Source organism: Pleuronectes platessa, chromosome 5 (assembly GCF_947347685.1).
Source record: "Pleuronectes platessa chromosome 5, fPlePla1.1, whole genome shotgun sequence".
NCBI lineage: Eukaryota > Metazoa > Chordata > Actinopteri > Pleuronectiformes > Pleuronectidae > Pleuronectes > Pleuronectes platessa.
In genome coordinates this window covers 10,207,818-10,495,352 of record NC_070630.1, presented here as the reverse complement: position 1 = coordinate 10,495,352, position 287,535 = coordinate 10,207,818, and the positions used below count along the sequence as shown (strand labels likewise).

Here is a 287,535-nt window from a genome sequence, read left to right as displayed (position 1 = left end):
TTTAAGACGACACATTTCAAGTATGTATATCAGCTTATATTGTGTAAATAAGCAAAGTAAATAAATACATAAACTGCAGCAGGTGATAAACCTATTTTTCTTTATAAAAGGAACTTGAGGATTTTATATTATGAGAGGGAAAGTTCATTTCTAAACGATTCCACGGGAGAACTGATGCTGCACTGTGACATGTTCAGACATGCTCCCTCAAATTGGTGCCCCCCAACATACACACACAAACTGTCATGCATCCCCAAGAACTTTTTGACTGTATACAGATGCACACACAGGCAGACAAAATTGTAAGCTATAAAAAACAATAATCCAGGAGGATGTTTTAGATGCTGGCTTGCCGGTCAACGGAGCCACGGGTGGTGACATCAGCAAATGTCCCTACTATGCTGCCAAAATGAGTAGGTTTTTATACTTATCTTTGTATGCACCATGCTGCTATGAGGAACTGTTGTGAGGTTGTTGTTGTTCAGGTTTGTTTTTCTCTTTTTGTGCATCCAGCGGCGTCGAGTGGAACGGCATATGCCAGTCAACTCGCCATGGCCGTACACCGACAGGTTCTGTTTGCGACCTGGATTGCTGCTCTGGCTGAATTCGCTGCATGGTATCTGATGTGATCCCACCTCCAGCCTGTCATTCTGCTGCTGAGAGAGGTAGAGGGAGAGAGGGAGAGGGAGGAGAAGCATTGAGGGAAGGCGAATAAGGAGATTATTTCATAGTTTAATACAGACATTATTTAGGGGTCCAAGCTAATTCAATATTGCATATTGCAAAAGACGGAAGCTGACAGGAAAAATATTTGGTTTTATTGGACTATTATCACATCCTCTCCATCCATCTCTCATGCTCTGCTTTGATGTATTGTTTGTCCGCTTCCTTTGGACTATCCCTCCATTTTATGTCCCTTCAGAGTATCTGGTCGTACCTCAAAACCTTCTGGAGCTGTTTGCTGATATTGGCACAGGAGCACATTGCGTGAATAGTTTGATTTTCTAATTTTTATCAACTTTACTTGAAATTACTTTTTGATGCGACCCACGTAAAAACTGTAACTGGCTATACAGCTGACAATGATGCACCTATATACAATACACTGTTACACAAGTAATGTTCTTTTTAATTCTTTGCTTTGGGATTTGAAGCTATATTTGGATTAAGGTGTAAACAGAGACAGTTTCTCTGTTGGAGAAGGAAATTCTCTTCTTCTAATATTAATGGTTTATCTTAATTCTTCTAATAGTAGTTTATCTCAGGTTTGTGCTGCAGAAAGATTGCAATATAGTATGTTGGGCATGGACTGCCTGATATACCCCTGTAGTGTCCATGTTTAATTCATGGACACTACACATACTGGAAATTAAAAGTAGAATGAAATGTTTCTAGAATATCTAAATAGTTGACAGGGAATTTACTGTTAGTCGACTTATCAATTCATTTATTAAAAGCTCATTTCCCCCTGCTACTTAGTCTATACGGTTTTTATATTGTGTTTTATTTACATTGTATATATTGATTTATTTTTGTCGTGCACTGGTTGTACATCAAATTGCCCTTGAAGGATAATAAAGATTTTCTTTTATGGACAACTTGAGTTAATCACAAGCTGCACAAACCAAGCATGAGCAGCAGAGGAACCCAGCATCCAGCAGGGGGCAGCCTCAGGACATCACATGGAAAGAAGCTGCAGCAGACTGTGATTCTTGTAAGGCGTCAGAAGACGACGAAGGTTTGAAACTACTGGGTTATTCTCTAACAATAGGTTTTTAAAGCATGTTAAATCATCCAGTATCTAAAATCCCAAAATATAAAAAGTAACTTCTAAGTAAGGCTGTCAAATATAGACGCACACACACACGATAATATTTCAATGTTCTTAGTGTGCTTAGGTCCTTGTGGAAATCAGCAGGCGGTGTGGCCTAGTCGGTAGAGTGATGGTCTTGAAATGCGAGTGTCTCGGGCTCGAGTCCCACTCCTTCACATGCTCTTGCCTAGCCTGGATGCCAGACGAATTTAGCCCCGCCCACAACAATTTGGTCTGGAGTCGCTCCATTGGGAAAAAATGATGGCCCGACCGGGCCAATCAGATTGTCAGGGCGGGCTTTATACGATGATTGACAGATGATCAACGGAAACGTAATCAACCACGTCATCACAGTGCCCTCGGGTTGAATTCGTTTTCAACAAACATGCCTGCCGCTGGCGAGCTGAGATGTGTAGATGCTGCCATTGAGTCTGTTTTAGAAGACATCGACAGCGCATTCATTTTGAAAGAGGAACACAGAACGTGGAGGCGACGCCACAGCACCGTGCTAATCCCTATCGCCCCGGCGCTTGGCTGTTCACAACGGACACTGAAGCGACGCTGAATCGCCGGGCAGCGCTGATAATATCACCCGTTGATCCAGTAGATCGCTGCACGGCTTTGTGCCAGTCACACCGGAGGCTGAAGCACCGCGCTGCGCCAAGGCTGCCTCGCGGTGCTTCAGCCTCCGGTGTGACCGGCACAAAGTTTTAACATGGGAGTGGATGGGAGCCAGCTGTTATTTAAGGCTTGGCGCTGCGCTGAAGCGTCCGGTGTGAACCCGGGTTAGTAAATAACTCGCAATGCGTTGCTTAGCATACGTCACATACTACGTTGCTCTGATTGGTTGTAGGTCTTCTCTGCGAGAAGTTATCGTTTCGACGTAGAAATACCCGCCTAACCACCGCAACGCGAAGCATGTGTTGGTCGGCGAGGTGCGTTCAAGTGGAATGCGCCAAACCAGACTCACTCGCCGGACACATTGTGCAAAAGAAGCGGTCAGCTTTACTGTCAGAGAATTTGAACAAGTTAGTTTGCCTCACCAACTGGCTAAAGACCGAGTAGCTAAGAGGGCCTTTAGAGGCATTAGATTGTATCATGGTGTGGTTAATGGTTGTGTGACAAAAAATATAAAAAATGTCAACCATCCTATGGCTAAGAAGCTCAAATAATTTCTGTTTGATTTAAAAAAAAAAAGTTTTATTCAACCACACAATGGCTAAGGAGCCCGAATATTGTTTAGGATAAAGATTATATTAATGTTCCATATGGAAAAGCAATGATAACTGCTGAAGAACTGCTGAGTTGCAGCACAAAAGAAAAGTTAAATGTCATAAATCTTGTTTTCACAAAAATATTCCGAGAAAATCGGTAATGTGATTAATCATGATTAATCCATAGAAACCTGTGATTAATTTGATTAAAAATTGTAATCATTTCACAGCCCTAGTAATAAGTTAAAGTAAAATAGGTAGCGTGTAGTCAATCTAACCTGCTAGTTAGGTGAAATGGTCAGCAGTTGGTGGTAATGACCCTCACTCAAGAATAGTGACTCCCTATTGGTTGAGAGGCGGGATCTAAACAAACACACGGGAGAGCACAGAGAGAAAAAGAGATGAGAAAGGAGAGCGACTGAGTTGAAGTAACAGTGAAGTAAAAGAGGGAAATTAATAAGAATATGTTAGGATTTCAATATTTTAGCAGTAGTCTGTGTCTAACTCAACTCTAAATGAATAAAGATAGAAGTAGTTTGAGCCAGATAAGGCCTTCACGCAAATGATTAATAATAACCCTTTCCTTCCAAGTGTTTAATCTTGAAAATTAGAATGTGTCTGCGTCACAATGCTGTTTCGTTGTTTTGGTTAAATTGTTTTGAATGTCTGTACAAACAGAACATTGTTTTGATATAGCAAGAACACAATAATCTTCTCTCCAATTGTCAACACCGTTGGCCCACATGCCATCAGCTGTGTCAAGGCTGGTCAAGAGATGAACATTTTGAGACTTGTCACTTCCTTATTCAAAAGCCAAGAGGATGGCCTTCGCCTGCGCACTTTCGAGGAGGAAGAACCAAGATCTACTATTATAAAATAGACAGGCGCTGGCTGTTTGATGCGTTGGGTCGCGTGTTCTGATGCGACTTGTTGGATGCCCATTGCTTTGCTGATTGTTACCTTTCATTGCTTTCTAAATAAATACTTGATTGACCAAACCGAGTTCGGCTCATCTTCTCAAATTTAGGATAAAAGAAAAACGCTTAACAAATACTACAGCAGTATTAAGAAGGTGACGCCACAGTATTTTATGTTCCGTTTTGGAGACATCTAGCTTGCTCAGCATTGTGCACGTATACAGTGCTAGCGGATTTAGCGGAGGTGTACCGCCGTCATCTAGCAAGATAACGTGCTGCTCAAATAGCACCCGAGCAACCCGGATGCTCGTGGATCCTTTGAGGCAGCCTACGTGGGAGCTACGCCACTAAATAGCACCGCCAGCTACCGGGAACGCTAGCGGTTCCATTCAGCTACGTGGGACGACCAGTTGGCCAGGAACAATTGCCGGTTAGCTACGTGTGGATGCTAGCGGACCTACTGAAGGCATTATTATCGGTGCACCCGCCACAAACGTGGTGGTCGTGAGTAGCCCTTATTGGGCGCCAAAGAACCCAGTTAACAGGCCTTCAACGGGGGGTTGAACTGATCGTTTTATTTGTGCCTTTCCAGTGACGGGTTTTGTATTTTCTTTTATACCTGTATGATGTTCCTGTTTGTAACAGGTGACTGTCATTTCATGTGAAAACAAAGTTTACGTTATACTAGGGATAGTTTTGTGACAGGTACTATTCTGTGTGGCGTATTATTAGCTCCCATATTGATAATTCAGTTTTAAATGTGAAGTGCTGTTTTATGCAGTTAATTGATAAGGGAGATTGCTATTGTCATTATTGGCCTAGTGGCCATATCCATTGAGTTTGTTATACAGGGACTAAATATAGTTTAAATAGCCTAAACATAACTACATCTTATTTCCGGTAGCGAATTATTATTATTTCAGCTTTGGTTAAATAAATTATTTGTAAATATGTGTTAATGTGTTATGGACTCCACTCATTTCCATTAGTAGACATTATTCAGGTGGTTTAAAGTGAACTCAGGTAAAAGCCAAGTCTTAACAGGGAATTGACTATAGGGCTACATATATATGGACTATTACAATCAATAATATATTGAAATTAATTTGAATAAATAAATTTCTGTACAAAAATGTCTGTTGTGTGCGTGTGTCAAGTTATATACAGCCTATGTCTTTTGTGCACAAAAGCCCTGCTCGCGCCTAGGCTATTTCATTGTTTAGCCTTGGTAGGCTTTGTGCATGGTGCGCCAACTTTTTTATGAGATAAGAGACAAAAAGATCATTCGAACCCTGGGTTTGCAGGAGGTGGAGCAGTCAGACTCGGTATTGAAGCAGAAAGGGGAGGTGTTGTCTCTTTTATGGCAGCTGAAGTGGAGCATGGATATAACCTGTAAGATAAAAGCGAGCAGACAAAACTGAGGGGAAGCGGATACTGTAACCAGAGAAGAGCGTTTTGTACTGGGCAGGAGAACCAGCAACTGAAGCAGAGCAGAGTTTCTGTGGAACTTGCAAATGACTAATTTCTGTTACTGGATTTCCCTCAGATGCCATGCCTGCTGTCAATCTGTGAGTCGAAGCTGTCAAACTAACTGTGTTCACTTTTGTGACCTGTGCAACAGCAGCGGCAGCTGGAGGACGAACCCTGTCAGAGAGAAGGACGGATCCAATCTGCAGAAAATGGCAGGTAGGGACTGAAAGCACAACCAGCTGCAGAACATGGTGAGCGGAGCTGCAAAGACCATGAGACAATATAACGTCAGCAGCAGGATAGAACCATGCATCTCCTGGTATTATAATATTGTCTTGGTCCTGGTCTGAAACCAGCAGGACCGTGGTTTGTAGAATGTACAATTCTACAAACCAAATCTAGAAGGTTGGTGGTTCAATCCCAGCACATCCAGTCTACAAGTGTCCTTGGGCAAGTTACTGAATGTGTGCGGGAACGAGTGAAAGCAACTTGTACTGTAAAGAGCTTTCAAGGGTCTTTATAAATATCTATATAAATACATTGATCATGACCTACTACCTACTTGCTTATTATTTAAATTAGATTTCTTTATTTAGTTGTACAATTATTTTCATTTCACTTAATTTGCATCCCTTTATCTCCCATAAATCACTTGGTTTCCAAAGGTTTGTTTGTTAAACTACTCACTCATTCAGTCACATTTGACCAGTATGCCCCCTAGTGGCCATTTTAGGCTGTTTTCTCAGCACTGATTCTGTAATCGTATATTTCCTGCGTGACAACGTCTCTTTGTGTCTTCAGGGTTGTCTCAGATCCTGGAGTCGGTCCTATGCGGATCGCGGCCTCGGGCTAACACAGGCGGGATGATTAGAGTGGACCAGCATGGCAGACTCATGACCCCATGATGGCAGCTCACAGCGGGCTGATGCAGCAGGATACCCGTCGCTTCAGCGAGGCCAGCATCAACACGAAAACACATTAACTACTTGTTTCTGGTTTGAACCAACTGATAATACACACATATACAGCACCTTTAAAAAAACAAAAAAAAAAAAAACTCATACATGAGACATAAAAGCCGTTTTCCGGCATGAACTCTGGTAAATATCTACTGAATTGAATTTCAGCAGCTATATTTGATCATAACAGGATACGTTCTTGTGGTATTGGTCTGTGGTGTAAAGAGTCACTCACTCTGCAGGGTGTTTGGATCGATGAGGTGAATCGTGCTGGTGACACCAGTGCACACGCACAGTTGACCCATGTTCCCCAGGCTCTGAGCGAGACGTGGTGAGAGACACACGACATTGTCCTGGCAACCAAACACAACACAGAGTCAAAAATAACTCACAACCAAAAGAATACAGCAACTGCTTGAACGCTACTCTTCCAAGCCCTGTTTGCATGTATTGAATTGACCCTGTACGGCCCCCACAAAAGCCCCAGAACTGAAGCTACATGTCAAATGGGATTAAGCAGCTATTGAAAATGATAAAAACACACCTGCTACAAATCTCTTTGTTGTCTCTTCAGCCCCGTAACTGCTCTTGTTATACTGTAGTCTATAATCTAATTTCTCCAAAGTGTTTTTGTCATGTTCCATTTCCCTGTGTGTTTTGCTGGGAGGATTAGCTTTATTTGTTTTGTGCTGATGTTTAGAATGGTTAATTCACCTTTCCTCTAGTCTATATTACCATTTTTATTTCATTTTCACAGAGCTCTCATGTAGGAACCATGATCAGGGGTGGACTGGCCATCTGGCATACCGGGCATCGTCCCGGTGGGCCGTTGACCCAATGTGGGCCGGTCTGGTCCGCTATGTTTTTTTTTTTTTTCTCTTCTTCCTCTCTAAATTCCCTCCAATTGGGCCGGCCAATTGGCTACAGAGGGCTAGCAGTGTGTTGCCAGTATCGACACATATTATTGGTCTATTGTTTGTCATTGTCAATCAGTCATGGGCTGACAGGCTCAGAGAGCCCTGACAGTGCTGTCAATCACAACACAAACCAGGGTGGGGCGGGACCTCACGGCATTGGCGGGGGGAGTCGCGGGACGGGCTGCTGCTGAGACAGAAACTTAAAATGGATAATAAGAGTAAAAAACGCCCGGGTGGCGCTGAGAAGCATCGGGAAAAAAAGCTGAAGTCTCTGGAGGTGGAGGCTGCTAAATGTGCCAAACTGACGGACCTGTTTGGTGTCGGGTTCACCAGCCCAGCAGCAGCAGGTGCGCCGGGAGACGAGCGAGGAGGACTCGACAATGATGAGCAAGTGGAGGCAGACATGTTAAGTAACGTTGGCCTGGCGCTGGCTAGGCTACATTTTTGAGACATGTCCAAAACAGAGTAGAAAACGTTTTTGATTTGGTTTTAATATGCCGAATTGTGATATTATGGGTTATTATTGTTCAGATGATTTAGATAAGCTAGCTAAGAGCTACTAACGTCGTTTACTGTTGCCATAGCATCAGTAAACTTTCTGAGCTGTAAATAGAGATGAGAGTGCTTATGTGTTATTCCTTAATGGTGTGATCATGTACACTAAATTATCAATTATTACAGGTTGTTGTGATATATTTGAGGAGTCGTTCTCCCTCTGTTTTATATGTGGACATTTGGGACCACTGTTAGAATTGTAAGTTTATCATGTATTTTTTAATGTATAAATTCATACTTCATTATTATAATAATTTTCAAAAGGTTTTAAAAGAAACACACATCCAAAAAGTTCTCAACTCTAGGTTCAGGACAGAGGAAAACATTTTCTTTATTTTTCAGACATTATAATGTATCCATGTCCTTCTCAGGTTGACCACTTGACATGTGAGAGCCTGAGGAGTTGTTCCCCCTCTGTCCATGTTCGAGGACTTGCTCTCTGTCTGCCTCCACTCTCTGCCTTCACTGTACCAAAGTTTGTCTGTTGAGTCTCCTCTAGTCTGGTGAGTTTATCATGTTTTATGTTTTATGAAATCATACTTAATTTGTGATGATTAGAGACATTATAATGTATCCATGTCCTTCTCAGGTTGACCACTTGACATGTGAGAGTCTGAAGAGCTGTTTTCCAGACACAGGTAGAGCTGGCAGGGGCGTCCCCCTGGGCCTGCCCTTTTGGGCTGGGCTTCAGCTGCAGATCTAAAGGCTGCTTCCAGGGGCATGGGGCCCTCAGCCTTTGTTTTTCTTTGCTTCTGCACCTTACAACATACATCACACCTTATTTTCACACATCCAAACACTGTTTACACCACTGACGCGTAACATATTTGACACATCCCACTACGTAGTTAGAGCTATCTTGATTTGGAGTTAAATAAATTTACTTTTGGCATGAGAGGTTTGTGTGTGGCCTCCCTTCTTGTTGCCATCTTTGAGCTAGGTGGTAACAGTAGTATGCATGAGAGAAGACGCCGCGAGATTTGTGGACTTCTATGTGGTGTCCGTTGATAATGTAGTGGGCTGGTCTGGACAGACAATGCCAGGGCTGAATTTTTGTCCCAGTCCACCCCTGCCTTCAGCGCATTTCTTTGTCCATCGGTCTTAATGCAGCTCCTGACGTATGAATGTGGCCATGCATATGGACGCTGTAACTCCGCTGTCCCTCCTGCCCTGATTGTGTCGGAGGGATTCCACTCGCTCGCTCTTGGCAGCGCTCCCAGTGGCCTGTGGAGGAGGAGGAGATGTTTTTAATGAAATAGCTTGACCTTTGTCTATTGCACTCGCATGCCCTGTCTATAAAGTACACCACAACTGAATGCTGCTCAGTGTGGGAGGCAAACAGCAGCTAATACAACCTGGGGCGGTGATTCTCAGTATCTGCTGAAACAGCCCTGGGTATTTTTAGTGCAGAGGTTCAACTTTTCTGTTCTGGATTTCCAGAGCTGATAGTAAAATATATAATTTCGACTCCAATTGTATTCAGCTGATGATTCCAGAAGTCTGTGTGTATTTGGAACACGTGTCTTAGGCTTCACACTTGACATGTGCAGTTTTGAATTTGATGTGATTAGCACACACAGTAGGTTCAGTATAAACAGTATAAACAGCGCCTTGCGGTCAGAGGGGCTTGGGCAGCGTGCCTCAGTCTGTGGACCGAGATGAACTTATCTTCTGCTCTGCCAGATCCTTTTGATAATTATGATTTTTTTTTATTTAACAACATCAAACTGACCTGAGCGTTTGTGTGTGTCGCAGATGCTGATCTCCCTCATGGCGACACCATTCACAGAATCATTATCTTAAGCAATTTGTCCACAAAATAAAAGCACATTCTTAATTTTGTTGCTAAAATACTTTATATCGAGCTGAATTACAGAGCTTTTATTTTGAAAACTTGTGTCTGAAGATTGTGTTTGTTACTTTATGAAAACTGATACTCCAGTTTGAAATTCACTGAACGTTGAGTAAACAGGTGAACTGCTCTTTGTGTTCGTCGGACTTTTCTTGCCACAGCTCAATTCCTGCAGGTCATTCTTTCTTTCTCAATTTCAGCAAGATAACGTGCAACCAGCATCAGCACCGGCCCAAACAGCCCCTTCCAAACAGGCAGGTTGAGAACATCCACTGCTTGTGTAAGAACTATTCTGATACTGACCTAAAAATGCAACCTTAAATATTCTTGGTGCGAAACTTTACCTACAGAACCAACCTGCAAAGCTCTTCTCCCTCTACCGGCCTGTGACGGTGCATGTGGGGTGACGTGGCCCCGCTGAGCGATGGGACTCGTCCCCCGTGTCCTCTGCTAATCGAGGCTCTGCCTGTCTGGGTTAATTGCGAGAGTTTAGTGAGGGTGGGACCAGGGGCGTTTCTAGGGTTGAAAGAAAGGGGGGGCTTAGCCCCTAAGGATGCTGAATGTTTGCGCCCGTAAAAATTCAGCATCCTTAGGGGCTAAAAGAAGTAGGAGTTCAATCTTGCCTTCTATTTTTCTTCCACAGATGGCGACATAATTCTGAAGACCCAAGCCTCCCCAGTGTTTACGGATGACGATGTCACCTTGTGTTATCAGCATCAGAGCGGCAAACACAAACAAACCAGCTTCTTTAAAAACGGAGCATTGATTGACTAACAGTTCGTCCGTTTCAGACCGAGTCGTAAAGATGACTCTTAAGAATGTGACACGGGAAGATGAAGGCTTCTACAGGTGTGCGTCCAACGACAGACAGCTGCAGAGTCCAGAGAGCTGGTTATCAGTGAGACCGGACAGAGGTCAGCTGAACATCATCACTCTGCTGTGTGTTCTATAGAAGTGGATCAGTGTCACATATCAACTGTTGTTTCTTTTAGGAAACTTCACATCAGAGGAGACTCCAGCCTCCACTGGTATTTTTCTTATTCATATACATCTACTTGTTTTGGAGGAAATACTCAATATTAATCAACACATTTTCCATTATTGAGTGAAGCCTTTTGGTTGTCTGGTTCTCCTCCTGCTCTGTCTTTTCATCAAGGTCTAATTTCATCAGGAAGATCCCTCAGGATCTAATGAGATGAAAGAAACTACAATGGGACTCAGTAGAGCGCATATTCAACAAGGCCCAGCAGTCCCCTTAAATACAATTAAGCTGCACCAAATTTCACACTCATAGATATCAGTCCTCTACATACGGCAGATTTTTTTCATTAAGGTCCAAGAATTATTCCCTAGGAAAACGTTTTAAAAGCACAATTTTAAAGAAAGAGTTAAAAAATGACTGGATCAGCTTAATACCAAAATACAGTGGGCCCTTTCCTGACACTTACTACATCTGTCTGCCAAGTTGATTGGAAATCCAATTGTTGTTGTTATTATAACAGTTTTATTTATTTAAACAAGTATTATGTCGTCTTGATCAGGTTCCTGGAAATGGATCTTTGCTTCATGTGGGGTTCTACTTCTGATCGTCATTCCTTTGACTGTTTGGCTCGTTTGTCACTACAGGTTAGTATTTATAAAATTTTCATCCGTCTTGACTTCCTACTTTCTACTGCATGAACGACAAGCCCAACAGGTGGTGAAGTAAATGATTCACTGCCTGTTGTATTTTCTTGAAGGTACCAGAAGTTCTGCACTTGGAGCTGCTGGCCTGTTTCCAAACAGGAAGTTCCAGCAGGGGTGCTTCCTGCCACCAAGTTGGATGTGACGGAGGTGCAGTGGGACCTGTCGTGGATGGAGATGTCCAACCTGTTGGAAAAGGATTCTTATTGTGGCACTTAAAGGGAAACTCTCTTCTGAAGCCCAGAGACTTAACTATTGGGTCAAACCTATGAGAAAGCTCAGTCAGTGCTGCAATTTGTAGTATTTGATGGTCACATGTCAAAATAGTGCTACCTGATATATTTTTGAATTGAATTAAATGAGATGTTTAGGATTTATAAGGATGACTACATTTGCTGATGGTGCAGATTTGATAGCTTCCAATACAAATGTTATTGTTTCAGTTGTCACATTTGTCAATGTCAATACTCTTGCACATTTAAACGTCTCTCCTTTGAGTACATTTTGAAACTAAGAATCGTATTTGTTATATCTTATTATCTAATCATTAATATAATTGACTGTTCTAAATCATTTTACATGTATCATTTCTCCTGTGTTTGTTCGAGGTTCCATGTTGTTTGCTCCCTTTGAATCGTTATTTGCTATTTCTTGTCGTCTGAAGTTATAAAAGTCATGGAAATCGTCATGCTTGTTTTATATCTTTTAAGGCAGAACAAACAACTACCAAGAAACTAGAAATAACTATAAAGATTAACCAAACAAATGAAGTTCATATATTCCAACAGCCTCTATAGCGGTCAAACCAGTTAGGCCTCATTGATAGACCATGTTAGCTACCAATTTGTTGCATTTTGCATTAATAGATCACTACAAACAGTACACGTCTTCTTAAATAGACCTAAAATCAACTTTAGACAGAAAGATGTTAAGAATCTCCAGTACTAAGAATCTAAAACAGTAAAAATTAACTCTGAGATGTTTTTGAAATCCGACCTTCAAAATCATACTTGCATGCCATGTGTAAGGTAGGGCAGTCGGTGGATGAACAGAATGTGTGTCCATTCATCGTTGAGGAAGATATCAGGAAGTCCTACTGACAAACATTGTTGTGCATTTTAAAGAAAGTATTTTCATGTGAGAGAACAAGCATTTCAATGAAAACTAGGGCTGCGCAAAATGATCAAAATGTCATATCCTCTTGTAGAAGTAATTTCATATCCAGTTAATCATATGTATTGTAATTGGTCATCCGTCTCCGTGATTCTTTAGGTTTTGTTTGAGCTCTGAGTTGTATTACTCTCATCCATAGACCCCTATGAAGGTATTTTCTGCTGCAAAACACTTGTGCAATGGAATTTGTGGTTGTAGAAAATCGTCTTATCTTAAATATTCTCCATACAGTGTGACATGAACCTCTTGGTAAAACAAATTTAAGCTATTTAAGTCTGAATTTTGTTTGGAAATATCCTGGGTTGTATAATGTTCACATGTTCGTTTGTGATGAAATACTGCGGCTAAGAGTTACACGACGAAATGAACAATGTATTTTGTTTCATTTATTACATGCATATGTTAATGTATATAAACATATATGTAAATATATATTGTATATATATATATATATAATATGTATATATATATATATATAAATACTAAGACAAGAAGGTGATAAGACAGGAGCCATTAAAAAAATTAAAGATCAGATGCTGCAAGAATGACGCAATTAAAAGTCCACCAAAATGAAACGTCCTGTTTTTATTTACAGAAATAAATGATCGCAAAACTTCCTCATCAGTAGGTGGTTATATCACCATAGCAACCAGATGCTAAGATTTGAAATAGAAGATTATTTTGATTGACAGGGACACTCTCTCAATACCTCCTTTGATGCTTTGATGAACAGCATCAAAGTTGGTATTTTGATAGGAGACCTCTGATTGGCTGTTGATTGCTTTAAAAACTGTTCAATTTTAAGACAGCTGCTATTGCACTCTGACCTTGACTGAGGTAAGTCATGTCTCACCCTCTCTCTGTATTTACCCAGCATGCTAACCAATACAATTCAGGCTCATTATTCAAGTTTGAAATTAAACCACTGTATAATATGAAGCTTCTGCTGTTACATGTTGATAATGTGCGGTTTTCTGTTGCTTTTATGACAAATGTGAAAATATTGTTGCTGGCTTCTTTTGTGTTTTCTGCTGCTTATCTTAATGAGTGATATGTGTTAACGTGATGCTAAGTAGCGTTAGGTCGCCGAGGCCAGGCAGAGCGAGGCATTGTGGACAAAACACCTGTAGCACCAGGAAATGTTCCCATTTCACAGCTTATTCTACCAAACGATGTGTTTTGTAACATTGGGAAGATTAACCTTGGTGTTTAACTTTAGTATTTAAGATAAAGTAAAAAAACAACAGCTTCCATCACTGCCAATCAAATTCAGATTCAAATTCAAATCAAAGGGGCTTGGTGCCATGGTGATTGATGAGGGAAGTTTTATTTCCCCAAAAAATTTACTGGTGATTTTTTGGTTAATGTGTAGTTTTAATGTGTTGAAGGACAAGTTGACGGAAGCTTAAGTTAATGCTAGGAGCACATTACATGAGGTGTGTAGCTCCTTTAAGGAAAAAAACAATCCCTCTCTATTGGGTCTAATGTTATTTCAGAGAAAACTTTTCTGGAAGGAGCATCAACTTGCATAACTTGCTCACACGGTCCCATTTTTTTACTCTCACAAATTTCAAATATATCTGTGTGTCCGGCAAAGTCTTGGAATTCTCCCGATGTCTTTATTTCACAGATAGGACTTAAAGTTTCTGAATTATAGTTGTTTGAGTGGTGCACTCAGAGTTTAGATTTCTCTCTTCCCAGTGAGGAGAGAGCAGTTGCATTCAGTTGAGTTTCCATGGCAACCAGATACACACGTAGCAGGAGGGGAGTCTCTCTCTCTCTCACTCTCTCTCTCTCACTCTCTCTCTCTCTCTCTCTCTCTCTCTCTCTCAATCTCAATCTCACGCTTAAACCAGCCAGTCTGTCTCTCTCTCTCACTCTCATTCTCTCTGCGTGTGTCTCTCTCTCTGTGTCAATTGTTTTATATTGAATGTTTGATTGATCAAATTCACCTAAATCTTACACACTATTTCTTTTTTTTTTTTTTTTAACTTTTTATTTTAGTCTTTTCACATTTTTAAAGGACATACACACAATACAAGTACAATAACATAAACAATAACGAGGGGGCGCACCAGTATAACAGTTTTATACATATTTTCTTTGATTGTCCAAAGCTTATCTTGATAGTGAAGCGTCATCTAATTCTTCAATAAAGGTAGTCCATTTCTCCCATTTACTTGGGAAAATCGCTCCTCTGGATCTGAGAGAGAAAGTAATTTTTTCCATTGTCTTAATCTGTTTTACTATGTCCATCCATTGTTTGAGGTTTGGGGTGTCCGCTTGATACCAGTTCTTAGTGATTGTTTTCTTACAGGCCATGAGCAATATTTTACACAGATACAAATCTTTTCCTGAGATGACATCCTTTAAAATACAGAAGTAAAGCACCTTTACATTGTTTGTGACTTCATATCCCAGAATCTTACTTAAAGACAGACATATTTTCCCCCAAAATATCTGAATTTTTGGGCATAGCCAAAAAATATGAGAGTGATGGGCGTTCGTGTTTCCGCACAACCTCCAGCACGGTTCCTTTAACTGAATTTGCTTACTTTTAATATGTGGTGTTATAAAATAACGAATTGAGTTCCTCCAACCAAATTCTCTCCACTTCCTTGAGCTTGTGGATGAATGCTGTGCTTTCCACATAGAACACCAATCCTCCTGTGATATTTCTATGTTTAATTCCTTCTCCCATTTTGCTTTAACATATCCTGTATCTTACACACTATTTCATCCTGTCACCTGCAGACATAAAGCCTTTTGACTTCAAGTTCCAGACAAGAGCAGAAACTTCTTCGGAAAACAGTGCATCAACTCATCCAACAGCTTCTTCAAAAGATACATCTACTCTCTGTGGTGAACCATGGAGAAACCAGATATTCTGAAGATCCTCAATGACGAACTCCTCACAGCCTACAGGAGGATTAATGCTCTTAAGGAGGAGGTGTGGCAGCTGCAAGACCAGCTTCATGACAGAGATGAGTTCATAAAGATGGCGGTGGAGAAGGAGAAGGAGAAGGAGAAGGAGAAAGAGAAAGAGAAGGAGAAGGAGAAAGAGAAGGAGAAGGAGAAAGAGAAAGAGAAGGAGAAGGAGAAGGAGAAGAGGAAGGAGATTGAGACCGAGACCGAGAAGGAGAATGAGATCCAGGCCCTGACGGAGAAGGTGGAGCAGCTGGAAAACCAGCTGAAAGAGAAAGATGTTGTCATAGCGAAGGAGGTGAAGAAACGGCGCGCTCGCCTCAGGGCCTATCTCGACTGCCTTGCTGAGCTAACTGACTGTCAGGCCAAGGTTAAGCTGATGGAAGCAAGGCTGCACCAGGAGCCACCCCAGCCTGATACAGGATGTAGCAGTGAGGTGGAGGTGGAGAAGGAGAAGGAGAAGGAGAAAGAGAAGGAGAAGGAGAAAGAGAAAGAGAAAGAGAAGGAGAAAGAGAAGGAGAAGTACAAGGACAAGGAGAAGGACAAGGAGAAGGAGAAACTTGTGACGATCTACAATGTCGAAATCCTCCGAGCCAACAGGAACATTTTGATTCTTAAGGAGGAGGTGTGGCGGCTGGAAAACCATCTTAAAGACAGAGATGATATCATAAAGATGGCGGTGGAGAAGGAGAAGGAGGAGGAGAAGGAGAAGGAGACGGAGAAGGAGAAGGAGAAGGAGATTAAGATTGAGACTGAGACCGAGAGGGAGATGGAGACGGAGACGGAGAAGGAGAATGAGATCCAGGCCCTGACGGAGAAGGTGGAGCAGCTGGAAAACCAGCTGAAAGACAAAGATGTTGTCATAACGAAGGAGGTAGAGAAAGGGCATGCTCGCCTCAGGGCCTATGTTGACTGCTTGGCCGAGCTCACTGACTGTCAGGCCAAGGCTAAAATTCTGGAAGCAAGTCTGCACAAGTGAGCAGTGAGGTGGAGGTCAACATGGAGAAGGAGAACGAGAAGGTGCTTGCTTCAGGGCCGAAAGGAAACGAAACTGCAGCAGGAGAAAACTCCAACTATGGGACTGAGGTACAGAAAGGAGGAGGCCGAGATGAGCTGGAGGAGAGAGAAGAGGTGGAGAAGCCCCCACCCTCACCCTTTTTCTACTCCTCAAAACAAACCCCTCCCCTGTCCCCCTTTGTACATATTTGAAATGATCTAATGATGTGTTGTAAATATGTTAAACTTTTTGAATAAAAATAACTAGTATAGTAACATCTACCTCTGTCTTTCTGAATATACACACAGGATTCATTGATCAATTAACACAGTGTTGGAGTGAAACAAATCAGTGTGATTCATTTAGTTTGCTACTATTCATATGAACACAGCAGAGCATAGACAAACAATGTTTCTTAACTTTTTTACATTAGGTCAAATCTATATATTAATTATGACAACAATACAATAATAATACTATCATCTCATCTGAGGGCCCACCCATCACACTGACCACGCCCATCTGACACACACACACACTCACGCCCACACACACATGCACACACACACACACACACACACACACACACACACATACACGTACACACACACACGCATACACACACACGCACGCACACACACACTAAGGTCCATTTATATACTCATTATCATTTATATATTTACTGTATATATACACATTTTTTTCAATTTATTCATGTTTGAGGTCAATATCAGATCAGAAGACATGTTCATGGCCCTGAAGTCAATTTAAAATGACATGTAGCATGTGAGAGTTATAAATAACTTGTCCATGTGTAAAACAATAGTTTAATTAAAAAAAAAAAAAAAATCACAATAATTATTTTGGGGGGCTGAAGCACATTTTAGGGGGGCTTCAGCCCCCCTAAAACAGGCCTAACGACGCCCCTGGGTGGGACTAATGACCCTCAGCCTCACAGGGAGCCCCGCTGTCATTAATCCTGTGCCCCCTCACAACTGCTCATTATGGGATGCGTCTCATGTGTTGCCTGGTGGCCCCATGTGGAAGAATCTTCACGTGGATGATGTGTCTGTCGTTGTTATGTAAACCAATGAAGGGGTTGTTGTTGCCCTGAAACCAAACAGCACCAAAATGAGACGCTGCACTGGCATGCTCCATGAGACCAGGGGCCCGTTTCACAAAGCAGGTTCAACAAACTCTGAGTTAAAACCTTAACTCTGGGTTGAGCAACTCTGAGCTGTCAAACTCTAAGTTTTCGGTTTCAGAACAGGTGATAACACTTAGTTCAATCAACTCAGAGTCAAGGTAACCCTGAGTGAAGCTTGTGCATGAGGATATAAAAAGCCTTCATCAATGGAACACAGATAACATGATTCACCATGGCAACAAGTGGTAAACAGCCTCGATCCTCCTACTTCTCCCCAGTGGAGTTGGAAATATTAATGACTGCGTATGCAGAAAGTGAGCATATATTTTTAAAAAGAAGCAATACTGTGGCAGCAGCAAAAGCGCGGGATCTTGCGTGGCAGGAAATTGCTGACCGAGTCAATGCGTCAGTATTAATTTGAGAAAAAAAAGAAATGTTTTGTCTTGAATGTTCCACTTATTCAACAATTATATTCCATATGTGTGTCTGTGAGCACAGGTGCAACCCAACAGGCACCAAACGGACTTGGCAGCAGCTAAAGATGAAATATAAAAATGTAGTTCAAACAGGTAAGGTATAATAAAGTACAAGCAATTGTGATGTTGTTTAGCCTGCCCTCATTAAACAGCATTTAGTGGCTACATTCAACATGTGATGGATATATTTAAGTAATTAGGGAAATCTGCAAAAAAAAGAGAAATCCCAACACTGCCAGTATTTAATATTGTCTCTATGAAAGCAACACCTAAATGCCTTTTATACATACAAGTCTCCAAAGTTGTGTTTTCTGTATGTATTTAAATTTGACCTCCATTATAGCCAACAGAAAAAAGGCTGAGGCCCGCAAAACAGGTGGCGGTCCACCACCACCACCTCTCACAGAGGCTGAAAAGATGGCCCTCAGTCAGAACAGTGGACGACCCATTGCTGAGGGCATCTCTGGGGGGAGTTCATCGGACCCACCCATGCCCCAGGTCACAGGGGCCTACATAAGAGGTAAGTTATTCAAATGAATGGCATGTACGTTAATCCTTTTTCTAGTGTTCGCTCAGTAATGGCCACCCATTCATCTTAGACACAACTTAGTTGGCACACTGATTTTTCTTGTAGCAGTAAGCTACAGTTCTTTGCAATTGGCTGCTTTTGCTTTCAGATATCAATCTATTTTAAGGTGACTCAGAGTTTGAAAAATTGTGTTTAAATTAGGTGGGGCACTTTTCTGGGTAATCATCAACTGTCTAATCTTCATTTTCTACCAGTTACTGATGGTGTAATCTGTCTCGTTGAGCCTTCTGCCATAACAGACCTCCATGCTGTTGTAAGTACTCTTAATATTCCACAGATTTTTCATAATTGGTAGAATATAACACACACATTCTGTTTCATTACAGGAGGATGATGAAGAAACCTTATCAGCTGCCACAGAGAGGGAAGATGCAGAGAGGCCTGCTGAAGTATACACCTCTTTTTTTTTTAAATAACTTTGGCTCAGTTAATAGTGTTGTTCCACAATACAACTTGAAACTTCTTTCTCTCTAACAGAGCCATGCTGGAAATTACAATGGGGAAGAAGGTCCATCAACCTCCACAGCACAGCTTACCTCAGTAAGATGTTGTTCAGCATTGACCCACAACTTACAATGACACTAAATAGACATGGCACTGAAATTCAATGTCATTTATGTTCCTATAGCTCCCTGTGAAACAACTTTACAAGGTATATTTAGAATCTCAAATAAACAAATCACACCTAGAAATGGAGCACATAAGGCTGCAGATCACCAAAACAGAAAAGGAAATACAACTGCTGGACCATCAGTTAAAGGTGGGTGACGTGCCCACAGGTGGATGTTTTTTAATTGTTTCAACAACAAAGGATTAACAACTGTACAAAATTTGTCCTTCTAGGAAATAAAGAAGACCTCATAAAATGAGATGCATATTGTCGTTCTTGAACATTGGGGAGGTGATGGGTCAGTTAGAAATGATTGACACATATCATGTCTCTAACAGCTCTTCCATCTCGTGTATCAGCAGGGGGGGTATGATTAATACCTGGATCACAGGGGGAAAGAGTAGGACATTGTTCTCCTCTAATAGTGGCAATGTTGTGGAGAACCACACATGCCACTATAATGTCACAAGCTCTCTCTGGGGTGACCCTGAGCCTACGAAGGCACTGGAACCGGGCCTTGAGTATCCCGATGGTCATCTCCACTCTGGCTCGTGTCCTGCAGTGAGCCAAGTTGTAGTGTCGCTGTGGGCCAGGCTCAGGGTCAGGGTAAGGGGTCAGCAGATAGCGCTGGCAGGGGTACCCTCTGTCTCCGAGTAGGTAACCATCGAACTCTACTATGATAATACAAGATACAGTTTGTTTCAGTTGCAATAGGAGGAAACAAAATATTTGATCATAGGATATAACTATATACTGTATATAAATTATATATATAAACTCACCACCGGCAAATCTGGCACTCAGTGTCGACTCACGAAACATTCATGAGTCATGCACAGACCCAGGCCACTTCGCTTCCACATTGTTAATCATGTGGGCTCCATCACATATGATCTTCACAGTGGAGAACAGTAATTAGCTGTATGGTGTAGTGTATTTAATTTGGAATGTTAAAGGCTACTATTTAGGCCTACCTGCACATTAATGCTGTGGACAGATTTCCTATTCACATAATCTCCTTCATTTATTGAAGGAGCGATGATAGGAATGTGAGTGCCATCTATGCAGCCAATCACACCTGGAAACCCTAAAATATATCAAATTGACTGATTAATGCTTCAAGTCTCAAAGCTTTATGACATAAATGAATTACTGCTTAGACTGATACCTGCACTTCTGTGGAACTCTTCTTTGAGAAGTCTGGTGGGTCTGTGACTTGGGAACACTACAAACGTGCATAGTAGCCGTTTCAGTGCAAGTGTCACATTTCGGACAGCCCGACAGACAGTTGCCTTGGACACATGCTCTGCGTCACCGACGTTATACAAAAAACTGCCGTTGGCAAAAAAACGAAGTGCAATACAAAGAATTTGCTCGGAACTGAGAGCATGTCCACGATGCGTCATGTGAGCGATGTGAGGGCTGAGAATACCGTTTATATAAATTATAGATGATGCAGAGAAACGGAAACGCTCAAACAGATACTCATCAGGGAATGATAAAACATCCAATCGGGGTCTAATAATCCTCTCCCGGTGGAGATGTCTGCGGAGTATCTGCGCCTCGACATCAACTGGCTCTTCAATAAAAGGACACGCCATGTCTGCCACTGCCTTCAGTCTGCAGGCTTCAACTTAAGAGCAGGAGAGACTCGGGGTTAGTTGAAGAAAACCTGCCAGCGAGCAGGTTAGGTTCACGGAGTATGTTGCCAGGGTAACTGACTCAGAGTAAAGCTGAACTGGCTTTGTGAAACTGAAAAACCAGAGTTTCCCTCATCTCAGGGTTAACTAACTCAGAGTTTTCACTAAACCTGCTTTGTGAAACGGGCCCCAGGGGTGGACTGCCCTCTCTAAATTCCCTCCAATTGGGCCGGCCAATTGGCTACAGAGGGCTAGCAGTGTGTTGCCAGTATCGACACATATTATTGGTCTATTGTTTGTCATTGTCAATCAGTCATGGGCTGACAGGCTCAGAGAGCCCTGACAGTGCTGTCAATCACAACACAAACCAGGGTGGGGCGGGACCTCACGGCATTGGCGGGGGGAGTCGCGGGACGGGCTGCTGCTGAGACAGAAACTTAAAATGGATAATAAGAGTGAAAAACGACCGGGTGGCGCTGAGAAGCATCGGGAAAAAAAGCCTAAGTCTCTGGAGGTGGAGGCTGCTAAATGTGCCAAACTGACGGACCTGTTTGGTGCCGGGTTCACCAGCCCAGCAGCAGCAGGTGCGCCGGGAGACGAGCGAGGAGGACTCGACAATGATGAGCGAGTGGAGGCAGACATGGTAAGTAACGTTGGCCTGGCGCTGGCTAGGCTACGATTTTGAGACATGTCCAAAACAGAGTAGAAAACGTTTTTGATTTGGTTTTAATATGCCGAATTGTGATATTATGGGTTATTATTGTTCAGATGATTTAGCTAAGCTAGCTAAGAGCTACTAACGTCGTTTACTGTTGCCATAGCATCAGTAAACTTTCTGAGCTGTAAATAGAGATGAGAGTGCTTATGTGTTGATCCTTAATGGTGTGATCATGTACACTAAATTATCAATTATTACAGGTTGTTGTGATATATTTGAGGAGTCGTTCTCCCACTGTTTTATATGTGGACATTTGGGACCACTGTTAGAATTGTAAATTTATCATGTATTTTTTAATGTATAAATTCATACTTCATTATTATAATAATTTTCAAAGGTTTTAAAAGAAACACACATCCAAAAAGTTCTCAACTCTAGGTTCAGGACAGAGGAAAACATTTTCTTTATTTTTCAGACATTATAATGTATCCATGTCCTTCTCAGGTTGACCACTTGACATGTGAGAGCCTGAGGAGTTGTTCCCCCTCTGTCCATGTTCGAGGACTTGCTCTCTGTCTGCCTCCACTCTCTGCCTTCACTGTACCAAAGTTTGTCTGTTGAGTCTCCTCTAGTCTGGTGAGTTTATCATGTTTTATGTTTTATGAAATCATACTTAATTTGTGATGATTAGAGACATTATAATGTATCCATGTCCTTCTCAGGTTGACCACTTGACATGTGAGAGTCTGAAGAGTTGTTTTCCAGACACAGGTAGAGCTGGCAGGGGCGTCACCCTTGGCCTGCCCTTTTGGGCTGGGCTTCAGCTGCAGATCTAAAGGCTGCTTCCAGGGGCATGGGGCCCTCAGCCTTTGTTTTTCTTTGCTTCTTGCTTCTTGTTGCCATCTTTGAGCTAGGTGGTAACAGTAGTATGCATGAGAGAAGACGCCGCGAGATTTGTGGACTTCTATGTGGTGTCCGTTGATAATGTAGTGGGCTGGTCTGGACAGACAATGCCAGGGCTGAATTTTTGTCCCAGTCCACCCCTGACCATGATGAATGAGAAAATGGATAAAATCAAGAAATAAATCTGAACGTTGTTGTTTCGTGTTTCAGGTGCAGAGCCGGGATGTCACACATCTGAGGATCATCTCATACAGGACGTTTCTGGATACATCAGCTTCCCCATTGCCCTTTTCTGTGGAGTGCATCTTTAGATTGTTGCATAGGAAAATGCAGTTTCACGTTTGCTTTGTGAAACTTGAAAATCTCACCCATGAATGGAAATGCTGGACTGAGCTGATCACTTCATTAAAAATCTATTTGTTGCTGCAAGACAGAGGTGGTGGGTATATCAAATTCACCCACTCTTCAGCCTGAGCTCTTCTCTGTCAACATGTGACATGTTTTTCTTTTGACTGCTTAATCAGGAGCGAGCTAATTTGCAGTCTTGTAAGCCAAGTCAATTTTTTAAACGTCTCTGTTGTGCATGCTGCTTTGTAGAATTGATGTGAATTGATGAGACTTTTTTTCACAAAACTCTTCTTCCTCAGAATGAATATATGGGGACTATTGTGCCTGCTCTCACACTAAATTAGCAGCGTCAAAGCAGACAAATCTCAAATCAAATAAGTATTGTTGTGAAATATTCTTAAAAAGAAATACTTCAGACCCTTAATTGTCTTGTTGAATTGTTGGCGAAACAGATTTTTACTCTCATTGACTGTACCTTAGGCAAATCCCACCAAAGTGTTCTCTCCTGAGTCCTCTCTCCTCTGACTCCATTCGTACTTCCTCAACTTTAAACAGTGACCTGAAAGTGAAAGTTGGGCCTACCCACTTAATTTTTATGAAGCAAAGAATAATGAAATTGTGCCATGAAATTCATGAAATGGACACGGCCACACTTGATCTACAGTCGGGGGGGGCGGGGAGTGTCTCCCGCTCTTTATGTGACCGACCCTGGGAAGGGACAGGTCATGTGCAGCACTGTGTGGACAAGCCGGGTTGAAACAGCGACGGCAAAAACGAGCACGGTCACACGATCCCCATCATCTGTAAAGCTGATTTCCCTCCCTTTCCTGTGAGGGTGTTGTAGAAGCGTTCAAGGATTTATTATGGCTGTTACCGGTAACCTTCAGTTTATCTACAGGGGCCACAGTAGGTTTTAGTATGGCATAGTAGCCAGCAAATGCTTTTGGTTGTCAATTGGCTGAGCTATAATGATTGCACTCTCCTGATACAACACATGCAAAACACACATACCTATAATAAGTTAACGTGACACAATGCTAACTGTGACCATTAATTAAAGGCAGGGACTTGTTACACTTATTATTATTGTTATTTCTGTAGCGCTTCATTGCAATGGAGAAAAAAAAGAACAGGAATGAATAATTCTGAAGACTTGTTAGGGAAGAGAAAGTTCATCATATGCCATTTCGAATAAACACATTAGTGTATTATGATATTTCAAATCAATTATCTGAGTTAATTTAATTGGGTTAATAATTTTCTAATTTCAGATTTGTAATTTTCAGTATATATGTATATATATACCTTTTTAGATTGTGCTGGCATTGGGCGTGTAATCCATAATTTGCAGTTACATGATTGTCACGTAGGTCTTAAATGAGGGGGAGGAAAGCTTTATGGACTGGTGATTGTCATGTTTAATATGGATCACTATTTTATCCTGTATTTTCTTTGTGTGTATAAAAGAGAGAGGTTGAGCTGCGCAAATGACATTTATTTCCCTTCCCTTTTAAATATTGATGACCTTCAGTTAATAGTGTAGCTTCACAGAGCAGGCTATGTTTTGTGATTTTGCCAAAATAGCAAACTGATAGCTGTGGTAATATAATATGGTGTTGTAGTAAAAAGCAAAGCTGACTCTTCTTTCCACTTCTTGTTCCTGCCTAGAGGGTGAAGTGAATACACGCAGGAGAGAAAAGTGAAGAGATGAAAGGACTCTGTCGATGGTAAATCGAAGGCTCGTGTGAATGATGCAACTGTGATATGTATCAGTTGTATGGATGGCCTATTGACACTGAGTGTTCTCAGTCTAATGAATATACAGACATATTTAGCTTCCAAGAATAGCTGCTGGGTGCATTATGTGTTTGTGTGGTAATCCAGAATCACTGGTTACATCATACTGCTTTATGACATGAAAGATCTTTAAATACACAGCCTGCTAATAAGACAGGTCAGGTGACCAGTCTTTAGTTTATTGGCCAATTATTCTTGGTTCTGCACCATTAAAACAACACAAAGCTGAAACTTTGCAATGCCTATGATGAAACTGCCCCAAATTACAATTAGTTGCAAAAAAAACGGTAGGTTGCTGTAATAAGGGCCTCCCACTGTCAGTGCTCTAATGACACACATCTTTTCCCTTTATTATACGAGGATCTTAGGATACTTTGCCTATGATGGCGTCAAGATAATAGGCTGTTACTTTGTGATCTCTTTACATCATAGGAATGTTTAAATGTACTTGTTCACCTGTGCATGAAGTCCTGGTGAATTCACTCAAGGCGGTTAACCAAAAACTTAGCATCTCTCTGTGGATCGGTTTACAGTTATACAGCCATGTCAGCCATTAGCAGCAGTCCCTTCTCACAGGAGAGCAGTGAAATCTCAGATGAAATATCATTGCACCGCGAAAGTTTGGTGAGTTATAATTTGTATTCATGTTGCTGCATTGTAGCTGGTTTTATTTTATTTCTGAATTCTATCTCATGTACAGAAAATGAATTCCTGTAGTTTGGTTCTCTCTTGCAACAGAATGCGCTGCTCAACTGGCAGGTCATCACGCCACTTAGTTCACCCAGTGGTCTGCTCACCCCCAACACACTGAGCGGCTTAGGAGCTCTGAGCAACCAGAGCGACCCGTCCTCATTCGCCACACCTACCCCACTGCCAGGTAACAAACACACCCATAAACTACGATACAGCTTGAAATTACAGTTGACTAAGATTGTTAAATCTCTGCTTCAGGACACCATTGATTTCTCACAATGTTCCAATAGTTTATTTTCTGTTCCATTTAGTTGTTCTTTGTAGTAATAGCATCAAAAAAACTATCCAAAACCGACCGGTCTGTCTATCAGTGTCTCCTTTTGAGGGATGTTATAGATTTTCAGTAGTGTGGCTCTTTTCTCTATTTTGTGTACTGTAATTTGCTCAGGTTGAAGGTGCTGAGTCATGTCTCCTTTTTTTAGGAGCAGGGAAGAGGAGCAGAGTGACAAATGAGGAGGTTCTGAAGTTGCCTCTTGAGTTAGGGTGAGCTATTGAAATTCTTGTTAAATGAAACTAACATTGTGTGGATGGTCTGACCGTGTTCTCTTTGTCCTTCTTGCTGTCATACTTGCTGCAATGTATGTGTCTCTGCTATTGGTCTTATAGTTTAATGTCAGCTCACTGAGGGCTGACTAGTGGCCTTTTATCAAAGGACACCTATGGCCAACTTTTGGCCATTAGCTGCTCCCTGCCCGCAAATTCTGCAGCATGGGATCAGAGCAACCTTTCATCTGATGGGGATGTTTTTCATCAGCAGGCCACTGGACTGTATTCCAGCTCCTATTTCTGTCTGGGATAACAGATTACATGTGTTTTTTTCCTAAGTCATGGCTGCTCTCCAGTTGATCTCCTGAGGACTGAGGGGTTGCCCCTCTTGGTTCATGTCCATCTAGAAGTGGACAGCTGTACAGTCATCCATTACATCATTTCCCTCCTTGTTACCCTGCTGGTTTGGGGTTCTGACCCTGAACACCAATATTCAATTGGGGGACATAACTATTGCAAGAAATCTTTCTCTTTTTAATAATGACTGAATACAGCTGGAACAATATTTTAATGATATTAATTTCATGATTTATATGTTGTACTTGGTTTGCAATTGTGTTTGCTCAGGTGGCGGAGAGAGACCCATATCAGGAGTGTGGCAGGTCGACTTCAAGGGGAGGTCGCTTACTTTGCACCATGCGGGAAGATACTGCGTCGCTATCATTATGTGACGAAGGTGAACCAACAATTTATGGAAAATATAAAACCTTAAAACATGGCATATAGGCACTGCAGCTTTATGTTATCACACACTAGTGGAAATCACAACATGTTACCAGTTATATAGCTCACTGTTCTTCCCATGCTTTAATTACAATGCATAATGCTTTTGTCTGCAGTACTTACTTCAGAATGGAATAACTGAAATCTCAAGGGATAACTTCAGCTTTATTCCAAAAATGAAAGTTGGTGCCTTCTATGAAGTCAGAGAAGGACCAGAGGTAAATGTTCCCTTTTATTTTCTTTACACAACATATATATGTGTGAGATACATAAATGTAATGTAAAATGGTGTGAGGTCTGATAGAAACATGACTCCAATGAAAAACTTCTGTTGGAGAGAAATTGAGCCAATATACCCACATAGTCGCTGGTAGGAAGCAGAAGAATTCACATATTTGTTGAGACATATCTATCAATGTTCAATATGATGAATCTTAAGCTTGAAAGCTTGCGTTTGTTAATGAAAGCAATCGGTAGATACAAGTCAGTCTGACCATCTTGTCCTTTTCATTTTCTTTAATCCTTCCTTCGTCTCTGTAATATTTCTCAGGGTCCTGAGTTGTTATTACTGGCTGAGGAGGAGATCACTGCCTTTATCATAGCCATGAATGCCCGCCCCAGCCGCCGCTTGGAGGCTGAGCACCAGCCATCAGGTGATGGTGCTGGGGGCCAACGATTGAATAATCATTCTCTAAACGTTGGAGAAAATAACTTTCAAGACCTCAGCGATGCCAGGGTGCGCCGAAAGCTGAAGGCTCAAGGTCAGTGTACATCTTTGAAATGTTTCAGTGTCACCTGTAAAATAGGTAAAACCAGCTGAATCTGACATTTTCACTTTTGTTTTTTCATGAGGAAATCTGGCCACCTGAACATATATGTGAGATCACTTTAAGATGTTTCCAGCTCAGCTACAATAGAGTTTACTTCCAGAACCATTTTTTCAAACAATGTCAGTGGTGGATGTTTTGGTGTCAGCACCACAAAATCCAGTTGTAAGAGTTGCCCACCTTGTAAGAGCCGACTTAAAAGAGGCTCCCTTTAACATTAAACACATAGAGCAAGGTTTATCGCCCATGGGGCTTTTCTTTCTCAACTTTTTTCCTTACTGTTAAGACCAGCCTAAACCGTCTTTGCAGTTTTTTCATGTAAATAAAAACAGCATGTCGTTAAATGCTTCAGGCTTTTCCTCTGGAAATCAGGACTTTGGAGTTGTCTGCAGGTCAATATTTTGCGAATCATTTCAATTCTCTTTGGAGTATGATTTCATAGTTTATATCCCATCATGTTTCAGAAATGGCTCGACTGTTGGCTCAGAGCAAATTGATCAGAAAACAGGAGGCGCAGGCCATGGCACAAGCAGCCAAGGAGGCAAGGCAACAAGAAGGTAAACAGCCACCGTCTCGTCAGTCTCTTCTCTAACATTGGATCAGATTGTGTGTGTGAACCTAACATGTTTGTGTTTTCTAGCCATACGGTTGGCTGAAGAAACCCGGATAAAGAAAGAGCTGAACAAGGTACTCGACCAACAGGTAAGGATCTTTCTTTGCATGCTCCGTTTAATTTTCCGTGAAGATCTTCCCAACTATCAGCTGTTGCCTTTTCAGAATTGTACACTCTCAATGTTTTAAACTGAAAACAGTTGAACTGCTCTGAAATTCCACAAGGAAGTTGCTATCCTTCAAAATGCTGCACCTTCCTGATTTGCATAGACCCACTGTGCTTCCTCACCCCACACCCTGCTCCCCTCCTCCTCTCTATAACATGCATGACTTAACAGTTAATTCATTCGATCTTGCCCTCATCCTTTTACCAGAGGAAAATCGAGCGCATTCAGCAAATGCAAATGGAAAAGGAACACCGTTCAAAGAAAACTCTAGAGGTTTGTACTACAAGTTATTGCAGAAACAGCTGCCATTTTGTCTTTGAGTTTTAATGGGAGGGAATAATCATCTCTTCACTCCGCGTGTCAATATGTTAGATCTGATATTACCAGTGAGACACTTGCTCTATTTAGATTTGTGTGGAATATTTTCTATTGACATCATTAAGAAAACTAATACCAAAATTATACAGAATATTAAGTATAACATTTGAATATTCCTTTTTTTTTTCACGTTTGTTTCATATTATAGCGCTAATCAAGGAAATAATCAGTTGATTCATTGATCAAACATTGTTGCTCCGGTTAAATGTTAATTTATCTTTTCAATTCTGGACATACTGTTATTATTGAATGAGTGTATCATCCAACTCTGTTTCTTGAACATTTTGCATTCACAGGCTAAACGACAGAAGCAACAAGAAGCAGCCAATGCCAGACAACTGGAGGCTGAAAAACGAAAAAAGGTCAATAACTGATGTTTATGAGCAAATTGGGTTTTTCACTTTTGCGTCTGTTATCACATCTTACGGATTCTGCCTTGTCAGCCTGGTAATATTTTGGCCCCATTTATTATGTATTTAGCGATTTAATATGCCTTCTTAGTCCTAGTAAATGGACCCTTACTATAATTTATTTTAATATTTATAATGTTTTATTGTTATGTTTTATTATGCTTAGTTGTGTCCTGTCTGTTTGGTTTGTAAGATGTCTGTCAAACGGATGCATCTGTCTTGGACTGCAAATCAAATCTAGCTGCGGGTACAACTAAAGTAACCTGAACCTGAACTTTTGTTCTATTTGTTAGTGCAAAGCAGATTTTCCTTACCTTGGTATCTGATGATTAAAAGACCACCTCCTGTTAATTAGGGCGTTTTATTTTCAGATTAGCTCAACCAGCAAAACCAAGATACCTCAAAACATTTGCAGGCTGGATGGGATGGAATAAAAATTATCTATATAATATAAGAATTAAAGTGAAACATATTTTGGTTTCTAAATGATCTGTTCTTTTCCCAAAAGGAAAAGGAGATGGAACGACTGCGAGCTGTTATGCTGAAGCAAGAGGTGGGTGTTTTTCCCTCAAATGATTTGAATAACTTGAAGATGGTCTCAAACGAATTAATGCACAATATATCATTTAAAAATATTATTAATTAATTTGGGGTTCTTTGGTGTATTTTTTAACTATAGGTTGGACTTATCTTGTATTGATTTTCTCCTGTGATTTTTGTGATCTCCTTATACTCTGCCAAATCTTTCCACCAGGAGTTGGAGAGGCATAGAATAGATATGGTGTGGGGTATGTTAGTTTCTGTACATTCAACAACATATTGTGAATGTGTTGTGGTAATTGGTTGCCATCCCAGCAGTATGTTGCATGTAGTGTTTGGTTGCAGTCATACTACATCCCTCTGCATGGCTTTTCAAATCAGGGCACTGCATACATCCGCGCTGTTTGTCACTCAGGGAAAACACATCCATTAAGTCCACGATATGATCGAAAAAGGCTGGACTGCACAGAACTTATACAAGGATGAGAAGATTTATGATACATTCTTTAGGTTAAGATGCTTCTTCTGTGCATGTCAAGGGTTCCATGTTGTGTTCCATCTGTGATCCTTGTCTTTATAGTATAATAGAAACTGTGTTTAGGAAAGAAAATAATGGGTTTGTGCTCGGCTAGGAGACGGAGAGACGCAAGCAGCAGATGATCCTGATGAAGGCTGAGGAGATGCGTAAGAAGGCAGAGGTCGGTAACTGCTGATTCACACAGATGTTTCCTCACTAGTATTAAATCTCCATCTGTGACCCTTGTCTTTATAGTATAATAGAAACTGTGTTTAGGAAAGAATATAATGTTTTTGTGTTCGGCTAGGAGACGGAAAGGCGCAAGCAGCAAATGATGCTGATAAAGGCTGAAGAGATTCGTATGAAGGCAGAGGTCGGTAACTGCTGATTCACACAGATGTTTCCTCACTAGTTTTAAATCTCGTTTTAAATAATTTGTCTGTGCTCGACTAGGAGACGGAAAGGCGCAAGCAGCAAATGAAGCTGATAAAGGCTGAAGAGATTCGTATGAAGGCAGAGGTCGGTAACTGCTGATTCACACAGATGTTTCCTCACTAGTTTTAAATCTCGTTTTAAATAATTTGTCTGTGCTCGGCTAGGAGACGGAAAGGCACAAGCAGCAAATGATGCTGATAAAGGCTGAAGAGATTCGTATGAAGGCAGAGGTCGGTAACTGCTGATTCACACAGATGTTTCCTCACTAGTTTTAAATCTCGTTTTAAATTATTTGTCTGTGCTCGGCTAGGAGATGGAAAGGCGCAAGCAGCAGATGATGCTGATAAAGGCTGAAGAGATTCGTAAGAAGGCAGAGGTCGGTAACTGCTGATTCACACAGATGTTTCCTCACTAGTTTTAAATCTCTGGGAAATTTTCTTTTTTTATGAGTCAACACTGTGGTAATTTAGATCCTAGTTTGTGTTTTTATACCAATATCAATATCATCGGGAATAATACGATCTCTTGGCTGCAGGAGAAAGAGCGTCTGAAGCAACAGCAGATGGAGGAGAAACGGATAAACAAAGAGAGGAAACTCCAGCTCAGGAGATTGGAGCTGGAAAAAGGAGGGAAGCGAGGCAGGGACGAGCTTGAAAGCCCTGGGCCCTGTGCCAAAAGAGCCAAACTGGCCTAATACGACAGAGATTGGCTGGAAATGTGCCGGTAGGTATGAACGCATTCTCACTGCATGGATAGAGAACCGCATTTATTTCATCTCACAGTTATTAGCGCAAACATTGGGGAGTGGGACGTGATCAAAGGAGGAACCCATCAAATTAGATTTAGTTGTGGATTTTTTACTTTAACATTGCAAGAGAGGATGTTTCGCAACATTTTTGCTAATTTCTCAGAGAATGATTTATGGATCTTCGGGGAAAAAACGGGACTGGTATTTATGTGCGTGTGCAGATCCAAATGAAAAGTCCAGATGTAAAGCATCTAACTGTGGTTTGGTCAGGTGACTGTTGTTGGTCATCTAGTTAGATGAGCTGTGATGACATGTCCAATCATCCTTGTCCACTTAAAAATCTCTTTCAAACTTTTTCACAAATATCTGAAACTATATTAAAAGCTCAGCTTTGTCGACTGCTCATTTTCCTCCAGAGTTCTGCAGGCTGAGCTGGAGGATCATCAGGACGCGGGGGCCTTTCTCCCATTCAATGAGGACGATTCAACAATCGGACAAGCAGGAATCAGGATGAAAGAGTTCTTTGCCAAACGAGTGGCTGAGCTCCTGAGGGAAAGCTAAAACTCACATATAGTAGAAAGTATCACAAGTGATTTTCTCTACTTTTCAAACGCTTGTCCTCTTTGGTGTCGGAGGCCTTCTCTTCACCTGTGACACAATTAATATGTATGAGCTTCAATAAAGCCCATTGTGCAATGTGAAAGGACAAACACTCCATGGATCAGTATCTTCAAGTGCAACACTGTTTAGTTCATGAAAAAACACCTGCAGCTCCTGCCCAGAAAAGGACTGTGCACTTCATGCACAGAGGTGGACTGCGCAGGATAATGTAATTTAATTTAATCTATTTTTTCAATTTAATTTAATTAATCAATTTAATTAAATATCATTTTCTTTTTTTTATGTATATAATTTAAGATATTGTGCAATGAATAGATGGTAGAAGTTCTGCCAAATTTAGGTCAGGATCTTGTCAAGGACACTTGAAGATTGGGGATTGAACCGCCAACCTTCTTGTTGGAGAACGACCACCATAGGCCAAACGACCACGCTACTCCCTGGGCCACACCGCCTTTACATTCACATTAAGGATTGGATTACCTGCTCATTCCCATGAGAAACTAAGCACAGGAAGAAGATGGACACATTATTATGTGCTTGTGTGTGTCTGTGTTCTTTTCTTTTTTTTAGTCACATTTCAGAGAAAACCATTGTATTTTCTACTTTACTACATATAAGAAGTTATGACAAATCCCGCTCACACCAACTGAGGGGCTTTTCCTTAGATGGCGCTGTTGAGCCATTTTGCCACGCCCATTTCAAATTACTCCAGAATACAATAACTTTTTTGAGTTTCTTGCAATCTTTTGTAAGAATTTGAGAATGTCTAGGCCCTGAAACGCCCAGAAGGGAAATACAAATCCTTCGAAATACAATAGGGCCTCCCACCACAGGTGCTCAGGCCCTAATAATCCTTACAATTTCAATAGGGCCTCGCACTGTCTCCTACTGTTCGATGCTCGGGCCCTAATAAATAATATTTTTCAACATAAAACGTAAACAGCTGCAGAAGTATTATATTTCATGCAGTGAGCGGGTTTGTATCTTTAAGAAAGTTTAGAAAATCCTGGATTCCCACCAAAAATTGAATGGGTTCATCTCAGACCACCACAAATTTCATGGAAATTGATTGAGCTTCTTTTGCATAATCCCACTAACAAACACAAAAACAACCAAACAGACCCAGATGAAAAAAATAACCTCCTTCACGGAGGTAATAGAAAAATTCCAATAAACCTTGTGTTTTGTAGGTTCAGGTATCCAGAATAAAATATAACTCATTATATAAATGTGCATAGCATGTAAAAGAACATGTTAGTTTTATTTTTTTCTTTGATAAACAGAACAAAAATATATTTTTACATACCAGTACATTACAGCAATGACAAGCTCTTTTAGAAATGTACATGTCAGTTATGTTTATGTGTTATAACAAAAAATTATACACACATTTATAACTATAAAATGAAATCCCATGTGGCGATCCATGGTCACATTTTGTTTGAAGTATTTAAATAAAGGAAAAATATCACTTATTCCTTATTTTGAACTAAAGAGAAAGACATGTTACAGGTTTTTCTCTTTCTTATCTGGAAATTTACTCCGATGATGGTGTCCACCTCCTCGACCCCCTCGGTTCCCTTTCGCGCTTCGCTCTCCAGACACTGGCATAGGCAGCTCAACTTCCCCCGGGCATCCTCCTCTGTCTGGTACACTGCCCATCCGTATCTATTAAGACCAAAGAAATATTAGAAACCATCTGCATTCAGAGCTGAACACACCTTCAATCATACCCTTGGACTTTGTGTTTAGGTGTGTTTACAAAAAATATTTTGAGTTGTAAAAGGACTAAAAGAGCAGAAGTTCATCATTAACATGCTAAAAAGGGTTCAATGCATCAGTGCCAATGAAGGTTAATTCACTACTTCACTGATATTTTGAGGGATTTAAGGATTTGCATTTTTTCTACTTCATACATACACCACTTCATTGGGAAATATAACTGGGCTGAAACAGGAAGTCCATGTTCCTCCTGAGAGGCTCCACAAGTGCCTTCATCCCTCTGACAGCTCCCTTCAGCTGTTTGTCTCGTATTAGAACCTCCTACTCCTCCTCCTCCTCTTCATCACAGTGACATTAGTCCACACTCTGCAGCAGCACACAGACGAGCTGAGTTGCTGCTGCTTCTCTGCGGGCCTGCTTGCCACCTGCTCAGACACAGGATCAGAAACACTGGACGGATGCAGATAAAAATAAGGAGTCAGTCCCGAAGGATCTGGAGTTCTGCTGAGGCTGCATATGATCCAATCAGAATCCATAGAACCAACCTTACGTAACTTGAGAATTTACCTTTTTTAAACTTCTCTTTACTGGGAAGTATTTCCTTTATTATTTCACTCCACACGCATTGGGTAGAATAAAACATGTTGGACAGTTACAGATTCCAAGAAAAGGGGAATCGTCATAGGAGTTGGAATAGAAGCATATCAGTCTCACTCTGGACTTATTGAGCAAAGTATTTTTATAGAACTTTGAAATATCCAGAAATGAACTGATTTGATTGTACACATGTCGGATTTTACTTTGAAAAATCTCTTAATCTATACAGTAAATATGTTTGATATTCAGTATGTAGGTAGTCAGAGAGGTCCTGAACACAGGCATATCAGTCTCTCTCTGAACTTATTGAGCAAAGTGTTTTTAAAGAACTTTGAAATATCCAGAAATTAGCTAATTGAAGCTAAAAATGTGTGACTTTTATTTTGTAAAATCTCTAAATTGATACAGTCAAAATGCTATTCATAAAAATGAAACGTGAGACGATATATACTTCTTGTGAATATAATCCAATCCATTTCCTCTTCAATTATGCTTTTTGTATATGCTCCATGTCAACAGTTTATTTTGAAAAAGTGCTTTGGATGCGTTTACCATAAATATCAGTAGATGCGCGCAGTAGAATTTCTGCGAATGTCGGCTGGCTTGAACGCAGTTATGTTGGGGGGCGCCAATCTGAAATCTCGCCTAGGGCGCCAACATTGCAAGGGCCGGCCCTGGATGCAATATCATTTATTTTCTAACCCTAATAATGTGATGCTGTACCTGCACTGTGTTGGGGATGTGATTATATTTTCTAATCATGATAAAACATGAACAATTGTGTCCAATCTAATCTACTTTTGTTTTATATTTACTCAGTGAGCAAACTCGAGTTATTTTAGAGCCTTTGTTTTTCTCTGTGTATGAAGCCTTTTAATAAAAAATGAGCTAAATTAATTTGAAAAATGTCTCCTGTAATTGTTTTTTAGCTGTAAAATCGATGTCCAGTCAATAAATGTTATTGACTTAATATGAAATGAGACCCTTTCCTGGAAATTACTTTTTCTTATCATTACAAGGAAACATATAGTTAAGAGTGTTTAACAAAGCTCCCACCTGAAGCACTACAACACACACACACACCCAGCAGTGCAAACACTGTTCCCTCAGAACAAGCTGATTAAAAGATTCTATTCAACCGTCTTCTCGGGACAGATTTTATGCAAATGACTCAAAATGTGACCAAGGATTGTGAAATTTGGTTTGAAGAGCTTCAAAATCACAAGCCTGAGTTTTACTGTTAACTGGAAAACACTTGGATTTGTTGTTGATAATTAAATTTGAAACTTCTGATCTATTGCCTCAGCCTTCACCCTTTTGTTTGTGTGGGGAGTCTCTCTCTCTCTCGCTCTCTCTCTCTCTCTCTCTCTCTCTGAACCTGAGGTCCCTCAGGTTTTCTCTGGAAACCGTCACAGACCACATGTAAACAAAACAGAAACAATACACCGGCCCTCTGAGAGTGTTTGAGGCTGCACCAAACTCTGTTTCCACCGTGTCATTATGGAGATAACCTCTGGCTTCTTACCTCCTGTTCTACAAATTTACATGTGAAGTGTAAACACGCGAGTGCTCGTCAATGAGTCTGAGGCAAACTTTAAAAGAAAAAGGATAAGGAAAGGAAAGGACAGGGTCAGAAAGGAGGGGAAGGAAACGACAGGACAAAAAAGGTGGGGAAAGCAAAGGATACGAGGATAACAAGGTGTGTAGAGTAAAAAGTCACTGATCCCTTTTATCAACATTGTTTTCAATGGAAGTGGTGCAGGCTTCAGGTGAGCAGTGTGGCAGGTATGCACACATTACCTGCAGGAGGGAAAGTGGAGCCCATGGGCATTCATTCCTGCCCTGTCTTGGTGGAACTGGTTTGGGGACTTTGCCTCATTGTGTGAATTCACTTTATGTGGTGTAGTCTATTGTGTCTAGAACGAGTTGTTTTGCTCGTCTTTTCATTTCAAAGTAACAGCTGCGCTCCACTGAAGGCAAAACATGCTGCACGTTCATATCAGAAAAACCAAACAGGGATGACAAAGTGAAGAGTCGTCAAAGTGTCTTCATGTGACTTTATTTTCTAAATATTGCAATGGCGTGTTGCTCTCGTGTATAAATAAAGCTTTCATTTAGCGAGTGGTGAAAAAAAAGCTCTTGAATCTTGGTAAAGAAAATATCTGAGACTACTGAACATGTTTAAAAAGGTAAATGGACTGAATAAAAATAGAACAAATTCATGCATAAAAAACAATTTCAGGTAGAGAAACAAATTGATGTGTAATTTATGGCCACAAAAGAACACAGATATAAATAATCAAAACAAAAGGTTTGGTAATTGACATTGTAACCAGCCAAGCATTTACCAGTGTATGTAAATATATAGCTCCATATAAATAAAGTTAACTTAGAGATCATCATCAGACGGTAATTAGCGAGCCCTTGACCCAAAGCACAAATAATGAAAATGGATTGTAAGCAAACGACTAAATGCTCACAACCAGCACACCCACTGCGACTCCTTCTCTATAGATCAACTATAGGAGACCTTTCATCAGGTTTGCTCTTTGCATTCAGGCAAAATCTGGCTGCATTTTGCATCTGACTGCAAACAGCTCAGCTTTGAGTTCAGTTGCTGTTGATGGAGGGAAGCGACATCATTAACAAAGCCAAGCCTCAAACACAAAGGTGTGTTGGATCAATATTTGCTCAGGCTCAGTGCAGAGCCCTGCTTCCTGACATACCAGCAGTGTAAAAAGAAAAGAGGAGATAAAGAGAAAAGTCCGCACGCACCGCTGCCGTTATTCTGTCATGTTACACTTTAACCATAACTTCAACCAGTTAATCATTGAATGTTGCCCTGATACATTGTACAGCTTTTCTATCAGCTCTCTACGTGATACATGAAACGTGCAGTGGGCCTCCCATCAGTCAGTGTTAGAGTCAATAAAGGCAACAGGTGATAGTGTTCTGATCCAAAACAACAGATCAACCAGGAACATTAGGTGCATGCCAGAAACGTTGGGGTGAGTTGAGTCACAATCAGTAATGACATGGCAGCTAGTAGACACACACACACACAGACACACAGACACAGAAACACACACAAGCAAACACACACTGACTCTATTACGTCTTCTATTTCTCTGAATGAAGCTTTCTTGCGGCTGTGTCTGAAATCACCCGATCCACTCAGTCACTATTCACTGTAATATAGACGGTCAGCGGTTTATACTCTGTAGTAATCAGTCAGCAGAGAATCCATCATCATTTTGCCTCATCTTTGGCAGTTGAAGATGCTTTGCATCATGGGATTGGTGTGAGAGGTACAGTACATGCCAGGGGACACCATTCACACCTACAGATGATCTAAAATCTGTAATTAACCCTAACCCCAATCTGCAATGCATTATGCATTTGGCTTAAGGGAAGAAGCAGGAGGTAGAGTAAACCATCACAGATACTGGGAAAAAATGCAAACTTTGAGACGACACCTGTCAAACTGGGAATCCAACTGTGATTTAAAGTTTGAAAACTACACATTTTGGCAGACAGGTTGTGTTACAACCTTGGGGGTATTGTAAATTAAGTTTGAACCAATAAGTGAGGATGCATTACAAGGCCCAATTGAGTTGTATGGGAAATGCAGGACCCAGTATTTTGCCATAAGAGTGCAGGTCAGATCACACATACCAGAATGTATCAGTTCTCTTCTGATCAGTGTGGGCGAGAAGGTGAATAAAACATTATCTTACTGTGGCGAAGCAAATCCCAGCGGGTATGTTTGCGTATATGTGACCGTGTCTGATAACTCAAGATATCTTAAGATCAGCTGCTTCGAGTACAACCACTCTCTTTGGAAATGATATCCTTAACAATTCCCCCAATTTTATGGAAGAAAACCACTGGGATGCATAGACTGTATAGCTCAAACGTCATGCCTGAGAGAAACGAGTCGAGTAGTGCTCTGTATTGAGGCGAGCATGTGAATCTACTCATGTATGATCCTATCATGTAAAACCGAGAGCTGGTATGTACTTAAAAACGACATATAGGTGAGGAAAGGAAAAAGAAAAAGGACAAACAACATTCAATAAGACATTTCACCGTGATGGTGTGAAAGTGAAGTACGGTCATGTGTCTAATACCATGGGGTAAGGTCAGAGGATGTGGGATGTAAAGAAGATGGTAAGGCTCTGCTTTCCAGATAATTCCCTAAAGATCGTATATTTTCAGTCTCGATGAGCTGAGGTGACGGAGCGCTGCTGTTTCTGGATGAAGGTGGAGGTGTGAGGAGGGGCTCAAGTTGCCCAGTTACAGGAAAATGATTCGGGGTCTCGTGCTAATCCACCCAGTCGCTGCCTCTTTTCTCCTCCCGTCATATTCCTCTCCTTCTTTTAGTTCATGAGCGTCATGGTGCTCTTGGTCTGGCCGCCGAAAACCCCGGAGAAGAACTCCAGTGCCAGGCGCACGTGGAGGGGCACAAAGACATACGAGGTGTAGATGACCATGGCGATAGCGGAGAAGAGGATGGAGTTGAAAATGGACTTTTCCCAGGGCTCCAGGACATAGATGCCGGAGATGAGCAGGTACTGGTAGTACAGCCAGGCCAGGTACTCCCTCAGGTTCTTGAAGATCATCCTGCAGGCTGGATGAAGGAGAAAGAAAAAACGGAGGTGGAGACACGTGAGATATGAGTCCTCAGAAAGAGAAAGTGTGAAGAGAATAAAAAATTACAAGAATTTAAAGCATGTTTTCTAAATCATGCATGGTTCTCAAAGCTAATTTCCACCACGAGGTGATTGTGTAGCTATATGGATAATAATCCTCAACTGATAAAAGAAAGCTCTTGAGGCTGTCTCCTTATTAATAGAGAGGAGTAAGGGGGACTTGAAAGGTCACATTAAATCCTCTCATGTCCCTGGTGGAGTAATCAAGCTTCATTGAAGCTCGTTGTGTGGATAGAGAACTGCCCATGAAATTAAATTCACAGGTCCCACATGGACGTAAAACCACACTCACTTATTTTCTTGGCACACTTATTCTCAAACTTGACACACACACTCATGTTCTCACACACATGGGACTTTGTGGGGAAGGAGCAACAGGTCCACATCCTCACAGAGCATACGGGGCAAAACAACACTGGTTTTAAAGCTTGGTTTGCATGGACACAATGTTAACACAATGAATGCGTTAATATGCTGTGTTCCATAAATCTGATAAAAAGCAGTGTTTATTTAAAGTTGAGGGCATGTGGGCGCCCTGCAGCCTCAGGTTCTTATAGAATCTGCAGCACAGGTAAGGGGGCGGGGCCAACAGGTGCTCTACAAGTTCTGCAAAAAAATTAAAGCAGATAGAATAGCAACGAGCATAGTGACACTAGCCTCTATACACAGGATGCAACCTAATGTACTTCCTTCAGCCTTTGAATTAGAACTGTTGCACTGAAGTTATGTAAACCATAGCACATCTTTGAATGGTTGTTATTATAATGTATTTATAATAGAGCTGTGAAAAATAACGCGTTAACGCGTTATGATTAAATTACAGGATTAATTCGTGTTTTTTTTTAACGCATTTAACGCATGCGCAGAAGGACCTTCCAATTCCGCCGCCTCTGCACTAGTCGCCGCTCTAATGCAGTCAGACGGCAGCTGCCATTCAAACAAACAAACAACATGGATAATTCTGATGAACCTGAGGACCTTCTGGACGGGAAGATCGTGTTCCAAAAAAACAAAGATCAAACATTCAGTAAAACCAAGGTGATATGCACACTCTGCGAGAAGACGTTATCGTTTCACCGTAGCAATACCCGCCTAACCACCGCAACGCGAAGCATGTGTTGGTCGGCGAGGGGCGTTCAAGTGGAATGCGCCAAACCAGACTCACTCGCCGAACACATTGTGCAAAAGAAGCGGTCAGCTTTACTGTCAGAGAATTTGAACAAGTTAGTTTGCCTCACCAACTGGCTAAAGACCGAGTAGCTAAGAGGGCCTTTAGAGCCATTAGATTGTATCATGGTGTGGTTAATGGTTGTGTGACAAAAAATATAAAAAATGTCAACCATCCTATGGCTAAGAAGCTCAAATAATTTCTGTTTAATTTTAAAAAAAAAGTTTTATTCAACCACACAATGGCTAAGGAACCCGAATTCTGTTTAGGATGAAGATTATATTAATGTTCCATATAAGCAATGATAACTGCTGAAGAACTGCTGAGTTGCAGCACAAAAGAAAAGTTAATTGTCATAAATCTTGTTTTCACAAAAATATTCCGAAAAAAATCGGTAATGTGATTAATCATGATTAATCCATAGAAACCTGTGATTAATTTGATTAAAAATTTTAATCATTTCACAGCCCTAATTTATAAATATCTCCATCAATCAGTTGGGCTCACAAAAGTGAAAAAACTGAGGCTTAACGTTTTCCTTCCTGTCCAGATGTGTAATAATCAATGATCTGCAAATCACTATGATAAAAACTATTCCTCAGTGAATTTACATGTCTTTACTATGATTCTAAATGCTGCACAAAGGCTCTGTGTATCCTGTGTTGTGTTGAAACTGAATCTGGACACGGACTCACCTGAGCAGCCGCCGTCAGATTCCTTAACGAGGCTGAGCCGCGGACAGCAGTCCTTCCCGCTGCTGCTCCGCTGTTTCAACCCAAAAGCTGCCTCAGCAGTCTGCCACCGTCCTATATGCACCACACTGACACCACACCCACTAACACTGCCCACACTCACCTGGCTGCGCAGATCGGGCAGGTGCAGGCGCAGAGGACTTTTACGCACACAGGCCGGTGTGCACGGTTTTACGCAGCGGTAGAGAAACACGTCCTCGCATCAGAGGCGCGGGAGGAGTCGGTGTCTTAAACACAGGTTTATTTCAGTCATGTAAAGTCCAATGTTTTGTGCAGCATTTTTAAACTTTCTTCTCTCGTTGTGTCCGCATCATCCCGCGCCTCTGTCCCACCACCTCCCCCATCATCCTGACGCAGCGCAACCTCTGACGTAGCAGGAGCCAAAAACAAGCAAAGGCAGCACCATTATGTGTTTGTGTGTGCGTGTGTGTGTGTGCGTGTGTGTGCGTGTGTGTGCGTGTGTGTACGTGTGTGTGTGTCTGTGTGTGCACTCACTCGTACTGCAGCCTCAGGATGTTTCTATGAGTAAGTATATGGAAACCTTACATTCACAAGTAGGCTTAATGCAACGTGAAATTGCAGATAATGATGTAACGAGATTATTACTGAGGAGACCTGCTTGGTCAAATGCGAGTGAAAGGGCCACTTTCCAATCTGTCCTCTGAAATCACTGGTAGATTCATTTATTTTATACATTTATATTCCACCTCAATGACAATCATCTTAGTTTAATGTCTAAAATATATACAACTATACCAAATACTCCAGAGCAGGGATTGGTGGGTCATGTTAAACATTCATATATCTATGTAAATGTTGTCTCTTTTGTTGTGTTTCATTTTGTCTGAACTTAAGAAAATGTTCCTCATTGTTTATGGCAGGCCAAGTACTAAATGTAGTAAAAAGGAAGATATGTGGGTCACATCCTTAAGACGTAGATATATATGATGTGATTTAACAAACGATCTCTGTCCTAGGCTGTAAATAGTTTTTAGATTTTTTTGTTGAAATGTTCTGCTACGCGTCACATCTATTACACTTCTCTTCTGTTTGTCCTTGGAGACGGATGCCTGTGACTCTTGGTGTTTTTCCCCTGTTAAAAAGCTTTTTTGGGGGGGAAGTATTTCCTCATTCTAGTTGAGGGTTAAGGAAGGAGGATGTTCCACCCTGTACAGATTGTTTTATGAGGACAACTGTGATTTGTGAATGTGGGCTGTACAATGTAAATCTAAGTGTTTAACTGATGTGCAGAATCAGTGCTTTAAACTATAAACAAAACTTTAAACACAAGCAAACAAGTTGCCAAGCAAATCTGAAAAAGGTGGGATATAAATCAGATTTTGCTCAAGATTCCAAGATGGACTACAGCAAGCCACAGTTTTCTAGACTTGATGATAACTCAAAGTGCTTGTTGGTAATTTTTTTGTTATTCAGATTCATACAGTGCATATATGTGCAACACTTGCTAGGGCTTTTGGAGTATTGTCCAAGTTTCTTTTGGCAAGATGCTGGACTGGGATTGGATCCTTGACCTTTTGGTTAGAGGACGACCGCTCTACCCCCTCAGCCACAGGCGCTCTTGAGGGTGAAATTCAAACTGAACTAAACCTTTTTTAAGTGATCTCCATATTCAGCTGCAGTCTTTGCACAGTTCAGTGGTAGCTCAAACTCTGCGTCTCTTCATCCTCTCCTCTGTGATGAGTGAAGAGGAAACACAACACGTGGATCCACTTTCACAATAAGGTCATTTTGAAGGCTACACTCTACACAGATGAACTCTATGCCAGGGAGTTCCGAGTAATTTTGCAGACACAAAAATTGTTTATAACTATGCAAATCTTATCTTGTCAGACAACTGTCTCTGCTCTATTCAGTCTTCACGGATATAACCTGTGGTTTTCTCTTTAAAGTCTCTCCTTGAACAAGATTGAGGAAATGTTTTTGCGTGAAATGAATAACCCAAGAAGTTCCTTATACCAGAAAAATAAAAAACCCAAACACTCCTGGAAAAGGTGTCTCTTTGTTTTGGGGCTATCAGACATACAGCTGGGAAACCTTATCTCCTCAACTCTCCTCATCCCGTGAGGGTCTGCTGACCTGCTCAGTTCTTACACATGATGCATTATTGACGTGTAAACAGGGCAGAGGCACACTGGTTACCCATGGACACACTCATGGATTTTGTTGGGGTCACCAGACCGAGGACGGGTTTGATGGGCTGGACCCAGTTTATGAGTGGATGTGCATATTAACCAGCTCTTTGTAAAAGGTTTTGTGACACAGCTCACCCACTGTGGTCTTCATGTGACCTGCTTCGCTGCAGGTACTGTGGGAATCATAATTCAAATCAGATCAAAGCCCTTAATCGGTCATGTTGTGAGAGGCAAAGCTCCAACTTCTCATTGGTTTTCTGATATCTGTTCAGCCAGTGTGTGACACCAGGAATCCCAGGTAAAGACGTCTGGAAACAACGAACTGTGGGTCAAATGGTTGAGCTCAGGGAAAGTTGTTGAGAAAATCAGTTCAACAGGAGGGTGATGAGAAGGAGCTCTTAGTCTACATTGTTTTTGCTGATCCCACAAACACACACATACAAACACCCAAAGGGGATTCACCTCATTTACTTTCCCAAGTAGATCTGATTACCGTTAAGAACCAGCTCAGGTCTGTGAAAAACAAGACGCCTCCTCCTCCTCCTCCTTGTTCATGTTAGAGTGTGAGACATGTCACAAAGACTTAATTCTCTCTGATACACACATTCCTGAGGTGCGTTCCATTACATAAAGCTTCACAACAGTGGGTCATGCAACAAATCTAGAGACTACAAGAATTTAAAGAATAGAAGTTTGGTTTAGATAAGTGCTCTAAGGAAGATCGAGTGTGAGGAACTGTTGTGGTTCTATGTTCTCAAAATCCCCCAACACAGTTTGATATTAACTCTGCTCTTTAAAGTCATTTTAAACAACTGTTGGAGTTTTTCAGATCAACACATTCTGGGCGTCCACCATAGATTGTATATGTGTCCACAGTAGCCAAACGACAACATTTAACAGGCGAGGATCAGTTCACTGCATGTGGGGTCTACCTCCCTTTTTTCAGTGGTCCAAAGCTCCCTCTGGTGGATGACTACAGAAACGCACTTAAAAACTTTTGAATTCATTGAACGCATCATTCGCACCAAATTAAACACTACACCGAGAGAGAGAGAGAGATTTGTGTAAAGTTTGCAGAGGAGCAAATACTTATTTGGATAGAGTTTACTATAGTCACTCCATTTATACTTCACTTCAAAGATTATACACCACAAAAGGAGAAGAGAAGTAGAGAAATTACTTAAAATCTTAAATTTGCAGGACCAGTAACTGCATGTCCCGTTTCTCAAAAGAAACTTATCTGTTACTTAGTGGCACGGACATTATCCACATTTAACTGACTCAACTGTGATGATTCATTTCAATCAACAAAAAGCCTCAGTCGATTGTTTGAATCCCTCATCAGTTGTGTCAGTTCAGAATTAGCTTTGTTGTTGATGTCCTCTTCAGTGGACATTTGTTTGACAGATGAGCCCTCAGTGACACACTGATGGCGACTGGTTATTCTTTCATCATGTCTGTGCCATCTCCTCCTGTGGCGTCTGATAGGGTGAGCTCCTCCAGCATCTCCGTCAGGGAAATACGTGGCGCTCCTTCATCCTCGGCGTCGCTCTCCACAGGGATCTTTGACGCATCTGAAATAAAAACAAAATCAGCACCTCATCATTAACTATCCAATAAATCATTAATAATTAACTGTGTGCAGTGACTTCTATCAGCACCAACATTTTTCGAAAGCCTGAAAAAATGTATTATTCCACAGCAGGGCTGAAGTCTCTTGGGAAAGGGATACAGAGGCAGGTGTGCGGTGTCCCAGCTGCTCACCTTTGTAGATGTTGACATTCTTCCTCAGAGCCTCGTCCTCCTCCAGATCCTCGAGGAAGTCCTGGTATTGTCTGAAGACAGAAAAGCTCATTTAGACCAAACCCATGTGGCACGGCAAGACAGAAAAAACACACAAGCACAGGATACATGGCTTCAACTATTCATCATTAAAAACAATGTCTTGGCTGCTCAGCTTTATTCTGAGTCACTGACTGACACTATCCTGGTGCTGTCAAATTGAACTAAAGCACGACGTGTATCAGTACGCAGCTGAAATGAGTTCCCGACAAAAGCCCTCTTAACTCCCCTTTGATTAACATTTAGCTGTCTAAGAAAAAGTCGTGTCTCAAACAGACGAGTGCATTGGTGGTTTGGTCAAGATTAGCTCACAATATGAAAACCATGTCTCCAGCCTTGTGGTTTGAAAGCAAAGTAAAGAGACAGCTCTTTAGAAACTGACAGGTTTTGACTGAGAGCTTAAACTGTTACTTTAGATGTATGTGGTTTATGTTACAATCCCACCTCTCATCATCTGTGTTGTTGTCTTCACGGTCTCTGGGCATCTCCTCCAGTTTCCAGTTCCTGCGCTTCACCCTCCTGCTGCGGTCGTAGCTCTTCTTGATCAGCACCTTTCACAGTTCCCATTGTACAAATTACAACACTGAAACAGACCAACTTTATTTTTGTTTTGTGGATCTGTGTGGGATTTCAACATCATTGCCCAGAATGTTATCAAATCTACTGTCAGTTCAATGTGCTGCCACTAGAGGTCAGTGTTAAACAAGTCAACAGATGCTAAAGGCGCCTGAAGCTCAAGTATATTCACTGAGGATGTTCAGAGAAGTGCAGGTCGAGTCTTACCACATCAGGAACGCGGTGAGGGTTCATCTTATTCAGGTGCTCGTCATTCACGTTGGAGTTCGCAAAATCAAACCTGAGGGATTAGAAGTAAATGTGCTGTTAAGTGTCAAACTCACGTCTTGTGATCTGTCTTTACTGTCAACCATAGACTGTTCATAAACATGGACATGACTTTTCCCTAATAGTGAAGCCAAAGCATCTCAATAAGCCCCTGGTGGCTGTCTGCAGTAAAGGTCATAAACCACACCTCCATCATGTGAGTGGATGGGACATGGACTTAACTAAAAAGTCAAGTACATTTCCCTCAAAGATGGCTTCTATCATTTTAGGTCGTTATTGTCACTCGTTTGTCAGTTTGGTTTTAATTAGTTATTCAGTGCTTTAAAACTAGGTGAAAGATCATGATTGAGAGCTGAGACGGAACTGCGATTGGTCAAATATCAGCTAAACCTTGACAGCTACTGCACAGACTGGTTCCAAATGATGGCACAAAGATTAAGATGCATTTATTTGTCCCAAACACAAGCACAGACATGCACAGGCACACTCATGCAGGTAGGGAAATTTAACCTCTGCTTTTAACTAGAGCTGTGAAAAATAACGAGTTAACGCGCTATGATTAAATTACAGGATTAATCCTTTGTTTTGTTTTTTTAAACACATTTAACGCATGCGCAGAAGGACCTTCCAATTCCGCCGCCTCTGCACTAGTCGCCGCTCTAATGCAGTCAGACGGCAGCTGCCATTCAAACAAACAAACAACATGGATAATTCTGATGAACCTGAGGACCTTCTGGACGGGAAGATCGTGCTCCAAATAAACAAAGATCGAACATTCACTAAAACCAAGGTGATATGCACACTCTGCGAGAAGACGTTATCGATTCACCGTAGCAATACCTTGGTCAAGCATGCGTTGGTCAGCGAGGGGCGTTCAAGTGGAATGCGCCAAACCAGACTCACTCGCCGGACACATTGTGCAAAAGAAGCGGTCAGCTTTACTGTCAGAGAATTTGAACAAGTTAGTTTGCCTCACCAACTGGCTAAAGAACGACTAGCTAAGAGGTCCTTTAGAGTTATTAGATTGTGTCATGGTGTGGTTAATGTACGGTGGCCCTGAAAGCTCAACGAACGGCAACTTAAGAAAACACATGTGTTGTGTTGTGAAATTGATGAAGATGTTTTTTTACTTTGCTGGTGTTTTGTCAACTTGCATGTGTTTTCTTAAGTTACCGTTCGTTGAGCTTTCAGGGCCACAGTATTAATGGTTGTTTGACAAAAAATATAAAAAATGTCAACCATCCTATGGCTAAGAAGCTCAAATAATTTCTGTTTGATTTAAAAAGAAAAGTTTTATTCAACCACACAATGGCTAAGGAGCCCGAATTCTGTTTAGGATGAAGATTATATTAATGTTCCATATGGAATAGCAAAGATAACTGCTAAAGAACTGCTGAGATGCAGCAGCGTTGTTTTGTTTATTTATGAATATAAAAAGAAAACATGTTAAATGTATATATCCGTCTTTTGTCATAAATCTTTTTGTTTTCACAAAAATATACCGAGAAAATCGGTAATGTGATTAAACATGTTTAATCCATAGAAACCTTTGATTAATTTGATTAAAAATTGTAATCATTTCACAGCCCTAGTTTTCACAGGATTCACCATGATGAGTTTATGTTTTACGGTTTAACATTCCATTTAATAGGGAATTTGAATGTTAATGTTATTGTATTCCCCAGCATTACATTGCACTGAAGGGAGGATGAAAGCTTTCTGGGAAATATAATTTAAGACGACACATTTCAAGTATGTATATCAGCTTATATTGTGTAAATAAGCAAAGTAAATAAATACATAAACTGCAGCAGGTGATAAACCTATTTTTCTTTATAAAAGGAACTTGAGGATTTTATATTATGAGAGGGAAAGTTCATTTCTAAACGATTCCACGGGAGAACTGATGCTGCACTGTGACATGTTCAGACATGCTCCCTCAAATTGGTGCCCCCCAACATACACACACAAACTGTCATGCATCCCCAAGAACTTTTTGACTGTATACAGATGCACACACAGGCAGACAAAATTGTAAGCTATAAAAAACAATAATCCAGGAGGATGTTTTAGATGCTGGCTTGCCGGTCAACGGAGCCACGGGTGGTGACATCAGCAAATGTCCCTACTATGCTGCCAAAATGAGTAGGTTTTTATACTTATCTTTGTATGCACCATGCTGCTATGAGGAACTGTTGTGAGGTTGTTGTTGTTCAGGTTTGTTTTTCTCTTTTTGTGCATCCAGCGGCGTCGAGTGGAACGGCATATGCCAGTCAACTCGCCATGGCCGTACACCGACAGGTTCTGTTTGCGACCTGGATTGCTGCTCTGGCTGAATTCGCTGCATGGTATCTGATGTGATCCCACCTCCAGCCTGTCATTCTGCTGCTGAGAGAGGTAGAGGGAGAGAGGGAGAGGGAGGAGAAGCATTGAGGGAAGGCGAATAAGGAGATTGTAGGAGCCATTTTTTATGTTGTGTAGGTATTTACTTTTCCACAAGGGTGCAGTATTGTTTCTGTTCCTTTCTTTTACCCCAGAATCTGCCCCAGCTGTTAGAGATCAGGAGAGCTGATTAGTTTGAGTTGAGTGGTGGTGGGAGAGACACAGTTTTTACACGACAGCCAGAGAATCAATAGAAGCTTTTTGTTTGTCAACTTGCCTTATTCTTTTTGTTGAAATAAACGGGAACTTCACCCAAAGACATCATAACCTTCGCAACCTTTCTTTTTTATTCACTCTGGAATCGAGTTAAGAACCATCCCAAACCACCATCAGGTGACAAGTTTTGTTTTTTGAATAGTCACCACACAAGTAAAAACTGTTTGCCCTGGATGGAGGACAAGTAAGGAGCTTTGCCTTGGATGGAAAGAGGCTGCTGTGTGGATCAAGAGGAGGCCATGGAGCTTGCAACCCCTTCCCCCTCTTCACCAGACAGAGCCAGATGAGAAAGGTAAAGGAAACAGCAGACAAAAAAAACTGCACGAACAAAGAAACTGAGCCTGTTTGAGTGATTTAATGGAACTGGACTGTGTTGATGCATTGGATTTTGGAACTGGATGTCATGAATGTTGATGAATGGAAAAGGTAATGAAAATGGAAAGCTAATTGGAAAATGGAGGAAAATGATCATCACCTGTGAATGACTGCTATTGTCTGCTGACGTCACATGTTGACATATTGACAGTGTGGAAATGGAGAAAAATGCTGATGTTGAAAATGTTATTCTTGAGGAGCGTGTTGCAAAAAGTGATGTTGCAACTGCAAACAGTGATGTTGCAAAGCTTGAAGAACGTGCTGTAAAAAGTGATGTTGCAAAAAGAGAGAGAAAATTAACTGCAAAAGGTGTTTCATTACTAATCGAAAACCTACAAAAGAACCGGAAGTTAACCTTGAATCAAGCATCCAAAATCAAGTTGCAGATCGATGATCTGTTATCTGTCAAAATAACAACTGATTCTTTGAGCAATGTTGAAAATCTTATAAAGGAGTTTAATAAACTGTGTGATGCTGCTGCTGAAACTCATGATGCATTGATGGAAATGCCACTGCCTGAAGAAGAATGGAAAAGGCAGCAAAAATGGTTTGAACAGAAATTTAAAGCAAATGAAAAGTTCATTTGTGATGTGTATAAATGGTTGAAGGATGCTCAAACACATTGTGACAAAGAGTCTGTACTTCAGGAGGATGAGATTCAACCAAATGTTGACCAGGAGGATGAGATTCAACCCAATGATAGTATTTCAAATGTTTCCCCCCTTGGAAAAACACGGGTCTCATCTAAGTCTAAATCTTCGTCTAAATCTTCCATCACAAGCTCTGCATGCTTACGAGCAAAAGCTGAAAAGGCAGCACTAATCCAACACATGGCTGCTCTGGAGAGGAAACATGCACTGGAGGCTCAAGAGGAAAGATTGAAAAGACAAAAGGAACAACTGGAAATGGAAACCCAACTAGCTGCTGCTACAGCTAAAATAGCCATACTGGAAAGCAGTGTGGTGGGAAGTGGTTCTACACCATCCGATGGAATGGACTCATATTTCAATAAAGCCACAAAATCAAAAATGGAAATGTCACAAAGGTCAAAGTCAGAACCAGTGCAACAACCACCCTCACAGCAACCACCCTCACACCGGCATGATGCACGCCCTAAGGAAAGAAAATCTGCCCAAACACAACCATGGGAAACCCTCACTTCAATACAACCCATGCAATCCCTACAAAGACCACCAGGAGGCCATACAACTGTCTTCAATTCACTGCAAGGTCACAGGTCAAGCAATGTTTGTACCACACCACAAATGAACACAAATGAAAATAAAATACAGGACATTGGCAACATTATGCAGCGACAAACAGAAATCACTGCTCAGCTGGTTCAACAACAACACTCAGCATCTCTTCCACCTCGAGCAATACCCATATTTGATGGTGACCCTCTACAGTATGGATCTTTTATCATGGCCTTTGAGCAGGGGGTTGAAAGAAAAGTCAATAATCTCCAGGACTGCTTGTACTACCTAGAACAGCACACCAGGGGGCAGCCTAGAGAACTGGTCAGAAGCTGCTATCACATGCCAAATGATCAAGGCTATCACAGAGCCAAGTATTTGTTAAAGGAACACTTCGGCAATGAAATGAAGATTGGGGCAGCTTACATGGAAAAAGCTTTAAGTTGGCTGCCAATAAAAGCTGAAGATGTTGCCGCTCTTCAAACATACATGTTGTTCTTGAGAGGATGTTGCAACATGATGGAAAGTCTACAATATATGGCAGAAATGAATGTACCATCAAACCTGAAACAGCTTGTGATGAAACTGCCCTACAAATTAAAAGAAAGATGGAGAGCAGCTGTTTGTGACCTACAGGAGAGACGAGGAAGTAGAGTTTTGTTCTCTGATTTGGTCAACTTTCTGGAACATCAGATCAAAATTCTCTCTGATCCTGTTTTTGGTAACCTACAAGACACACAAACTGCTACACTTAAAGGAAAAGCTCCCCCAAGATTTCCACCCAGGAATAAAAATCCAGCAACTGTGGCAGCTGTAAACACTTCAGCAGGTATAAGGTCTGCACCGCTCTACCATGCCTTTTCTTTATCAAAAAGCAAGACTACATCATGTTGCATATGTAAAGAGGATCACGCAATAGAAGATTGTGTACATCTTAAGAACAAAGTGCATCGTGAGAAACTTGATCTTTTAAGGCAAAGTGGTGTTTGTTTTGGTTGTCTAAAACCAGGTCATATCAGCAAGAGCTGCAAAAAACGTCTAACATGTGATGTATGTAACTTCAGACATCCTACAATGCTTCACAATCCAGCTAAATTCAGAACATTTGAACAGTCAAACAACACTGTTGTCCCTCAGCAGACCTGTGCTCACACTGGGGCCGGTACACAGAAATGTGTTCTCTCAATTGTACCTGTACAAGTAAAGGTTAAGAATGGAAACAAAATTTTGACCACTTACGCTTTCCTTGATCCAGGAAGCTCAGCTACCTTTTGTACAGAACGCCTGATGAGACAGCTGAACATGGACAGTATCCAAACACACATCTTCCTGCGAACTATGGGACAAGCACACACTGTAAAGACTCATGTTCTGACTGGACTGGAAGTAGCTGGTTATGATGACAACAGGTTTCTAGACCTACCTGAGGTTTACACTCAACAAACCATGCCAGTTACAAGAAACAATATTGCGACAGAAAAGGATCTCAGAAGATGGCCTTACCTGCGAAAGATTAAAGTTCCCGAGCTTGAAGTTGGAGTGGATTTGTTGATTGGCACAAATGCCTCAAAGCTTTTGGAGCCTTGGGAAATCATTAACAGCTGTAATGATGGACCCTATGCTGTTCGGACCCTATTGGGGTGGGTGGTGAACGGCCCACTTAAAGGAAGTGGAAGTGATACAGGGAAGAATGGCTGCCCTACTGTCACTGTCAATAGGATCTCCATTGATAAAGTGGAACAGTTGTTAATCACACAATACAACCAAGACTTCAATGAAAGGTCATGTGATGACACTTTAATGTCAAGAGAAGATATGAGGTTTCACCACATTATGGAAAAAACAATTCGTCTTGAAAACAACCATTATTGTGTTGATTTACCTTTTAAGGATGATGATGTCATAATGCCAAACAATCGATGCATTGCTGAACAACGAGTCATGAGTTTGAAAAGAAAGTTTCAGAGGAACAAAGAGTATCATCAGGAGTATGTGCACTTCCTTAATGATGTTATTAAAAGTGGCTATGCGGAGCAGGTGCCTCAACAGCAACTGAACGGAACTGAAGGTAAAATCTGGTACATACCACATCATGGGGTGTATCATCCCAAGAAGAAAACCCTGAGAGTTGTATTCGACTGTGGAGCAAGTTTCAAAGGCACATCTTTGAACAGCCAGCTGTTACAAGGTCCTGACCTCACAAATTCCCTCTTTGGTGTTCTTCTGAGATTTAGGCAAGAAGCAGTTGCCATCATGACTGATGTTCAAGCTATGTTTCACCAAGTCCAAGTTTCTCAGAAACATGTTGATTTTCTCCGATTTTTGTGGTGGCATAATGGAAATGTAATGCAACCGTTGGTGGACTTCAGAATGAAAGTTCATATATTTGGAGCAACTTCATCACCGAGCTGCGCCAATTATGCGTTAAAGAGAGTTGCTGATGACAACACGGCTCATTACAGTGACAAAGTGTTACAGACCATCAAACAAAATTTTTACGTGGACGATTGTTTAAAGTCTGTGTCTTCAGAAGAGGAAGCTTTGCAAATGGTACAAGATCTCACTGCTGCATGTGCCAAAGGAGGCTTTCGGCTCTCAAAGTGGATGAGCAACAGTCGAGCAGTTCTTGCCAGCATCCCTGAAGAAAATCGTTCCAAAGCAACCAAAGAGCTCAATTTGGATAAAGACAACTTACCTGTTGAAAGAGCTCTTGGATTGCACTGGTGTGCAGAAACAGACATGTTCATGTTCAAGATTGCACTGGAAAATCGTCCATGTACCCGCCGTGGAATCTTGTCAGTGGTTAATTCTATCTATGACCCTCTTGGTTTCTTGTCACCATTCACACTGCCTCCTAAGCTGATGCTACAAGAGCTGTGCAAAAGAAAAATTGGTTGGGATGACACAATACCACAAACCTTTCTGCAGAAGTGGACACAGTGGCTGACAAATCTGCATAAATTGTCACTGTTAAAGGTGGAACGGTGTATCAAGCCGAAGAACTTTGGAAAGGTAAGCAATGCACAGCTGCATCACTTCTCAGATGCTAGTGAGTGTGGATACGGCGCTGTTTCTTATCTGAGATTGAAAGGCATCTCTGATGAAGTTAACATTGCTTTCATGGTTGGAAAGTCCAGAGTCGCCCCCATGAAACAAACCACAATACCAAGGCTTGAACTCACAGCTGCTGTATTAGCTGTCAGACTAGACAAGATGATTACAAAGGAGCTTCAACTGGAATTGGACCAGTCAGTGTTCTGGACCGACAGCACGACGGTGCTTAATTACATTTCAAGTGAAACAAAGAGATTCCACACATTTGTAGCGAACAGAGTGGCTGTCATAAGAGAAGCTACAGAGGTGGCCCAGTGGAGGTATATAGGCTCTAAACAGAACCCCGCTGATGAGGCTTCAAGAGGACTGTCAGCTGATGATTTTCTGAAATGTGAACGTTGGCTCAAAGGACCAGAGTTTCTGCTGACTGAGGAAAGGACCTGGCCAAAACAGGAGGTAAACAAACCTGCCGTCAGCTTGGATGACCCCGAGGTCAAACAAGACCTCACAGTTAATGCTTGTGTTGTTGATGATGCATCCAATACTATGAACAAGCTTCTAACCTATTTTTCAGACTGGGAAAAACTCAAAACTTCAGTCGCCTGGTTTTTGAAGTTTAAAGACCTACTTCAACAGCTAAGGAAAAAAGGTAAAACATGCAACAAAGGACATCAACACAAAGCAAAGATAAATGTTCAACCATTGACACGGGATGACTTACATAATGCAGAACTGGAAATTGCACGCCTCAGCCAACAGCAAAGATTTCACAGGGAAATCTCCCTCTTGGAGAAAGGAGCATCGTCTGTGCCAACCAACAGTGACATCTACAGGTTGGATCCCACACTCCAAGATGGGCTGTTGAGAGTAGGAGGCTGCCTGAGAAAAGCATCCATGCCTGAAACAGTAAAACATCCAATAATTCTGTCTAAAGATCAATACATATCCAAACTTATCTTACAACATATTCACAAGCAAGTGGGTCACGCTGGACGTAATCATATGATATCTACACTTCGAAAAACCTACTGGATAACAAATGCAAACTCAGCCTGCAGGAAAATCATTGCTGATTGTGTTACCTGTCGTCGTCTTCAAGGGAGAGTTGGAGAACAGAAAATGTCTGACCTTCCAGCTGAAAGACTCCTGCCAGACTTGCCACCGTTTACTAATACAGGCGTGGATTATTTCGGCCCTATTGACATCAAAAGAAGTCGCAGCATGGTCAAAAGGTATGGCGTAATCTTCACATGCATGACCAGCCGGGCAGTACACCTTGAAGCAGCCCACTCACTGACAACAGATTCATGCATAAATGCCATCCGACGGTTCATGTGTCGACGTGGGCAAATCTCCAACCTCAGGTCAGACAACGGCACCAATTTTGTTGGAGCTGAAAGAGAGCTAAGGGAAGCTCTTAGAGCCCTGGATCACAACAAAATTCAAAGTGCTTTGGCAAAAAGAGGAATAGCATGGACATTCAACCCTCCTGCTGGATCTCACTACGGCGGAACATGGGAGCGGATCATTCGCCTCATAAGAAAGGTGCTGTATTCCATTGTCAAACAGCAAACCATGGATGATGAGAGCTTTTGCACTATTCTTTGTGAAATTGAAGCCATTCTCAACAGTCGCCCAATAACCAAACTATCCGATGACCCTAATGACCTGGAAACACTTACACCCAACCACATTCTTCTGTTGAAGGCCAAACCCCTTCTTCCTCCTGGACTTTTTGATGATAGTGATATATACATCAAACGAAGATGGAGACAGGTACAGTATCTGTCAGATTTATTTTGGAAGCGGTGGGTAAGGGAGTATCTTCCACTGCTCCAAGAAAGACAAAAGTGGACAAAGCCACGAAGGAATTTTTCTGTGGACGACGTTGTTGTTATCATGGACCCTTCTGCTCCAAGAAGTTCATGGCTGATGGGTAAAGTGACCAAAACCTTTCCAGACAGGAGAGGTGTTGTCCGGTCAGTTCAGCTGAAGACCAAGACAGGCTTTCTGGAGAGGCCTGTCACCAAGCTCTGCATGCTATTGGAGACATAAAGATTGTTATTAAAGACTGATTTATGGATTGACTTATGAAAGAAAGAAGATTTGATTTATGGACACCGACTTCTGAAAGAAGAAGAAGAAGATTTGCACACACACACACTCTTTTTGGCTCCTTTTTGAAATATGTTTATATAATTGTAGTGCACACCAACACAATTATGGGGCCGGTGTGTAGGAGCCATTTTTTATGTTGTGTAGGTATTTACTTTTCCACAAGGGTGCAGTATTGTTTCTGTTCCTTTCTTTTACCCCAGAATCTGCCCCAGCTGTTAGAGATCAGGAGAGCTGATTAGTTTGAGTTGAGTGGTGGTGGGAGAGACACAGTTTTTACACGACAGCCAGAGAATCAATAGAAGCTTTTTGTTTGTCAACTTGCCTTATTCTTTTTGTTGAAATAAACGGGAACTTCACCCAAAGACATCATAACCTTCGCAACCTTTCTTTTTTATTCACTCTGGAATCGAGTTAAGAACCATCCCAAACCACCATCAGGTGACAAGTTTTGTTTTTTGAATAGTCACCACAGAGATTATTTCATAGTTTAATACAGACATTATTTAGGGGTCCAAGCTAATTCAATATTGCATATTGCAAAAGACGGAAGCTGACAGGAAAAATATTTGGTTTTATTGGACTATTATCACATCCTCTCCATCCATCTCTCATGCTCTGCTTTGATGTATTGTTTGTCCGCTTCCTTTGGACTATCCCTCCATTTTATGTCCCTTCAGAGTATCTGGTCGTACCTCAAAACCTTCTGGAGCTGTTTGCTGATATTGGCACAGGAGCACATTGCGTGAATAGTTTGATTTTCTAATTTTTATCAACTTTACTTGAAATTACTTTTTGATGCGACCCACGTAAAAACTGTAACTGGCTATACAGCTGACAATGATGCACCTATATACAATACACTGTTACACAAGTAATGTTCTTTTTAATTCTTTGCTTTGGGATTTGAAGCTATATTTGGATTAAGGTGTAAACAGAGACAGTTTCTCTGTTGGAGAAGGAAATTCTCTTCTTCTAATATTAATGGTTTATCTTAATTCTTCTAATAGTAGTTTATCTCAGGTTTGTGCTGCAGAAAGATTGCAATATAGTATGTTGGGCATGGACTGCCTGATATACCCCTGTAGTGTCCATGTTTAATTCATGGACACTACACATACTGGAAATTAAAAGTAGAATGATATGTTTCTAGAATATCTAAATAGTTGACAGGGAATTTACTGTTAGTCGACTTATCAATTCATTTATTAAAAGCTCATTTCCCCCTGCTACTTAGTCTATACGGTTTTTATATTGTGTTTTATTTACATTGTATATATTGATTTATTTTTGTCGTGCACTGGTTGTACATCAAATTGCCCTTGAAGGATAATAAAGATTTTCTTTTATGGACAACTTGAGTTAATCACAAGCTGCACAAACCAAGCAGGAGCAGCAGAGGAACCCAGCATCCAGCAGGGGGCAGCCTCAGGACATCACATGGAAAGAAGCTGCAGCAGACTGTGATTCTTGTAAGGCGTCAGAAGACGACGAAGGTTTGAAACTACTGGGTTATTCTCTAACAATAGGTTTTTAAAGCATGTTAAATCATCCAGTATCTAAAATCCCAAAATATAAAAAGTAACTTCTAAGTAAGGCTGTCAAATATAGACGCCCACACACACACGATAATATTTCAATGTTCTTAGTGTGCTTAGGTCCTTGTGGAAATCAGCAGGCGGTGTGGCCTAGTCGGTAGAGTGATGGTCTTGAAATGCGAGTGTCTCGGGCTCGAGTCCCACTCCTTCACATGCTCTTGCCTAGCCTGGATGCCAGACGAATTTAGCCCCGCCCACAACAATTTGGTCGGGCAGTTCGGTCTGGAGTCGCTCCATTGGGAAAAAATTATGGCCCGACCGGGCCAATCAGATTGTCAGGGCGGGCTTTATACGATGATTGACAGATGATCAACGGTAACGTAATCAACCACGTCATCACAGTGCCCTCGGGTTGAATTCGTTTTCAACAAACATGCCTGCCGCTGGCGAGCTGAGATGTGTAGATGCTGCCATTGAGTCTGTTTTAGAAGACATCGACAGCGCATTCATTTTGAAAGAGGAACACAGAACGTGGAGGCGACGCCACAGCACCGTGCTAATCCCTATCGCCCCGGCGCTTGGCTGTTCACAACGGACACTGAAGCGACGCTGAACCGCCGGGCAGCGCTGATAATATCACCCGTTGATCCAGTAGATCGCTGCACGGCTTTGTAACAGTCACACCGGAGGCTGAAGCACCGCGCTGCGCCAAGGCTGCCTCGCGGTGCTTCAGCCTCCGGTGTGACCGGCACAAAGTTTTAACATGGGAGTGGATGGGAGCCAGCTGTTATTTAAGGCTTGGCGCTGCGCTGAAGCGTCCGGTGTGAACCCGGGTTAGTAAATAACTCACAATGCGTTGCTTAGCATACGTCACATACTACGTTGCTCTGATTGGTTGTAGGTCTATCCAATTGAGCGAAGAGGAATTTTACTTCCTGGTCAGTTGAAACACGCCCCATAATTTTTTCCCAATGGAGCGACCCCAGACCGAACTGCCCGACCAAATTGTTGTGGGCGGGGCTAAGTTCGTCTGGCATCCAGGCTAGCTCTTGCCGGCAAAAAAATGAACTCTCAAAATCGGTAGGGTTTAAAGTAATAAATTGAATTAATTATATATAAAAACAGAAATAAAGGAAAAGTAAATTTTTATTAAATTAATTTTTTTTTTAAACTGCGCGCAATTCCTGCGCACTAGGCTTCTGCGCAGGATGTGCGCAATGGTCTTCGGCGCAGGATTTGCGCAATGGTCTTCTGCGCACATGTGCGCAGTGGGCTTCTGCGCACATGTGTGCAGTAGGCTTCTGCGCAGGATGTGCGCAATGGTCTTCTGCGCACATGTGCGCAGTAGGCTTCTGCGCAGGATGTGCGCAATGGTCTTCTGCGCAGGATGTGCGCAATGGTCTTCTGCGCACATATGCGGAGTGGGCTTCTGCGCAGGATGTGCGCAATGGTCTTCTGCGCACATGTGCGCAGTGGGCTTCTGCGCACATGTGGGCAATGGGCTTCTGCGCACATGTGCGCAATGGGCTTCTGTTCTCCGCAGGATGTGCGCAATGGTCTTCTGCACACATGTGCGCAGTGGTCTTCTGCACATGTGCGCAGTAGGCTTCTGCGCAGGATGTGCGCGCGCAGTTTCTTTTTTTTTAATTTAATTTAATTTAATTTAATTAAAGAAAAAAAAATTTGAATTATATTAAATTAATTTGCTTGAAAAATAAAAAATAATCATTACAATTTCAATAGGGCCTCACTGTCTGTCAGTGCTCGGGCCCTAATAAATAAAATAGTGTGACATTTTTATCCCTCTCTCAGTCCATCACTTTGACTCAGAATAAAAGATTTCAGGTGAAGGATATCTCATGAATGCTGCAGAGCATTAGAGTGAAGTGTAATTTCCCTATTTTAAAGTGGAAAGAGTTTGAATTGTGGTAAACTAACAGAGTGAGAGAGTGTATATTTTAAGGATAGGTGGAATTATGCTCAGTTTAATAACTGTAAACTGAACTACTTTATAAGACTGCTAATATTTGAAAATATGCACCGTTATCCCCAGGAAGACGAGACATAGCGTTGCATTCAGTTGTGCTTTTGAAAAGTGTTTGGTGATAAATTAATAAAAATAAAACCAACTAAAAAACAATCTTAAAAGAATGCGTGAAATGTGTTTGAAGATGGAATTGTGAAAGTTAAGTTACAAAGCTGGTTTTACCGTAATTAGTCAAATAGCGCGGTTACATTTGCGAAGATTCCCTGAATACAGTCGAGATGGCGAATCTCTCTTCTGAAATGTTAGTGACAAAACTAGTGCAACAGTTGTTTCGCCCTAATCCAAATCAGTTATGAGTTCGGACCCAGCTCCTGTGTCCACTGGTGTCCTGGTTCCACCCATTGCCGAGTAGTGGCGTGGGGCTGGCTCATCCCTGTGGCCCAGGGAGCGCATTTCTCCGCGCTGGTTCAGGGGTAAATGATGCTGGTCTTCACAGGTGACTGAGCTACGCAGCACAGTAAATTATGTGCTTGTGTGTGTGTGTGTGTGTGTGGCCGCGGCGCTTCCCGGTTCTTCCCAGCACTACGCAGCCGGTGTGAACAGCCCAAGGATTAAGAGTATGATGGTGTGACGTTAATGTATTTTTTTACATTGCATGTTTCATGATAACTCAGTCTCTTGTGCCGCCCTCTCGGCATTTTGTACCAAGAGCTGCCCCTCCCCTGTGCTGCCTAAACACTTCCACATGTAGTACCCATTGGTCAGTGTTCGAATTACGTGGGAGCCAGAGGGAGCCGAGCTCCCAGAGAGTGAGGACTAGCTCCCATGAAAGCAACAAAGTCAAAAATCTCAGGGGTTCCCTCATATCTGAAGGTGTCTGCCATTCCTAAAGTGTATAGATGCTAATTAAATAACTGCTAACTAAATAACTGTTGATAATGCAAGGGGATATGGTTGGGCAATCATATGTCTACAAAGTTTCAGTAATAAGTAGAGCTGTGAAAAATAACGCGTTAACGCGTTATGATTAAATTACAGGATTAATTCGTTGTTTTTTTTTAACGCATTTAACGCATGCGCAGAAGGACCTTCCAATTCCGCCGCCTCTGCACTAGTTGCCGCTCGGGTTCACACCGGACGCGGAAGCGACGCCGAAGCGAGGCGTAAGCGCAGCGCCAATCCTCTGGCTCCCATCCACTCCCATGTTAAACCGCAGTGCTGAACACACCGGAGGCTGAAGCGTAGCGTTGTGCCGCGGCTGCCTAGCGCCGTGAAGCGATCGTTTCGGCGTCGAGTCTATTTTTTCTGCTTGACGCGAGCGTATCGCGACAGGAAACACACTGAAAAATGATTTTAAACGATATAGATGACATATTTTATATGATATAAATGATCAAATATGCATCCCATACTTTGTATTCACGTTCTGTTGTCTTGGAGTTTTAATTTTACCACTTTTACCAACCACATTATTTAATGTCCCCCTCTGCCCATCCACTACAGCCACACAAGCAGTCATAAAGATAAAAAGAGAGAGGGGGGGGCTACGTATTCTCCACATAGGCTTGAGTGGAGAATACGTAATTTACCCTCGACACCCGACATTTACCGGAGCTAACAGCGGAGAAGTTCTTCAACATGGATGACATTAAATTAATCATTGAAGTGGAGAAGTAACTTGAGTTGTTGATTCTCAGCATATGTTGTATAAAGACAACACCAAAAAAGACACATGTTGGGACGCTGTTGCAGTTAATGTTGGAGCAACAAGTAAGTATATGCTTGAAAAAAATGATTAAATGCCGTTTTTACTGCAGGCTGATAACAGCAGAAGTATGTGATATTATTAGTAATGCGCGGCGCTTCGGCGTCGCTTCAGCGTCCGGTGTGAACCCGGCGTAATGCAGTCAGACGGCAGCTGCCATTCAAACAAACAACATGGATAATTCTGATGAACCTGAGGACCTTCTGGACGGGAAGATCGTGTTCCAAAAAAACAAAGATCGAACATTCAGTAAAACCAAGGTGATATGCACACTCTGCGAGAAGTTATCGTTTCGACGTAGAAATACCCGCCTAACCACCGCAACGCGAAGCATGTGTTGGTCGGCGAGGGGCGTTCAAGTGGAATGCGCCAAACCAGACTCACTCGCCGGACACATTGTGCAAAAGAAGCGGTCAGCTTTACTGTCAGAGAATTTGAACAAGTTAGTTTGCCTTAACCAACTGGCTAAAGACCGAGTAGCTAAGAGGGCCTTTAGAGGCATTAGATTGTATCATGGTGTGGTTAATGGTTGTGTGACAAAAAATATAAAAAATGTCAACCATCCTATGGCTAAGAAGCTCAAATAATTTCTGTTTGATTTAAAAAAAAAAAGTTTTATTCAACCACACAATGGCTAAGGAGCCCGAATATTGTTTAGGATAAAGATTATATTAATGTTCCATATGGAAAAGCAATGATAACTGCTGAAGAACTGCTGAGTTGCAGCACAAAAGAAAAGTTAAATGTCATAAATCTTGTTTTCACAAAAATATTCCGAGAAAATCGGTAATGTGATTAATCATGATTAATCCATAGAAACCTGTGATTAATTTGATTAAAAATTTTAATCATTTCACAGCCCTAGTAATAAGTTAAAGTAAAATAGGTAGCGTGTAGTCAATCTAACCTGCTAGTTAGGTAAAATGGTCAGCAGTTGGTGGTAATGACCCTCACTCAAGAATAGTGACTCCCTATTGGTTGAGAGGCGGGATCTAAACAAACACACGGGAGATCACAGAGAGAAAAAGAGATGAGAAAGGAGAGCGACTGAGTTGAAGTAACAGTGAAGTAAAAGAGGGAAATTAATAAGAATATGTTAGGATTTCAATATTTTAGCAGTAGTCTGTGTCTAACTCAACTCTAAATGAATAAAGATAGAAGTAGTTTGAGCCAGATAAGGCCTTCACGCAAATGATTAATAATAACCCTTTCCTTCCAAGTGTTTAATCTTGAAAATTAGAATGTGTCTGCGTCACAATGCTGTTTCGTTGTTTTGGTTAAATTGTTTTGAATGTCTGTACAAACAGAACATTGTTTTGATATAGCAAGAACACAATAATCTTCTCTCCAATTGTCAACACCGTTGGCCCACATGCCATCAGCTGTGTCAAGGCTGGTCAAGAGATGAACATTTTGAGACTTGTCACTTCCTTATTCAAAAGCCAAGAGGATGGCCTTCGCCGGCGCACTTTCGAGGAGGAAGAACCAAGATCTACTATTATAAAATAGACAGGCGCTGGCTGTTTGATGCGTTGGGTCGCGTGTTCTGATGCGACTTGTTGGATGCCCATTGCTTTGCTGATTGTTACCTTTCATTGCTTTCTAAATAAATACTTGATTGACCAAACCGAGTTCGGCTCATCTTCTCAAATTTAGGATAAAAGAAAAACGCTTAACAAATACTACAGCAGTATTAAGAAGGTGACGCCACAGTATTTTATGTTCCGTTTTGGAGACATCTAGCTTGCTCAGCATTGTGCACGTATACAGTGCTAGCGGATTTAGCGGAGGTGTACCGCCGTCATCTAGCAAGATAACGTGCTGCTCAAATAGCACCCGAGCAACCCGGATGCTCGTGGATCCTTTGAGGCAGCCTACGTGGGAGCTACGCCACTAAATAGCACCGCCAGTGTTGTGCAATAGTAGGAGTAGAATTGACGTTGGCTAATTATTAATAATCATGAAATATGATTATTAAAATAACAATTATTTCTTAAAAATAATCAAAAATGATAAAGCTATTAATTAAGAAATGTAACACATTTAATTAGAAATGATACGGCTATCCATTAATAATAGTTAAAATAATTAATGAAAACAATAAAATTATCAATTAAGAATAATACAAATCTGTAATCATTGCTTATTGTTGCGGGGCACCACCCTGGTTACAGGGACCAACGATACAATCTATAAATATCAGTCTCATAATGATAAATGTCAAATCAATAATCTCAATATTTAATATTAATAATTATTTAATTAACAGTGAAGGCTACTAAGTTCGAGCACAGGCAATCATAATCCAGCTGCAATCACATACATATGCACAAATAATCACAGACTATAGATACTTTAATTACAAAAGCATTTATTAAAAAGGGGAAATAAAGTTAATGTTATTCAATGATTCATCATTTTAACAAACTCCGATATTTCAAAGATAAACACAGCAGCAGCACTTATCACAATTCAGAAAATACATGTAAAACCGGCGGTCTACCTATGTATGTCTGTCTCGGTGTGTGTGTGTGTGTCTGTGTCAAAGTGTCTCTCTGTGTGTGTGTGTCTATGTGTATGCATGTGAAATACAGTTAGTGTTATTTAATGATTCATCATTTTAACAAACTCCCATATTTCAAAGATAACAACAGCAGCCGCTTATCACAACTTAGAAAAACACATGTATTCATCTATGTGTATCTGTGTGTGTGTATCTGTCTGTGTCTATCAATGTGTCTCTGTGTCTGTGTGGGTGTGTCTGTGTGTGTGTGTGTGTGTGGGTGTGTGAGAGAGCGAGAGAGAGAGAGAGAAAAAGAAAGGGGGCGTGGCGATGACGCAGTCACTTGGTGACGTCACATCTAAGATGGCGGCCGATCATGATTCGTGGAATCAAGGCCTAAAAACTCTCAAAATGGCGGATTGACTACAAAACAAGATGGCGGAGCCGTTATGAATTTAGAGCCAGAATGGGAGGAGAGGGAGAGAGGAGGCGTGGCAATAACAGATTCAAAATGGTGGGTTAACTTGCGTTATTCAAAATGGAGTCTATGTTAATGACACCATGTGGCCGGAGCTCACACTGGTGGTCGTCACATGAATTACACCAAGGGATTTTCAGACAAAGAGAATTCTTTGTCTCTGCTTTGGCGTTCGGCCGCATGGCTTCCAGATGTGTCCAGCCTCTCTGAATATAGATTTAACTATGTTACATGAACTGTATTCTAAATACAGATCGGATGTGTGTATAGGTCGGTTTAGAAGGAGAGAGAGAGAGAGAGAGAGCATACAAGGACAGAGCAAAGCTCTTAAAAGCACCGTCAGAGACAAGTTACATTTACTTTACCACTCAGCACCCAAGTGGCGTTGTGTGCTGAGGTTTGACCGGTAAAGTCTCTTTAAAGTTGTTCAAACGGTCACAATGAGCTGGAGACGCTGCTCACGGCGCTTAAAAACTGTGGCACAAGGCCGTAACCGGAAACCGGAAGTGGCGAGTCGCCGCTAAACATTAGAGACTCGGCGGTCTCATACAAAACAAATACGTTCAATTATTAAAACCATACGCTACGTATTATATTAACATCTGCCCAGACAATAAAGCCTCTTACTGTACCACCCTCGCGGTGTGCGTGCGCGTGAATCACGTGGTCTCTCAAGCGGTCTTCGGCCGCTGGACCGGACAAACAGCGGATTTTCTCGTACTGCTTCGACGGGATGAACGCCGTCCTTCTTCTTCAGGGATGTGGAGCTCGTGCTCCTCAGCGGAATGAATCTCGCGCTTCTGCAGGGGACGGCTGTGGAAGCCGTTTGTAGATCGTTGGGAAAAGAAAACTAAAGTCCGTGGGGAAAAATGGAACAGTCTGAGATTGTTCCGCGTGCAATTTCCTGTTTGGTCTTTTCAAGTTAAAAGAGCAAAAGTCCTTTTGAAAATAAAAACGTCGACTGAGATAAAAGACAATGAAAGAAATGAAAGAAAATAACTCTGGTTGCCCCCTTTAGTAACTAAATCAGCTGGGAGGCCCCGAAGGGGGCCTGGTGTTGTCTTCAGAGCAGGGTAAAATGGCAGCTATGTTTGGGGTCTCAGTGGTTTTGTTCTACCTGAGAGGTCCTCCTCCTTGAGGAGTTGGTCATAGGATGATGCTGGCTTTAAGCCAATTGAGTGTCAGAAATGGATCTGAGTGGGCGGGGCTTGGAACTGAGCAGGGGCTTCTGGGAAAACCCCAGGACATTTTTCCACCACCAGGGGGAGATTCTTGAGCCTGCAGGAGGATGTTTTCCCGCCCAAAGTTTAACAACCCTTTGTTCCTCTCGGCTCCAGTGTCTGGCGGCCCCCCGCTGGGCTCTGGCCCAACACCAGCTACCGGGAACGCTAGCGGTTCCATTCAGCTACGTGGGACGACCAGTTGGCCAGGAACAATTGCCGGTTAGCTACGTGTGGATGCTAGCGGACCTACTGAAGGCATTATTATCGGTGCACCCGCCACAAACGTGGTGGTCGTGAGTAGCCCTTATTGAGCGCCAAAGAACCCAGTTAACAGGCCTTCAACGGGGGGTTGAACTGATCGTTTTATTTGTGCCTTTCCAGTGACGGGTTTTGTATTTTCTTTTATACCTGTATGATGTTCCTGTTTGTAACAGGTGACTGTCATTTCATGTGAAAACAAAGTTTATGTTATACTAGGGATAATTTTGTGACAGGTACTATTCTGTGTGGCGTATTATTAGCTCCCATATTGATAATTCAGTTTTAAATGTGAAGTGCTGTTTTATGCAGTTAATTGATAAGGGAGATTGCTATTGTCATTATTGGCCTAGTGGCCATATCCATTGAGTTTGTTATACAGGGACTAAATATAGTTTAAATAGCCTAAACATAACTACATCTTATTTCCGGTAGCGAATCATTATTATTTCAGCTTTGGTTAAATAAATTATTTGTAAATATGTGAACTCAGGTAAAAGCCAAGTCTTAACAGGGAATTGACTATAGGGCTACATATATCTGGACTATTACAATCAATAATATATTGAAATTAATTTGAATAAATCAATTTCTGTACAAATATGTCTGTCTGTTGTGTGCGTGTGTCAAGTTATATACAGCCTATGTCTTTTGTGCACAAAAGCCCTGCTCGCGCCTAGGCTATTTCATTGTTTAGCCTTGGTAGGCTTTGTGCATGGTGCGCCAACTTTTTTATGAGATAAGAGACAAAAAGATCATTCGAACCCTGGGTTTGCAGGAGGTGGAGCAGTCAGACTCGGTATTGACTGCCCCCCCAAGTAAAACCAGATGTGGGTGCCAATCTCGATCCACATCTCGGCGCCTCTGAAGGGAAGTCTGCAGCACATCAGCCACGGAGACCTCATCCCTGAACGCGGCTGGAGAGGACAGGAGAGCCTGGACGAGTCAGTCACACCCCTCATCCTCCTCTTTGATTTACCTGGGCTCATCTGTCTACTTGATATTTTTCACGTGTCTAAAATGGGGAAAAGCATTGGGCTCGGTTTCGGTTCCTTTGCATAAAATACAGATACAAATTTCCCCTGTTTTTCCTCTGCCTTTACCATTTATAAAATCATGTAAACTCCCACCTCCGCTGCCCGAGTCCCTGAGCTTTATTACAGAAAGATAACCAGTACAAAAGTACTGTACAACCACTGCAGAGGGGCCGAAGAGCCGCGGGTGGCCGAACCCTGTGTGGAACCGAATTTCTATGGTGTATTGGATGTTTTTGTGGCAGCAGTGTCCATCACTTTTAGCTGTCCCCTGGAAACACTTCCGTTGTGTTGTGGCCTCTTCTTGCTGCGCGTTTGGCTTCTTGATGCGCGTTTGGCTTTTTGCAACGCGTTACGGTATTTGCTGCGCGTTTCTCTATTTGCTGCGCGTTTCTCTATTTGCAGCGCTTTTCTCTTTTTGCAGGTGTTTTGTCAACTTGCATGTGTTTTCTTAAGTTGCTGTTCGTTGAGCTTTCAGGGCCACCGTAGATAATACACACATATACAGCACCTTAAAAAAAAAAAAAAAAAAAACTCATACATGAGACATAAAAGCCGTTTTCAGGCATGAACTCTGGTAAATATCGACTGAATTGAATTTCAGCAGCTATATTTGATCACAACAGGATACGTTATTGTGGTATTGGTCTGTGGTGTAAAGAGTCACTCACTCTGCAGCGTGTTTGGATCGATGAGGTGAATCGTGCTGGTGACACCAGTGCACACGCACAGTTGACCCATGTTCCCCAGGCTCTGAGCGAGACGTGGTGAGAGACACACGACATTGTCCTGGCAACGAAACACAACACAGAGTCAAAAATAACTCACAACCAAAAGAATACAGCAACTGCTTGAATGCTACTCTTCCAAGCCCTGTTTGCATGTATTGAATTGACCCTGTACGGCCCCCACAAAAGCCCCAGAACTGAAGCTACATGTCAAATGGGATTAAGCAGCTATTGAAAATGATAAAAACACACCTGCTACAAATGTCTTTGTTGTCTCTTCAGCCCTGTAACTGCTCTTGTTATACTGTAGTCTATAATCTAATTTCTCCAAAGTGTTTTTGTCATGTTCCATTTTCCTGTGTGTTTTGCTGGGAGCAATAGCTTTATTTGTTTTGTGCTGATGTTTAGAATGGTTCATTCACCTTTCCTCCAGTCTATATTACCATTTTTATTTCATTTTCACAGAGCTCTCATGTAGGAACCATGAGTAAATGGATAAAATCACGCAATAAATCTGAACGTTGTTGTTTCGTGTTTCAGGTGCAGAGCCGGGATGTCACACATCTGAGGATCATCTCATACAGGACGTTTCTGGATACATCAGCTTCCCCATTGCCCTTTTCTGTGGAGTGCATCTTTAGATTGTTGCATAGGCAAAAAACAGTTTGCTTGGTGAAACTTGAAAACGTCATCCATGAACGGAAATGCTGGACTGACCTAATTTGCAGTCTTGTAAGCCAAGTCAATTTTTTTAAACGTCTCTGTTGTGCATGCTGCTTTGTAGAATTGGTGTGAATTGATGAGACTTTTTTTCACGAAACTCTTCTTCCTCAGAATGAATATATAGGGACTATTGTGCCTGCTCTCACACTAAATTAGCAGCGTCAAAGCAGACAAATCTCAAATCAAATAAGTATTGTTGTGAAATATTCTTAAAAATAAATACTTCAGACCCTTAATTGTCTTGTTGAATAGTTGGCGAAACAGATTTTTACTCTCATTGACTGTACCTTAGGCAAATCCCACCAAAGTGGGAAACTGTTTTGAGACTGTCTATCTCAAAACAGTTTATATGAACAGTTCCAATCTGGTTTCCGTCCCCGCCATAGCACTGAAACGGCCCTTCTGAAAATCACCAACGACCTCCTTATTGCAGCTGATTCCGGTTTACTATCCATCCTCATCCTCCTTGACCTGAGTGCGGCCTTCGACACAATCTCCCACACCATCCTCCTCAACAGATTATCCTCCATCGGCATCACTGGCATCCCCCTTGACTGGTTCCACTCCTATCTCTCAGACCGCACTCAGTTCATCCAACTCAAATCCTTCCGTTCCCAACCGTCCCCTGTCTCCTCTGGTGTCCCCCAGGGCTCTGTCCTGGGTCCCCTCCTTTTCATTACTTACCTCCTTCCCCTTGGCCTTATTTTCCGTAAATTCAATATTCTTTTTCACTGCTACGCGGATGACACCCAGCTCTACCTCTCCACCAAACCCAACTCCATTCTTCCTCCCTCATCCTTGACAGATTGCCTTTCTGCACTTCATACCTGGTTCACCTCAAACTTCCTCAAACTTAACAGTGATAAAACCGAAATCCTTTTAGTCGGTACTAAATCCACTCTACTCAAAGTTGACAGTTTTTCCCTCTCAATTGACAGCTCCATAGTTTCCCCCTCCCCCCAGGTAAAGAGTCTGGGTGTCATCATCGACGGCTCACTCTCCTTCAAATCTCATATCAACATCACCACCCGCACCGCCTACTTCCATCTCCGTAACATAAATCGCCTCCGTCCCTCCCTCACCCCCCATACCACCTCTATTCTTGTACATAGCCTTGTCACCTCCCGTATCGACTACTGTAATTCTCTCCTCTTTGGTCTCCCCCAGAAATCCCTCCATAAGCTCCAACTGGTCCAGAACTCAGCTGCCCGTATCATCTCCCTCACCCCCTCTTTCCACCACATCACCCCCATCCTACAGCAACTCCACTGGCTTCCAATTCACTTCCGTATCAACTTTAAAATTCTTCTTCATATTTTTAAAGCCATCCACAACCTTGCCCTTTCCTACCTGTCTGACCTCCTTCACACTGCCACCTCCACCCGCTCCCTCAGATCCTCCTCTTCCATCCATCTAACTGTCCCCTCTGCCCGGCTTACCACCATGGGGAGCAGAGCTTTCAGCCGCTCTGCTCCCAAACTCTGGAACTCACTCCCACCTGACATCCGAAACATTGACTCCTTCCCTCAGTTCAAATCCTCTCTCAAAACCCACCTTTTCAGGATTGCATTCTCACTGTAGTTGCCATGCTGTTTTTACTTGCACTTTTAATTTTAATTGTTTTGTTATTTGTTTGCTCCTGTTTTAAATTGTAAAGCGTCCTTGAGTGACATGAAAGGCGCTGTGAAATAAAATGTATTATTATTATTATTATTATCAAAGTGTTCTCTCCTGTGTCCTCTCTCCTCTGACTCCATTCGTACTTCCTCAACTTTAAACAGTGACCTGAAAGTGAAAGTCGGGCCTACCCACTTAATTTTTATGAAGCAAAGAATAATGAAATTGTGCTATGAAATTCATGACATAGACACAGCCACTCTTGATCTACAGTCGGGGGGGAAGTCTCCCGCTCTGTATGTGACCGACCCTGGGAAGGGACAGGTCATGTGCAGCACTGTGTGGACAAGCCGGGTTGAAACAGCGACGGCAAAAACGAGCACGGTCACACGAACCCCATCATCTGTAAAGCTGAGCTCCCTCCCTTTCCTGTGAGGGTGTTGTAGAAGCTTTCAAGGATTTATTATGGCTGTTACCGGTAACCTTCAGTTTATCTACAGGGGCCACAGTAGGTTTTAGGATGGCATAGTAGCCAGCAAATGCTTTTGGTTGTCAATTGGCTGAGCTATAATGATTGCACTCTCCTGATACAACACATGCAAAACACACATACCTATAATAAGTTAACGTGACACAATGCTAACTGTGACCATTAATTCAAGGCAGGGACTTGTTACACTTATTATTATTGTTATTTCTGTAGCGCGTCATTGCAATGGAGAAAAAAAAGAACAGGAATGAATAATTCTGAAGACTTGTTAGGGAAGAGAAAGTTCATCATATGCCATTTCGAATAAACACATTAGTGTATTATGATATTTCAAATCAATTATCTGAGTTAATTTAATTGGGTTAATAATTTTCTCCCTCTCCTGGAACCGTCACCTTATCGTGGTGGAGAGGTTTGCGTGTCCCTATGAATCTGAGGGCTGTGTTGTCTGGAGCCTTGTGCTCCTGGTAGGGTCTCTCATGGCAGAGTGGTCTCAGGTGAGGGGCCAGACTAAGAATGTGTAGCAGGATGGGCCTTTAATTAGTGCTGCAGTACCGGCCCATCACGGTTGGTTGCGCTGTCTATAAAGGTGAGTGGTTGTGCACTGGGAGCCCTCTTGCCTTGAAGCTCCAGACTGCCCCGCCTCCTGTTATCACCGCACCTGGCCGCCTCACCTGGTCGCCTTTTGTTAGCTGGGTCGTGCAGCTCGCCGTTGTTTGGCAGTTCCGGGTCTTCCTTCTCCCGTATCGGCCCCAATTGTAGGGCATGCGAGTGTTTTCCTCCTCTGCCGGTTGCAGCGGGGAGCGATCAGCTGATCGATCGAGTTGCACGTAATTGTGCTGCTCGATGCAAGCGATCTCCTTCCTCCCCTTTGATGTTCATTCAACTCCTGACGGGTTGACGTGTGTGTGGGCGGTTTCTGCCAGCACGTTTTTCCCCCCCCTCTTCACGCTGCTGTTGGCCGGCTGCTGTTTTGCCCACTGGCTTATATAGCCAACACATCCATCCTACTCTGCATCTCCTACTGTGCTGTACCTACCACCGAGTATGGTGACTGCTGCCTCATCCTCAGTCTCATCTTAATCTATTCAGTTAACCGACTTCTAACTGATCTTATTGATGATATTATTTGTGTTTTGTGGTTTGCTTTGCATGTTTTTGGTTTAATTCGTTTTCTTAGTTATTTTGGTTTGGCTTAATTGCTTTACCTATTTATTTGGATTTATCAGTTTGGATAAATCTCCATTACTTTTGATTTAATTTCTTTGTTAGTTTTCCTTTGTTTGCATTTATTGAGTTTATTTGCCCTTCCTTATTTGTATTTTGTGTTGTGTGTGTGTGTGTGTGTGTTCGCTTTAGTGTGGTTGGGTGAACATATTTTATTGCGAAGTCATGTTTAAAGATTGTATATATTAATTAAAAGGAATTGAAATTGTATGTTGGACCCAGTCTCAAGCTTTCATTAGTAATGAACTTGTGTGCTTTAACTTTAAGGTTAATCTAACTCTCCAGGTGAAATTCCTGGGGTGGCGTTGCTGGCAATTTGTCACTAGTTCAACTAAAACTTCATCTTATTGAAGCCTTTAAACGTCGAATGCCACATTTGGCGTTGTTGGCAGGATCTTTACTTTTGGAAAGCAGAGACGTGTGGTCCAGTTCCTTTATATAATTTGTTTTGTTTATTTTAATAGTCCCCAGGGTACATATTTGATGTAGAGGTTTTGAATTGTGTTCAGAGGCAAAACAGCAGCTTGGCCTTTCGTGGTCCGCAGAGTCCCGGTGAGGATCCAGTTGTGGGGTTGTTGTGTTCTAGTCTGACTGTAGTGTTAGTTATGGATGTAGAGCTGCAGGAGTTGAGGGAGCTGGTGGCGCAGTTAAAGGTGGACAATGAGAGGTTGCGGCAGGAGCAGGCTGTGGCCGTGCCTGGTCCTAGTTCGGAATCCTCCACTTCTTCTGTGCCACCTGTGGCCCCTGTTACTACTAGGAACCCCATAGCAGAGAGGCTGGTTTTTGTGCCAAGGGATAGAAAGTGTCCTATGTTCAGGGGAAAATCAGGGATGGGGTTGAATGAGTGGCTTGAGGAGGTTCAAGCCTGCATGCGGGCGCGTCACTTATCCACATCTGAGCAAGCCTTTTTCTTGTTTGATCATCTTGAGGGTGAGGCTCGAGAGGAGATCCAATATCGGTCTGTTGTGGAGAGGGAAGACTCAGCTAAAATCATCTCTGTATTACAGGAACTGTATGGGTGCTCAAAATCTTATGTAGCCTTACAGGAGGCGTTCTTCTCCCGACGGCAACAAGAAGGGGAGACACTGCACGAGTTCTCCCTCGCGTTGTTGAGCTTGATGGCGTCGGTGAAAGGAAGTGCACCTGGTGGGATGACGAATGCAGACGTTTTGCTGCGCGACCAATTTGTCGAGCATGTTTTGGACGGTGCCTTGCGTCGCGAGCTGAAGCAGTTGGTCAGGAGGCAGGCTACTGCTACTTTACTTGATGTACGGGGTGAGGCGATCCGGTGGGAGCGGGAGGGGTTCCCTGGGGGCGGGAGGGGTCGGAGTCATTCCGTCCCGTCAGCTTTTGGTCTCCAGTACGGGGTACAGAGTGGCTCCCAGGGAGCAACCACTTCACCTCAGGGACAGGAAATGGTGGAGATGAGAGAGATGTTAAGGTTGCAGCAAGAACAGCTGAACCAACTTACCCAGAGCATCGCCACATTGCAGCCCTCTCATCTGCGCCGCCCTCCACCTCGTCGTGGCCCTGTTATATGCCGGCGCTGCCAACAGCCAGGTCACTACGCAAGCGATTGTGATGGCGTTCGGGTTTCTGCTCGCACACAGTCTTCTTTGCCTGGTCGTCAACCGTCTAACGGGCATTTTCATCAGGCTCAGGAGCCGGAAAACTAGCACCGCCGAACTGCAGAGCCACAGTTCGGGGGGGGTAGCCACTGGCTCGGAGGAAGTTCTTGAGCTGATGTCGTCTTGCCCCCATGTTGCCGTGGACATGGGTGGAGCTCAGGTTCTTTGCTTGGTAGACACCGGTTCCATGGTGTCTACAGTTACAGAAAGCTTTTTCCTGCAACACTTCCAGCCTTGGGGGCATGAGAGGCTACAAGCTTGTAATTGACTGAAGCTCAGAGCAGCCAATGGGTTAGACATCCCCTATGTTGGCTACCTGGAGTTAGATGTCGAGCTCTGTGGCACTTCGGTGCCGCGGTGTGGGGTTTTGGTGGTGAAAGATCCTCCGGGAGCGGTGTCTGCTCAGGTTCCGGGTATTCTGGGGATGAACATTATTCATCGATGTTATCAGGTGCTCTTTGGACAGCATGGTCTGGCTTTGTTCAATTCGCTCTCTGTATCAGATGCACCAGAGACAGTTACGCAGGCACTACAGAAGTGTCATCAGGCCAGCAGGCAAGCCCCTCAGCACGCAGCAGGCCAGGTCAAGGTTCGGGGTGGGAAGGCATGCCGCATCCATGGTGGTACGATGACAATAGTTACAGCAACATGCTCCGAGCAGTACTCGGGTACTAGGGTGTTGTTTGAGCCTTCGGAGTCTGGCCTACCTGCTGGGCTGCTTGCTTCACCTGCTTTGGTTCGGGTAGTACGAGGCACTGCGTACATCCCGATCGTAAATGTTGGCTCCACTAGTGTTTTGCTGTACCCTCGCACTGTGGTGGGCACCTTGGATGAAGTCCGGGTTGTCAGCATGCCTGCAGGAGTCACCGAGACGCCAACAGAAGTCGCCACCGTGGCTTCCCAGGCCACGTCTGAAGTCGTGCCAGATCGAATTGGGGCTCTGGACTTGTCAGCCTTACCAACTGAAGATCAGGGTAAGGTTCAGTCCCTTCTTAGGCAGTACAGCTCTGTCTTTTCCTCCCATGAGGGAGATCTGGGATGCACCAACCTGATCAGCCATGACATCCCGCTCTTAGACAAAGTGCCTGTCAGGCAACGCCATAGGCGCATCCCGCCGTCCGAGTACGAGGTGGTTAAGGAGCATATTAACCAACTGCTTGAAAATCAAATCATCAGAGAGAGTAGCAGTCCTTATGCTTCCCCAATTGTCCTTGTGAAAAAGAAAGACGGCAGTTTACGCATGTGCGTGGACTACCGCCAGCTTAACAACAAAACGCGGAAGGATGCTTTTCCCCTTCCACGCATCGAGGAATCTTTGGACGCCCTGACAGGTGCCCGCTGGTTCTCTACTCTTGACTTGGCCAGCGGGTACAACCAGGTCCCGGTCACAGAAGCAGACAGGCCCAAAACCGCCTTTTGCACCCCATTCGGCTTATTCGAATGGAACCGCATGCCCTTTGGGCTTTGCAACGCCCCCAGCACTTTCCAGAGGCTGATGCAGCGAATGTTCGGTGACCAACAATGTCAATCGTTGCTCCTGTATCTGGATGACATCATAGTCTTCTCTTCCACGGTGGAACAACACCTGGAGCGGCTGGAGATTGTACTGGGACGGTTGCAGGAACAAGGCCTGAAGGCTAAGCTAAGCAAATGCGCGTTCTTCCAGCCGGAGGTGCGGTACTTGGGCCATGTGGTCTCTGATCAGGGAGTCTCCACCGATCCCAGCAAGCAAGAGGTAGTTGCCAACTGGCAGCCTCCCACCACCATCGCTGACCTACGCTCATTCCTTGGTTTCGCCAGCTATTACCGCCGCTTTGTGGAGGGGTTTGCCAAGTTGGCGGCCCCTCTACACAAGCTGGTAGCAGAACTAGCTGGTAGGAAGTCTAGGGGTGTGGTGCGAATAGTGGCGGAGCATTGGTCGGATGAGTGCCATCGCAATTTTGAAGCGTTGAAGACCAAACTTACCACTGCACCTCTGCTCGCCTACGCCGACTTCTCCTTACCGTTCATCCTGGAGGTTGATGCGAGCTATGGTGGCCTTGGAGCTGTGCTCTCCCAGGAACAGAATGGGAAGGTCAGACCTATAGCTTATGCTAGCAGGGGGTTGAGGCCCACAGAGCGAAATATGTCGAACTACAGCTCCATGAAATTGGAGTTTTTAGCTCTCAAGTGGGCTATGTCAGAAAAATTCCGGGAGTACTTGCTTGGTTATAAATGCATTGTGTACACCGACAATAATCCCCTCAGTCACTTGTTTTCTGCCAAACTCGGTGCCACCGAACAGCGTTGGGCAGCACAATTGGCAGCTTTTGATTTTGAAATAAAGTACCGCTCTGGGAGGAGTAATAAAAATGCTGACGCTTTATCTCGGAAGCATCCACCTGGGCCAAATAACCTAGAGGAGATGTTTCCTGGTACCTCAGTTCCTGAGCCCTTGCGGCAGGTCCTGCAGCGTGAAACCACTCCCGCCAATCAAGCTGCTATTGCTGCTTTGCCCCATCATGCACCTTCTGACCTCCAGGCACTTCAACAAGCTGATCCTGTCCTTCAGGAGGTTTTAGCATTCTGGGGGCGGCAGCAGACTCCCAATTATCAGGAGCGGAAACACTTGTCTCCTCCTGCACGGACCATTATAGGTCAGTGGAACCGGCTGGTTGAGCAGGAGGGTGTTCTCTTCCGGCGCATCTTCCGTCCTGATGGCGCCGAAGCGGTGCTTCAGCTTCTGCTGCCTGCCACGTTAAAGCAAGAGGTGCTGTCTCAGGTTCATCAAGGGCATGGGCATCAGGGTGTGGAGAGGACATTGGAGCTAGTGCGGCAAAGGTGCTACTGGCCAGGTATGTCCTCAGAGGTGGCACAGTGGTGCAGAGAGTGTGAGAGGTGTCAAGTTGCTAAGGACACACCCAGACCGCCTCCCAGTTTCATGGGGCATTTGTTGGCTTCGCGTCCCAATGAAATCTTGGCCATTGATTTTACCTTGCTGGAACCCAGCCACAACGGGTTGGAGAATGTCTTAGTCATGACAGACGTTTTCAGTAAATACACCTTGGCTGTTCCTACCCGAGATCAACGAGCCCCAGTTGTTGCTCAGACTTTGGTCTCTGAGTGGTTTTATAAGTTTGGCGTTCCTGCCCGTATCCATTCTGATCAGGGCCGCAACTTTGAAAGTTCCCTCATTCAACAGCTCTGTGTACTTTACGGTGTTGAAAAATCTCGCACCACTCCATACCATCCCGCCGGCAACGGCCAATGCGAACGCTTTAATCGCACTCTCCACAACTTATTGCGTGCCTTTCCTGCATCTCGGAAAAGAGATTGGCACTCTTGCCTGCCACAGGTGCTCTACTCGTATAACACCACTCCCCATCAGTCCACCGGCGAGTCTCCATTCTACCTGATGTTCGGGCAAGAACCCAGGCTGCCGGTTGATTTTCTCTTGGGTAGAGTCTCAGACCCTGTGGGTGGCGAGGTCCATGAGTGGATCCAAGAACATCAAAACCGGCTCCAGCTTGCCTTTGACGGGGCCCGGGAAAGGTTGAAGGTGGCGGCAGAGCGCAGGAGGAGGAATCATGATAATCAGGTTCGGGATGACCCACTAAAGGTGGGGCAGTTGGTGTGGCTGCGCGATCATAGTGCAAGGGGGCGCCACAAGATACAAGATCTGTGGGGCCCTGTGGTGTACCGAGTCGTAAAGGCACCCCGAGAAGGTGGTCCAGTGTACACCATCGCACCGATGGACGACCAGACCAAAGTTCGGCAGGTCCATCGAACACTGTTGAAAGCCGTTGCTGGAGCTGCCCCTCAGGGTAGTGCATTGCCCCATTGTCCACCCCCTCTTGACCGGCCTCGGTCAGAGGATGAGTTGCCGTTTGACGGAGACTTGTTTATGTTGGGGCCGGAGACCCCTGTTGCTGCCCCTGCTCGCACAGCCGTGGTGACTCAAACCACCCCTCGGTTGCTGCTCCCACCACCTGACTCTGCTGGGTTAGAGTCGTCAAGCGCTCCCTCTACTGCAGTGGCAGATCCACCCTCCGTTTCCCTGGCCGTTCACTCCACCAGTTATGCTGGTGAAAGTGAAGTACGCCGGTCAGCCAGGTCGACGGCTGGCCAGCACCTAAACCTCTATCACCTTCCGCGACCTGTAGGGAACTTGGCATTTGGGGCTGCAAATCCCCCTGGTCCAGTGTCAAATGCCGTTACTGCGCTCTTTAGGCCGTGGAGTTAGTTGGGTGATCCTCTGGATCAGTTGTTCCATCGTCGGGACGACGATGAAGTCGATGGGGGTAGAATGGCAGGATGGGCCTTTAATTAGTGCTGCAGTACCGGCCCATCACGGTTGGTTGCGCTGTCTATAAAGGTGAGTGGTTGTGCACTGGGAGCCCTCTTGCCTTGAAGCTCCAGACTGCCCCGCCTCCTGTTATCACCGCACCTGGCCGCCTCACCTGGTCGCCTTTTGTTAGCTGGGTCGTGCAGCTCGCCGTTGTTTGGCAGTTCCGGGTCTTCCTTCTCCCGTATCGGCCCCAATTGTAGGGCATGCGAGTGTTTTCCTCCTCTGCCGGTTGCAGCGGGGAGCGATCAGCTGATCGATCGAGTTGCACGTAATTGTGCTGCTCGATGCAAGCGATCTCCTTCCTCCCCTTTGATGTTCATTCAACTCCTGACGGGTTGACGTGTGTGTGGGCGGTTTCTGCCAGCACGTTTTTCCCCCCCCTCTTCACGCTGCTGTTGGCCGGCTGCTGTTTTGCCCACTGGCTTATATAGCCAACACATCCATCCTACTCTGCATCTCCTACTGTGCTGTACCTACCACCGAGTATGGTGACTGCTGCCTCATCCTCAGTCTCATCTTAATCTATTCAGTTAACCGACTTCTAACTGATCTTATTGATGATATTATTTGTGTTTTGTGGTTTGCTTTGCATGTTTTTGGTTTAATTCGTTTTCTTAGTTATTTTGGTTTGGCTTAATTGCTTTACCTATTTATTTGGATTTATCAGTTTGGATAAATCTCCATTACTTTTGATTTAATTTCTTTGTTAGTTTTCCTTTGTTTGCATTTATTGAGTTTATTTGCCCTTCCTTATTTGTATTTTGTGTTGTGTGTGTGTGTGTGTGTGTTCGCTTTAGTGTGGTTGGGTGAACATATTTTATTGCGAAGTCATGTTTAAAGATTGTATATATTAATTAAAAGGAATTGAAATTGTATGTTGGACCCAGTCTCAAGCTTTCATTAGTAATGAACTTGTGTGCTTTAACTTTAAGGTTAATCTAACTCTCCAGGTGAAATTCCTGGGGTGGCGTTGCTGGCAATTTGTCACTAGTTCAACTAAAACTTCATCTTATTGAAGCCTTTAAACGTCGAATGCCACAAATGGTTAAAAAAAAACCTCAATGAATAACGGAGGAAGAGGAGATGTGACCCGGCCCGGAGGAAGCCCGGGGCCCCCGTCTGGAGCTAGGCCCAGACGGAGGGCTCGATGGCGAGCGCCTGGTGGCCGGGTTTGCCACGGAGCCCGGTCGGGCATAGCCCGAACAAACTATGTGGCACCCCCCCTCTCTTCATCCCATGGGCCCACCACCTGTGGGAAGACCCGTTGGGGTCGGGTGCGCAGCCACATGGGTGGCAGCGAAGGTCAGGGGTCTCGACGGACCAGACCCGGGCGGCAGAAGCTGGCTCTGGGGACGTGGAACGTCACCTCGCTGTGGGGAAAGGAACCGGAGCTTGTGAGGGAGGTGGAGCGCTATCAGTTAGATCTGGTGGGGCTTACCTCCACACACAGTCTCAGCTCTGGTACCGTACTCCTGGATAAGGGTTGGACTCTATTCTTCTCCGGAGTTACCGAGGGCGTGAGGCGCCGGGCGGGTGTGGGGATACTCATAAATGAGTATTTAGCCGCGGTGTTGGAGTTTACCCCGGTAGACGAGAGGGTCGCCTCCCTGCGCCTAAGGGTTGTAGGGGGGAAAACTCTGACTGTTGTTTGTGCGTATGCACCAAACAGCAGCTCAGAGTACTCGGCCTTCTTGGAGACCCTGAATGGAGTCTTGTATGGGGCTCCAGTAGGGGACTCTGTAGTTCTGCTGGGGGACTTCAACGCCCACGTGGGCAACGATGGAGACACCTGGAGAGGCGTGGTGGGGAGGAACGGCCTCCCTGATCTAAACCCGAGCGGTCGTTTGTTATTGGACTTCTGTGCTAGTCATGGATTATCCATAACAAACACCATGTTCGAACATAAGGGTGCTCATAAGTGTACCTGGTACCAGAGTACCCTAGGCCGAAGATCAATGATCGATTTTGTGATTGTGTCATCTGATCTGAGGCCGCATGTTTTGGACACTCGGGTAAAGAGAGGGGCGGAACTGTCAACCGACCACCATCTGGTTGTGAGTTGGATCAGGGAATGGGGGAAATTTCCGGATAGACCTGGTAAGCCCAAACGAGTAGTGCGGGTGAACTGGGAACGTCTGGAGGAGGCCCCCGTCCTAGGTATCTTCAACTCACACCTCCGGCGGAGTTTTTCTGGCATTCCTGTGGAGGTTGGGGGCATTGAGCCAGAGTGGGCGGTGTTCAAAGCCTCCATTGCTGAAGCTGCGGTGGCTAGCTGTGGCCTCAGGGTTTTAGGTTCCTCAAGGGGCGGTAACCCTCGGACACCGTGGTGGACACCGGTGGTCAGGGAAGCCGTCCGATTGAAGAAGGAGGCCTTCCGGGATATGATATCCTGGAGGACTCCGGACTCGGTTGCAGGGTACCGACAGGCCCGAAGGGCTGCAGCTGCTGCCGTGTTGGAGGCTAAGCAGCGGGTGTGGGAGAAGTTCGGAGAGGCCATGGAGAAGGACTTTCGGTCGGCACCAAAGTGTTTCTGGAAGACTATCTGGCACCTCAGGAGGGGGAAACGGGCAACCATCCAAGCTGTGTACAGTAAGGATGGGACTCTGTTGACCTCAACTGAGGAGGTCGTCGGACGTTGGAAGGAACACTTTGAGGAACTCCTGAATCCGAATAACATGCCCTCTATGTTGGAGGCAGAGCTCGAGGTTGATGGTGTTTCGTCGTCAATTTCCCTGGTGGAGGTCACTGAGGTAGTCAAACATCTCCGCAGTGGCAAAGCCCCAGGGATTGATGAGATCCAGCCAGAAATGCTAAAGGCTCTGGGTGTTGAGGGGCTGTCATGGTTGACACGCCTATTCAACATCGCGTGGGAGTCGGGTACAATGCCAAAGGAGTGGCAAACCGGGGTGGTGGTTCCCCTGTTCAAAAAGGGGGACCAGAGAGTGTGTACCAATTATCGGGGTATCACACTTCTCAGCCTCTCTGGTAAAGTCTACTCCAAGGTGCTGGAAAGGAGGGTTCGTCGAACCTCAGATTGAAGAGGAACAATGCGGTTTTCGCCCCAGACTTGGAACTACGGACCAGCTCTTCACTCTCGCAAGGATCCTGGAGGGGGCCTGGGAGTATGCCCATCCGGTCCACTTGTGTTTTGTGGATCTGGAGAAGGCGTATGACCGGGTCCCCCGGGAGAAACTGTGGGAGGTGCTGCGGGAGTATGGGGTAAGGGGGTCTCTCCTCAGGGCCATCCAATCTCTGTACTCCCAAAGCGAGAGCTGTGTTCGGGTCCTCGGCAGCCAGTCAGTTTCGTTCTCAGTGGGTGCTGGTCTCCGCCAGGGCTGCGCCTTGTCACCAATCCTGTTTGTGATATACATGGACAGGATATCGAGGCGTAGTCGTATCGGGGAGGGGTTGCAGTTCGGTGGTCTGAGGATCTCGTCACTGCTTTTTGCGGATGATGTGGTCCTCATTGGATCATCGGCTTGTGACCTTCAGCACTCACTGGATCGGCTGGCGGCCGAGTGTGAAGCGGCTGGGATGAGGATCAGCACCGCTAAATCTGAGGCCGATGGATTGCTTACTCCGGGTAGGAAATGAGTCCTTAGCCCAAGTGAAGGAGTTCAAGTACCTCGGGGTCTTGTTCGCGAGTGAGGGTACTATGGAGCGTGAGATTGGCCGGAGAATCGGAGCAGCGGGGGCGGTATTGCGTTCGCTTTACCGCACCGTTGTAACGAAAAGAGAGCTGAGCCGCAAGGCAAAGATCTCGATCTACTGGTCGATCTTCGTTCCTATCCTCACCTATGGTCATGAGGGCTGGGTGATGACCGAAAGGACGAGATCGCGGGTACAAGCGGCCGAGATGAGTTTTCTCAGAAGGGTGGCTGGCGTCTCCCTTAGGGATAGGGTGAGAAGCTCAGTCATCCGTGAGGAACTCGGATTAGAGCCGCTGCTCCTTTACTTAGAAAGGAGTCAGCTGAGGTGGTTCGGGCATCTGGTAAGGATGCCCACTGGGCGCCTCCCTTGGGAGGTTTTTCAGGCACGTCCAGTGGGGAGGAGACCTCGGGGAAGACCCAGGACTAGGTGGAGAGATTATATCTCAACACTGGCCTGGGAACGCCTCGGGATCCCCCCGTCAGAGCTGGTCAATGTGGCCCGGGAAAGGGAAGTCTGGGGCCCCCTGCTTGAGCTGCTACCCCCGCGACCCGACCCCGGATAAGTGGATGACGATGATGATGATGATGATGATAATAATTTTCTAATTTCAGATTTGTAATTTTCAGTATATATGTATATATATACCTTTTTAGATTGTGCTGGCATTGGGCGTGTAATCCATAATTTGCAGTTACATGATTGTCACGTAGGTCTTAAATGAGGGGGAGGAAAGCTTTATGGACTGGTGATTGTCATGTTTAATATGGATCACTATTTTATCCTGTATTTTCTTTGTGTGTATAAAAGAGAGAGGTTGAGCTGCGCAAATGACATTTATTTCCCTTCCCTTTTAAATATTGATGACCTTCAGTTAATAGTGTAGCTTCACAGAGCAGGCTATGTTTTGTGATTTTGCCAAAATAGCAAACTGATAGCTGTGGTAATATAATATGGTGTTGTAGTAAAAAGCAGAGCTGACTCTTCTGTCCACTTCTTGTTCCTGCCTAGAGGGTGAAGTGAATACACGCAGGAGAGAAAAGTGAAGAGATGAAAGGACTCTGTCGATGGTAAATCGAAGGCTCGTGTGAATGATTCAACTGTGATATGTATCAGTTGTATGGATGGCCTATTGACACTGAGTGTTCTCAGTCTAATGAATATACAGACATATTTAGCTTCCAAGAATAGCTGCTGGGTGCATTATGCGTTTGTGTGGTAATCCAGAATCACTGGTTACATCATACTGCTTTATGACATGAAAGATCTTTAAATACACAGCCTGCTAATAAGACAGGTCAGGTGACCAGTCTTTAGTTTATTGGCCAATTATTCTTGGTTCTGCACCATTAAAACAACACAAAGCTGAAACTTTGCAATGCCTATGATGAAACTGCCCCAAATTACAATTAGTTGCAAAAAAACCGGTAGGTTGCTGTAATAAGGGCCTCCCACTGTCAGTGCTCTAATGACACACATCTTTTCCCTTTATTATACGAGGATCTTAGGATGCTTTGCCTATGATGGCGTCAAGATAATAGGCTGTTACTTTGTGATCTCTTTACATCATAGGAATGTTTAAATGTACTTGTTCACCTGTGCATGAAGTCGTGGTGAATTCACTCAAGGCAGATAACCAAAAACTTAGCATCTCTCTGTGGATCGGTTTACAGTTATACAGCCATGTCAGCCATTAGCAGCAGTCCCTTCTCACAGGAGAGCAGTGAAATCTTAGATGAAATATCATTGCACCGCGAAAGTTTGGTGAGTTATAATTTGTATTCATGTTGCTGCATTGTAGCTGGTTTTATTTTATTTCTGAATTCTATCTCATGTACAGAAAATGAATTCCTGTAGTTTGGTTCTCTCTTGCAACAGAATGCGCTGCTCAACTGGCAGGTCATCACGCCACTTAGTTCACCCAGTGGTCTGCTCACCCCCAACACACTGAGCGGCTTAGGAGCTCTGAGCAACCAGAGCGACCCGTCCTCATTCGCCACACCTACCCCACTGCCAGGTAACAAACACACCCATAAACTACGATACAGCTTGAAATTACAGTTGACAAAGATCGTTAAATCTCTGCTTCAGGACACCATTGATTTCTCACAATGTTCCAATAGTTTATTTTCTGTCCCATTTAGTTGTTCTTTGTAGTAATAGCATCAAAAAAACTATCCAAAACCGACCGGTCTGTCTATCAGTGTCTCCTTTTGAGGGACGTTATAGATTTTCAGTAGTGTGGCTCTTTTCTCTATTTTGTGTAGTGTAATTTGCTCAGGTTGAAGGTGCTGAGTCATGTCTCCTTTTTTTAGGAGCAGGGAAGAGGAGCAGAGTGACAAATGAGGAGGTTCTGAAGTTGCCTCTTGAGTTAGGGTGAGCTATTGAAATTCTTGTTAAATGAAACTAACATTGTTTAGATGGTCTGACCGTGTTCTCTTTGTCCTTCTTGCTGTCATACTTGCTGCAATGTATGTGTCTCTGCTATTGGTCTTATAGTTTAATGTCAGCTCACTGAGGGCTGACTAGTGGCCTTTTATCAAAGGACACCTATGGCCAACTTTTGGCCATTAGCTGCTCCCTGCCCGCAAATTCTGCAGCATGGGATCAGAGCAACCTTTCATCTGATGGGGATGTTTTTCATCAGCAGGCCACTGGACTGTATTCTAGCTCCTATTTCTGTCTGGGATAACAGATTACATGTGTTTTTTTCCTAAGTCATGGCTGCTCTCCAGTTGATCTCCTGAGGACTGAGGGGTTGCCCCTCTTGGCTCATGTCCATCTAGAAGTGGACAGCTGTACAGTCATCCATTACATCATTTCCCTCCTTGTTACCCTGCTGGTTTGGGGTTCTGACCCTGAACACCAATATTCAATTGGGGGACATAACTATTGCAAGAAATCTTTCTCTTTGAATATATATATATATATATATATATATATATATATATATATATATATATATATATATATATATATATATATTAATAATGACTGAATACAGCTGGAACAATATTTTAATGATATTCATTTCATGATTTATATGTTGTACTTGGTTTGCAATTGTGTTTGCTCAGGTGGCGGAGAGAGACCCAGATCAGGAGTGTGGCAGGTCGACTTCAAGGGGAGGTCGCTTACTTTGCACCATGCGGGAAGATACTGCGTCGCTATCATTATGTGACGAAGGTGAACCAACAATTTATGGAAAATATAAAACCTTAAAACATGGCATATAGGCACTGCAGCTTTATGTTATCACACACTAGTGGAAATCACAACATGTTACCAGTTATATAGCTCACTGTTCTTCCCATGCTTTAATTACAATGCATAATGCTTTTGTCTGCAGTACTTACTTCAGAATGGAATAACTGAAATCTCAAGGGATAACTTCAGTTTTATTCCAAAAATGAAAGTTGGTGCCTTCTATGAAGTCAGAGAAGGACCAGAGGTAAATGTTCCCTTTTATTTTCTTTACACAACATATATATGTGTGAGATACATAAATGTAATGTAAAATGGTGTGAGGTCTGATAGAAACATGACTCCAATGAAAAACTTCTGTTGGAGAGAAATTGAGCCAATATACCCACATAGTCGCAGGTAGGAAGCAGAAGAATTCACATATTTGTTGAGACATATCTATCAATGTTCAATATGATGAATCTTAAGCTTGAAAGCTTGCGTTTGTTAATGAAAGCAATCGGTAGATACAAGTCAGTCTGACCATCTTGTCCTTTTCATTTTCTTTAATCCTTCCTTCGTCTCTGTAATATTTCTCAGGGTCCTGAGTTGTTATTACTGGCTGAGGAGGAGATCACTGCCTTTATCATAGCCATGAATGCCCGCCCCAGCCGCCGCTTGGAGGCTGAGCACCAGCCATCAGGTGATGGTGCTGGGGGCCAACGATTGAATAATCATTCTCTAAACGTTGGAGAAAATAACTTTCAAGACCTCAGCGATGCCAGGGTGCGCCGAAAGCTGAAGGCTCAAGGTCAGTGTACATCTTTGAAATGTTTCAGTGTCACCTGTAAAATAGGTAAAACCAGCTGAATCTGACATTTTCACTTTTGTTTTTTCATGAGGAAATCTGGCCACCTGAACATATATGTGAGATCACTTTAAGATGTTTCCAGCTCAGCTACAATAGAGTTTACTTCCAGAACCATTTTTTCAAACAATGTCAGTGGTGGATGTTTTGGTGTCAGCACCACAAAATCCAGTTGTAAGAGTTGCCCACCTTGTAAGAGCCGACTTAAAAGAGGCTCCCTTTAACATTAAACACATAGAGCAAGGTTTATCGCCCATGGGGCTTTTCTTTCTCAACTTTTTTCCTTACTGTTAAGACCAGCCTAAACCGTCTTTGCAGTATTTTCATGTAAATAAAAACAGCATGTCGTTAAATGCTTCAGGCTTTTCCTCTGGAAATCAGGACTTTGGAGTTGTCTGCAGGTCAATATTTTGCGAATCATTTCAATTCTCTTTGGAGTATGATTTCATAGTTTATATCCCATCATGTTTCAGAAATGGCTCGACTGTTGGCTCAGAGCAAATTGATCAGAAAACAGGAGGCGCAGGCCATGGCACAAGCAGCCAAGGAGGCAAGGCAACAAGAAGGTAAACAGCCACCGTCTCGTCAGTCTCTTCTCTAACATTGGATCAGATTGTGTGTGTGAACCTAACATGTTTGTGTTTTCTAGCCATACGGTTGGCTGAAGAAACCCGGATAAAGAAAGAGCTGAACAAGGTACTCGACCAACAGGTAAGGATCTTTCTTTGCATGCTCTGTTTAATTTCCCGTGCAGATCGTCCCAACTATCAGCTGTTGCCTTTTCAGAATTGTACACTCTCAATGTTTTAAACTGAAAACAGTTGAACTGCTCTGAAATTCCACAAGGAAGTTGCTATCCTATAAAATGCTGCACCTTCCTGATTTGCATAGACCCACTGTGCTTCCTCACCCCACACCCTGCTCGCCTCCTCCTCTCTATAACATGCATGACTTAACAGTTAATTCATTTGATCTTGCCCTCATCCTTTTACCAGAGGAAAATCGAGCGCATTCAGCAAATGCAAATGGAAAAGGAACACCGTTCAAAGAAAACTCTAGAGGTTTGTACTAAAAGTTATTGCAGAAAAAGCTGCCATTTTGTCTTTGAGTTTTAATGGGAGGGAATAATAATCTCTTCACTCCGCGTGTCAATATGTTAGATCTGATATTACCAGTGAAACACTTGCTCTATTTAGATTTGTGTGGAATATTTTCTATTGACATCATTAAGAAAACTAATACCAAAATTATACAGAATATTAAGTATAACATTTGAATATTCCTTTTTTTTTTCACGTTTGTTTCATATTATAGCGCTAATCAAGGAAATAATCAGTTGATTCATTGATCAAACATTGTTGCTCCGGTTAAATGTTAATTTATCTTTTCAATTCTGGACATACTGTTATTATTGAATGAGTGTATCATCCAACTCTGTTTCTTGAACTTTTTGCATTCACAGGCTAAACGACAGAAGCAACAAGAAGCAGCCAATGCCAGACAACTGGAGGCTGAAAAACGAAAAAAGGTCAATAACTGATGTTTATGAGCAAATTGGGTTTTTCACTTTTGCGTCTGTTATCACATCTTACTGACTCTGCCTTGTCAGCCTGGTAATATTTTGGCCCCATTTATTATGTATTTAGCAATTTAATATGCCTTCTTAGTCCTAGTAAATGGACCCTTACTATAATTTTATTTTAATATTTATAATGTTTTATTGTTATGTTTTATTATGCTTAGTTGTGTCCTGTCTGTTTGGTTTGTAAGATGTCTGTCAAACGGATGCATCTTTCTTGGACTGCAAATCAAATCTAGCTGCGGGTACAACTAAAGTAACCTGAACCTGAACTTTGTTCTATTTGTTAGTGCAAAGCAGATTTTCCTTACCTTGGTATCTGATGATTAAAAGACCACCTCCTGTTAATTAGGGCGTTTTATTTTCAGATTAGCTCAACCAGCAAAACCAAGATACCTCAAAACATTTGCAGGCTGGATGGGATGGAATAAAAATTATCTATATAATATAAGAATTAAAGTGAAACATATTTTGGTTTCTAAATGATCTGTTCTTTTCCCCAAAGGAAAAGGAGATGGAACGACTGCGAGCTGTTATGCTGAAGCAAGAGGTGGGTGTTTTTCCCTCAAATGATTTGAATAACTTGAAGATGGTCTCAAACGAATTAATGCACAATATATCATTTAAAAATATTATTAATTAATTTGGGGTTCTTTGGTGTATTTTTTAACCATAGGTTGGACTTTTCTTGTATTGATTTTCTCCTGTGATTTTTGTGATCTCCTTATACTTTGCCAAATCTTCCCACCAGGAGTTGGAGAGGCATAGAATAGATATGGTGTGGGGTATGTTAGTTTCTGTACATTCAACAACATATTGTGAATGTGTTGTGGTAATTGGTTGCCATCCAAGCAGTATGTTGCATGTAGTGTTTGGTTGCAGTCATACTACATCCCTCTGCATGGCTTTTCAAATCAGGGCACTGCATACATCCGCGCTGTTTGTCACTCAGGGAAAACACATCCATTAAGTCCACGATATGATCGAAAAAGGCTGGACTGCACAGAACTTATACAAGGATGAGAAGATTTATGATACATTCTTTAGGTTAAGATGCTTCTTCTGTGCATGTCAAGGGTTCCATGTTGTGTTCCATCTGTGATCCTTGTCTTTATAGTATAATAGAAACTGTGTTTAGGAAAGAAAATAATGGGTTTGTGCTCGGCTAGGAGACGGAGAGACGCAAGCAGCAGATGATCCTGATGAAGGCTGAGGAGATGCGTAAGAAGGCAGAGGTCGGTAACTGCTGATTCACACAGATGTTTCCTCACTAGTATTAAATCTCCATCTGTGACCCTTGTCTTTATAGTATAATAGAAACTGTGTTTAGGAAAGAATATAATGTTTTTGTGTTCGGCTAGGAGACGGAAAGGCGCAAGCAGCAAATGATGCTGATAAAGGCTGAAGAGATTCGTATGAAGGCAGAGGTCGGTAACTGCTGATTCACACAGATGTTTCCTCACTAGTTTTAAATCTCGTTTTAAATAATTTGTCTGTGCTCGACTAGGAGACGGAAAGGCGCAAGCAGCAAATGAAGCTGATAAAGGCTGAAGAGATTCGTATGAAGGCAGAGGTCGGTAACTGCTGATTCACACAGATGTTTCCTCACTAGTTTTAAATCTCGTTTTAAATAATTTGTCTGTGCTCGGCTAGGAGACGGAAAGGCACAAGCAGCAAATGATGCTGATAAAGGCTGAAGAGATTCGTATGAAGGCAGAGGTCGGTAACTGCTGATTCACACAGATGTTTCCTCACTAGTTTTAAATCTCGTTTTAAATAATTTGTCTGTGCTCGGCTAGGAGACGGAAAGGCGCAAGCAGCAGATGATGCTGATAAAGGCTGAAGAGATTCGTAAGAAGGCAGAGGTCGGTAACTGCTGATTCACACAGATGTTTCCTCACTAGTTTTAAATCTCTGGGAAATTTTCTTTTTTTATGAGTCAACACTGTGGTAATTTAGATCCTAGTTTGTGTTTTTATACCAATATCAATATCATCGGGAATAATACGATCTCTTGGCTGCAGGAGAAAGAGCGTCTGAAGCAACAGCAGATGGAGGAGAAACGGATAAACAAAGAGAGGAAACTCCAGCTCAGGAGATTGGAGCTGGAAAAAGGAGGGAAGCGAGGCAGGGACGAGCTTGAAAGCCCTGGGCCCTGTGCCAAAAGAGCCAAACTGGCCTAATACGACAGAGATTGGCTGGAAATGTGCCGGTAGGTATGAACGCATTCTCACTGCATGGATAGAGAACCGCATTTATTTCATCTCACAGTTATTAGCGCAAACATTGGGGAGTGGGACGTGATCAAAGGAGGAACCCATCAAATTAGATTTAGTTGTGGATTTTTTACTTTAACATTGCAAGAGAGGATGTTTCGCAACATTTTTGCTAATTTCTCAGAGAATGATTTATGGATCTTCGGGGAAAAAACGGGACTGGTATTTATGTGCGTGTGCAGATCCAAATGAAAAGTCCAGATGTAAAGCATCTAACTGTGGTTTGGTCAGGTGACTGTTGTTGGGCATCTAGTTAGATGAGCTGTGATGACATGTCCAATCATCCTTGTCCACTTAAAAATCTCTTTCAAACTTTTTCACAAATATCTGAAACTATATTAAAAGCTCAGCTTTGTCGACTGCTCATTTTCCTCCAGAGTTCTGCAGGCTGAGCTGGAGGATCATCAGGACGCGGGGGCCTTTCTCCCATTCAATGAGGACGATTCAACAATCGGACAAGCAGGAATCAGGATGAAAGAGTTCTTTGCCAAACGAGTGGCTGAGCTCCTGAGGGAAAGCTAAAACTCACATATAGTAGAAAGTATCACAAGTGATTTTCTCTACTTTTCAAACGCTTGTCCTCTTTGGTGTCGGAGGCCTTCTCTTCACCTGTGACACAATTAATATGTATGAGCTTCAATAAAGCCCATTGTGCAATGTGAAAGGACAAACACTCCATGGATCAGTATCTTCAAGTGCAACACTGTTTAGTTCATGAAAAAACACCTGCAGCTCCTGCCCAGAAAAGGACTGTGCACTTCATGCACAGAGGTGGACTGCGCAGGATAATGTAATTTAATTTAATCTATTTTTTCAATTTAATTTAATTAATCAATTTAATTAAATATCATTTTCTTTTTTTTATGTATATAATTTAAGATATTGTGCAATGAATAGATGGTAGAAGTTCTGCCAAATTTAGGTCAGGATCTTGTCAAGGACACTTGAAGATTGGGGATTGAACCGCCAACCTTCTTGTTGGAGAACGACCACCCTAGGCCAAACGACCACGCTACTCCCTGGGCCACACCGCCTTTACATTCACATTAAGGATTGGATTACCTGCTCATTCCCATGAGAAACTAAGCACAGGAAGAAGATGGACACATTATTATGTGCTTGTGTGTGTCTGTGTTCTTTTCTTTTTTTTAGTCACATTTCAGAGAAAACCATTGTATTTTCTACTTTACTACATATAAGAAGTTATGACAAATCCCGCTCACACCAACTGAGGGGCTTTTCCTTAGATGGCGCTGTTGAGCCATTTTGCCACGCCCATTTCAAATTACTCCAGAATACAATAACTTTTTTGAGTTTCTTGCAATCTTTGGTAAGAATTTGAGAATGTCTAGGCCCTGAAACGCCCAGAAGGGAAATACAAATCCTTCGAAATACAATAGGGCCTCCCACCACAGGTGCTCAGGCCCTAATAATCCTTACAATTTCAATAGGGCCTCCCACTGTCTCCTACTGTTCGATGCTCGGGCCCTAATAAATAATATTTTTCAACATAAAACGTAAACAGCTGCAGAAGTATTATATTTCATGCAGTGAGCGGGTTTGTATCTTTAAGAAAGTTTAGAAAATCCTGGATTCACACAAAAAATTGAATGGGTTCATCTCAGACCACCACAAATTTCATGGAAATTGATTGAGCTTCTTTTGCATAATCCCACTAACAAACAGAAAAACAACCAAACAGACCCAGATGAAAAAAATAACCTCCTTCACGGAGGTAATAGAAAAATTCCAATAAACCTTGTGTTTTGTATGTTCAGGTATCCAGAATAAAATAGACCTCATTATATAAATGTGCATAGCATGTAAAAGAACATGTTAGTTTTATTTTTTTCTTTGATAAACAGAACAACAATATATTTTTACATACCAGTACATTACAGCAATGACAAGCTCTTTTAGAAATATACATGTCAGTTATGTTTATGTGTTATAACAAAAAATTATACACACATTTATAACTATAAAATGAAATCCCATGTGGCGATCCATGGTCACATTTTGTTTGAAGTATTTAAATAAAGGAAAAATATCACTTATTCCTTATTTTGAACTAAAGAGAAAGACATGTTACAGGTTTTTCTCTTTCTTATCTGGAAATTTACTCCGATGATGGTGTCCACCTCCTCGACTCACTCGGTTCCCTTTCGCGCTTCGCTCTCCAGACACTGGCATAGGCAGCTCAACTTCCCCCGGGCGTCCTCCTCTGTCTGGTACACTGCCCATCCGTATCTATTAAGACCAAAGAAATATTAGAAACCATCTGCATTCAGAGCTGAACACACCTTCAATCATACTCTTGGACTTTGTGTTTAGGTGTGTTTACAAAAAATATTTCGAGTTGTAAAAGGACTAAAAGAGCAGAAGTTCATCATTAACATGCTAAAAAGGGTTCAACGCATCAGTGCCAATGAAGGTTAATTCACTACTTCACTGATATTTTGAGGGATTTAAGGATTTGCATTTTTTCTACTTCATACATACACCACTTCATTGGGAAATATAACTGGGCTGAAACAGGAAGTCCATGTTCCTCCTGAGAGGCTCCACAAGTGCCTTCATCCCTCTGACAGCTCCCTTCAGCTGTTTGTCTCGTATTAGATGAGTGAACCTCCTCCTCCTCCTCCTCCTCTTCATCACAGTGACATTAGTCCACACTCTGCAGCAGCACACAGACGAGCTGAGTTGCTGCTGCTTCTCTGCGGGCCTGCTTGCCACCTGCTCAGACACAGGATCAGAAACACTGGACGGACGCAGATTAAAAAAAAGTAGTCAGTCCCGAAGGATCTGGAGTTCTGCTGAGGCTGCAGATGATCCAATCAGAATCCATAGAACCAACCTTACGTAACTTGAGAATTTACCTTTTTTAAACTTCTCTTTACTGGGAAGTATTTCCTTTATTATTTCACTCCACACGCATTGGGTAGAATAAAACATGCTGGACAGTTACAGATTCCAAGAAAAGGGGAATCGTCATTGGAGTTGGAATAGAAGCATATCAGTCTCACTCTGGACTTATTGAGCAAAGTATTTTTATAGAACTTTGAAATATCCAGAAATGAACTGATTTGATTGTACACATGTCGGACTTTACTTTGAAAAATCTCTTAATCTATACAGTAAATATGTTTGATATTCAGTATGTAGGTAGTCAGAGAGGTCCTGAACACAGGCATATCAGTCTCTCTCTGAACTTATTGAGCAAAGTGTTTTTAAAGAACTTTGAAATATCCAGAAATTAGCTAATTGAAGCTAAAAATGTGTGACTTTTATTTTGTAAAATCTCTAAATTGATACAGTCAAAATGCTATTCATAAAAATGACACGTGAGACGATATATACTTCTTGTGCATATAATCCAATCCATTTCCTCTTCAATTATGCTTTTTGTATATGCTCCATGTCAACAGTTTATTTTGAAAAAACGCTTTGGATGCGTTTACCATAAATATCAGTAGATGCGCGCAGTAGAATTTCTGCGAATGTCGGCTGGCTTGAACGCAGTTATGTTGGGGGGCGCCAATCTGAAATCTCGCCTAGGCCTTGCCAACATTGCAAGGGCCGGCCCTGGATGCAATATCATTTATTTTCTAACCCTAATAATGTGATGCTGTACCTGCACTGTGTTGGGGATGTGATTATATTTTCTAATCATGATAAAACATGAACCATTGTGTCCAATCTAATCTACTTTTGTTTTACATTTACTCAGTGAGCAAACTCAAGTTATTTTAGAGCCTTTGTTTTTCTCTGTGTATGAAGCGTTTTAATAAAAAATGAGCTAAATTAATTTGGAAAATGTCTCCTGTAATTGTTTTTTAGCTGTAAAATCGATGTCCAGTCAATAAATGTTATTGACTTAATATGAAATGAGACCCTTTCCTGGAAATTACTTTTTCTTATCATTACAAGGAAACATATAGTTAAGAGTGTTTAACAAAGCTCCCACCTGAAGCACTACACCACACACACACACCCAGCAGTGCAAACACTGTTCCCTCAGAACAAGCTGATTAAAAGATTCTATTCAACCGTCTTCTCGGGACAGATTTTATGCAAATGACTCAAAATGTGACCAAGGATTGTGAAATTTGGTTTGAAGAGTTTCAAAATCACAAGCTTGAGTTTTACTGTTAACTGGAAAACACTTGGATTTGTTGTTGATAATTAAATTTGAAACTTCTGATCTATTGCCTCAGCCTTCACCCTTTTGTTTGTGTGGGGAGTCTCTCTCTCTCGCTCTCTCTCTCTCTCTCTCTCTCTGAACCTGAGGTCCCTCAGGTTTTCTGTGGCAGAAACCGTCACAGACCACATATAAACACAACAGAAACAATACACCGGCCCTCTGAGAGTGTTTGAGTCTGCACCAAACTCTATTTCCACCGTGTCATTATGGAGATAACCTCTGGCTTCTTACCTCCTGCTCTACAAATTTACATGTGAAGTGTAAACACGCGAGTGCTCGTCAATGAGTCTGAGGCCAACTTTAAAATAAAAAGGATAAGGAAAGGAAAGGACAGGGTCAGAAAGGAGGGGAAGGAAACGACAGGACAAAAAAGGAGGGGAAAAGGAAAGGATAGGAGGATAACAAGGTGGGGGTGTCTAGAGTAAAAAGTCACTGATCCCTTTTATCAAAATTGGTTTAAATGGAAGTGGTGCAGGTGAGCAGTGTGGCAGGTATGCACACATTACCTGCAGGAGGGAAAGTGGAGCCCATGGGCATTCATTCCTGCCCTGTCTTGGTAGAACTGGTTTGGGACTCTGCCTCATTGTGTGAATTCACTTTATGTGGTGTAGTCTATTGTGTCAAGAACGAGTTGTTTTGCTCGTCTTTTCATTTCAAAGTAACAGCTGCGCTCCACTGAAGGCAAAACATGCTGCACGTTCATATCAGAAAACCAAACAGGGATGACAAAGTGAAGAGTCGTCAAAGTGTCTTCATGTGACTTTATTTTCTAAATATTGCAATGGCGTGTTGCTCTCGTGTATAAATAAAGCTTTCATTTAGCGAGTGGTAAAAAAAAGCTCTTGAATCTTGGTAAAGAAAATATCTGAGACTACTGAACATGTTTAAAAAGGTAAATGGACTGAATAAAAATAGAACAAATTCATGCATAAAAAGCAATTTCAGGTAGAAAAACAAATTGATGTGTAATTTATGGCCACAAAAGAACACAGATATAAATAATCAAAACAAAAGGTTTGGTAATTGACATTGTAACCAGCCAAGCATTTACCAGTGTAAATAAATATATAGCTCCCTATAAATAAAGTTAACTTAGAGATCATCATCAGACAGTAATTAGCGAGCCCCTGACTCAAAGCACAAATAATGAAAATGGATTGTAAGCAAACGACTAAATGCTCACAACCAGCACACCCACTGCGACTCCTTCTCTATAGATCAACTATAGGAGACCTTTCATCAGGTTTGCTCTTTGCATTCAGGCAAAATCTGGCTGCATTTTGCATCTGACTGCAAACAGCTCAGCTTTGAGTTCAGTTGCTGTTGATGGAGGGAAGCGACATCATTAACAAAGCCAAGCCTCAAACACAAAGGTGTGTTGGATCAATATTTGCTCAGGCTCAGTGCAGAGCCCTGCTTCCTGACATACCAGCAGTGTAAAAAGAAAAGAGGAGATAAAGAGAAAAGTCCGCACGCACCGCTGCCGTTATTCTGTCATGTTACACTTTAACCATAACTTCAACCAGTTAATCATTGAATGTTGCCCTGATACATTGCACAGCTTTTCTATCAGCTCTCTACGTGATACATGAAACGTGCAGTGTGTCTCCCATCAGTGAGTGTTAGAGTCAATAAAGGCAACAGGTGATAGTGTTCTGATCCAAAACCACAGATCAACCAGGAACATTAGGTGGATGCCAGAAACGTTGGGGTGAGTTGAGTCACAATCAGTGATGACATGGCAGCTAGTAGACACACACAAACACACACACACACACACACACACACACACACACACACACAGACACACACACACACTCTGCCTCTATTACGTCTTCTATTTCTCTGAAGGAAGCTTTCTTGCGGCTGGGTCTGAAATCACCCGATCCACTCAGTCACTATTCACTGTAATATAGACGGTCAGCGGTTTATACTCTGTAGTAATCAGTCAGCAGAGAATCCATCATCATTTTGCCTCATCTTTGGCAGTTGAAGATGCTTTGCATCATGGGATTGGTGTGAGAGGTACAGTACATGCCAGGGGACACTATTCACACCTACAGATGATCTAAAATCTGTAATTAACCCTAACCCCAATCTGCAATGCATTATGCATTTGGCCTATGGGAAGAAGCAGGAGGTAGAGTAAACCATCACAGATACTGGGGAAAAATGCAAACTTTGAGACGACACCTGTCAAACTGGGAATCGAACTGTGATATAAAGTTTGAAAACTACACATTTTGGCAGACAGGTTGTGTTACAACCTTGGGGGTATTGTAAATTAAGTTTGAACCAATAAGTGAGGATCCATTACAAGGCCCAATTGAGTTGTATGGGAAATGCAGGACCCAGTATTTTGCCATAAGAGTGCAGGTCAGATCACACATACCAGAATATATCAGTTCTCTTCTGATCAGTGTGGGCGAGAAGGTGAATAAAACATTATCTTACTGTGGCGAAGCAAATCCCAGCGGGTATGTTTGCGTATATGTGACCGTGTCTGATAACTCAAGATATCTTAAGATCAGCTGCTTCGAGTACAACCACTCTCTTTGGAAATGATATCCTTAACAATTCCCCCAATTTTATGGAAGAAAACCACTGGGATGCATAGACTGTATAGCTCAAACGTCATGCCTGAGAGAAACGAGTCGAGTAGTGCTCTGTATTGAGGCGAGCATGTGAATCTACTCATGTATGATCCTATCATGTAAAACCGAGAGCTGATATGTACTTAAAAACGACATATAGTTGAGGAAAGGAAAAAGAAAAAGGACAAACAACATTCCATAAGACATTTCACCCTGAGGGTGTGAAAGTGAAGTACAATCATGTGTCTAATACCATGGGGTAAGGTCGGAGGATGTGGGATGTAAAGAAGATGGTAAGGCTCTGCTTTCCAGATAATTCCCTAAAGATCTTCGTATATTTTCAGTCTCGATGAGCTGAGGTGACGGAGCGCTGCTGTTTCTGGATGAAGGTGGAGGTGTGAGGAGGGGCTCAAGTTGCCCAGATACAGGAAAATGATTCGGGGTCTCGTGCTAATCCACCCAGTCGCTGCCTCTTTTCTCCTCCCGCCATATTCCTCTCCCTCTTTTAGTTCATGAGCGTCATGGTCCTCTGGTACTGGCCGCCGAAGACCCCGGAGAAGAACTCCAGTGCCAGGCGCACGTGGATGGGCACAAAGACATACGAGGTGTAGATGACCATGGCGATGGCGGAGAAGAGGATGGAGTTGAAAATGGACTTTTCCCAGGGCTCCAGGACATAGATGCCGGTGATGACCTGGGGAGGAGCAGAGCAGGTTACCTATAACAGTCAGAGGGCCGTCACAGCAGGTACTGGTAGTACAGCCAGGCCAGGTACTCCCTCAGGTTCTTGAAGATCATCCTGCAGGCTGGATGATGGAGAAAGAAAAATGGAGGTGGAGACACGTGAGATATATGAGTCCTAAGAAAGAGAAAGTGTGAAGAGAATAAAAAGATACAAGAATTTAAAGCATGTTTTCTAAATCATGCATGGTACTCGTAGCTGGACATAAAACAACGCTCGCTCATTTTCTTGGCACACTTATCTCCCACTTGGCACACACACACACACGCACACACACACACACACACACACACACACACACACACACACACACACACACACACACACACACACACACACACACACACACACACACACACACAACACGTTGTGGGGAAGGAGCAACAGGTCAACATCCTCACAGAGCATACAGGCAAAACAACACTGATTTTAAAGCTTGGTTTGCATCGACAACACAATGAATGTGTTAATGTACTGTGTTCCATAAATCTGATAAAAAGCAGTGTTTATTTAAAGTTGAGGGCATGTGGGCGCCCTGCAGCCTCAGGATGTTTCTATGAGTCAGTATATGGAAACCTTACATTAAACAAACATTCACAAGTAGGCTTAATGCAACGTGAAATTGCAGATAATGATGTAACGAGATTATTACTGAGGAGACCTGCTTGGTCAAATGCGAGTGAAAAGGCCACTTTCCAATCTGTCCTCTGAAATCACTGGTAGATTCATTTATTTTATACATTTATATTCCACCTCAATGACTCCACCTCAAAATGAAATCATCTTGGTTTAATGTCTAACATAAATACAACTATACCAAATACTCCAGAGCATGGATTGGTAGTGGGTCATGTTAAACATTCATATATCTATGTAAATGTTGTCTCTTTTGTTGTGTTGCATTTTGTCTGAACTTAATAACATTGTCCTCATTGTTTATGGCAGGCCAAGTACTAAATGTAGTAAAAAGGAAGATATGTGGGTCACATCCTTAAGACGTAGTTATATATGATGTGATTTAACAAACGATCTCTGTCCTAGGGTTTAAATAGGTTTTAGATTTTTTTGTTGAAATGTTCTACTACGCATCACATCTATTATACTTCTCTTCTGTTTGTCCTGGGAGACAGACGCCTGTGACTCTTGGTGTTTTTCCTCTGTTAAAAAGGTTTTTTGGGGGGGAAGTATTTCCTCATTCTAGTTGAGGGTTAAGGAAGGAGGATGTTCCACCCTGTACAGATTGTTTTATGAGGACAACTGTGATTTGTGAATGTGGGCTGTACAAAGTAAATCTAAGTGTTTAACTGATGTGCAGAATCAGTGCTTTAAACTTTAAACAAAACTTTAAACACAAGCAAACATGTTGCCAAGCAAATCTGAAAAAGGTGGGATATAAATCAGAATTTTGCTCAAGATTCCAAAATGGACTACTAGAGCAAGGCACATTTTTCTAGACTTGATGATCACTCAAAGTGCTTATCGGTAATTTTTTTGTTATTCACATTCATACAGTGCATATATGTGCAATGCTTGCTAGGGCTTTTTTGAGTATTGTCCAAGTTTCTTTGGGCAAGATGCTGGACTGGGATTGGATCTCTGACCTTCTGGTTAGAGGATGACCGCTCTACCCCCTCAGCCACAGGCGCTCTTGAGGGTGAAATTCAAACTGAACTAAACCTTTTTTAAGTGATCTCCATATTCAGCTGCAGTCTTTGCACAGTTCAGTGGTAGCTCAAACTCTGCGTCTCTTCATCCTCTCCTCTGTGATGAGTGAAGATGAAACACAACACATGGATCCACTTTCACAATAAGGTCATTTAGAAGGCTACACTCTACACAGATGAACTCTATGCCAGGGAGTTCCGAGAAGTTTTGCAGACACAGAAATTGTTTATAACTATGCAAATCTTATCTAGTCAGACAACTGTCTCTGCTCTATTCAGTCTTCACGGATATAACCTGTGGTTTTCTCTTTAAACTCCCTCCTTGAACAAGATTGAGGAAATGTTTTTGCGTGAAATGAATAACCCAAGAAGTTCCTTATACCAAGAGAAAAATCAAAAACCCAAACACTCCTGGAAAAGGTGTCTCTTTGTTTTGGGGCTATCAGACATACAGCTGGGAAACCTTATCTCCTCAACTCTCCTCATCCCGGGAGGGTCTGCTGACCTGCTCAGTTCTTACACATGATGCATTATTGACGTGTAAACAGGGCAGAGGCACACCGGCTATGCATGGACACACTCATGGATTTTGTTAGGGTCACCAGACCGAGGACGGGTTTGATGTGCTGGATCCAGTTTATGAGTGGATGTGCATATTAACCAGCTCTTTGTAAAAGGTTTTGTGACACAGCTCACCCACTGTGGTCTTCATGTGACCTGCTTCGCTGCAGGTACTGTGGGAATCATAATTCAAATCAGATCAAAGCCCTTAATCGGTCATGTTGTGAGAGGCAAAGCTCCAACTTGTCATTGGTTTTCTGATATCTGTTCAGCGACTGTGTGACACCAGGAATCCCAGGTAAAGACGTCTGGAAACAACGAACTGTGGGTCAAATGGTTGAGCTCAGGGAAAGTTGTTGAGAAAATCAGTTCAACAGGAGGGTGATGAGGAGCTCTTAGTCTACATTGTTTTTGCTGATCCCACAAACACACACATACAAACACCCGAAGGGGATTCACCTCATTTACTTTCCCAAGTAGATCTGATTACCGTTAAGAACCAGCTCAGGTCTTTGAAAAACAAGACGCCTCCTCCTCCTCCTCCTTGTTCATGTTAGAGTGTGAGACATGTCACAAAGACTTAATTCTCTCTGATACACACATTCCTGAGGTGCGTTCCATTACATAAAGCTTCACAACCGTGGGTCATGCAACAAATCTAGAGACTACAAGAATTTAAAGAATCGAAGTTTGGTTTAGATAAGTGCTCTAAGGAAGATCGAGTGTGAGGAACTGTTGTGGTTCTATGTTCTCAAAATCCCCCAACACAGTTTGATATTAACTCTGCTCTTTAAAGTCATTTTAAACAACTGTTGGAGTTTTTCAGGTCAACACATTGTGGGCGTCCACCATAGATTGTATATGTGTCCACAGTAGCCAAATGACAACATTTAACAGGTGAGGATCAGTTCACTGCAAGTGGGGTCTACCTCCCTTTTTCTCAGTGGTCCAAAGCTCCCTCTGGTGGATGACTACAGAAACGCACTTAAACTTTGATTCATTGAACGCATCACTCGCATCAAATTAAACACTGCACAGAGAGAGAGAGATTTGTGTAAAGTTTGCAGAGGAGCAAATATTTATTTGGATAGAGTTTACTATAGTCACTCCATTTATACTTCACTTCAAAGATTATACACCACAAAAGGAGAAGAGAAGTAGAGAAATGACATAAAATCTTAAATTTGCAGGTCCAGTAACTGAAGGTCCAGTTTCTCAGAAGAAACTTATCTGTTACTTAGTGGCACCGATATAATCCACATTTAACTGACTTAACTGTGATGATTCATTTCAATCAACAAAAAGCCTCAGTCGATTGTTTGAATCCCTCATCAGTCGTCAGGTCAGAATTAGCTTTGTTGTTGACGTCGTCCTCAGTGGACATTTGTTTGACAGATGAGCCCTCAGTGACACTCTAATGGCGACTGGTTATTCTGTCATCATGTCTGCGCCATCTCCTCCTGTGGCGTCTGATAGGGTGAGCTCCTCCAGCATCTCCGTCAGGGAAATACGTGGCGCTCCATCATCCTCGGCGTCGCTCTCCACAGGGATCTTTGACGCATCTGAAATTTTAAAATATTAAAATCAGCACCTCATCATTAACTATCCAATAAATCATCAGTGATTAACTGTGTGCAGTGACTTCTATCAGGACAAAAAATGAGTGAAAGCCTGAAAAAAGAAATAATTCCACAGCAGGGCTGAAGGCACTTGGGAAACGGAGGCAGAGCCGGTGTGCCGTGTCCCAGCTGCTCACCTTTGTAGATGTTGACATTCTTCCTCAGAGCCTCGTCCTCCTCCAGGTCCTCGAGGAAGTCCTGGTATTGTCTGAAGACAGAAAAGCTAATTTAGACCAAACCCATGTGGCACGGCAAGACGTAAAAAACACACAAGCACAGGATACATGGCATTCTTGGCGAGGCATCAAACTATTCATCAACAATTAAAAACAATGTCTTGGCTGCTCAGCTTTATTCTGAGTCACTGACTGACACTATCCTGGTGCTGTCAAATTGCACTGAAGCAGGACGTGTATCAGTACGCAGCAGAAATGAGTTCCCGAGAAAAAGCCCTCTTAACTCCTCTTTGATTAACATTTAGTCAAGATTTGCTCACAATATGAAAACTGTCTCTAGCCTTGTGCTTTGAAAGCAAAGTAATTAATCATCAGAGACAGCTCTTTAGAAAATGACAGGTTTTGACTGAGATGTGGAGCTACTTTAGATTTATGTGGTTTATGTTACAATCCCACCTCTCATCATCTGTGTTGTTGTCTTCACGGTCTCTGGGCATCTCCTCCAGTTTCCAGTTCCTGCGCTTCACCCTCCTGTTGCGGTCGTAGCTCTTCTTGATCAGCACCTTTCACAGTTCCCATTGTACAAATTACAACACTGAAAAAGACCGACTTCATTTTTGTTGTGTGGATCTGTGTGGGATTTCAACATCTTTGCCCAGAATGTTATCAAATCTACTTTCAGTTCAATGTGCTGCCACTAGAGGTCAGTGTTAAACAAGTCAACAGATGCTAAAGGCGCCTGAAGCTCAAGTATATTCACTGAGGATGTTCAGAGAATTGCAGGTCGAGTCTTACCACATCAGGAACGCGGTGAGGGTTCATCTTATTCAGGTGCTCGTCATTGATGTTGGAGTTCGCAAAATCAAACCTGAGGGATGAGAAGTAAATGTGCTGTTAATTGTCAAACTCACGTCTTGTGATCTGTCTCTACTGTCAACCATAGACTGTTCATAAACATGGACATGACTTTTCTCTAATAGTGAAGCCAAAGCATCTCAATAAGCCCCTGGTGGCTGTCTGCAGTATAGGTCATAAACCACACCTCCACCATGTGAGTGGATGGGACATGGACCCAACTAAAAAGTAAAGTACATTTTCTTCAAAGATGGTTTCTATCATTTTAGGTCCTTAGTCACTCGTTTGTCAGTTTGGTTTTAATCAGTTATTCAGTGCTATAAAACTAGGTGAAACATCATGATTGACAGCTGAGACTGAATTGTGATTGGTCAAATTTCAGCTTAACCTTGACAGCTACTGCACAGACTCTGCTTCCAAATGACGGCACAAGATGCCAGCGTTCATATCCAGGATAACTTGCTTCATTTCTAGTTATTGGAAGAAATTGTAGATGCGTCGTCCATCTTTAAAAACTATGACGTCAACCCTTGACACTCACCCTAACACCATGTCTCCGATGTTGAGCAAGTGGCCAAGGAATGTGCGGCAGTGATATTGCTGACTGGTGTTCATCTCTGATGTTTTCTGAACCCACACCTCAGCCAGGATGTGCTGTAAGACACACACAAACACACAAAATAGGGAATATAAATGAGTTTAAAGCCATTATGGTCACGTTCTACTCCACAAACTTGATTTTGACAGTTGCATCGATAATAACACAACAACCAAACAGAGGGACGAGAGCTAAGATTGTCCCTAAACCCCCCCTGTCACCTAAAAGAGCAGTCCTGTTGAATCCAGCATGGAGGTTCAGGGATAATGTAATGGACCGATATTGATTTTCCTTTCAAAGAGGAGAGTTATGTTCCCGCTAAAGCTGTTCTGCAACAACAACAACACACACACACTTACCCTAGTGGACCTCAAGCCCGCTCCTGCACCCAGCTTCTGGTCCCTGATGATGTCAGTGTCCATCACGATGAACTCCTCCAGTTGACGTGGGTTACAGAGATTGTTGAAGGGGGCACGCCAGTACGTGTTCCCATCCACCTCGGCAACTAGTGGGCAAGACGTCAGTCAGAAAGTCTGAGCACAAATTATACAACACATTCTAAATCCTAAAGATTCTAATCTAAAAGCCATATGGGAACTAAGCTATAAAAATGGGTATGCCAGCCAAAGCATTTTTTTCAACCAGACAGGAATGACATGTTTCTGTCTATAATGCAAATAAAGCAAAACACAAGCGGACAAACAGCAACAAATATTTTAAGTACGGAACTTAATTGCCTACTGCAGCACAAATATACCAAGCAGAGCTCAGCCTCCGGGGCCGTTTCTGCTCCTCAGCTTCCTTCAAAAACTTTCTGCAACAGAAATAGCCTGCTCTTTGAAGAGTAATTAGAAACGTGTGTGTGGGCCGCTTCCAAAATGTCAGCGTTCTGCTGAGGAGCGTCACAGCTTCACACATAATGAGTGAATACCCCAGATAGAGAGGAAAGGCCTCATCACTAATTGTCAGCACTTTTACATTGATTTGAAACCCCTCCGATTAAGCACACTTTGCTCTGACAGCAGGCAGAATCCAGAATGTGGCTTTTTTTCTTGCCTCGTGCTTTCCTGTGACGCGGAGCAGAAGGAAGCTGTTGAGTTTAACGACGATGATGAACATGTGCTCAACAGACCGAGGTCAGCTTAGTTCTGCTTTAAAGAATTTAACATGAGCAATGACTCAGTTACTCACTGAACACTTTATTAGGGACAGCATATTAATAATGGGAAGGGTCGACGTCTGCTCTCAAAACAGCCTCTATTCTTTGTGGCATGGTTGCAGGATGTTTTGAAACTTTGATTTGAGATTATGATGTTGACGACACTTCTGCAGGATTGTTAGCTACACGTTCATACTGTCAATCTATTGTTCAAACAGTTTCTATTAAACTCGGATCTGCTGTTCGGGGAGGTCACTGAAGTCCAAATGGACCTTGCTCAATTATCATGTAATTACTATATTCAAATAATAATAATTATGATGTTTGAAGAGTGGCTGATAGAATATTCCATTCATGTTCCCACTTAGAAGCCCACTGCAGCTATATTTGATCATAACAGGATTCGTTCTTGTGGTATTGGTCTGTGGTGCAAAGAGTCACTCACTCTGCAGCGTGTTTGGATCGATGAGGTGAATCGTGCTGGTGACACGGGTGCACACGCACAGTTGACCCATGTTCCCCAGGCTCTGAGCGAGACGTGGTGAGAGACACACGACATTGTCCTGGCAACGAAACACAACAGAGTCAAAAATAACTCACAACCAAAAGAATACAGCAACTGCTTGAACGCTACTCTTCCAAGACCTGTTTGCATGTATTGAATTGACCCTGTACGGCCCCCACAAAAGCCCAAGAACTGAAGCTACATGTCAAGTTGGATTAAGCAGCTATTGAAAATGATAAAAACACGCCTGCTACAAATCTTATCTTATTATTATCACTAGTCAGTGTAAAAAACAACAGTATTCCAGCCTAGGGTCGAGACAGTTTCTGCATATCAGCAGAACATTTGACAGCTTTCTAACATAACATCTTCACTGACTGTGTAAAGAAACATGACAGGTCTGTCAAGACTGAAGCTCTGAGCAGCGTCTCACATTGAACGGTGGATCAATTGAGAGTGAGGGAAAAGAAATCCACCTAGAATGAAGAACAGAGACAGGACACAGGTGCGTACCTTGCAGACGGGTACAATCTCCATAGAGAAGGTGCTCTTGTAGTTGAACGTGTTTGAGTGGATGTCATGAGAGATGAGGCGCTGGGATGTCTTTGACCTTTAAAAAGGAAAGAATTGATCATATAACTAATATCATCACATTCTCTCACAAATCTTTTCCTAATTGGATAAAATTATAAAATCTGAATCTATGTAGTCACATCAGATTGAAAACTGTGTTGTGTACATGTAAAACTAGTCATTACAGTACATGATCCAGTAACTAACTTAATCTCAATGAGACTGACTGATAAAATAAAGATTAAATAAAATAAAAACATGAGTTAATAAACAGGGAATGTGGACTGTGTAAGTATTATGACCGGAGTGCAACTGATTAATCAACTGATGTCAGCCTCTTGTTTGCCAATATGAAAACTTATTTTACAGAATAAACAATGCTAAAGAACATGTGCATCTACGTTGAGATTTTATGTTAAATATATACATTTTCTTAATTCTGACTACACATTTTAGTATATTTTAATCTATTTGTGTTTTCTTTTACTTATGGTTTTCTTAATTAGGTTTATGGTTCAAATGTAAAATAAAAAAAAATCCATCAAATTTCTGTCTGGAGGATGATAACCACATTTTAGGATTAATTGACAGTTTATAAATGTTGGCTGACATATCTGAAACGTTTCACAGCACTTGCTCACTTGCAGGGCGAGGTGCACTGGAGGAAGTCCACCATCTTCTGAGCATGCTGCTTGGAGCCGTAGTAGAAATCAATCCCGTCTGAGAGAGATGGGCAAATAGCACCAATAAATTAATCACAGGTGCACTTCACAGGTCATCACCGCTGCTGAACTCATGTGCATGCAAACAACCCCCCCCCCCCACACACACACACACACAGGGAGTTAGATGACGATGGGAGAAAGTATGGAAGCCACATGTTGTAACCTCCATTAAGCTTTCAAGTCCTGCCAGGATGTGGAGCCGATTTAAATTACACTAACGGGCCAAACTCTGTCTCACAGTCCTGTCCAACAGCACAGAGAGGTGCCGCTGAGCTGTCACCCACTACCTGACTTGTGTGTGTGTTGTGGCACCGAGCATCTCTAAACAGGGTCTGAAGCCGTCTTGCATTGAAGAAATCTGGTATGGAATGTCTGCTCTGATTACAGCACACTGATTAGACACACAACGCATGCTCCTCTGAGGCCCACACGAGGACAGCTGTATGATGCGATTGGCGCCGGTGATATGCATGCATGGCTTGCTGTCTGCTACGCGAAAGAGAGGTAATTAACACTGGACACATCATTATGTTCGGCTTAGATCTAATCCACACTAGTATTGAATGAAGTTTCCCACTTCTCAGTGTAAGTCTGTTTGAGGCCCTGACGAAAACAACACGCCCGTCCCTTTGAAGATTTCTATATCATCATATATGTATATATGTAAAAAAAAAAAAGTATGTATTTAATCATTTTCCATTGACTCACCATTGATTTCTTTGATGTTGAGGGCATTCTGGTGGAGTTTATGCTTGAGGATCAGCTGCTCTAGATAGTAGAATGTCTTTTTATGGGGCGTCTGTTGGAAAAAAAGACAAATCTGAGCATCATTATAGAGTTACAGAGATTCATATAGTTACCTTCAGCCCCATGAACCAATATTTACACATTTATTGGTGTAAAAATGTGATTAACAGCTTGGAATCTGCTAAACCCAGTTGCCATGTTTGACCTTTCAGAAAAAATACCCCAGTTTAAGGTTCAGAGTGTAGAATTTAGTGACATCTAGAATTAAATGACAATTATAAAGTTATTACCTTTGCAGGTCATTAGTTTAATTTACTTTACCTTCTGAAGTCCTTATGTTGGATACGCATATCCTATTTACTGATGTTTAACTACTAATGTTACAATTTATCAACAAATACTTCATAGAACAAAGTGCATTGAGAGGCATACATAACGTATTTAAGACTATTTTAAAAAGCTGAAAGCTTTGAGTCTAGTTTGTGTAATGCAAAACAGAAAGATAATGTATTTTTCAAATATCACACCTTCTGCCTAACTTGCACCACTGCCTTCCAGAAGTCCTTGGCTTCCACACGGTGGCAGTCGTCACACATCTGCGACAGGACGACAAACTCCACCACAAACACTTGCTGCAGGATCGCACCGTTCATCACCTGAAGAAGCAAACACAGCAACAAGTCAAGCATATGTTCTACCGGCATGGCAAACAGGCAACAGCAAGTCTGGGTCTTCAGTCATTTCATAACCAGGTGTTTTGGGAAAAAGATACTGTGTTTTCATTATTCTGTTTTGGAGCCTTTAAGAGGACGTCAGACCACTGGGATCTGAAGACAGTATATAGGAGACCATTAGATGGCAAAACAAAAGAATTGGCTCAGAGAGACAGAGCTCAGGTTCTCACTAAAGGTCAAGGAGATGAGATGACAGCTACTGGCAACACACAAACCTCACTCAAAAACAGACAGCTCTGTTTTAAAGAGTTTATATCTAGTTTATCTAAATGCCATCATATGATTCTCAATGACACCGAACAAGTAAATACTGTTATTTTGCTGATGTTCTCAGTTACATGTGGTTTCTGTCTCTGTCTGTCCTGGGAGAGGGATCCTCACATGTTGCTCTCTCTGAGGTGCCTGTATTTTTTTTTGACCCCTGTTAATAGTTGTTTTTCCACCTTACTCTTGTTGAGGGTTAAGAACAGAGTATGTCGCACCTTGTTAAGCCCCATTAGACAAACTGTGATTTGTAAATATAGGCTATACATATAAAATAAGATTGATTGAACCATTATGGTAACTGGATGTATACATCACACATGATTCATTTGGCCCCCGTAAATAAAGATATTAATTCCATCACATACTGTTCTTTCTACTAATTACCACCTAAAAAAAGAGCCCTGATAACCTTTAGAAGAAAAACAATCATTGTATTAGTTTCAAACCATTTGAAGGTGATTCTCACTAACTCATCTCCTCCACTCTGGTTTCTTACCTCTTTCTGTACGGTCAGTTTCACCTTGATCCTTTTAGAATGTGGCTCCGTCCACAGGAAGCCCGCGTCAATGAGACGAATCTGTGAGGAGAGGGCTGCAGTGAGTCCATGAAGTAGCACGAGCCATGATTATACTAAAGTGCTGCGGCAACCATGGTGCATTATATGATGAAGTCAGAAACATAAGGTGGACACATAACTCCACAGTTTATTATTCTTATCAATTTTAATACTATTATTATTATATATTATTGATTCCATTTTATAGTTATTTTATAGCTAAACACATTAAATTAACAAATTAGTCAATTTCAGAAAATATAACAGCACTTATTTTAAGAACTGATGAATTAAAATCAGATACATTCACTGATTTGGCTTCTCCCGAGTAAAGATTTGTTCATCATAAACTGAATCTCTTTGGACTTTTGACACAGGCTGAATTAATCAGAAGATCTGAAGCAGTCACTTTTTGTTCTAAAAAAGGCATTTATCACAATATTCTGACATGTAATTGACAAAATAACTAAAGAATTATTCCAAAATATATTCAGACGACAATTAATAATGGCTGGAGATCTGAAGTTTAGGAAGTATCACACTCACTTTGGTCATTGAGCTCTTTAGTTTCTTCAGGCAAAGTGCCAGCAGCTCCCTGGACTCAAGGGCACACTGCATCCAGGTGGTCGGAGGCTGCAAGTACCTGCATGAGGGAGGAAGATTTACGTTCGCACCTCAATTTCCCCAAGAAAAGCTCCACCACAAAAGAAAAACTTTTAAAACCTATATTATATATATATTTTCTGGAATGAAACAATTGTGTTATCTGTACTATTTTAAATAAATGCTTTAAAACCAACCTCTCACACTGCTTGCAGAAGTTTACTGTGACTTGCTTGGGGATTCCCTCTGAGATGTCGACCTGAGTACGTAGGCAGGCGACACACATGTTGGCCGGGTTGGGAGGAATAGGGACACCACAGGTGCAGCACAGGCTGTAGATGAACAAAAGATTGTAAAAATAAATTATGTGGCATCAAACTAATTGTAACAAACATAACAATATACAAGAGAAATTCCACTTAACTTTACTACAGACCACCTACAATATAATATACTCATTGTTTTCCTCAACTTTTGAATCAGTCAGTGATCTAACATTATTTTAGCATAGTATGCAAGTCAGTTCAATTCTATATCTTTGGTTTGGTCAGAATAACATTTATTTTGAGCTACAGATCAGCTACAACCCCAGATTGTTTTGAAAATGTCTCCCTTTGCTTTAACATTCAAAACTTAAGGACCAGCGCACAAACATCAACCCTTTCTAGTCCAAAAATCTGTCAAACGTATGTGGTCTTATATCATCTAGGGGCCATTTTTACCCTGGTGTGATGAGGCTATAAATGAATCAGAGACATCACCAATAGTAGTGATTAGAAATACTGACATCTGATTCTGATTCAGTAACCGAGGAGAACAACACTGAGTCACACTGTTTGGAATCTACTCTCAAATTTGTGAAAACGTAACTTTTGGGAAGCATGAAATTGCTACTTCATTGCTTTTTTAACACATCTACACCACATTGAACCAGATCAAGATCGGAAACAACTTCACTTTCATTCATCAAAGTTTTTCTGGGGTAATCCAGTCCAGGTTAGAGTTATCTGGAGTCTAGAGCAATGTTGTGATGAGTTGGACTTTCACATAAAAACTGCATATTCAACAATATAAAGTGGGTTAACGTGTTTCACTTACATGTTACCCTGGCTGCTGGTGGCCGGAGCTTGCATGTACTCCATCCTTGTGACGGTGACAGGCCCGTGTCAGTGAATCTCTGTGAAGCTGTGAGAACAGAAACATGTCAGATTTAAATGGCTCTAATCGAAGATAGGACAGTAGCAACCCTGCTAATAAATAGCTAACGTTAGCTTGTAGCGATGCAAAGCGTAAAACTACTAACATTATCAAACAGCGGAAAATAACAATATTCATTCTCGTTACTGATGTGTTCAGACTCGGAAAGAGAGTAACAGATGAACATTTCAAAATCTTTGAAGAGCACATGCTAACCAATGCTTTAGATTCCGTGGGAAACAGTTAGCATCCGAGGCTAAAAAGCTATTTCTGACGAGTAATTCTACCAGAAACAAGCACAAGACTTGATTAAAAACGTGATTCCATTGTTAAAGTTGGTAAAAGTGGCTATGAAAGTAAACGTAGAGAAGTAATTTTGGTCAGAGAGTTAACTCACGTTGTGATGGAGGTCCTCCACGTTTTCCACTCAGAGGACCCGGAGTGATGACGTCGCTCAAGCGTCAAAGACCTCGGGACTGTCTATGTGTGCCTGAACCAATTTCCCTCAAAACAAATAAAATAAGTTTAATTGAATTTAAAAATAGGAAACATCAACCAAATAAAAAGTCAGCTTTCATAAGACTTTCATCGTATTGTACTTAAAAAATGTAAATCCACGGAAAAAAATTGAAGCCCATGAAAGAACATGAGAGAAAAAAAACTTTGTTCTATTTAGGTTGACATTCTGCAACTTTTTATGAATAGGTCAAACATTATGTTTATTACTTTAAATGACAGACTATATAGTTCAGGCTAAGTCATCAAGTGAACATAGAACCACAAAAATTATATCGAAATGTATTTTTCACTGTATCTTGGTCAGTAAAAAGAGGGTTATCCTTCAACCCAATGCCTGAGTCTAATTCCTTATCATTTTAAATAGATAGTTCACACAAAAATGCAATTGATTCCAATATCTAGTCACCACTATGCCGATGGACAGGTGGGTGAAGTGGTTGAGTCCACAAAAAAACTTTTGGAGCCTCAGGGGTAAACAGTGTTGCAGCTAAATCCAATATAATCGAAGTAACTTGGGATCAATTCTTCAAAGGTAAAAAAAAACAATAGAAAAAACACCTAAAATGCCTCCATATGCCATAAGTTCATAAGTTGGATTTGGCTCTATTCAATTGGTGTCGTCCAACTGTCCGTAAGCTCCGACATTCAGATTTGCCATATAAACCATGTGTTGAGCCTTAATGTTCCTTATGTTTCGTAATTTTTTGTTATTTTTCTGTTGTTTTTTACGTTTTTTTAGAAATGGTCACCATCTACTTTAATTCTATTGGATTGTGCTGCAAAGCTGTTTTCCCCTGAGATTCCAAAAGTGTTCTGTGGACTAAAACAATTCACCCACCCCTCCATCGGCATAGTGGTGATTTGATAATATGTATAAAGAAGATTTTGTCAGAGTTCAGTGTTCTACTCAGATTTATAATACCGTCTACAATGTTTGAATATTTCTTTCACCCTTCATAATTAAATTTATTTCATATAAATTGTATTTATTTATCCCTCTGGCCGGTATCAACCTGTCCATTCCACTCTGTGTGCATTAGATTCAGTATGACAATGGTCTTGAGACTAGATTCGGACACAAGGGGTTTCCACAAGGCAGGATCTCAAGATCAGGTGACAATTTGCAGTTATCCTTTGCTCAACTGTGGTTGAATTCATAAGGTTTTGCCAATTATATTTTAACATTAATAATAAATCAGTGTGTGGCCTTTATGTGCACCTGTAGTATTTCTGTTCAATGGATGCCTTCAGGTGCTGTTGGAAATATCTAAAGTTAAAAACCATTCTAGTATAGGCAACAAATGGTGATAAAATAACAGATACATCATTGACATACAGTACATGATGTAAAAGAGGACATAATAGATAAATCAGTTTGGCATAAAGATTAAACAATACTTCAGTAAAGTAGTTTCCAAATCTGAACATTATAACCTACATGAAGGATGATTTGGGGCAATTATTATTAGATTTATTCAAGTGTACTTAATAAACTTTTGATAACAGCAAATATTGGAAAACAATTATAGGTTTGGCTCTATTTAATTGGTGCTGTCACTTTCCAGGAATTTCATAAAAGTTTCCCATATTTCACTAATCTTCTTTAACTTCCCTTTGATCACATATGTCATTTTATGTTTCCTAGGGGAAATCTGTTTTCACAGTCAGTTCAACTCAGATCAACATAAATAGACACATTTCAACACAGATAACACTTAAAACATATGAACATACACGTCAAATTCACAGAGGCAGTTTATTGAGTGTTGCAACAACTGTGAAATGCAGTAATCATGTTCTCTCCGTGCAATTTCAATATCATATATGTGCAGTACTGTTTTACAGTTTCCATTTTTGCTTGCATTATAGCATACATATGTCTTTCTTTTATAGTCCCTTGTGTTTGTATTCTACTGTTTACTTATTTATAAAGTTCACAGAGTGTGAATTTTACTGTTCCCCTTTTGCTACTGTAACACGGTTAATTACTCCCATAGTGGGACTTATAAAGAATTGTTTTAATCTTATCTTATCTTATCTTAACATAACTTAAAACTTTTTTTTGTTGATATTTCATCTGTATTTGGATTTGTTTGTACTTGTAGCCGTACATGTCCTTATTTAGGAGTAGTTTGATTACCCAGCAGGTGTCTTGTCATTCTTTTTGGGGAGACTAATAAAGGATTATCTTATTTTATCTTATCTTATCTTATCTTATATAATCTTGGCTTAACTTCACTTGACTTTACTTGACTTTACTTAACTTTACCTAACTTTACCTAACTTTACTCAACGTTACTTAACTTTACTTAACCTAAGTTAACTTAAGTTAACCTAAGTCAAATGTATTTTGCTGATATATTTTGGTTTACTTGTGGCAGTTCATGACCTTTGGGGTCTTGTGATGCCCCAGAAGGTCTCGTATGAGTCGGCTGGGGGGGACAGTGTTACGAGGTGCACCTGAAGGCAGCACCGGGCTGTATGGACAGCAGCAGCGGGTCTCAGTCAGTTTGGCAGCAGCTGAGAATGTGAAGGCTTCAACTCACTCCGCTATTTCCAGGACCGTGAACAGACTCTCTCTCTCCACCGCTTCACCGGGAGACCTGCGCTCTCCAGGCCGGGAAGGCTTCGCTTGTTCTGGGACCGCATCAGATGGTCACCCGCTCTGCTGTTGGCGGCGGCGGCTCACTGCGAGGCGACAGCGAGGAAACCAGCCGGGGCTCGAGCACCTCCAACCCGCTGCTGCTGCTGGAGAATGCGGTGAAGTGTCAGACGCTGAGTCCGTGAAATCTTCGTGTTCCCCCCCTCTCGGTTAAATGTGTCACCGCTCCGAAGCAGCTCACGCAGGAGACGACGATGGAGTGAGATCTGCGGCGGCGGCGAGCGACTCCCAACCTGCCGCGACTGTCTCCCCTGCGCGTAAATAAATAAATGATAGAGGAGACGATGACCCTGCTGTCTCTGCTAGGTCGGATCATGCGTTATTTTCTGCTCAGACCGGAGACCCTGTTCCTGCTGTGCATCAGCCTGGCTCTATGGAGCTACTTCTTCCACACGGACGAGGTGAAGACCATTGTCAAGTCCAGCCGAGACGCGGTCAAGATGGTCAAGGGGAAAGTGGCGGAGATGATGCAGAACGAGCGCTTCGGCGGGCTGGACGTCCTGGACGCCGAGTTCTCCAAGACCTGGGAGTTCAAGAGCAACACGGCGGCGGTGTACTCCATCCAGGGCCGGCGAGACCACATGGAGGACCGGTTCGAGGTGCTCACCGACGTCGTCAACAAGAGCCACCCTTCTATCTTTGGTGTTTTTGACGGCCACGGAGGAGAGGTGAGTGCATTGGGGAGGCGAGGATGATGAAAGCCAGCGTGTCCTCTGGCTTTCCCACGCACAGTCTAAGTTATGTCTCTGACTCTGTAGAAAACCCAAGGGCCCCCACACTGAGATGTGGGGCCCCTAAAGTGTGGGTTAAGATACCTTAAGTTCTATTGAAGTATTTTGTGGAGATTTCTTTTGTCTGCTCTCAACTCTTCTGTCAAGTTTGTAGACAATGACTGAGACAAGAGGAGCAAACCAAAACTGTCATTTTGGAGACAAATTCCAATCAGTTAAGATGCCTCAGGTTATAATGAAAAGAATATTTTTAGTATTAGTTTTTCCAACCAAATAAAGACAACAACTTACAATTCATTTATTTCATAGGGGCCCCACACTGAGATGGACTTATTTCACTAGTGTATAATTATCTAAATTGTAAGAATTGTGGTTTTCTTTACCCTTGAATGGGCCCTTTATATTAAAATTATTTATATTTACATCTGGAGCCGGCTTCAATGTTTTTTTAAATAGACTAGACCGGACGAACTAAAGACCTTTTGAGTTTCTATGTCAACTTAAGACTGCCAAAGGTTCTCCTTCATGTTTGGAAGGGGAGGGTGAGTTGAGGGGAATTCAGCTGCAACATGAAACTTCACCACTAGATATCACTAAATCATACACACTGAACCTTTAAGTGATATTGTGAAGTGTATTATTTTTTATTTATTTTAATTATTTTATTAAGTGTAATCATCAGTGTTTTGTGGTTACATCTATTGGTTTTAACTCTTCTCTCAATTACCATGAGTGAGACAAAATGGGAATCTAAGTTTGGTTGCAGTTTAAATTTTTTGGGATTTTCTTTTAAAAGGAATGAACTGTCATAATGAAGACAACAAGTTACAATTAGTTTAATTTCTAGTGGCCACAAACTGAGATGTGGGTAAATATGCTTTTAGTGATACTGAAGTTTGTATTTCTCAGTATTTTGTAGGCATCTCCTCTATGTCTGGTCTAGTCTAACGTCTGCTTGCAAACCTTTTTTACCACTAGCGATATTTGCAGGGTCAGATCAACCTGCCAGAGAAAGAAATTAGCTGCTGAGCCTTTATTAATGCTCCATTCGTCCCACTGCTTGAACCAGGTTTTACTGTTTCCTCTTTAAACTAGCATTTGTTGCATCTTTGCTTGTATGAAATAGGGCAAAATTAAATGGTTAATGTCTGTCAATTACATTTTTCCATCTTAAAGACAGGGCCTCAAAAAGCAAGATCCAATTTAAGCCCCTTGTCTTGCTCGTAAAGGATGATATTATGCCTTCTTCTCAAAAAAGTTTCTAGCTAAATTAGTACAAACCAGGCGAGGTACAGTAAGAACGTGGACCCAGCTGGTGATCCACCCTTGGACATTTGTCATTGGACTTGGTGGATATGTTAGGAAAGGGCCCACATTGGCCCACAGTGTGTAGCAACCCATTATTTCTTCCCACAGCCCAGCACACACACTCACAGCTTTCTTCCAAATGGCAGGAGAACTGCATCTTGTGTATATACAGCTCAAAATCATGCTCAAAATATCTACCGCTCGGTTACGTTGGCCAAACAACATTTTTTTGGGATACAGACATCTTAGGCCCCATGGTCTAACACGATTATAGCTGGCAGGAAGAGGATGAACTCACATCTTGTATGATTCAGAGGCATAGAAAGTGCTGCATGAGCCAGTAGGGTGGGAGCACAACTGAAATGGGTCATTGATCACTGATCTGCTGGTTGCTGTCCACCCACAGTAGATACGCGTTGACATCTTAGAAACCTCCTTTTATTTCTGCTTCGTTGGTCTGAACGAAGGTCGTCGTTGGACGTTGAGTGCATGAACATGGCATTGTGCTCAGGGGGCAGCAGCGGAGCAGCTTTACCACGCAGAGGGAAACGAGACCAGTACAATAATTTGTCAGTTGAAGGGACAAAGAGCAGCAGAGATGACGCCCCGGTCAGACATGAGCATGAAAACACTGATGTGTGTTGAAGTCCTGGCATGCTTGAACACTGCCATTGTTTCTTAGGAATATACAACCGTGACCTCAGCGCACAGTACAAGTGACAGAGCTACATAGAAATAAAGCTATCAAACCAAGGGTGACAGGATGTTCTATTTTCTTCCCTTTTCTTTCTATCTCTTTTTGTATATTAAGAAACACTTCTCGGACTTCTTCCATGACACAAGGTTTCTGTTTGAAAACGCATCAACTCTGCATCATCGGTCGTTCAAACTACTCCACAGTTCTAGAACCTTTAAAATGGAGAAGTTTCAAAACTATGTCTAGACACTCACAACTGCTTACTGAATTCTGTTTTCTCGACCGCGACTTAGCCTTCGCTGATTTGTCAGGCTCTTATCACACGACCCGACTGGTGTGTAATGCAACATGAAAAATCAAGTGTAGCAAGCCCACACTCTGCGTGCATGGCTGGTCATGTGATTCCCGTTTGCAGATGTGTTAGAATGGACAGGGATTAAAACTGATACGGAGCCGGTGTGGTTGCTGCAGACCTCAAAGCTGTTTGGGGGCCTGACAGCAACTGTCTTCATCCTGAGTTTGACTGCTGTGGTCTGATTGAGGCTGAACGATATCATGCTAAAAATAGGCAGCCAAAGGCATAGAGGATAGCTGTTCTTTTAGGGGAAATTAATTTTTAGTCCGTGGTACTGACTGCTGCAGCTTTTGACCAAAAGTGGTCAATGGATTGTTTTCCCCTGCGGCCGTTTTTCCTCCTTGCTCTTTTTTTCTTTTCTCAGCAATGTTCCTTTTTAGACACCGGTAACCTAACCTGAGAGCTCCGCCGCTGCTACCACACTCATGGTTTAGAGGCTTGGAGAAATAAATAGGAGCTATATGTTTATGTGTGAGACAGAAAAAGCAGAGAGTGTGTGGGAGAGCATCAAGGGTGCGAGTAAGAAGAGGAAGAAGAAGAAGGGGGAAGTTTCAGATTTGTCCATGTATGCAGGAGGTTGTTTCATTGCTGCATGTCCACGGGCAACAGTTTGTTCTGTCTTCATTCCCACGCCCTCTTTTGAAGTCAGAGAAATGGTTGCCAGACAGCAACCCCCAAGAAGCAACTTCCTCTGCTACGTATATTTTAATTTTTTCAGCCAGGGGGCATTGAATGGAGCAGAGATGCTTCGTGGCCCAGGGCAACACCAGGAATACTGGCTGCCTCAGCTCGCTAGTCAGTAAGGTGTCAGTCACTTCCATTTCTGTCCACACACACACACATACACACTGTTCATCCAAACCACACACACAGTCGTTAAAGCAGTGTCAGATTTATGTCAACATCTGTCTGGTGTTTGAGATTCCTGATCAACATTAACAGGTCTTGGACACTGTTTATTAAGACTCTAATGGACACAAATTTAAAATGCATTTCACTGGGACTTGAGGAGGTCAGTTAATTAGAGCAGTGATTCCATGTAAACCTCATGGGAATAAGTATTGGATCCAAATTCAATTAGGGCTGCAAATAACAATGGTATTAATAATTGAAAAAACTGCAAATGTCTCATCTTTAAAATGTACTTTGGATCTGCTTTATGCCGGCTTCGCACCAGAGGATTTTTTAAATGTGGTAGATTACAGACATGAAGATAGGTGTACCCGATTTATTGTCTTTTCATCATTAGAAAACACTTGACGGTCTAGTCGAGACGCAGAACCACACACCACATTCCAAAGACTTGGGATCTCACAGAAACTTATTTGATCAAACGCGACTTCAGAATACAAACAAACATGGTCAGCTGGTTGCACTTGTATGTGTACCATTTTGCACAAACAACAGGACTCATTAAACGAGCACGGTTGCCACAATTCCACAAGTTTGTTCTCCTTTTGTACTGTCCACAAAGAAACTCTCGTTCACGCTGTTGGCAGCTAATTTCGGCTTTAAACAAAAGTGCACCACATCTAGTTGGTGACGTGTCCCGGTCGTCTCGCTCTGATTGGCTATACCGCAGTTTCTGCTCTCTCACCAAGTCGCTATTTCTTTCATGCTCTCTGATTTCAATAGTACATTTTTTATATGCAAAATGTTACTGTTCGAAATCAGGGCATCTCCAATTCAGTAGCTGACGTTAAAACCCTCTTATTACACCTATATGCAGCTTATTTAAATGCAGATCAAAAAAGGCGATTGACTCCTTTTCCTAACACCAGTAGAGGAAGAGACTTTCAGTTTTTTCCCCTGGAATGTCATGTTCGACGTCGCTGTCTTGCCAAATTAGCATTTCTCGTTTCTCGTTTCCATCACTGTCGATCGAAGCCAGAGCCATAAAAACCTGTGCACTGTCGTTCGACCTGGGAGTGAATGTCCATTGTGTCCATTCCTGTTGCAGACAAAGGCCAGATGGGAGTGAGTGTTGGTCGGGGCAGATTTGAGTGTGTGATAGGGAGGTTTTTGACCAGTGGAAAAGGGGCAAAAGGTTATGTCCGTTAACCCCTCACACAACAGGCAAGAGAATGTGTTCAGATCCGCATCAAATTGGTAATGCCCCTGTGATCTGGCCTGAATTGAACTTGAGATGGAGTCGATCATCCTGTCATGTGCGGAAAGCCTGTGGCCTCAGGTAAGATCTTCAGTTTTAAATCAAAAATATGTTTATTTCACAGTCATATGACACAAAGAAAAGCATTGCATTCTCGCAACAGGCTTTTTTTCACAGGAGACATTTTGGCATGTGACAATAGAAAAAAGCAGAGGTGTGAATAAGTCAATATTTTACTTTTAAAAACAGAGTAGAGGCATCAAAACTGTTCATCAGGAACATCTGGACCTGTGACAGGTCAAAATGTCTTCTGTGAAAAAGACCCACTGAGAAGCTGCAGATGGATATTAACAAGTAATTAATAGATTTTTCGTGGAATGTGCAATTTATCTGTTGACCATTTTTCCTTTCAGCTTGAGAAACAATTGGCTCCCTTGTGCTATTAACAGTGCTATCATACATCACTGTTAATGCAGGTAGCAACGATAAAGGCTGTAAATGGAGCTTTTAAAGCTAGAAATATGATAGACGAAAAATGCTTATTTGATTCTCTAGTGAGAACTAAATGAGAAGATTTGGTATCGATCCCATGTCTGCACATGCTTTCTGGAGATGTGGCCAGGAGGTGATTAGCGTAGCTTGGCTTAAAGATTGAAAACACTGGGGGAAACAACTAGCATGGCTCTGTCCAAAGAAAACAACTTCTGCCTGTAGGCACTACTTTACTTGGTCTAGTTCTTTTAATCCTGACAAAAAACAAAATGTTGAAACAATAATTTGTGGTCCAAGAGACCGGTATGAAGGCGTAACTGTATTTTTGTAAACAATGTTTGGGGCTTAGGCTGGTAATAGTTGGCTTGATATATTTTAAATACATAAAACATTGTAAAACCACAAGTCGTGATTTTAAAGTTAGTGTTGTGTACCTATTAAACAAACAAGGTATAACTATAGACTATATATAAAGATGGATATGACAGCTCCCCAAAAGTGAAGCCAAAGTGTCTTGATCGCCACCTGGTGGCTGCATTTAGTGTTAAATACTGTCTCCTCCATGTAAGCAGATGAGACATTAACCAAACCAAAATGTCCAAGTACATTTTGAATGTATATTTCTGAAAGATGGTTTCTGTCAGTTTAGGTAGTTCTTATCTCAATGGTGGATGATTTCTTTTTCTTATAAGTTTGGTTTAAATTAATAATTTGATGCATAGAAACTGGGTGAAACGTCATGATTGACAGCTGAGACTGACTCACGATTGGTCGAGCCTGTGTATCGGCAGGACCTTGATACCACGGCTCCAAGATCGACTACAGACTCTGGCTCTGCATATGCACGATGGCGGTGTTCACATCCAGGATATTTTTTGTTTAATTTCTGGATAGTGGGAGACATGAACGCCATCATTATACAGAGTATATAATGTTGATTAGCAGTTGTACTTTTATCACTTGTACAGAGTTATGCTAGCAATATCTGTCTGTTTCCAGTCTCTATGCTAAACTAAGCTAATCTCTAGCAGTGCAGCAACACGACCGGTTATCCATCATGTCATCTTTGACTTCAAGAAAACAAAGTCTATTCCCCATAATGCCAAACCAAACAGTGTTCATCTGCCACATAATCGAGCGGGAGAGTTAAATGTTAAAAGGTGAGGGAACAATATTGAATCGTTCCGTGAGGTCAGTGAGTTTTTCCACTTCGCTGGAACCGATCAGTTAACTGGCGGATGAATCATTAGCCAGAGTCATGCAGATAACATCAGGAAAATGAAATTTCTCTCTGCAGCAGACACCCACTCACACACCACTGCAAATTACAATTTCAAAGTGTTTAAAATGTGTGTTTAGTGTGAACATCGTCAGTCATGTTAGTTGAGATTTGTATCTGTTAATTGGAGATTTATTTTTAGCTGACATGTGGGAATAACCTGCATGAGTGTGATAACACTGGCCTCTCCATACATAGAATGGCAACATGAGCTATTTGTTGCTTACTGACATGTAACGAGTGAGTCGTAGTCTGCTCTCACTGTCAGGTTGTGGCTTCAGGCGCTGCAAATCTACCTTAACTGTGAAATACAGAGAGGACATTCTCCACGAGCCCGTTTAACTCGAGTGCGGGGGCTCATTTTCTCTCTTTATTTTGCCATCCTCTTCGATTTGGTTCTGCTGTGTTCTTTTTCTATGCACCGCTCACTCTTTCATGTAGTTTCGATCACAGGTTTGTGTTTGAGTGGGTTGTGATAGATAGGGTCTCTAACTGTGAAGGAGGTGATGGAAGCGAGCGGAGTAAAGAAGGAGGGGAGAAAACTGGTAAAATCACAGGGACAATGGTTTGTTTGGATGGAGCCACCCTGTCTTTTTCCCCTGTCCTTACTTCACCTTTGCTTCATACTCGGGCTGAATGGCCCCCTTCATTTTCACCTTCACTATTCATCTCTTGAATTGCAAAGCGGACTGCACAGGAGCGTTTAGAGCACTCGAACGCTGCAGTTCAACGTCTGTCGAAGGTAAAGGACGTTTCAAAGTCAGACAGGTCGGTGTTTGTGGGATTTTAATGTGATCGTGTGCTTGATGTGTTTACACCAGGAGCAGAAGATGGGTTGTGTAGTGTAGATGCTAAGCAGTTTGAATTCCTCCTGAGCTCGCTCTCAGTGGAGAGATGAAAGAACGAGCTGGCATGTGACTAATTGCACTGTTGGCATTACAGGAATAGAGGGAGAGTAAATGAAGAGAGTGTGTTTGAGGAGACCAAGGACAGCAATGTGTGCTGAGTATGTGAGTATATGTATATGTCTTCTTCAGACATTCACTGATGTCGAGACGTTTTACTAAAGTGTTCTGGAGGGGCTGTGAGAGTCAGTTGCTCCAGACATCTTCCTGCCAGTCCCTGGTAAAAAGGTTCAGAAAATATCAGAGTGAGGCCATGTGAGAATACAGCAGGAAAATGTCCGGAAAATTCGCAGAAATTGAATCATAACGTTTTGTACACGCGATGGACCCAAACAAATTTAATATTTCAGGATGCAAAAGATGCACAGAGAAGATTTCAAATTTGAAAGTTCAGATTCAACAGCTTTTTGTGATGAGTTCAGATGTCGATGTAAACAAAAACATGTCATTTATTTTTCTGCAGCATGATTTAAATGTCATGTCCTGCTGTCTATGCTCATCTCAGGCACCACCCCTCACCTGATAGTTCCACACATTTTACTGTTGTTGCTGTGTTCTGCACAAGGAGCTTCTCCTTCTTAAATGCTCATTCTTGCTTTGTGGGCCTCTCAAGACCAGACACCTTCTTTACCCTATTGTACATCACATCTTCAATCAGAGCACGTTTTTTAAATAGATTTAACACACACTTATTATATATAGTTATATCGAGTATAATTAATAATTTTATATTGAGAGTGAATCATGTCACGGTAAAATGGTTCTCTCACAGTGATGAACTCACAGTGGATTATCCCCTGATTCAGCAGTTTCCCTCTGCTCTATGAAGTGTGAATGTTAAGAGTTGGCTCACTGTTTTGATTTTATTGCTAACTATTGTGGTTCACTTCCAGCCATTCAGCAAATAGCCTCTAAAAACGTTAAAAAAGTTATCTAATCAGCACCAAACTGCTGACAGACACAGTGAGTGATGAGATAGTAATGGTGTGTTCAGCAGACAATAAGCAAAACAATTTCCTGAGAAATCTGTATAAACTATAGACTGTGCTGTGTATGTAAAGATGAATATTATAGAATAGGACACAGACCAGATCATGTTGAATTTTTTTTTCTAATGATGGTTTCTTACATTTTAGTTAGTTCTCATCACACTGATGTTTGTGCTCATGCTTCTCATTAGCCTGCTTTTAATTAGTTATTTGATGCTATGAAAACAGGGTGAAACTTCATGATCGACAGCTGAGAATCACTTGAGATTGGGCCAACACATATATTGGCAGGACCTTGCAGCTCCACACCACGATTACTACGGCGCAGACTCTGGCTCCAAATGAGGTCAAAAGCTGATGATGGCAGCAGCACCCGTATTACGACAGCTTCATCTTTGGCTGGCAAGTTTGATCTGCATGATGGTGCAGTGATCAGGGAGACTGTTCATTCACCACCAGGCGGGTTCAGTAGGACTGGATTCCTGGCAGCTCCTTTGAAAAAAAACCTTGTGTAATGAGGATCAGGAAAGTTTCTCACCCCCTCTGTTATCTTCCTGTACCCACTTTCGTCAGTGGTGTTGAAAGCTGACGCTCAACTTTTCATCCCTCCCTTGATGTTAAGTGGAGCAGAAAGTTGTGAGCACACAGCAGGTCAGGTTCTCCTTGAAAAAAAAACTTGAGGATCAGCAGAGAGGAGACCAGAGAGCTGGACAGCTCTGCTGAAAAGTCTTCTGACCTTTTTGGTAATTTGTGCGCCGGTGGTGATGTTTGTTTTCCTACAGCGAGAGGGCTGTCAGGGAGGGACTCTGCAGCTGAGTCGTTGAGACACAGCAAATAAATGGACAAATGAAGCCGTTCCTGTCAAGCCACCTAAATGCCAAGCCCCGGAGTGAACATCTGTAATCTCTTCTTTTCCACTGCCATCCTTTTCTATTAAATAAAATAAATGTAAGTCTCATTCAGAAACCGCCTAGCTATACGAATACTTTGTTTTTGTGTGTCCCATGTTAAAACCTTCTATTTGCAAAAGATACGGACATTCAGATTGGTTTGATTATGGTTGGAGTAAGGGGCTGGGTAATGCATCATGCCAATGAAGCTGCTTTCAGGCATGCAAGGAACTCCGGATAATAATTTTCTCCGGAACTTTCCCTGAACAACTAAAACTGACTCTCTCATGCTGTGACACCTTCAGCATGAACGCTTCTCAGATTTCTGTGCAGTCATGAATGCATCTGACCGGAGAGGCTCCTGGTGAGTTGTTCATATGTGAAAGGCAAAGTCGAGAAAGGAGTTGATATCTGAGATCAATTTGTGTGTCCCTAGAAGCAAAAGGATGTTTGTGTGTGTGTGACGTGTTTGTGTGTGTTTGCCAACAGCATGTAGCAGCAGATAAGAATGCCGTTCCTCCCCTGCTGGCAGTGACTGCTCAATAATTTAACACCCTCTCTGTCAAACACCTTCACTAACCCCCCCCCTGACTAAATATACACCCGCCCTCAAGCAGAAGGAAGCCACAAGGTCTTCGCAAGCGTTGCATCACACAGACAATGCTTGTGTATGTGGGATTTTTTAGGAAGAGGTCCTGTCTGGAGATTTGTTTGTGAACTCTGAGCGTCATGGTGTTTAGCATCTCTTTGTCGTCCTCCACTTCACCCTTTGCTGTCCCAGTGCGGCCAGTCAGGGTTGACACAGTGGTAAAGGGTGGGTTTTGTAATTGAGGTCTTTTGTTTAATACCAAACCCCCCCCCTCTGGTCACCCCCCCATTGCCTTGTTTGTCTCTTTTCAACTGTTCCCCCTCCTCCCTCTGTGTATGTGTTCCCTTCATGGGTTTGGCAGTTTATGAATGGGCCACAAAAACTCCCATCTCTGAAGTCATGTCAAACTGCTGCCCCCCCCAGTTGCAGCAGCCCCTCCAGCCTCACTGATTGCACAAGGGCCTTGGCCGCATGCCGCGCTCGGTCCCTCGATGCTGTGCAACATACAACAACGTACACGGGGGTGTGATTTGTCCCCTAGTCTGAATGCTCAGCATGCAGATAAAGTTGGAAGTGCAGGTTTAAAATCCAACTCTAGTCATTGCAAAGCTGCAAGTACGGCTCTGAATACATAACGTTCGCCTACAGCAGCAGTATATTTGTCCAAACAGACCAATGCTATACGATGGTTAAGTCTTGTGTGTGTTGGGCTGTAGCTGATTAACAGTTTCTAAATCGAATCACATGGCTGGACATGACTGCGCTGCTCGCTCTAATCTACACGTTGTTTTCTTTGAAAGGGGAACATTCTTCAGACGTAGAACACGGTTATGTAAAACCTAGAAATAAAAGGAAGCCTGTGCAGTAATGTGTACAATTAGAATTTTTAACCTTAGGAGCCTGAGTCTATGCACGCCGGCTTCACAATTGTTTGTTTGTCTGTGTGTGATTGAGAAAATAGATGAGTCAGTCGGCATTTGGCTGTAGCTGACTTGGCAGTGGAAGACGGCAGGAGAAGAATGTTGGCCGAGAGAAGGTAGCAAGTCGCAGCTGTTCGGAGTTAACATTGGTATGATTGTGTGTGCAAAGAGACTCGGCCGTGTTATATATTTTTTTCTAGCCCTCACAGTTGTGGCCCTTCCTCTCTTCACACTGGCCAGATGGGCCTGTTGTTATGGGGCAGGTGCATCCCAGTAAATGGAAAACAGGCCTCCTGCTTGTATTTATCTGCCACTGTCTCTCATCGGTTTATAAACCCACGAGTTGAACGTACCCTGTTAGATAATAGTTTAATTTTTAAGCCTGTTCTTATGAAAAATTTAACATTTCATGGCTTTTTTTTCTTTTTTTTCTTGGAGAATGTGTTTCTCCTTCTTACATAGTCTGAGTTCAAGATCTAGCCCAAGTCTGCGAGTGTGTTTGAAGTTAACATGCTGGAGCCGGTCTGCTGCACACATGTGCTGCACAGTCTTCATCGATCCATCTAACAGGAGGAATGCAGCTGATTTGAATGTTTGATTTGCACATGGTTTCTATTGACTGGAAGAACCATGAGCTGCAAAGCTTCAAATACACTGTGAACAATCCTCAGCCAGGTTGTTTTTAATTTACTTACAGGATAAAGGAGAGGATTGGACTCCACAGCACGCCATTCATTTGAGCTTGTGATTCGAATTGGGAGGAAGATGGATCTTGCGCAAACACAAATGTGTGTGTGTCTGTGTGTTCTCAGGCAAGACCATGTGTGATTGTCTACCAGGGTCTCGCTGGATCGCTGCCATTTACTGTTGATTGTGGCCCTTTTGAGATTTAAGATCCTCAGAGTTCCTTTTACCCTCTTTCTCTCCTCTGTGGTACCCTCTTTTTTTTTAGAGCACTTAACTTAGAAGTGGTGCAACGGAAATCAGTAGCGAGGATTTCTGGTGAGCCATCTGCTGCACAAGGGTTAGATAAAGTAGTTTGTCCTAAGGAGAAAACAGATGAGGTTGAAGAGACTCAGAGGGAGAGGGGGGAGGGGGGGGGATGACAGTGACAGGGATGGCATGGAAAGGTAAAGAAGCAGATTGAGTGTTATTTGTAAACAGATTGAAGGTAAAGCCCTCGTTTATCAGATTAACTGCGATAAATAAACTTAATCTTCCAATGAGATCCAAAGTTGACTCCAATCTGCATTTGTCCGACCTTTTGCTAGTAATCCTGAGGAATGTCCACGTGCAACTCCCCAGTGTAGAACCTCCACTTAACTGTGTGCCGTCAGATTCTATCTTCTGGCTGCACGAGCCTGAAGATGTTATTGGCCTCATTCAGAAAATCAGACATGATTCGTTCACATGATCTGACGCCACTGACATAACTGCTCTCACACACATTTTTCTGTTTATGTCCAAGCTTAGGTTTTGTATTTGTGCCATTGGCAGTCACTGATATGATATGTACAGTGTATATGTTGTATCTGATTGCATATATCAACATGTCATTTAAAAAGAACAGATACAGTACTTATATAGCTGAGAAGATTAATCACAATACATATTTTCAACATTTTATTGTTAACCCAATACAATATCCTCTCACAAATAAACACTTGAGCCAATCTTCTTTTACAATTCTTCTAACAGGCTAGTGCCTCTGCCCTACCAAATAGGACAACATACCTCAGATGCAGCGTTTGTTTGGTAAATGGGTTTCGGTTTAAGGAGCTTTGCAGCATGTTTGCGTGCTGAGGGTCACAGGCGGGCGATGGCGCAGACTGGATGGGAAGTTTACAGGCAGATAAGCAGTGCTGGTAATTGATTAGTGTGGCACAGTGGGAGCTCAGAGTGATGTGAGCTAATGCTAACAGCTCAAGGCTCTTAGGGTCCCCACTCTCTTCCTTAGAGGTTTCCTAAGCGGGGGCTAAAAGGAGTAGAGACAGCGGGGCAGATTAGATTTACACTAATCCCGCCGGGGAGTTTGGGACAATACATTCTCTCCACGTATTCATTTTCTTTTTCTTCCCGACTTACCTCTCCCAATTATTAATTATTTTCCTTCCGGTCTGACTTTTTGATATTTTTAGATTTGCCCTCTCACCGGTGTGTCTGTTTACTCATCCAGTGCCTGCATGTGTTTGTTATCCAGAAAAAGTCTGTATGCCGCCTTCCTCCTGAGTTGATTTAATGAGCTTATCCAGCAGCAGAACTGGCAGCTTCACTTACAGTTGCTCAGTGAAAGAGAGAGTGGGAGAGAGGAGGGAAATGATGGCAGAAGTGCCCTCAGTCGGGGCAGGAGGGAGGAGGACAGAGGGGGAGAGATGAGAGGAGTGGGATTGAGAAAGCAGCCGGAAAAATGCTGGAGGTTGTTACAGAAATATAAGTGAACCGAGTGGAATCGGGAGCTTAAAGTTGTTGTTGGAGGTGGAGATAAAAACGTGCATGCTGAGAGGCAACACATTGTCTATATAGCCTGAAGATTTTCAACTCTTGTCAGTCACAGAATGAAGTTTGTGTCGATTCATAGGATTAAAGAAACAGGGTGAAGCAAAAAGTTGGCGGATAGGGCTCTATTTTAACAATCTGAGTGCATGGTGCATGTGCATTTAGGCTGTGTTTAAATTGTTTAACAGCAGAAATAATATTGCTGCATTAGGTGCATGGGACTTTGTCTCGTAGTTAATCATGGCTGCATTTTGCGTGTAACCTGCATTAAACCAGAGTGCCATCTCCCATTTTCTTTAAAAGCGCAGGTGCACTTGCACCAGTTGGGCTTCTGCCAAGTGAGAGGGAAGAATTCTCTCCAGAGTAGACAGATCTGCTTGTGCACAAAATTAAAGCTGGCTGAGCAGACCGTCTGTATGAGTGAACAACGGATGTGTGCATATTGTACACAAAGATGGACGACGCACCACCTCCATCTTTTTAATGCAGTCAACGGAAATGCTTTGCTACTCAACTCAGACCAGGTGTTTGTTGCTCAATAATACGATGGCTCTCAACTGACCCACGATAGCAGTGTTCATAATGTACTAGACTGCAGCTCATTTTTTAAACAAACCCGTATTGCTCGGATGCATTTGCTGTTTAAACAAAATCTGTGTTCAACTAGAAACTGTTTGTCTGAAACCAGCAAAGAGCTCTTACCGTGCTTGGCACCAGGGGAATGTAGCTACAGTACATAGAAACTGTGAATAAGATTGTGTATTTTCAACGTTCTGATCATAAGTTTGTCAGACTGAAGTCCATGGCACCGTGGGGCAGATCCTCCCCCTGAGAAAGCATAACGTACTCTTCCACCTCTATTCCTCTGTTTTTCATCTTCTCTCTCACACTTGCTCTCTGTCTCTGTTGACCTTTCCCTACAATAACTGTCTCTGTGTTTTCTCGCTCTCTTCTTGCTCCCTCCTGCCTCCTCATCGACTGCCCTTCCTTTCACCTCAAACACTGATCTCCTCTCTTGTTTGGGTTCTTCTGATCCCCCTCCTCCAATCTCTTTTCCCCAGAAATCCAAATTTGACAGGTTAGCAGTGTAAAGGGAGTGCAAGTGTGTGTCTGTGTGTGTCTGTGGCAGATATTTCCTTTTTTGGATTTGACTGTAGTGCCTTTTTATAGTAAAATACGTATTTTCTGTTTTTCTTCTTCCATTTCTTCTTGAATTCTCTGACCTTTTGCTCTATTACCTAATATCTCTCTCTCCACTCTGCTGTATCTATTTCCCCCCTTCTCCTGTTCTACCTCGGCCTCCCTCCTTTTCCTCCTCCTCTCAACCCCTCACCCCCCACCCACAGTCACCTTATCTCTCTGCAGTCTGTCTGACTTATTTATCACTGCTCTGAAATATTAAACAGTCTGCTGCCTCCAGTCCTAAGGGGAGTCTATGACAACACACACACACACACACACACAGACAGACACACACACACACACACGCGCAACCCAAATCAAAATGTCTTTTGAAGATGTGCACTGTGCACAAACAACCTGTTGTCCTGTCCTTTTAAGAGTCTTCTCTTACTTCCTCCTTCTGACATGTCTTAACACAGTCGTGACAAATGCAGCTCTTTGGGGACTCAGTAGATGCATGTGCACTGTCAAAAACCCTGTAGTGTGTATCTCTGAGTGTCTGCCACTGAGCTGTACACACTTGCCAGTTCTATGACACCAGTTAACATCACTTGATCTTGCATATTAACAAGTGAGCCAGGACTCTGCTGTTTATATGGGCAACTACCATAACTGCAGTTGGTGACTGTGGAAACTTGAGGACATGGTTAAGTGACTGGGAAAAGCCCAGACTTCTGTCAGTCATGACCTTATTCCACAAGAAGTAAAGCATCAGTATGCTCCAACTTGATGGATACTCAAACAATGGACGGTATGAATCCTCCACACAAACGCTTTTTCCGATGGTGGATTGGAGATTGCTGTGTCCAACCATTCCTGCAGCTTTATCCAATGGCCTTTTCCCCTTCACACAGGGATCGGCCTGGTTTTTAGTTATTGTCACTTATCTTGCCTCATCAATTTTGACGTCATGTCGTCAGACAACTTGTTGTTTTTCAGTATATCCTCGACATTTTTTGGTCTCAAATTGATTATTTTACTTGTTTTTATTCATAAGATATGAAAGGACTTGATTTAATATTGAATTTAGTAAAACTCACAGACCTGCAAAAGAATGATCAGCAAAAAATGGCTGTGATGAAGCTTCAAACTGAAAAGCTGGCTTTCCTTCCTTAAAGCTAGGCTTGGTAATCCTGGAAAAAGCTAGCAAGAGCAGGCTACACTTCGAAAAAATGCTACCGGTACCTCCCAGCCCCGTCCCACGACCCTCTCATCAAAGCTATACCCTAGAACACAAATGGCATTGACTGAGTGCATGTTTCAGATGACTGTATATATATTGATGGCTATCAGGATGGGAAGATAAAAAGACTTATCGATTCTCGGGTTTACACTCAGCATGTTATTGTCTGTCTTGCTCCAACAGACGGGGAAGGTATTGCACAACTATGAACTCAGCTCTTAAGTTTCAAATCATTGCTGAAGAAACACTTGGGTGATGACACAGTTGCTACATCCGTTAGTTCCCCTGCAGCTTAAGGTACACACTGCATAGGCCGCCTGATGGATGTGTATTATCTACACGCGCACACATATACACAGAGGCTCATGCTGGCGTCTATCGTTAGCAGGCAGTCTCATAGGGGGCAATGGTGCCTACAGCTGGAAATAGTGAGCAGGCCAAAGTGGACTGGGTCTGCTCCATGATTGCTCTGCACCTGCTGTGGAAACTGGGCTGGCCTTGGAGACCAGTGGCCTTACGCCTTCTGGCTCGGCCACTGACTGCGCCGCCTGCAGTCCACCCTCTCCAGGCGGCCAAATGACAAATGTACAAGCTGTCAGGTGCTTAAAACCCATAGTGGACATAAATGATTAGAAGCGTGGGCAACCTTATTCAGCATATAGTGTCGATTCAATTAATTAGCCTTAGCAAACCGAAAGCAGAGTTGTTGGACAGTTTCCACTTAAACTTAAACAGCGGGCAACCCAAACGCTCATGGTGTAGTTTTGAGCTGTTTGGGATTGTTTTGGAAAGTGGGCACAAGGTTTGGTCTTTGAATACACATCCTGTCCTCATTATGTTGGATGGGAACTTGGATGTGTCATCGCTTTGAGCCATAATGGAGCAGTGTGTGTCATCATCATGATCAGCTCATCATCTGGATGTATAGTGGAAGGTATAAATAAAAGAAAATGAAAATCCGTGGGGGTCATTGAGCCAATGCAAATTTTTGTGTGTTGTTTCCAGGCAGTAATTGACTTAGGTTGAAGTTAGTGCCTTGTTTTCTTTTGCACTGTGAAGGAGTCTTGCATAAGAAAACACAGTGATCGTGCATCAGATTTTTATTTTACTGCGACATCCGTTACTCTGTCAGTATCTCATTTGCCAGAGTGAGGAAATGGACGGCTCAGTCTCCCACAAACCTGTCGCACAGACTGATGTGATGCAGGATCTACCTCTGCCTTTGTCCTTATATAGCTACTTTCAGACAGGCACTGAACTCTGGATATTCTCCTGATATTATCTGGGGGGGGAGCTGTATGTGAGAACTCAGATGCCCGAGTCAGACATTTTCCGGGTGTTTCCTGCCACCCTCCGAGTAAAATGGACACTCCTTCTTTATATAAGAGAGGCAAACTCTGGAGTATGTGCGGACCCAATTATATGGACATTTTCTGGAGTTCATACTTCTTATCAGGCATGACTCACATGTTGAAAGTTTGCCCTTCACTTATATCCCCGTCCTAATTTCATGTGTTTTTTTCCCACATTCCCGGCTTCATCAGGCAAAGCCTTCACCTCATATGCACTTAGCATTCATCGCTTCCAGAGTCCGTTGAATCAAATCAATTTTCATAGAGGTCTGTATGCCCCACATACTGATGCATATACACACACACACACACACACACACACACACACAAAAGCCGTTTTAGTCAACAAGCTTTAAGAGAGCAGCAGCAGTGGATAAGTATTGCTTTTTATGGATGCCTGTGTGTTAGCAGCAAGTGCAGTATGGTTTTGTTCTATGACACAAACACAAGCAGGTGTTGCATTGATCATTGCGTGTGTGTGTGTGGGGGGGGGGGGGGGCGGGTAGGGTAGAGATACCAGGAGGCCAGCGTTTGAAATAAACTAAAAAGGTAAAAGATTTCAGCGTTGTGTATCACAGAATGGTCAAGAGGACAAATGTTAGGATTGTTGTTGAATAACCTTGCGATGAACTTGTGTGTTCACTTGCACACATTCACGAAAGACTTGACGAAGCACTTGTTTGTGGCTGTGTTCAGCGGTGCTCCCCCCCCCCCCCCCCTACTGTATATCTAATCAGGCGAGAGATAGAGAGGAGGCAGTTTGTAATTAACATGATAAATGCAACATCTGTCTCCGGAGTGACAGCGAGGAAAAGAGGATGAGGTATAGAAAGGGGAGGAAGATATAGATGGAAGCATCTGAATAAGCAGCGGGGCGGGATGGATGGGGGTTGGGTGATCATAAATGAAAGAGAGATGATGAGAAGGGAATGAAGGTATAATGCAGTCCTGGGGCAGGAAAGTGTAAAGGTGTGAGCGGGAGGGAGTGATGCAGATGACACCAGCAGAGCTCTGCTTTATTAAAATGAAAAGCCACAAGTTTATTCACACATGCATTTCCTGCAAAACAAATCAGCAGAAACGCAGGCATCACTCTCTTCCTTATTTATGGTTGCCCCAATTATAGTCCTGCCACTTGCTGCGGCTCAACACGCTATATGTGTATATGGAAATTAGGTGCTTGTGAAATATGGAATGGTAATTTTGCGCCATGTGCCCCTCGGTCTGCTTATTCTTTACGTGTGCATTGGTGTTTAATTGAAAGGCTTGTTGTGCCCAGCGAGCCAGCTGTATGGAGATGGGAGCGATCATGAATGGATGGACACAGGAAGGGATGAATGGACGCCAGGAAGCTGTGGACTCAGGATGGCGGAAGCAGCACTTGGCACTTGATGTGCACTGCAGTCTGACAGGTCGTCACGAGAGTCTTTCAGACTGAGACGACTCAATCTGTATATCGAAAATCCCCATTGGTCCACATTCGTAACAGTGATGTTAAAATGATGAAATATTGCAGGAATATGTAGGAAATAGTTTCATGGTAAACATTTTCAACTTTGGGATTTATTCTCTTAACATGGGACTACGTTTTACTCCTTAATTCAAGTTGAAACCCAGCTTCTGAATCGAGGGGAATGTCTGACAGATTAGCTGTAGCTTGCAGCTTTTCTGTTGGAGGGAGGTTATGGTACCTGATTAAAAGTCCAAGTAATCAACAATCTGGCTTTTGCACAATAAGACGTGATTACTGAATAATTACTGCTTAAGCTTGTAGCACGTCGGGTTTTGGTCTGGTGTCTCGCAGTTAGAGCGGCTCCTCTGTCCAGTTTTCCACTTGGCAGCTGTCACAAGATACGACTTAAAATGACGCAAACTTGTTTTAATATTATAAGTTGAATGCAATACAATTATTGAAGAATGTTTTCAGGTATGCCTCTGTGATATGTTGAATCACAGCTCGACACTAGATACCTGCTTGTATTGGCTGCAGGCGTTCACCGGTGTCCGGACACGGCAGTAGAGGGGAAAGGAGGAGCTGGAGGAACAATAAGCGAATGTGTGTTTACTTGATTTATGTAAACAGCTCCTTCCTTCCTATCTCACGGTTTCCCTCTGGCCCGCAGTGAAAGCAACATTGTGTGATAAAGCACTCACACAACAGAAGTGATCATCTGTAAACAGAAAAAGGCTTTCTTCTCAAACGACAGCTTTGATTTTAACACTGGATGGTGGCTTATCTCTCAGTTTGCCCCTTTCATCTCTAAATCGTTGTTTCCACCATCTTCTGTAGATCTAGTGGAGTGCAAGCTTTGTGTTCCATCTCTATTTTTTTGACTCACATTTTCTTGCCAAGCTCACTTTGCATTCCTGCCTTTGATAAGAACAGAGGATGTATCCACCTGAGGAAGAGGAGGAGGAGGAGGAGGGGCGCAGTGAGAGAAATATCGAGTTTTACGTTTTACTTTACGAAGGCCAAGTACATAATCACCCCTTCAATCAAAGCCGAAGAAAGCAAGACTGAAAAGAACAAGGACGGGGTTTCACTGAGTGAGTGATATGGTATCGCTGCATTGCTGTGAACGCAGTGAAGTGGAAAGCAATGCAAATGGATATCTCGGATCAGAGGGGCTGTGTGTGAGCGTGAGGCAGCAACATATGTGGCAGAGAAAGAGACAAAGTGCCGGAGCAATGAGCCATGAAGACGTCGCAGAGAAAGTTGGAAAGGGGATACGACGGATCCACAACGACAGGGGTCTTGAATCATCTCTCCACAATCTTCTCCATAATAGCCTCCATACCCACAGAACGCGGTGCAGGAGATTCATGCTCTCCCTCTAATGAAGTCGACAAGACCAGCATCTAACTAAAAGTTCAATAACGGTGAGGGTTTGTGGAGAAATGCAGTTTCATATGTGGTCCTCTAAATTATTTACTGGTTTCATGAAGCCTTTTCTTTTCCTTTAGATGACACTAGATTCTGATGCCTCTTAATGGCTGTGGAAGGGCATCTAAGGACTGACTGACACTCCTTGTGCAGCACGTATGTGTCTGTGTGTGTCTATGTGTGTGTGTGTGTGTGTGTGTGTGTGTCTGTCTGCACATTCACACTGCCTCTTGATTGAAGCTGCTCAAACATAAAAATGCTTTCAGACAGATGTGATTAATCTAGCAGGAGATCGGCTGTACCAATTAATCAACCAGGAAACCAGGACTGATAAGTAGCTTCAATCACAGCGGGGAACAGACAGACGCGCACCTCCTCTTAGACATCCATTTTGTGTCGGCGGGTGTACTTGGTGTTACAGACACACGCTGGCATGGTTCATTAGCTCACGATGAAAGCTCCGACTGTGGCAGCTATCAGCAGCTCACTGTTCACATACTGTATGTGCATGTGGAAGGTTAGCATTGTTTAGGAATGCATCATGTGAGAAGTGTGTCTGCATGCATGTATTAATGTGTGTGTGTGTAATATCACACTTGCAAGAAGAGAGGGGGCTGGCGAAGCTTACCTCCCTGACTAGTGTATGAATATTCATGCGATTGATATATCAGTGTCGGCCAGACAACGCAGGCTCCAGATCGCAGGAATACAAATAAGAACACTTGCCAAGTGTGTGTGTGTGTGTGTGTTCATAATTGTGTGTTTGTGATCTGTGTGTGGGCGCAGGGGGAGATTATAGGCCCTGGAGTGCATGAGCAATTGGGAGGGTGTAAGATTGAGATAGGTGTGTGTGTGTGTCAGAGAGAGAAAGAGAGGCCTAGCTGACATTTACTTAGCTCTTCTCCTCTAGGCTTTTTGTGCTCCACATTCAAAAGAGGGAAAGGAACACTCCAACACTCTCTTTTTCTTTTTCTTTTTAACTTTTGCCTGCCATCTTCACAACGCTGTATCGGGTATTACATCCTCCTGTTAGTTTGAAGCTTTCCGATAAAATAAGCTCAGAGTGTGACAGTTCAGCAAAGCACCTTTAGTAAGCTGCTAGATTTGATGTTTTCAAGCAGCTGTTTAAAATATCCTGCAAATCAAAGGATAAATTCACACTGTTATCAAGCCTGTCTTAAACTGATGCTCGGATTCCCAAATGTACTGTGGGAAATTATCATTGTAGTTTAAGGGCATTTTCACACCTGAAAGTCAGAACCAAGGATCACATCTTTATTACACATTTGATCCACTGAGTTTTAGTTTTACATTGTAAGTTAAGCACACTTAAGAAGTTTGTACATGCGTACGTCCTGTTGTCATCACCGGGCTGCGTCTACCTATGCTGGACATTAATTGGTTTGTAGATGAGCGGCGTTGGTGTGTTTTCAATTAGCAAGGTAGTCGTTTTTCTATTAGAATGGAGAAAATTAACAAACCTTTTCCTTTTGTTCATCTCGTTCCTACTTTGATATGATGATGATGGCATCACCTAATCAAGGCAAAGTTATCAACACTAGTTTTATTCCAGTTTCGATTTGTAAAGACAATAGTTGGTAATATTGAAGGTTAAGCATTTAGGGCGTTGACCTCTTGACCCAAGAGACGATGCAATAAGAATATTTCAACATAGGTTTAGGGGTTTATGGGGAATTTTTTTTTTTTTTACTTCATCAATAGCTAAAACTTAGTGGATGTCTGTAAATATTTTTTAAAAAGCAGAAAAAGAGACATCTGGAACACAGAAAGCACAGCGTTTACCCTGGACGTAAGGAATCTGGCAGCCGATTAGTCTTATATAAATAGACTCCTCCAGGTTTTTTTCTTCTTTACAAAGCGAAAGGGAGAATGAAGACAAATAAATGTCAAGCGGATACTCCACACAGACAAATTGTGCAGGGGTTTGTATATAAATAGAGCAGAGTTAGGCGGTGGGGTCTGAAGGACAAGTGAAAATCTAATAGATGCCAAAGGACAACCCTATGGAGACGCAAGCATCTATATTTGATCACTCTTCTCTTCTCGTCTCTTCTCTTTTACATCAGCACTTTCTGGTATCCTGAGTCATACGTATGTTTGCAACCCTCAGGAGTCTGAGTCATCTGTATAAAACCTTTTTGTTATTTTTAAATGTATTTTTCAGAAACATACATTTTGTTTTGCTGGCTCTGTCCTCGGCACAAGGGCATCTGTGGGCTGATATCTGAGAAGTGCTTTGCCAATCCCTCTGGGTCCTGAACAGAAAGAGTCATCATTCTATCCTTACATCTGTTCATTTAAGAAAAATTGCAAATGTGCAATAATCTAGTCTGCTTCCTGTCATAATTCTGTATGATAAGCATCAAGTATATCTGGGTTTTTCCCTATTGGGTTTGGCCACTTTCCGACTTTGTCGATTTTCTGTCTACTCATCAGTGTGAGTCCATATTGATTCCTTGGGTTAATTGATACTATTGTAGTTTTGTCCAGCGTGTTAAATAACCTTAAAGAACGGCAACAATGATTTTCAATATTTCAATAAAATCTCATTTACCATTGTAGTGCACTAATTAGCCTGTTGGCAAGGGATTTAGGATGCAGCCAGTGGCAAAGCGTTGGCCAATGCTTGCAAAAATGCTAAGCTATTGTCATCCAAGACAATTTAAAAAGTAGACTGTATATAAAGATGGATCAACACATCCCAGAGTCAGAGCTAGAGTCTGCCCAGTAGCGAATGGGGGTGGAACCACTGTAGTGTGGTTCCGCCAATACATGTTCCTGACCATTCACCAGTCAGTTTCTGCTGTCAATCACGGCGTTCCAACCAGTTTAAGTCACAGGAACATTATTTGGTGTAGTTTGGTCCATGTCCCTTCTATTAACGTGGAGCAGGTGGGATCATTGACCTATACTGCAGCCAGCCACCAGGGGACGATCGGGGCATAACTCACAACACACAACCGAGGTCTGGAACAATTGTTACACGTCTGCAAACAGTAGAATGTTCGATATAAGAATCACTTCGGAAGGCCAGTGACCTCGGGGCAGCCACGAGACAGATGGGCCTATCAACCTTGGAAATTTCTTGGCTTGCACTTAATAATCGATAATGGATTTTGCCTGCCTGAAAAACAGAGGCTCGTCTGTGAAGTGGAAATGTTGACCCTGCAACTCTGTGACATTTCTCAGTTTGTTTCTGCAGTCGTCTCCTCTTTTTGCGGTGAATAAGATCAGAGGCTGCAGTATTCTAAAGGACACTTTGAAGAGGAGCCTCATGGGAGGTCCTCTTCCGCTCAGTAACATGTGGCAATTGTGTAATATTTAATTATAATTTGTTTTCATGCTGCTGTAGTGAAGGCGTCGGATTATGGGCTGTTGCTGGTAGCTGTTGGTAATAATAGATTTAAGCGGTGGAGGATGAGAAAGTATAAAACGATCTAAGCTGGAAGTGATTCTACTCTCTAGATCCGACATTCCCATCGTTCTTCTCACCCCAGTGCACTTTCTAAAAGGGTTTTATCGCCTCCTCCCTCATTTCATTTTTTTTCCCCACTTCCATCACTTTCTATTCCCTCACAGTGGTGTTTATGGCCCGTGCTGATTTATGCCAGTCGGAGTCATTCTAATTGCCAACCCTCTGCTCTGTGAGACGGGCATGTGACGTGTGGAGCACCTAGGCCAAATGTAATAGCAGTCCCAGCCGCTCTGTCTGCAACACACACACATACATCCGCAGATACTCGACACACGCGTGCACAGTCGGGAAGAGGCTGTGAATCTGCAATACAGCTGCTTAGCACACGGATCTGCGTAGATTATTACCCAAGAAATTACAAGGCTGTGGTGCTTAACGACAAGCATTACATTTCAGAGGAGTCACATTTACACTGTGGCAGCTGTTCGTACGTGTGTAATGGGTCGAGTGTATTAAAAAAACAGGGCAGCGAGATGGAAGTGTGAGTGTTATTTACTGTCATGCTGGAGATATCTGGGCATCGGTGCCTCTGAACCTGTCCACTTAACCTTTCCTTTTTTGTTTTCTTTGCTGTTATCATGCAAATACAGAAGGAAAACAATATCTCTCTATACATAGAAGCTGATTCATTGCTCATGGAGATATTATTGACAGATTATTATTATTATTAATAGCACATCTATATATCCATACATGTCCTAACAAGAAGCATTAAAGAAGTCTTTTATGTGGTTAATTTCAAATTAAATTGTCCATTTAAAAGCAGTGCAGCTGGCGGACCGGTCAAGAAAAGACACTGTCCAGTGTCTGTGGGTCTATTTGCTTGTCAAATGTATTTGTGGTCCTGGTAAACTGTATTGCGTTACACAATGAGGTGTGTCTGTTGTTTTGTCTACACTCATTGATGCGGTGGATAAAATAATAGGGATACCTGTCAACGCAATAACAGCACCACAGACTACATCCTCGAAAATGGTCGTACAGATGAATCAACAACTCTTTGTGTGAAACAAATCCTGAACAATGAAATATAGGATTTGGTGCAGGAATATTGCCTTTGACAACTTTGGGTTTAATTAAGTAAAGTGCCTGTTCCACAGCAGATGACAAGAGGACATGCAACAAAGAACTTCCTCTGTTCTCGTATCAGATGCTACTTTTCTTATGCCTCAATAGTATCTGTTACAATCAATTCATGGTGTAGGAGAGACTCTAATAACTTTCGGGTCCGATTCAGTCCTCCTGACGCCAGCAGTCCTCGTCAATGTTTGTTTTTATTCTGAAGTCAGGTTGGATCATGTGAGTTTCTGTGAGTTCCTAAGTCTCTGAAACAGAGATTGTTTGTCTAAACGCCAAGTGTGTGGTCCCAGGTCTCGACTGGATTGTCTAGTTTCTGTGCGTTCTCACAATTAAAAGATTAAAAATCAGTTACACCTGTCATCATCAGGTTTGACTTGAAAATACTCTAATGTGCAGCCATGATGGAAAAATAATAACCTAAGTCAAGCGTTTCCAAAAAATACTTCCAAAACTGTCGAACAAGTGTTTCCCCGGAAAAGTTAAAGCTGAATTACTAAACATGTCAAAATGATAAATAGTTTAAAAAAACTCTATCTAATGGGTCCTTACCAAAAACATCTATTATTTGAATGCAATTCAGGAGAGCGTATACCTTCGCCAAGGCCCGAGACTCCCCTCATGAAATCACATCTAACTTCACTTGATTCTGAACCAAATTGCACACACTCATAAATATCGGTCCCTTAAACATGGCTGTTTTTTTTATTCTTTGGGAAATCATTGAAAATATTGCAAAACAGCCTTTAAAATGAATGGGTACTTTTCCGACCCATTATCCAAACCTTCCACCAACTTGCATGGTAATCTGTCGTCGTTTTTTGCGTTATCCTGCCAACTAACTGACATGCACAAACGAAAACATAACCTCCTTGGAGAGCAAATATCGGCTAATATTTTCTGTTTATTTATTTTAACTTTCAAATGTAAACATCAGTTTCATCAGCAAACGTCCACTACCAGTCAGGCTGCAGCTGAAATCCCTGCACTCCTCCGCAGATACATGAATCATGGTCTGGCACCCCAGAGCCTTGTAAATGATGTTGATCGTCCTTTCTATAAACTAAACATCAGTCTATTATTGACTCGGTGTCCAGGCCGTAGACTCTAACGGGGGGGTGCTCTTACCAAGAGGTGAGGCAATAGGAAGCTATGGATCAACCAGACAGCCTCAAATCTAAACAGCCTCAAATCTAAACAGTCTAATAGACTGTTTAGATTTAATATGAGTGTTCACCTCGTCTAATGGAGACGCCCGCTGACAGGAGGACGCACTCTGTGAGGTCTCTGTCCAAAGTTGTGTGTGGACTGCGAGCGGAGAGGCAGACTGATGGCTGCGGGGCCTGTTCACTACCTGAATGCGAATCACCTCCGTTAATAGTTCTCTCCGCTTTATGAGGAAAGAGTCACAAGACCTGTCTCTGTTTGTGCGACTGATTGCCGGTCTGTGTGTGTGGGTGTGTGTATAATTGTTTAGACCTCTAGAGTTTGAGCCGCCAGACGGTCACCTCTGCTGTAAAATCTGCTTTACTGGCATCGGAATGAGCAAACAACCGGCAGGTCTGTTGTCCTCGGGGGCAGGTCTTTGTGCGCCGCTGCAAGTTTTTGGAGAGACTTGGAACGAGACCGAGGTGAGGCAGATGTTTGGCCTATTGGAGGCTTTAGCAGCCGTCACCACGGTAGGCAGATGTTCCCGCGCCGGTCCTGGACTTCTCATTCGCTCGCAGACAGAGAGCAAGGAGATGCAGCTGACTCTGTTTAGCAAAGAGGCAGCGTTTCATATCGAGCCCTTTCTCCCCCGCTCGCTCCGTCTCTCTGAAGGCTGAAGGCACCGAAGCATTTCCTGCCACTTTTAATGGACTCCTATTCAACTTTCCAGCCCTGATCCACTTTTATAGCTCTGCCTTTCATCGCCGAGAAATCCTCATTCACTTTACGTGCAGCCATTCCTGTCCACTTTCCACGGTCAGCCTCGCAGCACAGGGTTGGCCATTACAGATGCCCTCTGAGACAGGACTGGTATTTGAATATGAATGCTGCTCCGAGTGGTTTCTTGAGCTGATGTAGTGATGCGTGTTTGCTGATCGCGTGCATGAGTTGTCTTGGCAGCTGAAGGATATTTGAGGTTCAGACTATAGTATCAACACCCCCCCCTCCCCCCCTCCCCCAGCGCTCCGTTCCTGAGCCCATGTGTGCTCATGATGTTTGTTGGGGTTTTGGGTGAGATTTAATGGCTGGGAGAGCCGAACAGTCTCGGGACGCCTGGGTACAATCTGTGTGTTTGAGTGCAAGAGGGTGTTTCAAGGCCACACAAACATTTCTAATCTGCCTTCTGGCTCAAGCTACATAGGAAAGAAGTTACTGACTCGCAAATACTTCAATTTTAGAATCAGTTTTCAAAAGACCAATGAATTATATCACCAAATCACAGTTGTAACAAAAATCTGGATTTCCATAATAATTCCACTACTATCATGAAAATGACACTGTAATCATATAAATCACCAAATGAAGGCACATTGATCCTGACTCGGGCTGTGTTAAGAAGACACAGCTAAATGTGCTGGGGTTAGCCTTCTGCCACGTCTCTCGGTGCTCAAGTAATAAGTCAACATTTTACAGCCTGGCAGAATAAGTGTCATGGCTTCTCCGCTGCTATTGTGAAGACGAACACTTGATTTGACGACGCACATAAATTCACTCTGACGTTTTAAAAACCTCAATGTAAATGTGCCTGGGTTTGCTCGACGGCTTATTTCAGCCTCTTCACTGTCGCCCCTTTTTTTCCTTTTCTTCCGTGTATTTACTCGTTTACTTACTAGGTAAAAGGTATTCAAAAAAATTCTAAGATTCATACTTTTGGACAAACTATGATCCCCAAGGTCAAAAGTTCGATACAGATTAGTTTGTCCAGTTGGACTTCTCGTCTCTGTCGACCTAAAAGTTGAGCTACTAAACAAACAAATTTTGAGGTGAATACCTTTTGCTGTTATCAAATGACGTATTAGTTTCAAATGAGAATTACTTCTTCGCTTGTATGTTTGTGGGTTCTTAACCCCTGTGTGCATTCACATTCCTTCTAAGTACAAATGACTGAGCTTCTATTTATTTACAGTGACAACATCATGCCAACATTACACACCCGCTCCGCCCCTCATACTTGGCATAGCCTCGACACATACAAAGCTCAGGTGTGAGATAATGAAATGATGCGATGACGCTGCCCTCGGCCCTGTGGACAGACAGACCTCTGCAATGTCATTTTAAGGAGAAAGCTGCGACACCTCTGCAGTGAGCGTGTGTGTGTGTATGTAGGGCACGAGCCACCTCTCCTGCTTTTAAATAGAATGCAAACTATGTCTTAGGTTTTCACAGTTAGTTTGAAGAAAAGTCAAATTGCTTTGTTCTCCCTATACCATGAAGCGCGTAGCATTTTGAGTTGAATGCAAACTCGGATTGTAAACTGGTCTCTTCAGTGGTGGATCTTTGTCATTGTAATTTATGACTTGTGAATTGGAAATGAATACAACAAAGGGAAATGTAGTTGAATCGTCCTTCCTCCAGACTCCCTCTTCTCTAATATCCACTGCCTTCTCTGTTCACCATCGCTTTGATGGTTTTCTGTCACTTATCTCAGGATTCTTAACTAGAGTCACTCTTTTTTCCCTCTAATGAATAGTTCCTTCGCTCCTCTGTCTCTCCCCTTCTCTGTTCCCCTCTTTTCTTCTTCTCTCCATCTGCCTTCTTATATGTCAGGGCGACGGCAGGAAGACATATTTCTGTCTCGGTTATGAAATCCCCTCAGGGTGATTCAGAAGGAAAACTCGGATGACTTTCCTCATCTCTGCTGGCCCCGCGATGTGATGGATGGAAGTGTTTGAACGGCCTGACCATTTATCCAGGACTGTGCATCTGAGTGGCTCACAGTTAGCAGTCAGGGGGGAGAGTTAGGGGGACGGGGAAGATGATGCAAACGGTCAAATCGTATAGGTGGTGCTTTTGAGATATGGAGTTGTGTGTGGGTTTTTGTACCAGAGAGCCCAATGTGTACAGTCAAGACTGATTGTACTCTGGGACCACTCTCCTGTACTGGGTCTAGAAGTCCCAATAACCATTTCCTCCACTGCAGTTTTCTTGAAGCATTTTGAAATTATTTATATATTAATCAATGAGTTGATCCAGAGATTTGGATGATTTAATCATTTCAGGTCATTCGTCGAGCAAAAATACCATAAGATTCTGTGTAGGGCAAATATGTTTTGGGGTCGTTTGAAGTATTACTTATCAAGTATTTTCTATTACGTTTTTCCCCCAAAAAACTCTGCACCTAAGTGCAACACCAAACAACTTATCAACAAAGCTAGCAACCACCGGGTGTTGGTTGAGACCAAAACGGAGCTAAAAGGGTGCATTCACTGTTTCTGTGAGGGGGTCCTTTTGTTTTTAACCACGCACGTGGATGCACATTCGAGCAGGCAGGCAACGCTATTCACCATGTGCTGTTGTTTTGATGCCCTCTCCTGATCTACATTTATAACGGTAACACAACAATGTACACACACAAATGTAGCAGTGTGCACACAAAGGCAGGAAAGAAGACGACTGATTGCAAATATACAATGAATGATTATGAGGAAGGAAATGTTCTCAAACACCTTTGTTAGAATTCACAATGTGTGTCGGTGACTAACACTGAATGTAAAAAATAACTGTTTCTTTACACTCAAACCCTGTGCACCTTTAACCCTTGTTGAAGAATTTTCCCTCAAACTCTTCTCCATACTGTTTGTTCACATGTATTTCTCCCCATGATCATAAACCCATCATCTTAATGGCCTCTTTTCTATTTTCTGCACAGTCTTACTTTCTCTGTTGTTGCCCACCAGGTAGCAAAGAATCTTAGCTCTTGACTCCTGCTGCTTCAACCTTTTTGTACATCTCTTTCAGTAGCAGTATCCCTCCCTCTAAATCCGACTATCCTTTCTGGGTTTGCCCCCTCGTTCTTTATTTCCTCCTGCATTCCACCGTTGTGCTCTTACGTCAACTGCCGATCTCATCCTCCATTTTGTTCCCTCCTGTATTACTTTCCTTGATCCTTGCCATCTTGTCTTCATCCCTAGATCCAACAGACTTCATCCCCATCCCTCCCTGCCGTCCCTCCCTCACCTGCCCTTTCCTCCTTTCATCCTCTAAGCTGGTGCAGATGCTACAGCCTGATGTTTGATGTGTCGATCTGGTTAGCCAGCAGGTTAGATGGTCAGATAATCGAGAATTAGCCTTCACTTCCCGTGCTGTCAAGGTTAGACACATGCAGTCACCTTGTCTCAAAGCCTGATCAGAATGTGTGTTCAAGTATTTAATGGAATGTAGCTGAAAAAAGGGTTTGTGACCCTTGTGGTTTCTTGAGGAGTGAGAGGCAGCAGATTAAACAGTTTGGATAATTAGCAGAGTATAGCCCAAGCCAACAAAAGTCTTCCTGTTCTATTTATGACCTTTGAACTTAGTTTATGACTCCTGCTCGCTGTGTGGTAACCACAGGATGAAGGTATGCCAAGATGAGAAGAGAAGGGAGACTGTCAGAACGGGATGCAGAAAAGATCCCTGTTGATTTTGGACTGAACATCACCATGGAAGCAGAGAGAGGGGAGTGTGGGAAATACAAAATAAAGGAAAGAAACAGACTCTCACACATCCCCCAAATAAAAACACTGAATGTGTTTGGGTGACGGTGGAGATGATAGTGGAAGAGTGACTGAGTTTGCAGAGCTTGAACAACACAGATGAGATATAACGAGCGAGGAGAAGATTACATGTATGTGGAGGAGAGTGTTATCTTAGTCCTTGAAAGCAGTTTCCTGATCAGAGTGAGATATAGATTACGAGAGAACAAGGAGGGTGTATAGGAGAGGGGCGAAATGGGACATGGGTGTTTATGAGTCTATGGAAGCTGTCACACCCGCCTTTGTTTGATCTGGTCCTTTGGAATGTCTTGTTTAGTTTTGAGCCAAACTAGAATAATACCATAAATACACCGGCAAAAAAAAAAAATAATAATCCAGTTAGTTTTTTCCATTGTAACGGAAAGACTGACAACACGCCGACTTCTTTCACAAATTCGTCTACAAGCTAATCCATATCAAGTCTAGGTAGACGCAGCCTGTGTAGGTGGTGCTTGTTTTCTCTTCATTGAAGGTATCGTTTGCTTCTGATAATCCACATCTTTTTAGGTTTTGGACTTTCTAAAAGTTAAAGCCATGTATTAAATATCAGCTGTATAAATTTTTTCAGTACAGTTGCATGGCAGCAGATCATTCTCTGACATTCGCAGAACTTTTTGAACTTTGTGACCTTGTTATTGGCTAGTGTTGTCTGTCAGGCACTAAACCAGCGGAGGGAGGCATTATTTGCCCTGAAACAGCAGCGAGAATGTGTGGAAAAAAACGGTTTAGTTGGTGTTATCCTCACAGTAAAATGGATGGAGGTGAGGATACAGTCTCTCCAGCTCAGCTGTGTCCCACAGCGCGGTGTGTGTGTGTGTGTGTGTGTGTGTGTGTGTGTGTGTGTGTGTGTGTGTGTGTGTGTGTGTGTGTGTGTGTGTGTGTGTGTGTGTGTGTGTGTGTGTGTGTGTGTGTGTGTGTGTGTGTGTGTGTGTGTGTGTGTGTGTTGATAGGCGCTGCACTTTTTCTTTCTTTATGTGTGTTCTATCTGTGATTTATGTGCTTCAGCAAGGTGTAAAGGACAAACCGACCAATGTAGCCCACTGTGACACTATAGCATTGTTATATGTAACTACAAACAATTTGTGCCACATTACAATATTCTGAATCGAGAATATAGAAATATACATTTTGGTCTCAAATTGTTGTCATTATGCAAATTATAATGAATTTCCTACAGCCCAAGATAAAGTATCTAAGCATCTGTTTTTATCATAATGTCTTCAGTTTACAATCCTCACGATTGAGAAGCTGGAACCGCTTTAACAGTAAAAACCTGGTTTTCATTACACCTCCATAGCCAGATGTTTGGAAAAATGGACACAAGCATTATATGAACATGACAGCTGCTTGAACCTGGTCAATGTAAAGAAAAACACTTATCATCAACATGGAGAATGTGTCTGAAAATGTGTGTCAACATCAGTGTTTTGCTCACACAAGTTTTTATCTACAGATTTTAATTCTCCCTCTGCCCCCCCCCCCTCTGCTTTCTGTTATCAGGCTGCTGCTGACTTTGCCAAGGCCCACCTGCCCGAGGCTCTCCGCCAGCAGCTACTGGCCTATGAACGGGAGAAAGAGCGAGACAGAGAAAAAGAGAAAGATGAGAAGAAAGAGAGGGGTGGCCCCTCCTATCCTTCCATCCTGGAGAAGCAGATACTGACGTTGGACAGAGAAATACTGGAAAAGCTGTCTGCCACTTACAATGAAGCAGGTGTGTGTGTGTTTAACTGTTAAATACCTCAACTGCCTGAAAAACATTCCCATAAAACTTCAAAACTTCACTTTTTTTTTAGATTTGCAACAAATTGCCAACACACAAAGTTATCAGTTCACTAAACATTGCACAAAAAATCACGGATAAACTCACTTAACTTTGGTGGCCAAAGGTCAAAGTCACTGTGGACTCAAGAAATAAAATAAATTCTTGAAGGTTATATCTCAAGATCAGCTTCAGGAAATGTCTTCAAATTTGGTACAAATATTCACTTGGACTAAAAACATAACTGATTAGAGTTTGGGGTTTGTAGGTCATAGATCAAGGTCAAAGTGACCCCACATCCCTGTGGGATGTATTAGGACTTAGATCCTTGACCAAGATTTCGGTGGTCAAAGGTCAAGGTAGCTTAAAATACATGTCTTTGAGGGGATTTCATCAACTTTCGATCAGTTTTCAGATAAAGTGAATATGTTTCAGTGGTAAAAGCTCAAAGTGACCTTATATGAATCTAGAAAAAAAGTTCATAGGAATATGTAAATGGTTAGAGGAGGCATACAACCGAAGTGCGGTAATTCCAGTTTAAAACTAGATCTTGGAATTATTATAAAGGAAATCCAAGAAAATGACCAAAACACCATCTCACAATAAAAAAAAAATCACACCCACTGATCTGGATCTGCACCAAATGACCCATTCAACATCTTGCACATTGTTGTGCACACACTTGCAAGTGGCATGCAACGTAGTTCTCTCTCTCACGCGTACCGTTGTTCCTGTCACTTGAAATCTGTTGTGCATTAGAGCAAGTTCTGCATACTTGCTCTAAGGCTTTACCGCAGTAGATTGAATGAACTCTGTGGGAAACCCTCCAGAGAAACTGAAAGAAAATACCTGGATCCGCCATTTATTCAGATCCACACCCATACCGCATCCTTCCACCAAGTTCTGTGATTATCCGTCCAGTCGTTTTTGCGTAATCCTACTAACACACAGAGAAACAAACAGAACTGACACATAACCCCCTGGCTGGTGGTAACAATATACATGATAAATTCCAGTGTAAGACAATTCCCTGCATCAGTTCTGTGTGTCTAGATCTTACACTGGTCCATGAATTAGCAATGACCTCAATGTGTGCACACAATATACCATTCAAGGTCACATGCAGATGGTTTTTACCCACTTGTGTTGCTCATTACTGGAGACGCAATAACAAATCACTAGTTTGTTTGGGGCAGTGTTTTTATATGTCCCCTATAATGCTGCATGCAAACTATTATTTTCTACTTGACTGTTGAATAGTGACTGTCAGCAGCCCCCGGCCTTGCTTATTCAGCTGTTTAAATACAAGCTGATCTTCACAAGGCTTGTAGTAATTATCTCTGGAGGGAGGGATGGAGGGGTGACGCAAGAGAGGGAGAAAGAGAGAGAGCGAGAGAGGGGTCAGAAAGAAGGATGCATGTGTATGTGAGGAGGACATTTTGCTGGTTAGAGCCATACAGCAGAGAGGAACAAGAGACCCTGTACGACAGGCGAAATGAAGGGAGGGTAATAAAGGAGATGTGGCAGAGACAAAGGGTGGGGGGGGGGGGGGGGGTACAGGGAGGGGACAAACCGAGAGTGGCACAGTCAGAGGGTGAGGAAAATGAGAGCATGGATACAAAGGATGATGAAAAAGACGGATCTGCACGAACCAAAACAAAGGGTGATGAGAGAGGGCAAAGAGATAAATCATGGGGGAGAGTCGGAATTTAAATGTCCCAACACAGAATTGTACATATCGTGCAACATGGAGATGCACAAGCTTCATTTATAAAAAAATGTCATGGTCCAAGATTTCAGCACAGCCATATTTGTCAGATTATAACAATTAAGTTTATAATCTGTTTTGCAGACATCAGAGAAGCATTAAGATAAAGAGAGAGGAGCAGCAGACTAATGAGCTTCACATGCTTTTTCATCCACCTCCATTACATTCATACCACAGGGATGTGATGTAGGAGGAGGAGATGGAGATCATGAAACTTTTCTCACGGCAGAAACAATATTGTCACACTGAACATGCAGAGGAGTGAGTTCAAATATAGATCACAAGATGAATACATGGAGGGACTGTCATGAATTCATGGCTCCTGTTGGGAGGTTCAGTTTCCCTCCGAGGCCCCTGATTACTCTAAACCTGGGAAGAATGTAGCTGCAATAAGTAACTGGAGTAAGTGATGACAGATACATTAATTAATTCCTGAAAGGGAAATTACCTGGGTTCAAGGATTTGTCTATCATAATTACAACAGATATTTATGCAGTTTTACTCACTTAAGCTGCTTTCAGACATGCACTGAACACCAGAGCTTGTATGTTAGAACGGAAACGTCAGAGTCATTTTTATTTCCTGCTGGAATCCAGCTGGATAATGTCGGAAAAATTCACAGCGATTGAATGAGCATTTTAATGATGTTTCTAAGACCTGACGGACGTAAAACTGAAAAAGACATAAAGATCTCAGGATGAAAAAGAGGCCAGTCCCATAGAAGACACTGAAGAGGATGCCCACATTTATATTTGAGAGCTCGGACCCAAATGTGTTAATGTCTGAAAACGGCTTTAGTTTAATTGCCAAGACCCGCCAACATAACACACCCCGAGTTAAGCCATTTGTAAGAGAACTTGCGTGAACTGTTAAGAATTTATTGGTCATTCATTCATTTTGAACATCAGATAAATCAAAGTTGGAGCTGAAATGAAATCAAGGGAGAAGACATTATTGATGCAAAAATGGTCACTTGCCAGATTTGAACAGTGTTTGTTGTGCTCAATCGTTGACGTTCTAACCACCAGACCGCAACAGAGGCCCCAATTAAAAATGTAAATTTTTAAATAAAGTGCCTCCGCTGAGCTATATAAACGCTTAGCTCGTCAGATCGTCAGTTCTCTCTGTTTCTTCATGGTCAAATCACAGCATTTACTTTGAGTTGCGATACACCGGACTTTCCCTTAAGAAAAATAAACGAGGGGGAAAGGAATGCAACAACTTACAATTGGATTACACGTCTGAACGGAGTTTAGCCTGAAGGGAAACCTGCGCAGGCGGCTGATGTGACTCACATGTATGTTGGTGAGGGGGGTCAGTGGTATGAAAGGGCCATTGAGAAGGCCTCACGTCGTCATGCGAGTGGTGGGTCATATGATCCGCGGATTGTTAAACTGTAGAATTTAACCGTCCAGACCAGGAGCACCCAGACTGCAGGCGGCGGCTGACTACAAGCTCTCAGAAAAGGTTGATGTGCTGCAGCAGCATCACCTTTTGTTGCCCTCACCCTCTTATTATCCTTGTCCTCCTGTGCTCCGCTGATTCACTCGCTCGGCTTTCTGATCCCCGTTGCTCTCAAAACAGCCACCAAGTAAATCTCCCCTCCTGATCCCTCTGCCTACTTAAGCTACGTGACCTGTTGCGTCCAGGGTCGGAAGATTCTCACTACTTCCCATCTGTTTCTTTCTGACTCCCATGCATCTATATTTCTATCACCCTTATTTGGTAAGATGGATAAACTTACAGTCGAGCTCCACTCGAGCAAGATGCCTGCATGTCTGTCCCCGGGCATTCGACAGGCAGGGATTGAATTCGCCTTCTTGTCAGCGTCTCTGGGAGGGAGCGATAGCGGGAGGGAGGGTGTCTGCTGATCAGGTAATTGCTGGGCATTCTTCTCCCTGTATCTGATTCAACAATCGCATCATTTAGGGTGCACAGCTCCCTGCTTTGTGTCGTAATCGGAGCCTAAATGAAGCTGGCAGGGAAGGAAGAGCGGGGGAAATGGAGAGACACGCTCTCAATTCAGCTCCCAGTCCCCAGGACAACAGCATATCAGATTTACTCTCCCCCCCGCCCCCCCCCCCCCCCTTTTTTTTTTTTTTTCGTTCATCCCTCTGTTGTTTATCAGCAAACAAAAGCGCTCCAAAGGAAGATAAGGGAGATGGGACTTTGATGGAATGTCCAGCACCTCGCAGTCTGTTAGGGAAACTGTGTCCCTGCGGCGGTGTGGTGCTAATCTTTACGGAGCTGTTGGACATGTCTCTCAGATAAAATGTTTGCATCCACACAAGCACGCAAATGTTTCCCGGCAGTGCTTTGGTCCAAAAATCAATAGTTATGCTGCATTGGCCATGTTTTATGTTTTAAAGGTTTTTAGAGCTAGTTTGACATTAGGACATTTTATAAAATAATTTATGTAAATATGTGCAGGAATTACTTCCCTCTCTGAAATACGCAGGATCATGTTTTGGCAAGGCAGGAATCAAACACACTGTTCACTGCATTTATTCACTGCCTGATTAAATGCTTCATGTTTTGTAGATATGTGAGTGTGTAAAGCCTGAGAGCTTTTTACGAACACATAAACATTAACATGCATGGTATCAATTCAATGTCAAACTGGCAAAAAGCTGAACTGCCATAAATCTGACTATTCTAGAAATCAAATAATCACTGCAAGAAACTGAATATTCTGCCTTATTGATACAACTGAAAGTATTTATCTTGCTGGTGCCAGACTATCGATATCGTGTTGTAGTATCATTACACAGTATATTGCTATGGTGACTATAAACCTCTTCTTTTGATAAAAACATAAAAATTGGCTTCATAGAGAAAAAACATACTAGTGAGAAATGGGTCATACTGTGGGATATAAAGAAAATACAAAACAGCACCATTATAGGTTGACATCTACATCTTTAAAAATTTACTGTGCTGTTAAATGTTTATTTATTGATTTAAACTGTCATATGTTTAGTAGCAGAAAGCTTGTACTCATTTCTAGCTCCATGTTGTTATGTCCCAGCCATAAAGTCATTTATTGTTTCTAAGCCTGTTTGCTGTTATTATTGTGGCTGTCGATGTCATTTTTAATGCATACATCATTGCTATGAGTTATTTCATGTTTGTGGAATGACTCCAGTGATGTTAATGTTTGTTTAACATCATTGTTGTTCTCTTTGTTTAAAAAGCACCACACATTCCCCTTCAGCTAAATGTTCGCTCACTAAATGTTTGCAGATTCTGCAGTGTTTCCTCCTTTAGGAAACCCAACAACACATGACCTTTATTGGGACCAAAAAGCCTCTTTCCACCATTTATTTTAAACTCAATTATATGGTGAACGATCACAGCTAATCTTAAATAATTAATTTAATCTGATTCACTAGTAGTGAACATATCTGAGTACTTGATTATTTCTCAGAAATACAATCTGAAGCTGCTGCAGTATGACGTACAAGTGACCTTAACTCTGTCCTGGTAGACGAGCGAAACAATCTCAAAGATTTGAGAATCTGCCAAGAAATCTTAATCAAAATAAGACTAAGCCCATTTCTCTATTTCTGTGCTGTTATCAAGTGTCAGTTTGTTTTATTTTAAAACCCAAACTGGATCCCCTTGCTGTCAGAGTGGATTATCATTAACTGAATCTGATGGATGTTATTTATTTGTGCATGTCGCTGTGTGGTTCACTCATCACTCGCTATGTGTTCGCTTACAAATGAGGCGGTTAAGACTGTTACCCAAATAAGGATATGTGTGTGTGCAGCTGTACAATATATAAAGTGCCTTGATCAGATACTTGTCCTCAAACATTACATCAGGACGCACAGTATGTTTGGTCCTGCTTGAGAGCAGAAGTCCTCAAATAACTACAGATAGACAACGTAAGTGTTTATCTGCACGATATAAAAAGACAAACTACATCCTGGAATCACATTGAAATTAAATCTAATCTAAATAAAAGATGTGGAGTATTCCAGTCACATTATGTAGACATGTTAAGGTCTTGATCGCATTATAACATGTGACGGGAGATGTTAACTGTTTGACATCATATTCAGACATATAATCATTGTGCTGTATGGATTAAAGTACACTGGGAAATATGTAGTTAAGGGAGATGAACATAATGTTGATGAAACATCTGACAACAGGCTCTGAAATCTGATGAGAGAGATATTGTTCTATAGGAACCCAGCTCATCCCTGCTGTGGTTTTTGGCAGCTGACTGTAAAAGTTCTGATAAAATTTCCAATGAGGGAGACTTTTCAAAAGAAGCTGCTTGAATGCAGGACCGTTCTGGGAAAACACCTAGGTGCTGGATTTGAATTCTCTATCGTCTCAAGCTAGATTCAAGATTTCACAAGTTTGACGTTGGATTTGAAATTGTCCGTCCTCAGCATGTCAAATTCGAGGTGTTTAAGCTATTAAAGACATGAAGCTTTTAATTCCTATGCTCTCACATGGGAGGTGAAGAGGAAGGAGATTGGCACGTTGATCATCTTAAACGGGAACTCCACCAGCTTATTGTTCTCGGGAAGTTCTGCAGAATATGTGATTTTTTTTTTTTTTCTTTTTCCACATATTTTCTCATACTGGGAGACTTTTTTGGCCGAACACTCTGAGTATGAAAAATAGAAAACTCTGGGGTTGTAAAGTTAGAAAGAAATGAGCAAGACGATCCAGACAACTGCCAGAAATCGAGTTGCAGTGGATAATGTACGCACCAGATTTGGACAAAGAAGAAGAAGAATGAGTGGAATAAAACCGATTTTTGAACCTGTCAATCGTGAGTTGTCGAGAACTCCTTTTAACATACTTTTTGACCTTAAAGATTGACCTTGTACAACATCTTTCATCAGAAGAGCTGGTTATATACATAGGTTAAATCCATACAAATTCTCACACCCTTCAGACATGAGTGGGTGATTTAAATGTGCAAAGCAAGATCAAGGCTGAGGATGGCCTCAAGGCTGCTGATTATTCAGGACCAGAAGGAAAAAAACTATATACTAAAGAAATTTGTGCTTGAGAATTTAAGTTTGTCTAAGGCTTTAGTGTTACAAGAGTTAAGAGTGCAATTCTCATGCTGCTTTCAGGCATTCACTGAACTCCAGACATTCTCCTGGAATTTTCCGGAGGGGCTGTGTGTGAGAACACAAATGTCTGTAAGTGCTTTTGCCTTCAGTCAAATGTCCATGGAATGTACAAGTGAGAATACAGCAGGAAAATGGAATTCACGGGGATCGAGTGGACGCGTTGTTGACATTTCTAACAAGCGTCTGAGGCAAAACTGGTAAAAAAACAAATATGTCAGGATGAAGAAGAGGTTCCATACATGTAGAGGACTCTTCCGAAGATGTTAATTTGGAAAGACGATAACATTTGAGAGCTTTTCGTGATGAAGGGCCTCCACCGGTGTTGATGTGCTGTAAAACAAAAAAACATCCTCTACTTTCCACAGCATGTTTTAAACATCATGTCCTGCCTCCTGCAGGATCCACCCAGTCGTCACACCTGAGTGTCCTGGACATTTGTGAAAGACAAAGTCCGCAGAATGTCTGGACGTGCTCTGGACATTTTCCTGTCTGAATTGGTGTGACACATTCAGATCAGGCTGGACGGCCGCTCTTGGAGGAAGAGATGTTGGACGTTATCGTGAGACCAAGGGGCAGGCCGAGTGACGATGAGCCGGGCAAACAAGGCGGTGGCCGTCCTGCACCACCCTGTTTTTGAAATTTTAATTTTTCCCCTCAATGCCCAGCAGCTCGTTTACAAACATGATGCATGTGGTGTATTCGTGTGTTGAATGCGAAATGATTCAGAGTGTTAGTGAAATGATATAAAACGACGTTAGTCTCGTTGGAGAGTCGACGGTGTGCCTGCCCGAGTTAAGCCAATAATTACACGTGAGCACGGGGTGCATTTGGGTCAGGGTGCCATCTTAATGGGAAACGCTGAACATGTGCTTGGCATGGCTCGGCTAATTGGGGGGAGGGGGGGGGGCTTACCAGGCACCTCAGTCCATCATCTTGATCGCCATGGGAACTGGCGGATAGGATAATTAGCTGGACAGCATGGCGCAGCGCAGCGGCGGCTATAGGCCCAGGCAGCAGGATTAGGGATGCACACCATGATGAAACTAATAGAAATGGATTTTTCACAAGCTGTGTAAAAGATTTAGTGAGTCATTTACAATCAAGTGGCAGCAATATTTACTTCATTCATTGCTTCCAGCTCCTGCTCTCTCTCATACTTATTTTCTGTGTCCAATTTCCCCCCAATTTTCCATTTGTATCACTTCTTCTCAACGCCAAAAAGGGAGAATAATGAAATCCTTGTCTTTCTAAGAAGTTATCAACTTGCTCTTTATTTCCTCACATATCTCCTCGTCCGCTGGCTCCGTCTCTTCTGTATTCTCTGTTTTCATTTCACTGTGTGTGTCACACGTTTCTCACATGCTGACTGTACCAGCTGAGCTGAATGGAAGAAACAGTCATTGGGGAGATAGATGTTTTTCATTCTGGTCAATACGCCTGAGTCGTGGACAGTCAGTCAACATCAAACCAAGATGTGCAAACTTAAAGTTTCATCCACATTTCAGAGCCCAATGTGGCTTTTCTCCACCACTAAAATCCTGATTGTGTCTCGACTGTATGTCCCATTGCCCGTCTTCCTCCATATACCAACCGCCCATCTCTCTGACTGGGTGGCCCAGGCCAGTAGGAGCCTTGAACTCTGTCCTTTCTTGTCCAATCTCCTCTGTTCCCCTCTGTCTCCAGTTTTGTCTTCGCTATGTCTGACCAGACAGGCAGATCTGTTCTTCCTCAATAGGACTGTTGGATCTCACACAATAGGCCTCAGATTCTGAGTCTAGGCTGTGTTCTCTCTGACTTGGAGGCAGAACAAAGAGAGGAAGGAGGAAAATAAATGAAAGCGTCCAGGCGAGTGGTGCAAGGAAGAGAAGTTGCTTCAAAGAGTTTTAGCAATATTTGCACACGGCCCCATGTGTTCCACTTGAGTGCAGGAGGGGAGTGTGTGTGTGTCAAGAAGAGTAGTGTGTCTTACTGTGGTTGGGTACTTGTGTTACTCAAGTTTTTATCAAAGGTTGCTATGAGTTAGGGTTGCGTGATCCAACAATATGCACCGTGAGTTTATAAACATTTGTCAGATGTCACAGAATATTTAATCAAAATTCATTTATGCCAATTTGGATTTTTCTAAAACACAGATATTCATGGTCCCATGAGGTTGAACCCTAGCGACTTTGGTGATCCACTGAGCTGAACTTTCCATCGGCTAACACCATGAGGCAGAAAACATTTGATGTTTCGAAGGAAATGTAAAGTCAATATTGAATCATCATTGTGGTTGATCCCCTCAGGATGAATTCAGATTATTGTTTCTCTCGCACCAGCGTCTGCTCAAAATTTGAAGTTTCCAATTCTCTGGTTTCGGATTTAATAATAATAATAAGATGATAAAAGTAATTTAATTCCCATCAGCCTCAGGTGCACTTAGTGTTAATTGGTTATTATCATATGTTAGCATGCATATTATACTTGCTGAATATAATCACCATTGTCATTATGAGCTCATGGACTCCAAACATTAATATTCACCTAAAAAAATAGCTCTATTGTTGTATGATTCATGCAAAAATGTAAGGTCCCCTTAATTTGGCAGGTATTAAATTAATTATCTAGAGTGGAAAACGCATGTCCTTGTCTGATCATTTTACACATAAATAATATGACAATTTACACATAGAGGCTCTTTCTTTATCTTCCATTGCCTCCTCCTTTTGTACTAAACCTGCTCAATTTTTACATTTCATTCTGGTGACGAGACATCTTAAGAACATATCTGTAGTTCCGTATTCATCCACATATTATAAGTAGTAGTAGCTGTAGTATTTATTTTGTACTGTACTATTTTATTGTGTTTTATGTGTTTTACCTTGTGCACCTGATTAAAGTTTCCCACCTGGGATTAAAAATGACTGAACTGAACTCTCCCCCTCTTCCCTCCCTCTGCCTCAGGTACCACATGTCTGGTGGCCCTGCTGTCCGATAAGGAGCTGACCGTGGCCAACGTCGGAGATTCACGCGGAGTCCTTTGCGATAAAAACGGCAATGCCATTCCTCTATCGCACGACCACAAACCTTACCAGCTCAAAGAGCGCAAGCGGATCAAGAAGGCTGGTGAGTGAGACTTTTCTCAGCTGATTCTGAGCAACAGGAAAAGGCTTTAGATAAAACTTAGGGGAATATCACGGATTGTTGTCACGGAAGCATAAAATAAGTTCTTATGATCAGAGCTCAGAATCATTGTCCTTTTCGTCCACACAGTGTCTCTGTGCTCGATGTGACATCAGAACCTAGTGACTGATAACACAGTCTGATTCCAGAGCAGTACACGTTATAAAATGCAGCCAGACAGTGCACAGTATTTAAGGTGCATCTTGAGGCATAACTCTGCCTGCTACCATATCTGCATTCTTTCTGTTCTGAGGAGAGTTGGATGCCAGATTACTGTTTGGCCAGCTCACCATCTCCACCTAACGGTGTGATTGGGTACTGAAACTACAATTTGAGATTTAGGTTGCATTAGGGTGCTGCCTACTCAACTGTTTATTCAAGTAACAGGCTTGCAATTTTAATTCCGCAGACATTGACATTTCCTTATGTTTTTCGTGAAGATCCCTTGTTCAGGAACCTTCGCTCGCAGGATAACATTATCTTGGTACTGTGGTGTTTTTTACTACTTACTTTCGTACTAACACAAAGACACATTATACCAACACCACGGGTTCCCCGGGTAGAGCTGTTAATCTGATCCGATTTGAGAACAACCTGTAGCTCATATTTGCATTTTGAACGAGGGAAATCTTGATATTCTTGAAAATATTGTTACAACTGCTACAGGAGCTGCAGACTGCAGCAACAAATTTAATTGAGTGAAATCACAAAGATTTTTACCATCAATGACAATGACTTCAAATATTCCTTAACTTAGACTAACTTAGTCTTAAGATTCAAAGGATACAGTGGAACCGTTTTATTTTATGTGTATTTATAACATAATTTCCGACAGAATAACAGTAATTTATTATTATTTAGGACATGATAATTTTATGATTGTGAGTTTTTCCAGTTTTCCAGTATTTTCTACATGGAATGTTGGATGAACTTTGAAAAAGTGAACATTTTTTTCCAACTTTTTCTGGCAGGCCTTTGATTGAAATGTTGCATTTTCAATAAGCCCAATTGAAACCTCAAATTAATGCTGCAAAGATTTATAAATAATGATAAGATAACTATGATGATAATGCTATTTAATACGTTTATTAGCTTAGCTCCCATCCTCAGCAGCTAACACCTACATCATTGTGTTTAAAAAACATAAAGAGAAAGAGAGGAGACATAAGGAATGTGTGAGGTCTCCTGTATTACTAACTGTAGTTTATAAATAACTTATCTATGGAAGGGCTGAAGAAGCTGACAACACAGGGGTGGTGTCCTCTGCTTTCTCTGGGAATTTGGGGATTTGAGTTAGCTAAGCGCAGATTAAAATAGAAGGTTACACTTAATGGGATTTGAGGGGTGGGGGCTGACAGCATTATTTTATAGCCTGCAGTGGCCTGAACTCTCAACCTCAGTATTTTTAAAACCCTGGCTATGACCTCGCTCAGCAGGATCTGGGGAGGTAGCCTGACCTAGTATGGAAGTCTTCATCTACTTCAGTCATTTCCAGCACTATAGTCCCTGCTCACAAATCTGCCGGAGCCAGTGAGGACACACAGCTGCACTCGCAGGATGTGACATGAATTGAAACGTATCCAACATAAATAATTTGTTCCATGAGCATTAACGCTGAGTGAAAACATGTCAGCGGCAAGGATCCATATTATGATTTCCACTTTGATGTGAAGATGGTGGAGATGAGGGAACATGGCAGCCGGTTCAGTTGAAGAAAAAAAATCTGGTATCTTGGTGTTATAATAGCACTTACACAGAAAGCATCTGTTTCTCCTTTTCTCACGATTGTGTTTCTCCTTTTTCTCACTTCCTCTCTTCTCCATCCATTTATTTTTCCTTCACTTCCCGCTGCTTGTTTCATCATCTTCCAACCATTTCTTCATCCGACTTCCTCCTCAGGTGGTTTCATCAGTTTCAACGGTTCGTGGCGCGTCCAGGGCATCTTGGCCATGTCCCGTTCTCTGGGCGACTACCCCCTGAAGAACCTCAACGTGGTCGTTGCCAATCCTGACATCATGTCCTTCGACCTGAACAAGGTCCAGCCGGAGTTCATGATCCTGGCGTCCGACGGCCTGTGGGACACCTTCAGCAACGAGGAGGCGGTCCGCTTCATCAGGGAACGATTGGACGAGCCTCACTTCGGCGCCAAGAGCATCGTCCTGCAGTCCTTCTACCGTGGCTGCCCTGACAACATCACCGTCATGGTGGTAAAGTTCAAGAGCAAGGCCAGCGAGAAGTAGACCGTCCAACTACCACATGCAGTATCAATATCTTGTTTGAATAGGCTTAAGAGGAAAGATTTACTAAGTGAGTCCACACTTTTTTTGAGCAAGAACTATATCTCTCACATATATTTACAGAGGTTTGCCCATCGATTCATCAACCACGCCCCCTACTTTACTTTTAATGAGGTAAAAGTGACACAAGTAAGGAAATGTCTTTTATTTGGGTTTAGCCAAAACTATGAGACACCACAATGTGGGATTATTCACTGTCATGCAAATAAACGCGTGTGTGTGTGTGTGTGTGTGTGTGTGTGTGTGTGTGCGTGTGCGTGTGTGTGTGTGTGGGCGTGGGCGTGGACTACCATTTGGGACAGATCAGATTTCAGATTAAAAAACTGTTGTGGATGGCTTTGTCCACAATTGGGGGGAAAGAGCTTATAATTGGGTCAATTGTTACTTAAAGGTTTTGGTGAGAGTTAGGGTTATTCAGGTTTTGATTAGTGTAAGTCACCGGTTATTTAATGTCTCTGTAAAGTCCCCTAAATTGACTGTGTGTATGTGTGTCTCACATTAACCATCAGTTCATTTATTAGCCAATAACAACAGATTTATTGGAACAGAAGTTCCACTTCCATATTATTTCAAACGTGATGCCTTTCACTCAACATCGATGTGACCACTGATTTACTTTAATTTTTCACATTGTCTTTTGTATCTACGTCCACCGGGAGACTGCACTGAAAATTCTGTTGTCTAACACGTTTCTTTTTGTCCCTCAGTCAAACACACGGCACTGGTGCAAAACATGAACATGAATATGAATTACTTCCCTTTATTCATAAAAAACGTCTGATATGCTTGTTCAAATATCACCATTCATACCGTGCAGCAATAGAACAGATTACATTGTTACATCACATCTGCTGAACGTGAGATTTCTCGATGTGAGAATGAAGTGTTTTGTCTTGAATGGCCACCTCTTTACTTTTGAATGTTGTTTTTTCACTTAAAATAACTACTAGTTTTTGATTATCAATTATTTTGAAAACTCTGCTCGGGATCCTTGTACCGACTGATAATGTAGCGACTGTTTGATAGTAACACAGCAACAGTGTCGTTTTAAATGGTTATAAAATCAAATACAGTCTTTTGAAATGATACATTTCCAGACCATGTGGTGATAGTGAAGTAACAACGCACTGACAGCATAACATTGACTTTAATTGTACAAACCTGTAAGAAAAAGATAAAATGTTGAGTTTTCACAATGATAATAATAATAATAATTATTGATGTAATAATTGGCCTTAATTTTATTACTAAATGATCGATAATTTTTCATTAAATTATTGGTTTAACAAATTTTTTTAAATCACATATTGACATGCTATTCCATTATCTGACTTTTCCAACATTATCCTTCACTGCAGATGTAAATATACTCAGACAACTCACTGTTGATGTGTCTCGTATTAACGTCACATTCGTGCAGAGAAAACTCATCCTTCATCCCGACCGTCACTGCTCGATCTCCATTGTCCTTGACTGTGACTCAAAATGTAACAAGCCTTTGAATGAAAACGCGTTATTGTTGCCTTATTTTTTTAACTGCTCATTTCCTGTTATGGAGTCTGCTGCCAAAACTACGCCCTCTGTTTTGACTCTAACGCAGTCGATCATACCTTGCATACTGCACGACCTCGGTGTGATATCTCGTTAACTCTGGTGTAGAATAGCATTGTTGAGAGAATGTCTCCGAGAGACAGGACATTGTAAGATGAATGTACATTCTGTCCTCGTGTTAGTATCACCCCTCCGCTGTTTATACAACAGTGCGCCTGCTCCGGGACTGTTTGACTTCAGCGATATATGCCAGATAAAAGACGGTTAGTTTGTGCTTTTTCAGTTCACACTCTTCCCTCCATGATAATGTATGTTACAGAACGTGTATGTGGTATTTGTACTTTTTTTTGTTGACTTTAATAAAACTGTAAAGAAAAGAATTCAGAAATTTTAAAAATGTAAATCAAAAAGGTAACATTAAAATGATAAATGATCACTTTCTGTGTTGTGTGTGTGACTGTTGACATATACGACACAGCACAGAGACAACAACACTGAAGGAAATGGATGATTCCACACAGATGTTTTCCAAATACATAATCCTGGCAACCCGATGGTCATCCGTTCATCTATATACGACTTTTCCTGTAATTGTCGAGGGGAGCTGGAGTGTATCCCTGCTGACGTTGGTTGAGAGGCGGGCCTCACCCTGGACAGGTCACCAGTGTATCACAGGTCCGACACACAGAGATTAACAACCATTCAAACCTAGGGTCACTTTAGAGTCTTGGGATGAGCTCTGTAAAAAATCCATTCAAAAACAGGGAGAACATGCTAACTCCACACACACCATCAGTGTCGCGAGTCAAACCAGAAAACCATCTTGCTATAAGGCTAACCACTGCACCACTGCCCCCCCTGACCCAGTATCTCAATAAAAAAGAGAATTATTTTACCTTTATCCTTTACAGATTTGCACTTTGGCTGAAAACTAAGAACATCATGAGAGCTTCTTCTTTTCAGAAACTTCTCTGCTATTTTTATAGTTTTTTTGTCTTTCTCTTGTTTAAAGAAAGAAAATGAAACTGAGGTTAATATACTGACAAGAATCAAGAAGGTAAAAAAATGAATGCTTTCTGTTTCCTACATATTTTGTCTAAGAGAGTATATTGCACAAAAATAATAATGCCTGTTAAATAGCATAGAGACAACGGCACTGACAAGAAAAGCTTTCTTCCATAAAAACAGAGAGAAAGAAGACGATTATAATAAACAATAAGGCGAGTCTGTTACATATATCTTGAACAGATTTCAGTTTGGTTAGATCTAAATAATAGAAAAGCACTCATGCATCTTTCAACATCAGTATTCCTATCAAATATCATGAAAGCTTATACTTTACAGAAGGTCGTTGATTATTCTATATTTCATTGATTGTTATATATTAGTTTAGTTTAAGGAAATGCAACGTCTGAGCTCTTTTACTGAAAGGCCTTATTTTAGTGCGTCTGTGCCACCTGCTGGGTGATTAGGAAATGATCACTCAATAGAAAACAGTCCACATTTATTACTACACTGATTCAATCCAATGGTCGACAGTACTAACATTTATCAGTCCCAAGCCTGGATGTACTGGTCAACAAAATAGATAGTACTATTAATAAGTAAGAATGTGATACAACTGAGAATGGCTCCATAAACTAGTCATGTATCCAGAAATATAACATATAACTAAGCCGGCTCAGTCAATCACAATAAGTGGGACATTGTTGTACATGCGTGTTGATTCCAGATGACTCACTGATTCCCAGAAGCTCTTTGGAATCTGAACCTTCAGCCGACATGTTGTGAGTCTAATAATAAAACCACATTTACAATCCGCCAAAATCTCCCTGTGATGTCATCGCTGGGTGACATCCATCCAGGAAGAGACACGACCCCGCAAATATGGACTTCCTGGTTGCTGCTGGTGTGTGTTTGTGTCTGTGATTGTGTCTGTGTGTGTCTGTGTGTGTGTATGGTTGTGTGTGAGATGATCATGGGCAGGTGTGATGTGACCCCACTGAGGGAGCTGCAGTAACCGGAGCGCTTCATGTCGCCCCACTTCTTTGCACCGTCACTCTGGATATAAATAGTGTTCCTGAAAGCTATGCCGGGGACAGAAGGAATCCCATCACAGACAGAGGGGAGGGGTCAATACGCCTGTGCTTACATAAAGCATACTGATTTCAGGCCGTGGTCATAAGAGGCCAGACACTGTAACCCTGCACAGTACCGAAGGACACAATAACAAGAAGACATTCCTTTTTGGATAAAGACAAACTCCACATTACTATGGGTGTGTGTGGATCCAAGCTTCAGAAGCAGTCCCAGGTGCTGATGCTGGGCCTGGACGGCTCAGGGAAGACCACCCTCCTCTACAAACTGATGTACAACGAGAGCGTGGTGACCGTGCCCACTGTGGGCTTCAACGTGGAGTCGCTGGAGACGGACAGGAGCAGCCCGAGCATGACCGTGTGGGACGTGGGGGGCCAGAGGAAGATGAGGCCCCACTGGAGGCATCACTACACTGACACAGCCGGACTGGTGTTCGTGGTGGACAGCTGCGATCAGACGCGGCTGGACGAGGCCCGCAAAGAACTCCATCGGGTAATTAAATCAAATGAGACTCAATTATTTAGAAGAGTTGCACTTTTGCCTCAGTCGGGTCTTTGACCTTCACTGCAGACAAATCTTCTGAAGGAGTCGAAAGTTTCTATCTGCTCACTTCAAATCTGAGTCATTGTTTAAACTAGTTTTTATATTTCAGTATGCAACTATCACAATATAGCGATGAATATTTCAGCGATGATGTGAAATGAAGTGTGTTAAACTGAAACTGATGTGAAAGATATTTGCATATTCATAGATTCTGGATTTTCAACAAGAGAGAGTTTGAATGAGGATATTAAACTGAACAACAATATCAGACTAATTATTATTCAAAGCAGATTTAGGCTTAGTATCTTAAAACTACAGGACATATTTATTAATCTTCAAATAAATGGTTTATAACACATTATAATAACTAACATGGACATGAGAACTGTTTACTTTGTTTACCTTGTACCAAGATTATGTTGTAGTTTGATGGTTTGTTTGATTGTGAGCAGGATTATGTTAAAACTACTTGATTGATAACCATAAAACTTGGTGGAAGGATGTGGTGAGTCAGCGAAAAACCCATTTTCACTGATTTCCTGTAGAGAGTAATAAATAGATCTTGATGAAACAAATCAGGTATGTTTAAAATGCTAGTGTGGGGAAATTGGTGCAGCTTGATCGACTTTCAGGGGACTAATGGGCCTTGGTAGAGGTATGTGCGCCATGAGTGCCATAGGTATTAATGCATTTACACAAACTGTGTAAGTCAACTGCAACTCCCCGATGAGGCATCATCACTGTGTTTACACATTTAGGAATGACTGATAGCACGGTATATAACCTCTAGTTATATATAATTTATTACACACATTTACAAATATTTTGTAAATTCGCAAGCATTTTTTTTTTACTGTTTTTACACATCTTCACATCAAATAGACAGATTTAAAACATGTGTTCAGTTCTCATGAAGTTTCCTTCTTGAGAAATATTTGTTAAATACCTAATTTCAATTCACTGTCTATAGCTAAATAGATTCTGGGGTTATGTACTGCTACTGAGGAAGATTAGAGTTAAGTGTTCACCTGATGGGATTTCCAGCAAGAAACACAATATTTTAAACTAAAGAAGTTTGTCTTGCACTGTAGTAACTAATAGTGTTCTGTACTGTTTTGTTCACCGACCAGGTCCTGAGATACGAGAGTCTCCGAGGCGTCCCTCTCGTTGTCCTCGCCAACAAACAGGACCTTCCTGCAGCTCTGAGCCCAGAGGCACTTTGTCTGAAACTGGAGCTGACCAGAGTGTGTGACGGCAGAACCTGGTTCATCCAGCCCTGCTCTGCAGCCACTGGCATGGGACTAGAGGAGGGCTTCCGGAGGATAGTGTATCTGATGAAGACCCCACTGAAACAGACTCAAGAGGACATTAAGGTTAAGATGAGGTCAAAAGGCTTCAGTGCCACAGCCGTGAAGCAACACTTGCTCTGCAGCAGGTGATGGATGAAAATCTCTCTTGACTCGTGTGGGAGGATTTGCTGATCGCCTCTGTGAGTCATCAGCCGACAGCTGCTCTCTAAGATCAAATGAGTTGAGGAGGTAATAAGATATTATGATATGAATACAGTAACTAGTATTAATATCTGTGAAAGATCAAACTTTAACCCTCACAGGCCTCAAATGAATTATGAATCTGTCATGATAGAGACAAGTTGTGTCAGAATCATGAGATTCTCAGTTTTCCAAGACAATGAAAGTGAAAAACAGTAAAACAATACCCAGACGTTCGTTTGTGTGTAGGTTGTGAGGTTAACTGGACGCTGGAGGGGAGATCGCTCTTTGTATAAAGGTGACAAGTATTTTGTTATCAATCTTGGATTATCAGGGTAGTTTTGAGAAAGCAGTCAATCTGTCAATCAACGTTCAAAACAACCTGACTGCGCAGCCACTGTTCACAGAAAACTGACTGATAACAAACAGGAATGTTCTTTTCCATACGTCGGAATGCTTCACTTTATTTCTATGCATTTATTTGTATTATTTTTAACATCACATAATCCATTTTTGATACTTAAAACAAGAATAGCCTTAATGTTGTTGCACCAAATTTATAAAATTGTTGTCTTTTTTAATGCACTGAAATAAAGTTGTTCAATGTTTAAGAAGTCTTGAATTGAATGTGTTGTTCCTTGAAGTCAGTATGATTCAAATATTTAAAGCATATACAATTATGTTAAAATTGCATATACAAATTTCATATACATATATATGTATATATATCGAATCATATTTATTCTCGTATGATGTCAAACATGTGACCCAATTTTTGTGACATTAAGATTCACGATTCAACACTTTAAAGCCATATCAATACGTATAGATAACACACTATATTGCAACTAGTTTTTTTTCAAAACATGCATGAGAGGAAAAGGTCCACAAAAAATTAGAGCAGTAAAAAGTACTTCTATATTTTATCTAATCACATAATCATAAAAAAAAATAAAAAACTGAAAAGAAAAAAAGTTAGTTTTGTCTGGTGAAGAATTTCCTAATCTGAGATAAATAAATGAATACAATTAAATTAAAGGCCATAATCTTATCTCACAAAACAAAGTAAAGTTAAAGTTTCCATTAGGAGGAACCAATTAATGGAAAGGATTTTCTTACGTCACAGTATAATGAGCTAAACTGTAGAAATATGATTTATTACTGGACTCTATTAGTTGTACAGGTGTGTGTCTGATAACCTTACTATTGTGTGCGTTGCACTTTGGATGGACAAAACATTAGGAACACTTCTCATCTTAAAGGTTCAGTGTGTAGAATGTAGTGACATCTAGTGGTGAAGTGTCATGCTGCAGCTGAATACCCCTTACCCCACCCTACCTTTCCAAACATTAGGTGGCCTTCATTCGTCATAAAAACTCAAAAGGTTCAGTTTTTCCTGTTTGGATAAAAGTAAAAAAAACATGGCGGCCTCCATAGAGAGGACCCAGTCATGATGTAGATATAAAATATTTAAACAGAAAGGGCCACTCCTAGAGTAGAGAAACCCACTATTTGTACAATTTAGAAAAAAACACAGAATAGTCAAAACATCACAAGGATTATTTTATAATAAATCGCTTCCAATATATCCCTTTCACCTTAATCTCACACACCGAACCTTGAATGTCCCACATGGGATCAGCAATATAAGGTTAAAACGATTTTCAAAAATATTGTGTAGTCGTTGTGTTGTGATGAAAACGTGTGGCGCGCTCTGCAGATGGATGTTCAGGGACAAACCAATGAGAGCACCGGGGGTTTCCCCACCCTTCCTCCACGCCAGAGAGGCCGCCCTCCTCCTCCTCCTCCACCACCGGCATTCCCAGTATGCACCGCGGACACAGCAGCAAAAAATAGTCCGCTAACGAAAGCCTGAGAAAAAGGAACTAGAAAAAAACGGGGGTAGCTCGCCTGCTAGATCCACGAGTCGCACTGTTATTTACCGCAACCACAACTGCTAACATGGCTGACAGCGAGAAACTGGACAACCAGCGGCTGAAGAATTTCAAGAATAAGGGCCGTGATTTGGAGGTAAAAGTTGCGCACGGTGCGCGGCGTGGATGTCTTCTTTTCCTCGCCGCCGCCGCTGCTCTGTTCGCGGCCAGCTTCGGCACTTGGCGTCCCTGTGACGTCGTTTCTAATTTTCCACCATCGGGGAAACTTTGAGCCCGTAGCCTCGCGCGGGGCCCTCGCAGATCAGATGAATGTGTGTCGGATGGCTGCTTGCGGCCCTGTCGGGTTTCACCGCGGTTTCTCTACGCCGTGAGCCCGCGCTGGTTATAAAACATGTCAGAGAAGCTAGTCCAGAGTTCATCGCCTCCGCTGGATGTGCTCGGCTAGCCCGCTGCTAGCCAGGCCCGCGGGGGACGAGCTAGCTTATGTGAAGCATATCATCCACCGCATCGGCTTAGCTCGGTGTGTTAGCGAGTGGAAATGTTTAATTTAACACCTCGACTGACATTTAATCATAGTCGGTGGTGTCTTTGTGGGGGTATTCGCTTGATTGGCTAGCGGTAAATTAGCGTTAGTCCGGCTGTGCTGCTAGCTAACTTGCGTGCTAGCTCCGCTAACGCTAAGCTCGGCGGTGCTGGTGGCCGCAGTTCCACCCATCCCCCGTCTTTATCACCAAAAACAATGGCGGAAACCAGTCGGTCTCTTCGCCGGCCATTCACCTGGGGTTTTCAAAGCCGCTGCATATCGTTAAAATTACATATTGTGCTTTGCCAACAGTGACACATGCTCGGGAAAAACAAGGTTATCGTGACCAGCGAGTTAACGCGATCACATGACTGCCGGATCAAAGCTACACCTCGGATCCATAAGCTACCGGTTGATTTACAGACAGAGCAGCTTCATGCACATGAGCCGGATTTACTCATACATCCTGTTTGACAAGTAGTTTCTGTCGCGAGGTTCACCTTTAGACTGTGTCGCCTTTTCACAACAACACGAGCACCAGAGGCACATACGTTCTCTGACAAATAAGCCATATGACCAGCTGCAAGTTTAACGTGTGTAGTAACTCACTCGATCTGCTGCAGTCTGCCATCAAAGTCCTGCAATAACCTTCAATAAGTTTGTTAATTTCTCATGGGTGTTAATCCGGTGTCATGGCCTTCACAGAAAATACAATCTGCAGTGACTTTGTATTGAGATGTGATAAAAATGTTGTGTAAAACACTAAAAGTAGATTCAATATTAAAATAGCCTTTGTTATAATATGATTGAAGAAACCTCAGCAATGTTTCAACAATTTTGTTGCAACCAAAACTAAAACTAGATGTGGAAATCTTCATGAATGTTGAGCTTCTTACAGTTGTGTTTGCTATAATCTGGCAACTGATCGTTTTCATCACTATCGTCATGTTTCTAATGGGTAGATCACAAATAGAAATGATATCCATCAGAGATGTGGGCATCAGTGGTCTAGTGTCTTACAGTAACTTAAGCTGAGTCATATTTGGTCAGATTGATGTTGGCTGCTGTCATATGCAGTGTGTGGGCCGTTGACTTCGTGCCCCCAGGTGTGAGCAAGACTCCTGATCAGCTCAGGACGCACAAACAGGGGTCCTGATTTCAGACTGTGACTGAATCTCCTATCATAGCAGGTGTCACTCAAGGGACGGTTGGGATTTAATGTTCCTTGTTTCGTGATGCTTCAATGTGATCTTTTTCTCCCACAGACTATGAGAAGACAGAGGACTGAGGTAGTGGTGGAACTCAGAAAGGTAATCCCATAAGTATTTTGTAGTTGAATCTACTGCAAACCCCAAATGACTAGGTTAATTGCACAACACGACTCAATTCTGATCCTTCAGCTGCAGTTTCTCCTTGAAGTTATTCACTGAAAAATCCTGCAGGAATATGCATGACATGATTTTTCTGTTCCCTCCGCAACAGAACAAAAGAGATGAGCACCTTCTGAAGAGGAGAAATGTGCCCCATGAAGACCTCTGCGAGGACTCTGATGTCGACGGAGATTTCAGATCGGTACGGTTGTGTTGTTTTGTGCTTTCAAAATACGTCTGCTAAGTAACTGAGTCGATTATATTTTTAGGTTTTGTCCTATGAGGACAGAGCAGTGTATGATGGCTCCTGGAATGTACGACTGAAGCAGTGGGACTGACAGCTCTCGACGTAGAGTCTGCTGACTGATTGACTAAGAGAGTTTTTTACGTTTCACTGCCTCAATACCGGAGAGGTGGAGGGGCATGCTGGCGTTTGGACCATGTGATGCTGTCTTTTGAGCTTCCCTTGCTCATTGCCAGTAGGGTGGGGTGTGTGTGAACAAACGTGCAGTTTGTCCCTATGTGTGCTGGTCGGTGTCTCATTTTGCTGAAGTAAGACACCTGTTTCCTTTGCAACTTCCCTTGTAGAAAAGTATACGCCTCATTGGGGGTTGTGGTCTTTTTTGTCGAAGTTTTCAAGGCCTTTGGGACACAATATTTTAGTTAATGTTTGACAGAGATCCATCGGTTGAAGTATATCCTGCCCTGCTTATCTAATCTCCACAGTCAACACCAGTGGGCTGTTTTATCTTTAATTTTTAGATCACAGAATTCAATGATTATGTTTGAGGTAGTGTAAAAGTTATTAGTATTGTGAGTATTTGTAGATTTAGGGTTAGATTAAAGTATTGATAGTACTAGTTCTGAATCTTGTAGATGTGAAAGGTGCAGCAAATGATTAGTAATGCACATATTAGTTTGAACATTTTCCCATGGCTTGGTAAATTTGAGGCAAACCCTCCTAGGTAGTTGGTAATATTACCACAGGTACAAGGCTAAAACAAAGATGTATGCAATATACATTTTCTTAATTTTTCTCTTGAACCTAGAGGACCAAAGCTTGACATTTAATTTCTCAGTCGTCCTCCCTTCAAGTGTGCAGTATGGGCACTCGTCAAACTGACATGTTTAAGAGCAGCAACGTCACATAGAATCGATCGATCAACAATTTCACCATCGCTGAAGATCTGAGTGTGGTGCCATTGCTGTGTTAAAATGGTCACTCAGCAGTTCTGAAATCCAATCACAGTAACTGCCTGGTGGTTCTGAGGGGGCTGCTTAGCAATATATCAACAAAGACGTGCCGCTCTGACTCACTGCATGACATTAGAGCGGCTTGTGTGGAAAAGCTTGCTGGTCATTGTAGTTCTACTACTTTACCAACCAATTAATGCAGTGAGACTGTTCAGTCAGACTAAAAAAATGCGTTGATTGTGTTGCCTTTTTCTTTTTTTCCAATGTTTGGCATATTGTGGGTAGCTCTCTCTAAGTGAATCATTTGCCTCTGAGCTGGTTTGACTATAAATTCCCTTTTCTGATCCATCAGATGTTTCCTGAATCCTCACTCTCGCCCAGCATTCTTTTTTTATTTGTCTCTTTTCCTGTCTTAGCTTTTGTCACAGCTACTTTCCCCCTGTTTTAAACGGCCACAAAATGAAATTACACAAATATGAATATGTTGCAAGTACATATTTGCATTCAGCGTGGTATTTGAAAGTAAGTTCTTAGTCCCCTGCATCTAAATTTGTGGGTGCACAAGTAATTAGCTACAACTGCTGGCTTATCAGTAGCATTCGCAAGCTTTATAAATTAAGGCCCCACAGCCTTAGAAAGTTGCTCATTGAAAGTGATACTCGGGGTCCGGACTGGACCCTGAACTCCCTGAACTGGACATCAGGAATAGATGCCAATTGGCAAATCATCGTGCTGAACGCTGGGCTGCACATGGAGGCTGCTTACTGACAACAACACCACATTGGCTCAAACTAGATTGTTAGTTCCTACTTTTTTCCTGATGGCATTTCTTAATCGCCAGCCTCATTGTTTTCTGCTTTATCAACTTCACATGGAAAAGATAAACTAGTCCTCCATGCAAGGCAGGAAGCTCACTGATGTCTGCCTGCCCATGATACATGCGCTTCAGGGTATTGATGTGGCATTTCTATAAATGGGTTCTGCTGTGTCTAACAGTGTTGACTTTTTTCTTGACAAAACCAACATTTAAAAATGCACCAGCACAATTGTTCAGATAAAAAATTCTTGGTTGATAACTTTCTTAAATGTTTCTTTTTCAGCAAAACACTTCCCTTGAAGCGATAGTACAAGTAAGTAAGATGTTTGATTTATAAGCTTTTCTACTTTGTCATTTTGCTTGTCTTAACTCTGTGTGTTATAACCAGTGTTGTAGCACTTGAGCCCTTAAAACCAGAGCGTGACTCGACTTAGAATTAAGTTTTGATGACACAATCATCGACTGTGTTCAAACTTGGAAGTTATTTCTCAGCTTCTGAGAAATAATAATAAAATAATTTTTTACATAAGATATTGATCTATTCATATTGTGACATTGTTAAATTATGGTCTAGTTTATTCATCTTACTTTTATGGATTTGAATCATGGATGACCCTGGTTCCGGTCATTGGGACACCACTTAGATTTCTATTTGGTGTTTTGCGCTTGGACTTGAACACTCTTTAAATAGGACTCGATGTTTTCTGATTCAACTGCAACACTTGTTGTTATAACTACATCGATCAGCAACCAGTTACCAATTTTAATGTTGTGATAGTAGATCTGTTAATTTTTTAAATTTAGTCCAGCCATAGAAAACAATGGAAACTACAAATTAAGTTACAAATGAGATTTCTGAAAAAGTTATCTCCTTCAATGGTAGACGCTGTGGTAGATTGATTTACACAAATCTACCACAGCATTAAAACCAGTGACCTGATCTAATGCTGTGGCTGATGGGCATATATTGTAAACATTTTACAGCATTCAGCTTCTAGTTACATGATTTATTATTTAGAATGTTGCGTCTGACTCAGTCTCCTTGTGTGTGTTGTGTTGTAGAATGCCACCAGTGATAACCAGGGCGTCCAGTTGAGCGCTGTTCAGGCTGCAAGGTAGGACGGAACTCCCCCTACACTCTTGGATTTGTCTTATTTTGTAAAAATGTAGATAGCAATTGTTATCATGCTACTACTGTCTTTATCACCAAAACCCAGTTTTCATTCCATGTAAACAATACTGATGCTGTTTCATTGACAGCATCTTTGCTGTGTAACAATAGCAGGTTGAATGTAATCAACAATCACCTCTGGATCCCAAGTGTGTTTGTAAGCCATTGATTCTGCTACAGTGCCTCGTCTTAAGAGGTTTTCTGATAAAAATTGATGGCCTCTTACGAAATACATTCACTGTTGCAATTCCAGGGCCTCAATGTTTTTCCAGCTTGGTTAGACAGCAGTGATATACAGTAAGGGTGCACAGTCTGATTAATGGACATTGTAAATGGCACTGCGGCTCAGCAGTGCAGCCCTGGAGAAGTTGGTTCAGGTGTATTCATGAAGCATTTTCACATTCCACGAACTATTTTTCTTTTATTCATGATTTCTGTGAAGTCTGCCCAGCAGCTTTATTTAGACATTTTTTAGATGCTTTCAACCTAAACCTGATGTTGCATCATACGCTGGGTGATTGATTTACAATTTTAAGATGACTCATCCTTCTTAAGCTTTTTCTCTGTATTTTTTAGTTTTGTTGGAATGTGTCTGCAAAGTTGTGCGAGTATGACAAATGGTCCCCTGTTTTCCTCTGCTTCTGCAGGAAGCTGTTGTCCAGTGACCGTAACCCTCCTATAGATGACCTGATCAAGTCTGGGATCCTACCTATTCTGGTCCACTGCCTGGACAGAGATGACAAGTAAGCCGTCTGCAATTCTGTTTGTCTGCACGTTGCAGTGAATCATCCTGCTTCTTGTGTGATAATTATAGTACAAGTTGGAGCTTTTCCCTGATCATGTTGAGTTTATGTACACTTCAGAGTTATGTAAATGAGGCAGCAGGGTTTTGGCCCAGGCTGCATGTGAACGGTGCTGCAGTTATATAAATGTGTCCTAGTTTCACCTTCGAGGAGGGGCGGAACACAAATGACTCATCAGTATATTCATACTGTTTGACGCCCCGTCCCAATTGTACAAATTTGTACCACTGCCTCTGCTGCCTTCATCAATCTTACCTCTCCCACCTCTCTGCAGCCCGTCTCTCCAGTTTGAGGCCGCCTGGGCTCTTACCAACATCGCATCTGGAACCTCAGAGCAGACCCAAGCTGTGGTCCAGTCCAGTAAGTCCAGTGACTTTTCTCTCTTCCTGTTCCCTTTATTTAATTCAGTCACTTTTTTCTGTATCTTTGCTGTAATTTAGAAGATTTGCTTTATTTTGGTGAGGTATGCCGTTGACGGTGGAAATATAAACTTATTAATATATTTATTTGAGCAGCAATTTGTCCTGAAACTTTAAAAGCTATATATCTAGTGTGTTTGAAGAACTTCCTTTTGCAAAACCCTGTTCTGTTGTGTTCCCAGCCTTATTTTATTATTTTCATGTCCTGATAAAGTGCTCCTGTTATGGTTTTTGAGTCCGTCCCTTAACTTTATTGTGTTATGGTAATAAAGTCTGTTAAGTTACAAAGGCCTAAGTCTGTGGCAAAGAGGGGAGTCATCTTCCACAGAGAACACTGTGACATGAAATAGCCAAGAAACTCTCTGATTGACCAATCGCAAATGAGCAGGCCAGCTGACCAATCAGAGCAGATTGGGTTATTTGGAAGGCGAGCCAAGAGCTCAAGCTGAGCATTTCAGACGAGAGGAAATATGATTCTCCAACAGTAGACCATACTGTGCATTTTGAGCATTTCAGCTCCAGATCCCATTCTAGTAGACATTTGGATAAAGATTATGAACCTGTTAATGGCCCAAATATGGGGACTTTACTAATATTATTTTAACTATCACATCCTATTTAACAGAAGAACTGTCAGTATATATATAAATATAAATAATTTGGTCATTAGTGCTTCTTTTTTCTCTGCTTTTTTTTTTCTCAGTATACCTGTTCCCCTGTGATTAGTACTCTACTGAGTGCATTGCATGATGGTTACACTAACCATTGAGCAATGTTCCCATTCACCACTTACAATTAAAACTAGCCCCATTTACATTTAAATTTCTAATGATGATGTAAAATGTTAAACTGAAGGTGCAATGCATGCTCTTACACCCCCTAGAACCAGGCCGGAGTATAAATGATTTAGTTCTTATTCGAGGTATTTATATGTTCCATGAGGTTGTACCTGGATGAAAGCAGCACATCAGATCATTAGATGCCAGTGGTTGACTTATATCTGTTTCCTTGTGTGTAGATGCTGTGCCGCTGTTCCTGAGACTGCTTCACTCTCCTCACCAGAATGTGTGTGAACAGGCCGTCTGGGCCCTTGGCAACATCATAGGTGAGTCGTTGGTGATGTAAACGTTTGTGTATTGGAAATAAATGCAGTTTGCCCAATGATGACACACTCTCACTCTGTGTGTTTGTTATATCCAGGTGATGGTCCTCAGTGCAGAGACTACGTGATCAGCTTGGGCGTGGTGAAGCCCCTGCTCTCCTTCATCAGTCCCTCCATCCCCATCACCTTCCTCCGCAATGTCACCTGGGTCATGGTCAACCTGTGCCGCCACAAGGACCCTCCACCACCTATGGAAACGATCCAAGAGGTGTGTACATTATGTTTGCAGAGCTGTGCCACACTGTAAAGAACAGGGTGATTATGAAAAAGTAGTTTTTCAAAATGTATGGGTGGGAGGACGGTGAAGGATCAAGTTCTTTATCATTGCACTTGCAAAGAAACATAAAGTCACACATGTTAGAAGTAAGATGTCTTAAATAGTGGATTTTAAATGCAGTTTTTGTATCTTAGTTATTTTTATGTGAACGTCTTAAATGCAAGATGGAACATGTTCCAACCTGGAACAGCTTTATTAACAGTCTTCTATCTGACTGTAATCTTCGCTAAAATACTGCGTACAGACATTAGGAAGGTGATTGACCTATTAATAAAACCTATAGGATTTTTTAATATCAATGCTAATATTGATGACTTTTGCAATGACAGTATTTGTTAGTATTGCAGTGAATGTTTTCATACTTCGCCTGAAATCTGAGACATTTGTGTATTTATTTGCCTTTGACCGTGAGCGAAAGTTAAGGAAGATTAGAGATCCATCACAGTAAAAGGTTTTTATAATGCTACCTGGTGCAGAAAGGAAGAAAAGTGTAGCAGGTATTGCAGAATAAGTGACTGCCGCTATGAGCAAATCTATATGGATCACATCGGAATGTTTTTCTACACCTGTGTGACTTTTTCTTTTCTAAATTGATTACTCAGATCCTGCCGGCTCTCTGCGTGCTGATCCACCACACCGACGTCAGTGTGAGTATACTGAATTTAAACAGCCTGTGGTGCCATGGCCCTTTGCTGTATTTCCAGAAGAAATTCCCTAATAAGTCGTCATGAGGTATGAGAAGGAAACTAAATGTATTGATCATTGTTTCTTTTCGACCTCTAGATCTTGGTAGACACCGTGTGGGCTCTGTCCTACCTGACGGACGCCGGGAATGAGCAGATCCAAATGGTCATCGACTCAGGGATCGTCCCTCACCTGGTCCCTCTGCTCAGTCACCAGGAGGTCAAAGTTCAGGTATGCAGAGGACAAAATTGCTATTAATATACATACTTTGGGAATACTCCTACAAGGTGATTTCGCCATATTAATTTTCTATCAGTTAGTGCTGACTGAGGGATTCTTAACAATCTCTACAGAAGAATCTACCAACTTGTAGTGATTACATTTCATAATATACATCCAAGTAATTAGCCATGGGTTGTAATTACTTGAGCATTGCTAGAAGAGAAGACTGTGACTCCAGCATTTCACTGCCAGCGACTGCTTAATGTTATTGTTGTGCATTTGATAATAAAAATCTTGAATCTTGAATCCATGTGCTAACCGTGCTGTCATTTCCATGTTTTATCATAACATTGGATAATTGATAAACAACAACACTAAATAAACTTTGATAACAAGAGTTTTGAAAATAATTTTCGCTGTGAACTCCTGAAATCTAGCTACGTGCTACAACAAGCATCTTTGAGTATCAGGAAGGAGGTTTTCTAGAAATAAATGTGTTTTTCCTCTTCGCACACAGACTGCAGCGCTGAGAGCTGTTGGAAATATAGTGACTGGCACAGATGAACAGACCCAGGTGGTGCTTAACTGTGACGCCCTCAGCCACTTCCCTGCCCTCCTCACACACCCGAAGGAGAAAATCAACAAGGTAATCCGCTCTCCTCTTCTTCCTCCTCACACACACACTGACGAGCTCGAATTGCAACATCAGTTATCTGGAAGTGATGAAATCAGAGACTTGGTGCTAGTGTGCATGCTGTGTGAGAGAAAATAGATGGCAGATGGCTAATAGTAGGACTTCATAACGTGGAGAATCGCGAGGATGAGGACGACGGTAACGACGACGGAGAGGACATCGGCAGCTGGTGGGTTAGAGTTAGTGAGAAAGATTGGGGGTTGGGGAGGGGGCGGGGTACTAGTCTGTGTGATTGTGATTGAATGTGTGATACCTTTTGGGTTGTTGGCCAAAGGGTGCTGAGACCATGTGTCCCTGCTGATATCGAAGTGCATCTGAGACCAGTCACTCCAAAAATGAGGCCTTGTTTGTGACCCGGACGATGATTAGAGCCTCGATTTCACCCTCGCCTCGCCCACAGCACTCTGTCTCGACCAGGGGTCAAACTCCCTGAGTGGACCTCTGGGTTCTGATCCAGTTTAGATAGTAAAAGTCAACCTCCCTTGAGAGGAATGTGCCGTTTACACAATCTGATTTCTGTGACTGCTTCCTTTTGTCAGGACGAGGTTGGGGATCACCTGGGTTGTGGGGGTAGAATAAAACCTGTAATCAAAATCTGTCTGCAATACATAGGTTAAAACGATGCCAAAAAAAACTGCTCTCTGGTCTTGGTAGAAAAATGACATGTGCTTTCTGTCCTGTAGGAGGCAGTGTGGTTCCTGTCCAACATCACAGCAGGAAACCAGCAGCAGGTGCAGGCCGTCATTGATGCCAAGCTAGTCCCCATGATCATTCATCTGCTTGACAAGGTTTGTATCTCTTCCCTTTTTATGTACTGCATCATGTACAAATATGATTCTTTGAATGTTAAAGCAAACTTGTGTTCATATTTCTAACTTTGATTGTACCTATATTTTAGGGTGACTTTGGCACTCAGAAGGAAGCTGCCTGGGCCATCAGCAACCTGACAATAAGTGGAAGGAAAGATCAGGTAAGAAACATTTTTGCTTTATAGTATTACTACTACTACTATAAATACTTATTTCTTTCCTAACAGTATTTAATCTTTGTAAACCTATTATAAATAAAAAGTTATTGAATTGATACAAATACTTCTGATTCATAGAAATGGTGAGACAATCTATGAAGAAAAGAAAAAAACACTTTAGAAATTGTATTATTTGGGTCCAAAGTGTCAACTCTTAATTCTACTTTTGAAATGGGGAACTTTTAGAACAACAAAGATGAAGTGTTCCATCCTCCTCTGACTGATCAGATTACTCGCACACGGTTGAATCGTCCCTCTGCTGTCTGCAGGTCGCACACCTTATCGAGAAGCAGGTGATCCCTCCGTTCTGCAACCTGCTGACTGTGAAGGATGCTCAGGTCGTGCAGGTCGTCCTCGATGGCCTCAGCAATATCCTCAAGATGGCTGACGATGAGGCTGAAACGATTGCAAACCTCATTGAGGAATGCGGAGGTGAGTTTGTGTTTATTTTTCATTATTCATTATTTTATTCATTCGAATAAAGTGTTAATTTGATGTCGATCGTTGATTGGTGATCGAAATTGGTGTTTTTGTCCCGCAGGTTTGGAAAAGGTGGAGCAACTCCAGAACCATGAAAATGAAGACATCTACAAATTGGCTTACGAAATAATCGATCAATTCTTCTCATCTGATGATGTAAGTATTATTTATATGTATATATATTATATTCTTCCATTTAGATTTAGCCACTGGGCTCAATGAGGCTGTGAATCTTTATTTTCTTTAAATGAGTTGATCACCGCTGCTGTTTGATCAACTGTCATTGCTAATACTGCTTTGCACTGTCTGTCATTCAGATTGATGAAGACACCAGCCTGGTCCCAGAAGCCATCCAGGGCGGAACTTACGGCTTTAACTCCGCCAACGTGCCAGCCGAGGGATTCCAGTTCTAGACGGCATCTGGGGTATTCTGGAGTTTTGTTCACGATGCAGCACTCAGTTCAACATAAAAAAATTAGGAGAGAAAGAGAGAGAGCGAGAGTGTGAGAAATTTGATCCATTGTGCTTAGCTCTTGGGATCCATGGCTGCATCTTATCTGAGAGAAAAATGTGTGGATTTCATTTGGCATTCCAGGGGAACCAGCCCAAATGAAGTTTGAGATGGCGAGTGGGTGCGAGTGAGAATGAGTGGCTACATGTTGCAAAAAAGCAAAACATCTACATCGAATGCGTTGAGAGACATGCCGACATAACTTCTGTGTTATTGGAGCTGTCGTCTTCGGAAAACTACTTCAAATGACAACAAAAACTCGATGTCTGCCCGGGGAGAACCAAGGACATCCAAAAATAAGAAATCAAGAAATGAATATAACTATAATTATGAACTGAGATGAACCACAAACCATCACAATTCTGCGGTCCTCCGACTCGAGAGGGCGCCACCCTCAACGTGCCCCTCCCCCAATCGGCCACGCTATCAGACATGTGTGTGAATGGACCCATTGTGTATGAATGTCTGGACTCAGTGCTGAGGAGCCAGGTTCATCTCCTCCAACCAAGACGCCCCCCCGACGGGGCACCATCCTCTCCCCCTGGTGGGCGGGGCCAGGAGTCCGACTGCGCGTGTCGCATGTGCGAGAGAATGGACGGATGAGTTGTGTGTGCTTGGCTGCGTGCGTGACTGGAGTATGCAAGGCTGGGTGAGAACGCATGCAGAGACGGGTGGAAAAAGAAACAAATACAACATCTGAAGAGAATCAAAATTGAGAAACGCAACAATGAGGTTGTCAAAGGTTTCAGGAAAGAAATTCTGCCTTTGAAAGAGAGGCTGATCCTCTAAATCCCTAAAAGGAAGAACTTTGGATATGAAAAAATTCGTCATCACAAGGATTTTTTTTTCTTTTTTTTTTTTTTGAATTATTGTTATGTTAGTATAAATTGACACTGGACAATGCTATTGGCACGAGTGGAGCAGCAGTGCATTGTATTAAGATGCATTTGGTGGCTTTTGGGCTTTTCTTTTTGCCTCCAGTGTGTTCCTTTTTATGATACTTTTTAGTTTCAGCTTTTAGTTTCATCGCTTCTGTAAAGGTGATTGACGATGATCGTATTCCTCCCTCACACCACAAACCTAACCTACGCACCAGAGATGGGCTTGATGCTGTGAAATTCTGACACCATCACTATAATCAACCAAATGACCTGTTCCCCTTGTGACACTGAATTATTTGTCTTTCAATTTACAGCAAAATCACTGCTTTGCAGTATTGTTGCCATAGCTTTGACTTATCACCAAGGGAGAAAAGAACAATGGCCATTTCACGTAGGATTGTGAATCATAACCTTTGCATGTACTAAACTATAGCACAGTTATTTTTAGGGTATTTTAGTTTCCTTAGGCTGTGAATACAGTGTATTTTTCTTTTTAAGTAAAACTGTGCTTAAATGTTACATGTTCCCCTTCCCTTACCCCTCACTAGTGTCCAATTTGCTAAATAATCTCTATGGTTTTGCACATGTTCTGCAAAGTGAGGCCTGAAGTCTTTCTGACGGAGTGTTGGTCGGTTTCATAGGTTTTGACCTGCCAGCAACCTCAACAATATGCATCACTCAACCACAATCTTTGTTGTATTTCTAGAGTAATCAAATGATGCTTTTTAGTGATACTTGAGAATATCATGACTATTTCAGGAGCAGGCAGTAATGACTCTGCTAATGTATCTCAGCTAGACTAAGAGGGGACTCAACCTCCCTGCTCTCAAGGTCAAAGGAGATTTGGGGAATTGTCCTGAATGGGTTCTCCTGAACAATAAATAAACCCATGAACAAGTTTGCTGTACATTTAGTACCTTGCAGTCCGTAGCCCCGTACTCCTCTCTCCTCCTATTCCAGCTAGGTGTACAAGCTTACCCTTTTTCATTTTTGTGTTAACTTCAAACACTGTAGTAAATGATTACACATTGTGCTCATAAACCTTCTGTTGAACATAGGGGTATTTTTTTTTTGCAGCATTCCTTGTTAGCAAACATGTGGTTTCAAATCTAAAGTTATTAAATGGAAAGAGAGGGAAAAAAAGGTGATTTGCTCCCAAAAACACAACTTTTTGGGGGGAGATAGGCTACAGGATAGGTTGTCTTGGAGAAAATAAATAGTGAAACCCAAATCGAGAGACTGTGTGTGCGTGTGTGGTCTGTTGTGAAGAAGTGGTGTGATTTACTTTTTTCTCTTATTCAGATTTTCCACCTTTAAAAAACAAAAGAATACATAAAACAACCAGATTCCCTCGTCCCACCCCCTCAACCTTTGAGCTTAAATTCAAATCTAGAAGGGGCTTGCGATGATTGGCCGGAGAGACTGCTTTTGCGCATGCGTGCTTCCAAACCCGAAACATGATGCATTCGCTGCAGCTGCCCAAAGTAGTGATCGAGGAGAAAACGTCACTTAAAATACAAATTAAGGCTTTCCCTTTTTATATATATATATATATATCTCGAGAAAGAACAATCGTATTAAATCCAGAATGCACTACACATCGTTTAGTGTTTAGTTTTATTTAATGAAATATATCCGCCTCCTGTTGCTCTCCGGAGCCGGGATTTACAGATAGCACTTAAAGGCAGCAGGAGGAACAGGAAGTGAAGGCACTGTTGTGGAGAAACACTTTGCTCCGAGCAGACGGTGAGTTTTTATCCAACATGTCTCGCTCAAACTTAATTTCTCGTGTTTAAACTCTGTCTTCAACCCTGTAAGTGAACTGCACGATAAACCAGCGGTCGCCATCTTGTAGAGAAAGTATCTGCGACAAATGTTACGTGTCTCGTGACGCTTGTTTTTATTTTGGAGAGTTGAGTTAGCTTCAATTCAAGTTCAGATACTTTTACTCTGAGGAGCACTCTACACGTTTACTGTGGAGGTTTTCTCCACATGAACATTTGTTTAAAGTGAGTTACAATTAAAAGATCAAAAAGACCACACAGGGTCAAAGTGACAGTTGTGGAAATAGAAATCATGTTTGAACGTGTCCTCTTCACACGTGGAGTCACTTCACGCAGAGTGGAGTGTGTGATGAGGTCGAAGCCCCAGCAGGACACCGGTCACCTGGTTGAATCTGGGCACCAACATGGCTGCAGGTTTAGTTACACAAGCGACCCACATTGTGTGTCTCTGGCCGCGGGGACCGGCTATGTGCTGGCGCAAGGCCTCCTGTTGTCCCTGTAACAGGAGGAGACAGCACCCACACTCCTGATCCTGTAACAGGAGCTCAACTCTGTTTTGGTCTGTTTCATTGTTTTCCAGATAAAAGATCCTCTCTGCTTGTTATTAGAGCTGAGCGACAAAACCATATCCATAATTATCACATTTCCATCATTAACAATTCAACAAAAGTCCAACTTATACATCACAATATCTTTCTCATGCATTAAGCAAGGCCATAAGAAGCTATGACACATCACTGATCCGCCTCCTTTATATATAATGTTTACGTGTTAGTTGTAAATACTTTAACGCTCTGGGGTAAAACCCTGAAGGAATAATGTGATATTATCGTGTTGATTATCAACATCCACTGACTCTTGAGATTTCTGGTCATATCGTGCAGCAGCTCCGGTTAAATTATTTGATAGAGTAGCACAAATTATAAAAATACACCTGTACTATCTAATTTAATCCATTACAACCAAGTCTGTATCAGTCTTTCTTTTACCTGATGTCTCGAGTGATGCACCTTTTGATTCTGTTTCATCACTGACGTCATAGTGAATCGAGATAAACAGGACAACATTTAAAAAAAATTGGTTAATTGAGACCACTACATCATAATGAAAACAATCAGTACTGTGAGTGGGAAGTGACGAATGTGTTTATGATGGTAAATGAGGATATGAATTAAAAGATTTCTAAGTTTACCATCCACAGAACAGTTCATCTGTATGTAACGGGTGACTGTGACCACTGGTTGTATAACAGTGTTACAGTCACAGCTGGGATGTCTGGAGATGGTGATGAAATGTTGGTTTTACACAATCATGACAATGCCGCACCCGAGTGGCAACAACTCAACTTAACGTCAGCTAAAAAAAACATAATATAATCTGCTTCTACACAATGTGAACAGGGGAAATGAGTAAATGCTTGTTTTTAAACTAACTTATCTGTTAAATCATCACGTTTGAAAATCTTGTACCTTAAATTTTTGCTTGGAAATGTGATGAAACTTTAGATCAACCAAATAGACGGTGACCATTTTCTCTTTATTCACTCTCCAGTCACATCCTTTTTATTTTGTCTAGTAGTCTTCAGGATTTATTCACTGTACATTAGTGCCAAGTTGAAATGTTTTGCTGGACAGGTGCCAGATCTCCTTCTCCCTCAAGTGTGAGTCTCCACCATGGACAACCTGGAGGAGGACCTGACCTGCTCCGTGTGCTACTCTCTGTTCTCCGACCCTCGGGTGCTGGCGTGCTCTCACACCTTCTGTAAGGCCTGCCTGGACAACTTGCTCCGGGCGTCCACGAACTATTCCATCTGGCGTCCGCTGCGTCAGCCGCTGAAATGCCCCAACTGTCGCAGCGTGATGGAGCTGCCCGTGACCGGCGTGGACGCTCTGCCCACCAACGTGTCTCTCCGGGCCATCATCGAGAAAGTAGGAGAGAGAGAGCCACTTGTGTTCAGCTTAAACTTTTACCCACTGACCACCAGTCAGTTTGGAATCCTCTTCTGGGTCCGCGTGCGCTAACCCGTCGTGTTTGTCTGTCTGTTTGCTCGTTTGCTGCTCAGTACCAGAGTGACTGTGAGCCCCGGCCTCCGTCCTGTCCGGAGCACATCAGGCAGCCGCTGAACATGTACTGCATCCAGGATCGCCAGCTGATCTGTGGGCTGTGCCTGACCGTCGGGCAGCACCAGGGTCATCCCATAGACGACCTGCACGCGGCTTTCATCCGAGAGAAACAGACGCCATCGTTACTGCTGACCAGTCTCTCTGGGCAGAGATGGGCCCAGGTTGGGAAGCGCCTCAATACGGCTTTTATCTGAGTTGGGGAAATAATGAATAATAACTTCCTCACAAAGCCCTTGAGTTGCCCTGACCGCCCTCTCTCCCTCTGTCAGATGTGTGAGCTGGCGGAGCAGCTGGAGCAGGAGAAGGCTCGCTGTGAGGCTCTGGTGAGGCAGGACCAACAGGACGTGAATCAGTTTTTTCAGACGCTGAAGACGGTGCTGGCAGAGAAGAGACAAGCGTACCTGGAGGCGCTGGATAAAGCTGGTGCTGAGATCTCCCGGGCCTATGACCCGCTCATCCACAGAGTGAAGGAAATACAGGTGTGTCTCCATTCAGAGCAAACATCAGCATCGTCATCAGATTGTGATTATTTACAATATTCAGAGAGCATAAATAATATACTTAATTTAACATGATCAACTCACAGCAGAACTAATGCATTCTGGAAAGGTTTTAGCAGATGATGGTGCGCCACTGTCACTTATTATGGAAGAGTGTGTTTTGCATTTCAAGATTAAAGAAATGAATGAATTGGTGAAGTCGTTTCCTCGGAATCAGTTTTCAGCTTTTTTCAAACATGCTCTGAACTCTTGACTTTCTCCAGAGCGGCTGTGTGTGAGAACGTAAACGTTCTTCAGACATGTTCCCACCACAGCCCCCTTGTAAAGTGTCGGAGTGAGGAGGCAGCAGGATTCACAGCTAACGAGGAGACATGTTTCTAATATACAAAACTGAAACCAAAAATAAAGTATTCACAAATCTCAGGGTGAAGACGAGCTGATACACATATAGAAAACTGGCTTTGAAATATATTTTATTATATTTTTAAATGTTCAACTTCCTTTAGCCCAAACTGACCTCCTCACGTTGGTTGATTTGTCCACGGCCCAACCACATATGCAAAACCCAGAGACATGAACATTGTTCTAATCATTAGCAGGTTATTGACGAATGAACTCGTAGTTCCAGCCGCTCTGAGATCAGCCTTGTGTTCTGCAGGAGAAACAGCTGGACCTGGTGTCTCTGGGCTCGTCAGTGGAGGAGGAGGAGTCGCCGCTGGTCTTCCTGGAGAAGGTGCATCTGCTCAGAGAGGGGGTCGAGGAGTTCCTGAAGACCCCTCTGCCCTCGGTGATCAACGTCAGCGTCACCCCCCGCGCAGCAGACTACCTGCAGCAGCGCTGGCCGGCCGTGACCATCGGCTGCCTGGAGGAAGCGCCTGTCCCCAAGGTGAGCTGCTGTGGCAGATGTGGCGGCGGGGAGGCCGACAGCCCGGTGCAGGAGCTGTGGTGCAAACCCACTTGGTCTGTGGTGCTAGTGGGGCTGCTGGTGCTGCTGCTGCTTGTGGCGGCGCTGTGGTTGGACCCAGTGGGGGGGGCGTCGCTCGGCTTCTCGCTGTTGTCTCGGTTCAGTCAGTTAGTCCACGGCCTGAGCAGCGAGCTCATCACATCTGTCTGGGACTTGGTGGTGTCTGCCTGCACAGTGATGGAGGCGGCGGTGGGGGGGTGGAGCACACAGCTGGCCTCGGTCTGGGAGAAGGCACTCCAGCAGTTTTGCTGCATTATTTAAAACTCTCATCCACTGAAACACCAAAGTGATACATGAACCCTTTTACCTTTTTATTTAGAAACTGAGAAAAATATCTGAAACAGCTGCTATTTGTTTTGTTCCCCGACAGTAGAATCATGGTTGTTTGACTTTGGGCTTTATTTTTAGATGAAGATCAACACTGACCCTGATGTAGCAACACTACAGTGAATAGACCACAATGCCTTGCAGGTCCTCTTCCCTTCTTTCAGTTAATAATAATCAAAGGAGCATTAAGTGAACATCACAAACGTAACTGAATATAACTGAAAGCAGAACGAGTCGAAACAATTTCATCACAAAATACCTTTTATACTCGTATTAACCTTCACATTTACCTCCGGTGTTAATGTTTAATCTGAGGGTGGATTTGATCCTGTAGCTTCATTTCAAAGTTTTGTGAGAAATGCTTTTAAACTCTCAAGAAAAATTTATTTAGTTGTAATGTTTTTATGAACCAAATCGTGTTAATAAGTGTTTTGTTCTTTGGGTTCTATTATTTTAGATTTTATAAACACAGCCTGACTTCTAAACTATGAAACAATAATCCCAACACAAAAAAAAAAAGCTAACTGGAGCCTTAGATATGAAATTGGTGCCTAGAGACTCTTTAGCCGCCTTCCCATCATGCAGTGGGACATTTCAGTACCGGAGCAGTATGAGGAGCGTGGATCCTGCTGAGTGGAAGCAGCCGCACAGTGGATCGGACTTGAAGCCTCCACAGATCATGTTGCAGTGATGCTGAGCGGCTCCCAGTCGGTGCCTTTTACCCATCATGCCTTTACCCCAGACGCACCTGATAGTTTTAAGTAGTGGGCTGATTTTCCCATCAGGACCAAAACGACTTCCTCAGGACTAAAATAGCGTAATGGAACCCGGTCTATTTTTAAAACATACGGCCTCGGGGAAAGCTTCACCAGCACAACTCTGCAGCCCTCTAATGGAACAACATTTAACTCGAGCACACTTTCACTTTCCATCAAATGATGTATTGTTGTATTTTTTATAAACATTTTCTCTTCCTGTATTTAAAATAAATGTCTTTTGAATTCTTTAAGTCTGTGTTATTTAATGTTCATATGTTGCCTGTGTGTCAGTGAACTCGATTAACAGATGTCTGCCGCACTTGGCTGAGCAGTGTGAAATGTATAAATACATGGATCCAAGCTGCCACATGTCCCCAGAGCAGGACGTTACCAGTGTGGAGACATGAGGACGACGTGACTGGGCCGAATTTAAAATCCACTTTGAACTCGAATGACTCGGAACACAAACCTTCACCACGACATGTTTAATCTTCTTAATTCAAGCTCAACATATTTGGCTGCATTTGTTTTTGTTTAAATTCATACTTATCTCCAGGATCATGCTAAACCTACCAAACCATTTCCCATGAAGCTCCAGGAGGGGAGAGGCACGACTTTTAGATTAGATAACACTTTAATGTCAGAATCTCTTATGAAATTGGTCTTGCATCCCAGGACGTCCACTGCCTCACGCAAAGACAAACGTGTAATTATACAACAGAACACAAAAGATTGGTTTGGATCCAGGAATTATTTTTCACTCTTTAACATTGTGGCGATTTTCGTAATTGATTGTTCTTTATAATTCATGGTTCTTTATCAGAGGGGACTGATATTTAAGTGTAACTGTGCAGATCTAAATAAAGTAAAGCTCATCTTCCCCTGCTACTTAGTCTATAGGGTTTTTATATTGTACGGGCTAGGGGGTAGAGCGTTCATTCTCCAACAATAAGGTTGGCGGTTCAATCCCCACTCTGCCACATCTGCATGCCGAAATGTCCTTGGCAAAATACCGAACCCCTAAAATTGGCAGAACCTCAACCACCTATTCATTGCACAATATCTTATACTATGTAAATAAAATAAAAAAAAAATCAATGAATCCATGAGGTGCGCAGTTCGCTTCTGCACAGGAAGTAAATAAATTAGATAAATTAAAAACAAAAGTAGAAAAAAAAGTTAATTTTCACCACTTTCTAATTTTCTGCAAATTTTGGTAAGAATTTGAGCATGTTAAAGCTCTCAAAAGGCCAATTAATTTGCTTTAATAATAATCCTTACAATTTCAATAGGGCCTCACTGTCAGTGCCCGGACCCTAAATATGGAGAACATTTAAAAGGGACTGTCCAGCCTTGGTGGAGGAAACTCCTGAATGTTTTCAACAGAGTTTATAAACTAAAATATGAAACCAGCATTAAATTTGTTTGTCAAAAGGTTTGAAATTGGCATTTTAGAAACTAATGCCAAAAAAAAAATATATATATATATATATCAGAAGATTTTTTTCCTCCCCAATATCTATCTGCTCCCAAAATTCCATATCTGTGGTCTGCCAGGGGACAAAACATTGATTGAAGTTATAAAATCTCTCAAACCCAAGTTTGGAGAAACTTTAACCAAAATATATTGAACTCTTGTTACTAGATGTGTATGTACATGTGAGCAATGAGGAGTACAAGCATTGAGGTAAAGATTTTTCCAGGAAATATTTATTAAGTCAGAAAGTAAGAAAATAGCAGCATTTCTGTGTAGAAGAAAACAAGATACACATATTTACACTTCGGTGAAAGACAAAACCAGTGAAAACATGAGCCAGTTGAGTTTTAAGCAGTGACGGCGTCGTGCTCCTTGAACACGATGGTCTTGGGGTTGATTCCCACGCTCTTGGTGGTGTTGTGAGTCTTGTAGATGCCGATGAGGCGATCTGCAATCTCGAACATGTTGTTCCTCAGAGAGATGATGATGAACTGAGCGTTCTTTGTTTGTTCCTGCAGAGAAAGAGAGAAATTAACTAAAATTACAGATCTGAAGAGAGATTGCGATTTTGGATTTTCTTCTCATTTGAGGATTATTAGTTTAAAAACTGCGACAGAGTTGCTGTCAAATAGGGAAGTTGAGAATGAAGCTTATTCAGTGCTACACTACAACGCTGGGTTCTCATGAGTCAGTGATTAGTTCACTGATCAACTCAGCATTTCCTCATATGAACAAGCTAATGTAATTAATTTAAAATACTGTTATCATCCAACAGCAGCTCTGTGTTCATAGGTTTAATGAAGGACATGAACAGTAGGCAGATGATTGTAAATGATCCTTTCTACTACAAATGTACTTTTATACTTTAGTGAGAGATTTAGAACATTACATACAACTTGTCTGGTCACATAACACACGGTCATACTCACATAAATGTAACAGGCAACAATGGAGACGTTCTTGAAATCAAGAGCAGCGTCTATCTCGTCCATGAAGTAGAGCGGTGTGGGTTTGTAGTGGTGCAGAGCAAACACCAGAGCCAAGGAGCTCAGCGTCTTCTCTCCCCCCGACAGGTTAAAGATCTTCTTCCAGCTCTTCTTTGGAGGGCGAACACTAGAAACATCACAAACAGAATCAGTGTCGAATCAAAGATGGGATCCATGACTAGGAAAGAGTCGCGAGGAACCTAAAAGGAAAAGCTACCTGAACATGATGCCCTCAGAAAAGGGGTCTAAGCTGTCGACCAGCTCCAGCTCTGCGTCCCCGCCCAGCGTTAGCATCTGGTAGTTTTCCTTCAGCTTGTTTGTGATCATGTTGAATCCGGTCATGAACTCGTTGAGTCGCCGCTTGCGCAGTTCCTCGTAGCCGCGCTTGAACTGGTCCCTCTCGGTCGTGATCTCGTCCAGCTGAGCCACTCGCTGCAGGTACAGCTCCTCCTGGAAACACAACCACACAATGACACTGTTAAATATCCACCGACAAGTAGGTTATGTTTATGTCTGGATTTCGCTAAAACTACGATACAGATTTTCATGAAATGTTGTGGGGGGGGGATTGGGTAGGTCGTGGATTATTGTTTTTCAACTTTCTTTAACATGGTGAAAGAGTAGTAGGCTTCTTGTTTTTAATAAAAGCTGAAACACAGTTCTTAACTTTGTTTCTCCATCGTCCCTCACTTGTAGTTGCTTATAGCCTCATAATGTTTAATAAATGCTTGAAGTGAATTTACAGCGTTAGAACAGGAAGCCGGTTCTCTTGTGTTCTCACCTTCTTCTTGTACTCCACGATGGCGCCGAGGTTTGGTTTCATCTGAGCGCACTGCGTCTCTGACCTCATCATCTTGTTGATGATGACATTGGGATTAGAGATTTCTTCAAGTTCGGCAGGAGTGAGAACAGGAAGTTCCTCTGCTGGTTTGTCTTCAATTGTGTGAAGGGACAACTTGCTGGCCTGGAGAGCAGAAACGACAATAATTAATCAGAGCAAAAATATAATGAGTTGACCTTCACGTCTGTGACAGAAACATCTGTAACTTCCACCAATCCGACAAATAAATCCCATTAAACACCAGTTTACAGAAAATAAAAATAAGTATCTAAACATATGATTGATTCAGAAAATCACAGATTCAAATACGTGGATAAATCTGACTAGTTACACCTGTGTCAAATTAAAACAAAGCTCCAAAACAGAAATGACCAATTAAAACATCAGTGAATTGTTACATTATCGTCATTGTTTTGAAGCATGTTTTCCTCTCCACTAGACGTCCAGTCTTGACAAATACTTTGCTGAGTATATAGTTTATACCTCATAATAACAATTGCTTAATAATATATGAACCAATAAAAGCTATAGAGACATAAATACCCCCCCCCCCCCCCACACACACACACTAATTTCCCCTCCCACCTCTTTCTGCCAGTGTTTGATCTTGTTGTTGTGTTCGGTGATGGTCGTCTCGATCTGCTCGACGCGGAGCCGGACGCTGAGGGACTCCTCCTGCAGAGCGTGCTCCTGCTGCTGCAGAGCCTTGATCTCCTTCAGCACCCCCTGGTACTGCTCCTGCACCTCCGGGAGCTCCGCCTAGAGGACGAGGGAGAATGTGATTCTGTGTGTGTATGTGATTTTACAGAGCTACAGCAAGAAGAGGATACGATATCAATGAGGTCAAAGATATGTTTATAAAACTGTCACTACTCTAGTGGGAACCACTGGCACACTTGGCCAAATATTCAACACAGGGTGTTTATCATGCATAGGTGAAATTTATCAGTTTCTTTGGCTTTAAAACCATATTTAAAAAACATTGTGTTTATTCATGTTGGAGCTTTTCATTAGAGCGTTTGCTCTTTTTCTCTTGAAGCAGGAAAGTGTTTAAATGTGCAAACCTCCGCCTCCTGACACGCCTTCATGACCTCCCCAGCCTCCTCCTCCAGCTTCTTCAGTTGTTCTGTGAACTCGGCCATGGACTTCCCGTTCTCCTCGAGCTCAAGCTGCACACGACTCACACTCTCCTCACACTTCTTCAGGTTGCTAAATAGAAGACACACAGATATTAAGCCTTGTGTTGTCGTGATTAGTGTGTATGTGTGTAAAACTGCTGACAGTGTCACATTCAGTCATAACAAAACAGTTATTGAGTGAGTAAAGGTGGGTGCTGTGGCCCCCTTTTTTTGTGTGTGCAGACACAGGGATTTGCAGAACCCAGCTAGTATAATGTCCCAATTCATTTAATGACTCCACTGGTCTGAACTGGTTGGACAGTTCAAGAAGCTAAACAATCCACAGCACCTTCAGCCGTCACTGTGGTTTCACTTCCACAGACTTCAGCCTCTCCTGAGCACAGGATCGATCTTAATGTTCCTGCTACAGATCCTATTGATTAGACGTAATCTCAAACAAAGTAATGACTAAACCAGTGAGGTAAAGAAGTTTAGTGGATGTTCCTGTAACCTAATGGGTCTTAGACACATTGTGCATCAGCTTCTCACCGGTCAGCTGTCTTAATGGCTACTTGGGCCTTGGTGATGGTGGAGGAGCAGTCGTCCAGCTCCTTGTTGACCATGTCAAGCTTGTCCTGCTGAGCCTTTAGCTTGTGGCTGTTGATGTCTACAATCAGGTTGTGGAGCCTCTTCACCTCATTTTCAACTTTTCCAGCTTTACTAGAAGCTGCATCGAAGTCTGAGAGAGCAAGAGGTGGAGTAGAAGGACGGAACACAGAGAGGAACAAGATAAAACAGTTACATTCACGTTAGAGAGTGGGATTAATTCGCATGAACTTTTTTTTAAAATCTGAAACCATTTTCTGACATGAATTCCAGGAAGAAAATTCCAAAGCTTGCCTCTGGGTAGAGGAGACAGGAAGCGGATAAATTCTGCTGTGGATATCACACATTTATGTTCTCATCAAAATAGTATCGTCAAAAGCTCTCGACTCTCGTTGTCTTTCCAAGTTGACGTCTTTTGTCGTCGTTTTCCACTCGTCCTGCTTCTCTTTTTCATCCTGAGATATTTTAATACTGTTTCGTTTCGAGGTAGAAATGTCATCACTACACCCACTCACTCGCTGGGAATTTTCCTGCTGTATTCCCACATGGACTCACTCCGGACATTTTACTAGGGGGCTGGAAGGAAAAGTTACATAAAATGTCGGCAGCAACGGACACTTGCGTTCTCACATACAGCCCCCACGGAAAATTTCAGGAAAAAGTCCAGAGTTCAGTGAATGTCTGAAAGCAGTTTAAGTGCTTGTTTAACTACAAATTTAGGTCTATTTAGACACTAAAACTAGTAACAATAAAATGGAAATGTTTTGAAAAATGTCAATGTTATGTTATGTTGAGTGTAATCCTTCCCACACATTACAACTAATGATTACCCTTGGATTCTATATTATTTTTGATAAACTATGTAACAATCAATATCTATATTTTGCTTCCTCCAGGAGGATCCCACCTTTCTTGAAAGCATCCCGACTCTTCTCCATCTGCTTCTGCTTGGTCTTGTCCGGGGCGGCTGCGATCACGTTAGCCTCGAGCTCCTTCATCTGACGTTTCAAGTGAGTCTCCTGGTCAGCAAGACTCTGAGAGAAGGAAAAAGGAAAATTGTCAGTCACACAAAGAAAGGTTTTTATAAATTTAAGTTGGCTGTGAATTGTAGAGTTTATTACTGCGCTCCAGACAAATGAGTGGGACAGGAAAACATTGAATGAAAAGGTATCTTATGTACAGTCATGCTTTTGGCGTATTTTTCCAGGGTGTTCTTCATGTCCCGGAGCTGCGGCCGGAGGCGCTGGATGTTCTCCTCGAGCTGCAGCTTTCTCTCCTGGCAGCCCTGCAGCTTTGACACTTTCTCGCTCAGCTTACTCTCCATACGATCGAGCTGCAGAGAACACATGAAGATCATCAAGTTTGGAACACTAACGACCCGCTGTGATGGTTATGTGACAGAAAGGCTCGTATTAATCTGGAGTCTTAAAATCACAAGAGCAAAATAAAACCTCAGCTCTCCGAGTTTACAGCAAGAATTATTTATGAAGCTTACTTGACCCACTTGGAGTGGAGCAAATAAAGAGAGCGAATAACAACATCGTTTAACGGAAGTACAAACTAAATGGTCATTTCCAATTGTTAATCTCTATATTCGTGGTCTATAATCAACATATTCACAAAATTAACACTCTTATAGATGCAGTAAATAAATGATGCAGTATTTCTCAACTAAAACAATTATAACATCTAATCTGCTATCTGAGTTCCTGTGTTAACAGATGGATGTGAAGTGTTTCACTAAAACACTTTCCTTTCTAGAAAAGGTTCAGTTAAAATTGACACTAAATATGAATCTGACTGCTGGAACAGTTTTCTACTTCAGGATAAACAACAAAAGTTGTGTCTTTTGCCCTCACCTCCTCTTGGGAGACCTCAGTGCCAAGACAAGAGCCCATCCTGCCCTTCATCACTCTTCCTCCTCCAGTCATGGTTCCTGTTGATTACACATCACACCACAGAGATGAAAACATATGTAGAAAGAACTGTATTGAAAGAATTTGAAAGAACTACAACACACTGAGAGGTTACAAAAAGGCATTCCACCAAAACATTTCTCTTAAGAAAGCCCTATTTTGGGTGTTGAATAAATGTTAAACATAACAAAGACCTATCAAAATATATTTAAGACACAGTACACAACACTTGAACATATTAAGACTTTTTAGAGCCTTAAATTCTGATTACTAAATTTCAGACTTGCAGAAACACTGGGTAAATATTTATAATATTCAAGTAGAAAGCCCAAACTATATGAGAAAATAAAAAAACTAAAAACATGAGCTGTGTTTAAATTATGAAAGAAATAGAAAATCACCCACCAGCCATCTCAATGATCTGTCCCCTCAGGGTGACCACTCTCCAGCGCTTGTCCTTCTGGAAGGCCATTCTCGTAGCTTGCTCCATGTCCTGGGCCACCAGCGTGTCCCTGAGGGCAAAGTAGAAAGCTGGAAGCACGCTCTGATCTTTCACTCGCACCATGTCAAAGAGACGAGGACATTCCTCTGGAGTTCGAATGGGAGCCATGTTCCTCTCCCACGTCTTCATCTGAAAAGGGGATGGGAGGAGAAAGAGTGCGTTACAGAAACCACTAATTGTATTGCATGAATAACTAGTCCAACGGAACCTCTCCAAGTGGTTAAAGAGACTTCTAGACTGAGTACAATTGTCTTTACCTTGTCGAGACCAATGAAGGTGGCGACCCCGATGTTCTGTTCTTTGAGAAATGTGACACATTTCTGAGCTGTGTCGATGGTATCCACCACAATGTTGTCCAGAGCGCCACAGCTAGAGGAGATGGCCACATCGAACTTCTCTTCTATGGCTCCGAGGTCTCCCTAGAAGCACAAAAAGAGTTCAGAAAAAAACCTACTGTAGGATTCTGGTTTCTATTCCACATAATGAATATAAAAAAAAAAAGAGATCATTAATGAATTCCCTGCTGAGTAACCCTTTATATTAATATATCACTTTGTCTTTACCAATCTTCCAAAGATGCCAGGGATTACGCCCCTCTTCTTCTGCTGCATGAGCGCATCCAGGACCTTTCCTCGACTGCGGTTGGACGACAGAGAGCTCTTGGCTTCATCCACCTTCTGCCTCATTTCCCTCACCACTTCTCTGGTGTCATTATCCATCTTCATCAGCTGCTCCAACTCTCCCTCGTCCTGCAGAGAGTGGGAGTAATTCAAGGAAAAGTTCACATAATTTACACCACCTGCTGTGCAGATATATTGAACAGATGTAGTGAGTACAAAAGGTGTGCGTTGTGGTTTCCAAAACACAAGATGTGATAAAATGCCATCCGAATAACAATGTTGATATTTGCTTTTACCTTCTTGAGCTCTTGCTCTTTCTCTGGTATCTTGACTTCTAAATCTTTGATGGCAGCGCGGCGCTCCCGCAGAGTGTCAGAGGTGGTTTGGAGAGTTTGCTTGGCCGTGTTGAGCTGTGTCAAAGCTGTGTTGTGGCGGCTAAGGTAGATGTCGAGTTCCGATTGAGCAATGTCCATACGGGAACGGGTCTCATTTACAGCCTTACTGAGTTCCATCAGCTCTTTCTCTTTGGTCTGGAGAATACAAGAAGAGAGGTGGGGTTAGAAAACATTTTGTATCCTGAGTCAAACAAAGATTGCAACAAACTATCATTAGGAAGCACACACACCTCTTTGTCCTGCTGCAAGCCACTGGTCTCTTCTTTCAGACTCTCCATGACCTCCTTAAGTTTTTCCTCTTGTTTCACCTTCTGCTTCTCCAGCTCTTCCTTGCTAACAGTTGCCTCAGAGATGGCCTTTTCACTGCTGGCTGGTACACCGCGCACTTCCTCCAGCTGAAAGACGAGCCAGAAAGCAGAACGTGCAAAAACAGATGAGATGTGTTGAAGTCTAAGCAACAACGGCTACACCTGTTAAAACTGGAAACAGTACATTAATTAACACTGCTACCAACCACGGAGCTATAGAACTTTGCCTCTTGAACTAGATGAGTGTCTTGTTCTGACACAAGAGGTAGACAGTAACTACACTAAATGTTTCATACCAGTGTCAGTTATGAGCAACTGTGCTACACATTCAGAAGCAGGCCAAAACACACAACTGTAATCAACTATAAACATACATTGAGGACTGGTTAAGACTGGCACAACAGTCTGCTGCTTGGCAGGGCTGAAACAAGGCAAGGAGTGGTGTGTGTGTGTGTGTGTTTTCTATGTTTTGTAGGGTTAACTGCGGGTGAAACGTGAATGTGGTTGCTGGGAGTGTTACACAAGCCAGACCATAGTTGACTACCACACAGTAGAACACTGCTCCCCAGAGGTCTGCCTGCCTCTGCCCAGCTCCCCCTCTGACCAAGACATTTCCAGAGCACAGTCATTGTAGGTGGAGCACATGTGCTTTTAGAGCAGGGGAGATGATGAGAAGATATATCCACAGTTATGAGGGAACTCTTAACTTGAGGTTTGGTGGAAAAAGTTCTCAGTAAGTGCACAAGTTAGAGAAACATTAGTTTAGGAGACAGGGACATTGTTAAGATTGAAACCGAGCAAACACACACACACACACACACACACACTAATAATCAACCAGTGCGTTACTTGACAGCCCCCTAGTGGCTAGTTTAGGTGTCTGGCCTTCCTGTCATGAAATTGGACAGATGATGAAATTTGATCGTTTTATTTCTCTCTGGAGGATGTCAATTACTTTAGAGAAAGCACAGGGATAATAAATATTTTTAAACTAAGCATAGTTTGTACACAATCCTACAAATGGCACAACATGATTTTTCATGTTAGTAGCAATGTACACTTGTTCTGTATGAAAGACTCAGAGCTATCTTGCAGAATGTCAGCTACATTTATCTGGAATAGATTCTATCCAAAACACAAAAAGGAAAAGGCTAGGAACAATTTTAAGTTCTCTGCATGCTCTATAGGGAATCGATTAATATATCAAATAATGCTTATTGTACTTTAAATGGGTAGATAACGTCAAATGTAACCCATAAAATGTGATTGCAAAAGAAACATGGCACAGATGAGCTAAAATGTAGTTATTGACAACTGCATTTCATTTATATGCAGTCTTGACCATACGTTTCTCCCTACCTCAAAACAACAGCCTTTGTGTTTTCTATGAGAGCTTGATATTAAATTTGACCTGCCTCTGTTACTTATTTGGACATGAGCCGGACCTGTATGCACAAATTATCAAATAGGTTTATGAAAAAAGATTTTGCTAAACATTTGCTCTCCTAACAAGTGTGGTTGTGACTCTGAACACAGAGAGCGTTTCCACTGTGATCTGTCAAAGTTAAATAAGTCAAAACCAGAGTAACCAAATCAAATTAAGTTGTAGAACTGTGTGTAATAGTGGACTGCAGATTAAAGGCCAACACACCTTTTCCTTGTCCTTTTCCAGCTGCTTCTGCAGTTTCTTGTTCTTGCTCTTGGAGTGTTTAATCTTCTCACGCACTTCAACATCCTGCAGGTCCAGCTGGGTGAACTTCTCCTTCTGGGTCTCAATGTACTTGTTGAGCTTATTTTGTTTCCTGGAGGAGGAACAGCATTTTACTTAATACATTGATTCAAATCAGTCCAGTGGGACTTAACTGAAATAGCAAATAAACTATGACATTCTCAAAACGGTATAAAAGGATTCATAAATACAAATTAAGGGTACAACTTACTTCTGCAAAATGATTCAAATAAGATGGTAAGCATTTTACATTGGTAAATAAAAGGGAAGCATCAAAAATGTCTTACTTCTCCACATTTTTTAGCTCTTGGTTCATATTCTCCGTCTCCTGTGAAATCTTTGTATTTTTCTCAGTGAGTTCCTTTGTGTCCTCCAGGATCTTCTGCTTTTCCTGCTCTTTGTCCACTACACGCTTGTGCAGATCATGACTAATGGCAAAGAGATGTATCAGGGAAAATAAAATTTGGGAAATAAAACTTTAATATAAAACTACATATAAAAGAAAGGCCTCTGGAATCAAACACCAGAAAAGAATTGTGCTTATGAAGATCACAACATTTAACATAATTTTTTCTTTTTATGCTACTGTTGGATCTACATTAAATTTAATAAGGTTATTATATTGTTAAATTCATCATGTACAGAGCAGAGAGATTATGCTGGTGCACTCACACATAATATTGGCTAAGCTGACTCTTGAGTTTGAAAATGTCATTCTCCAGAGTGAGGAACTCCACAGCTTTGTTTCTTTCTCCCTCCAATGCATTCTTCTCCTTTTCCACGAGCTTCACTCGGTTTAGCTAGAACAGTGAACAAATTACAAACCTTATTATCAGGTGACAATACAATCACAATTTATAAACATTAGTCCCATCTTAAATTTTTTTTAAATTATACCATTATAAAAGCTATTAGTGATTTTCCCCCTAATTTTGTATTCCCAATATAACTCTGTACCTTGTTACTTTACAGTAACAATAGTAAGATAAAATGAAAGTTAAATAAAAATAAAATAGCTTCATACTAAGACAGCGTTATCTTTAGAGGTACATGTCCACGCACTAAAGGTTTCTTAAGAAAATCAATGAATCATGCCTGGGACAGTTGGCCTCGCCAGGAACCAACTTATCTTACATGGTGCAGTTACATGATAACAAAAACGTATCATTTCCATCACAGATTATCTGCATCAAAAACATTCAAACATCCTCACACAAAAGAGAACATCTTCAAACTCTAAAATCTTAATTTGCACTTGTACAGTAGGTCAGCTTCTGAATGTGTGAGCAGATCTTGTATGAGTGTAACTCACCTTCTCTCCCCTCTGCTCATTGAGCAGCTCAATGCGCCGGGCCAGGGTTTGGATAGGCTCCTTCAGGCGGCAGGAGCCAATAATGTCCTCTAGGTACTCCAGCATGCCCTCATCATGCTCGGTCTGACCTTTAGGCTTCATCATAGCAATCTGCTCCACCTCACCCTAAGTACAGTCCAGACCCAACAGGGACAGACATACATGTCATACATAGTCATTCATAGAAAACACAGAGCTGCACACACAGTCATGTACTTTGTACCACAAATTATTTTCTACAGGTTCACTCTGACTACGACACATAATATCTTCAGCACAGAGAAAGTAAGACAACAAAAGGATTGATTACAAATTTTAAAATACAACAAACAGTCCATCCCAAAAATATATTAGATATGATTTCATCTGATAAATAAGTAAAAAGTGTAATTGCATGTGTTAAAATTGCCACTTATAAATATTAATAAAGTAATAACACATTATCACATCACCACTCTGCCCAAACAATAACCTGAAACCATCACAGAATTTGTGATAAAATTACATTTGCTAAATTTGAAGTGATTTAATACAAACACTTTGATGTCCTGCTAATTTTGACCTCTTGGGAGCTTCACCATATATACTGTACATGTATACTTTGGCCCCAAGTCAGAGAAAACTCTCTTGTGTAATTTTATTTGTCTGAACATGTGTTCATTTAATTTTTTTAGGTAGGCTGGCTTAGAATAATATTCTAAGTTTCAAGTTAAAAAGAAATAAAATGGTGATATGCCAAATTATTTTTCATTTATGTGTTAGGGAAAAAGCGGCTCACATATTATATTTATGTACGAAAGAGAGGAGAAGCCAGCAGAGGAAAGTAAGGAGGTGTCCCACGTCATCAACTGCTCTGACCAGTTCACAAAATAGACAGCTTCCCCTCAGACAGAGGCCTAGAAAAGTGACCTTGGAGAAGCCTCTTCCCATAGACATGCAGCCATTTCATGGACAGATAGCTGAAACTCTTAACATCCAGCGAGAGGGAGATGGAACATGCACACACACTCACAAAAAAAGTGCAGCAGGATACATGTAATCAACCAGCTAACCACAAAACCACAGTAGAGGATATAAACTTTGTGTTCACCTGAAACTAACACGTACTGTAAAAAAAATAATAAAAATTAAGGAAATACGGCAACAAGGATTTAATCAGCCGTTGGTTTTGCTGACATGAGTCATCCCCCCCGTAAACCTTGGGTTAATAAGTAATAATGGGTCGGTCACACACATGTAATACAATCAGAAGGGGTAGGAATGTAACAATTAACTTGGTTCAAACTCAGTGCAACCCCATGCTAAATACAAATAATTAAAAAAATAATTGTATAAGAAAAATGGTATGAAAATATGCATAAAATTCAGTGGAGGCAAAAAAAAGCTGAACCAATATAAAAGCCATGGTCATGAAGGGTGCTTGATCCGGCCACACTGAAGCAGCACTGCCAATATTGGGGTTGGGGTCAATACTCACACGCCAATATTTACGTGCTGCTAAAGCGTGGCAGGTAGAAGGGGAAGGGAGATCCAACCTATCCTCACCGGTGGTCAACCTAATCACAGAAGCCTGCCTCTATAAAAACTATAGCTCTTCATGTCCAGGTCCATGTAGGTGTCAATTTGAATAATTTTCCTTAAAATTCTAAAGCAGCAAATTATGGTTCGCAACTTTTCCACATCGTTTCAAACCATGATGCGCTGCTATAGCAGTCTAAGGGCTAGCAGAGGGCACATTCTCTCTCTTCCAATTCCAGTGCAACAGGTTATTCCCATAGAGAAACATGGCTTTAAGATAGCCGTGAAAACATTTGTCTAAAACAGAACTGGGACATGGGCAGAGGGTGAAGAAAATGAAATCTGACAGAATGAGATGGTCACAGCAGGAATTTACATAAAAAAATTGAATTACCTGTAAGATCAGAAATCTGTTGTGGTCTAGGTCAATACCATGACCTCGGAGTAAAGCCCCCACTTCTTTAAATGTGGCTTTCTTGCCATTGATATGGTAGGTTGAGGAATTGTCTTTGTTGGCAGTCCTGGAAACATAGAACTTGCTGTTGGGAATAACTTCGTAGTCATCTCCTTCCTGGCTCAGAGGGGGGAGGGGTAGAAGACACAGCAGCTTAGAGCAGAACAGTTCAGAAGAAACTCAAACAACTCCACACATCAACTGATAACACTCATAATACTGACAAATCTACAGAGGGGGTTAGAGAAAAAAAGCCCTCCTAAAAAAGTATTTCAAAAAGGGTTTTGTTTGAAAAGCACAGAGCAGATTTAGACAAACTACACTGGCATGTAAAAAAAATATAAAAAAATCTACAAATATCAATAATGGAGTGTTTTCTATCTTATTACATTTACTAAATGTAAAAACATGTTAGAAAGATGAGATTATTCATACCATGGAAAAAGATGCATGAAATTTATTGATTTAGAACAAAGTCTATTTCAAGTATTTGAGGTGTGTACACCACTTCATAAAAAAAAAATTAAGTTTCAGAAAAGCAAGATTTTGGCACCAGTGAAGTTGACAAAATTATGCCATTAGTATAACAACTTGATTTTATTTTTCTGTGAACTAGTGTATTCAAACTGAAAGGTTTAGATAAATTTAACTGAGGTCAAAGCTACACTTACACCCATGGTGGCAGATCAAGTATAGAAACTTTAAATGTAACTATAATTGTCTAAAATGCACATAGTTTAAGATATTCTGTGATCTGAGCAATATACAAAAATTATCTCTTAATATAAACGCCCTGTTTATTGACTTTTCACAATACAATAAAATAACTAGAACCAAGTGCCTACATGGTGTATTAAAAAAATTATAAAAAAATAACCAGATAAATTCTAGCACATTATGAATTGGTTATGGCTCACATGGGTGTTAGTTGTAACTTTCATGAAATATTTGAATCATGTTTTAGTCATTAGAGTAATATCTGAATAGTTATAGCATCTAAAGAGCACTAAGGGGGGGAAAAATTTAAAAAAAATTCCAGAAAAATGTATATTCACCAGAAATGATTTCGAATCGCTCCTCTTCTGTATATACTGTATATTGATTAATTTAGAAGAGGTCAGAGTGGGTGCAGTGTGTATCTCTGAGTCAGAGATAGATATATATATACCTTATCAGTGATCTTTTGAAAATGCACCTCCACAGTACAGCTTTGCACATCTTTGTGTTTATCAGAGCTGTGAATCAGCACCGAGAGCTTTTTCGATCTGATCTTTTGAGCTCTGTATCCAAACACAAAGAGCATTGAGTCTATCACATTGGACTTCCCACTGCCATTCGGACCAATGATGCAGGAAAAGCGCTGGGAGAAAGGAAAGAGTGAATATTTTAAAAAAAATATATATAAAATATTATCATACAAAAATATATTGCAATCACACACAAAAACTGTATATGACATTATTAGAAGTATATACTAACATTTTAGCATAATAAGATTGTGACAGCTAATGTAGTGTGAGTGGGTGTAGTTAAGGTTTGCTTTTATAAACCCACACTTGCACAGCTGTGAGGAAAGCAGAAAAAGGTGAAAAGACAGACTTTTAAAGAAAGTCTCGATTTGGGGAAATGTCAGCACACCATTATATCACTGCCCTTTGTAAGATACATTCACTAAATCAAAATGGAGGAGTCTGACTTTTTCCACTTGGAATCATTTTAACTTACTAAATGTTACACTAAACTACTAACAATTATTTTATACTTGTTCAGTCTTCCACTACTCAATGAAACAGCATGTTTACAGCTTCATCAAATAAAAAAATTGAGACAAATAAAATGGAAGAAACACTGCAAGATGATGTCAAGTCTGTAAACACACTAACAAAGTGTTTCCCCACGCAGGGTTTACATTTGTAAGTAACTTCGGTTGTACCTTGTGAAAAGGCCCCAGAATCTGCTCGCCTGCGTACGATTTAAAGTTGCGATTGACTAAATGTGTTATCATCAGGCGAGGAGCGCCCGGTTCATTGGTCATTGCTGGGGGCGGGGGTGGAGGGATGCTGCCGAGAATCTCCTCCAAATCTCGATTATCCGCCGCCTCGGCAGCCGCATCGAGAGACCGATCTGTGGCATGAAGGGGGGAAAAAAAAGTCAGGCAAAACTTTTATTCCCCTGTGCGAGAGGTTTCAGGTGGAGGGGACAGTGGTGCATGGGGGAGGGGTGGAGGAGCAGGCAAAAAAACAAACAAACAAAAACACAGGCAGCGAAGCAAGTTGAGAGAAGCAGTCACATCACCACTCCCGAGAAAGTTGACAGGGGTTATTTCTTCTTTGTTCTGAAAACACGAGCCAACCCCCCCCCCCCCCCCCCCCTTCAGAAAAAGGCAGAATTCTACCATGGCCGCGTATGACGAGGGCACATTATTATACAAACGCAATCCACGAGAAGCGTTCTTACGTGAGAGTGGATGCGCCACATTCATTCCGTCGATGGCGGAGAAGTAAAGTGTGAATTTCCAGCAGCAACGTCACATTTTCACTCGTGCTCAAAACACACACACATGGAAAATCCTGTTTTGTGATTCTAAATGAAGAACGCAAAAAAAGCCCGACGTGTGTTGCCATCACACCGAGCCACAGCGACCTGTCCAAGACCTATTGTGCTCACATAAGCATAAACAAGCGAAGGGAGGGGGGGATGCTTGTAAATTAAATACTTAGCATTTCACCATATCACACAGAACACACACATCACTGGAAACCAATGTGCATCAAAAGCGTCCCATTCAAATTACATAATATCAAGTTATAAGAACAAAGTCAAACACCCTGTTTTGATCAACTATATGAAAACACGAAATAAATCAGCCCGTTCGTTGAGGAGACCCAAGGAAGAAGTGCACTCGACGATATCATCTCAAAAATCATGAGACGTTTATTGATGGCAGGCACTTTAGAAAAATATACATCAGCCATTGTAACTACGTGTTGAGATCTAAGCAAGAGAAAAAAAGGCTCCACAGCTGTGCCAATTGGCAAAAACCAGCAAGTACAGCAACGCACGCAAACGCCATTGAGTGAACACAACTTATTTAGATTCACAGACACCAAAACAGCCTTTGTTACTTGCCAGTGGTCGGCGGTGCCTCCTCTTGGCCATTGGAGCTGGTTGCTTGTGGGGGTACATCCAGCTCGTCCTCGGAGTCATCCCGGGGCTGCGACCCTTTCCCTCTGGGCTTGGCGGAGGCAGTGGAGGAGCCCTTTGCAGTTTTAGATGGCATGGTTTGAAATCTGAATGGGTCATTGGTGGAAAAGAGGGAATATCCATGAGTGGGTTTCGTGCCTGTCAATCTCCAGACTCCACTTTTTTTTTTGTTGGTCGGTCACACACGCAGCTCCCCCGTTGTCAGGCTTTAATCATCACCCCAGTCCGATCTGACTACCGCCCATTTACCGGGGACTCCGCAGCTTCTTCTCTTTCTTTTTTCATAAAGTAAAGCAGTAGTTCCACTAATAGATAACAACATGGATACAAGTGGGCACGACCTGAACTAAGTGGGTTAGTAAAAAGCCTCTCGCCCCGAGGAGATGTGGTGATTGGAGAGAATAAGACGCTATTATAAACCCAGATAAGTTTTTAATTATTAATGGCCTCCTCCTGCGTTTCAATAACCTCGTGCACCCTAATGTGGGATTTGGAAAAAAAGGGCTGAACGTATAATAATAATCCTTGCGATGTTGTGAAATCGTGAAAATAAGATTAACGCAAACTGTAAAACAAATCCCAGGAATATGCGATTGATTAAATAAAATCGTCGCAGCTCTGCCTCACGTTATCTTAAACGACCTGTGTGGAACAGACGCATCTGAACGGACTCGGTGGCAAAGACGCAACATCCTAAAAGCATCGAAGTGTAAAAGTGACACCGAGATCAGCTCCCATCCTCTCTTCTTCTTCTTCTTACGCTGGGGGCGGAGGTGCAGGCGACGCAACGTAACTCGCTAGCTGGTGGGAGAGCGCGTTCAAACTGTATCCTCACTGTAACTGCGGCGTCGCAATAACACGGATATTAGCCGCGTTAATACGTGGGCGCCGCTAGCTTGACCCCCGCCCCCCCGCCCGGATTGAAATAAACAACTTTGCCACGTTACTGCGCAATTTCCCTCATTTTTCCAGCGTTAAAATAAAGTTAGCCGCCGTAGCTAGCAATCTCCAGGGTTGAGTTGCGCAGCGAGGCTAAAGCTAATGTAGCGGCTAACTTTGACTGGCGAACTTATCGGTGGAGGTGTAACGTCATTTGGCAACGCTGCCCAGACAAAGTTAGCTTTATCCGAGTTTAACTGAGTGTTTAACTCCGCGCGAGCTCAAACCTAAAGAAGTGGTACGTTAACCAGACTCGAGGCGCTGGGATAAAAAGTTGAACGCCCATCTACAGCATTAACACGAGCCGAGACAACTGCGTGTTACTGTAATGAGCGTCTCTGGAAAAAAAAAAGCGAACGCTACATTAAATGTACAATAAGTCGTAAAAGCCTCGACTCTCATTCCATTCGGGAGTTTCATTAAAGTTGGCCAGCACTTCTCCCACCGTATCCAATGTTAAAACGCAAGTTATTAAGTCCTGTTAAGGTTAGGTCCGATTTGAAACTAATGCAACGTACTTCAGCAAATAGACGGAACCCAGCCACCAACTCTTTGCAAAAAAGAAGCTTTTCTTTGTACCTTCTACAAAATGCACGCAGTCCGCCAAAAGTCTGCCTTCCCGAGCCGGATCGCAAAATGAAAAGCGTCCTCGAATCCGAAATTCGGCCGAAAATAATCCTCAGAAAATCAGCCCCGTGTCATCCCCAAGTCGCTGCCCTGCTCGAAAAACTCCGACTTGTAAATGGCGCCTAAACTGCAGCGTCGAACCAGATTCGTTAGAAACTGACGCAAGGCACCACGGACCGTTCAGAGGGCAGGGGCAAAAAACACGAGATTCAAAAAAAGGGGGACGCAGCCAACTTCCGCCTCGCGCCGATCGGCCCGGCGACGAGGAAGAGGAACGAAGAAGAACGAGAGAAAGAAAAGAAAAACAGCACACACACACGGAAATCAGAAGCACAATTCTTCACGTGGTTTTATATCGAGGGAAATTATTGTCAAGTTTCAAAGTCTAATGTTTCTTACGTGTTCAAACGGTTGCCTAGGTTACAGCAGAGCAAAGTCCCGCCCCCCCCGCGAAAAGCTCCAGGAAATAAAGTTCGATTATTGATCATATTCGTTTGTTATGAGTTCAACGATTCATCTTTTAATACATCCATTCCATATATATATATATAGTTTGTTCTATGTTACTGTCTATTAAAAAAAGGCTGTTCATGAAACGAGACTCGCAACTGTCGCGATAACTCCTTTTCAAACTGTTTATTGTGACCCAGATTAAAATGGCTAACCAAGAGTTAGCACGAGAACCACTGCGATTAAACGCGTTGTAGTGGTTGGACGGGCTCGTCTCGCATTGTGGCGACCACTCGGGCGGCTTTAGGAGCGAACGACACGCACACACCCACAGAGGAGAGTCGTTAACCCCCGGCACGATGCCCTGCCATGGCAAGGAAACCGAGTTAGCATTAGCATCCGAGCCGTAGCCAGGGCTCAGGGGACATCAGAGGATTGGCGTTAGCAACAGTGTCTTGTGCCGTAGCAACTGCAGCCGCTCGTTTCCTCCAGCGACAAACAGAGGAGCTTCTCCACCAGCGAGGATCCAGAGCAGCTTCTCCACCAGCGAGGATCCAGAGGGGCTCGTCCACCATGAGGCTGAAGACGTCTCTGCTGAAGGAACCCAAACATATCCTTTCTGTGGTGCTGTCAGCTGTGAGACCTGACATGTGTGTTTTTGTACTGCTCCGTTATGTATTGTTAAGTGACACGATGTTTACGTTTCTGGTGGTAACTTGTAACTTTCTGATGTTGTTAGAGGTTTAACCTCACATATGTGTTTCTGTATAGCTCTAACATATATTATTGTACAGCTCTGTATACAAAATATATTGATTTGTAAGACAACTTCAGGACTCCTGCTGTTTTTACCAGCATTCATGTTAGCACCAACGTTATCAAATGCCTCTAGAAGTAACTGGTCCCTCTCTAATGTTGTCAGCTGTTTAGCTTTACATGTGTAAAGATATATTTAATGTTATTATGTAACACAGCTTTAAACAAGTAGCTAGTTTGTATCATTCCTAATGTTTGCACCCACATGTGTTGGTGTTTCCTGTGGTGACTGGTTGCTCCCCAATACCTGTAAGAAGACTAGAGAGTGTGAATTACCTTTCCATTTATTGCAGTGGCAGCCATGGCACTTCACATCACTTTCCTTAACAGCAGATCACATAAGGAACTTGTGAGTTGTGTCGGCTGGACCACAGCAGATGAACTGTACTCGTGCAGCGAGGACCACCAGATCCTCAAGTGGAACCTGCTGACCAGTGACACCACTCTGGTCGTCAAATTGCCAGATGACATTTACCCCATTGACCTACACTGGTTACCCAAAACCATCGGCGGCAAGAGACAAGCCCAGGCAGAAATCTTTGCCCTCACCAGCACCGATGGTAAGTGGTTTTACTCCTCCCCTTCTTTACAGTGTCTGCTGTTTCTGTCAGTTTTATTCAACAAGTTATTTATTTGTTAAACAGCCACATGATCCAGATCCCATTTTTAACACCATTGTGTTTATTTAGTACTATTTGTCACATTCTAACTTAACTAGCTAAACACCGTAACATAATTTTTTAGTCATTATAACAATCTCATTCTTCATAGTTAAGGAAAACAATAATCATCATGATGCCAATATGACATAAAATTGATCTCTCTCTAAAAATGATTCACTGTTTTGAGCACAGCATTTAATTAGAACAGTTTCACTTAAGAAAATATATTTTCATATATCCATCTCTCCCTTAGTTTTCAGTGGACCTTCAACATTAAAATCAACAAAAGTTGATTTTTGTTTTTCAACACTGTAATACAACACTTGGCGATACAATCTGAATGACATGCATCTCTATGGCCTTGTATTTCACGTCTCTGGCCTATATTAGATATAAACACATAGAATATGGATGCACTGTTATGGCAGGCAACGTGTGGTCACAACACTAATGGCAGTGTTGGGTTGCATAAACACACCCACAAACTGAAGCAGCAATTTTCTCCCTGGCAGACCAGAGAGTAGTGAAAAGTCTTGTTACGATTCACTTTTTGAAACTTTCTCCTGCTTCTCATATTGTTAAAGTTAAAGAAAAATCTGCATTGTTAGCAACAACAGTCTGACAGCTTCATTCTCTCTTTCCCTTTGTAATTACAACGTGGTGTCATAATAAATTCACACGGATGTATCTTTGACAATTTAACAAACGATATATAAATATACGAATAATAAAAAAAAGTGATAATATGTTGCAATTATTAAAGTTCATAAAGAAAACACTTGTCAAATAACAAATTCTCAGACAACAATATTTGCCAAAACAAATGAGGCCTGGTAATGTGAGTGCACATGTAATTGAAATAGAGAATATATTTGTAATACTTCGACAGTTAGAAATAGTCCTTCTCTAATGCTGTGTATGCCTTTTTATACTCGCTACCTGCTGGACCAGAAACCTCCACTTTTGTTGGGATGTCCAAAATTAGAAATGGGAGAGAGCAGCAGCAGCAGCATGCTGATTTTCTGTTTTAGGCTACCAGAAATTACATAGAACATGTAGAATTTTTTTAATACACTCTGCCACAAAGTACATGTTAGGCTCGCGTCTTCAATAACCCTCTCCATGCCTGATCACTCTTCTAGCAAATAGAAATAGAAAATTGCCCTAATTTAACCAACAGAAACTTTTCAGTTTCACTCATCCACTTTGTGCTACAACGTTGTAATTTAGCAGGGAGGAAATAATAGAGCTCCTTTGCTAATTGCATAAGCAGGGGATTGATAGTTGTACTTTTATTTATAGTGCTGGACTATAAAGAGGGTAGGATTCCTATTCAATAAGTGTATTGATTGTCTTTTAACAGGAAAGTTCCACCTGGTCTCCAAGACAGGACGCATTGAGAAGAGTGTTGATGCACACAAAGGAGCTGTTCTGGCTGGAAGATGGAACTTTGATGGAACTGCTCTCGTCACAGGTAAAGAAGAAAGGGCTTAGACATTTTAATTAAATTTTCCCACCATCCAAATGTGGATTTTTTGTGAATTTAGTTGTTGTAATCTTTATATCCCTGACATCTGATTAATATCTTTTTCTAATATCGTAGCTGGAGAAGATGGGCGGATCAAGATCTGGTCAAAAAGTGGTATGCTGCGCACAACCCTGGCCAGCCAAGGTACGCCTAAAGACACTTGCTTTTCTTCACTTATGTTAAGCTACTTACCAAAGATGTTGTGTTTGCTAGTATGAAACTGAATAGAAAACGTAGGGCTAAAAAAGCAATAATTATTATCCTGGAAAATAGCAATTTGAACGATGCAGTTTTCCAACCGCAAGATATACATGTTTAGCCAGTGACTGGTTTTACTGCCTGACTGGAGCTGTGGCTACCAAATTTAATCAGCTGGACCTAAGGAAATAACAATTCTGCGAGTTTAAAAATGTTTTGGCTGTGTGTTCTCCAGTTTCAATTGGCCGAATAGGATTTCTTAAAAAAGAAAATACAACCCTGAATTGTGTTGATATTTAAGATAGAGATTATTTTGTTTACATAAGTAAGTTGGCTCATTTGGTAGAACGTTTGTGCTTATTAAAACTTGTAAGCCATCGAAATTAGAAAAGCACAGGATTTTACAGATCACCTTACATTCACTATGTGTAGAATTGGAAAAATATATCCGAGCCAACATTGTTCATTGTTACATTAAATCTGTTATGGTAAGTGTTTCAGCCACGGTATGGCATGATTAGGTATCAAGTTTAAGTATCCCTCATTACATGCAAACGTGTTCACAATGAGGCTTAGAGCTATACATCTAAAGAGGCCATAGTCCATGTCCCTCTTGATTTGCAATGATCTGAATGGCACTGTGAGAAAGAACCAATCTGACTTTTAGACTGACAGAAATTTAAAGAGATCACAACTGAAGCAGCTGGCAGCCAGTAGTAGGAGCCATGTGAAGCCAGTCACTGACCAGCCAGCTGCAGGCGTTTAGTAAACACAACACAAAACTCTGCCACCAATTACATCCTCACCGTCACAGACACACACACACACACACACACACACACACACACACACACACACACACACACACACACACACACACACACACACACACACACACACACACACACACACACACACACAGTAACGGTTGCTTCTGGACCTTCTGGCTCATGAGATGGAGAGCGAACAAGAGCTAAAGAAGAAGAAGACCTGGCACACAGACATGCTTGACTTGTGTGAATTAGGGAAGCCTTATTTTATCCCGAGGGCTATGACGCACATGTTCACCTCCTCAGCTGGCTCCCGTTTGAGACAGGACTCAAAATGACTGTCTCACTGTGCGTCTTACAAGTCCACTTTAAAAGTTGTTCCAGATCGCACAGTACATTTGACCTTACATGTGTGTATCTATCTCATTTGTACATGTGTCTGGAATGTAGCACTCAATCAGGATGATCTGCATGATATAAAACATATAAAGCACAACTTATGATACATTTCTATATCCAGTATTATTATTACATATAGCTTATTAATTAATTAATTGCGAAGTTTGACTGCTGAATGGCAGGCGCTCTTTAAATCCTGGTAGATGGAAAGAAATTCAGCCCCAGTGTGTAGAAGATGAATTGTGACCATAAAATATCGATTGATTAAGCGAAAAAAGGCAAATGTAGAAGCCTGTGTATTCTTGAATTTAACCTTGATGTTTTTTGTCTTGTATATATGAGAGAGCTCCTCGAAGAGGTTGGTGGTGAGTAAGTGACAGGACAGTGAGAGGAATTTGCTCTTACCCCTCGTAGCCTGGTCAGATTTAGGTCATGTGACGAGTTTGCATTTTTGAGAGAGTTAAAAGTAACCACCCCCCCTCCCTATCCTTCACACGTGCGTAGCAACATCTCTACTTATATACTCACATCTACCCACATGTGAACATTGGCACAAAAACACGTGCACATGCTTGTACTTTTTTTTTATCTTTGTAAGGACATTCATCGACATAACACTTGCCCTAACCCCTTAATCGTAACCATCGCAACTTACCCCAATCCTAAAACTGGCCTTTAAATGTTTGTCAGAAAGTTTGGACCGGCTTCTCCAAAACGTTTTCACTGTGTAAGCTCTAGTTGTGAATTTAGACCTCGTAAAGATAGAAGAACACACACATATACACACACACACACACACACACTCGTATATTGTAGAGGTTAGGCAGGTTTTTTCAGCTGTTATGCCTGGAAGCGAAGTGCTGATCCATAGGCTCAATGACGTGGGATCTCTGAGGGAATATGATACCATGTGAGAGGGGGAATTGGCATTGCTGTATCTTACAGCTAATGTTAATAGCAGCTACTTTGTCAAAGAGAGAGGGAGAAATCTAAAATTAAAATTCCGATCAATTAATCGTCAAAATCCTCATATGCTGAATCCATTGCTCGTGACTTTGTGATTACCACAATATAACACTTTTCTCTCTGCCTGTGTTTCTGCATTTATTCCAGCATCTCCTGTGTATTCTGTGGCCTGGGGTCCAGACTCTGACCGAATCCTCTACACATCAGGGAGACACCTCATCATCAAGCCGCTGCAACCCAGTGCAAAGGTCCAACAGGTAACTGCACATATTCTTGTCAGAGAACTTTCGAAACAATACCTTTCAAGTAACTATGTTAATGACAAAAAAGTAATAGTAATTTATTTATATTGATTATTTTCTGTTGTCAATATCTGTTTGTGGTATTTTTTTTATCGCCTGTGTAGATTGTTCTTATTTCTTGATCTGACCATTGGTCTGACGTGACCAAACCATTTTCCCCTTTAGGGTCTAAATCAATCAAACTTGAGGTTTATTTATTTGCTTTGCACTATAATGGATACATAAAAGTGCAGTAGACCCATGTGTCTGTGAGTGCCTCTGCATTAAGGAAGGGTGCAGCACTAAGGAGTTGCGCACCAGTCATTTTTCTTGTTCACATTTACATTTGTTTATTACTCTTCTTGAAGCTGAATAGTGCCTGGGACCTTAGATAAACAGTGGAGGGTTTAATGTGCGCCTTCTCAACCCTTTGCTCTCCCTCAGCTGTGCACTCACACACACACACAAAACTTCATTCTCCCTCCCTGCGAACGCCTGAAGAACAGCACAGTGATGCGAGTTGAACCTGTGTGGGGGGCTAATCTGAGTCAGACACTGTGCGTCAAGAAACCCGGGTTAAACATGGGCTGGACATTGCCTGGCATTGCTATCTGATATGAGGTGGGGTGTGAAAATCAACTACTTGTAAAGGGCCCCTAAAAGACCCACTTTGACCTCTGCGATCACTTACACATAGAAACATACGCACAACACATGTGCCTGTATTTAAGTGCGTTTCCCTTGGGTGCATGGAGTGAGCAAGTAGGGTAGAAAAAATAGAAAAAAGAGTGTAGGCATGTAGAGTGAGCAGGAACAAGATTGGAACACAGTAAGATAAGGCTGGTGACAGGCTTTCTGCTCTTTGTTACACTGTGACACCCAATGGAGTGAGTAAACTCTCAATGAGGTCGGTGTTCATACACTTACAACTGGGTAGAAGTCCAAAAATAAATGCCACTCCTGGTTCTCACCATGCTAATTTTAATTTGTACTCTCTTCTTTTAGACTAGTTAAAATGGGAAAATATAGATCTCTACTCATTGCATGGATAGCATCATAATGTTGTGCTGAAGTTGTCCTGCTGTCTCTCTCTCTCTCTCTCTCTGTCTCTCTCTAGTGGAAAGCTCATGATGGAGTTATCCTGAAGGTGGACTGGAATTCAGTCAATGACCTGATACTGTCAGGTGGAGAAGACTGTAAATATAAGGTGTGCACTGTTTGAGAGTTACCTTTGGATGTCCTGAGGTGGTGTGTTGTTGTTTTTTTACAACAACACACCACCTTTCTACAAAAAACAATAACATGATACATCTCAATAAACATGTCCTTGCCCCTTGACAGGTATGGGACAGCTTTGGCCGTCTGCTCTACTCCTCGTCAGCTCATGACTACCCGATCACCTCCCTGTCCTGGGCTCCAGATGGAGAGGTGTTTGCCGTGGGCTCCTTCAACACCCTGCGGCTCTGTGACAAGACCGGAGTAAGAAAAAACGACTCTAAATCTACTTTATTTCCTAGTGGTTGAGTCACGTCTGAGTCTCTGAATAGAATGTGATCTAAGTCGATTGCTAAGATTGGATGTGAACAATTAGCAGCTGTAGAAACTCAAAACTATACATATCGGGGGAAGTGGAGGTTACTGCTAAACACAAGTGAAGCGGGAGAAACCAAAATATGTTACGAGTAGATGAACTGGGTTCTAATTTTTTTTTTTGCTCTGTTAGATTTTAAATAACTGAAACCTCATGACTGAAAACGCTATTAGTGGCTATGACTTAATATAAAAAGCAATTATACTATCATTTAGTTTTCATCATACTAGAATCTAGATGACTATCCTACAAAACTCTGAACTTAAACAAATCCCTTATCTTAACGGCGTTTTTAATCGCACAGCTCGCGGTGAATCCAGCAGAGCAGCCCCTGCTGTGTTCTGGATTTCTACAGACATTATACTAGGAGGCCCAGCAGATAAATTCAGCAGAAACCACGGAGCGTCTCTCTGGGTTATTTGTGTTCACACGTGCACCTTCTCCGGAGAAAATACTGAGGAACTGTGGAGTCCAGTGCATGTCTGAAAGATTAACCACTTCATACTAAATACACTTGAGCAGTGTATTTCTGGCCCAAGCAGCCCCTGGACCTCTGTTATAAGTTTCTGTTTCTCAACCTTTGCAGAGATCTTTGCAGAGGCTACGAAGCTGTAGATATTGTAAGCGTGGTTTTGTTTACTCTCGTATACCAATATAACATTTATGCTTTGTGGTCAGTCAAGTCCTATTCCCAAAAATATACAGTATCTGTGGTACACTGTCAGCTTTTTCAGTGCAGTATGGTTTATATCAGGGGTGGGGAACCTCTGGAATCTGATCCTGCCCGCGAGACAATTCATGAACACAAAAACAACAACTCAGAAATACAAAACAATTCTCATGACGGCAATTACCTTTTATTTGTCGATTAAAAAAAATAACATAACATCGTGGACTAACATGTACTTCAGGGTGGTCTCTTCCGGCTGTATGCCTGTCAGGTCACGGTCAGGGTAAAGGAAACACACACGTAGCTATTACATCTCATCACCGACAAGCACCGTGGCAACTGTCAAGAAAAGAAAAGTAGATGCAGAATGTCAGGCTTTCCAAGAGAAATGGACAAACATAAGTAAAAGACAAGCCAGTGTGTCTAGTGAGGAAGCGACCCCAGTGAAGTCCAATCTGGTCCATTATTACAGCTGGAAATGGGCTGCTAAACGGCATGAACTGACTAAATGCGCTTGGATGAAGTTAATGGTCTTTGGCAAAGTTAGGTGGTAGGCTGCATTTGTAATTTGTAATTGTTAGTAGAGATGTTGCTACGCACATGTTAAGGATGGGGGGGTTACTTTTAACTCTCTCACAAATGCAAACTCGTCACATGACCTAAATCTGACCAGGCTACGAGGGATAAGAACAAATTCCTCTCACTGTCCTGTCACTAACTCACCACCAACCTCTTCCAAGAGCTCTCTCATACATGGTGAGTGGCATCACCATCATAACCATCTGACATCATACACGTTGCCAAAGAGGTTCCTCACTCTCTTGTTTGATTTGGTGTTGCAAACTACCGGTACTGCTGGCTCTCTGCACATTGTTCGTCTCATAAACCATGTGCGGCTGCATGCCACGAGCTCTTACTACCTGCCGCTGACGGTCACTGGAGTTGTAATGAGAGGGGAAATGAGAGAATGATGAATGGTAATTGTAAGTGTTTTATTATTGCTGAGCCGTTGGCCAGGAACAATATCACCAGTTCCCCGCTCTGCCCTCATGGAACGCTTATTGGGCCGCTTTGAGTTTGCGTGGAGTTGTCGGTGTATCGCTGTATCAGGCCTGTTGTAGTGAAAACAAACAGTCAGAGCTGGTTCTTGTGTGCTGATCACCAGGCCTTTCATGCTCCATTTTGATTTAATTAGGATCCAATGGCTTTTATTCTGGAGTACTAAACCAAATGGGCTGTAGAGAGGTCTGAGCCAACACATATATCTTCTCCAGAGGGTTAGGGTGTGTGTTTTGGAAAGGTCACATTAATGTAAAGTGCAGTGTATGATCAACTTAAGGGGAAATCCTTTGTCATTACCTTGTGATTGTCTTGACCTGGGATTTCAGTAGTTCTCAGGTCAGTTCCCAAAATATAGTTGAGTTAATTAAATTATGCAAATGGGTCTATTTATTAATCTATTTTCTTTGATTTATTGTGCTCGTAAAAGTGTAACAGACCCGAAACAAACGACCCGATTCACCTTAGGCCCTCGGATTATGGGCTTGTTTACGTGGTTAGTTTGTTCCATTGTTGCTTCACTTCACCACTTGCTTTGCTGTGGTGTCTTGGTTATAGCAGTGTGATGATGATGATGATGATAATTATGATGATTATGGTTCTGCCCTGCTCTAACTGGAGGAAGGGTATGCTTGCCTTCTCCTCCCTAAGCCCCTCAGAGACAGTGTGTACTGTAGCATGGCGTGGGAGGCTTGCTCAAGAAGAGAGGGGGGGGGGGGTTGACTTTAAAAAAACAAAATCCCCCTCAAAGTTCACTCTGAATCATATGTGTGAATTCAGACATACACTCTTCTCACGCATCAAGTTAGAAAAAGTGTAAGTGTACGCACAAACGCATACTTTGGTCAATGTACTACACTTACTGTAATATCACTGTGCAATGTGAGTTTACACACAAACACAAGACCCATTAACGAATTAAGGAGCTTTACCTGTGTTGTCGCTGTGGTTTGTTTGCGGTGCGCTAAGGGGTTAAGGAGTGCAAAGAGTCTTTTCAGTTACTAGCGTGACTAATAGGAAGGAGTTTCATTCTGTATCTGCTACAATGAAACCTTGCACTTTAACGTATTGTTGCTGGCTCAGCAGGATCAGTCCCGTGCATTTAACCCCTTCACCTCCCGTCCAGCTCGGCTCCCCTCTTACCCGAAATTCAAAACTAGCTCCGGCTCTTTTCCTTCTTCTCCTCAACGTTCTCTCCCTCCAAACACCACGGGGAAGATGTTGTGTGTTACCCCCCCCCCCCCCCTCTCATTATCACCGTAGAGAGAGGGGCAACATACACACAATCACACATGCACAAAGTTTACATCGAGGCAAAAGTACTGGGAAAGATTAGTCGAGCAGTTCCAGCAAGTAACTCATGCACTGAACACAGTTTGTTCTGTTTAGTTTTTTCACAAAGCATCAACATTTAGTAATTATTTAATACATTATTGTATGATTAATACATATTTAAGGGTTTTGTTGTGATTTTGTTGAGTTTGGAGTTCTGTATGAAGGAGTTTGTAACAGCACACAAGACACAAAGAGGTTCACTGTCCCTTTTACAAGATTTGGGAGAGACAATAAGTCAGTGTCTGTCTGTGTGCCTGCCATCGTATATGCATGTGCCCACATGCCTGTGTGTGTGTCTGCGTGTGTGTGTGTGTGTGCGTGTGTGCAACCATTGCTGTGCAAATGCGCCTGCGAGACAGCAGTCTATTTACGAGGCGCTGCAGCTGGTGTCTAGCGTCTGGACCCTGTCACGATCCCTGACACTGTCACTGGCTAACAAGTAGGACTCATTGTGCCAGGCGAGCACTCTCTCGCTGCTTTCTCCCCACCCCCTTTCTCCCCCCTCTTTTCCTCCCCCTTCTCTTCCCTGCACTTGTTTTTTTTTCTCTCTCCACTGTACACCCATGCTCACATGTATGAATGCAATTGCTGCTTGGTTTTGCTTTTCAAATTCTTGTCCAATATTGTTTTCTTTTCATTTCTTGGAACTTGATTGGTTAGATCATAAACCGGATGACTTAAAATCTTACAATTACAACATTAACCTCTCTTACAAGACAGACTGCAGGACATTGTCCCAGGAGCTAACAGATCTTTGATTTTTATAAAAAAAAACGTATGAACATAGCATCAATTTTTTTTTTGCCATTCTTCCTCCGTGGTTTGAAGATCATTCAGGACTTAGCGGGTGTTCAGACTGAAAAACAGCCCTGCATTAAATCAACACAGGCTAACACAGTGCCTTGCCAGAAGACGTCACATTGCGCTGTGGCAAAAGTTTTCTGTTTTTGCTTGATGCCTCCGAATTTGCCAGACTGGATTCAAATGAATGAGCAGCCTGTATTTTTCATGCAGGGCTAGTGTCAATCTCAACGTGGCCACAGAACCAGGCTTCATTGAACTTGTCGATTATTACTCCCCCCTGTTTCTTGGTCTGCTTTCCATCTTATTGAAGTTGTGATTGTGCTTAGTCCTGTTGCGATCCAGATTCGTGTGTCATACTATTCCCCTCTTCTCTATGCCACTCATCACTCTACTCCCCTAGTTTTAGGTTAAACTTAACCACTGTCAATTTAGTCAGGACCATCAGATGGTTTAATGTTTGCCCCAGACTGAACCCTGGTTCTTACCAACATCCTTATAGTTTTCAATACACAGTTTGATAGCAGCTGTCACCCTCACACAAAGTTTTGGGAGATGTGTAGTCATAGATCATGTATTAAATGTATCCCTCATAATGGCAGTATTGTTTTCAAGAGTAGGGTTTGGAAAAGTGTAAAACCACTGGTATCTACTTGTGGGTACCGCCTATTAAACAGTGGCCAAATGGCCCCTCAATCATGACTATCATACATTTATTATTTCTAGCTGTGATTTCTTTTTTTTGCCAGATGCACTGTCTTTGGGACAAACTGCTTCTCTCTTTATCTGCCCATCCATCCCATGTACTTTGTGCCAGTATATCTGAATGAACTTAAGTGTGAGATTGAGCCACATTTGACTCATAATTGTCTTTTCCACTCGCCAAAAAAACCACTAACACCCGCTCACATCTGGCTTTTGTCTGCATTGGGAATTGATACAATCGGCATTCGCTCCCGGGTCAAATGACTCTGCAGCAGACACAGGTTTTTATCGGCTCTGGCTTCGATTGGCAGCGATGGAAACATGACACCACAGCGAGCTTCTTTATTTTGACAGTCTTGACGTTGCTGCTGCACCTTTTTTAGTTGGAAGTAATTACACACATTCAACTCTCTACATACATACATGGCCAGCTTGGTTTGCAATGTCGAAAATGAGACACAGGGTTACGAAAATGAGGGGGCATACTCCTTTTTTTTCAATATTGGGGTAAAAAAGGGTATATATTTCCAACTTTTGCTGCTGTTGGCTCCCTCCTCACTGTGTGTTGGACTACCTTGTGCTTATCAGTGTTTCTCCCGGGGCCCCCCTTTACCTCTCTTTTTTTCTGAGTGAGGAGGGGAGGAGGGGGGGGGGGGGGGGTGTTCCCTTAGGGTCCATATGAGTCTTGCTCAGCATTGCCACTCTGGGAATGGGTCCATGTCCAGCTGGAATCCCCACAGCTTCTGTTGCTCTCCGTTTCTTTCTCCTCCCCTCCCTCTTTAACATGCAACCTCATTCTCTATAGGATCTTTGTCTGCCATCCTCATTGCTGCCAACCATTATCCTCTCTCTCAGAGAGTCTATCACTTCTGACTCTCCATTAGACTGCCTGTCTTCTCATAGTCTCTTTTTCAGTGTTTTCTTCGCTCTAGAATCTTATGCTCTGTGACATGCCACCTTCTGTCTAATCATCATACTTTAGGCTTCCCTGTATTAACAGTCTAACAGTTTCCCCCTCTATCACAGTGAATGATACTGTATACCTGAGCCTGTGCTGGCAGTTTGCTGCCAACCACTGGTTGGCCAACATCTGGAAATTCCCGCTGCTGGAAGAGAATGAAACGGCACAGACTTCTGGTCCTGATAAGGCAAAAGAAACCAATGTAGATTTATTAGACTGTGAGCCTCTATCTGTTTTCGTCACAGGAGAGAGTGACGTTTTGTGCATTGTAGTTCCGATGAAGGAAAATGTCACAGTAAAAGAACGACAGCAGGAGTAGGACACTCGCACACATATGTATCTAAAGGGAAGGGGTGGAAAAACAAAAACAGGAGACAAGATGAAAAGTAAGTCCAATTGAAATCATTGGCAAAAGTCTGAGAAAGAAAGAGCACGTGCACAACAGAAAAGATGGTGACTGAGCATTTGAAAAAAGACGAGTAAGTCTGAGAGTGTGTGTGTGTGTGTCAGAGAGAGAGAGAGGGAGGGAGGGAGTGAGAGAGTAAGAGCGAGGGAGCATTGTCAAACAAAGAGAGTCCTGAGTCAGCAGAGCAGTTTTCTCCCCAGGCAACTGGGCAGGGCTACTCCTCTCTCTCTCTCCCCCCTCTCTTTCTCTCTCTCTTTTCCCACTTGCTTTACCCCTCCCTCCCTCCCTCCCTCTCCTTAAAAATCTGTGCTTTTGCATGCTATTTCTTGCTCTCCGCTCTCTTCCTTGCTGTATTGAGGGTGCTCCCTCTGTACATTGTGAACTTGTAGAAAGGGCACGAGCTCTGAAAAGGGCAATCGGGGTCTGTCTCACCCTGTAGAGCTCTCTTTACCTCACCTCTTTCATGAGCTCATAGGAATATTTTCACTGATTCCTTCATAACACATTTTGATGAGGTTGCCTGTTGGCCCATTGAGATGGAGTTCAGAGTGTGAGAATCTCAAAACCGTGTTCAACTATTAGATGCAATACTTGCATGTAGACTTAATCCATCATCCCAAGGAGCTCATTACTTTCCCAGAAAGTGAAGATAATGGTTTCTCCTTTGTACTCTGGGCCCTTTGTGCAGAACAGGCGTTGCTTTTCTGTGTTGCCGGACTTATTCAGGCACACTCTGTGAAACAGTGTATACTGAGGTCCTTCTTGCAGATGATTGACCCAAATTTCTTGTTTCTTTTTTGTGAGCGCATGTGTGTTTGTGCGCGAACCGGTGTCTGTGTGTGTATAAAGTGGGTTAGAGTAAAAGGCACTTGTTGACATGGTATTACTTTTACACCAGTCCAGAGTTCGGCTAAAGGCTTGCCTTGTTGGAAACACCAAAAGGAGGGGAGCATGAAAAAAGAGCAGAGAAAAGAGAGAGCAGTCGGAGGGGTGGGGGGCGGGGTAGAGTGGAACTGTCCAATATATCCTGTAAAGTTGGCCTGGGCGGTGAGGCTTGGAGTATTGGTCTCCATAAAAGACGGTGGTTTCTCTTTCCCTCAAGTCTCTCACTCTCTCGCTCTGCGCTTCTCCCGCTCCCTTCTTTTTCTCCTCTTTACTTCGCCATCCCTCCATCTCTCCCTCCCCCCACCAGCAGGAGTAACCATATGACAGTGAGACAGTGCCCGGCCAGCCGCTCTGGCAGAGTCATCATTCTTAACAGCACTAAATCACTACCTCTACTAGCTTGGCAAACATGTCACACTTGTGGAGAGAAAGTGAAGAAAGAGGGATAAAATGGAATGAGGGGTGAGGCTGATGAAGGCAAGGCTCAAATAGAGGGTCCTGATTGGTTGTGCATGGCCCAAAAAAAACAAAAAAAACGAAAGTAGAGCATGTGTGCAACTGGGGTATCACTTGAAGCCAGTCTGCCAACCCAGAGTTCATTAAAGCCTGTTGAGGACGAGGACTGGGCTGAAGGCAGCGGACCGAGGTCTAGAAAAGGAGGATTTGAAAAGGTTTAATTTTGGATGCACCCCAGGGTTCCTCCACTCATCTGTTGGCTTCCACATGGATCAGAACGGTGCTACACTTTGACATTGTCCAATTTATTTGGGGGCTCTGTCATTAAGGCTACATCCATATAACTCAGTTTTGGTTTCAAACCCATCCCCTCTGCCATAGATACGCCCGGCATCCACACTATTCCAGATTTTTAGAACCATTTAAAACAGAGACGTTTGGAAATGCTGCACGCCTCATTTTCAGACCCTTCAACCTGTGTGAAAACCTTTACATCAACTTAGTGATACCATTTATTTTAGACCTGCCTTCATCTGGAGCAATAGTTCCATTTTAAGGTAAAGAGTTTGACGTGCCGTTCCGTTTATAGCATGCCAAAACACAGTCAAATACCCAAATTACCCAAATAACGCCACACCTCACATCCCGCAGCTGCATGTGCACGAGGCAGCGAACACACTGAGGCCTTTTCTCCGAGCTTCACCGCAGCACTTGGCCTGTTGTGCCACACTTGTCTCTCCATCTCAGGGCAGGCAGGCAGCGCTAGGCTAACATTAGCAATTTTCTTCCTTCATAAGCAGTTTACAGTGTGAATGGGCGCATTTATGTGGGAGACCCCGCCCCCAACCCTCCCCCCCGACACAGAAACCACCTAGCCTAGCTCAGATCAGCCGGCCCACTCGCACCCAAGGCAAGGGGTTGGTCAAGAAGGGTGGGGGGGAGGAAGGTTGGAGTTGATGGTGGAAGAGGGTGTGACAAAATCAGTGCTAGTTATAAGAAGATAATAGATATATATTAATGTAAGTGTTATATAGTTATATATGTATGAAACAGAAACACTGTATATGGACGAATACATATATACATGTTTTCTAATACATGACATAAGTATAAATAAATGAATAAGTAGTTACAGAAATGAATAATTAAATAAATGAAAAAATATAAAGTTCCAGTTTGCTTCAAGACAGAAGTAGTAGATCCGATGAGCACACTGCTATAACCAATCCAGCTTTGGACTGTGTTAAGTTCGCCTACCTAATAACATACTGACACAGACATGCATAAACACATAAATTGATAATTGCTGAGAGATAGAAATTAATAAATACATGTAGATATACATCGGGGGGGGGGAGAATCCTATCACTGTGTGTCTGTTACTCTCTCATTGCCTCTATCTCTCTCTCCTCCCTTTGAGAGTCTACCTCTTTTAAACACTTTCTTATAAAAAGGGGGGAGAGGTCTTGTTAATCAGCTTTTGGCTTCAGTTTGGGGGCTCATATATAAACCCTCCCTTTTCTTCCATGCACCCCTGCCCCCGTGTATGTAATAGATGAGGATAGCAGAGTGTATGTTTACGAGCGCGAGTGCTGGACTTGGCAGGGCCGAGTACTCCCTCAATGTCTCACAGTTCTCACAGGTCATCACAGCTCAATGACTGACTGACTGGGCCCCTGTCTTTCCTGAGTTTACATTATGTGCACACACGCACACACATACACACATATATACACACACTTACTCATGCGCTCTCACTGCTTCTCCTCTCTAAACCTCTTGTATTTCTTGCCCCTAAGCTGCCCCCCAAGGTAATTGTTTTAAGATTGTAGATAAATATCTGTAGCCATTAACCATATTGTTTCTCTCCCTCTCCTCTCGCTTTCTCTCTCCGGTCCCCCCCCCTCCCTCCCTCCCTCCAGTGGTCCTATGCGTTGGAGAAGCCCAACACGGGCAGCGTGATGAACGTGTCCTGGTCTGCAGACGGCACCCAGCTGGCCGGGGCCTGTGGCAATGGGCATGTAATCTTTGCCCATGTGGTGGAGCAGCACTGGGAGTGGAAGAACTTTGTGGTCACTCTTACAAAGAGGAGATCCATGCAGGTAAAAAGACACATGACCCCACACACACTTGAAAATCAATGACAGAAACATGAGGAAACGTAAGAGCTCTTTAATAAATCTCATCTAAATATAAATTGCTGTTATATCCATTTACACAAAGGGTCATAATGGAAGCCCATCTGGATTCCTGGTCTATCATCAGAGTAAACATTTTAAAGGTTGAAGGTCTCCATGACCCGTTAAACCCCAAGGTACCAAATTAAAGAGCTCTCTAAAACCTAAGCATTGTTCCATACCACCACCACTGTAAAACCTGAGGGTTTTCTATAGAGCTGACAGAATTGCCATTCCCTTAAAAAAAAAATTTGAAGCTACCAAACTCACAGTGACCCCCCTCTTCCTCCTCCTCCTCCTCCTCACCACCACCTATTTATCTTAGCAACTGAGCCTTGGTCAGTGGGTCAGCAGAAACATTGTCTGGGGCTGAATCGTCGCCATTGCTATATTCATTGTTGTTCAGGTCAGTGAATTACTGCTGTAATCTGCTTCAATATTGCTCCTCTCGCTTTGATCGGCAGCCGCAACTTAAAAAAACTTAGTTTGCAGGCTAAGAGCACTAAAATACAAACTAGTATTTTCTAACGATTCGTGATGTATTTCTAAAAAATACATCATATAAAACTTGCACGCGTCTAGTGCTTCCCCAGGAGAAGCACACAAAACGTCTTACCCGCTCTTAAAGATATATACACGCATATGTTGCATCAGCGTTAAGGATTAAGATCTCTGAAAATCATGTGTGGGAGACAAAAAGAAAAAATATTTACAGAAATATGCTTTGTTAAGTTTGGTCAGCCACTGATTTGATTGATGATACTACTTAAGAAGCGTAATAGTGACTTTGTGATGTAGAGAAGCAAACACTTCCCAGGCCTGGGCTTGTTGTGTAGTGGGACCCTCCCAGTGGGCTAGTGCGCAGCCCTGCAATGACAATGACTAGCCTGTGTAGCTGCCTCTCTCACTCCACCATTCTCTACTGTTTAAACTCATGCTAACCACAAGGTAGTGTTTAAATGCGGTTAACACACCCTAATGCATATACACACACACATACACACACTTGTATACTTTCAGACAGGGATACACACACACACACACACACACACACACACACACACCTACAGTAACAAGGTCGCGCACATGCGTGTGTGCTCATTTGTCATAGACATCTCTACCAAGTGCAGTTTTCCTAAGCCAAACAAAGTTGGATCATCATCCGTTTATTTTCAGCCATGCAGGCGCTTTTCTGTCTCCCTCCTCCCCCTCTCCTCCTCGCAGTCCGTTTTAAAAAGTGCACATCTGCCAGCGGTTTGTGAATCAGCCAGCTAAATTTACCACCTTGCGGTCCAATGTTTTTTATTCCTGGTTGTGTTGCATGTAAATTCGGCTCACTGGAGGCATCGGAGGAGGACGATTTGTAAAGCTGTAAAAATAACCCCACCTTTCACCTGGTGCTGGAAAAGGGCCTTTCATTCAATCGCAGAGAGAGCTGGAAGGAAGTATTTATCTATGCAGGTGAAAATATGAGCAGCGACCACTGCTCGCACAAGCAGTAAAAACGTCTCGCTGACCACAGTTGCCCTACGTATACTTGGACCCACTGTAGACTGCTTCCTGTGTATATTAAGAATAAATACACTCTGTGAATGTGAATACACTAAGCGAGTGTGTTCAAGCCTCTGTTGGTAAAGGCAGTGTCTCCCCTTTGTTGCTCGTGTATTTAAATGCAGTATTTGCTCGGCAGTAAAACGTTTAATCCAGTAACTCTGAGAGCTCTATTCTTCTCTAATCTTTAATTAACTTATCTCGTCATTTCCTTGTCTTTTCTCAGGTGAGGGACGTGACGAATGATGCGGTGGACATATTGGAATTCAGAGATCGAGTCATCAAAGCCTCGCTGGCATGCGGTCACCTGGTGGTCGCCACCTCCCTCCAGTGCTATGTTTACAAGTCAGTAGCCTACTCCTCCTTTTTGTGTGTTTTGGCGTATTCCAGGTAACTTTAGCCGTTTTCACACACGAACTCCGGAGAAGGTCCACACAATCGGTGGCTGAAAGGAGAAACTCTGGACAATGTCCACAGCAACTTAATGACATTTTCTCATTTACAGCCACGCCGGATAATTTCATGGATTTCCCAGACTTCAGTGAATGTATGAACTTGCACTATTTCAAACACAACATTGCAAGCACACACACAGCCTCTAAAGTTGCTACAAATGGCCAGAAGACTATACAAACTTGAATGGGACTCAGGGAGCTCATTACTCTGCAAAGGCCTAACATCTCCTTAAATTCAGTCTAGCCATAAATCAGTCCTGTACTGTAAATATATCAGTTTTTTTTCAGCAAGATTTCTTAATTATTTCTTTACAAATTCAAAAAAATATAGAAAAAACGCGAGGAACGAGGAGGTTCATGTGTGAAGTGTCAGAGTAGAGGTCCTCTGGATTATCTGCAGACTTTCTCCACCTGGCCACCTAAGATACAATTAGCAGGAAGTCTGGTATCTCTGGTTAGAAAGCGTTGCCATGAACGCAGAAGACACCTACGAAGATGTCAGGAAAGTTTTTGCTGAAAACGGCTGACATCGCTGTAAAAACAATCACGTGATCTCAACAGCGGAATGAATATGTTGCTTGCTTCCTTCGGCTGAATAATGCGGAGGAGTTGAAGTTGTCAATGAATCTGAGCAGGAAACGTCCGGCTGTACTGTGGATGTGTGAAAGGCAAACTGCGAATAAAGTTTGGAGAATCAGGTCCGGGCTTTATTAGCAGGTCATGTCAGAAAACGGCTCAAGTTTCACGGAAATCCACTAAGTTGTTTTTTCATACTCATATTTGACATCTGTGTTTTTACTAATTTTGCTGTGTGCGCCGCTTGTTTCTTTGTGGCAGCTCGAGAAACTGGAACACCCCGCTCATCTTCGACCTGAAGGAGGGAACAGTGAGCCTCATCCTGCAAGCGGAGAAGTGAGTGTCTTTTCCAGGAGCAGAGCAACAGGAGTTTGTTGGATCATCCATCAGCTTCACTAATGCTTCATTACTCTGCACTGACCACTCATCACGCAGCCAACACACACAGACACACACACACCGACACACACAAACACACAGGCACTGTGCTCTCGCTTAGCCGCGCTGTCATACAATAAGGCTGAGAGTGAAATCACTGGGGGAAATTAGATTAATATGGAGAAGCTCTTGTGCAATACTCCAGTGCAGCGTCTTCGACACTCAGCACATAGAGCTAAATGGATTACTGGCCATTCTGTCATCACAAGTGAGTCTTTCTGTGTAAGTTAATACTGCCTTTATGTGCAATACATGTTTAAATTACCTGCTGGTGCCAGTTCATTAAAGCGTTAGCATCTCTTCATTCTTTTACTTTTTAACATTATGCTATCCCACTTCTCTGCTATCCCACTTCTCCACACATTAAAACCTGAATCTATATATACTCACCCTGCTCTCATCCTCTACATCTTCTTGTCTCCTCCGCCCAGACACTTTCTGCTTGTGGATGGAGCAGGGTTGTACGTGTTCTCCTATGAAGGTCGACTCATATCTTCCCCTAAGTTCCCTGGTATGAGAGCTGACATCCTAAACGCCCAGGGTGTCTCGCTGAGTAACGACACCATTGCCATCCGGGACCAGAGTGATGAAAAAAGTGAGGGAACCACTGTCACGACTAAAGTGTTTACAACATTTTAGCATCACGTACCTATTTTAATTTCAGGGAGAGGTTCTCCATAGCTGCAATCACTAATAATTATTTTTTGTACGGTATATTAAATAACTAATCCCTGTCTAAAAACAAATCCCTGTATTATAACTAGGACCAACTGTGCCTCTATTAAACTCTTGTTTCCTTGTTCCTCTCTAGTCGTCTTTCTCTTCGATGCCCTGAGCGGGAAACCCCTCGACGATGGAAAGCCCTTAACCCACAAGGTGTGTAATCCTTTGTTTTTTATAGAGAAGTGAAGATGCCAGTTATGCTAGTTTTTTTTTCATGCTTTGCTTTTCCAGAGCCAAAAAACACAGAGCAAATGTGTATTTGTACGTCTAGTTAATTAGCATAGTACCAGCTAGATAACATATTTGAAAATGTATTATAGTGTTGGAGGTTATATTTGATAAAACCCTCCAATCAGCACAGGCTAAACGAGATTATCTTTGGTCCTCAAGTCTCTTTTTCTTAAAATTTAAAGAACATTGTTGAAAAAATGATCATGAAATTGATGCTAATTCTTGTTATTCATGTCTTCTATATGAATCATGTGGTGAGGATGCCACGGCTGTTGTTTTTTTGCCCATGATTATTCAAGATGTTGAATCTGATTAGACCCAGTTGAGGGAAACACTATTTTCAGAGCAACTGACTCGGCTAAAAATATATACGAACACACATCCAGATTGAGGAGGGACAATAAAAACGAAGTGAAGAGAATGGGGGAAGGGCTCTGAGGTCAAACTTAGAGGGAAAGAGACAAAAAGAAGGAAAGAAATAGAAGAGAAGGAAAAGAAGTGGAGGTAGCTGTAGTTACTGTTTGTCAGCATGGCTTTGTCTGCCAGGACTCCACCGCTCCAAGACGCTGCACCGAGGCCAGCTGGCTCTGGCCAAATACACACATACACACAGACACCCACAGACACAGGTTCACGCACACGTATACCCCCTCAGTGTCTCTCTATCTCTTTCTCTCTCCTACACACAGACGCACACACTTGGCAGAAAGGCGTTTGGGTCACGGTACAAACTGCTCTCCCCCTTTTCCTTTCTTTTCCTGATCTTTTGTCCTACTTCCATCTTTCACTCTGTTGCCTCTTACCTTTGTGTTTGTGTGTGTGTGTGTGTGTTGTGTGTATTTATTCGTAGCTGGAGGTGGTGGAGATCGCTCTGAACCAGTGTGGCCCATCCGCCGAGAGGAAGATCGCCTTCATAGACAAGAACCGTGACCTTTACTTGACTCCTGTGCGTCATCTTGGACGAGAGCCCAAAATCTGCAAAATTGGTGAGCCAGGGAGGAGGGAGAGCTCACGAGAAAAGTCACTAAAAGTGCAGCGACTCTCTTTGTTTCTGTACACCAGTATTACTGTAGAAAACACCGGCTGAACCAGACTGTTGTGTGTGTGTGTTTCCTGTCCCATAGGCAGCATGGTGCACAGTATGGCATGGAATGACACTGCTAGCCTCCTGTGTGGAATCCAAGACAAGCAGTTAACAGTGTGGTACTACCCGAGTGTTGTCTTCACTGACAAGGAGCTGCTGCCAAAAACACTGTACACAAAGGACTGCAGGTAGATATTCAGAGTCTCTTGCACTTCAAATCCCTGTTTCCACTGGTCAAAAAACACCCACTACCCCCACTAACACCTGACTTTTGTCTGGAATGGGAATGGATACAATCAGCATTCACTCCTGGGTCAAATGACTCGGCAGTCCAACTCATATAGGCGGGTGAACATGCCATTTACTTCTTCTTTGTTATTTTGGCAGTCTAGACGCTAACGAGGCTTTTTTTTCTGTGTAACGTAATGATGTGCATTGAGCTTCAGGGCGTTGGCGTTTAAAAACTATGAACGCTTGTGTCCCTGTACTTTTTCTTCGAATCGTGCAAAAGGCCATACTGGCAAGACGTCAAAGTGAGAGCTTCTCAGCATCCGGCTCGTTCGTGACATCGAGCATGACTCTTTGGGAAATGGAAAGGGAAGCAATCGCCTTTTTTGAGCATTTAAAAATCAAAAAAACAGGTATAACCTAGAGATTACAGATGCATTTTAGCATAAACAGCTTATACTGTTCTGCAGGGCGATGGGTAGGTTACTAAAGTAGCAGTGATTTAAGTTAAAATCAAAACCATAATTACAAGCGTTCAGCAGTCAGCGCAGAAATCTGCCATGACAACTTCCATAGGATTTTTAAAACAGTCATGGTAGAGCAGCAGTAGGAAAAGAGCGATAGATGCAGTTTTTCTTTTTAGTACCTTTCAGCTCATTCCCAAAGGTACAACACATAGCGCTGTAGGCTCTCCTGCTGCCAGCAGCTGTCAGACTGCACAATGCTTCCCCCCCAAAAGTCCTCAGCTTCAGCCAGTGCAGGAGGCGCTAAGGCAAAGTGCCTGCACCTCAATACAGGAAGCGCTGTACTTGTGCACATCTCTGCTACGCTGATCTGAGCAGTGGGTTGCACACTTTGTTTTTTTTTATGATCGTATTGTCCTTGGTGTAGATTTTTTTGCCTCTCTCTGAGGTTTATAGCTCACTGTTATATTGTTAACTCTTACATTACAGACTTTTAAGTCGGAATACATTTCCTATTTATTGGAACAAGTTTTGGAATTGTAGGTTGGTTGCGTTTACACAACCTCCATTTCTCTTTTGCCTGTAATTTATCAGGGCCTTTGCAAGCAAATGTTTCCCTGGGAGTCATTAAAAGTTTGCTTAAATGCACCAGATACTAAACGGCAGAAGCAAATAAGTAAACAAATACAAACGCTCCACTTTTACCCATGTGTGTAGCTCTTGAGGATGTCTTTGATGGAAGGCAGTTTGGACCACGTACAGTGCTCGTTACAAAAGCACCACTGTCACTGTGTTATTTCATCAATTCAGCCAAATAGTGTATGTGGGGAGCTCCCACAAATTACTCTTTGTATCAGACGTTTGGCACCTGCACTTGCACACATGCAAACTGGCAATACCTGTGGATAAATAAGTTGATAAATGTATTCTTAATTAGCACAATCCATCATCCTCCGTATGTAATCACGATAGATATTTTTTTAATTAATTTTTTCAATGAGACAAATCATATTTGCAAGAGTCACACAGTTCCTTGCTGCGAACAAACGATGTAGTTACATACGTTTCTTCACGTTTGGATGTGTGTGTGTGTGTGTGTGTGTGTGTGTCTTTGTGTATTTGCCCTCCTCACAGTGAGTTCAGCCGAGCCCCCCACATTCTGAACTACGTTGGCACCAAGGTGACGTTGCGCCAGGGAGACGGTTCACTGGTGTACAGCATCGTACCGCCCTACCCGGCCCTGCTTCACGAATACAGCGCCTCTTCACGCTGGGAGGATGCACTGCGCCTCTGCCGCTTTGCCAAGGTCAATAACCTGCACATCTCTATTCATGTTTTTTTACGACTGTCAGGATATTGGATTTTCACTTAAATATTGTCGTGGCCAAAATAATTCACAATTGATTTATTTTAGTAATAATAATATTGTTATAATTACTGCTAGGAATAATAGTATTGTCAGTCAGCTTCCTTTTTAATTATGCATCATATACATTTTTCTAGCACTATAGCACTATACTATTACTGTAATAATAAAATACTAATACCTTCTAAGGTGGTACAGACAGACAATGTCGGTCAGAGCGGCCAGAAACCAATTTTCCTATTGTGATACCCATAAGGATTTAAATACATTTGGATTAATATACACACTGATATACTGATAAATTATGGTCACTGTCATTCTCGGAAAAAAGTCACAAAGTGTAATAATTGTTCCGTTCAAGAAACTCAATCATCCTTATATCTTTTATCTTAATGTTTTCCATTTAAATGATTTCTTTACATTCAATTTCCCAACACATTTCCAGTACTTCTTTTCACTAAATGTCTTTGAGAATATATATATATATGACTCTCTGACCTTTTGTGACTTAGTGCTGCAGTCAGTGGAACAGTCCAGGATCCTGTGGCGTGTGTCACCTTCACACACACATGAAATGAGAAGGTAGCAGACAGGTTTATGGGCCCGGAGCAGCAGGCTTTAATTAGCCTTCAATTAGCCTGGTGACACCATTTACCGGATTTAGTCCCCCTAGACCTCACTCATAAATACACACTCCACTATATGCATGCTAAAACTCTCCACACACACACACACACACACTGAACACAGCGTGAGACTACATTTGCTTGGGTGATGATGCAATAACCACAACCATAAAAAAATGGACGCTAGTAACAAGACAAGGGTGGGACAGAGCGGATCGAGAGAGAGGGAGACTTTTTTTAAAGAGATTTTTTTTCTTCTCAACTCCTCCCCCATCGACTTCTGGTAAAAGTTTGGTGGCAGCGTGGCTTTTCCCAGAATCCTACTCCACGTTGTCGGTAACTGTCGGCTGATTAGAGTTGACACACGAAATGGATTAGAGCCGTGCACACATAGAGTATAACATACAATGGACCACATTGATTTAACTATGTAATGGGCACAACAAAGGGAGATTTACAGAGTCAGACTTTTGCATCATGTTTATTTAGGTGGTGGTAGTCAGAGTTATTTGTTGTTTCCAGGAGTGGTCTCCAATCAAAGCTGCTTGTCTCAGTGATGGACATCGATTAAAGGGGGAATTACAGAGTGGTGAATCCAGTCTGCTTAGCTGTCGCACAATAGGTGATTAAAGATTCCCTTCGATGAAGACAGCTGCAATGAATAAAGTTGTAGACACCAGATGTTGTGTACTGCAAATATCTCTTGTTTGTTTTCATGTGTGTCAACCGTGTTTTTAATGGCTCGGAGCATGACTACAGTGAGGTCTGCCAGGATTTGGACAGGATGTAATAGAGACACCATCATACCCGGTCTCTGGTCACACTCCTACACACTCATACGTGTGTATGTTGTATATCTCTCAAATGCTTTTGAATCAGATCTCAACTTTGTGAACATACCTGCTGTCATCACTTGCGTTGATGAGTCCCAGCCGCCGCTGATACAGAGCGTTGATCGCCTCTTTAATCAGAGTATATTAATTCTGAATGTATTGCGTTTCCAATTTGCACCACATACGACACTGCACATCCTTGGGCCCTTAACAATACACAGGCCAAGTGTGAGGCATATTCAATTCGAATGGTTCTCGAGAAAAAGATTTCTGGAATTATCAGATTCTTTGCTGTAATCCTAATCACTGCTCACTAAAAAACTGGTTTGGGTTTATTAGAAAATGTAGTAGTATTGTGTATATACTGCACTCGTATCGATTAATCAATAACTGTTATATATCCGAAAAGAAAACATGGAAAGCGTGTAAAACAGCCTCTGCTCCTCATCTCTACAGGACCAATGTCTGTGGGCGTGTCTGGCTGGTATGTCAATGGCCAACAGGGAGCTGACCACAGCGGAGATGGCCTACGCTGCCATTGGAGAGGTAAGGGCATTAGTCAATGGCTGATTCAAATCGAGAACAGTTGAATTAACTCAAACATTTCCAACATAAGTCTTGAATAAGTCATAGAAAGTATCAGGTGTCTCATCCTCAAAGCTCTTTTTCTCCTCCTCTCTTGTTTTAGCTACCAAGAGTGCAGTACATCAAATTCATAAAGACGCAGCCGTCAAAGGAGTCGTCCTTGGCCCACATGCTGCTGTTCAGTGGTCTCATCCAGGAGGCCGAGGCCACTCTGCTACAAGCAGGACTCATCTACCAGGCCATACAAGTCAACATTAACCTTTTCAACTGGGAGAGGTACGACTCAGGTGTTTCTCTTGTTTTGGGGGATGCCTCCGCTCAGCTTTGTGATGATTATGTTGAGGAGAGCATCAACCATTAGGTTTGAGGACGAGCGAGTGAGGCTGGAAGTGTATCTACAATTTATCTTGTTGTGTGCAGGGCCCTGGAGTTGGCTGTCAAACACAAGACCCATGTGGATACAGTGCTGGCCTATAGGGAGAAGTTCCTGCAGACCTTTGGCACGAAGGAGACCAATAAGAGATTCCTGCAGTATGCTGGAGGGGTAAGTGAGGGCAGCTTGTCTCCTGTGCTGGAGACTTGGTTTGGGGTATGATGCATTTTTAACAGGAGAGGGTGTTTTTTCTTTTTGTAATTGTTGTCAGTGGGTCTCAGCTCATTACCATTTTATACATTGCTTATACAAAAAACGTATTCTATTGCTGTTCAATTGACGCAATAGACTGCGGAGCTAAACCAAAAAATTGTGGAAAGCTTTAAAGTTGTTTTTGCTGTCCACTGATGTTTAATCTCATATATTTCTTGGATGAGCATCAGTGTGGTGCCTTTTAAAAAAAATACAAAAAATAAAACTAGCATCATCAGTACCACACATAAAAACACAGCCCTCCAGCTTGATCCCTGCCTTATGTTTTTATTTGGCCAAATTAGCTGCTTTGCATGATCAGTCCCATACTCATCAGAACAGTGGAGCAGCTCATTTCATTTCTTCTCCCTGTGTCTCTGCCAGGTTGAGGTGAACTGGGAGAAAATCCAGGCGAAGATCGAGATGGAGTTGTCCAAAGAACGGGAGAAAGCTGCGAACGCCTCTGTGAGGAGCAGTGTGGCAGCACGGCGTTAATCTCTCTCTCTCTCTCTCTCTCTCTCTCTCTCTGAAGTGCCTCGAGATGTATGTTCACAAAGACTCATGGATAAGATTTGGGTGGTCAAGGTCACAGCGGCCTCAGAAAGCATGTTTTTGGCCTCTTGAACATGATAACTCAAGTCTGCCTTTTAAGGAATTTCCTATTTTCCTATATTTTGACCAGTTGTCTCTTGGACTCCAATATTTAAATTTCAGAGGTCAAAGGTCATAGGGACCTCATGAGTCTGTAAGAAAATGTCTGTAGACTGAAACTGCACTGGTTGATGGAGGCATACAACCACACTGCAGTCATTCTAGTTTTGTCACTGATATTTGGTGTCGTGTTTTATATGACAATATATTTTTGTAGTTAATGTATACGTTTTTTCCTTCTGTAAACACTAAAAAGAAAATCTATTAATAAAACAGATGGTGTATATATTGAGCCCAAATATCATCTCTTACATTGCTTCCTCTTCTCACTTAATGTCTTGATGCTTCACTGGGTTTATTCACAGAGTAATATATCGAGTTTCTCTTTCAGCTTTGCTTATAGACACAAAATGTGTTTCTGGGTCCAATATATCTCTGAACCTCTCCCTGAGTTATTCTTGTACTTCCTTTTCTACTGAGGTGTGAAACCAACTGCTCGCCATGTGTTCTATTGTTTATCGGTGCTATGATGAAACCGTCTGAGAAGCATAGAGACACACGTGGCCGCTTGGCTCGCTGTCATTAGGAAACCGTCCTTTTTATTGTCCGATCCGCAGCCTGACGCGCTGAGAGCGATCACAACATCCCTCTTCCTGGGTAAAGCTCCTTTCCTGTCAACGTGCATGAATAAGTAATGCAAAGCTCTACTCTTTGCTGTAGCAGTTAACAGGTCAAGTAACATACTAAGCTATTAGCAGATAGCCTCCTGTCAACAAACAAATCATCCGCCTCAATAGGAATGCATGGCTTCCCCCTTCCACTTACTCATAAGCTTATGCATAGGACGGCCATAAAACGTTTTCTTCCCCTATGCTTCTGTAAACACCTCCCTGTAAACATCAACAAAAGTAAACATCAGCAAACATTTACAGATATAAGAAGTAACAACCTATTTTTCTTCCTGTCTTTCCTTTCTTTATATTGCGAAGCGTCTTTTCCTTTAGCGTGTGTGTGTATCAGTTGCACGTAGAGCTGTGTTCTCCTGTGATGTTTCAGGAAAGTCCCCCGGGCTTTGTGGTGCTACAGACGTTGGTGAGAGGTGGAATCTGTATCTTTGCAGGTTGCCTCTGGGCATCTCAACGATATATGACCTGGACATGTCCACTGAAGACACCAATGTACCTCTCTGGTGCATTTCTCTGAGCCAGACATGATCGTCACATGTCATGTGCTCTGTATCTTGGCAGGGACTGTTGTTCAAATCTTCCCCATAAGTAGTTGAATGGGACTATGTCCATTAGCCAGAGGAGCAGCAACATAGAGGCCTGAGGACCAGATGAGGATCAGTGGACATCTTGAGAAGATTTTCGATGACCTTACAGCCCGCCCCACCTTCCCGTTGCTCAGTGGAAAGTGCGGAGTGGATGTCACATGTCTGGATCTCCAATCATGTGCAAACTTTTGGAATGACTCAGACACAATGGGTGGTCGGCCGTCTGAGTACACCCTCTCAAGAATCCCACGATGTGCGAAGATAGCTTTGCGGTGTTTGATCCCAGCTTCTGGTGATGTGGGTCATCAGAAGTAGTCTGGTTACTTCAAAGAATTTCAGGAAATAGTCCATGATGACTAAGTAGAGTTTGTCTCCCATCTGAAACGGCTTTGCTCCCACAGTAGACCATGGCCTTGACGGGAACTCCATGGGTATTTGTTTCCTGTTGTCTGCTTGGGCCCGGCCACCTCAGTTGGTGATGCTGTTGCGATCCCAATTCAGCTCAGGCAAAATGTCCGCTCACTTCTCTGCTGCCAAAACCTAACAGAGCATCTTGAACTGTGATCCCACGGTTTGGAACACTCTTCCAATTGATATTTGTTCTGGCCATACTGCACATTTCCACTTCAGCTGCTGCAGTGTGACATCATTGTCTCGGTGTGTTCCAAGTTCTATGAGCCAGCGTCCAGGTCGATCTCCTCCTCCTGAAGACCCTCTGTTGTGCTGTTTACAGGGGCCCTGCACAGCACATCTGCAGTTGCGATCTCTTTGCCCGCCACGTGGGATGTGGTGTAGGAAAATGTCATTAGTCGCGTATAAAGGGATTGTATACGTGGATGCAGCTCATCCACGTTCCTCGAGCCAAGCATTGGGACCAGAAACCCGTCCGGATGAGGAACCTCTCACAGGCCCATGTGGAGACCAGCAGTTCCTCTTGACAAACACGCTACTGACTTCCACTCCTCATTGTCTCGTCTGTGCAACTGCGCAGAGACTGTCGTGTTTCAGCATTTGGGTCATTCAGTACCCAGGCCCACATATTTGACTTCCTCAGCAGGTCTCTCTGTGCATGTTTACTCGACCGGGTGAGGTAGAGATTTCTCCATAATGTCTCAATGATCTGACCCGGTCGTACATCTTACACCGAACTCCTCTCAGGCCCCTCTTGTATTAGTATTTCTGAAAGGGTTGTGGGGCCGACGATATTCCAAAGCACAGATGGTTGTACGAATACCACAAAATGGTATTAGCTAAATGGTTAGCAGGGAGGACTCCTTGGTTGGAGGAATCTTCCAAAACTGATTTATTACGCTTGGAGAGGTCAGAGCATTATCTTACTCCTGTGCCAGGGCCTCTTCATGTTTGAGACAACACCTTTCAGCCCCGTGCCATTCAGCTCTTCTTTAGTTTTTGGTTGGAGATGAAGGGTAAGGCTCCTGGGAGGGGAGAGGGAAAAAGGCTGCGTGTCCCCCCGTCCCCACAGGTTTCATTACAACGTTCCACTCCCTCCATCTTCCATAGTCCAGGGTGACATTATCCTCTGAAGTCGTGCTGCAGTGATCAGCAGTGGTGTGCGTAGATCCTCCACGAAACACATCTTTCATGGTTTTATTTCCCTCACTGACAGCGGCTGTGTCCTCGACCATATCACGATGATGCGGTAGAACGTGATCAACATAATCATGAAGAAACTGTGAGTGGACACTGGGGCTGAAAGTAAACAGTAGATGTAGGAAAGCCTATCGATGGGTTCAGTCTCTCGAGCTGCTGTTGTTGTTTTTCCTGCACTTTAAGCCACTTCTTTCTCTTTATTTTATTCCCTGTTCATCCCCTTTCTCTCTAAGCCTATACTCACAGTGTGATAAACCATGGTCCTCCAGACCATACATCATTAATCTATGCTAAGACTTATCAGCGAGGAGTCGGGTTGCACATGCATTACCTCTGAGAGTGGCCACACGCAGTGGAAAATGAGGAATAATATTTGTGTTGTCCTAGGACTCCCTCTTGAACATCACAGCCTTTACTAAATCAGATTTAGTCATGTGAATAAACCTTTTACATATTGCTAATGAAAAACAGTGTATTGGACGGGTTTAGTGTTTATTTAGCCCATTCTGTGTATTCTTACTACCTTCCACTCTTTACACCAGACAGCCTTTTGAGCCTTATCCGTAAATAAAGAATAGAAAAGTCACATTTTCGATTTTTAGACTGTAAATATTCAATGTTTTTGAAGCTAGGAAATACAAAACAGACATTTCACTTTTATTAAACCCCAGATCTGTTTACACACATTCGATGACTTGCAAAGTCTCATATGTTAAATGTTCAAGGCAGCTTCCTCCATAAATTCAATTCCCCAGATATAATGCAGAATTTATGAGGAGGATTCAAAGTCATTGATTTTACCTTTTTATACAGCTGATCCGTCCAGTGAGTAATATAATAACTGGATTATTGATGCAGATTCAGATGTTGCTCACACCAAATCCATTTTTGTGTGCGTGTGTATGTGTGTGCACTGTATTTGTGTCCATCGTTGTGCGTCTCTCTCTCTCTCTCTCTCTCTCTCTCTCTCTCTCTCTCTCTCTCTCTCTCTCTCTCTCTCTCTCTCTATACACACCAGCGTCCTCTCCCTTCAGCCACGGGATGTCCCAGCTTTATGATATCTTATTATATTCTGGGAAATGTCAAATACTACGTTTTCCCCTCAGACTCACTTTTACAGTTTAGATATTGGAGTCGGTTCACTATGAACTGCTCTGATCACGAAACCAAACAATCACTCCCCTCGTTTTTTTAAGAAGCTCCCACACATGGCTTCTTGCATCCTGGGGTCAGACCCCATCCACCCATCAGTGGGTTTTTAATCATGCATTTAATGCTTTTAAGTGCAAACTCCACCCACCCACAAAGGTCCCTGTGGAAAGGAAAGCCATCAGTGTTGACTGTCGGCTCTGCCATCGTGTTCTGGCAGTATTGGATTACACAGGCCACCACCACAATCTCACTCAGACTTTCAGAGTCAGGAGCATTAGAGGAGCTCAAACGTGTTATGGATCCTGAAGCTCAGGAAGCATCTTCTTGTGTATATTCTGACAGAAATGGAAATGTCACTTATTGTGAAAGCTTTGAAAAGCTGTCTGGTATTATGTCGTCATAACAGATTTGCTTTCAACAATAGTGGAAACAGGACTCAGTGTCACAGGGCGATATAGGCACCCTCTTATGCATTATTTAAAGAGGTAAATAAAGTTACACAGCTCAAACATGTTCAGTTGATTGACAAAAGATTACGTGGCAGCTATTTTGATAATTGATTGGTTTAGTTTTTAAAGAGAAATTGCCAAAAATGTACTTGATCCAGCTTCTGAAATGTAAATATTTGCTTATATTCTTAAGCAGTGTTTTTTAGGAACATTTATATGGACATAATCACTGTTCTGTGGCTTTTTATTGGCCAAATAATGACTAAGAATTGTCTTAGGTGGAGCCAACATGAGCATGTATGCGTAATTTCTCCAGAATATTACACTCCCATGCTGATAATGTATAAATTAATCGACTGACCAAGTATTAAAATTGATATTCATTCCTTCCCCCACTTTCAGCACCACATCAGGGGTTACTGAGGTTACTGAGAGAGAAAAAAAATCCAAATCTTCTTCCTTTTGGATGCAAATTCAATAAAGAATAAATAAAGAATAGCAGGTCTCCGGAGCTCAGCAGAATATTTAGAGTAAGAAAGGAGGAGAATCTGACAGAAGAAAAACTGTTTCACGGTGCCACTTAAAATCGGGGTGCTGAAGTAAAACTTAATGCGATTGTACCGGAGCCAAATTAGCTGTCCCCAAACACAAAGGGCGTCGATTCCAGGCGCCTTCGCTTATTCTATAATCTCCATCACTTCAACCCAAGCGGTCATTTGCATACAAAAGGAGCGTAATCCCCTATAATCTTACAGAACACGCACATTTTTCTCAGCCTCCTCCTTTATTCTGGACATTCAGGATTATAATTGCACTTGAGTTTGTATCTCAGCAGGATGATCACCCTGATGGTATTAAAATAAGAATACTATATTGTCTCGTTCTCCGTCACACTGAGTTCCGTGATGTCCTTGGGCTGTGCTGCGGTCCTGACACCTCCAGGACATCCCGCCTCGGCTCTCCAGCCCTCGGCCCCGCCGCTCTCACTCTCCCCCGGCCGCTCCTCTCGTGTTCCGCCAGCAAGTTATCATCCGACCGGTCCCTGTGCATCTCCTGCATGCTCTCCTCATACGTGGGCAAGTATTTGACCTCGTCGTAGGCCGGCAGGCTGGGGGAGGTGAAGTCCCCCAGGCTGTACTCGGGGTACCGGTCCAGCAGGGAGTCCTGGGACGCTGAGGCTGACGCGTGCGCGTGAAAGAGGGAGGGCTCCTCGCTGCGGTCGTTGTGCGGGTGCCGGCGGGGCCGCGGGCAGATGATCCGCTGGATGAAGTAGCCCATGGCGAAGAGCAGGAGCAGGATCAGGATGCCCGACAGCTTCCGCGTGAACCAGCCCACGTTGTCGAAGAATATGTGGATGGGGAGCTTGCAGCAACGCACCGCGGAGCTGGCGCTGCCGTTCCCGGCTACGATGGGCGGGCAGCACTGCTGGCCGTCGCCGCACTGGACCTCCCCGCAGCTCCGGAGCGCCTGACAGGCGGAGACCAGACACGCCGACAGGAGGGTGCCCGTGGCCCCGCGCGTTGTCCCGCCGCCGCCCGGGAAACTGGGCATGATGTCTGGATCTCCAGGGATGGAAAGTCACGGGCGTTAGGTCTCCCCCGTGCGTGTGATGTTGTTAAAGTCCGATAAGGGGTTTGTGTGTGTGTGTGCGTGAAGCCCACAGGTCTGCCTTCCTCTCCAGATGTGCACTAATCATACGCTCTCACCCAGACGCTGCAGCGCGGAGCGGGACAGCAGGTGCTCCCCCCGGTGAGGACCTGTCTGTGGGCTGATGGGATGATGATGGGATGGAGAAATGATGAGATTCATGAATAATCTCCCATCATTAGCATCAGTTTCTCAGCATGTCCTGAAATCCAGCCACACATCTGGTCTCCAGCAGTTGACATTGTCACGTTGACCCAGCTCCGTCCTGCTTCACATCAACAGCCTCTCCTCTGATGGGTGTGCAGTGTGCTGCAGAGCCCCATGGTCTGTGCTGGTGTCAGTTCCGATTCATGCACAGGTGGGAGGAGGGGGTGACACCCAGTGGTGGAGAGTAACTGAGTAACCTGCGTTTACTCGAGTACTTCCAAGTACTTCACAAGTTTATAATTTCTCCACTCACCCTAACCCATCACATTATGGTGTTCTTTAATTGAATGGCTTCCCTCTTTATTGGGGACTGTTTTATTGGCACTTTTTCACGACAAGACAAACAATAAAAATGCTTCCACTGCATAAAGCGACAAAAAATGCCAGTCAACAGCGATGTGGGCATAGGAGAGTAGCCCTTCTACAAAGAGGGTGAAAGGTATAGAGAAGAGCTTTAGTTTTAATGGGATGGTTCACCCAAAAACGAAAATTCACTAATTGTCTACTCACCACGATGCTGATGAAGGGGCGGGTGAAGTGTTTGCGTCCTCAAAACACGTTTTGGAGCTTCGGTTTATTGGATTTGGCTGCAACTCTGTTTACCCCTGATGCCCCAAAAGTGTTTTGTGGACTCAAATACTTCACCCATCTGTAGTTTGGCACAAATGTAATTTTGCACAAAATGATAAAATACTCCAAGTTCCAAATGATTACTCTCGTAAACTTACGACTTTTGTCTAGAAATGTCTTTTCTTCTTCTTCAATGTAGCCCTAATACTTAGTCATACTTTGTCATCTGATGTTTTTTTCAAAATACACATTCAAGTCATGCCCCGCCCTCACTCCCCATCACCTGGTTCTGTTCAGCCAATCAGATTGTGTCCCGCCTCGGACTGACCCCGCCTTTCCACTTTTAAATACGAAAGAGTACAAGTCATGAGGGCGCCTCCCTGTGGAGAGGAGTGTGTCACACAGCATCAGGTCAAACAAACAGTTCAATGACGGTTGAACAATCATTGTTTAGAAGGGGACAGATGTATTTTACGTGGAGCACTATTTCACTGTGATGCACTTAAAGTCTACCATTATAAAGATTCATCTTTATGAAATTAGGAAGTAAATAAGGAAGTCACTTTTGGAGGGAAACTGCAAAGGCCTCACCTCAAGTCCTTACCTGCAAGAGGAGGAGGAGGAGGAGGAGGAGGAAGAAGAGGAGGAGGATGCTGGTTGCGCTGAAAAAGAAGGCCTTTATGTTGTTGTTTTTGTAACTGTAACTGCCACAGCAAACGCTTTCTTTTGTTCCTTCACTGCTGTTGAACTTCCAGAGGCCACTAAAAACATGCTGTTTCACTTGTCCGGTTGTTTGTGTGACACTGACATTGTTCTTATTGCTCTTTCTTTAAAAGTTAACTTACTCTGTCAAACTTTCACAGTAAAATGCTGGTGAAGGTGAAGTACAGCCAACAGCAGAAGTATGTGTAGTTGGATGATTTGACTTTCTGCAATTCCATGAAAAGGGGGTGCAAGTTTACTTTATTTTCGCCAAGGTGTTTAAAATGCATCCATGTTATATCAGAGAACTGCTTGCTCCTCTGATAGTGATGCTGTTCTCGTTCTCTAAGGATCCACATACCAAGAAAGGCTATGTAATAGTAATTTTTTTTTTGCATGACACTTTCCTAGCCTACAACCAAGAAATGGCACTACGCAATAGTCAACAAATATTTATTACACAGCAGTGTTATTTGTCTAATCCCTAAGTGATACTTTAACTCTGTTTTGAAGAAGAAACTCTGGCATAGTGTTAAATGTTTAACTATTCTGAAAATGTACATTTAATTCAGAAAAGTGTGGATCTATAAAAACCTCTGTGGGAGTTAATCCAACACCGTGCACTCGATGATCATCGCCCCCAAAAGGCCGAACCGTTCTTCAAACTGAATCCTGGATGTACTCACTGCCAGACGGAACCAATAAATAAGGGTGAATGCCCCTGATGGAAGGCGCCAAGAGATCTACCCCTCTCATAAAAAATGAATCGTTCCTGCAGTGCGGCTCGTAATGGGCGCCATTAGAAGAGTGTCGGGATTCCCATTAGTCGGGCACCCTCCCGGAGAACCGTGACTCTGCATCGCTGGAGAACATAACAGTAAAACTGAATCTCCAGTTGTCTCCTCGCCCCGACGTGTTAATTCACACTAAAGATGTCTCTCTGGATGAGATCCAAGAACGACAGATAGCTCAGAACTGAAAATGTATTGATCGATTCCATCCTTCAGATTCCTTTGTTGCATTGCGAAGAATCAGTGATTGTATAAATAGATGTCTGCTGTGGTTGTATAGATTAACCAGGGTCACTTTTAAGAGCCACGTTTCCTGATTGGATCCGAACGGATAATGGCTTCTTTTCCTCTGTGAATAGGATTTATGATATTAAGACAGATCAAAGAAACCTACAGCTAAAGTATTATGAATAAAGGGGATACTGGGGATGAGATGCATGTTTTACAGTCTTCACGGTGTAAATCTTGTAGCGAATCCCCCAACGTCCTCATGTCACTAATTGCCCGTGTGCATCCCTTTGTGTCCTCAACCAGGCCTAATGCACAATTCTCCAAATCTAATTTCTGGCGCATTATGACGTACAACTCAGCAGAAGGGTAGCTTCGTGCAGACTAATTTATGCAGCATCGTATTTCTTTCTGTCATCCAGCCCTATTAGGGAAACATGATCGCAGGGCCCCCTTCTCAAACCAAATAACTACACACACAATCAATAACCTGCAGGACCTCGGGCTCTGAGTGTCGAGCTCACAAACCCTTTTTCAGTCCAGTGTTGCCAGGACCTTCCCAGCACTTCTGCTATTCTGCATCTCTTATTGACATGTGTAGAGAACAACTGCTATTTTTGTTCCCAGCTTCCACTCTCCACAGAGCCCGCACACAAGAGAGTTACCACAATATCCACTTTCAGTAAAGGTTGACCCCCCCCTCTCTTATGAATTACTAACCCGTATGAGCTTAGATATTATATAATAAAATCAAGAACTTTATTCTCCCCAAAGAAAATGGAAAGACTAAATGAAAGAACATCGTTTTTTCACCGATCACAAGGATTCAACAACGATATATTTATAAAAGCAATATTAACTTCCTTTTTTCTCTTCTCTCTCTGAATATTTCTCTGTCTGAAGTCTGTTTCTAATCCACCACATCCTGCCTCCGTTTCTCCTCTTCCCCCTGAAGTACACCACAAAGTGCTGTTCTTGTTTGAGATGGATTGATTGAATAAAATCTCTCTTTGCTGCCCCACCACCACCACCACCCTCCATGCTGTCCGTCCATGCAGGAGCAGCTTTCAGGAGAACACAGCCAACTAATTGGAAACCAACTCCATCCCAAGGAAACAAAACAGCAGCATTCCCCCCCCCCCCCCCTCTTCTTATAGTACACTGTATACTTACAGAAAGGGAAGTTGTGAGTCTTTGTTAACGCAACACAAAGGCAACTTTACGCACTTAACCCAATAACTAGAAGTTGTAGCCTGCTGACAGTTAAAGTGATAACACACCGACTACAGTATATCAGTGTTGTAAATGTCGTGTGCAGTATGCTTCCATTAATCCGGCACAAAGGTCTCTTGTGTTGTGCTTTAATAATTCACGTCCTATGGGGTCCATTAGTCCTGTGCAATGATGAATGGCAGCGTTCATTTTCATCTGTCAGTGCCGCTGATGTACGGACCGCCCAACGGTCAATGTCACGATTATTACGTTTGCATTAATTATGAAACAAAGAGAGTACTGTTGGGCCGCGGGCTTTGTTAATGGACCCACTGATGGTTCTCGGTTTCGCTTTGTTTGCACCGGAGCAGGAGTCACAACCTCAGGGTTACTGCCTCGAGACCCACCTCGGCCCCTCCGGCCATCCGGCGTGCAGTATCCCAGCAGCGTTGAGTGTCCACACCACAACATGGAGAAAGTCCCGGAGCGTGTGTGAGAGAAGCTGTGGGTCGTGTCTGAATGTGCAGACTGCTGGAGAAATGGTGCTTGTTCAATCTGAGTGTAAATGCTGCTTTCAGGCCCCAGATTTTGCAGGATACGTGCGTGGGTGTCATCCGCGCCTGTGTATTCCCATCAGCTCGAGCTCTAATAAAAAGCAGGGGGCTGCAGTCAGCGCAGATTGTGTGAATCCAGAAAGTCCCACACCGCAGCTATTTCACACCCACGTACTTCCTCTAATCTTATCGCTCAGTTGGCTCGGAGGCCTTTAAGTGTACGGGATTGTGCGTGTGCGTTGAGAGCATGCGTGACTATATTTATCTTTTTTAGTTTGTTTGTGTGGGCGTCTTTGTGAAGTTTCAAGCGTTTTTTCCCCCCCTCTTCAGATTTGAGCATTCCAGGGACAAAATGTGGCAGAGTGGGACCGGACAGACAGAGACGAGAAGGGAAGGACGTTTCACAAAAGGCTGTGGGACTCAACAAGAGTGTGGATGTGTTCACTATAGCAAACATGTTTGGAAGAAAGAGCGCGCTTGTTAGCTTCATGCACAGTTCACCCGGCACTTTGTTGTTTTTGGCCTGCGGATGAATCAGAATCCTTCGAGAAGAAAGAGTCAAAAACTGCACTTGAAGGCCCCCCCCCCCCCTTACCAAAAAAGATCCATCCTCTGTCTCCTGGGAACCGCTCTCTCTCTCTCTCTCTTTGCTCTTCATAAATGTGATGAGTTGGGAGGTTTGTGCTGAGCGGAGCCTTTTGACTTTACGCTGAATTACTGTATAAGCTCACCATGTGATGATCCTAGGCCTTAATACACCGGCTCTCATTAATACAGGTTTGATGGGTAATAGCACTAAGTGATTTGACTCAGCAGCATCACTTTCTTTTCAAATGGGAACAGACTGTTGCCAGGAAACATTTTATACATTAAACTGCATATCTAACAGTCTCTCTCTTAACCTTACAGAAAAAAACCCCGCTCTTCCACCAACCCCGGCACACCGCTCTCTGTGAGAAATGATGTATGAGTTGAGTGTTGATTTAGACGTTGTGGTCTTCCAAAAGGAGAGAGCTGTTTTTTTCTGCTGCATTAAACTGTGTCTTATTATATCGCTGACAGGTTCGATTCCCAGTGACCTCCCTTAATTGCTCAATTATACTCGACGGACGCTTTTCATCATGTCGCCTGGTTTCTCAAGTTTTGAAGTTCTCTCCATTTTACACGGATCTACTTGACACAACCCCCTCAGACGGGTTTTATTGGGGGGAAAGTTCTCATCAGAGGTGGGAGAGTGTGTAACGTTGGGTGTGGGGGGGGGGGGGGGTGTACACTCAGCATTTCCAAGATGTTCGAAAGCCCCTGAAATCCAGCCCCCAAAAAAATGTACGACCTAATTTCCCCCCTATAAGATAACACGTCAACCAACACCCAGCTGCAGGTGACTCAGATCCTGGGTCTCACCCACACACTCACACCAGACAGACACCTGGAGGTTATATATAGGATAACGTTTTTCCCGTTCCCACATGTTTTGAGTGGAGGCGGAGGCGGGGGATTTCTGACCCCCTGCGTCCGCATTGTAGTCTCCGCTGAGTCACTCCAATTGGAGGTGGGGTGGCTGGGGGGGTGGGGTCCATCGTCTCAGAAGGCGACTAGTCTGTGGCCTTCAGTCGCGTCCCCTCCCACCGAAACCCCCACATTGCATCCAAGGGCTAGTCCTCCTGCGGCGGCGGCGGCATTTCCTGAAGGCGAGAGAGAGAAAGGTCATGACAGAACACACATTACATAGAAATGCTGATGGGCTGAGTGTAATATAAGAAAAAAACATGTGTGTATGTGTGTGTGGGGGGGGGGGGGGGGGGGGGGGGGGTTGTGTAAGACATAGGAGGGTTTAAAATAACCTGATAGCAGGGCTGACTAAGGACAGTCAACTCAAGGACATGCATCCACGTTCCCAAGAGAGGGTGCAGATGCTAACCCCTCGTTTTTTCCCCCGAGTCGCCGAACACATGGCCTCCGCTCTTCTGTGACGTCTCAGCATCCAGTTTTATGTGGACAGGAAATCTGTTAATGCGTAAAAATGCTCAGCTATCAGGGCCAATCCCCTCTGGTGAAAGGGGGGAACAATGAGTCCCAAGTCCTGCTCAGTAAGACTGTGTAGGTGTTGAATCCAAACACTCGACATCAAGGACAGATGTGGCCACTCCTTAGAAAACGCACAAAAGGCCCAGACTTACACAACATAGAAGCTTTACAATGTTTTTGGGACAAACTCTGTTGTGTTTCTCAAAGAACCTTCGATCTCTGAACACAAGTTATTTAGCTACTGTGATGTGAGGCTTCATTTCTTTTAGCCTGTGGTTTCAGCGATTTCTCTGAAAAACCTGTGATCCCCATGTAAACGCCAGGGTGGGCAAAAATATCACGTATTTTAAAAGTTGAGAACCCTAACCCAAAAACAAAACTATCAAAAAATGTTTATATATGACTTGTAACTGACTTTTTAAAGTGAATATTGGGACCAAAGATGTTTAAATGGTATAATTTTGCAGTGCTAATGGATTGATTCCAGAGATTTTATTAGTCAGTTGTTCCACCTCTTTGGTCCTGACTCAGATTAATATAATGTATTCATATTTTCTCTTTTAAATCAAAACTCACTGACCAAAGCAAGCCCTGTGGGTGAGAGGAAGGAAGCGAGTGAGACCAAGGGACTGTGCAGTAAAGCTGAAAAGCTACAGCCCACCGGTCCCTTATATCGAGTCAAGCTGCACTAAACTCCACACAGTCGTAGATATAAGTCCACTAAATATGTCAGATTTCTTTGATTGAGATACATAAATTATTGGTGAAAACATGCCCTATTGAGAAATGTTAACAAAAGTTTAAAAAAAAAATATCCCTTGTCCAAATCAGCACTAAAAATAAATCATGTGTCATACGTTCCAAGTTCTTTGGAAATCTGTTAAGTTGTTTTTTGCGTAATCCTGCTGACAAACAAACAAACAAACAAACAAACAAACAAACAAACAAAGGGCCAGTGATGAAAACACTTACTCCTTGTTGGGGCTAATTAAGATAAAGAAGAATCAAATGCAGGCCTTTAGTGTTTCAATCCACAGGAGTTGTCTGCTTTTAAATCAGATCAGAACTCATGAAAAATGTTTCCTTTGTTGATCCAAAACCAAGTATGTAAATACAACCTTACTGCACTGCTGTTGTATTTACATCTGGGGGGGGGGGCACCATGTTGATTGCACTGGAAAGAATTTTAGAGAACTGGCATCTCTTAGGCCTATGCATTATACATTATGGTTGAACGGGATTGAATGAGCCTGCCACTGAAATCTCTCATGGCTGGACGATCTCCAGGAGCTCTCTCCCGTTTTCTCTGTGCAGACGTGAAGCTCTTTGTCCGAGTTCACCTCTCTCACACGTCTCTGCACCGGGCTGCAGCCGGAGCAGAGCTTCTCTTACAATGGTCCTTTCCAGTGATAAACGCAGTGCGGATGGAAAAGAGGCCCATTGAAACTGAAAGGATGTGAAGTTCCTCATCTCCAGAGTGAGAGGACACCTCATTGTGCGTCTGTGCCTGTGAGTGAATACATGCATATTATGTGCTATGGATTTCTTCCTCCTCGACCGAGCATCTTTATACGTGGTGTGTGTTTGTGCGAACTATTTTGAGTGTGTGCTGGATAATGAGTCTGCACAATGAGGGCTCATGTTAACCCTCTAGGGTGTGTGACATCATCATTTTCAATAAGGTTTGTCGATCGGAAAAAAAAGCCAAGTCATAGTGCACATGTATATACACGCACACGCGCACACACACACACACACACACACACACACACACACACACACACACACACACACACTAAACTGAGCCACACCAGAGGGAGCTTTTCTTTGGATAAAGACCTTTCCCAACTTCTGTTTCAGAATTGTTCAAAAATTAGATCTCAATAAATATAATTTTTATGACTACTACACAACTGGGAGAAATAATTTCCAGGGTCATTCTTTTCAATTCCACTAAATTATCTAATGTGTACAGTGCCAAAACACAACATATATTATCTCCAAGCACTTTAAGACCCAGACCGTGCTACAATACTAGAGAGGTGGGGGTGTCGATCTCAAGTCAAAATTGAAAACTTGGATCTCTAAGTCATAGATAGAAGTCTTTCCAGTCTAATTCTTAGAAAAACTTGTTGCAACAGTAGAAAAGCCAAAATCACAACAAATGTCCAGTTGCAAACAATCAAAGCTTATCAGTGTGAAAGAAACATACAATAACTTGGCAATTTTAATGCTGCTAGAGACAGGGCTCAGGAGATGATGATGTTGGTTTGTTAGTCACTGACTCATCAGTCAGTCCAGTGTATAAAGATGGACAACACGTCTCCACCTCCTCCCGTGAACCAAAAATTAAGCTAAAATAAAGAGATACGAAAGCCGCCATCTTGGAGCCAGAGTCTGCACAGTGAGCAGGGGATGGAGCCGCAGTAGCGATATGCTGTTGATACATGCACTCGACAAATCAAGAAATAAATGAACATGTGGACAGATATCAGTATGATCAGAACTTCCTAAAATGACAGAAACGATCTTTGACTTTTTAGTATGGTTCGATATGGATTTATGACCTATACTGCAGCCAGCCACCAGATGGCGATCAAAACACTTTGGCTCCATTTTTGAGAACTATAATGCCTCCCATTTTTATATACAGTCTACAGACTGAAGTATCTCAACAACTTCTATAGATTCAGATGAAACTATGAACAGGCATTCATGCTTTCCAGTGGATGAATCTTTTTGACTTTGGCAATGCCGTGATTTTTCTTTCAGGCTCCACCTCTGAGTTGAAGTTTACACTTGACTGGTCAAATATCTCAACATCTATTGGTCGGCAAAATCTTGGCAAAACATTCATGGTTCTCAGAGGATGAATCATATTTACATTGATGATCTCTTGGGTTTTTCCTCTGGGGTTATCAGGTAATTAACTTTCGTGCTTGTGAATAAAATGCCTTAACAACTGGATGCATTGACATGTTGTTTTCTTGAAATGTTCATGTCCTCCTCAGGATAATTAAACTTTATTTTATCCCCTAACTTTGCCTCTATCCATCATCAGGTCAAATTTGTATTTTTCCAAAATGTCAATCTAAGATGTGTTAGTATTTGGATAAAGTAGAGCCTCATTGAGCTGCTAGCATGGCTGCGGTGTCTTATTCTTGTTAAATATTTATTAAACTAAGATCAGGTCTACAGCCAAGTCTCAAGGTGATTTGAAGGTTGAGTCCATATTTTTGCAGGTTCAAAATTTAAAGTCTTGAGTCACCACTTCTGATAATTCACATTTTAAATGACTCCAGTGATTTTGTAATATTCTTCTCCTACTTTTTCACGAGTCTCCTCATCGTTTCTGTCGCTTCCTCTTCTGCCATTCCGCCTCCCCCTCTCCTGTTGCCCTTCCCTGTGTCCTCTCCTCGTTTTTCCCTCTCATCCACTGGCCTTGGTTTGTCTCCTCTCATCTCCTGAGGTATTGGGGGTATCGTCTCGCCACTGAGTCTGAGCTGGTGCTTGTCTCTCCTTTCACCGCCGAGCTGATCTCTCCCTTTAGACTCTGAGACTTGGATAATGTTCCTGTTAGTCTGAGGCCTCCCTCCCTCTCTGCTCTCTACTGCCTGCAAACTGCACATCCATCCGTGAAAGTTGGACAGGTGGATGGAGAGAGGAGAAAGGGAACAGATCATTGAGTGGAAGATCAATAGGAAAGCCCTTGATCCCTCACTCATTCCTCCCACTGGACATCTCAGACACTCACAGAGAGCTCTCCCTCCCTCCCTCATCTCTCCTCTCTTTCTCTCTGCTGGACACTGAGCTTATGCCATGGATATGTACCGGCCTTCTATGATTCCTTAAACATTTAATTTGAACCATGTGATACACTGACAATCTGATCAGTCAAATATATGAAGATGGTCTGACTCTAATGTACATAGTCTCCGGATGCATGGATATTTAGCAGAGGCCTACTGTTGCTGTTGAGTTGGTAGTGTTTTTTGTTGTCTGATGCGACCCCTGCTGGTCTCTTGCTATAATGCAGTTTGGTAATTCAGCATGTTTTCCCGCTCAAAGTGGCCTAGTTGCAGTGTGGAGAGCTGGCGGCTCCTTCTCTGTGTAGGAGAGAGAGAAACGTGCCACTGAGAAGAACCACTCAGGTTAAAGCAGAACCTCCCAGCGGAGTAAACAGAATCCCAGTCTCTTCTGCTTCTCGCCATCTCCCATTTATTCTCGCCTGTACTAGAAACTAACTGAAATAATATATCTTTTCATATTCCTTTGATTAATCAAATCATGAATATGCAAACAGGAGATCATATTTTATTTTGCAAATTAACACTTTTTAAAATTTGTTTCAACTTTATCCTCAGTTATCGATCAATATACACCACGGGGAGACATGCTGCTGATTTCTGCCTCAAGGACCGACATCAGCTATGTCCTCATCCCTGACTGTCCTCTGTGTCTCTGCTGTTATAAAGGACGCTGTGACACAGTCTCATTGTAAACACAGCTCCTCACCACACAGACCATGTCGAGGCGGGAGGTTGCACGGTTGAGCCCCGCCCACGGGTCACCGACGAGCATCCACGCACTGCGCCGCGGCTGCGCAGGACCACTGATCCTCAAAGCTGTGTCTCGCATCAAACCCTGCGCAGTTACTCAACCTCATGATGTGCAGATCTACGATGCATCTGACGCTTTCCAGCCGCGCGCTGTGTTTGTGAAAGGAAACAATACATCCACATCCGCGCTGCACGATGCCTGAGTGACTTGTGCTGGATTTTAGAAACCGTGCACGAGCGGCTTCCTTTCCCCAAATCCAGATGCTTCGTTTTAGGAAGTGATGTTGCGCGCGAAGGGAAAAGTGATGTGAAGAAGTTTGTCTTTACTGTTTATAAACACGAGGACTCGGATGGTAAACACTGGACCAGTTCCTGTGCAGCGCTTTAACGAGGACGCAGACGGTCCATGATCGGAGCAGATCGTCTCTCAGGTGCTTTTACGCGCAGCCGCTGCCGCAGCCGCACACCGGGCAGGTCGAACCGAAAGTGTAACGGAGTGAGGTGACGGAGAGAGGGATGGTGGCGGAGATGGCGAGCTGCGGAGCGGCGTGTCACCTGGAAGACGGGTAAGACTTTCTGAAAAGGATCGATAAAACCTCGGGCTGCACGTCAGGGTTTGCGTTTGTTAGCCTTTTATGCACGGACGCATCATGCGTCGTGGATACAGCGTCAACACAGGAAGTGGCGAAGAAGCCTCTATTGTTGCAGGGTGGTACATCTGTTATCTGTTAGGGACACACAATGCCACCACTTTGCTAGTAAAACCCTGTTATTATAATAATAATAATCTTTTTCAAGATAACCAGTAAGTATCTAAAATTACTGCCTTCATAATGACTTAATATCTCAATATGATGAATAACTATCTCCAAATAATTGATCAGTTCCTTAAAATATTGACTTTGTATCTCAAAATAACGAATTACTCACGCAAAACAATGACCCAATAAGTAATTTTGCGACACACTATCTCCTTATTATGACTGAATATCTCATGACTTAATATAACCTCAGAAAAGTGTTTATAATCTCATCTGAAGTCAAACAAACAACTCAACAGTCTCTACTTCCCTCGCTGTATGACTGAGTGGCCCTGGAGCAGCACCCTGCCCTAACCCTATTTAATAAATAAAGATCCTAAACATTTTAAAGACAAAATGTAGGTGAATAAAACCTTCTCATAGATATTAGAAAAAGACAAAACTCCTTATAGATGAAGAATGCCCATATCTGTTAAAGTCGATGTTATGTTATTATACACTGGACAAAAAATGGCTAATGTAACTAATGTAAACATAAAACGTTCGGCTCAGTATATCATAATGGTTGATGGTATTAAGAAAGACGTTCCACAGGTTCTATTCTTCCTACCAATCTCTTTTATAGCCATGCAATATTTATTATCTGTTGTATATTGTGACCACAGACAGGTTATGTGATAGCGTGACTCATTCTCTGCTGTTGCTTCTATTGTGTTGTCGCCTGGGTATCATTCACCTCATGAGGGCTGGAAAAGTCCCTGAGTGTAAACTGTAACCCAGTCTTTTGCAAACATCGTAACACTGCATGTGAAAAATGTTCCATAAAGTTAGAAGTTAATGTCTCTGTAAGTAGTTTGAACTTTAGGAAAACTTTATTTGAGAAGCAGTGGCTCTAACAGGATATCGTTTGAATACAGGTCGATGTATGGTGAGCATCATTTAGAAAATTGCGATGTTCAATGTTGATGACTAACTGGCTGTTGTTTATCTACAAACAGATGCCCCCCCCCCCCCTCTGCGCTGTTTGTTTGGGACGTTGTAGAAGGCACGGTTTGCAGGTTGAGGCCTTTATCTTGAAACCAGACACGAACTCAAGAACCTCACAGAGGATTCTCTTATCGAGAGTGTTTTCGTAGGAGGGCGGCAGAAATGAGTGATAACAGAGAAAGTGTGAGAGCTCTTGCGAGGGAGTGTGTGTACGTCTGAGCGGTGAAAAAGAGAACTTTGCTCAGAGCGATAGATGAGTGCCATGGCGACCGATGAGCCTCAGTGTTGTTGTGGTGTCTGGCAGAGCCGCCTCCGAGGTGACCTTGGAGAGAAGAAAAAAACGCTGTTTCCTGGACAGATGTTTGAGCACAAAGGAAAACCACAGCGCCTTATCACGTTCAACAGACGCCCAATGAAAGACCAGACTTAATGATTCCAATTCTCTGATACTTCATTCTGCTTTGATCCCCCAGTTAAACAATTGTGGGAGCGAAACAGGAAAAGGAGCAAGGTGTTAGGTGACATATTTTTTCAAGGCTGCTGGAGGTGAACCCGTTCATCTAGTGGGGTTGGGCCCTCAGGCTTTTTTTCCCATTTTTTTTTTTTTACCCCGGACGGATCTGAGGCGTGCTGCCTCACGCTCAGACTCCGTCAACAGGTTGCTCCGGTCCTTTGATCAGACACAACATCAGAAATGTTGCGTGTTAGAGTCGTCTCATTGTTTGTTTGATAAATTACACCTCTGGATATTCAAGTGCTGTACTAATCCAAAGATTCAGAGGGCTGAGTAGTCGGGAAGAACTCGATGTCTGCTGTGCAGGGTAGAAACATCACGATATAATAGAACAGAAGGTCTTTTGTACCCGCAGCTGCTTCTTCCAAGTATTATTCATTCAGTGTTTGCAGCGATTACTTTGCATATGATTTGTCTGCAGTCTAATGGATCGACTGAAGTGGAACTGGATCCTATGTTGTTTTTGGTACGTCTGACTTTTATTTAATTTCTTGCTGTCGCTATGGAACTATGTCCATCCTCTGTGGCTCGGCCTGGTGTTGTTGACTGTAGAGGTGATGTTTTTTTATATCGTGTCTCTATGTGTTTTTGTTCTACGTTGACAAAGTTTCCCCATGAGGAGCAATAGAGTTAACCCTATCTCTTTCTATAACACGAACAATACAACAAGAGTATTATATGGCAAATGTTGTATAGTCATATGAAGAATATCCAAATTGATGTTCACTGTGAAATGAACCTTTCGGTTGCACATACTGATAGTTTTACAATAATTTACAACCAATATTTTGCCAAAATACACTATACAGTCATTTCATCACGACATGACCACTGAATATAGGTAAAATATATTAGTAATCCAACCCTCCTGCCGTGTCTGGCTCTCAGTCATAGAAGCTGTTCACAGTATCTTTCCATGTCGGACTTCCTGCATCATCCCCGCTGCTCAGAAAGTGGGTCAGAGCGGGAGTTTGGGTGGGAAGGTGAATCTATCATTCAGCAGGGCGAGCTGCTGTCGTAAGTGTGAGAAAGTGAGATGCAGGCGGCTTGCGCACGTTTCCTGTTTGTTCAAAAAGCAGAAGTGGTCGAGGCTGCAGCTGCACAGCTTTAACAGCCGTCACTGTCCAACACTAAATTCCATAACTTTCACCCCACGTCCCCGGCACACGTCTTGTAATGTGATTTATATTTGTCTGAACTCTGGCTCTTCTGCCCTGCAGGGACGGAGATATCCCCGCCCCCGAAAACAAAGGTAAACAGTAACCCATTTTCATTCTCTCTTTCTCTCCCTCCCACCTGCTGCTGGTTTCCCTCTCTCCTTTGACTTCCTCACTTAGCACATGTTGATCTACACATTGTTCTTTTATACAGTGACGGTGCTTTGTCCTGGCAGCGTTTTAACATGTAGAAAGTTTCCATTCCCCTCTTCTTATTACCTGTTTGTAGCAGCATTACACAAAAAATACTGGTCAGATTACAACAACATTTAACATTGTGACGTAGTTTTGACATTTTCACCAATTTCCCCAGAGAGTAATTCATGGATCTAGGTGGTGCTAGGTCAGACATGTAGTGTGTGTAATTTGGTGCAGGTAAAAGGGACTGTTGGGCCTTGGAGGTCCTTCTGAGAGCCATTCTAGTTTGTGTAATTTCTTCCTCCCTTTCCACTTTCCTCTCGTCCTCATCTGCTCTCCTGATTTCCATATAATTTGCCTTTAGGCACAGTCACGCAGTTACCTGTTGGCCCAAGTTTGCTTTTATGTAATATTCAATTTGTATTTTCAATCGCAGGGCTTGTGAGCTAGATCCAGATCATTTTTTAAATAAAGTGTCAAATACAAACAAGTCGAGCTGGCTATAGTAGATAGACATTTGCAACTGGTGATGATTAGGAGTGCTGCCCTATTACGTGTTGACGATACATCAACTCAAGCTGCTGCCAGTAAAGATAAAAATATATCAGATCTAAATCTTAATTTAAAACTTGTTTACCACATTGTCTGGAACTCATTAGGATCTCTTTTCATTTATTCTTGTAACCACATTTTGGGCCAACCTGAAAATGTTCATTTGAAATTCATCAAGTTTCCAATCATAACAATGTCTCAGGCTGAATTCTGTTAAAATATGCAATGAAAAATTATCAATATCATCACAATATTTCATGTATAGGACTAAAAGCTGATGTACTGTATATCAATTAATTGCTTATGCATTCTGGAGATATAACACATTCTTGATCTACCTCACATTTGTAAAGTGTTTGTAACTTTTTGCTCATTATTAAGCATTAGAAACCACAGCCTCCTCTCAGGAGTAAAATGAGATAAAAGAAAATAATAACGTGACTTTTATCTTGATCCTTTTCGATATCAACCGATATGAAAACTTTTACCTTGTTGATTTTTGGCCATGTCGCCCAAATCAACATATTCAGGCTCTTGGTGTTACTGTGATCTAGGACCAGCAGATGGCAGTCAACACCCATCCAAGCATCCAAACCTTTTAACGCTGTAAATAAGTGAGCGTGTGGTTGCACATGCATGTGTGTGTATCTGCGTGGGAGCTTTGCTCGCCACCTTGTTTGTCAGTCTGATGGAGGGCAGCCACCGTGCCAGAGTGAAGAGCGGTGCCTGCTGGCTCAGCTGTGAGGCAGCGGCAGCAGTAGCAGAGGAGGAGATTGGCTGTGGGAGGCATATGAGGACAAGGGGAGAGAAATGGGGGGGAGAGCGAGTGCAGGGAGAGGTGAAGCAGACCGATCGAGCCGAGTGGAGGGGAGAGATGGATGAGGGCGGTGCTGCGAGTGGAACGGCGATGGCAGCATCTGCTTGTTAGTCTAAGATAAAACTCTGTGGGCCAGGGAGGACGGGTTCCATCCATTAGTCGGCCAGGCACTTTGCCAGATGGCCCGGTCTGCAGACGTTCACTGCTGGGAAGAGAGGAGTAGCTGCAGCTCCTCTGGACCAATCTGTATGAATGTGCCAGGATGTTAATGCATGGCACTTACCACAGGCTGCTTCACATGGTGCCACAGTTCAGCTGCTCAGGAATGAGGGATATGTGAAAACTGGAGGGGGGTGTTTCTTAATGATCAATAAAGACAAAAACTTTGAAAAAACAAATAGTACACAATCTTACAAGTGAAAGTAGTAGAACGTTTTGAGTGTAGTGTAGAGTGTGAATATTTCCCTTATCGGGTGCATTATCATGTTTTTATGGCAGAGTTATTGTTCTCATTCAGGTTAAATAAACATCAGACACTGAGCAACTAATTGTTCATTCATTAACTGTGCTAACACCAGACCTGTTATCAAAGCTTTAAAAGAAATGCCGTACCTCTTATGATGCCGTGGTTCTCTTATCGGTTATCTGGTCATTCTAACAAGTGTTAACTAAAATGGCGATAAGTGAGTGCTTACCTCTGCAAAGACTAACGGCCCTAAGATTGTTTGTTTCATCAAGAGCCATGAATTCTCTGAGAAATCAGGGACAATTTTGAAAAATGCCATATTCCCAATGTTAATGAAAGTGAAAAAATTCCTGGATCCACCCCCCTGGTCCAGATCTTCACCAGTCGAGTGTCCAGTCGATTTGGTGGAATCCAAATTAACAAACAAACAAATGCAGGTGAAAATCTAACCTCCTTGATGGAGGTAACCAGAATTCCCAGTAAAGTGCATAACTCTGCCAAGGCCTATCATCCCCCTTTCACTCACGCTAAGCCTACAAAACAAGACAGATCATGAAAAAAATTCTGTCATTTCTATTGTTTTTTTCAACAACATTCATGGTTATTCCCTGGGAAATTGGTTGAAATGTAAAAAATCCCTCTGTACAAATCCCTGCCCGGTGTTCTTTCTCGGCCAATCCTTCCAAGGAAATCTGTTCCGTACTTTTTACATAATCCTGCTGACAAACAGACCTCCTTGTTGGAGGTAATAATCATAAATTGATGGTAGTGATAAAGATAGATAGATAGATGGATAGATAGATTACTTATTCATCCCCGAAGGGAAATTAAGTCGTCATAGCAGCCGGTACATTTGAATACAATAAAATACAATACAATAGAATAAAATATAAAATATTGCGGTAGAAAGAATAAAAACAGAAACACAAGATAAATGGGTAGATAAGGTGCAGTGGCAGATGATGGTAATAGTACTGATGATATGATGGTAATGTTAATGATGGATTTTGACATTAATTGCACTGTTCTTAAAGACTGAACAGGACTAACCTCAAACCATTTGCTGATCCGTTGCAGATCCTCTGGCAGAAAGTGACAGCAGTAGTTCAGGTGAGCACGAATATCTCACCAAAACATTTCACCTTTTCCACATAACCCCTTGAAGTTTTTGACATCTGCAGAAAAGCTGATTGGCTGTGAAATTTATTTTCCTTTCCTTCGAACAGAGAACGCAGGAACATCCACTGAGGAGAGCTCCGAGGAGGATGATGAGGATGAAGAGGAGGGGGGGGACTCTGGTGAGGGACACAGTTCAACCAAATTTGACACATCATGTCTTAATGGAATAACCTCCAATTTGAATGGAGATATGATTATCAGCTTCCATGCTGAAAGTTGGAGTGGTCCTGTCTACTTTCCAGTTCTCTAAAGCAAAGCAGCACTTTCCCCTAAATGTTGAACTACTCCTGTAATTACTTTGTTCATTCCCCCCCACCCCGCCCCCCCCTTTCTTTCTGTTTTCTAACTTTAACCAGAAGGCTCTGCTGTGAAGGATGGAGGCGAAGAAGGTAAAAAAATATATATTTTGAATAATATTTAGAAATTAATGTTTTTCCAACAGTTTCACTAAATTATTCTATGTCTGTTTTTTTTTAGAAACTGAAGAGCCCGAGGCAGAGGAGTCTCAACAAGGTGAGACAGTTCATCTCTTTAAATGATCAGTACCTGCCTTGTTTAGACTAAGCAATCAGTCTGCTTTTTATGCTCATTTTTCGAGTCTAGAATTTTAATTAATGTTATTACTTAAAGATTTTTGAATAGTCTTATGTTCAGAAAACATAGCTTTCCTCAAAATGTCCATTGCTGCAGCTCCTCTTTTCAGCCTCTGTCTGAAACACTTGGTTTCAGCTCCTGTCTCTTTAAGGCTCCCCTCCTGGTAAAACAGAGTCGCGTGTGATTGGCCAGCTGTCCCACTGTGCTGTGATTGGTCAACCGCTTCTAGCTTGTGTAGAAAATGTCGGCCTTCGCTCTTGCTTTACCCGGCTTTGTAGGGGGCTGTGTCAGATTACTCCACTAGGTGGACATTTGGGCATATGACATCACAATGATACTGAAGTGTTGGACCACTGATGGGGTGTTTCAGGATCATCGTTTTCTGTCCCGTAAAGAGGCTTTAACTTTGCAAAACTTTTACATAAACTAAAAACTAGAGGAAAAAAAAACTGATAAATCATAAGAAGTCTCTTTTCAAGTTGTTTGTTTACATCTGGAGCGCCACGTCGGCTTGTTGTCATAGTTGCCTTTAGTGGTAACTCATTGAACTACAGCCATAACCACATCTTAATTGCAGCCATATGAGATAATTAAATAGAGGACTCTGCCGGCCTTTTATTAAACACAGAACTGGATGTGACTGGGAGCGCTCCACCCTCACTCCCAGCAGAACAACTGGCTCATGATGTTAAAAGTTTGGTGAGGGTGTAGCTCAGGATTTCTAATTCTAATTCTAATTCTTTTCTCTCCCTGTTTTAGAGTCAGCTGATGGACCCGGAGCATGGGTTTCAAATGGGAAAGGTGAGCAGATCAGAACTGATGCACCAGAGACAGCAGCACCCGTCCTGTTAAATAAAACCTAATGTGTGGTCGTGCTTTCTGACAGATGAGAGGATCAAAATATGCTGTGAAAAATGCAAAGCCATCCAACAGGTGAGCAGAGACACCAGATGCCTCTGTAGCAAAATGAGCTGATTTCAAATGTCGTGTTTAGCCTGAACGCTCTTGATTAAACTTGTAAAGATGTAATTAACAACCTTGAGGAACTTGGATGAGCCCCCTCACCTTCCCTCTGCATTTGCATTTTACTCGTCTTTTGCAAAACATATTGTAGAATCTGTGTCGGTGTGTTTAAACAGAGCCATGGCAATGAGCTGGTCACCCCCAGGAGGATCTCCAAGGGACGATTACAGTGAGTACGACGCTGCATCTCCGTTCCACCTTCACATTCTGTGCGTCCTCACTGATTCGCTGTGTTTCTAGGGTGCAGCTGGAAGACGAGGGGACGTACGAGTGCTCGGTCACCGGCCTGGTGTTCGAGGCCTCAGAGCGGGTCCTCGTCAGGTACTCGGTCTTGTCCTGGTCCAAGTTTGGCGCCTTCCTCCGCGACTCCTGGAAATACGCGGGACCCATCTTCAACGTGGACACGGTCAACAAGGATGCGTCTGTCCTCAAGTCCATCCAGTTCCCCCACTCTGTCTGCCTCGCTGGTGAGAACATGAAGGTTTTCTCAGGCCTATGATGAGAACATGAGACCTGTGTTTGATTGTTCATTGAGATTTCCCTCCTCCATGACGTCTCCCTGGACTGTGAAACGGAGTTAATGATGAGTCGAATGAGAAAATATTTATCTTTCCATTTAAATTAAAAATATAGCATCAGCACTTACTTTTAAATTGGATTTTGATATAAAAATGTACTGTGAATTCTGGATTAATTAAGATATGACCCATGTCGGGGCCTTTTCACACAAAACAGTTCATAGTAATGAGTATAATTATCTCTTCTAATAAAACCATAAAACCTTTTATCATCTTCACACAGATCCAGAAAATGAGATGACTTTCAGCGTCCTGCACATAAAGAACAACCGTCCACTCATTGAGCCGACAGTGGACCATTCGGGCAGCCACGTGAAGTGGAACGTCACGTCCCTGTCCCCCGTGGGTCCCATCATCCAGACGAGCCAGCCAGTGGAGCACCACGGCGTGGTACTGGTCTACAAGCAGCTGGGCGGCGACTGCAACAACAACAACTACAGCTTCCACATCTACCTGGCCACCAACAGCCGCTCAGACATCACCGTAAGTGTTTCTGAACTCATGTATGCTGCCTTTGTGTAAGAAAAGGACTGATGGGTTATTGAATGATTTAGAATATGAGTGTGAATGCATTTGTTTCAAATTAAGTAAATCGTCACTGTCAACCACAAACATGGCGTCTGAGACCGAGGTTGTGAAATTGAACCTCTTGTACATGCTTGTTGTTTTTTTACCAACTGGCAAAGTCTCTTCTCAAAAAGTTCTGCCATCGTCCTCACGTTTCAATTACTGGCTACACTGCCCCCCCCTCCCCCCCACGATTTCCAATGGTACTGCCCCGTTTCGTCTGTTTAGCCTGTCAAATTTCAGAAGACGTCCACAGATTCGGATGAAATAACACAGAACATTGTGAAACGCGTCCGTCTGTTTCTGTATCTAACATTGAGCATAGAGATACAGAGTCTTAAAGGGGTAGTTCACCCAAAAATTAAAGTTCACTCATTATTCCCTATGCCGATGGAGGGGCGGGTGAAGTGTTTCCCTCTTGGCCCAAAGAAAACTCAAAAAGTGTTTTTGTGGACTCAGACACGTGACCTACCCGTTCATGGGCATAGCGGTGAGTAGATAATGAGTGATTCAAATTTTTGGGTGAACTACACCATTCAGAATAATATGAGTCAGTCAAGTTTCATTTGTCAGCGTGGGAACCTTCTCATAACTTTTCACTTACAATCACCATATTATGTGTCTTTTAATTTTTCCCTTGAAACGAGAGCAAGAAAAACCTATTGTGGAAAAACAAAGAAAAACGTAAATATTCCATTCATGGGACTAATGACAGAGTCTCCCTAAATTTTCCAATTATGACTTTGATATAAAGCAACTTCTCACTGGATAAAACTCCAGCAAAATGCCTCAACTATAGAGAGACTGAAAAATATGAAGAGTCACAGTCAGAACACGACTTTCACTTCTCGTTTGTTTTTGTGTCTTCGCTCTCTTTGATGCTATCACACAAAACCAGGTTTCCAGGTTTGTGTAATACGATCATCAGTTTGTTGTGAGGAGGATATACAGGATGTTCAAATGCATTTACATATATAAAGATATAAAGTCGAATAATCTGAAACTTCTGCATCTGGTGATCCATCTGTGACTCGCTGTCAATGACATCATCCGTCCCCTGTGATGCAGCTTATAGTAATTCGTTTTATTTTAAGAATGGCCTTTGTTGACTGTGGTATGTATCGGCATTGAGGCCTGGAGTGTGGGTATTACTGTAAATGCATTACGTAACTTTGACAGCTATGACAAGAGGCTTCAATCCTAATACACTAAGGAAGTATGATTGTGGTCGTGTGATCGTTTAGGAGGATGCAGCTGGTGAGCAACCGTCCAACATTTATTGTAACCTGGCCCTGGTTTGTCCCTTTTCCCCGACTGAAGTGTCATCACTGACCACAGCTGAACCGCTCTGACTCTGTGCGTCTTTCTGCTCAATGTTAATCACCGTTAACACCAGGCTGCTCATTGCCCGCGATCCACCGACGCATCTCATGCTTCGTCTTGTCCTTCCTCCTTTGTCCTGGTGAAATTCAGGATGTGTCCAAACAAGTTCGGTGCTACAAGAAACGTTACAGTCAGATAGAGAAGCCGCCCACGTGTAAGCTGGACGAGAGGACGTATCGTCTCCTGAGCGAGCCGGAGGGGGACATCAAACCTCAGGTTAGTACGATTTGGAAAGGCAAAAATACTCAGTGTTATTTTTTGTAAAGCACTGGCTGCTCAGTTACATTGTGTTTGTTTCTCTGTGCAGGATTTGAAGTTCACCCTGGCAGTGACCAAAATGAAAGGCTACTTCGAAGCTTTCTTCGAGCAGCCGCCTCCGTTTAAATTGTCTCTTATAGAGATCGAGTCGGAGGAGACAGTGTGGTCCGCCACCATCCGAGAAGGTACCAGTGCATTTAGTCCCACACGTTAAAACCCTCTAGGGGTTGAGGTCAGAGTTTTTTAACACATCTCATATTTTTCTATGTTACATCTAATGATGTTCACTCTTTTGCGCTTTACCTAGGTGATTGTGTGGATAACACAGAAAAGAAGCCACGCAAGAGGACAAGCAGTAGGTTTATTTCTTCTTCTTACCTAGATCAGATTTTTTCCATCACAGTCTGTCTTTCAGCTTCTGCAGCTTGACTCACCTCATTCTTGTTTGACACAGGCAGACAGAGGAGCAGCAGCCCCTCCGAAGAAGAATCAGCCGTGAAAAGGCCTCGGTGGCAGGATGAGTCCGGTAACTTCCTGCTACATGTGTTAACTACTGACCTGAGGAGAGCTTAAGGCACAACTTTGTTATGACTTTATTGTCACAATATTACAACCTTTTCATTAAAATACAAGTTTATTTCCGTAATATTGCAACTTGTCTCATTAAATAAACTTAATTATGAATATTACAACTTGTTTCTCAGTAAATTACAACTTAATTTTTCATATTATTATGGCCTTCGATCATTAAATTAGAACTTTTTTATCATTAATCACATCTTCCTCATTAAATTACGACTTTATCCAATCAGTATAACGACTTTATATCTCGTTAAAGTACGACTTTAGTCTCTAACCCTAATATTCCATTGTAATTTCCCTAAGTCAGCTCAAGAGAAACCAGTCCACAGCTCAACTTTTCCCTCTGCAAAGTTCTGTGGAAAATTATACTGAAATGAAGGACCTGTGTGTGCGCGTGTGTGTGTGTTGTGTGTCCTCTTCCAGATGGAGTGAAGACAGCGATGACTCAGTGCCAGGACATGTCCGAGAAGCAGCTCCTGCTGGTGGCCAAGCGGCTCGGGAAGGAGTGGAAGCAGGTGGCCATCTATCTGGACTTGAACTCCAGGGACCTGGACGACATCCAGGCAGCGGAGAAGAGTGACGTGACCATGCAGAAGCTGAAGATGCTGGTGGAGTGGAAGAGCAGGAGGCGGCCGGGAGAGGCCACGGCGAACCACCTGTATAACAGCGTGGAGGACCTGGACGACTTACCAAACGAGGTCCGCCAGACACTGCAAGGTAATAAACTGCTGACCTTTTTTGTGTTTTCTTGATTATTATCCACTTTGGCATTGGGAAAGATGGGTGATTATTATTCTTCTACTTCCAGATATGATGAACAACCAAGCAGCGAAGTGAAAAAGGGATTTGACCTAAGTGGACTGATCTGTTCCTCTGGCATCACAGAGGAGAAAGGATCTCATGGACACAGCGACGCAGAGTCGACCTCTTGACCAAACATCAGCTCTTCCCTCACTGTGTTTCTCTTTTGGACATTTTTCTGGATGTGGAACTATGCGCTGAGGTTTTTTTGTCTTCAATTCGTTCAGGCATTTTCCTTATTTTTCTTCAAACGTGGTCTTTTGATTGTAAAAACAGAATAGACGAGCCTTAGCTAAAGGCATCTTTGTGTAGCCAGAATTTGATGCTGAGCATTATGAGGTTCTAAAATGACCAGTAGAGGTAGCATGTTTTCAGGTAAAAGGTCATTGAGATATTCAGCAGCTAATTGTGTAGCTAGTAACTGATGTAAATGTAGGTGCTGCAGTGTCTGAACTGCAAAAATCAGGAAAATCCAACCTGTGTATTTTGTTTCACTTTTGAATGCAAGATTTCTGTACTTTTAAAAAAACGATTAGGCATTGCATCTCATGAACGTACATGTGACTTCTCAAGGCATAGATAGACTGTTTATATCGATGGACAACATGTCTCCACTTCCTCCCACACTTGAAAATAAGCTTAAATATCCCAAATATGAACATGGTTTCTAATGTGGTCTCGCACATACACATGCCTGACCAATCATGAGTCAGTCTCAGCTGTCAATCATGATGTTTCAGCTAGTTTTATAACATCAAATAATAACATAAAAAAACAAAACCTATAATAATTATTTGACGTGTACTTTAACTTCTTACTTGACTCCTTGTCCCATCCACTAACAAGGAGGAGGCTGGGTCAAGACTTATTATTTCAGCCACCAGGTGGTGATCGAAAATCTTTGGCTTCACTTTTTGGCAGCTGTCATGTTGTCCATCTTTATTTACTTTCTATTGTCCAAAGCATTGCGGACTGAATTACTGAACTAATTTGTGTGTTTTATCTTATGTTTTATATTTGTGCACAATGTGTCCTGTACATATCTTTGTTTTGTTTTTTACCAACTTTTCAAACCTGTGATTTATTTTGTAAGTCTGTTTTTCTACCTGTTCATGTTTTTTTATCTATTATATAACTCTTAAAATGGAGTTGAAGGAAAGGTCAGTTATTGTTTGTCAAACTTGAATTGTGAAACTGTTCTTGCTTTCCTGAGACTCAGATTCACATCTCTTATTTTTGTATTTTTTTTACGTTTTGTACAAAATGTATTATGTAAAAAACACAAACAACCCATTTGGGTTCTGGGGTCATGTATTGTACCTATGTGAGTTTAGGCTAGGCAACATTCCTTTATTTTGAATCAACTTTTCTAGGCTCATTTCATAGATCTAGGAATTAAAAGTAAGCATAAAAATACCCCAAAATATTTTAGTTATATTTACCAACCACTAGGTGAAAACATTAGAGATTTGTAAGTTATACCCTTCCTAACATCTCAGTACTATATTGGAAAAACTACAGATTTGGCCTCTGTAATGCTGATATGATGTAGTAATGTTTACTTTAACAGGGTTATAACCAACAATCCAATCAATTGTTGTCTATCAGGTCTGTGTCCATTTAAATACTTTTGAAATAAAGGTTTTCTCATGTAATTCATTGATCTTAATGAAAAAAAGTTCAGACGTGTTTAGGGGACTCATAGAGTGTGTGCAGATTGGTGCAGATCAAATAGAAAATCAGCACCTGGTGAATTTAAGTGTATCACTTTGGGACTTGAAGGCGGAATGAACTCGGCCGCGAGCCATTCTCGTTCGAACAGTGTCAGTTCCACTTTCATACAAAAAACAAAAAACACCCTTCCACTACAGAGCATGATACCAAAAAATACTTTATTATAAATTTCAATAAATAACATCACAGGCCATCAAATAAATAGACTTAATAAATAGATTCATAAAAAGATAAATAGACACGATACACCAAATATTGGAATACATTCATATGTGTAAAAAGGCCAACATGGCCTCCACTGCTAACCTTAGCAACAGGCTGACTCTTTCAGCTCTCACCGGGAGAAGGGGCTGGTATCGAGTCAGCTTAGCTTATGCCTGAGCTGTAACCATGCAGACAGTGGTGCAGCATGTGCAGCGTGAAGAACCACTTGGTCAGTAGTTGTAGGTACAAGTGGTGGTAGTGAAAGATCAAGGAGATGTTGTGAAGTTGTGATGATTTAAAGGAGATTCTGTGGCACTGATTGGAAGATGAGGCTGCGGGTTGGTTACTTCATGTGGTCCCCAGAGGTGATGTAACCCACAGCTCGGTTGATGGTGATGGTTCGGACGTAGAAGCCCTTCATCATCTTGCACATCTCCAGTCTGTTATCGAAGATGTTTTTCACCCACATCTGGGCAGCGTCCTTCTGAAAGACAACAGTAGGACACGATAACCACCTGCAGGTCTGCATGAAAAAGACCTGAATTTCCTTGATGAACCAGGAAGGTTTTTTGTCTTCCTTTGAAAGACTTTAATTAGAGTAAATGGGGAACAAACAACAAAAAGAATTAATGGAAAATTACCTCTGAGGAGTCATTCTCTTCATTCGGCATGAGGGAGCAGTTCTGTATAAAGGAAGATTTCATCAGGCAACATGAAAATGTTATTTCCCAGGAGATTCTCTATCTGTTTCTGTTTTTGTGTGTTTACCCCTACTACACATGCATCATAAACCCACCTTCAAGCTCTTTATTATATCCAGAGTCGGTCTCAGAAGTGCCTCTTCATTTTCAGGACTTCTGAGCGGGGTCTTGAGGTAAGAGCTAATAGCACCTTCGTAGTAAACCAAGTCCTTTCTGATGTTGCTCAAACATTCACTCTGTCAAGACAAGAGAAAGTTCCACCAGTCACGTGTCGGCTTTAACGATGTGTGTTTTTTAATTGGTTTGTAACAAATGTAAAGCAAAGTAGATCGATTTCTAATTTATAACATACAAACGAAGTCTGATCATTTTTAAAAAATAAATAGAAACCACCACACACCTTACTAAAGGGTGAGTTTCTTTGCATCTTGCAGCCCGGGTTCTGTGAGGAGGAAAAAACGTTTGAAACATGAGCAATTTGTTGGAGAATTTGATTTTCACGCCTGGGGCCCTGAGGCGTCTCTGGAGCGTTCAGGTCATTCATTACAAGTGCAACCACCGAGTAAAAGTTAGTTAACGCTGAAATGATCAGGCTGTTTCCCCATAAATAGTCAAAATCCCCCCCTAGAATCATTGAATCATCATTTCAGTTAAAATATGCACAAAAAACTACAGGATTTATATTTGCCTTGGAGAAAAAGCGGAGACAAGTCAGGGTTGAGTTGGGATTTACAATTATTCATAGATTTACAATAATTAGAATCACAACAATTGATGGTAAATTAACACACCTCATTGAGAGTGGGCGCGCAGGCCAGGGATGTCTCAGCTGTCCTCATCTCCACCCTATCCGAAATGATGCCATAGCATACGGAACTCTGACGGAACAACATAAAGGAACTCGTTATAAGTAAAAAAGCGGATTTCGGTGGTTCTGCATCACAGCATCACCACGTCTCAGCGACTTGTACTCACGTTGGTCGCGTTCTTGATGTTCTCCAGGAGGCCCCTGAAGAGCGGCGCGCACTGTGCGTAATTGTCCGTGTGCAGCGGGAGTCCTGTGGATGAGGGCCACCCGAGCGTCAGCAGGAGCGCGCAGCCGGCGAGGTCTGAGGGGACAAGCAGCAACACACTGGTTTCATTGGTGAGCAGATTAAAACCAGTGGGATCGTCCTGCACACCATGCAGCAGGCTGAGGTTAAAACATGTTAACAAAGGAAGACGGTGCACTGCGGCCCGTGACTTACAGAGATGGAAGTTGGCCATTGTCTGTGCTCGAGATAGAGATCTGCGGTGGAGCCCGGTAAATCAGCAGGATTCAGTTGTGCCGCCACCTTCTTACCGGACAGATTTATATGCTCCCTCGGGGGATTCCCTCCTCCTCCTCCTCGGGCCGGAGCAGCAGCAAAAAGAAAACTAAAACGTCATGCTGTAATTTCCTCGTCGAGCTTTCAGCCCACGTTCGCTTTAAAGGGAAGTCACGGTTTTTGTTTCATATTTTAAAGGGTAACAACAACAAAAAAATGTGTAAACTCGAAGTGTGATGTAATCGTTAAATAAACAATTATGCATGTGCTTGTAGATTAAAACTCCGCACGGATGCACAGTAACCTAAAGTAAAGCACATCACAGAAACAATTTAATTTCATCCCGAGAGCAATTTGTGTGATTCTTTCGTGTTCAATCGAATGTAAATATATGACACAGTGTGTGCCCCAGTCCAGTGAGACCTGCGTTAAACCAGCATCACGGAGATACAGCACATTTGTTGCTCTTTGTGTCGCAGCCTGTTGTTGTGTTGTCATTACTGCGTGGTGAGGTCATTCCTAACGTGTCTGACTGAGGGAGAATTGATGGTAAACGAATCATGATGCAATTTAACAGTAAATTAAAGGGCACACTGAGACACCCAGTCACCAGCTCACAGGCCTCTGTCTCATGGTGGTGGATCATGCACTCAGGTCCTTTCAGTTCAGTGGTCACGTGTTAAACGTTCAAAAATCTGTCAAGAAAAGAGTCAAACAGATCCAAGAGAAAACCAGGACAGAAAACTAGTTAGTGGTGGAAAATGAACGCAGTCCAGAACAATCTGCAAGTGTTGTGCTAAAATATTTTAAATGTTCTGGTGCTTTATACGTCTACTCCGACACATTTCAGAGGGAAATATGGTAGTTTTGACTCCACTACATGTATTTAACTCTCATATTAATGTTTTAAATTAAGATTTCACATCAAAATCAATTTATAAAATATGATGGAATATTGCGAAAAACCACTCCCCAATAAGTTAAGTTAAAAGCTGCTTAATAAATATGTTGCCCCATGTAGTTTCTATCTGTCTATCAGATTCCTTTATTGGTCCCACACACGTGCACAGACACACTACATGCAAATGGGGGAAATCTGTCCTCTGGTACCCAACACAGCTTGACACAACCCGTGGCCCCTGAACACACAGAGCAGTGGGCAACCATGGACGGCACCCGGGAAGCAGATGTTGGGGGGAGTAAGGTGCCTTGCTCAGGGGCACTTGGACAGTGTCCTCCTGGATTTCAGCAGTTCCAGGTCTGGTCCATATCCAGGTATGTCAGTCCGTTGCCTCAAACCAGTGACCTTCCAGTCTGATGTCTGTCTCTTCTACCACTAGTCCACCACCGATCGATCTATCTATCTATCTATCTATCTATCTATCTATCTACCTATCTATCTATCTACCTATCTATCTATCTACCTATCTATCTATCTACCTATCTATCTATCTATCCATCTATCTATCTATATGCTTGTCGTAAGTGTAAAATATTGTGGGATAAATAAGTGAAGTAGTGGCAATTGTTGGGTAAGATTTTTTTCCCATATTAAATTTCATACCAGAATGGACAGAGAGTTCTTGAAATGATTCAGAAATTAACGAGTAAAACACAAATTCATCCGCACTTCCGACACTTTCATGACAACTGGGAAAACACCACAATGCGATCGACAACCTTCTGAGGTTATCGTTGTTGAAACCATCGGGCTTTGTTCATTTTTTCCCCCTCCAAAAGGTAATCATGCGACGCCGTCATAGATACACAGGAAACTAGGTCATCGTCTTCTTCTCACAACCTCCTGCACCACTTTTCAGGAGCCGTGATCCAGACACGCTCTCTGAAACTGCGCTGGAGTTTCCTGGCCTTTCTTTGGCCAGGACCAGTGACCACTGAAACTGACCACCACACTGTAAAGATAGTATATGATCAGTCAGATCGTGAAGGAGAGGAGGGGGGGGGGGGGGGGGGGACTTCCTCAGAGAGACATTTATCATATTGCACATGAAAATGAACATATTATTCATAACTAACCCCCCCAGTCATAAAGAAGGTTTTCTGTGCATGTAAACCGTTGACCATAACATGAATCCCAAAGGTCCAACAGCTTGTTGTTTATTTGCATACGAGAAAGAAAACCCTCCTAATGTGTCTTATAGTGTCCCATATTAATATGTGTGACTCTCACAGAGTGAAACACAAACAGTGATATGATGGGGATGAGTCATACTACGTGTCTTCTTTAGAAACAGGAAGCTCATGTGAGGCAGCGGCAATCGTCCAGTGCAACGAAGACAATCATACAACAGTGTCATGTGTCAGACATTCAACAGTGCATTTACACTTCTTCACTATAAGTTCACAAAAGCATTACACATTGTGTGATGTATATCATAGTATAGTGTGTCAATGTAGAATGTTTGGTTAAGTCCTGCGTCCTCAAAGGGATACTTGACCCAAAAATGAAAATGCACTCATGATCTACTCGTCACCATGCCCATGGAGGCGGTGGCTTGAGTGGTTTAGTCAACAAAAAACCTTTCGAGTTTCGGAGGTGAACAGGGTTTCAGCCAAATCCGATGCAACTGGAAAAGTAAATGGTGACCACTTCCTCCAATGAATAGAAACAACAAGCTGCTCGTCCCGGTGTCATCAAAGTGTTATTGTTATAGTTGTGAGAAATTAGTGAATTTTTTGGGTTACATTTGAAGGAGCCTTGGAAATGAGACAGTGCAGCTGTGAAGCGATCAGTCTTTAATACAGCCTCCGAAGGATGCAGCCCCTGAAGTGTAACACAGCTCGTTTCCACCGCTGTCCTTTCTAGTGCACAACTCTATGGGAGAGGTACATTCAAGTGTTTAATGTTAGCTTCTCTGTTGATTTTAAGTTGATTCATTATTTGATTATCTGATGTTTAATTTGTGTAAGGGCTCCACATTCGTTATATTTGACTGAACAACAAGCTTTTCGCTCGGTTTTTGTCAGGACAAAGGAAGATTCACTCCAACGACAAAACTCACCCGACAACCCGGCGTATATGAAACAAAGTTTATTCTTTATTTTACATATCTGTACAATAACATTTCTTTCCTCAAATAAAGTTTCTGAATACAACAGGATGAAAACGATATTAACACACTTATTCATTTAAAATGACTCGTGTCAGAAAATCAACATTCACAAAATGTTGAAGAGCAATTAGAGTGAATGTATTACCAAAAGCTACGACTCCACTACAAGGCAGGCATGTTTCTGTTACACTCTTTTAGCACCTTCAAATGAACATGTCTCAGTTGAAAACTACCGTTTGTGCAGAATAAAAACAGGTCGACTTTGAAATACTTTAAAATTACTGTCCAACTTAAAATGGTCTGAAGAAGTTAGCTTTCCATCGTTCTTTTTTTTTATTTTTACACAATGTTGTTTCTTTTTTCTCATGAATGACTTTCTACTAAAGTTTTTCACTATTATTTTATTTTTTTCCCACAATTTTTTGCATTTGAACAGTTATAATTTAGTGGCGAATGTAGAAAGTTAAAAAGAAACAGTAGCAAAGCAAGGCCGATCACTGCACAGGAAGCTGGGGACAGAATCCAGGACGACACACGATCCTCTTCACCCACAAAGCAGGAAGTGCTCCTCTTAGCGCCGCGAGAAAACCACAGAAGCGAATGAAAGAGAGTGGTCTACTTCTGTGCTGCTGCTACCACTGGAGTCAGTGGGGGGGGGGACGGGGGGACAGGAAGGTAAGACAAGGGAGGAGACGGGGGAAGCAGAGGGGAGCAAAGTACGTTGGGACGAGCGGGGCAGGACTCGGATCGACTCGGGGGAGAGGGGGGGAATGGCCGGAGGGCGGGAAGTCGGGCTTGGATCCGGGGGGCTAATCTTGGAAGAGGGGGAGCTGGGGGGGGGAGTGGGGGACGGGCATCTTTATTTGGATAGGGTCTTCTCAGCCAAATGTTTCTGCTGGCTCTCAGCATGCCTGGAAAATAGAAAAAGGAAACTATGGTCATTAAACCGAACATGTCTGAATATATATATTTTCCACATAAAACCCAAGAAAAGACCAAAACCAATGTTAGAGTTGATCCCAATAAAACCAGATATTTGACCTGCACCTTGTTTTTGTGTAATGTTGAAACCCCAATTGCAATCAGTGGAGAACTCAAGTGTACCGCGGTCAAAAAGTCCCTCAAATTCACCCAGGTTGCAACTAAGTTTCCTAATTATGCTTTGTTTTTTTTAGCGTTAAAATCCATGAATGACTCCCTGAGAGATCTACAAAAATGTTCTAAACATTCCCAAGTGAAATGATAATTGTAAAGGCTGTGAATAGGTGACTCATTGAGTGCTGCATCACCTGGTGAGGTCCTCTATGTCCACCAGCATGGCGTCCTGCTCCATGTGGAGTTCATCTCGGATCAGCAGCAACTGTACAAGTTCCTCATTCAGACCTGGAGCGGGAAGATAACGAGAGAAGTCATTTAAAAACGGGGACAGATGTTATCATCACCGATCGACGAACATTTAATCCAGCCTGGTGTGAGCAGCTGAAATCTCCCATGATGTGTTGATAACACAAAGCCCTTGACATTTCATGTGACACGTGTCACCTATTGTTCCTTCAGCTTTTCCCAGAAAATAAAACAATTCTCAGACGGACGAGATATTTGAGGGGAAAGTCTGTTTTTCAAGTAAGAGCCGGCTCCTCATGCTGGACATGTGGGGATTTCTGCAGCTGTCGTCTTCTAGTTAGTTGAGAGATTAATCATCAGCAGCGGGATAAATGAAGTGTGTTGTGTGGTAACAGTAAACGCTCGGGGGGAAGCTGCTATCTGGTACAGTCCTTTGAAGTGACTAACATATATAAAAGTACTTTCACATCCACTGAGAATGGAAGGGTCATATGTGTATGTGGTTCCCCATTTGCGCGCATTTCTGCGAATGAAAGTATAGGTCAGTGGTGACTCTCTCTCTCTCCCCCCCTCTCTCTGTGTGTGTGTGTGTGTGTGGTCAGACTCACTCTCAATCTGGGAGTGCAGGTCGTTGACTATAACCTGGAGCTGCCCCAGCGTCATGTCTCTCAGGTCGGTGGGCTTCAGGCTTCTTTTCATTAGACACTCGCTGATGTGAGGCATGTGCGGAAGCTGCAGAGAAAACACACAAAACAAAAATAAAATAAACACATCAGACGCACTCAGAAGCATTTACGCCAAACATTTAAAAAACATTTAAACACCTTTTATCATGTACGATCAATGGTCGATCATTAAATAGATTAGACACTAAATCAAAATGTAGGCAGAGATGGAGTTTTTGAACAATTAAAAGTTATAAATGAAGAATAATTACAATATATATATATTTTTTTAAGCAAACACAAACTGTGACTGGTGTAAGAAATGACAGTAGTTTATCGACAATGCTGTTATTTAAACAAATTTATTTATCATAATTTATCACTAACTGATCCTTAATCCATTATTTTATTTAGATGAATGTATCTGCCACTTGTACATATTTGTTAAAACAAGGCTAAACTATTAAATGACTTATCAGCAGAATAGGATCAGTCAGAGTCTTTTTTACGAATAAATTAAATCTGCTGCCTGATTTTCTAGGATTATTCACGTTTTCATTTCCTGCTTTTTCAAAGAAAACTCCCTTTTTCATTGTCTTGGTTTCTTATGATAACGTCCCTGTCACGGGGAATATTACTCTTCCAAGAGGAGGTCAGCAACATGTGCAGGGACACTGTGAAGTTGGGGGATTTCAAGTAGGCGCTGCTGTTCGAAAACAATATGTCTGCATTGGTTTATATGAATAAAGAGCAGATCTGCTGCTTTTAATGAGACGACATCATGATTTAGAAGTTCTATTACACCTTGAGGCTGGTATCGTCTCCTGAGCTCTGCTGGTCAAAGGGAGATTCAGTCTTAGCTGAACCTCTGTAGTTTCTGTCAAATCTCATCTCCTTGAGTTTTTTAGAAAGCTTTTGGAATCGATTGATTTCCGTTTATATCATTTTAATCCTTTTTCTTTTTTTATCTCTTCTGTCTTTACTTCCGTGTGTTAAGAAAACTGTTGTATTAAACAAGAAAATTAAAGAAATTAAACAGAAAGTCTGTGGTTCGATCCCTGCACCTTCAGTCTGAATTTTTAGGTTCCCTGGTCAAGATTCTGAGCCCCAGATTGTGTTTGATAGAAAAAGGGTAAATTCTTTGACAAGCCCCCTCAGCATCCTCTTTTAAAATCACATTATTATTAAATGTGTTTTAACTTGAAACCTTTGTTTGTTTGTTTTTGCTTATTTTCATTGTTTTCATTATTCCAGTGCTTTTAACCAGGCATGCGTTTGTTTTATTGCTTTATTTGATCCACTGTCTTGCATTGATTTGTTAAAATGTGTTACTGCACTGCATGTTCTCTCTATTCCTGTGTCTGTGAAGCATTGTGTGTTTTTTGAAAAGTACAATATAATGAAGTTTAATATTATTTGAGTGAAGAAACATGCTAATTTTACTCCATATCTCCTCTTACATTTTGTTTACATTTCAAAATATGATCTCACAGGAAGAAAATCCCTTGCATCCCCAGTTGTGAAAACATCGCGGACAAAGACACATTGGAAATAAAGGGTAAGAAACTACACATGATTTCCCTCTGACTGAAAAGGGAAACGCTCCATGTAATCCAGTGTCTTGGAAGTTTTTTGCAGGTGTGTTTTGTTGTCTTAAGTCATTGAGTATTGCATCAACCAGCACGTAAGGAAAATTGGCCAAGAACAACAAAACTTTTTAATAATAATCACTGAATAAGACGTTTTCACTTCTTCAGTTGACTTTGTGTGTGTCTGCTTGAGTGTGTACCAGCCGTTTCTCCATGTTCCTCAAACCACTAAGTTCCTCAGACGCACACGTGCACACAATCTGTTTTCTTGTTGACTCTCCCTTTGTCAACACTGCCATCCAGCCGATCCACATTCCAACTCCAACAGACTCTTTCTCTTTCCCTCCTCCCGCTAAGTATCTTGACTCTCAGGCCCGGCTGGTTTCTCACTCCCCCTCTTTCAGTTTCACACGTGCACGGTGGCAGCCGCGCTCGAGGCACCAGCCTGTCACTTTCGGTCGTCTCTCCGCGGGCACATGGCGGTGATGTCACGGTGACATAGAGAGAGATGTGATGTCAGAGACGATGTGAGCGAGCGGTCGGAAAGGTCAGAGAGATGTGTGAGTCCTGACTCGAGTTTCTGTGGTGGATCTCGTACACGCGTTCAACACCAGCAAACCAAACTGCAGCTGTGACTCACCAACACATAGAGGAAGCACACTTCTCTCTGAATGATGTGAGATCACTTTACTACACTTTACTAATCGACCACCGCCCCCCCCTTTGCTCATCCAAACGCTCTAGATGTCTTCATTGCAACAGACTTCAAAGGGAATACTTAGAAACACAAAATAAAGTTGGTTGCTTTAATCACTTTTTTTTTTTACCTGCTATTGAATTGTCAGTAATTATCACAAGGGACCTTTCAGCCATTTGTCCATGACTTATGTTGAGTTATATTGTTTATATTGTTTATATTTTACTTTAATCAATTTAACTGATTCAATAATTATCCATCATTGGTCTCGTATTTATTTATTAGTCTCTTGTTGATTGGTTGTGTATTTATTGTGGCGTTTGGTTTGTGTACAATGACAATAAATACCTTCTATTCTATAAATCTATGTTTTGTTTTTCTCATCACTTTTCTCAAATAGTTTTTAATCAACCATTTTCAGCTAATGTTTAAACTGTTCATCTTTTACTTTATCACTTATAGGTTAACTGACCAATGGAATATTTTATGCAAATCATATCAATTAATCATCTGTTTCTAGATTTTATTTCTATTTCATTTTCTCCTATTAATCAAACAATTTTAGACAATCATTTCCATTACTTTCACCCAACTATTTATCTTTCTGTGCTAACCTTTACTTTTAATTATTTATCCATTATTTCCAGGTATGAAATTTGACTTCTCATGTACTTAATACATAGCTTTAAGGTTTTAGATCTGATTCAGTTTCACGGAAGGTCTGTACTGTGACTTCAGCCTGTCATGGTTGGTAGCTTAATGGTTATTGTGACAGTTAATTTGCTTATCTTATTATTGATGCTAACAATACAATTAATAACACATTCAAGGGTCTATAATTTCAATCATTTGGAATTTTACTTGAGGACCTGCCCCTAATGGCAACTGCAGAATTAACCCCAGGTTCAGAAGAACTGTATTTCGCTATGTGAAGTTTAATAGATCTCTGGTGATGTGGACATTGCAGGTGATTGTTGACTTAATCCATCTTAATATTCTCAGTGAGTTTAACCCGGATGTGACAGTAATATCTTCTGCCTGCTGAGCATTGCTACATCGCTGAACACAAAGGGAAATGCTTTCCGGCGTATGAATTATAGATGGACCCGGCCGAGCTGCCCTTCTCTCCTCTGAATAAGTAAAGCGCCTCTTCGTGCAGGTCCGGGAGGAAATAGGGTGCGTGTAAGTCTGAAAGTGTCGCTGCGCTGATGCATGTGTGTGTGTGAGTGTGTGTGTGTGTGAGCTCCTGAAGAGGCAGCCAGGCAGATAGGAATTGATGAAATAATGATGAGTGGGGTCGTCATCATCTTCCTTCCTCTAAATGGGGGCAGGACAGACGCAGGGTGTGAGGAGAAGCTTCCTGCGACATCATCGCATCATATATATGACCTGCTAAACTCCTCAGTGCTCCTGTGTTACCAGCACACGACTCGCCTGTGTTCTCATGCACTTTGACTAATGCACCACATGGTGAACATAAAAAATATATTTCACATAATGACACATGTTCTAGAAACTACAAACAAGTAAATTCCCAAACTAAATATGTATTGTTACTCGTCATATCTGGTGGTTTTCTGCTCCAAGAGCTATCTTACTCATCTTTATGATAAAAACAGGACTTTTATATTAGTTTCCATTACATGTGACGTGTGATGAATAATCAATGTATTGTGCCGCCTTACCACTGGTATAAAGAATTTCATAATTATTTCAGTTATAATCTCAGGGGCTAATTAAAAACCTCTCGTTAGTGTATAAGTGGGTGTGGAGTTACTACAACTAAAAGAGGCTTAATTGCTTTTTTACGCTTTAGCTGAAGCAGTACTGAGCAGCGGATTGCATATACATATATATATATATATATACATATTTTTATACTTTTTATTATTTGTGAAGTTTTATCTTGAGAATTTATTGTTACATTTATCACCATGTATTTATACAGATGTAATTTCTTTACATCATATTTTCTTTGTTGTGATGCCTAGAGTTTCTAAATTAGTTCATATGCTCATAAGCAGCTTAATGTTTAATCAAAGCATTAAAAAAAGAGAAGCCCTAAAAGCTGATATAAAAACAATAAGTAAAAAGAGGAAGGGAGCGTTTGCTATTAGCAAATATTACTATGCACCTTCTATTTTAACAATGCTGTAACACAAAAAAGTGTTGGAGAGCATTGGTTGGTGTCATACGACTCTAAAACCTTTAAACTGACCAATCAGGTGACACCTTATACAGATATTAATGATGACCTTAAAACTTGTTTTAAACCTGCAAGAGGCGATTTTCTCCAGCCACACGGGGGCAGAGGAAACAAGCTGTAGATGTAACACTTACATATTGTCACCTTTGGATTACTATGGTTAACTTGTTCACAACTAGAGAGCAGGTGCTTTACACATATACAGTTGTGGTTCTGGCAACCACAGATGAATTTAATTCCCAGTAATCCCACTCTTCTCCATAAACTTGGAGGAAAACATCTGGCTTTTTAGCTGCCAGATGTTCCCACTTTCTTCATCAGCCGGTCAATAACTTTGTTGGTCTGTTGTTTGGTGCTGGATCGGCAGCAGAAAGACAACTGAGCTACAGCCTCCTGAGTCTGGTGATAGTTCCTCCTCATGTGATCCCCTTTCCTCACGTTACTATTTGAACTGCCTTTGAACTACATGGTAGCGAGGAAACAATCAAAGTGCAACATTGGGTTTCTGGTACTTACCAGGTCGGCCACTGGGGACTTTTTACGATTCTGTTTCTCCACCTCCACCTGCATCTTGGCCATGGGCTTGGCCATCGCCAGGGCCATCTTCGCCTCGTCCTGCAGCTTCTTCTGTCGACTCACGAAGTCCATGTCCTCCAGGGACTCCGAGTCGTCCTCTGTGGTGTCCCTGTCTGAGTAGGAGGAACTCTGCTTGGACTGCAGGAGGAGAAATGGCCGAGGTAGAATAAAACACGAAGAAGAGAGCGAAGGCAATAAGAAATGAGGGAGAAGAAAAAGGAAAGCAAAAAGGAAGAGGCGAGAGGAAAAGAGAACACCAGGTCAGAGGATTCATGTTTATGTATTGTTGGCCTTTTTTTTTTCATATGTAGATTTCACACACTGACGGGAACGTTACTGTACATCAGCTGGGACGAGAGCAGAGCGAAGATGAACATGTGAAGAGATGATAATTCTCTTTTTTCCCCCCTCCCCTCTCTTTCTGTTAAATTTGTCTCGGGCTGACAGGAGGTTAATGTGTTCAGTCATCCGTAGCCTCGGGTGAGCGTATTCCAATTCAGCTCTCATTTGCTGCCCGTGAATCGGCTAACAGGCCAGAAAACTTGAGAAAAGACTCTCACAAAGCAGCGAGAAGCTCCAGCTATCGCTCTGATCCGGAGATATCTCCCCCCTCCCCCGTTTCACTGCTTTCGTTCTCCAGTCCCGCTCTGTGCGGCGTCAAGTACATTTCATAGAAGATAGTTTTTTTTTACAAAGCAGTTTTAAGATATAAGTCAAATTTCTACAAGTATTGAATAGTGGAGAGATACTCCAATAACAGTGCACACAGGGGCTTGGGAGGGGGGTGGGGGGGGGCATTGGTGCATACCATGGGGGACAGAGGCGTGTCCAGGCTGGTCTCCGTCTTGCTGTCATCTGCATCGCTGTCCTTGTCGCTGCCGCTGTCATTGACAAAACAAATCTGTAGGTTCATCCCGCTCTGCAGCCTGCGGGGAGAGACGGAGAGAGACGGGTGGACACGGAGGGACAAGAGGTAATGTTAGCATAAGAGTCGAGTCGTTTCAGTGTTGGCTGCTTCTACGGTAACTGCCTCGGACCGGGGCCAGAACAGACAGCAACGTCAACAGCACTGCAGCTGATACAAAGCACTTAAGGTGAGTTCAACAGAGTGCTTTGTCTCAATGGAGGATTTAGAGTCCCATGAATGAATCTGTTCCAAAGTGAGTTAAAAAGAGGAATAAGCACCAAAAAGGAGATGCAATACAAGACAGGAGCTGCTCATCTACAGAGCAGCACCAGCTGAACATAGAATAAGCAAGGGGTCGTGTTTTTAATCATCTCCCCCTCTTGTTTTCCAATATGGATCAATCCAGGATGCCTCCATCCTGGTCCAATCTTGATGAAAGTGAGCGGTGGGGGGGGTGTATTTGTGACACGGGGGAGCCGAGCAGAGCATCACTTGGTGTAGCTCCAGCCCACTGAGGATCAATAATCTGCTTATTCGATGCAGTAATTACAAACAGGGCTGATTGTTTACACCATATAGATCCAATCACTCCCAATTTAAATAGGACCTGAGCGTTCGATTTAGTTTTTCAGCATCGAAACTGTTCCCCGTAGCTTGAATGAAACGGATCAAGCCACTCAAGTTTCCACTGACTTTTTGTTCTACATGATATAAAACACAATATAAATCCAGAGCAGACGTACTAGTATTTATCATACAGTATCATCTGGCTGTGATGACCTTCCTGGACACACAGCGTTTACAGGATGTCTGGTTCCAGTAAGGAGCAGTGTAGGAGGCAGAAGCATTATGTCCAAATGTGGGAAGTCACAAGGGTTGATCACATGGCACAAATCCTCTCTGCTTCCTGTCACTCTTCCTCACTTTCTTTCTTGAATGGTAACAGTAAATCGCTTTTATTTTTATCCGTATAGAGGAAATTCAAGTTCTGTTGACATTTAACGACGGCTCTGTCAGGATCCGTCTGTCGCGACTTATGGGGAAGCAAAACAAGCACAAGCAAAGCAAAAAATCTTGCTATGCTTGTGCTCGTTTTAAACGTAGTTTCCAGCTACCAGTGCTGTGTAATAAAAGATGTAATATGGCGGAGGTCAGAGGTCGTACCGTGAGGACAGGCTGGGCTTTCCGCTCTTGCTGCAGCTGGTGTAGATGCCGGGCCCATCGTCAAAGAAACTGCCCAGGGCCAACTTCTGCCTGATGGACTCCCTCTCATTCTTCTGGGCCTGAAACAGAAGATCAACCAGATTAACTCAATGCTTTCTAAACGCTCATTTCGATGATTAACGTTGAGGTTCTCCACGAGGTCAGAGGTCAGGGAAGCGGGGATTAAACGTCTTCTTCAAAGACAACTGAAGCGAGTTGATGCTTGTTGTCATGGCACCTGGAAACCAGGTGCTTATATTTAGCCGCTGGCGTGTTGGATCACCCTGGCACCATCTCTCCCACATGACTCGCTGTGTGCACAAATAGAAACGCTGCTCCCCCGAGCACTTTCTCTCGGTCCAGATCACAAGTGCAATTATATTAATAGCAGCAAGCTCCTCTTAATTTGCACGAAGATGTTCTGCGTTATTTTAACAAGCTCTGATATGAAGTGATGCAAATAAAACAAGTGAGACATCTAAGCAGGGATCGTTAAAATTGACAGTACCGAAATCTACCAGCAGGTGCTGCTGTTCTCCCACACAAAGTAGGTCCTCTCATACAGGACAAGTTGACATGTGGTGAGCTCCAGAGGAAAAGCAGCAATACTAGCAACACTTAAATATGCACAAATGCCCAAAATAAAACGATTCCAGAGGGACTCTCACTTGGCTTCCTCCCAATCCTGAATTAATAACTCAGCGCAGCCTCATGTTTGGCAGCACTTCACACACACACACTCACACCCAAACACACACACACACACACTAGCACCTGCTGAGAGCAGGTAAACACGTCCAACTGAGGCGCAAACAACTGAGACTGTACCTGATCACATGGGAAGTGTTAAATCATCCGACACACTTTTCACACGTGCTCCTGTTGCACACGAGCATTGGAGCTTTTTAATCTTTTGTCATTTGGTCTTTCAAAACCTTCTGTGTGAAAAAGCTTTTGCACAACCAGCATAAAACTGCAGAGCTACTTCCCTTCTTTACGTCATATGAAATCGATAAAGACAGGGAGACCGGAAATGCAAGGAAAAGGATGTTTAACATGGTGAGAGATACTATAAGGATTTGTGAAAGTGAAAGTGGAAGCAATAGAATAGATAACGATGCCACGTTGATGTCATATGAGACCCATGGTATAACTCGTGAGGTGTCGTGGTGTCAGACAACAGAAAAACTGTTTTGTATTGATTGTATTGATTGGCCAAATACATTGTGCATTGACAACATTCAATTTGAGGATAATTACCTTGGATGAAGGTTTCCTTGCCTGCTCGGTTATTGGACATTTCTGATAATATTGAGCGACAAGCCGGATAAAAAAAAAAAGATTCCTCGTATCAAAATGTTTTGTGAGAGGACGGAGTGGATGAAATGATTTTTGCAGAGGTTCAAATCCTGTGTTTTGGCCTCAGTGTGTTCTCCCCCGGTCCTGCCTGTTTTCCCCCCCCAGGTACTCCAGCTTCCTCCCACAGTCCATAGACATGCAGGGTTCAGTTTGATGAGAGACTCCAAGGCCCTGTTCAGACCTGGTATCATCCTGGATGTATTAACGTTCACACAGTGATGACCACTTGTGTTTGTGTGTCTCTGTGTGTTGGCCCTGGGACACACTGGAGATCCATCCGGGGTGAACCCACGCCTCTTGCCCAATGTCCCCTTCCAACCTTTCCAGTGGTTTCGACGATTTTCTGTGCTTCTTTTATTTGTTTTACTTGCTCAACAGATTTGTGACCTCCATCATTATCCTATTACAAATATTAAAAGTTGTATCTAAAAGCAAAAGGTTGAGACATACACCATGTACCATCAACTCCTGCTTCACATCCAGCCAGAGGCCTCATTTCCCTCTCCCCACCTCCATGTGTCCCTTTTCTGATCTGTATGAAATAATAGAAAAATGCCCAAAGGAAGAAGAAGAGAGCAGAAAAAAGGTGAGGAAGAAATGAGGAGAGCCAGCCTGAAATCCTCCTTTCTATATATTTGTATATTTCTCATTAATCCCCTTATTCCTCCACGTAATCCTCCACCTTTCTCATCCATCACATCTATGCTTTCTCCAGCCTCACCAGTTGTTTCTCTCACTCTCTTTTCCTCACTGTCCCTAACTCCATTCATGTCCCTCTCCTTCCTCCTCAGGCCTCCGCCATCGAGCCATCTCTGTTGTTCATTCTCTTCTCCTCTCTCCAAACTGCTCATCGCACCCTCACCTCTCTCCCACTCGTTTTCTCAACCCTCTCTTCTCTCCTTCTTTTCCTCTCTTTCTGTCTGTCTCTCTTGACAATTGTGTGCAGGCGTTGGTGAGAGTGCCTACACCAAGGACACATTAACATAATCCCACTCCACACAAGAGCCTGCAAGACGCACTTGGCACTGCCAGCACACACACACACACACACAGACACACACACACACACACACACACACACACACACACACACACACACACACACACACACACACACACACACACACACACACACACACACACACACACACACACACACACACACACACACACACACACACACACACACACACACACACACACACACACACACACAGGCATGTAGAGGAGTGGGCCTGGCACTGCTCCCTTAAGCAAGTGTGTGTGTGTGTGTGTGTTGAAAGATAGCCCGGGGAGTCAAGATGAACACACTTGAGAGCTTCAAAGGTGCAGCAGCAGCCTGTGCGGTGCATTGCAGGTCAAGCACATTCATGTTCACATACATCACCGACTACAATACAGCTGACACACTGTCAGTCAAGCTACTGCACCCGAGATGAAAGCAGAAGCCGCAGGTTCACTGAGCTCTGTTAACCGTTTTCTCCCTCCGCGTGGTGAAGGTTTAAAATCAACAGAACAGGAGGGCTGTGCTGCGGAGCGGGGGGGAAGGAAGTGTGCCACAGGAAGTTGTGTTGCAGAACACAAAGTAACGGAACTGCACCAGCATAAGTGTAAATCCTTATACTGATCATATCATGGACTATGATAACAACAAAACTGATGGATATACAAGACATCTACTCACATACTCCACCATTACTGACAATAACTCCTCAATTCATGTGTCATTGCTTATCTCTTCATCTCTATCAGACATCTTTCTTAGGTACAAAATACTTTAAACATTGATAAACTTTATCCATTATGTTACAAACTGTTTCTTCTAATGTTTACAATGTTGTAAAAACTGCTGTTTTGCTGATGTTCTCAGTTACACAAGGCCAATCAAATACATTCCCACATGGCCACCGGTTCGCTCATCAGCCGTAAAGGACAAACTATTTGTTGCTTATTTAAAATACACACAGTTTTGCACAAAACAAAACAAATTGTTTGACGTGAGTTGTGTGAAAGTCAAGTGTTTTTTTTATTAGTAAGAGGGGTATTTGTTTGATTGCGCTTTGAGCTGCAAATAACAAGTATTTTCACTATTGATTCATCTGCTGATTATTTTTTATGATTTAATTATTCAGTCCAAAAGAATGTCAGAAAGTTTTTCTCAGTTGCAAACTAGTCAAGATGCAGCATCACGGATGGGATCAAGGGTCAAACGTTACATTCTGAAGAGAGAAAAAACTCCCCACAAGTGACTGGTCTGCAGCTGGATCAGCATAAAGGACTCTCGCTTCCCGATTCTCACACCCGCCTGACAACACAACTTTGAATGACTCATCATCTGTTAAACGACATGTATGTGTGTCTGTGTGTGTCTGTGTGTGTGTGGGTGTGGGTTGGTGGGTGGGTTGTTTGAGGTGAAAAAGTCATCACAGTGGCCCCATAAACTATTTACGAACGTGAGGAAAAAACCACTGAAGGGTTGAGGTGTGAGATGAGGAGTAAACACACGTCCCTGCCTCTCTTTACATTTCAACAAATCCATTACTGGTAGCTCATCCTCTCTCTGATCTCATTATCTTTTAAGATGTATGTTCTATTACATTCATCTCAATATGTACTTCCTCAATAAAGAGGGAATTATAGTATTTTTCTTTCTTGCAGAGGGAAATGAAAACCTTGCAGTTTCGGTTTTAGGTGAATTAGATGAAACCCCTTGCATGCCATTGGCTGAAAACACAAACTTTCTGCTGTTTTGATTGGCTCGTGCACTCAAATGTTCATTATTGGAACCTTTTGTGTGTATTACTGAATAATGTTACTGAATGAGCTTCGTATATAATACTTGAGATCTTCTGAATGCTGGTTTCCACATGATGATGACGATGAGATGGAAAAATATTGCTGGCTCCAAAGGGAGAATAGAGAGCAAGATAACAAGTGAGGCCAATAAGGAGAGAGAGAGAGAGAGAGAGAGAGAGAGAGAGAGAGAGAGAGAGAGAGAGAGAGAGAGAGAGAGAGAGAGAGACTCCCTAACCACCCCATTCATTTCCTGGCCTTGAGCATGAGAGCCATCGCTGCCCAAATTAGATTGGGGGCGAAAACAATTGGGCTAATTTGTGTTTTTCTTTAAATTCAACAGGCAATTTCCTCAGCCTCGGCAGTGGACGGCAGGGCGCTTGTTCTGAGCCCTCAAATCTTCCTGGAAAATCTATATTAGAGGAATGAGTTGAATTAAATTATGGGTTTTTACTACGGGGCTGGCACGTAAAGTTTCAGGAAATATCCCGAGCAACTGACACGGACATTAATGTTCTCACATCCTTTTTGTAAAATGCCAGGAAAATGCCCGAAGCTCAGTGCATGTCTGAAAGCAGCTGCTGATTTCAGTCTCTCTTTTTTTATTGTACTTACTGTTTCTATAAAGTGAGACCCTTTATTTATTACTCCCTAAATTTAGTAATATTTATTTTTCCCTCCATTTTTCACCACACGCTCTCCCCACTGTTCTGTACAATGGAGGCTTTTCACCAACCAAGACCTCACTCCCTGGCTGGAGACAAGAACCCACTGTTCACACACACACACACACACACACACACACACACACACACACACACACACACACACACACACACACACACACACACACACACACACACACACACACACACACACACACACACACACACACACACACACACACACACACACACACACACACACACAGCGCACCTGTATAAGACCAAATGTTTTATAGAATAAACTGAAGCTATTCATAGAGGAATGGTTGTGCTGTGTGTGGGTCTGTGTGTTGCTGTGTGCGGCGTTGAGAAACCAAACAGTAACAGCTTCACCTCTGATATATTTCCAAGGCCTGACAGGGAGCTGCTGCTGCGCTCACAGCTCTGCAAACAGATACAAGGTCACCGTGTCTTCTCTGAGAGTGTTGTGACTGCGCTGTATAACCTCACAGCTCAAACAGATGTTCTCCAGTTCTTACATTGAACCAATCTGCACATGTACACGTCTTCAGTCACCATATGTTCTGTTTGCAGGAATAAATCAACATTTAGGAGGATTTTTGTTTAAAAGTACAAAAACTGAGGTTTGATAAGCTGTGAGGATACAACTCCAGGAAGGAAACTAAAGGTTGGATTTTGTTTTCCCTCAACAGAGCCAGGAAAGTGGTTTACCCCTGTTTCCACTCTGACTTGGATCAGACATGGGTGTCACTCCTCTTTTTAGGCGGCTGTGGCTCAGGAGATAGAGCGTGTCGTCCACCAATTAGAAGGATAGTGGTTCGATCCCGGCTCATCCAGTCTGCATGCTGAAGTTAGGCAAGACACTGAACCCTAAACTGCCGGTAAGGGCTGTGCTGGCAGTTTGTCAATGATCTGCACAGTCATAAAATAGTCCAACAAATAAGATACCACTTCAGGTTTTTTCCTTTCAGCAAGAACACATCTAAAATTATTGACTGATCCTTCAAATGGCACATATGCTGACTAAAGACTATATTTTAAGTTACAGACGGGTGCAAAGTCTGTCTAAATCTGAGCATGCGGGAACATGTGTGATAGAAAGAGCAGTGAATATGTGTGTGAATGAGTGAATGTGATTTGTGAAGCACTTTGAGTGGTCAATAAGACTAAATGTACTAAAAGCACCATAATACTTCAGTCAAGTAATTAATCCTCTGATCTGAATCTTGTATTTCCAAAAAAGGTCAACTATTACCAATAATTCTTTAAAGTCTGTATCTTGTCATCGAAGGCTAAAACCGTCCATGTGAATGTGTGAGACGGATGTCTCCTCTTCTGCTATCTGAGACCTGTCTGTCTGGGCAGCGCACACATTCCATCCCAGATAAACGACCTGACCTCTGACCCCTCATGCAGTTCAGCCGTAGGTCAGTGCCAGGCTGCTCCTGTCACTCAGATTGCAAGAGAACGACTCAGCATGTGGGTAGAGAGCTGTGCATGAGTGTTTGTGTGTGTGTCTATGTGTGTGTGTGTGTATGTGGTGGTTGGAAAGAATAGGGGGAGGGTTGCAGTGGGATAAAGGGAAAGAAAAAAGAAACCTGGGGAGGATGACAAAGGGAGGGAGGAGAGATGGGGAGCATGAAGTGGGTTTAGACAGGACAATGGGTCACCAAGTGACATTTGAGCTTCTCTCCACAACAAGGCCAGACTAGGAATTTGTGGGAATCTGCTTTTTCTCCGAGCAGAATGTAGCAGATTTGAGAAGAAAAGCCTGGTTACTCACACCATGAGGTCATAGCTTTGCCCCAAATATCTGAGCACTGTAATATCCACACACATCACGCATAACATCAGCCTTAGTCTAGAAACACCCTTTTGGGATTTCTTGCAGAGAATTACATGAGAACGTTGTTTCTTCAGCTGTCTGTTTTAGATGGGTTTGGAACCAGCAGCAGGCTAGTTTAGCTTAGCTTAGCATAAAGAGGAGGAACACAGGGTAACAGCCAGTCTGCCAGTCCAAAATTTAACAAACAAGTGTAGCCAAGAGTTCCAGCTAGATGACCCCAGGACACGAGTAGGACATTTCAAAAAGTGGGCCAAGGTTTTGAGGAGAGACCTTGAGAGTTGGTGAGAAATGACAGGCGCCTTTTGATGTTACTTCACCAGAGCTCCGGGACAAACAGACGCTTTTGCTTCTTTCTTAACATTATTACAACCTCCTCCACGCCACGAAAAGTGTTCTTGTTAGAAACTCTCGACTCTGCGCTGCCCTCTAGTGGATGCATTGCTTAACAACCAAGATGCATGGATGACTGCATCATACGTAAAGGCAGGATAAATGAGTGTTTATATTTAGACTGGGAAAGTAAAAACTAACATGTTGCAGGGTTCAGGCTGGTAACGTGCTGGTAGAACCTTTGCAGGTTACCGTGCTACTGAGATGTGCTGGAGCTAGCCTCGGCTTCCGGCCAAGAAATAGTCCAACACATAACACATTTTTGGAGCTGGTAGTTTAATTAGATTTTTGCTTGGATAGAGTCAGACCCCAGCAGGCTTTGGTTTCAAGTAATTCATAAATGAGAACTGGATCATGGACTCACGACACAAAAACACGACATGGCCCTTTACCTCTTTGTAGTCATCGCTGAGGTAGAGACTGGACGCTTGCCTGATGACATCATCCACTCCACCACATCCATCCACATTATCCAGCGCCTCCCTCATTGCTCCCTCCCTCTCTGTCATCCTGTCCTTTCCTGTTCTACTCCCCAGTCAGTGGCTGGGTCCACACCGACTCTTGAGGTTGGGACCAGTCAGTGCAAATCATCCTCCCAGTCAAAAATCTTCTCCTCTCCTGCCTTATCTCCCTCTAACATGCTGTGACACCATTTCTCTTTAACTTCCCTGCACTTTCTGACTACTACGCCTCGGTAGGACCGCTGCCTCTCCCACAGGACTGGTGAAAGCACAATGGTCAGAGGTAAGTGCTCTCTAGGCCCTCCCTACCTTCCACCCTCTGGACAGGGCGGCCTCTCACAGCCGGGGAGAGCAGCGTGAAGGGAGGAGGGAGAGGAGAAACTCACCCTGGTGGGTTTTTTCTCTGGTTTAACGCCCTGACGTGAGGACAGCAGCTGCTTACCGCCAGTTTGGAAACACACACCTCAGCAATGGGATAGCAATACTGTGTGTGAGTGTGTGTTAATACTGTGTGAGCCCATGTGTGTGTGTGTGTTAATGCTGTGTGATCCCATGTGTGTGTTTTCCTGACTCCTGGTGTCTCCACCCTCTTGGATTCTTACTGTCCCATTCATTCTCTTGCTTCCAAACCCTTTTATCCAGAATGGTTTTGTGTGTGTTTGTGAAAGAGAGATTATCATAAAATATTTTTTAAGAGGGGGAAATTATATTTGGTGTTAATGTAACAGAGGAGGTGCTTTGCTCCCTTCCTGCTAAGGTAAAAATAGTGTGTCTGTCTGGACTCCAAAGCCATCAGCCCCGGCCAGCTGAATAAACTCTGACAGAGCACAATGGGCCATTAGTCTGGCACACACATGCTCACACAGACACACACAGACACACAGACACACACACACCATATCACCTACACAGATACTTCCTGTGCCATGAAACGGTGACTTACATTCTCAATCTCTTCATGCGTGGTGCGCACTGATCTCATCTTTGGGAGACGCTATCGACCCATGACTCATGTATTTGTCATAACCGCCCAGACAGAAAATTATATCCACATATGGCAGCAGAATAGACACTGCAGGGGAACATTACTTCACACTAACACACACACACACACACACACACACACACACACACACACACACACACACACACACACACACACACACGCTAAAAATGAGGCACTACAAGGAATTAGAAGACCATCAGCATGTTGACGTGGAAATAAACACATAATTCATTTGAGGCAAAACAAAGCATTAAATGGAATTGAAATTTGCAACTGATGATTATTTCTTATTATTTGATGTTTCTGTTCATAACTTTCTTCATTAATTACTTAACTAAGGATTGTTAACATTTGTGACAGTATATAAAACTGAGACAAGTAAATTCATGTATTAAAGAAATAAAAGAATAAAAAATAATAATTTCAGCAGCATTGTAAGCTCATACAAATCAAAAATATTTACAAACCCAGATATTTTATTTATGTTATTTACCTCATTTGTTTTCACTTGTTTTATGTCAGCTCAGCGTGATAGAGTCTACTGGGTTTAGAGCTCATGTTTCTCTATTCTGCTCTATGTACACACACACAGACACACACACACACACACACACACTGAGCAGAGAAAGGTTAGCATCTCATTAAGTTAAGTGCAATAAAAGCCTTCCTGTGAGATAAATCCCTCTAAAACCAAAGATGGACAGAGGTCGACCCCAAACGTCTGAAAGTGAGGACAAAATTAAATTAGATTTATTATCACTCAACAGTCTTCACTTTAATTTACGGCGCCATCCTAAACTACCATTTTATTTATCATCACTTTTCACTTATTCCCTGAAGAGATGGAAAACGCTTATTAAGACTCCCTTGAACAACATAATTGGATCTGTATAGCAGTTGGAGGCTAGTTTATTTAAAAGACAGAGGAGAAATTATTATTAACAAATTATCCAATTTTCATTTGTACATTCTAACACAAATAAAAGATAGAAAAATGGATCATGGAAAGTAATGTTTTTTTTTAATCATAAAAATAAGGAATTGGTGCTGAAACTGAGGTATAACAGTGATATTGATTTCAAACATTACACAGTTACCTTGTTAGTAGAGAGATTTATCTCAAATTTTATTCCTTATTAATTATTATTATCATTTGATTGTTAATTTTCCTTTTACCTAGCCTACAATTGTCCTTCAAATGTTGTTATTACTATCATTTTATAATTTCCCAGGTTATCCCTTGTTAAAAGCTATAACCCAATGCACACACAGTTTAGGAAAAATGTCGTAATGAAACACACAAGAGTTTAAACCTGACCTCATTCTGTTGGAAATCTGGTTAAAATTTGAAGCACTATTTTTTCCTTTGTTTCTGAAGCATCTCTCTGCATTGGGAGGGTTTCACAAGATTAATCTTTCTAAACAGTCGGGGATCTAAATGGAAGACAGGGATATGGGATTAAAAAAATTAAATGGCCAAGGACAAAAGGATTCAACAGAGACGAGAGAAGAAAGATGAGAAGGGAAGAGAATACCAAGTGATTCTGATAAACACGAGTCACATTCATCTGTTTAACTCTGCTGAGAGAGAGAGACAGAGACGAGAATAACTTCACAGATGAAGATAGTTGGGGAATAATGCATTTGCATGATAACATCAAAGAGCAATTCAACACATGTGCACGCCAACGCACACACACACACAAACTAACACACATGCATTGATGAATAGAATAAATAAAGAAATAGGAAGTGGGTTTGAGTCGGTGTTGATCCCTAAGGATTATGGGTAGAGTAAAGCGAATTGTCTGGCTGCCTCCTAAATACACCCACACATGGACTGCTGCCCTGGACCATACAGACACCACACACACACACACACACAGACACACACACACACACACACACACACACATACACACACACACACACACACACACACACACACACACACACACACACACACAAACGCATGCACAGAGATAGTCGTGAGTATGTGCAGCCCTTTTCGTGCTAAGCGAGGGGGGGTTAGAGTAGGCCCCTCTGGATCTCTGCTTCATTACTAAGTCTGACTTCATAGTGAAGGTGAAGTCACCACTGTTTCAAATGGGATTTACCTGTGCTGCAGATGCAGAGGGAATCTACAAACACACACAAACACACACAAACACAAGTTTAAGCAGCTACCCATATTAGGACTTTGTATTGACCTCCATTCCTTGTGGACCTAATTTTACTTGGATCCTAACCAATTCATACCTAACCCGAACCTTCATTTAACCATAATTACAATCTTCTCTTCTCTTCTTTTAACCTTAATCTGGTAATTACAATGATTGATGGATGATTCGCTTCATTAGGACCAGGCTGTGGTCCCCCATGAGGTCACTGGTCCCGACAAGTTACGTGTTATTCTGGGAAAGGTCCTAGAGAGGTAACACAAACGGGTATACACATAGACACACACACAGGTCGGTGTGGTGGCTTGACTGTCCGGTCAGCTGAGTGAGTGAGCGAGTGTGTGAGAGAGACACACACACACACACACACACAGAATGGCTTATTGTTCCAAGTGAACAGAGGGTGACTGTGGGAGAGAAGGTTCCTGGCACCTCCTGTAAGCCTCGGATCCAAGGCCAATGGCGCTGTGTGTGTCTGTGTGTGTCTGTGTGTCTGTGTGTGTGTTTGCGCATGAGCATATTGATACGACAAACCTACACTCACGATGCACTCGCTCTTTTTTATGACACCCACTCCACGTTTGTTTGTACATTCAATCTCTGCAAACAATCACATTATACTTAAATGTGCGTGTGTGTGCTCGTGTGATGCTGTACAACCACAGCACGTTTACTGACGCAGATGAAGGGAATGTTGAATCCTTTTTTGGAAAGAGGGGGAAAAGACAAGGGGGCTGCTGCCATAGCAACGTGGTGAGAATTTCTCCATGGCGATGGCTCTGTGTTCCAAACAAATTGGTCTGTGAGAGGAGCACAGGGCGTCCCATCGGGAAGTCCACCGCCCCACACACAGGCCAGCGCTGGACGGGGAGCTGAGGTCTCTGACAAGTTGTATCGAATAAAAAAAAAGAAGTGTATACGCTTGTGTAAAATGAGAAACAGAGGATTGCTGGGGCGGTACACAAACCAGTTACGGTCATATAACTTTAGAAACCGCGTTTAAAGTGGAAACTGCAGTTCTGACTCGTTTTAATTGGGCGGGTACTAAGTCCCACCAATGTTCCTCCCTACATAGATTTACACAGCCGGCCAAAATATGACCTAAAATCTATCTAAAGCAAAAAGATCCCATTTGCCTTGATGTTCGTTGGAGAAAGTTTTTTTTTTAACATAATGTCCTCTCTCGTGTGGTCTCTGTTTGTTAATTACAGAGTAACTGGTTCAAGGATACACATTTTTTGCTAAATAAGTGCTTATTTGCTTTATTACCTCCGCAAAGGAGATTATTATCCCCCCAGTCCCAGTTTGTTGGCTGGTTTTAAGCACAAATTCGTGAAAGATGTGGTATGAGTCAGGGAAGAACCCATTACAGTTTGATCTAGAAGTTAAGGGGACTGGTATTCTAGTCAGAGAGTGAAATGAGAAGACTCAGATGGGGCATGTTTGGTGTTTCCTGGCAAACTAGAGGCGTTCATATTGTCTGCGCTCCCACATTGTGGTTTTATTATTCAGCCCATATCGATTAGCTAGTCATTCTAGCACGATCCATCAGACACATCTACTGTACTGCTGCTCCTCATTCATTATTCATCAGGCCACACCTCATATACTGTTACACAGACACTGGAGCTCTTCTTCACCCTTCTCCAGTCTAGCGTGGAACAAAATGCTTGTAGGCACATATGCACAACACACAGTCCGTATAATTGGGTCCGCAAGTCTAAGACCACTTTTCCGACCCCACTTAATCCACACAGATTCTGTTCGTGACAGGATCTGCAATTCATTCAGCGTTCGCCGGCCTCGGCAAGCTGACAGTTTACGTACGGCCGGAGATGACGCTCTGGGGCCAAGCTGATAAATCTCCCCATCACCCTTCTTCATCCTCTTTGTCCGACCGCAATACGGCAGCGCAGGATTTATAGATTTACATGAGAATCTGAAAACAGGATGACATATGATGCCCCCAGTAAACACGCGGAGGAACAGCGTGCTTTGAGCTCACTTAGGCACTTAATGAAATGAAGTGCGAGCATCACGGCGAAGGAGACATCCTCAGCAGATGATTGGTTACTCTTGTTGACTTCAGATGCTCTTTTTGGCCTCGTGGTTAATTTGCAAAACCGACGGGGTTTAAATCGATAGGTGGTTTCGGTTAACTGTGTGTCAATTGGTTGAATTATAGCTTTTTTCCGCAGGTCAGCGTGCGATTTAATTGGCCAATGGATTCTTACATGAGATGAAAGCCTGCCTCAAACATTATGGGAGGAACAAGGGAGCGAGGCTTCCCCCCCCCCCCAGTCTTCTGTCATTTCTCCTCTTCTTTGCTGTGAACCATCAAAAGCCAAGGCCAGACAGACCACACCTTAACTAGAGCAGCCGAAAACAACAAACGCAGATACACCCCAAGACATGGACTGTCCTCCGGAGACACACCGAGACACAGGGACTACACCTCGCTCGTTTTCCCACTTAATCTGTGCACTCCTGGTCCATTTCATCCCCTCATTAAACCGCTCACTCACTCGCTTCCTCTCCTCTCTCCTTTCCCCCATTGCCCTTTGCTTCTTTCCATCCTTGGGTGTGTGCGTGTGTGTGTGTATA

The 287,535-nt window shown here is 42.5% G+C and overlaps 14 protein-coding genes and 1 long non-coding RNA gene across 25 annotated transcripts in view; 7 read left to right on the top strand and 8 right to left on the bottom strand.

The window, feature by feature from the left end:
- Nucleotides 1-17,649: 17,649 nt before the first annotated feature.
- Nucleotides 17,650-19,556, top strand: LOC128440245 (uncharacterized). 3 transcript variants are annotated; one of them, XM_053422911.1, is made up of 8 exons: nucleotides 17,650-18,027; nucleotides 18,121-18,191; nucleotides 18,442-18,618; nucleotides 18,882-18,940; nucleotides 19,014-19,076; nucleotides 19,165-19,227; nucleotides 19,316-19,447; nucleotides 19,531-19,556. In XM_053422911.1, exons 1-8 carry the CDS (start codon nucleotides 17,855-17,857, stop codon nucleotides 19,549-19,551), a joined length of 759 nt encoding a protein of 252 aa, XP_053278886.1. In that variant the 5' UTR covers nucleotides 17,650-17,854; the 3' UTR covers nucleotides 19,552-19,556. The 3 variants fall into 3 exon arrangements, with proteins under 3 accessions (XP_053278886.1, XP_053278887.1, XP_053278885.1); XM_053422912.1 differs by having other exon boundaries at nucleotides 17,650-17,867; nucleotides 19,316-19,556; XM_053422910.1 differs by having other exon boundaries at nucleotides 19,316-19,556.
- LOC128440251 (uncharacterized) lies at nucleotides 19,442-20,391 on the bottom strand. The gene is made up of 3 exons (XR_008338492.1): nucleotides 20,272-20,391; nucleotides 20,080-20,191; nucleotides 19,442-19,971 (listed from the first exon to the last, which is right to left on the bottom strand). It is a non-coding gene; the product is annotated as an uncharacterized LOC128440251 (long non-coding RNA).
- An 18,227-nt stretch (nucleotides 20,392-38,618) lies between these two features.
- On the bottom strand, nucleotides 38,619-38,861 carry LOC128440649 (serine palmitoyltransferase small subunit B-like). The gene has a single exon (XM_053423420.1). The coding sequence runs from the start codon at nucleotides 38,859-38,861 to the stop codon at nucleotides 38,619-38,621; it is 243 nt and encodes an 80-aa protein (XP_053279395.1).
- A 5,251-nt stretch (nucleotides 38,862-44,112) lies between these two features.
- LOC128440107 (60S ribosomal export protein NMD3-like) lies at nucleotides 44,113-46,544 on the bottom strand. Its single transcript, XM_053422700.1, has 4 exons — nucleotides 45,650-46,544; nucleotides 45,311-45,417; nucleotides 44,789-44,859; nucleotides 44,113-44,598 (listed from the first exon to the last, which is right to left on the bottom strand). The coding sequence occupies exons 1-4, from the start codon at nucleotides 45,674-45,676 to the stop codon at nucleotides 44,465-44,467; spliced, it is 339 nt and encodes a 112-aa protein (XP_053278675.1). The 5' UTR covers nucleotides 45,677-46,544; the 3' UTR covers nucleotides 44,113-44,464.
- A 48,946-nt stretch (nucleotides 46,545-95,490) lies between these two features.
- On the bottom strand, nucleotides 95,491-95,783 carry LOC128440106 (serine palmitoyltransferase small subunit B-like). The gene is made up of 2 exons (XM_053422699.1): nucleotides 95,729-95,783; nucleotides 95,491-95,678 (listed from the first exon to the last, which is right to left on the bottom strand). Exons 1-2 carry the CDS (start codon nucleotides 95,781-95,783, stop codon nucleotides 95,491-95,493), a joined length of 243 nt encoding a protein of 80 aa, XP_053278674.1.
- A 3,218-nt stretch (nucleotides 95,784-99,001) lies between these two features.
- nmd3 (NMD3 ribosome export adaptor) lies at nucleotides 99,002-108,748 on the bottom strand. Its single transcript, XM_053422698.1, has 16 exons — nucleotides 108,664-108,748; nucleotides 108,168-108,254; nucleotides 107,267-107,401; nucleotides 107,013-107,109; nucleotides 106,407-106,487; nucleotides 105,437-105,565; nucleotides 104,871-104,961; nucleotides 104,079-104,157; nucleotides 103,378-103,474; nucleotides 102,805-102,922; nucleotides 101,560-101,705; nucleotides 101,144-101,256; nucleotides 100,543-100,615; nucleotides 100,204-100,310; nucleotides 99,709-99,779; nucleotides 99,002-99,514 (listed from the first exon to the last, which is right to left on the bottom strand). Exons 2-16 carry the CDS (start codon nucleotides 108,209-108,211, stop codon nucleotides 99,381-99,383), a joined length of 1,515 nt encoding a protein of 504 aa, XP_053278673.1. The 5' UTR covers nucleotides 108,212-108,254; nucleotides 108,664-108,748; the 3' UTR covers nucleotides 99,002-99,380.
- Nucleotides 108,749-111,269: 2,521 nt separating this feature from the next.
- ppm1lb (protein phosphatase, Mg2+/Mn2+ dependent, 1Lb) lies at nucleotides 111,270-158,180 on the top strand. The gene is made up of 4 exons (XM_053423686.1): nucleotides 111,270-112,115; nucleotides 143,603-143,813; nucleotides 153,678-153,839; nucleotides 155,796-158,180. The coding sequence occupies exons 1-4, from the start codon at nucleotides 111,717-111,719 to the stop codon at nucleotides 156,134-156,136; spliced, it is 1,113 nt and encodes a 370-aa protein (XP_053279661.1). The 5' UTR covers nucleotides 111,270-111,716; the 3' UTR covers nucleotides 156,137-158,180.
- Nucleotides 158,181-159,642: 1,462 nt separating this feature from the next.
- Nucleotides 159,643-162,488, top strand: LOC128440845 (ADP-ribosylation factor 6). Its single transcript, XM_053423685.1, has 2 exons — nucleotides 159,643-160,333; nucleotides 161,515-162,488. Exons 1-2 carry the CDS (start codon nucleotides 160,019-160,021, stop codon nucleotides 161,821-161,823), a joined length of 624 nt encoding a protein of 207 aa, XP_053279660.1. The 5' UTR covers nucleotides 159,643-160,018; the 3' UTR covers nucleotides 161,824-162,488.
- Nucleotides 162,489-163,662: 1,174 nt separating this feature from the next.
- kpna4 (karyopherin alpha 4 (importin alpha 3)) lies at nucleotides 163,663-177,239 on the top strand. The gene is made up of 17 exons (XM_053423683.1): nucleotides 163,663-163,905; nucleotides 165,558-165,602; nucleotides 165,775-165,864; nucleotides 167,957-167,986; nucleotides 168,736-168,788; nucleotides 169,492-169,587; nucleotides 169,922-170,007; nucleotides 171,085-171,171; nucleotides 171,267-171,436; nucleotides 172,108-172,152; nucleotides 172,289-172,420; nucleotides 172,929-173,057; nucleotides 173,789-173,893; nucleotides 174,004-174,075; nucleotides 174,402-174,564; nucleotides 174,674-174,768; nucleotides 174,930-177,239. Exons 1-17 carry the CDS (start codon nucleotides 163,837-163,839, stop codon nucleotides 175,023-175,025), a joined length of 1,563 nt encoding a protein of 520 aa, XP_053279658.1. The 5' UTR covers nucleotides 163,663-163,836; the 3' UTR covers nucleotides 175,026-177,239.
- A 133-nt stretch (nucleotides 177,240-177,372) lies between these two features.
- On the top strand, nucleotides 177,373-182,711 carry trim59 (tripartite motif containing 59). Its single transcript, XM_053423684.1, has 5 exons — nucleotides 177,373-177,750; nucleotides 179,423-179,716; nucleotides 179,851-180,072; nucleotides 180,181-180,390; nucleotides 181,070-182,711. The coding sequence occupies exons 2-5, from the start codon at nucleotides 179,462-179,464 to the stop codon at nucleotides 181,634-181,636; spliced, it is 1,254 nt and encodes a 417-aa protein (XP_053279659.1). The 5' UTR covers nucleotides 177,373-177,750; nucleotides 179,423-179,461; the 3' UTR covers nucleotides 181,637-182,711.
- A 1,437-nt stretch (nucleotides 182,712-184,148) lies between these two features.
- Nucleotides 184,149-201,201, bottom strand: smc4 (structural maintenance of chromosomes 4). Of its 2 annotated transcripts, XM_053422535.1 has the most exons (24): nucleotides 201,004-201,201; nucleotides 199,411-199,571; nucleotides 198,215-198,405; nucleotides 197,450-197,641; nucleotides 196,222-196,398; nucleotides 194,271-194,435; nucleotides 193,631-193,758; nucleotides 193,246-193,386; nucleotides 192,881-193,031; nucleotides 191,152-191,316; nucleotides 190,823-191,056; nucleotides 190,470-190,655; nucleotides 190,164-190,325; nucleotides 189,810-190,035; nucleotides 189,348-189,424; nucleotides 188,669-188,821; nucleotides 188,396-188,522; nucleotides 187,432-187,621; nucleotides 186,829-186,973; nucleotides 186,350-186,523; nucleotides 185,705-185,887; nucleotides 185,141-185,373; nucleotides 184,867-185,050; nucleotides 184,149-184,449 (listed from the first exon to the last, which is right to left on the bottom strand). In XM_053422535.1, the coding sequence occupies exons 2-24, from the start codon at nucleotides 199,559-199,561 to the stop codon at nucleotides 184,285-184,287; spliced, it is 3,900 nt and encodes a 1,299-aa protein (XP_053278510.1). In that variant the 5' UTR covers nucleotides 199,562-199,571; nucleotides 201,004-201,201; the 3' UTR covers nucleotides 184,149-184,284. The 2 variants fall into 2 exon arrangements, with proteins under 2 accessions (XP_053278510.1, XP_053278511.1); XM_053422536.1 differs by lacking the exons at nucleotides 199,411-199,571; nucleotides 201,004-201,201 and adding an exon at nucleotides 198,739-198,929.
- A 153-nt stretch (nucleotides 201,202-201,354) lies between these two features.
- On the top strand, nucleotides 201,355-228,902 carry ift80 (intraflagellar transport 80 homolog (Chlamydomonas)). Its single transcript, XM_053422538.1, has 19 exons — nucleotides 201,355-202,114; nucleotides 202,659-202,877; nucleotides 204,343-204,453; nucleotides 204,583-204,651; nucleotides 206,988-207,097; nucleotides 208,239-208,328; nucleotides 208,463-208,600; nucleotides 217,913-218,092; nucleotides 219,945-220,063; nucleotides 221,011-221,085; nucleotides 221,619-221,782; nucleotides 221,999-222,063; nucleotides 222,992-223,127; nucleotides 223,266-223,413; nucleotides 225,052-225,223; nucleotides 227,199-227,288; nucleotides 227,431-227,603; nucleotides 227,748-227,871; nucleotides 228,337-228,902. Exons 1-19 carry the CDS (start codon nucleotides 202,075-202,077, stop codon nucleotides 228,445-228,447), a joined length of 2,334 nt encoding a protein of 777 aa, XP_053278513.1. The 5' UTR covers nucleotides 201,355-202,074; the 3' UTR covers nucleotides 228,448-228,902.
- A 16,756-nt stretch (nucleotides 228,903-245,658) lies between these two features.
- On the top strand, nucleotides 245,659-259,658 carry si:dkeyp-97b10.3 (uncharacterized). Of its 3 annotated transcripts, none has more exons than XM_053422878.1 (17): nucleotides 245,659-246,152; nucleotides 249,069-249,100; nucleotides 252,116-252,148; nucleotides 252,265-252,336; nucleotides 252,577-252,606; nucleotides 252,695-252,730; nucleotides 253,571-253,612; nucleotides 253,698-253,744; nucleotides 253,951-254,003; nucleotides 254,075-254,301; nucleotides 254,636-254,895; nucleotides 256,453-256,578; nucleotides 256,670-256,805; nucleotides 256,928-256,975; nucleotides 257,075-257,146; nucleotides 257,626-257,919; nucleotides 258,011-259,658. In XM_053422878.1, the coding sequence occupies exons 1-17, from the start codon at nucleotides 246,103-246,105 to the stop codon at nucleotides 258,037-258,039; spliced, it is 1,587 nt and encodes a 528-aa protein (XP_053278853.1). In that variant the 5' UTR covers nucleotides 245,659-246,102; the 3' UTR covers nucleotides 258,040-259,658. The 3 variants fall into 3 exon arrangements, with proteins under 3 accessions (XP_053278853.1, XP_053278852.1, XP_053278854.1); XM_053422877.1 differs by having other exon boundaries at nucleotides 245,662-246,152; nucleotides 252,574-252,606; XM_053422879.1 differs by lacking the exon at nucleotides 245,659-246,152 and adding an exon at nucleotides 247,954-248,314 and having other exon boundaries at nucleotides 252,574-252,606.
- A 509-nt stretch (nucleotides 259,659-260,167) lies between these two features.
- On the bottom strand, nucleotides 260,168-261,908 carry il12a (interleukin 12a). The gene is made up of 7 exons (XM_053423530.1): nucleotides 261,890-261,908; nucleotides 261,618-261,751; nucleotides 261,434-261,520; nucleotides 261,043-261,084; nucleotides 260,738-260,878; nucleotides 260,583-260,624; nucleotides 260,168-260,425 (listed from the first exon to the last, which is right to left on the bottom strand). The coding sequence occupies exons 1-7, from the start codon at nucleotides 261,906-261,908 to the stop codon at nucleotides 260,285-260,287; spliced, it is 606 nt and encodes a 201-aa protein (XP_053279505.1). The 3' UTR covers nucleotides 260,168-260,284.
- Nucleotides 261,909-264,986: 3,078 nt separating this feature from the next.
- Nucleotides 264,987-287,535, bottom strand: part of schip1 (schwannomin interacting protein 1) — a 210,585-nt gene continuing 188,036 nt past the window's right edge. For 5 of the 6 annotated variants that reach the window (XM_053422868.1, XM_053422870.1, XM_053422869.1 and 2 more), the window contains 6 exons: nucleotides 274,172-274,290; nucleotides 272,909-273,026; nucleotides 272,041-272,238; nucleotides 266,976-267,099; nucleotides 266,313-266,406; nucleotides 264,987-265,934 (listed from right to left, as the gene is read on the bottom strand). In XM_053422868.1, coding sequence (XP_053278843.1) covers nucleotides 265,883-265,934; nucleotides 266,313-266,406; nucleotides 266,976-267,099; nucleotides 272,041-272,238; nucleotides 272,909-273,026; nucleotides 274,172-274,290 — 705 coding nt within the window. In that variant the 3' untranslated portion in view covers nucleotides 264,987-265,882. Of the gene's footprint in view, nucleotides 265,935-266,312; nucleotides 266,407-266,975; nucleotides 267,100-272,040; nucleotides 272,239-272,908; nucleotides 273,027-274,171; nucleotides 274,291-281,676; nucleotides 281,997-287,535 lie in introns of those variants that run through there. The other variant, XM_053422871.1, reaches the window with a different exon arrangement.

Coding starts and splice junctions, on each gene's coding strand:
- LOC128440245 (XM_053422910.1), top strand. CDS start 17,855: ATGGCAACAAGTGGTAAACAGCCTCGATCCTCCTACTTCTCCCCAGTG. Junction 18,619..18,881: donor CACAGGGGCCTACATAAGAG/GTAAGTTATTCA, acceptor ATTTTCTACCAG/TTACTGATGGTGTAATCTGT. Junction 19,077..19,164: donor ATGCAGAGAGGCCTGCTGAA/GTATACACCTCT, acceptor TCTCTCTAACAG/AGCCATGCTGGAAATTACAA.
- LOC128440649 (XM_053423420.1), bottom strand. CDS start 38,861: ATGATCTTCAAGAACCTGAGGGAGTACCTGGCCTGGCTGTACTACCAG.
- LOC128440107 (XM_053422700.1), bottom strand. CDS start 45,676: ATGAACCCTCACCGCGTTCCTGATGTG. Junction 44,860..45,310: donor AACAACACAGATGATGAGAG/GTGGGATTGTAA, acceptor TTCTGTCTTCAG/ACAATACCAGGACTTCCTCG. Junction 44,599..44,788: donor GAATGTCAACATCTACAAAG/GTGAGCAGCTGG, acceptor TTTTTATTTCAG/ATGCGTCAAAGATCCCTGTG.
- LOC128440106 (XM_053422699.1), bottom strand. CDS start 95,783: ATGATCTTCAAGAACCTGAGGGAGTACCTGGCCTGGCTGTACTACCAG. Junction 95,679..95,728: donor GCTGTACTACCAGTACCTGC/TGTGACGGCCCT, acceptor CTCCTCCCCAGG/TCATCACCGGCATCTATGTC.
- nmd3 (XM_053422698.1), bottom strand. CDS start 108,211: ATGGAGTACATGCAAGCTCCGGCCACCAGCAGCCAGGGTAACAT. Junction 107,402..108,167: donor ACCAGCAGCCAGGGTAACAT/GTAAGTGAAACA, acceptor GTTCATCTACAG/CCTGTGCTGCACCTGTGGTG. Junction 100,311..100,542: donor CTCACCGCGTTCCTGATGTG/GTAAGACTCGAC, acceptor GAACTGTGAAAG/GTGCTGATCAAGAAGAGCTA.
- ppm1lb (XM_053423686.1), top strand. CDS start 111,717: ATGATAGAGGAGACGATGACCCTGCTGTCTCTGCTAGGTCGGATCATG. Junction 112,116..143,602: donor TTGACGGCCACGGAGGAGAG/GTGAGTGCATTG, acceptor TTCTGTTATCAG/GCTGCTGCTGACTTTGCCAA. Junction 143,814..153,677: donor TGCCACTTACAATGAAGCAG/GTGTGTGTGTGT, acceptor CCTCTGCCTCAG/GTACCACATGTCTGGTGGCC.
- LOC128440845 (XM_053423685.1), top strand. CDS start 160,019: ATGGGTGTGTGTGGATCCAAGCTTCAGAAGCAGTCCCAGGTGCTGATG. Junction 160,334..161,514: donor CCCGCAAAGAACTCCATCGG/GTAATTAAATCA, acceptor TTCACCGACCAG/GTCCTGAGATACGAGAGTCT.
- kpna4 (XM_053423683.1), top strand. CDS start 163,837: ATGGCTGACAGCGAGAAACTGGACAACCAGCGGCTGAAGAATTTCAAG. Junction 173,894..174,003: donor TCATTCATCTGCTTGACAAG/GTTTGTATCTCT, acceptor CCTATATTTTAG/GGTGACTTTGGCACTCAGAA. Junction 174,565..174,673: donor CCTCATTGAGGAATGCGGAG/GTGAGTTTGTGT, acceptor TTTGTCCCGCAG/GTTTGGAAAAGGTGGAGCAA.
- trim59 (XM_053423684.1), top strand. CDS start 179,462: ATGGACAACCTGGAGGAGGACCTGACCTGCTCCGTGTGCTACTCTCTG. Junction 179,717..179,850: donor TCCGGGCCATCATCGAGAAA/GTAGGAGAGAGA, acceptor TTTGCTGCTCAG/TACCAGAGTGACTGTGAGCC. Junction 180,391..181,069: donor ACAGAGTGAAGGAAATACAG/GTGTGTCTCCAT, acceptor TGTGTTCTGCAG/GAGAAACAGCTGGACCTGGT.
- smc4 (XM_053422535.1), bottom strand. CDS start 199,561: ATGCCATCTAAAACTGCAAAGGGCTCCTCCACTGCCTCCGCCAAGCCC. Junction 193,387..193,630: donor CAGCTTAGCCAATATTATGT/GTGAGTGCACCA, acceptor CTTTGCCATTAG/TCATGATCTGCACAAGCGTG. Junction 185,374..185,704: donor TCGTGGAGTACAAGAAGAAG/GTGAGAACACAA, acceptor TTGTGTTTCCAG/GAGGAGCTGTACCTGCAGCG.
- ift80 (XM_053422538.1), top strand. CDS start 202,075: ATGAGGCTGAAGACGTCTCTGCTGAAGGAACCCAAACATA. Junction 225,224..227,198: donor GCCTCTGCCGCTTTGCCAAG/GTCAATAACCTG, acceptor TCATCTCTACAG/GACCAATGTCTGTGGGCGTG. Junction 227,289..227,430: donor CCTACGCTGCCATTGGAGAG/GTAAGGGCATTA, acceptor CTCTTGTTTTAG/CTACCAAGAGTGCAGTACAT.
- si:dkeyp-97b10.3 (XM_053422877.1), top strand. CDS start 246,103: ATGGTGGCGGAGATGGCGAGCTGCGGAGCGGCGTGTCACCTGGAAGAC. Junction 252,149..252,264: donor AAGTGACAGCAGTAGTTCAG/GTGAGCACGAAT, acceptor TCCTTCGAACAG/AGAACGCAGGAACATCCACT. Junction 256,806..256,927: donor GTCCGCCACCATCCGAGAAG/GTACCAGTGCAT, acceptor CGCTTTACCTAG/GTGATTGTGTGGATAACACA.
- il12a (XM_053423530.1), bottom strand. Junction 260,879..261,042: donor GAAACTCACCCTTTAGTAAG/GTGTGTGGTGGT, acceptor TTGTCTTGACAG/AGTGAATGTTTGAGCAACAT. Junction 260,625..260,737: donor ATATAATAAAGAGCTTGAAG/GTGGGTTTATGA, acceptor TCCTTTATACAG/AACTGCTCCCTCATGCCGAA.